Source organism: Rhinatrema bivittatum, chromosome 7 (assembly GCF_901001135.1).
Source record: "Rhinatrema bivittatum chromosome 7, aRhiBiv1.1, whole genome shotgun sequence".
Classification (NCBI taxonomy): Eukaryota; Metazoa; Chordata; class Amphibia; order Gymnophiona; family Rhinatrematidae; genus Rhinatrema; species Rhinatrema bivittatum.
Genome location: NC_042621.1, coordinates 182,460,877 through 182,749,234, shown reverse-complemented (window position 1 = coordinate 182,749,234; position 288,358 = coordinate 182,460,877). Strand labels below are relative to the sequence as shown.

The following is a 288,358-nucleotide window of genomic DNA, read 5'->3' as shown; positions in this document are numbered from 1 at the left end:
ATTTATAATATTGTGATGTCATCTATTCTTAGCTGCACTTTTCTGTATTTTTCATTCTCTTTCTTTGACATTTATAGGTAATTTAGATGGGAGAGCATGTATAATGAACCACAAATCTAATGACATAATTAGAGCCCCTTCTAAATCCAGGGGAGTAAAATAACTGGTGTGCATTATTCAATCTCCTAAGTATCCCATATTGCAGATATTTAGAGACCTTCATTTTTTATTTTAATTTTTTCCCTGGAATTTATCATGGTTTATTATGACAAGATCATACATGGGAGAAGATCAGTCAAAAAAATTGCTTATCATTTTTCCAGGTGTTTATTAGCTTATTTTAGTGGGCAGAAACCAAAGGCAAGTCATATTGGGTTCTTTTACAGTCTCATTCTCTCCTAATCTCCCTATAAGATATCCCTTCAAATGATTCTTCAGTTAATTCCTTTCCTACTCTCCCCAGCATTTCCCCCTTTACTCCCACTCTCCTTCTACTCTTTCATTGTCTCCTTTCTTTCTAAATTTCTCCATCCCACCTCTCCCTCCCTCTCACCTCTTTCTAAATTTCTCCATCCCACCTCTCCCCTTCTTGCCAAAAAAAACTCTCTCTCTTCACAAAGAATATTTCCCCAAGAGCTCACCTCTTTCTCTCTCCCCTGAAAGAATCCCCCTTCTCTTCCCCCAAGTATTTCTCTATTTCTCCCCCAAGAAAATCTCTCTCCCCCAAAACAGCATTCATCCTTACTGGCTGTGGTGGCTCCAGGCTCCTCCTCCCTTTGTGGTCAGCAGCATGCTTATGTTGAGGCTTCTGCGCTCTGTAGTGCAGCACTGCATTGCCCTTCTGCATTTGTGTGGCAGCAAGCAAGGAAGTCCAGGAATCAGGACAAGGTCAATTACCAGGTATCCATCTGTAGGGAAAAAGGGATGGATAGGCAAGACAGGAAGTCAAGGAGCAAACACACAGGTGAGGAACATGTAGCAGAACTGAAGAATTGAAGAAGGACCATGGACCCTGAAGTCAAAGCCGAGCTGGAACTGAAAAACAAAGACAAACTGGAGTTGAAAAATGGGATGCTGCAACTCACACTACTAAATGAAGCGGACTGACCATTGCTGAGACAAGTTGCTGTTCAGGAGTTGCCCCTTTTATAGGGCAGTGCTAGTGACATCATCTTCAAGGGCCATGGGGCTTTTCCCGCTGCAGTCCCTTTAAAGCCTGAAGAGAGAGATGCATGCATGCACCTAAGGATCAGGGATCAGTACTAGGGAAGTCAATGGCGGCATTCCACCGCATGTGCTGATGGCGTCCTGCCACGACTTGGGCTGGGCTGGAGGTAAGGGCGGTGGTCCATGGGCAGCCTGTGGACTGCTGACTGCAACAGCAGCCACCCTCTTGAGCCCCTTCCTAAGGCCTTGGGTTTGTGGGGGTACTGGCAATGAAAATTCCTTCAGTTCCTTACGGGTTTCTTGGCTTGGTGGGTAACTTCTACAACTAAATGATTGGTTTTCTCCCATAGTTCATGCAATTCCTGGGACTGAAGCTGAGCCACAGATGAAAGAATGGTTTCTTCTGGACTGCTTGGGTGGAGGACAGCTCCTACCCCGAGGGTAGACATCAACCTCCAAGCTGGTAGAACTCTATTCCAACTGTTCCTTTAGCTGTTCATAGACCACTTTAAAGGTATTTCCCTTAAGTGCTGCAGAGCAGTTTGAGATTCTTTGTATTCCTTGCATGATGTCGAAGGTCTCAGAAGGATGGAGGCCACAATCATTGGGCAAGACTGTTCTTTTTTTTTTAATAATTGAAATTTTATTGGGGTTCATCCAAATAAAATACCATAAGATATAGCAATATACAGGGTATGATAATTACACAATGATAGCATCAGTAGTTAGCTGTCTTCTTAATAACAGAAGCCATACCTGTCATCAATACCAAATATAACCCCAAAATAGTAGATACAAAGCTCAAATATCAACCATATAACACAGAGCAACCCAATACCAACCCTCTCCCCCCACCCACCCACCCACATCCACATATGCTTGCCATCGGAAAGAGAGACAACATAGGTCATACTGAATGGGAAAATTCCAAAGGGTAATTAGTTACAATGCAATCATCACCAAATTCTTCCAACCCTTGTCCAAAGACCACACCGTTTCAAAAAGATGCAATGACTTATTCTTATAAGCTGATATTTTAGTGAGGATATATATTCTCTCCACTTTATTCCTGACATTCCTAAGACACGGTACCTAAGGGGTCTGCCATCACCTAGCTATCTCACATCTGGATGCAATAAAAACATATTCAGCTAGAGATCTTTCATATGAGGTGCCTTGTGGGAGCGGAGCATTGAGAAGAGCATGTTGGGGAAGCCCATTGACAGCATTCTAAAGGATCTCTTCTAGCCAACGTATCACCTCCTCCACACAGAATCTTAATAGAGGGACATCCCCACCACATATGAAGAAATGAACCGGTATCAGAACAATCCTTCCAACATGTAGCAGAATATGAGGGAAACATTTTATGAAGTTTATGTGGTGTCATATGCCAGCGGCAGAGTACTTTATATCCATTTTCCATGAGGGCTGCTGATATTAGGCCTTTTCCTGTGACCTATCAGGTTCTATACAGGATTTAGTACATCTAGATCCCTACTGGATGAATTCAGGCATGGACTAGTCAAATTATGGTTGATGCCACTAAAGCCACGGCAGGCATAGGATAACTGGACTTATGGCCCTGAACATAACATGGAAGATGATGACTTCTGTGTGTGAGGAGCCAAAACATAGGGTGAGCAGCATGGTGGAATGGGTCACCAGTCTTAGAAGGGGGTCTCCATAGAAGACGAGAGTATCAGAGGGGTTATAGGGACCGTAGTAATCTGGAATTGATCAACAGCTCTTCCTGTATGAAGTTCTCCCTGGAGCCAGAGTCTACTGAGCCCTGGGTGGAAAAGCATCTAGAGGACTGGTCCAACGAGACTGGCAAGAGAAACTGGGGAGTCAAGGTAGTGAGGCCTATTTTCATCCACCCCGGCGACTCAGGGCATGGTAGGGTTTCCATTCTGGCTGGGCATTGAGCTAGCTTTTGGACTTGAGCCACGCAATATAGGCAGAGGCCTAATTGTCTGCACCGAGTCTTCTTCTTGGAAGTCAGGTGGCTTCGACCCACTTGCATTGGCTCCTCCTGTGGTAGGGTCAATGGTACAGGTGTGTACAGGTGTGTCAGGTGGAAATGAAGGTTGGTCAGGTGGTACCCATGTGATCTTTTTACATGTTGAGTGACTCTCTTGGGCTCTTTCCTGGAGGCACCTATCTTCCCCATGAGGTCAATCAGCGCTTCCAGTGAAGTGGGCAGCTCCTGGGCAGCAGGCTTGTCTTTGATTTTTGGTGCCAAGTCTTCCAGGAATATAGCGAGCAAGCTATCTTCCTGCCATTTCAGTTCTGCTGCCAGGGTCCTAAATTCTATGGCATAGTTTGCCAAAGTTCTGGAGCCTTGTCAAAGGTGGAGTAAGTCAGAGTCCATGGTAGTCATATGCCCAGGCTCTTCAAAAATTGTCTTGAATAAGTTCATAAATTTTTCTAGATTGTGCAACAGGGGTCTGTGTGCTCCCAGAGGGGAGAGGCCCATGCTAGAACCTTCCCATCCAATAGCGAAAGGTCATCCAGAAACAGTGGCACTTATAATGTGAAATGCATGTGGCACTGGTTCAAAAAACCATGGCAAGGCTTAAAGTCCCTGGCGTATCAGGGTGGAGCCGGTAACTGTGCTATAGGCCGATTGGTTACCGGAAGCTGCACTGGTACCGCTACTGGTGGAGGCAGATGGCAGGTGTAGGCATGGTATCCAAGCAAGCCGTGAGACGATTCATATCAGCGACTAAGAGTTCCAAGGCTATCTCTAGAGCCTGTAACTTCTGAGTTAGGCCAGGGATAGCCTGCAGGTCTTTCACGTCCATCGGGTCCATGGTCTTGGCAACCTGTTGTGGGTGAGGAACGTTAGGCTAAGGTGGAGTTGGCACGACCTGCAGGGAGAAGCTCTGCAGGTCCCCACTGTTGGCAGGCAGATCTGGGTGAGGCAGAGGCCCAACTGGAGATTCGCCTGTACCAGCCCTCATTCCCCTCGGGTTGAGCCTTCGGGTGCTGGGGCCGGCAGATCTTAGGAGGGGTTTCTATGGATAGCAGGATTCTTTCGATGCAGCAGGGTCAGAGCGGATGGAGAGTAAGCATATCCTGAGGCAGGCTGGAATCAGCAGCAGGCAGTGTTCGAGGATGTCCCGGAGACAGGCCAAGGTCAAGTACAGGGTATCCGTCCATAGGGGTTGTATAGTCAGGACAGGAAGGCAAGGAGCAAACAGGCAGGTGAGGAATGTTACGCGCGCCGCCCGCAGCAGCCCCGCAGCACAGCCCTCTCACCTTTTCAGATGGACTCCAGCTCCTGGCTCCTCTTCGCAGGTGGTGGGGGCCCGCTGACAAATCCAGATATGTAATAAACTCCCCCAGCTGTACTGCCATTATCACTGAGCGTAAGGTTTCCATGTGGAAATGAGTCACTTGCAAATGAAGGTTGACTCCCTTGAGATCCAGGATAGGGCGAAAGAAACCCTCCTTCTTGGGTACAAAAATAAATGGAATATTAGCCCGTATTTTCTTGTAACATGGACACAGGGATCATGGCCTGCAGGCTGAGGAGCCTTGACAACGTACACTCCACTGACTCTCTTTTGCGAAGACCTGCAGGGACACACCATGAAAATGTCCCAGGAACGCTGAAAAACTCCAGAGCATAGCCATCTTCTATCACCTCCAGAATCCACTGGTCTGATGTGATCTCGACCCACTTCCCATAAAAAAGAGAGAAATGACCCCCTATCTCCTGTTCCCGGGGATAGATCGGCATACCTTAAGAACATAAGAACATGCCATACTGGGTCAGACCAAGGGTCCATCAAGCTCAGCATCCTGTTTCCAATAGTGGCCACTCCAGGCCATAAGAACCTGGCAAGTACCCAAAAACTAAGTCTATCCCATGTTACTGTTGCTAGTAATAGCAGTGGGGGTCAGGGGGCACCACTGCTCAAGCCTGCACCCCATCTGGGCTGCCTGGGATGAAAAGACTGAGACCTACCCAAAGGTTGAGCACTCTGAGAAGCCGCTCCTCTGTGGGGTCGAAAGCGTTTGAAACCCCTCGCACCGAACAAGCACAGCACCTTCTTTTTATCCTCTGGTAACCGAGGAAGCTGGAACTCACCCCACTTATTGGCCATTTTTTCCAACTCACTCCCAAACAAGTGTAATCCTTTAAAGGGCAATTTTGTAAAATTAGACTTTGAAATTGTATTGGTTGATCAATTCCTCAGCCATAGCTGACATCTGTCTGCTATCACCGAAGCCACCCGTCAAGAAGAAATGCAGATCAGGTTGCAGCCCACATATGCCAAAAAGGCGGCTTACAGTTTCATCACTGCCCTGGAATTCAATCCAGATTCATCAACTTCCTGAGAGAGAGAGCAAGTGCGAGCTACCAGGGAGCAGCAAGAGGCTATCTGCAAATTCATTGCCACAAACTCAAAGGCCTGTTTAAGGATAGCCTCAATTCTTCTATCCTGCGCATCCTTCAATGTCGCTCCCCCTTCTACAGGGATAGTTGTCCGCTTGGTGAAGGCACACACCAGCGCATCCACTTTCAGAAAGCACAACTACTCTCTCACCATCAGATCCAGGGGGTACAGTGCTTCCAAGGCTCGTTCCCCTTTAAAATTAGCCTCTGGGGTTCCCCATTCAATCAATTCTTGAATAGCATCCATAATGGAGAAGAAACATGAGGCTTTACGCAAAGAAATTTAAATGGTATTTAAATGGGATTTTTCTTTGGCTCAGACATGGAATCAGCACCCAGCACCCCCAGCATCTTCAATGTCTGAGAGATCTGTTGACAAACCAGTTAGGAAAGACCCAAAACCAGGCAAAACCTCTGGCAGTTCCCCTCTTGTCCTATTCCCACATCAAGCTGGGAAGGGTCGGGCTCAGCAAAATCAGTCGGAGACAACTCTCCCTGAGCCTCCAAGCCATGCTGATACAAGTTGGAGGGGGATGCCAGGCTGTTGTGCCCGAATATGACAAGCAGCACAAAAGGTAAGACACTTAGGCTTCTTTGCTACCAGAGCCATGGAAAAACACTTGCTAGCAGCACACTCCCAAAAGAATCTGAAATTGGCCACTCAGCTGCACACCCGCACAAGCAAGCTTGGACAGGGCGCCCAAAAACAAGCTCTGTCCAATAAGCGCACAAGTCGGAAGCCCAAAATGTAGATGCCCAATATGCGGTCCAGGTAGGCACCCACCTAAGTGCCCACCTGAGTGCACATGAACCAACATCAGACACTGTTTTGTGGCAGACTTGTGCACAGAAAAGCACCAAACTTCACTGCAGCCTACCATGTGGAGCCTAGCCAAAAAGGCTGCTCAATCCGCCAAGCTGCCACAAGTTGCCTGGCATGGCCACTGTTGGAAACAGGATGCTGGGCTTGATGGACCCTTGGTCTGACCCAGTATGGCATGTTCTTAACTCCCCAAACTGCCCTGGAGACAGGAATGGACGTCAGATTGGCGTGCCGAGCTCGGAGACCAAAAGGGGGAATGGAATCTATAAAAATAACTATCCTTTTTTTTTTTATATATATTTACTTTTTACCTGAGCTCAGACCATCCTGGCCGAGTACAGAGTCAGTTTCCAGCTGTGGGTGGAGAGAGCAAAGGTCTTCACCGCTGCGCTCAGCTTCCTGCACCCACTAGCCTCTCAGCTGTTTCTCTCTCTAAGCTAAGTCCATGCTGGAAAACCAACTACTGGACCGAGGCACTCTACTGAGGGAGAGATTCGCAGATATCACCTCAGGAAAACTCGACTGAGAGAGGGACCATAAGGTAGCACCACAGGAGAGTTGGGCAAACTAATGTCCTTCTTCTTTTCTCCTAATTTTTTTAAAGCAGTCCTCAATAAGGAAATGCACATCCACCATCTGCTGGAGATGGAGAATACTGGCAGGCTAATGTCAATGCAGGGGGTATATATACCATGACGTCAGTTTTGCTCTGTCTCCATCTGCTGGTAGAGGTGCATAACCCACTGGTTGTGGATTAACCTGCCTGAATGCTAAGAAAACATTTTTTCGGCCTTTTTTCTCATCATAAATTTCTTGTTCTCCTTTGCTTTCATCTTGTCTGTCCTAATCCGACCCTTATTCCAGGAATCTCCTTTCCTTCTATGTTTTTTTCTCCTCTTTCTTCCCCTCTCCTTCATTTTGCTGACATCTGTGTTTCCTCTTTCATGTCACTTCTTCACTGTTTACTCTTGTCTTTTTTCCTCTCCATCAACACTTTTTCACTTTTCTCCTTCTTCTCCACCTCTCCCTATAATCTTTCACTCCTCTAACTGCTTTACATTGTTCCATCTATCTTCCTCCCCTCTTCTAGCACCCTTCTCTGCTAGCACACTGCTTTGCTCTGTCCCTTTCCTTCCTCCTCCCAGTGCTCTTTCACATTCCCTCAAAGCATCACCATCCTATGAACAGTGGCTGCAGCACTGCAGCAGAGACAGTGTCCCCTGAAGAGGGGACAGAGCTGAGAGTGCATGGGCTCAGTGTCTCTGCAGCTTCACTTCCTTCTTTCCATGACACCTTTTAATTTAAAAATGAGAAGCACCATGTGGAGGAATAGGCATTGTTGAAAGGCAGTGAGAGTGCATACTCTCAACTTCATCCCCATAGTGTGAGATGCTGACAGGGCAGCTGGTGGAAACCTAAAGGCCCAATATCTGAAGTGAGAGCCAAGAAGGAGGTGGGAAAAAAAAAAGCAAGAAGGAGGTGGGGAAAAAAAAGCAGCCCATGAATACCCCAAATCTGGAAGACTTGGGCTATCTGCCTTCCTCCACTGCTGGCACCCATTACCCAAACTTATTGATGGAGTGGGAAGGTGCAGCCTAAAGGTTAGAGCAGTGGGCTGAAAAGTAGGGAAAACATGGTTCAAATACCATTGATGATCCTTGTGACCTTGGGCAAATCACTTCATCCTCCACTGCCTCAGATGCAAAGAGACTTTAAGCCCTCTGAGGAAAAATAGCTAATGTATTTGAATGTATCTCACTTTGAGCTACCAATGAAAAGGCAAGTCATAAATCTAAACAAATATTAATTTATGAATAAAGTAAGCAAGTTGAAAAACAGACTTGGTGTCCTCAAATGATTAAAAATATCACATTTTATTAAAAGTAAACACAAACACTGTCACATTTCTATGAGTCCACAGGAACTTGGATAATAGCAAATTTAGGGTTAGGGTTTTGTCTGAGCTCCTGAACAATTTTTATTTCCTTTTAACTTCATTTAATATTCAGGAAATTTGAGTGTACCTATTTTTCAGACATAAAAATAAGCAGGTGACTTCAGCTCATCACAAACAGGTCCCACCATGTATGTAAAACGGATAAACCAGAATTGGCTCAGCCCGGCCATGATACCCAGGGCTACCTGCTAAACCGAAAACAAGACGTAAAATGGAAGCTTGAGCCAAGGGAATTTGTATCTGGAAAACTCTAAATTTCTGAAACCGGCCCATTTATAAATTATCTTCCTAAAATCCCATAGACCCCCGTCTGAGATGGAACACGTTCACAAGATTGTTAACAGTAACTCACACTGAATCTGCTGTGATTTAGTAACTTTAAGTAATAATGGACCTTTTTATTACTTTTTTAGGTCTCACATAAATCCAATAATGTAACAGAATTTTCTTGTTCAACTAAGCTTTTCCTTAAAATGTCAACCTGTCAGCCTATGCCCTTATCAAAGTCGACTTCCAGACGCATGTCTCTCCGACTTAGTACAAAGACGCACGTCACGTGACCCAGACGGGCCTTACCTCCTCCCGTCCCGCCCCCTTTCCACAAATTCTCGCGAGAAGAGAAGGCGCTCAGGCTGCTGTAAGCGGGCGAATCGCGAGCGTTTGTCTCCTTGCTGCTTGAGCAATGTGGGGTGCTTGCAGGTGGGCAGTCCGGGGACTGCGGCCGTTGTCCACCGCTGCCCGGCGTACTTACGCTGCGGGTAAGTGCGTTCCGGGGTCGGGGTTGCTGCCGCGTCTGTTTTCCTTCGCCATCGGTATCGAGTAATGCCAAGTCCGGAGTGTGCCCAGCAAAGCCCAGGAGTGGCGGCGGGTGTAGGTGGTTGCAATAAACCGGGGAACGTGTGTGCGAGAAGATCTGCATTGTTGAAAAAGTCAGTGAGGTAGAGACGTAGAGAGCTACCCGAGCGCCTGTAGCAAGAATGCACAGCCAGGGTCGTTTGACGGGCGGGGGGCGGCGACACTTGCGCTCCCCTATCGCTCAGTTACTGACTACAACATCTTGGCTTATTGCTGTAATAAGGTGTCACTTGTGGAGATTAAAGTTTTGTTCAAAGACTCTGTGGCTTTTAGAGCTCAGCGTGTTCAGGAGGAGGAGATTTGTGTTAATTTCCTATTGGAGGGTTTTGTGTTCTCGGGCACCCTACCAAAAAATGCAACACAGACTTTGGATGGCAGGTTAAATTTAATATCTGTTGTAACTAAACCTATTCTTGGTAATGAGCAGCAGCAGAACTGAGCCACTTACAAAAAGTAGTATACACTCTACTGCTACATCTAAAATAGTGAGATTAACTGCTCCATGTCCCCTCTTCTCCCTCCCTGTCCTATCAGGGAACTGTTGCAGATGACGCGTGCTAAGCCACAGATCACAGAGGAGGCGGGCATGCTCAGCACTGCATTCCAGTAGGATACACTTTTAAGGAACAGTTTGATAATTTTTGCTGACTGTGCTCCTCTGGAGCAAGGTCAGTGAAAGGGTATTAGATGCCCTAGCTGAACCTTCAGCTATGTGCATGCTGCCCACATACACACAATATGGTGACTTTTATAAAAACTAGTTTAAAAAAATCTACAAAAGATCCACACAACAATAAAATATTTCAAAATGGACATCAGATAAGTTCCAATCCTTAAAATTTACAAGGATAAAAAAATCCACAGCTTTTCTCCCCCACCAAGTAAAAACCTTTGACCCATCTGTATTATCCTCCTCCTTCCTCTCCTCAGACTGTCCCACCTTCTGCTCTGCCCCAGCAGCATTCATCAGTCCAGCCATCTGGGATCCCCTCTCCCTTCCTCCTACCAGGGGTGTGCGTCAGGCTCCAGCAGAACTGCAGCCATTCTCCTTTCATCTGGGGCCACTGTCTGTGGTTCCTTAAATAGCAGCAGTGTGGTCTGCAGCAGTGGCTGGAAGAAAAGAAATCTCCCTATGCCACATTGCACCACTAAAACTCTCACTGGTTTCTTGTATTCAGAGTGCACATGCTGCAAATGACTCTGGTGCTTCTCTGCTGTTGTCACTTGCATCTGTGCATGCTGTAGGTCATCCCCCTCTGGTCTAGAGCAGTGGTCCCCAACCCTGCCCTGGGGGCCCACCAGCCAGTCAGGTTTTCAGGATATCCACAATGAATATGCATGAGAGAAAAATTGATGTTATGGAGGCAGTGCATGCAAATTTTCTCTCATACATATTCATTGTGGATATCTTGAAAACCCAATTGGCTGGTGGGCCCTCAGGACAGGGTCGGGGACCACTGGTCTAGAGCATGGAATATAGTTCTGCCCCTCCTCAGCATGATGCTGCACCTAAGTGCTTCATTGGTCCACCACAGTGGTAATAGCACCTGTTTCAGATCACTGGATAAGGCTGGCAGTTTGTACTGGCACAGTAGGTGGATGGATTGACAGATACCTGTCTGGTTCTGCTGCTGATGCACCTCATCTCATCGTGCTATAGGTGGGTGCCTAGTTTGCCTAGTGCAGGGGTCTGCAAACTTGCAGGGTCATTTATCCAAATGCGTTATGGCATTAACGCATGCATTAACACCATAATGCATGCATATCTCGTTCTAGCTTGATAAGAGCATAAGAACATGCTATACTGGGTCAGACCAAAGGTCCATCAAGCCCAGCATCCTGTTTCCAACAGTGGCCAATCCAGGCCATAAGAACCTGGCAAATGCCCAAAAACTAAGTCTATTCCATGCTATTGTTTCTAGTAATAGCAGTGGCTATTTCTAAGTCAACTTAAAATAGCAGGTAATGGACACTTCCTCCAAGAACTTATCCAATCCTTTTTTAAACACAGCTTTACTAACTGCACTAACCGCATTCTCTGGCAACAAATTCCAGAGTTTAATTGTGCGTTGAGTAAAAAAGAATTTTCTCCGATTAGTTTTAAATGTGCCACATGCTAACTTCATGGCGTGCCCCCTAGTCTTTCTACTATCCGAAAGAGTAAATAACCGATTCACATCTACCCGTTCTAGACCTCTCATGATTTTAAACACCCCTATCGTATCCCCCCTCAACCATCTCTTCTCCAAGCTGAAAAGTCCTAACTTCTTTAGTCTTTCCTCATAGGGGAGCTGTTCCGGTCCCCTTATCATTTTGGTCGCCCTTCTCTGTACCTTCACCATCGCAACTATATCTTTTTTTTGAGATGCGGCGACCAGAATTGTACACAGTATTCAAGGTGCGGTCTCACCATGGAGCGATAGAGGCATTATGACATTTTCCGTTTTATTCATCATTCCCTTTCTAATAATCCCCAACATTGTTTGCTTTTTTGACTGCCGCAGCACACTGAACCGATGATTTCAATGTGTTATCCACTATGGCGCCTAGATCTCTTTCTTGGGTGGTAGCTCTTAGTATGAAACCTAACATTGTGTAACTATAGCATGGGTTATTTTTCCCTATATGCATCACCTTGCACTTATCCACATTAAATTTCATCTGCCATTTGGATGTCCAATTTTCCAGTCTCACAAGGTGGTCTTGCAATTTAGCACAATCTGCTTGTGATTTAACTACTCTGAAAAATTTTGTATCACCTGCAAATTTGATTACCTCACTCGTATTTATTTTCAGATCATGTATAAATATATTGAAAAGTAAGGGTCCCAATACAGATCCCTGAGGCTCTGCACTGCCCACTCCCTTCCACTGAGAAAATTGTCCATTTAATCCTACTCTGTTTCCTGTATTTTAGCCAGTTTGCAATCCACGAAAGGACATCGCCACCTATCCCATGACTTTTTACTTTTCCTAGAAGCCTCTCATGAGGAACTTTGTCAAACACCTTCTTAAAATCCAAGTACACTACATCTACCGGTTCACCTGTTTATTAACTCCTTCAAAAAAGTGAAGCAGATTTATGAGGCAAGACTTGCCTTGGGTAAAGCCATGCTGACTTTGTTTCATTAAACCATGTCTTTCTATATGTTCTGTGATTTTGATATTTAGAACAATTTCCACTATTTTTCCTGGCACGGAAGTCAGGCTAACCTATCTGTAGTTTCCCAGATCGCCCCTGGAGCCCTTTTTAAATATTGGGGTTACATTAGCTATCCTCCAGTCTTCACGTACAATGGATGATTTTAATGATAGGTTACAAAGTTTTACTAAAAGTTCTGAAATTTCATCTTTCAGTTCCTTCAGAACTCTGGGGTGTATACCATCCGGTCCAGGTGATTTACTACTCTTAAGTTTGTCAATCAGGCCTACCACATCATCTTGGTTCACCGTGATTTGGTTCAGTCCATCTGAATCATTACCCATGAAAACCTTCTCTGGAACAGGTATCTCCCCAACATACTCTTTAGTAAACACCGATGCAAAGAAATCATTTAATCTTTCTGCGATGGCCTTATCTTCTTTAAGTGCCCCTTTAATCCCTCGATCATCTAACATCCAACTGACTCCCTCACAGGCTTTCTGCTTCAGATATATTTTAAAAAGTTTTTACTGTGAGTTTTTGCCTCTACGGCCAACTTCTTTTCAAATTCTCTCTTAGCCTGTCTTATCAATGTCTTACATTTAACTTGCCAACGCTTATGCATTATCCTATTTTCTTCTTTTGGATCCTTCTTCCAATTTTGAATGAAGATATTTTGGCTAAAATAGCTTCTTTCACCTCCCCTTTTAACCGTGCCGGTAATCATTTTGCCTTCTTTCCACCTTTCTTAATGTGTGGAATACATCTGGACTGTACTACTAGAATGTTATTTTTTAACAATGACCACGCCTCTTGCACACTTTTTACCTTTGTAGCTGCTCCTTTCAGTTTTTTTTTTCTATTTTTTTTATTTTATCAAAGTTTCCCTTTTGAAAGCTTAGCACGAGAGCCGTGGATTTGCTTACCCCCTTCCAGTCATTACATCATATTTGATCATATGATCACTATTGCCAAGTGGCCCCACCACGGTTACCTCTCTCACCAAATCTCTGTTCCGGTTTCAAATGTTGAGACGCTATGTCCTGATGAATGGGATAAAGACTCTTCTATATGTTTTTCATATGCCCCTGAGGAAGCTTAAGAGTGAAACTGGCCATGTTGGGCTATCATATGTTAAAGCAAAATTTATTAAGAGTCTACCTTTTACCGATGGAGGACTATTTTTAAGAAAAAGACAGCAAAAAACTTAAACAAAAAATATTTTTGAATAATTTAAAATACAAAGAAGGTGAATGATTGAGAAGACCGGTTGGTATCTTGGTCAAAGTCACACAACGTCAGGCTTGCTGACACCTTCTATAGCTATTATTATTAAATTTAATTTGTTTCCACCTTGATACTGACAGGTAATTGAAGTCTCCCATTATTACCACACTACCAATTTGGTTAGCTTCCCTAATTTCTCTTAGCATTTCACTGTCCATCCCACCATTTTTGCCAGGTGTTTATCCTGTTGGACTCTATGCCATCCTGGACATAAAGCGCCACAAGGCCTCCTGGGTGCTCATCTCTGTCATGTCCCCACACCGTACATATTCCTAGTGATCTCTCCATTCCTGTTCCTGAGCTTTTGCCCATGCTATTTGGCTTTAACATTTCTTTGGTAAAGACCAATAAAATTTCCACTGACTCCAAACTATTAGTCCAACTAGCTATAGACATAAGAAATTTGGGAGACCCTCATGGGTCTTTTTAGGGAATGGTCGCCTTCTGCTAATGGTTGCCTTAAGAAATTTTCTCCATCCACTGTGGGTTTCTCATGCTTTTGTTGCCTAATTGGTTTAAATATATATCTATCTGTATATCTATATCCAGAAACTTTATAAATATATATCTCACCTTGCACCTTTCTGTCTTTCTTGCAACAAAAGCATGAGAAACCACAGTGAGTGGAGAAAATTTCTTAAGGCGACTATTCCCTAATATATAATATGTATACTAATTACTATAACTATATATATATATATATTCCCTAATAAAAAAAAAACTCAAGACCTGGCTGTTTCAACAAGCTTTCCCCTAATTCAGGCCCGTCTCAGCTATGCCACAGGTCATATACTAATGATGTCTAGTCAGTTCACTCCATTTTCAGACATTGTAAATGATGTTATAGTTAGTTTCTTTCTGCCGCTGGCTTCTTCTCCCTAGTTCCATCACCCTTGTTTTATTGTAACATTTGCCTTTTCCTCTGTTAATGTTAAAAGTTATAACCCCCTGGTTTTTTTTTTGGTTTTTTTTATAATGTAATACTTGGTTTTATTCCTTTTAGAGATTTTAATTTTATTGAGCAAGATATTATTTGTATTTTTATTCTATCTTTTTTATATTTTAGTTTATTTGAATTATTTTTATTTTTATGGCTATATACCACTTTGTTCAATCTTCGATTGGTAAAACGGTATATAAATGTGTTAAATGAATGTCGGTATAAAAAAAGCACTAAATAAATCTAAGGTGCAAAACTCTCTCTCTTTCTTTCTATATATATAAAATTATATAGTTGCGCCTTATAGATTTATTTATTTAGTGCTTTTTTATAACGACATTTATTTATTTAACACATTTATATACTGTTTTACCAATCAAAGATTAATCAAAACTAACAAGGAATAAATCAAAACTATACACCATAGAAGTTTTGCCCTTATGATGCATTTACTATTTTTACTATGACTTCTATGGTGTATAGTTTCGATTTATTCCTTGTTAGTTTTGATTAATACATGTATTCATTTCACTTCAGTTTTGATAATCTCACCTTGCATAACAGTAATGCTGATTTATTTAAATGTATTTTTTGTCATGATTGGCACACAATTTTATTTCATATTTTATTACATATTCTGCCAATTGCTTTCACATCAGCAAAGAAGTTCATGTAACTTGCCTAGCTGAGTTTATTTTATTAAGGGACTTGCTGTTATCAATGTGTGTTTATGACATCACTGTATTGATAAAATATGTTCGATTCTGTCAATTCCCTTAGATACCAGGGGGAGAATGATAGGGTTAGCATAATGCTGGGTGGACACAAGCATTAGCACGAGGTCTAATCAGATTAAAGGATTGCCAGCCTTTTTCCACCTTATGCCAGTATGCCGAAACATTTCTGGATGACATTATGAGCACAGACACTTTCCCACAAATCAAAACCATCCTCTCTTAACAAATAATTATTATAGCTACTAACAGGACTCCCAGGAAGCGTGAGGGAATAGACACAGAAGAGGCCAATCATACTACAGTATTCAGGGCTTTTTTTTTTTTTTTTCAGGAGGTGTGTAGCACCTTTTTCTTCAACTGCTTGATTTGCCCTTTAATCCCTTAAAAAAAAAAAAAAAAAGGCTGTGGAGCCAGAGACAAATAGCCTTTGGCTGCATGCAGGCTGCAGCCTGTCCTCTATAGAGAGGGGGGAGGAGAGGGGGCAGCCTGGCCACTAACGAGGCACCCTGCTGGACCAAGCACTGAGCTAGGATGGGATTTCTCATGACCACTGCTGGGGACTGGGAGAGGTGGCTGGGGAGCAAGACTGCTAGGCACTGAGAGAAAAAACTCACTGGCCTTCCGTCTCACTTATTGGGACTTTAAAATCACTCTTGGGGGATGAAGGTGTGGGGATGGTGATGTTGAGGACAGGAAAAACCAGGTAGTTAGGGGAGAGGGAAAAGTATGTAATTATGCCAGGGGGAGGGAAGGAGATGTTGTGCATTTACTGAATCCTCTTCTTAGAATGTCGCCGCACGCCACTGTACGTACCAAAGCACAAAGTTAGAACCTACAGTAAGCCAGCTTCCCACAAACATCTTTCTATGCTTAGCCACCACCTGATGAAGAGGATTCTCTCTCAGCCAAGCCATTCTGTTTCCCTCTTTAGCCAGAAGCAAGGGAAATAAGATGCCATTGTCTGGTCAGTCAGTTGCTGATGCTGCTGTACTCTCTCACCCACATTATTATAGGTCTCACTGTGTGCGCCAGGTCAGTGTTTTTCCTCTTATCTTTCCAGTTAACAGAAGAGGCTTTTTGATCCATCGCTTGCACAGCTGGTCCAGTAGCTGGTTCTCTTGCAGGAAACGGAGAGATGTCTCTCTTAGGAATATGTTGGGAGACCTTCTCTTGTTTGAGAGTACAGTGTCCTTGAGTTAGTTGTGTAGCTTGTTAGCATGCTGGAGGAAGTATCTTCTGCAGGCAGTTGTTAGATCTTCATGTCGTTGAAGCTACGCAACATAATTTCTCCTCTTCTGTGGGAAAGTTGCTCTGTTCTCTCCTTCCCCTGCTTCCTGCTCCCCTTCGCCTTCTGAGCCTGCTTGAAGTTTGGGGGAGAGAAGGAAGAGGATCCCCAGCAGGTGGGAACAGTTTTCTCATTTAGGATTGTGCAAATTTTAAGGTGAACGGTGTTTGTCTACCTTTGGGGGTATGTACCCATTCAGGAGAGGTCATTTTTGACCTCTGATCTCTGGCACACAATGGAGAAGCCTGGGAGGAGCCAGCACTGTGGAGCCTGTGGTTGCAGGTGTTCTGTGGCACTTCCAGTTTGATTTGTGCGGCAAGCCTTGGAATTGATTGCCATGTCTTCTATGGTTGCGGAGATGTTCTCCTAGGACAAATAAGATGTTAGTCCTCACACATGTGTGACATTGGATGGAGCCCGGCACAGAAAACTTATGTCAAAGTTTCTGGAACTTAGAGCATGCCCTATACTACGCGTCTACCAGGCTCCCTCTTCAGTGTCGTCTTTTTTTTTTTTTTTCCCCCTCGTGGTTAAGTAAGTTTGCTTTCCTAGAAAATTGCCTTGGAAAACCTTCACTGGTTAAATTCAGAGTTTTTTCGCATTTCCATTGATGCCAGGTCCCTTTCTGTTCCTCCCCGTAGGCTCCTTAGGTTTTTCGGCTTTCTCGGTAAGTGTCTTTTTTGGTTTTTTTTTGTTTTCCCGCTTCTATTCTCCCCCCCCCCCCCCCCCACAGCGATGCCTCAGTGCCCATCCACCATCATTGCTCTCGTTTATTTCCCTTCTTTTTGTTCATGACCTCATCCAGTTTTCCTCAGTGCCCCAGTGCTCGAGGACTATGTCCATCGTGGACCCTCATGAGATATGTGTCCTCTGCCTGGGGGCATCGCATGACATCCGGGGTTGCTGCATGTGCGCCCAGATGACCCCTAAGTAACATTTGTGCTCGACTCTGTAAGATGAAGAAAGTCTTCTGGTCGAGGAAGTCTGAGACTGACATCTGCATCGGCTGCATCTGCACTGATGGATCGGTTTTGTCAATGCCGACAGTGGATAGGGGCACCGGTCTGCTGTTCTCGGGGTACCTATGGCAAACAACACCTAGGGACAATATAACACTAATTTCTCTGAAAGCTAATTCTATACATACACAGAGAAATGTAACATATACAATTAATGTGCAATCTTATTTATTATTAAACATGTAAACAATTACACCATAAAATCAGCAAAGCACAATCACTCCCATTCATACTTTAAAACCACCACACTAATGACACAGAATAATTTATATAATTTCTCACAATAAAGTGCACAAATGCCTCAAGACTTTTTACAATATGGAACCACTTTTCTTCATAGGGTTTCCAAGGTTTATAGTACGGATACAATGTACTCCCGATGGTATTGTTACAAATCTTCATTCACATCAAAAGCTGCTGTTTTTCCTCACTCATCCGCATGTCTAGTCCAATTTCTGTAAGTTGTAATAGGAATTGTAATCTATTAGCAGAGACATGTAATCGCATCAATAAGCTTTTTATAACCTTAAAGGCTTCCATCTGAGGAATATTCGTATATAACGAAATGATGTCTGCCGTAACTAATATCCATTCACCACAGGGGATCGGTAACGCCGAAATTTTATTGATGAAATCAGTGGAGTCTTTAATATAAGAACCAATTTTCCCCACATGTTCTTGTAAAAAGGAATCTCAATAAATTTAGCCAAAGGTTCTAAAACCGTCCCAAGCCCCAGATGTCAATTGTTTTGGCAGCAGTGTTCTTCAAGTGGGACTCTCCAGGTCCCACCCAGCTTGGGTACATCCCAGCGGTCTGGACTGATCCGGGTACGGAAAGGGAAAGGAAAATTTGGTTCTTACCTGTAGTACCACGGATCAGTCCAGACGCCCACCCAGGGTATAATGTTCTGGAGAGTCTGCTCGGTATTTGTCACATTTTTCTGCAGGGTATATTGAGAAAACAAAAGTATTGGAAATATACAAATCAGTACTCCTTACATGTGCATAGTTTCAAAGTTTATTGTTCAGAATGTTTTTGGTTTAGCCATTGGTTCTTAAATTTACTCCATTCTGCTATGGTATTGATTATACTGAAGGATCGCAGGTGGTACACCAGACTAAACGGGGGTGCCTTTCAAGTTTTTCTCTGTCTCCATCTGCTGGAAGGGAAGCATAACCCAGTGGTCTGGACTGATCCGTGGTACTACAGGAACAAAAATTAGCAGGTAAGAACCAATTTTCCTATTCTGATTGATGTCAAACCCAAGGAATAGGTCTACTCCACCACTTCCAGAAGACTCAAATCTGTATAATCTAATCTTTACTTTTACACTTAAAATAGCTAGCAACTGCTTGGAACAGGAGGCAGGAATGTTGCTTCTCCTTCTCAATATTCTCATCAGATCTCACCAGTCTGTTTAGCACATCTGTTAGTTGTTTACCTTCATACCTGGGGACTGCCTGGGCACCAACTCCAGTTCCCAGATTCTTGTAATAAACATAACCCTTTGAGTCAGGTGAAATGTGGCCACCACCCAGACAGACTTCCAATACAAGGCCATAAGGAAAGTGCTAGTGGACTGCAGCCTCAAGCCTTGACATAAAGCCAACCAGCAAAATTCTCTTCAGAGTGAAGTCTAGGTAGGAAGATTCTTCCTTCTCCTTCTTGTCATCAATCCCACCAACACAGGGAAGAAACTCCTCTAAGATTAATGTGATTTTTTGGGATGAGAATATGCCTTCAGTGATGGATGAATTTGAAAGTTCTAAAGATGGAGCTCACTGTATATTCCACCACATCAAGTGACAATCTACCAATGCCTCCACCAAGTGTGTGTGGGCGGTTGGGAGAGCACGGGACACATTCCAGTGCAGTGTGAATCTAAGAATTGTGATCCCCACTGGAGCGTAATCTACCAATCAACCACTTGGAGCTGTAGGCCTTCTGACTCTAGTCATGGGGAGGACATCGCATTTCTGGGCAATTTACCTTCCAAAAATCCAGAATACATTAGCGGACCACCTCAGCAGAATGCTAAAACCATGTCTGTACTGTCGGATGACGTCACCCATGCATTATGGTTAATTCATTCAACTTTCTACAGAGAAACCTGTTTTTGGGTAAGAACTTGCTTTCTTTGTCTTGTCTAATGCTCAAAGGTTCCTCCTCTGGCAGGTGGCATGATAGCAGTCAGGTGTGAGTTCATTACTGCGAGATGTACTAAAAAGTCAAAACTGCAAAGAACAGAAAAGCATAAATGTCCAAAAGTGACAGATTTTAATTTCAGCTAGTTTCTGATCTTTAAAATTCCAAGACAGATTTTTAGCTTTCTGTTTATAAAAGTGTTAACTGAACTAGTGTTTAGAACTCGGTGGCAAAAACCCCGGGAGCTAAGTGTGTGTGTCTTTTTATTTGTTTATTTATTTTTTACTACTTGCATTCAGTCGTTTACTTTCATCCTGTCTTTAACAGCCTCTCCCCATGCTGTAGTGCAACATGTTGGTGCTTGATAGAAATAAAATGTCAACACTGCCATGGAGCTGGCTGTACATATGTGTGCTTATCTTTATCAATGAAGTACTTTGAGATTCAGAGATGTACGGAAGGATCTTTCTATCTCAAGTGTTCCAAAAAAAAAAAAAAAAAGTATGAAAGGCAGTTCATGTACAGTAAAATGACATTTTAAATCTGTAGTCTTTATTTGCAGAAACTGTAATAGCAACTTTTTTTCTTACTGTTTTTTGTTTTGAAGGCTCTCAATATCAGTACATTTTGGTGGAGAAGAGAGGGGAACGGCAGAATGTTGGCATGATCCAACTGAACCGTCCTAAAGCCTTAAATGCGCTCTGTGACGGTCTGATGATGGAGCTGATACAGGCTTGTGAATCATTTGATGAAGATCCTGGCATTGGAGCCATTGTCATCACTGGCAGTGATAAAGCCTTTGCAGGTGGGTAATCCATGGATAGAAAACTATTTTTTGATCATAACAGGCTGTTTTTTATATGGGTGAAGGATGATATAATAGCCAGATAGAGATCAGTACCTAATTTACAATGTACTGAAGGAAGCTGACTGAGCTCGCTACAAGGGTGTTTTGATCTCAAAGGTTTGGTGATTTTTCATCTAAATCACCACCACCACCCTCACTACCCCTCTTCTGGGGGTCTGGCTATGAATTTTATTTTGCTATACTGATTTTCCATATAAGCAAAACGATGTACAGTAAAATTATTAAAATATGAATAACCAATAATGTAGGAGTAATGAAGAGGCACATCAGACAGCTTTCATGGCAGGCAGGAAGAGAGAAGGCAAAGAGGCAAAGAGGGTTTGTCCTCCCGAGCCTCTTCCTTTTATTGTACATTCATACAAAGGCAGATGATGTATCATTACATGATTGGCTACTTTCCCATAGCAACAGAAGAGTCATTACACCATTGGCTTTGGCTCAGGGGGTGTGCACGGATCATATCATTGGCTGCTGAAATCTATACCTCCTGACTTTGTCCTGCCTCTGACTAGGGAAAACCCAGCCCTACTTTCAGGCTATCAGGATTAATTATAAGCCAGAGAAATACATGAAGTCAGGTATCCTTTCCTAGGCAGAGAGGCTTAAGCACAAGTGATGCTTTTATTCAGGCAAAGGTCAGGGAGAAGGGAAGTTAGTGTTTAAACCTGATGAAATGGCTTGCTGGCAAGCGCATATTTCCCACACAATAATAGTACAGAAAACCCTACATAAATGTATTTTCTGTATTGATTTGTTTTCAGTGATAGATATTTATCTAACAAAATTTAAAAAAAAGCACAAAAAAACTCATAATATCCTATTTTTAATTCATTAAAAATCTGAGTATATAGCCAGGCTTTAAGAAGATCCCTAAATCTAAATTTTTCTCTATCTGTCTCTCAGGGGAGAGAATTCTATAAAAGTAGTGCCTGTTATTGGGAAGAAGTCTGTCTTGGGTATTTTCCAATCTTATTTTGTGAGGCGATGAAGCTTTAATCAAGTTGAGAAGGTTGAAGGTCCTAATTGACTTTTTTGTATAGAACTAAAAGATTATCCAGGTGGGACCCCCTTGATGATGATAACTTTATAAGTAAGACAAAGGAGCTTAAACAGTCCTACTCTTAACTGGCAAAAAGTGAACTTCCCGAATTAACTGTAACATGCTCATATTTCGAGGAACCCAGAATTACTCTAGCTGCTGAATTTTGCAGCAGTTGAACCATAGGTGTCAGAATGGGGTGGGCCATGGCCTCACCAAAATCTGGCCCTTCCTGCAGTGGTTTTGCAGGAGATCTGCGGCCGGCTCGACAGGCAGCAGCTATTTGGCTGCAAGAAGAGGAGACCTGAGCTGCATCCTCCACCTCTGCAGCTCTGGGCCTGACTGCTTTGAACTGCATAGGACTCTGGTACAGCTGCATGATTCAAAGCAGTAGTTGAACTGGGTGGCAGAGGAGGATGTGGCCAAAGCACCTTCCCTTGTCTCTTCCTGCGGCTGCTCAGTTGGGAAGAGAGAGAGAGAGGTGGGGTTGGGCAAAAAAAGAGAGGGTGGGGTAGAGGAAGACAGGAAAAAAGAGAAGGAGTGGGATTTGGTTGGCTCCCCCTCCCCCAAAACCAAAAAGGCATTCTGCTGCCCCTGAGTTGAACCCTCTATGAAACATCCAAAATCCCCATATGCAGAGCGTTATGGTAGACCATGTGAGATGCCATTAAGGAACATGTAAGAGTAGTAGGTTCTGCTTTGCCTAAAAAGGGCTTTAATCTACAAATTATAATGTATAGAAAATAAGTGAGACAAATCTGATTAGACAGTGAGTTATCCAGATTCTTATTACTTCTTCTAGTGGTATAATAGACCCTCATCTGTGGAGTTAGTTGGTCCTCGATATTGCATCTACTAAACCAAATGGCCTCTGAATTTTTTTTGGGGGGGATTTACTTTATGAATACAGCCAGACTATCAAGACATTGATTAAATCTAAGAACTTCAGCTGCAGGATCTGAATTAAGAAAAGACAAGGATCTGAATGTCAGCATATAGATAAACCGCTAAAACCTTGACTTTGAATTAGAATAGCTAAGAATAAATTAAAAAGAGGGGCAAGTACAAAGCTTTTGCAGAACTTCACGTGTCATCTTTTGATTGATACATTCTGGCCCCAGCCTACTTGGAAGAATTGCTCCAAGAGATTTGAACTACCGTAATATTGTCCTCCTTCCTAACTCCCTCAGTCGGCCTAAAAGTTATGATCTGTAATGCGTCAAACTGAACTCATATCAATTGACAACATCATAACCTCCTTTTCCTTATTCGTATACATTCTTACTTCATTGGTTAGAGCTGTTAAGGTTGTTTTCTGTACTGTGATCTTTCCTGAATACTAGCTGTTTTAAATGAAGCGCATTGACTTTCTCCTGCCCTTGGAGTTCACTGTCTAGTTCGAATTCCTAGTCAGACAGCTAAACTTTCTTTCCCGGCTTCCAAAGATCAGAGAACTCTGTTCTTAAATGCCAAACAATGTTTATTAGAATGAAGAAAACAATTCAGTACTCAGTGACTAGTGAGAAGAATAAATGTACAGACAGCAGTCTGGTTCAGCTGTTAGGAGTCTTTGGAGCTCGGCAATCAGACGAAAACCATTGCAACTGTAGTAGAAGTTGTAGCCACTAGTAAATAGGGAGGGCTAGCAGCAGATGGGAAATCGACTTAGAGGTGAAATAATGCTGGCTTCTTAAGAGCTTGAAGAGGATATCGGAGAGCTGTTAGCTTTAAAGAGCCTGTTTCCAACTGAACCTCAGCAGGAAGTTGGACAGTCCCAGATTGCTTTCAATCAGAGGACCAATAGGAAAAAGAGAACATAGACCTAGAGAGAGAGAGTAAACAAGAGCATATCCAATAAGAGAAAAGCTGTGCAATATCACAAAATGGCACTGGAAGGCAGCATAATAAAGAAACATAGTACAGAGGCAGAATAAACCCTTTCAGAAAAATAAGTAAGCTGCGCATCTACTACTTTGTGCGTGTAAAAATGTGAGCATGTTTTTAAGTACATGAAGCATCGGCAAGGGAGTGCAAAGTTAGGGTAGGAAAATCATTTATGCACATACTTTGTTTTCAGATGTACACATGGAAATGTATATGCACACTTTGTCTGCTTCAGAGCTGGTATAAATGTAAGTGTGCAAATCTGCCCTGATTTTCAAAGCAGACTTGGGCAAACACTAGTCAGGTTTAAAAATTCAAGCTCAAGTCTGTTAGTACTTTGTACTTGCAGACTTTAGTTATGCACGCACAGTTAGTTATAACATTAAAACTTCTCAGTATCGCGCTCAGAGGATAAAGTTTGGTAGATTTTAGTTCCAGTTCCTCTTGAAAGAACTTCAAAATAAATGTAAATGTTGATTTCCTCTTCATCTGGGCAAGCCAGTCCACACTAGTGGATTGTGCACTCCAACCAGCAGGTGGAGACAGAGAACTCTCCTCGCCTGACGTCCCTCTCATATAGCTCATCAGACAACAGCCAGTATTTCTCCATCTCCAGTAGGTGGTGGACATACATCTTTGCTTGCGGACTTCAGCCTGCCAGGATTGAACAGGCTGTTCTGACCTGTGGTGATAGCTTTTGCTCCCTCCCTCAGATGAGTGAAACTTCAGGACAGGGGTGAGGTGAAGGATGGTGCCCTAGCTCTCCTTCTGACAGAGGGAGGGTTCCTGTAAGGAGAGTGCGGTAGGATAAGGAAGCCATGGGCTCAGCCCTGTTAACTTGTCTTTCCTCCTCTCCTCTGCCTTCTCCCTGCCCCGGTTTTCTCTGGTGTTCAGCTATGGGTCCTTACCTGGTTTCAGCGTGGCGAATAAAGTTTGCAAGCAAAAAAACCCAAAAAAACCACATCGGCAGAGACAGCAGCAGCGATCGCGCTCTGAGGAGAGGAAGCAGCATGGGCCGTGTTGCGAGCAGGGACTGAAGTGCTAGTTTTGGAGCCGACAGGAGGCCACGGCAGTGTGAAACCACGTGGCAGGTGCCATTTTGAGTTTGCAGTACTGCTGCTGAGGCACGCACAGGGGAGAAATGGTGTAGGGAGAGCAGTACAGAAAAAAGTTGTGCATCTCCTCTGCCTGTCGAATGTGGGCAATTAGTCCCAGGAGATTGAGCATTTACCAGAAATGCTTGGAGGCTCAAGGAGATGTCCCCACAGGGACTTAAGGAGGTCCAAGGTCACAAGAGGGAAGTGTAGCGTCCTCCGGGGAGGCAATGGATCTTTCCATGTGTCATGGGTGGAATTTTTTTTAAAGGCCTGCAAGTTTTTTTGTAAAGGGCAGAAAGGGTCCCGGGTAGAATCTCGGGAGCACCTGCAGCAGCGGTCTCCCTCCTCAGGATCGCGGAAGTGGTCAAAGGAGTCCTCACCCCCACCCGACGGATAATGCAGAGAAGGTAGCATGCTGGGGGCAAAGATGAAGATGCGGATCCTTTGGGAGACTCCTGGGAAGAGTCTGGATCCTAGGTGGGGGATCCCAACAAGGCATTTTTAGAAGAGCGGGGAGATTCCTCCAGATGCAGAGTTGCAAAGGACAATGCTTCAGCTCTTTCACAAAGTTGAGATGTCTGCTTTGATTTTAAAGACCCTGAAGGCCCTTGGTTGTGAGGAGGGCTTGGCTGTAGTGGCTCAGGATCCGAAGAAGGATCCTGTGGTGGTTAGTTTGCGAAAGGCATCCTGTTTTGTTTTGTTTTTTGTTTGTTTTTTTTTTCTTCTGCACAAGGCTGTTCAAGAATTGATCAATTTGGAATGGAGTTCCTCTGAGGCTAATTTTAAAGGGTCGCTCACTAGCGGGTTTGTACCCTATGGAGCCTAAAGTTAGGAAGCAGCTCTGGTTTCCCAAGGTGGACGACTTGGTTTGCTCAGTGCATTCCGGTGGAAGGAGGTGCAGCTTTAAGATACCCAGGATCAAAAGAGTGAGGCGATTTTGAAACAGGCTTTTGAGGCAATGGCCATGAATCTCCAAATCTCTGCTTGCTCTTGTATGGTGGCCAGGGCCAGATTACAATTAGCCCAGGAGGCTTTGGAGCCGGGAGCTGCATTCTTGGCAGATACAGGATATGATTTGGTGCATACAGCTGCTCGAGGGATGGCTTCGGTGATTGCAGCCCAAAGACTACTCTGGCTGTGGAACTGGTCTGCTGATACTATTTCAAAGTCCAATCTCACCAAGTTTCCCTTTTAAGTGGCGCTTATTATTTGGGGAGGAATTGGAGAAAACTCCAATTGGAGAAAACTCCCCAGTTTTTGTTAGTGAAGGGGCGCTTTCGGAGCATTCGGTGTGTTCGCTTTTCCAGAAGTTCGAGTAATCAGAGGTCCCACTCATTTGGGAGGTCTGTCCTTTCGAGCAAAGAAACAAGGTAAAGATGGTGCCTCTGGTTCCAGAGATAGGCAGACACTTATCTCAATTTTAGTGGAGGTGGGCCCATATCACTTCTGACCAGTGGGTCTTGGAGGTGGTGTTCCAGGTACACTTTTTGGAGCTTATCCTTCCTCTCTGCCACTTTTATGGTTTCTGCTTGCCATTCCGTAGAAAAGTGGGCAGTGGTTCAGGCTACATTGCAGAGATTGCTCACTCTGAAGGCCATTGTTCTGGTTTCAGAGGGTCAGGAAGGTACAGGCTGTTCCATTTACTTCATGGTTACAAAAAAGGTGGACTCCTTTCGACCTATTCTAGATCTAAAGGGGGTCAGTCAAGCCCTTCGGATTACCCATTTCCAAATGGAAACCTTATGGTCTGTCATCAAGGCGGTATAGAGGGGAGAGTTTCTTCTCTAGATCTCTTGGAGGCTTACTTACACGTTCTGGTTTGCAAACAGCATTAGCATTAATTGCACTTTGCAGTCTTAGGCTGCCGTTACCAGTTTCAGGCATTGCCTTTTGGTTTGGCTACAGTGCCCAGGACCTTTTTCAAGGTGATAGTGGCCACGGCTCTCCTCAAGGAGGGATTTCTAGTTCATCCTTTTTAGATGATTGGCTAATCTGAGCCAAGTTGGATGCAGTTAGTCGGGAGGTATCAAGCAGGGTGGTTCAGTTGCTGTAGCATTTGTGATGGGTAGTGAATTTGGCCAAGAGCAATCTGCAGCCTTCTCAGGTTCTGGAGTATTTGGATGTCTGGTTTGGAAGAAACACCTTGCCCTGAGCAGTATCAGAGCTCCGCATTCAGAAGATATGGGGGCAGGGCTGAGCCCTGAGATTGGTGGTCTCCATCAGTATGATCGTACCAACAGACACTGGGATCAGTGGCCACAACGAAAGAGGTAGTTCTTGGGCACGCGCGCATATGCAAACTCTACAGAGGTCCCTTCTGGCCTGCTGGAATCCTCAGTCTCGGGAGTACAATGTGCCATTAATCTTGCCACCAGAGGCGAGATGACAGTTGCTCTGGTGGTTACACCGGGAGCATCTGGAGAAACGAATGGAGCTGGAGACTCCCGACTGGTTGGTGGCCACTTCAGATGCAAGCCTATAGGGTTGGAGAGCTTACTGTCAGGAGCTAGTGATGCAGGGCAGTGGTCTCCCGAAGAAACACCGTGGTCCATTAGCTGGAAGTTTGAACAGTTCGGCTAGACTTCCTGCAGTTTGAGCCCTGGTTGGAGGGAAAAACAGTGAAAATAATTTCGGACAACGTGACAGCTGTGGCCTACTTAAATGATCAAGGGGGACGAAGACTCAAAGTCAAGAAGTCTCTCAGGAAATGGATCTCCTTCTGTGATTGGAACAACATTTGTTAGCATTGTCAGCTTTTCATATAGGAGGAGCTGACATCATGTGGCGGATTATCTTGATCGTCACGAGTTGGATCCAGAGAATGGGAATTGGTCCCCAAAGTGTTTCGGCTTATGGAACAATGGGGTTGGCCTTTTCTGTTTCTGATGGCAAGCCACAAGAATGCAAAAGTGGATCGTACTTAGTCTGACCTGGGATGTTGTAGCGCTCGGAGTGGATGTTTGATTCAGTCTTGGCCACAGGCTATATGCATTTCCACCGTGGCCCTTGATTGGCATCCAGGCTTGGTGCTCCTGGTGGCCCTGGATTGGCACGCGTATGCTGTGGTACTTGGATCTCTATCTGCTGGCGGAGGATCTATGGCAGCTATCTCTCTACTCAGGGGGGCTCCTGCGACAGTCTGATCACAACAATCTGGATTGGTTTTGTCTTATGGTTTGGCCTTTGAGAGGGCTCGACTGTTGAACCAGGGATATTCGGGTCCAGTGGAGGAAACTATTTTGCGAGCGCATACATTTTCCGCCTCCTTGGCCTATATTCGGGTCTTTGAACTTTGGTGTCAGGACCACTCTTGTCTTCCTGCTTCAGTATCTATTCCTTTGATCTTGGAGTTTTTACAGGAAGGTCTGAGTAAAGGTTTAGCCTTGAACATGCTCAAGGTGCAGGTGGCTACCATAGCGTGTTATCTGGGACGCATACAGGGGAGGGTCCCTCTCTTTGCATCCAGACGTTTCTAGGTTTCTAAGGGGTGTGAAGCACTTTAGACCACCCCCCTCCCCCCTTGTGTTTCCCAGTGCCTTTGTGGGATTTGAATCTAGTTCTCTCCCTTTTTTTTTTTTTTTTTTTGTGGGTCTGACTTTTCGTCCTCTGGGTATTTGCTTGCGGTTGTTGACCATGAAGACACTGTTTATGGTCACTATTTGTTCGGCGAGGCGGATTTTGGAATTGCATGCATTGTTGTGTAGAGAACCCTTTTTTGTTATCACGCCGTATAGGGTCCAGTTAAGGAGAGTACCTGCCTTTCTTCCAAAGGTGGTTTCAGATTTCCATTTGAATCGGTCTGTTTTTCTACCATCCTTAAATAGAGATTTGGATAGATAGGAATTCAGGAAATTGCAGCCTTTAGATGTGCAGCAGCATTTATTTGGTTATCTGGAGGTTACCAATGTCTTTTATAAAATGGATTGGCTCTTTCTCCTTCACCGTGACGTGAAGAAAAGGGAGGCAGTGGTTCGGTAGATTAAGGAAGTGGTGACAGTGGCATATGTGGATGCCGGGAAACCTCTTCCAAAGCAGATAAGAGCTCATTTGACCCAGGCACAGGCAATTTCTTGGGCAGAATTGCATTTGCTTTCTCCGGAAATCTGTAGAGCAGCGACGTGGTCTTCCTTGCATACTCCTGCAAGAGACTATCGGTTAGATTTGGCTGCACAGGAGGATTCATTCTTTGCTTGGGCCTTAGGCAGCCTCCCGCCCCTTCTGGGGAGTAGCTTTGGTACATCACACAGGTGTGGACTGGCTTGCCTGGATGAAGAGGGAGGTGAAATTACGTTTTCCCTGATAATTTCCTTTCCTCGAAGTAGGGCAAGCCAGTCCACCAACCGCCCTAGGCTGCCTTGAGGCCGTTGACTTTCTTCTATTGGGTGAGATCCTTATTAAGGAACATATTGTATTATGAGGATCTTGGATGCTCATGGACTTGCGCCGTACCTGGTAAGTGAGTTTTGTTTTACAATATTCGTTTATGGTTTTTTCCTATGAGACTATTGTTGGCAGAGCCGAGTCCAGTCTTTCCATTGTTTAAAAAAAAAAGAGAGAATTGAATAATTAAATAATGGAAGAACATTGTATTTCAAATAGTGATTATTGGTAGGATGCAATAATGTTTAGGTGGTTTAGTGTCCACAGCTGGCTTTTGAAGAAAATATTGGCTGACTGATGTCTATGATAAGCTATATTAGAGGGACATCAGCGAGGAGTCATTCTCAGTTTCCACCTGCTGGTTGGAGTGCACAACCCACTGGTGTGGACTGGCTTGCCCTACTTCAAGAAAAGGAAATTTTCAGATAAGAATTAATTCCACCATATAATTATCTGTATTTTGACTGCTTTCTTTCAGCTGGAGCAGACATAAAAGAGATGCAGAGCAAATCCTTCCAAGATTGTGTTAATTCCAATTTTCTTTCTAATTGGGGGAAAGTTTCTGAGGTCAAGAAGCCGATCATAGCAGCTGTTAATGGATTTGCTGTAAGTCTGTTTTACCATGGTTTTCAATTACTTTTATGTTCTGAAATTATAATACAGTATAATTTGTTCCATAATCTAGAGCCTGTGATGGATCATTCTTTGCCGACATTTAAATTTTAGTCTAGTCTGGACAACTGGCAGTGCAAGCTGCTATTTCTTGCAAAGCAAATTGTAGCATTGTTGGTGTGTTGTATATAACACAAAAATTTGCTTTTCTGTTAATTAAATGAGGTACCTGATTATTTTAAATTCACTTTTCTTTATAGTTTCCCTATACCAGTTCAGACAGATGGGATTTTCTCCACTATTAGCATATGGAGACCGAGAACAACAACTTTACTGTACTTCTATGTACTTTAGACAGTGCCACCTGCAGTCTCCCAGTATTCTCTGTCTCTAGTAGATGCTAGGGGTGTCAAATCTACAGACAGATGTTCTGGTAGACAATTGCTTCTAGGAATTTTGAGGCCTTCAGGGCTATCTCCTGATTGAATAGAAATGAGCAGGGGATTTGGTGGCCTTTGGTGTGCTTGTACATTTTAGTGATGAGCCAGTCATTTTGGCTTCTTTCCTCTGCAATCCCCTCCCCTCCGTGACTGAGCCTTTCTTGGCTCCAGAGGAAATTGACTTGGGGAAGTATATTTTTCTATTGCTTTAAAAAAAAAAAAAAAAAAAAAAAAAAAAAGCTTTGTCCAAGAGCCAGAGCAGGGGAAATGAGTGCTGGTTTCTACAGCAGATTGCCCACAGTACGAGTTATTTCATGCTTGGAGAAGGGGGTAAGAGTGGGTGTGTTTTGGTTTTTTTTTATTATTATTAAAGCCATGTAGTGGTCACATTATGGCTACTCCTGCTGAATGTGGGAACAAGTGCCCTGTGATTGGGGGCTGGAGCAGTCCAATTCAGACCCTGGGGTTGTGCTGTTCTTGCACAGGGGGAGGAAAGGGACATTCGGGCGAACACTTTACTACCAAGTAGGAACAGTGGCCATTTTGTGTCCTTCAGAGGCTAAAGGAGTAGGCAGGGAAGCCTTTTCAGATTTCCTCCCCCCCCCCCCCCCCCCCCAAATCCTGGCTTCTGAAGAATGAAGTATAAACAAACTGTGGTAACAAGTGCAAAATTAGTTGGATCAGGCTTCTTTGGAGCCTCTTTCACCTGAGTTTATGCTCATGCATAAGGTATTTTTATTTAAGGAGGGCTCAGGAATTGGCAGTTCTGGTCCACAGGGGACACCTTGTGGGTCATTTCCAGCTCCTCCTCACCCTAAACAGCTGCAGCTGGACCCTGAGCTTGAATCTGAGGTGGATTTTATGGAGAAAGCTCGTTGGGGATAGTAAATCTGAAATGGGTATTTTGGAGGAAGAAGAAAGGCCCATGGCAGGAAGAGGCTGATGCTAGAGTGGTGCATCTATTTGAGAGCGAGGAATTGACCACCATGATTACTCAGGCTGTGGTGGAGTTGGCCATCATAGAAAAGAGGTGAGCCTGAACAGGAGGGAGAAGATTATATTTCAGAAGGACTTGGGGGATCAGCGAAAGCTTTTCCAAGAATGGCTAAGGCTTTAGTCTTTATGGCACGGGATATGCCAGAAGCTAAAGTTTAGCAAGTCCATGGCAAAATTATATCCCCTGCCTGAGGAAGCCTTAGCACAATTAAAGTAGCCTAAAGTGGATGCATTAGTACAACTGTTTAAAAAAAATATATATATTTCTGTTGAAGGGAGTGCAGCTCTCAAGGATGCCCAGGTTAGGAAGCTAGCGGTATCCCCTCTAATTGACCTTTTGAGGTCTCAGCCCTGGGCAGCCATGTGTTCCAGTGTTATGGCTCGGGCATGTTTATGCTGGGTGCAATAGCTTCTCATACCCAGCACTGAGAGACATATCAGAAAGAGAAATCGAACAGCTGGAAGCTGGCTACTTCAGTGATAGCTAGAGTTTGCTGTGGCTGTGCAGTTGGGCATTGGATGTCTGATCCAAAATCACAGCTCACTAATCAGCCCTTTCAAGGAAAGCTTTTCTTTGGAGAGGATCTAGAGAATTTAGTCAGGCATCTCAGGGAGTCTTAAGTCTCATAAAATACCAGAAGACAAACCCAAGGAGGTTCTTAATGTGTTTCCAAATGGGCCAAAGTTCCTGGAAGCAAGATGCTATCAACCAAGGAAGAGTTCTTCTTGGAGGCAGTTCAGTATCAAAGTGCAGTCCTTTCTGGGAGGTCAAAGAGTTACTTGAGATAGTATCACCATCAATTCAGGGGGACTTAAGGATTCTAGAGGTCCAAAGTGTTCACTCTTTGGTCATACAAATCAGAAGATGGTTGTCCCAATTTTACGGAAAGTGGGCCCAGATAACTACAGACAAGTGGGTTCTTTCCATTATCAGAGTTGGTTACATTTTAGAATTTGCATGTCCAGTAGTTGACACATTCATGGTATTCCCATGTTTTTCAAAAGAAAGAGGTTGTGAGGTCTTCTCTAGACAGTTATCTTCAACTGGCAGTGATGGTACTGGTTCCAGAGAGAGAACAGGGTCTGGGTCTTTATTCCATATATTTTGAGGTACCAAAGAAGGAAGACAATTTTGACCTGTTCTGTAGCTCAGGGGATCTGATATAGGTGGGTAATAAATGAGTTTAAATAAGTAAATACATTTTGAAGAAAGTGAATGCTTCTGTAAGGAATAAGTGGATTGCTTTTGTCTCATGGGTTGGATCTTGAGAGAAGAAGGTTAAGAGACGAGGGCTATTTGGAAGAGGTGATTTTGACATTGCTGCAAGCCAGGAAGGCATTAACTTCCATTTGCACAAGTTCAGGTTTGGAAAATTTTGGAAGTCTGGTGTTGGGAATCTGCATTGTCTCCCTTTGAGGCCTCTGTTTCAATGAAGTTTTCCTTTTTTTACAGAAAGGTTTGCAGAAGGGGCTAGTGCTGAAGTTCCTGAAGGTTGAAGTAGCTGCATGATCTTGTTACATTGAAAGGTGTAGAGAGCTTCTTTGGCTTTGCACCCAGATTTGCATAGAGGTGTGAAGCATTTGCATTCTCTGCTTAGGAAATTGGTACCTTCGTGGAATCTCAATTTGGTTTTAAAGGCCTTGTGCACAATTGCGTTTGAGCCCATTAGATTTGATACTTAAAATAGTTTTCCTAGTAGCAATTTGCTTGGCGAGGCATATTTCGGAGCTACAAGCCTTGTCCTGCAGCGATGCTTTCTTCCTGTTTTCAAAGCATTGGATTTCAATTCATACAGTTCCATGATTTTTTTCCCAAGGTAGTATATTTTCATTTAGCTCAGTCGGTGGAGTTGCCTTCTTTTCTGAAATCCAGTTTTGATGCTGGCGGTCCAGTTCAGGGATCTTCACATACTGGATGTTCATAGGGTTCTTCTAAGGTATTTGAAGGTTACAAATGTTTTTCAGAAGACAAATCTTTTTTTGATGTTCAGTGATCTCAAGAAAGGTGAAAAGGCATCAAAGGATTCTTTTGCCAGATGGATTAGATTTGTAAAGATTTTGCATTTCCGGAAGGCCTAAAAGCTCACTCTATTAGGAGCCAGGCAGCCTCTTGGGCAGAGAGTTAATTGGGGTGTCTGCAATTTATTTGTAAGGTGGCGACTTGGTCTTCTCTCTCTACCTTTTGCCAAATGTTACAGATTGGATATATGGGATTCTGATGCAGCTGCTTTTGGGGCAGATGTCTTGCAAGCACGGTGTGTTGTGTGTGTGTGTTTGTGTTTTTTTTACATTCCCTTCTGAATTAATGTGGCCTGGGTACATCCCATCCATCTAGATTGGTCTGGTGGATGATGATGATGAAGAAGAAATTGATTCTTACCTGCTGCTTTCCTTTCCTTGAGTCCTTCCAGACCATTCCACCCATTTAAACTGAAGCCTGCTCTACTATGTATATAGAGTAGTGTAAGAAGAATTTTGATTTGTAGTTTTATTCAGAACTTTCATACTCTCTTGGTGAAGGGTACCCTGGCCTAGTTTTTTGATCATCAGAGTTTGATTACACCTGCTTGTAAGGGGTTGCTGACTTTTTGCTTTGGCTCTAGATATAGATTTACTGGGAGATTGCAGGGGCACAGTGTCTAAAGTACCTAAAAGTACAGTAAAGCTGCCTGGACTGGTAGGACTCAAGGAAAAAGAATTAGCAGGTAGGAACCAGTTTCCTCTAGTGGCTATTCAATAAGCTTGAGCATTAGCTGCCTAGTTTAGGCTTTCCCAAACAGTGTGCTGTGGAAGAAGCATATGTATGATGTCAGACTTATGCTCAATCTCCAGCAACAGAAAATAGCTTTCTGCTTTTCTTCACCCCCTCCCCCTTCAGGCAGTGTGTGTAGAAAACAGGAGGCAAGGGCCTGCTGGAGAGAGTAGAGTAATTTTGTCTTCTAAATTGCTGTATCCTGTCCAGCTTCATTCCCTCCCCTTCTGCCTTGAGAGGCCTGCTGTCAAGGCAGCATATATATGTGTATAGCACGGGAGGAGAGGGGCAATGAAATCAAATATGCTTATGTCACTTCCTATGCAGAGCTGGGCGACTAGACTGCTCTCTTCTCGCTACCTTCGGGACACGGGGTGGGTGGGGGCTACGTATGTGTCTTTCCTTGCTGGGATTTTGGCTATTTACGTCACGTCTTCTCTTCTCCAGCAGGCTGTTGATAATTTATTTATTTATTTTATTTATTTTTAATTTTTATAGACCGAAGTTCTTGTAGGAACTACAAATCAATCCGGTTTACATACAACTTTTAAATGCCCAAAAAGAGTAGTGGGCTTTACATAGAACAGTTGAACAATAAAACAGGTAACAATAGAACTAACAAATTATGGAACAAATAGAATAGATAACCAATTAAACATAGTAATGTAGTAATAAATATTATATAGAAAAAAAAAAAATATAAAAGAGATAGAGTAAATGGAGTGTGAGTAAAGTATAAATACAAAGATGAAAGAGCTCAAAAATTAAGGTACAGTTGAAAAAAATTGTAATAGGAAAAAACAGTGAGATAACCCATGATTTGGGTTAAAAGACTTGATTAGGTAGCATTAGATATCTGGGAAGGCTTGACGGAAAAGCCATGTTTTTAGCTTTTTTTTGAACTCCTGATGACTTGGTTCTAGTCTTAGATCTGGGGGGAGCGCATTCCATTGGTGGGGGCCTCCTGAAGATAGTGCTCTTTTGTGGTGCTAGTCCCTTTCTTCCTCCAGTAGACTGGGTCATCAGGCAAGCGCATGGGGAAAAGGGGGTTGCACGCGGCAGAAATGTCGACTGTTGGGTGAGGATGGATGGCGGGGGGGGGGGGAGGTGCAAGGCAGAAGGTTCACTTAGAGCGCCTACTAGCCTTGCACCGGCCCTGCCTGTGGGCTGAGGACCAGCTGGCACATGAGTACTGTAATATAGTTTTGGCCTTAAAACATGCTTTACTTTCCCGTCCATGCTTTGAATATCAAACTTTTTGTAAATCTATTAATCTTGCTAGCCGATCCCCTATGTTTTGTTTTTTTGTTTTTTTAGGTATTGGGGCCTTTTTGTAACCTGATCCTTATCAGTTCAAATATCATTAATAGATTTTAATTTTAAAATATTAACCAGAATTGTAATACATTTTAATAGCTACATTTGTTTCATATCCTGTAAAATTACAGGCTTATTTTTTTTTGTTTTACCTTTCCATACCAGTTTTAAATGTTCATACACAGTACAAACAGTGTGACTGCACCAGGCCCCCACACACAGGCCTAAAGACAGGTGGAACGGGCTTGGTTGTGGCCTGCTGGAGAGAGGTGGCACTGGGCCAGCTGAGTGGAGAAGTAGTAAAAGCTCACTTAGTTCTATCACTGTTGGCAATATTAGGTTTCTGATTTTGAATTTATTATATGCTTTTTTAATGTATTTTTATGTATTGTAAAATGATATGAAAAGCACTAGTTAACCAGGAGCTTCACGGCATCACTTATGTCAGAGTGACTTGTGATCAAGGAATCTAGCTTATAAAATGTTTAAATATTTTCTTATCGGTCATATGGCATTCTGCACACACCAAATTTTTGTGTAAATATTTGATGTATGCTGGGTGAAAAAAAAAATTAAACCTAAATAGCTGAATGATTAGCCATTTACTCCTCAGTTCCTCTGGTTTTGGAAACCCCATTCAGCTTAAAAAAAACACAACAAAAAAACTTTCAGTTCCTGGTCTGAATATCTATTTCACATTCCTGCTGCAGTTTATGAAGAAATCAACCCATGGTATTATTTTGGAGCACATTTTATTAAGCCTTCTAGAGAAAGACCACTACTCTACTTTAATATCACTCCTCCCAGTGTTTTCTCTTTTTTTTTTTTTTTTTTTTGTAAAGAAACCAGCAAGATAAGCTGGCATTAGAACTTAGAACAAATCCATCAACTTCTGAAAACTGGCTGGGTCCCCTGAACTTTGTGCGAGATATCTCGGTCAGCCCTTTGTTTGCGGCAGCAGTTGTAAAAGCCATAGCAAAGCCTGCCTTTCTTTTGTAAAGTGCATAGTTTTACTGAAACAACACTTTTGACAGAACCACTGGGTCTGCTCCTTTGAACAGTCCACTTCAGCTATGCTTTGCAGTGCGAAGTACCTGAGGCTTGCAGGTACAGTGAACTCTTAAGATAAAGATATTTTTTAAACATATCTGCTCTGCCTTTACCCTTTACATTCAGAATGAGACCCCAGGAGATGAGCGACGATTCAAAAAGATCGCTTTCTTTGATTTGATAATCTGGATTGGCAATTAGTAAAAGTTTTAAGAAGCTTAATGTGATAAATATTAACACTTTTTTTTCCCCTTCTTTTTACTGAAGCTTGGGGGTGGTTGTGAACTGGCTATGATGTGTGACATCATTTATGCAGGCGAGAAGGCACAATTTGGGCAGCCTGAAATTCTGCTAGCAACCATTCCAGGTAAATAATTTTTCAGTTGTGTGTTGTTTTTTTTTTTTTTGTTATTATTTTTGAGTAAAGCTGATTCTTTCTTAGGAATGCATGTGCTTGTGACTTTTTTATGCAGTGCATTCAAAGTGCTTGAGATAAGCAAGCAAAAACAGCCATGTGCCAGAGAACAGACTCAAGCCTGACCCTGTTAAAATCTTTCATAAACTTCTTTATTTGTGACCAAAGCAAACAAAATCAGCTCTGCTATTCTTTGCTGTTCAACAAACAAATGTAGTAATACAGCTTACAATTCAGCAGTATTCTTTCTCTAGGCTTCCCTCTCTCCTCTGGGCCTCCTGTTCCTGGCTAGTTAATGCCCCTTTCCCAAGGACCTCTGCTCAGTGTCAGGATTCCCTGCTGTATTAGGCTTAAGGTTGGTTCTCTGGAGCCAGTCTTTTAAGATGCTATGGGGTTTTCTCCTGTAAACCCCTTCACAAGCTATTATAGTCCAGGACAACTGTCATGCAGTTGGCCTTGGCTCATTTTTCTGACATGAGGGAGCCAAATGGAAAAAATGACACAGAACGAGGAAAAGAACATAATTAGCATTTTAAGGCAGTGTTTCCCAAGCAGTTGTGCTATTATACCTGATCAGAAACAGCATGGAAAAGTCATCACTTCCTGATGCTCAAGTCCAGACCAGCACCTGGATTCAGCCCTCTGCATCTAGCAGCAATCGTGGCCACAACAGTGGCTGAACATGCAGATGCTCCTTTCTGAGAACATGTATCGTCTAAGCATGCCTTGCCTTCCTAGCTCCAACATGAGCCCTGAAGTGTGGGAATTAACAGCCAGCATGGATAGCTGAGCTCCAGTTGTGAAGCGCACACATTGTACACAGTGCTGTATCCCTCCTTTTGAGTTCTTCCAACCTCTTATCTCCTGGCTGAGTAAGATCGTGAGTGTGCACTGAACATTGGGAGGTTAGTATTCAAAATTAAATAGGCTTATCCGGCTAATTTACATGGGATATTCAGCAGCATGGCTGAGCTCTTGAATATCTCTGTATTTGGTACCACTTAGCCAGATAAGTTATATCTAGCTAAGTTAGACCTGGTCTGATTTATCTGGTTAACTTAACCGGATAAGTCTGAATATCGGGCCTTATCTGGTTAAGTTAGCCAGATAAGTAGCACTGCCCCTGACTTATCCAGCCAGCTACTTAAGTGATGACCAGTGAATGTAGCCAGATATTCTGCAGCCACCATATAGCCGGGTAAGTAGTTTGAATGTCTGGCTTTAGAGACGTGACTCACTGAGTGTTGGGAGCAGCCACTGTGGAGGAGCTTTTGCAGCCAAGGAAACCGATCTGATTGCCTTTACCACCCGACTTTGCCCTTTTCCTGCAGTTGTGTATATAAAGGGAGTTAGTCCATTGTGAAAGGTTCATGTGTGTCTCTGCCCCTTCTCTCTCTCTGTTTTAAAATTTGGAGAAAAAACTGTTGGGATTTTCAGTGCCTCACTAGCTTTTTTTTTTTTTTTATTTAATAGTCTTTTCCATGTCTGCACTGCCTGGTTCATGGAAGCTGGTGTAACACTATTTTTAGTGTGCCTTGAGCTTGAAAAGGTTGGACATTTAAGGTGACTATGCAGGAGATTGCAGACAGATTTTGAATGTGACTGAATGGAGAAGCTTTGATTCCACAGGAAGAATGTTGGTTACAGTATGTGAAAAAGCATAGCTGGGATTGGATGCAGAATAGAAAATGTTAGGCTGACAGGAACGTAGAGGAGCTGACCCCCTTTCAAGCCTACTGTATATCCAAAAGTTGAGCTGGGATTTGGCAGAGTCTCTTCAAGCCTTATACATGGTGAGCTTTTGGTGATGGCTGAGCATCCAGGTGGAAATGATCTTGAGACAGCTTGACATTTTGTGCTGAATACCTCCTTGATGGGAGAGAGGTTTTAATAAGTCGGCATAAAGGTGATAAAACAAGCAGTGAGAACTAGTGAGAGTATATAAAGAGAAAAAGGTATGATCTTAATAGCTAAGGTTAAGTAAGGAATCCAAAGGGGTGTGGGTTGTGTAGCTTTATTTTATGTTTGGGTTTTTGTTTTTTTTTTAAATGTACAAGCAGAGACCTATAGGACTTGATACAAACTAAGGGAAAGAGGTGAACAGTCAAAGTGAGGATGAAATGTGGAGAATATGGTGCTGTGTTTGTGGTAACAAGCAGGAGCAAAGAAAAAAATTAAGACTTGAGACAAGGTCAGTTTTTAGTAGTAGTGAGTAGGGATGTGAATCGTTTTAGGACGATTAAAATTATCGTCCGATAATTTTAATATCGTCTTAAACCGTTATGGAACACAATACAATAGAGATTCTAACGATTTATCGTTATAAATCGTTAGAATCGTGAGCCGGCACACTAAAACCCGCTAAACCCCACCCCCGACCCTTTAAATTAAATCCCCCACCCTCCCGAACCCCCCCCAAATAACTTAAACATTTCCTTGCCAAATCCTACCTCCTTCAATCCCCCACCCTCCCGAAATGACTTAAATTACCTGGGGGTCCGGAACGGCAGCGGTCCGGAACGGGCTCCTGCTACTGAATCTTGTTGTCTTCGGCCGGCGCCATTTTCCAAAATGGCGCCGAAAAATGGCGGCGGCCATAGACCAACAGGATTCGACGGCAGGAGGTCCTTCCGGACCCCCGCTGGACTTTTGGCAAGTCTTGTGGGGGTCAGGAGGCCCCCCCCAAGCTGGCCAAAAGTTCCTGGAGGTCCAGCGGGGGTCAGGGAGCGATTTCCCGCCGCGAATCGTTTTCCGTACGGAAAATGGCGCCGGCAGGAGATCGACTGCAGGAGGTCGTTCAGCGAGGGTTCCGGCGCCTCGCTGAACGACCTCCTGCAGTCGATCTCCTGCCGGCGCCATTTTCCGTACGGAAAACGATTCGCGGCGGGAAATCGCTCCCTGACCCCCGCTGGACCTCCAGGAACTTTTGGCCAGCTTGGGGGGGGCCTCCTGACCCCCACAAGACTTGCCAAAAGTCCAGCGGGGGTCCGGAAGGACCTCCTGCCGTCGAATCCTGTTGGTCTATGGCCGCCGCCATTTTTCGGCGCCATTTTGGAAAATGGCGCCAGCCGAAGACAACAAGATTCAGTAGCAGGAGCCCGTTCCGGACCGCTGCCGTTCCGGACCGCCGCTGGACCACCAGGTAATTTAAGTCATTTGGGGGGGGTTCGGGAGGGTGGGGGATTTAATTTAAAGGGTCGGGGGTGAGTTTTAGCGGGTTTTAACGATTTTAACGATATATCACGATATTTTACCCCCCCAAATGGCAACAATACGATTCCCTCCCCCTCCCAGCCGAAATCGATCGTTAAGACTATCAAGGACACGATTCACATCTCTAGTAGTGAGAGAAGTGAGAATTTGTACATGTAACAGAACAATTCAGTTAAATAGAATTGGAGCCTGGATTGAAGATAAAGTAGAAAATGGGTGATAAAACCTGGAACATGGACTTTTTTGAGTTTAAAAAGAAAGGAAGTTGGGCAATTAATTTGTAACTAGAATTTGTAACTAGAGGCACTGGGAGAAGATTCTGTAAGAATAGAGGTGCAGCTGCCTGCCTGATAGTGCCAAGGAACATTCTAGAAATAAGAGCTGGAGGGGGGAGAAAGTAATGGAGAAACAGAGGTGCATATAGAGAGAATGAAAGATGGACTATGATCAAAAATGGGTATGGTAAGTCCTGTAAGTGAGTGGTTTTCAGCCTGACCAGTGGGGGACACGCAGGCAAGCAATGTTTGAGGATATTCATGATGAGTATGCGTGAGAAGAGGCAGTGCATGCAAACATCTACTGTGCACTCATGCGCTGCCTCATCTCATGCACTGAAAAACTGGCTGGGTTGGGGGAGGAGTCAAGATGGCCGCCCGGTAGAGCAGCGCGCTGTTTGAGCTCCTAAGCCAAGTAATACAGAATTTACTTGCTGATAATTTTCTTGCTATGGGGAGAAAGCGCAAACCGTGGGGAGAGCCTTACCCTGCTGTCTCCGCGTTGACGCCAATCTGCGGCCCTATGGATGCCCACATCGTGCGCAGAGACACGGAAGGAATACAGCCGTTGGAGAGTTGTGGAGGAGAAGATGAGCTTCCTTCTCTCCCAGGCTCTGTCACCCTTCAGTCCCGCTGAAGGAATGCCGCCGGTAAACCCTGCCGAGGAGAGAGTTGCTCCTGAGACGAGGGAAACTCAGTCAGACCAAGGTGTCGAAGGGCGGAGCCCAGCAGGCTTCGGAGGAGCAACGGCCTCAGCAGACGCTCCAGGGAACATCGGTGAGCAGACCGGCGTTGAAGGAGAATCAGCTTTGGAAAGACAGGCTGGAGCTGCTGCAGTAACCCCTATTATGAACATACTACCAGTGGTAAGACCTTCAGAATTCACTTTGGAGACTAAATGGGAAACTATAGTAGAGATGAGAGCCTCTATTTTTACAACAAGTTAATCCTATAAATGTTAAAGTTAACCAGCTGGAAGAAAATGTGAAAGTGCTAAGTAACACTACTACAGAGCTGGAACATCAAATTGTGATGAACAGACAACAAATATCTGGAATACAAACAGTACACTCAGCGATGTTAAAGGAGAGAAATAGCATGGCAATGAAATTGGAGAATTTAATTAAAAATAGGAATCTAAGGTATATAAATTTTCCTCAGGTTCCTTTAATTTCTCCCAGAGACATGTTTAAAAGATATCTATTGGAAGTTTTACAAATAGATGAAAATGCAATCCCACCGATTACTAAGGTTTTTTTATTTACCTAAACCTAGAAGATTACAGGAGCAATCGGAAGGAGTATTAGCATCCGAGGCTATACAGAATCAATCACTGGATATCTCAAACATCTCAGAGACTTCAGATTCAGATTTGGCAATACCAGCAACGTTGATAGTGACGCTTGCACTGGAACATGATAAGGAATGGTTATTGCAACTAGGTCTCCATCATAGGACCAAAGTATTTCTTCACTGTAATGTTAGAGTCTTTGTCACTTCCTCCCCCCCCCCCTTTTATCTTCTTTTACCCTTTTGTAAACATGTTATTTTAATTTTAGTTTAATTCTTTTTCCCCCACCTTTCCCTTTACTTTCTAGTTATTATGTTTCAATATTTTCTAATTGTATTATGTTAAACTTGTTCGATGTAAAGCGCCGCTACAGGCACTAGTTTTATGTTACGCTGTGAACCGATGTGATATCATTGATGAATGTCGGTATATAAAACCTTTTAAATAAATAAATAAATAAATGTCTCACAGGAGACACAAAAAAGGAGGAAGGCTTTTCTTTTATTAAGGCCTCAGGTCTTGCAAATTGGGGGGGGCTTATTACTTAAAGTTCCCATGTAAATGTATAATAATAATACTTATATTTTTTTGACCCCCCCCCCCCCCAGTTGACGCAGTTTCTAATAGGGAAGAATGCGGTAACACCAGCCCCACCAAGTATAGCTCTTGCAAGCTCCTCATAGTCATTTAGTCTCTATATCTACCGAGCATATTTTCCTATATTATTGTAGTAAAAGAACTACCTTCTGCATTACCTTAAGTTGAGTATACTCTGTCCCCCCCCATTATTTGAGGACTTTATACAGTGATAAATAAGATTGTATTTCCTGATTGCAAATTGTTTTTGAATGTAATTGTTATCTCTGTATTTTCTTTCAAGATGTAATCTTGTCAAATTCTTAAAATGCATAAAGATAAAATTTAAAAAAAACACTGGCCGGGTTCCCCCCCCCCCCCCCCCCAAAGGACTGTGTAGAGAGGACAGAAGGAGGAGAAGTTTGAGTGGCAGGAAATTCCTCCTGTGAGAAGCAGCAGCAAAAGAAGAGCGGATAGCCTGAACTTTTTGATACAGAAGCTACTGCTGGCAGAGGGCGTACAGATTTGGGTGGGGGTGTGTGTGTGGGGAGGGGGTGAACCATGAATTAGCAGGCGAGAATAAATCGGGGTTGGATGAGTGTGAAGAGGTGAGAGAATAGAAAAAGCTTTTGGCCTCTGCTAAACCTTTGATAGTAGGAGGAAGAAGTTTTAGTGGATAAAGGTGTCAGCGGAGAGAAACCTTTTTTCATATAAGGTAGTTTGTGCAGTGCTGAGAATGGGAAGAGTGGTGAAGGGATAAAGATTTTTTTTTATAAGATGGAATATCACATTCTGCAAAATAAGCATTGGGATTATTTTTATTCAGTGCTACCAGTTTTAAGCATAGTGATAAGCTTAAGTTGCTGCTTCCCCCCCCCCCCCCCCCCCCCCCTCTCAGCAGTTTCTTCCATCTTTAGTATATCTCTTGGCTTTCTGGAACCTATAAAATGTTCACATTTTAACTTTTAGGTGGAGGTGGAACTCAAAGACTTACAAAAACAGTTGGGAAATCATTGGCAATGGAGATGATCCTCACAGGGGAGAGGATATCTGCCCAGGAAGCTAAACAAGCAGGTACAAAAACAGGTTCCAGTGCATTGAGACTTTGTTCTGAAAGATTTCTGCATTCTCGATGTTGAGGTTGCACCCTTGGCAGGTCAGCCTGATTGGTGTTCATCTACTGATGGGGTCTGATGGTCAAACACCATCAGTAGATGAACACTGAGATTGTCATTCTCCTCATGTTGGTCACGTGAATTAAGTTCCCTTTTTTAATACTACTTCCTTTAATGTGTTCGTCACACTATTGTGTGTGTTCTCAGGAATGTGAGAGACCTCTGGCTAGTGAAAACTAGTGTGGCTAGGAAACTTTCTTCTACACCCTCAACATGCAGCCCAGATTCTCCATTGCCCCACTATCGCTTTTTAGTACTGAGCACCACCAGTGCATCTCATTCCTGATGTGCAGTCCTCCATAGTGTGCAGTAATTGAAGGCCATGTTACCTTGGATCTGCTAGCACACTCTCCAGGGGCTAGTCTGAAAGTCTTAAAAAAAAAAAAAAAAAAATCTATAGTCTTTTTCTGTATGACTTGTATCCTTCTAAAAATGCCTTAGAGCACCCATTAATCACAGGGAGTTTTATCTTAATTTTGCTGCTGTGCCTTTTTGATATTCTAAAATGTATATGCCCAACTTAAATGATAGATGTAGTTGAGTGGAGACCAGAGGTGCATTAAGTCTGACCTAACATTTGTCTGTATCTAGCTGTCCAAGGAGAGGGAAAACAGGCACGTATTACCGCTCCCTCCTGATTCCAGATACATAAGTCCACACAAGTTCCGCTTCACCTGTTTGACACAGCATGTCCAATTTTCTGAGTTTATGTACCGGTGTAGATTATAACAGTCCAAAACCCAAAAATAAACTGTGTACTAGTTAGAGAGCTAACATAACACCCAAAAACGCCAAACCGATTGTAAACCAATTTTTGTAAGACCCTCTATTCACGAGCAGCCATATTATGTGTTCAACTCGTTTCTCATAGGGGTCACTATTCCTTTTAATCATTCGAAACAATCAATTTTTGTTATCTTTTTCAAAAAAAATTTTTTAAAAAGTTACTCAACCAAATTTTGATAATCAAAAATGCAACGGATACTTATCCGCACTGAAAAGGTCCCAGGTAACCCGACATGGCCATGTTTCGGACCGCTGTCCTGCTTCAGGGGAAGGAAAGGAAACCAATTCAGATCCTTGTAGCCTTGTAGAAATTTTCTTCTTGCGGCGTCTTTATTCTGTGCCAGTCCTCCATTGTCAAAATATTCCATAATTTCACCAGCGTGGGTTCCCTTTTTAATTCAGAAAAAAATGCAGACATCTTCCATCTTGTTACCGGCCTGCTGTATCTTCCATCTTGTTACTGGCCTGCTGTATCTTTCTGCCGGAGGGAGGTCATGTATATTCAGAAGTATTCTAAAATACCTTAAGGATTTAACTGCTAGAAGTGAAATATACTTGAGGCTGATGACGTCAGCGGAGCGAGTGGTTACCTGACCCACGGCTCCCGACTGAACCGGTGGGAATCGCCCTAATCTGCGGCCATCCAGCGCTTATTTTTTGCGAAAAACCCGGCGAAATTCAAGGCAGCACTCAGCCCATGTCGAGCCGCAAAAAAGATATCGACTTCCACAAATTTTCCTATCAAAAAGTGGATCGTGAAAATCGGGCCGAAAAATCCAAGATGGCGGCCGCGACTGCCTCGGAGCTCTCGGAGGGGGAGGAAGATCGGAACGCGGCTGCCGACTCGGACATCCCTAATCGGGGTGAGTTTAAACTGTGGTTCAGAGAGTTGAGACACGACTTGCAGGCGTTTAAGAAAGAAATTCGGGAGGTGGTGGGAGAGCTCCGGGAAGAGGTCAGCGACATGGGCCGGAGGATTTTTGAGTATGAGACACTCACTGAAGCCCAGGCAGAAGCAATGAAAACACTAGCCGCTGACAATAAAAATACTTCCCAGGAACTCCAGCAACTTTCCCTGAAAGTGGAGGACTTGGAAAATAGGAGCCGCAGGATGAATTTAGGATTCCGCGGCATTCCGGACACTCCAGATTACGCTGACTGCGCCCAGGTTATCTCCAAACTTTGCATTAATATTTTGCAAAAGCAGGAATCCTCGGGAGGCAATGGATCAATCATACCTCACACAGTGAAAATTGAGAGGGCTCATCGGGCCCTGGGCCCTCGGCTCGCCAACAGAGTGAAGGACATTATTGTCTGCTTTCATGAATATGCTGTAAAAGAAAGGGTGCTGCTGGCGGCAAGAAAACAGGGGCCCATTATGCTGGATGGCCATGAGGTACAGCTTTTTGCGGACCTTTCCCCTATTACGCTAAAACGGCGCGCTGAATTGCGACCTGTCACAGAGATATTGGTGAAAGAAAACCTCCGGTACCGCTGGCTGTTTCCTTTTGGGATCAGTTTTTCCTGTCAAGGCCGGACCTATAAAGCCCAATCTCTCCGGGAAGCGGCTGGCTGTCTGAAGGACGCGGGGCTCAGTGTTCCGGATTTCCCTTCTCCGCCCTCCCCCACGAACCAACAGAGGGAGGAACCGCGCTGGCAGAGGACGGGAAAGGGTGGAAAAAGATTGCGCCGTACTCCAACTCCGGAACCAATACAGTCGACAGCTGATACTACTTGAAGGGATCGGCGGATCCAGAAGTTTCTTCAGTTCCTGTTCACTGCATCCTGGATGGCTGCGTTGTTGAAAGCTGTTTATTTTTCTTTGGTGATTCCCACCGGACGGGGCAGCGGGAGTTCTGCTGTGCCATGCCTCTAATCGCTGGGCCGTGTGCCTATCGACTGCGGTCGAGTGGGAGGGGGGGGGGGAATGGGGTTTTCTAATCTTGCAGGCCTTTGTGGGTTACGCTTTCTGGTCTCCAATCTCTCTGGCGGGCCTGGTTCCTCTTCTGAGGCCCTGGATTCTGCACCTATCCCCGGTTGGGCTGTGTAGCCAGTGTCTTCCTTATCATACCCTGCCATGACGAAGTTTCGGCTATTTTCTTTGAATGTGAAGGGATTAAATTCTCCACGTAAGCGTAAACTTTTATTCAAAGACCTGCAGCGGGGGCAGGTGGCTGTGGCCATGGTGCAAGAAACTCATCTTAAGAGACTGCATGAACACCTGATGCGTTCTCCACACTACCCTCATCAGTTCTGGGCGGCGAGCTCCAAGTCTTCACGCTATGCAGGGGTGGGAATTATGTTCCAGAAAGACTTTGCTTTTGAACTACTCAAGTGTGTCGCTGATCCTGAGGGGCGATTCCTCTTGCTTAATATCTTGGTGGCAGGGGAAAAATACACGTTGGTTAACGTGTATGCTCCTAATACGGGTCAAGCAGTTTTTTTTACTAAATTGCTTAGGACTGTACAGAACCATCTAGAGGGCCATCTTTTAATGGTAGGAGATTGTAACATTTTGCTTCACCCTAAGCTAGATTCTTCGGCGGGACGGGGATCTATCCCTAAGAAGGATAGGCGTAGCCTTATAACTTTCCTGCACCATTTTATGTTGGAGGATGTATGGCGATTTTTTCACCCCCAGCAAAGGGAATATACATTTTACTCCCACCCCCATAATCTCTATACGAGAATTGATTATATTTTTGTGGATAGGGGTTTTCTCCACAGGGTGGTCGGACCAACAGTAGACGCCATTACGTGGTCCGACCATGCACCTCAGTGGGTGGATCTAGTGTTTCCTCTAAACGATAAGGGTCAGAGGTTTTGGAAGTTGAACGATGGCCTTCTGGAGGATAAAATGTTTGTGTCACAATGTAAGGGACGTATCCAAGAGTACTTACATCTTAATGAGTCCCCGGATATTTCTCCTATAACTATATGGGACTGTTTGAAGGCGGTAGTGAGGGGAGAGCTTATCGCACGTGCCTCATTTGTTAGGAAGGCTGAGACACGAGAACGAGTGGCCCTTATGCGTAACTTAGTGGCTTTGGAGCAGCGGCATAAACAGCCCACGGAGTCCGTGAAGGAGCGGATTGACTGCTGTCGCTCACAAGTGGCAGCATTGGATGCTGCTCAGATAGCGCTTGCTTTGGAGCGGGTGGAGCAAACGTATTTTGAGGGGGGTAACAAGGCTGGTAAGCTCTTGGCTAATAAACTAAAGGTGAAGCGCATGCAGAACCTTATTACTAAAATTAAAGATGAACAGGGTGTCCCCCTTACGTCCAATGAGGATATACGTTCTCGTTTTCTTAGATTCTATGCCACTCTTTACCAAAAGAATCCCAATATTGTAGGGGAGGACATAGAGGCCTTTTTGCGGGATATTTCCTTGCCCCGTTTAGTGGCTGACCAAAGCGCGGCTTTGGATGCTGTTATTACTCCTTTGGAGGTCTCCCTCACCATTAAGCAGTTGAAGGTGAACAAAGCACCTGGATTAGATGGCTTTACAGCTCGGTTTTATCAATGTTTCTCTGCTGAGCTTTCCGGTCCCCTGGCATGGATGTTTAATGCCCTGCGAGGAGAGGGTCATTTAGCCGCTAATTCCAACGTAGCTGGGATCACCATCTTGGCAAAGCCGGGCCGAGATGCCACTCAGTGTGGCTCATACCGGCCTATATCTTTGTTGAATATAGACCTTAAGTTACTAGCTAAAATACTGGCCAACCGGCTTAATCATTATATAGCGCAGCTGATACACCCTGATCAAGCGGGTTTTATCCCGGGGCGTATGGCCTCCGACAATGTTCGGAAAGTCATGGATTCCTTATGGTGGGCTCAGCATAACAAGCTTCCATTTTTGTTAATGGCCATGGACGCAGAAAAAGCTTTCGATCTGGTCCATTGGCCCTTTCTTTTTCGGATGTTAGCCGCTATGGGTTTTGGCCCCTTTTTCATCCAATGGATACAAAGATTGTATGAGGAGCCCAAAGCATGCATAAAAGTAAATGGCGGGTACTCCACCTACTTTTCTGTGGAGCGGGGTACTCGGCAGGGGTGTCCGCTGTCCCCTCTTTTATTCGCCATCTTTACTGAACCCCTAGCTCAGATGATACGGGAGACTGCGACCATCACTGGCATTGAGGTGGGGACCTTTTCGTCCAAATTGGCAATGTTTGCTGACGATGTGATTTTAACACTCACGCATCCTCTGCGCTCACTCCCAGTGGTCGTGGACCTCATAAAAGCCTTTAGTAAGGTCTCCGGATATTCCATAAATTGGGATAAAACTGAGATCCTCAATATTTCCCTTTCGGGTTCACAGGTGTCTGAACTTAAGGCAGCTTTTCCCTTTCGGTGGGCTAAAGATAAACTGAAGTATTTGGGGGTGTATATTGGAAATAAGGGAGATGCTTTTACTCTCAATTACCCCCCTTTACTGGCCAAAATATATAAAGAACTGGAAGAGTGGAGCAGATACCACATTTCTTGGCTAGGGCGTATAGCAGCTTTCAAAATGAATATCTTGCCAAGATTATGTTACCTATTCCAAACCTTACCTGTCAGGGTGCCGGAGGTGCTGTTGGTGAAATGGCAAAGACGTTTTATGAAGTACATTTGGCAGGGCAAATGTCCCAGGGTGGCACGTAAGGTACTTTACCGCCCCAAAATACATGGGGGGCTGGCGGTTCCCAATTTGGTGTGGTACCATGCGGCAGCGCATCTACGTATAGTTGCGGAGTGGCATAGGACGGGGAGGGGGAAGCCTTGGATAGCTCTAGAGCAAGCAATTGTGGGGATCCGTCCGTTATCTTCTCTGGTGTGGCGGCCTCGCTCGGATTGGCCTAATATGCGGGAGTTATCCCTGCCTATGCAACATACTGTTCAAATGTGGTACGCGTGGAGGCGAGTTTTCTTAGGTAAGCGGATTGGGTCTATTAACTCCTCCCCCTTCTATCATGCGGATTTCCTAAACGGGAAAGCGTATCAGGTTTTCAAAGGCTGGCTCGATAGGGGTATCCCTAATTGTGGCCAGTTATGGGACAATGGGGGGTGGTTGCCCTTTGAGACTATCCAGACTAAATTTGGCCTAGATCCTTGGGATCGCTATCGTTATAGCCAGCTACAAAACTACAGTACGCATTCCGGATTGAGGAGCGATCTTCAGTCTCCGGTATCTCTATTTGAATCGTATTGCAGGGCAGTAGAGAAAATCCCCAGTTTACTATCCAAAATATATAAATTGCTCAACCAGGATTTGCATTCCCCCCCGGCGTATGTTGCTGCGTGGGAAACTGATTTGGGGGTGACCCTGGCGACAGACGCCTGGGATGATATTTATTCGAAGATGGGGAAGGGTATCATTTCCGCCACTCTCATTGAAAATGATTTTAAAATACTCTACAGATGGTACTACACCCCTGAACGACTTCACCGTATTACCCCTCAGGTGTCTGATAAATGCTGGAAGGGCTGCGGGGCGACGGGTACCTTTTTTCATTTATGGTGGGAATGTCCCTTGATATCCCGGTTATGGGAGGAGGTCTCTGCCTGGCTTTCAGCAGTCTTGGGGGAGTCTGTGCTACTTACACCACTGCAGGCCTTTCTCAATGGGGACCTGGGGTCCGGGGATATGTATTTTTCAAGGTTTGTTAAGTTTGTTGTCTCGGCTACCAGGTGTGAAATTGCGCACCATTGGAAGGGAACAGTATTTCCCACATTGGCGGCTATTAAGGCGAGGGTGGACAAGGTTTATCATATGTGTAAGATAACAGCTCACAAACACAGTTTGCCCTCTTTCCAGAAGGTTTGGCGGCCATATCAGCGCTGGCGAGCGGAGCTCCTCGCTCAGTGAGTGTCGCTGCTTAAAGATTGCGCACTGGTGGTGGCCTCTTTATTATTCTGTCCAGGGTCCGGGGTTGAACTTGGGCTCTTCGTTATGCTATGTATACATGCTAATGAGATTGGATGTGGTGGTATGATGGTTTCTGCAAGATGGGGGGAGGGGGGGGGGGAATAACACAATAACACAATTCCGTAGAAACTCATTTTTGTGTTTTGAAGTTTATTGCATTCTGGCATTTCATATTTGATGCATATTTTGTTATGTATTTTTGTTCCTGATGTTTCTAATAAAAATTTTAAATCGAAAAAAAGAAGTGAAATATACTTGCCATTTGCTCCTGCCTTCTGCTGCTGCCACCCTCCCTCCCACTATTTTTATTTAGAGGGTTGTATGACAAGTTCATGGTGAGTTCAGGCCCTCTCCCTGGGACCCCAGTCAGAGCTAAAGTCTTTTATTTTATTTAGATCTTGCTCATGTTTTTTCATTAGTAGCTCAAGGCAAGTTTAAGTTTTTACTGCTTCCCTCTGCCATCATCCCAGAGTCCTGCCAGCTGAGAGAATGCATTTGCCAAATGAGCAGACGAGTGAATTTGTGCAACCTGTCTGAGCAAAGAGTGCCTGGCTCTAATTATGGTTTTAGGAGGAGCTCAGGCAGATAGCATTATGTAAAGGAGTCCTTCAGGGACATTGTACAGTGATCCCATCTCCAGTCTGGGGACACCCCCCCTCCCGATAGCTTTGATTAGCATTAACTTGGGGTGGCAGGAAATGACCTTGTAGCTAGAATTTGTCTTCCAGGTGGTGATATCTTCATACTAAGGATGCATCTTCAGAGAAGATGCCCAGGAGGGTGGGAAATGGACTGTGTTTGGTGATTGATCATTAAACAACTGAGATGTTGGTGACCAAGAGTACTGCTTGGTAACTTGCTTGTCGGGTATGAAGGTTACTGACATGTGTTGCATAGATAGATAGGATTTTAAAGTGCTTGAGAGTTGCTGGCTGTTACATAATAACGATAGCTGAAAAAGACCAGTCAATCCAGTCTGCCCAGCAAGTTTCCCATGGTAGTAACTACCGCTCCATGCAGGAGTGGTAGTTACTACCACTAGTAGTTACCTCAAGTCTTATGTTAAGGGAAGCAATAATTACAATCCAAACCAAGCAACTGTCAAACCCATTACAAAATTGTTAGCAATGTTTATACAAGGTAAGAAGCCTTCATGATGATTCAGAAAAGGCTGCTTGAACGTGCTTTGCTTTTGGACTTGACCATAGAAGCAGTCCAGTCTTAACCCTCATGTCTGCATATCAGTAGCCCACACTGTAAAAGTCAGGCCCAGTGTTGGCTTGTCTGACTCAGTCCCCTTTTTCCTCTACCGTTGACGCACAAAGCAATGTTTTAGTTGCATCACAAGTATCAAGCCTACCCAGTTAAGGTTAGTAACTGCTGCTCTGTGCAGGTTACCCCCATGCACCCTTTTTCTTTATTTCCAGTCCCTAGTCCTTAAGGATCCACAGTGTTTTTTCCCATGTGCTTTTTAATTCATATACTGTTTTCGTCCTCGCCACCTTTTCCAGAAGGAAATTCCAGGGATCCACCAACCTCTCCGCGAAGAACTATTTCCTGATGTTGATTGAGTTGTACCCCCTTGGAGCTTCATTTCATGACCCCTAGTTCTACAGTTTCCAATGAAAAAATTTCAAAGCTTGTGCATCAATAAACCCTTCCATGTCTTTGAAGCTCATCATATCTCCCCTGCACCTATTGTACATATTTAAATCCTTCAGCCTCTCCTCAAAAGTCTTCCAGTACTGACTCCACACCATTTTGGTTGCCCTTCTCTGAGCCACCTTCATCTTGTTCTTATCCTTTTTGATATATGGGTTCCAGAACTAAACACAATACTCCAAGTGAAGCCTCACCAAGGACCTGTACAAGGGCATTATCACCTTTTTCCTGCTAGTTATTCCTCCCTCTATGAAGCCCAGCATTCTTCTGGCTTTAGCTATTGCCTTGTCGCATTGCTTCGCTGCCTTCAGATCACCAAACACTATCACCCCCAAGGTGCCTCTCCCATCTGTGCACATTTAGCTGTGCACCTCTCCTCTCCCCCATCACATACAGCTCTTTTGGATTACCACACCCCAGATGCATGACTCTGCACTTCTTGGCATTGAATCCCAGCTGCCAAGTCTTCGACCACTCTTCAGGCTTTCTTAAATCACTTTTCATTCTCTACTCCTTCAGGTGTGTCCATCCTGTTGCAGATCTTAGTATATCCACAAATAGACAAACTTTACCTTCTATCCCCTCTGTAATGTCACTCATAAATATATTTAACAGAACTGGTCCCAAAACTATATATACCCTGTGGCACTCCACTTTAACACCGTTCTTTCTTCAGAATGTGTTCTATTTATCATTACATGCGGTCTCCTGTCATTAACCAATTTGTAATCCACTCCTCCACCTTGGTGCCCACTCCCAAGTTTCTCATTTTATTTACAAGCCTCCTGTGTGGGACCATATCAAAAGCTTTGCTTAAAATGCAAGTAAATCACATCAAGCGCTCTTCCTCAATCCAATTCTCTAGTCACCCAATGAAAGAAAAACAAATTTGTCTTACAGGACTTCCCCCTGGTGAATCCATGCTGCCTCTGGCCCGGATTGTAGATAAGTTCACTATCCTGTCCTTCAGCAGAGTCGTCATTAAATTTCCCACCATGCAGGTGAGGCTAACTGATCTGTAGTTTCCAGCTTCCTCTCTGTTTCCACTTTGTGAAGCAGGACCACCACCGCTCTTCTCCAGTCCTGTGGCACCACTCCCGTTTCCAGGGATTTATTGATCAGGTCCTTCAGTGGCCCCTCCAGCACATCTCTGAGCTCCCTCAGTATCCTGGGATGTACCTCATCTGGCCTCCATGGCTTTGTCCACTTTCCCTTTACTTAGCTCATCCCATGCATTCTGTACATGGGGTCTCATCTACCCCACCGCCATCCACTGTCCATCTCCAGTGTTGTCTTTAGTAATCATTGAACTGCAGTATTTGTTTAATATTTCTGCTCTTTCCTCATCTTTCTCCACACATTGCTCTGTCGCCTTTCAATGTCACTATACCACCTCTGGCCATTCTCCTTTTTTTGATATATCTGAAAAATGTTTTGTCACCTTGCTATACCTATTTGGCAATCCTTTCTTCTACTTGACCTTTTGCTTTCCTAATTTTTTCACTTTCACTGTTTTCTTCCCTGTTTTTCTCTTTTTGGGATCCTTTGTACTTCTTGAATGCTGTTCTTTTTGCCTTTATTTTTTCAGCCACCTCTTTTGAGAACCAGATCATTTTTTTCCTCTTACAGTTTACTTTCCTAACATAAAGATGTGTGGCCTGTGTAATTGTTCCTTTTTAATTTGGCCCACTGTTCCATATAGTGCACGTGGATACCAATGACACAAGGTGTAGGAGGGAAGTTCTGGAGGCCAAATTTAGGGGTCTAGGTAGATTGAAATCCAGTATCTTCAGCACAGATTTCTCCAGAAATGCTTCCAGTTCTGCATGCAGGAACCCAGAGTCTCAAATATAATAGAGTATATTACAGCAGTTAAAGACACACATGGTCCCGCCAATCTGCCCAGCAAGTTATTCAGGATAGTAACTCCCCTCCATGCCTTCTGAAGGGTGGTAACTGCTGCTTCATGCAGTGCAGAAATGTTACAGCTAAATTTAACTTGGAATATTGACCCAAAAACCCCCCACTGCTTATAACACTACAAAACTTTTTTATCAAAATTTTTTTTCAATCTAAATTTTAAGGACACAGTAAAAGAATAACCAAACAGAACACAGTAATTCACAAAAAATGTTTAAACAAACCTGGAGAGAAAAAAGCTAGTTCATTCCAAAAATTAGTTCTGGCTGCAAGTGCCAGTCATAAAATTGTAATCATTACTAACGGAATAAAACACTCCCCAAAATTTTGAATGGTAACACAAATGGTGAAAAATATACTACATTTTGAATTAAACTCAAAATGAGCAAAAAAGAACTGCAGAAAACTTCCAGAAAATCAGGCTATCGTCCAAACAATCCCACTAAAGGCTTCTTCAGGGAGATATTGAGTAGGCAAAGAACAGTGGCAGTTATCTTCAGTTTTGACCTGTAATCGCTTGAGATGACAGAAAATTTAGATGTCCAAACTGCGTAACAATAGATGGGTCGCAATCTGTGTGTTATCAGATCTTATTTAAGCAACATGACTTTTGGCAAACCTCCATGTTAGTTTATGGTGGTGAAGTTCAATAGTATAGCTAGATTAAAAACCCACAAAAAACTGCTTTGAACAAGTTCCTAGAGGACAGGTCTATTAGCCTGGTATGCTTTGGGAATGCAGCCTCTTCTGGGATCTAAGATTGAACAGAATGGCTCTTGTTTTAAGATCTGTTGGATGCTTCCTAGTGAGCTGAATTGTTTACTTAGAAGGGCTGCTAGGACCATTGATCTGAGCTCATATGTCCTTTATGTTATAATGCATGCCAGGTTTGTTGCTTCAGAAATACTAGGTTACTAGTGAAAGGTCCCCTTGTTGCTAGAGTACTCTTATCTATAACAGCCTGTCTGTGTTGGGGCCAGTGCATGTGTATGTATGTCTCTGGGCACCTCAGCCTCTTTGCCTGTTCCTGTGTATGTTTACATGTGCGAGCCTCTGTGCATGTATGTAGGAGCTTCTGGGTACTTGTGCAGTTGAATACACTTGTGCACGCGTGTACACATTTGTGTGTGGGAACATGAAACAGGGCTTCGCAAACAGAGCATATTAGTAACATCGGCCGGCATTGAATGGGTTGTCTGGTCAGTAGCGACTTATGTTTGTGGGTGCCTCTGCCTGAGAGTGTGTGTGTGTGTTGGTGTGTACTTAGGTGTGTTTACCACAGTGCTTTGCAGACAGCATATTATCTTTGCACATTGCACCTTCCACTGTTTCATTTTTATCTCTGTCTCATTGTTTGCTGATACTGCCCTGTTAACTTTTTCTTATGACAGGCCTTGTTAGCAAAATTTATCCAGTTGAGAAATTAGTTGAAGAAGCCATCCAGTGTGGAGAGAAAATTGCCAAAAACTCTGGCCTTATAGTCTCAATGGCGAAAGAAGCAGTTAATGGAGGTGAGTGAGAAAAATAGTTTTAACCCAAGTAGTTTCTCTGCTTGGCATTTAACTTCAGCCAAATATTCAGTGCTGAATGTGCTCTGCTAAAGTTATCCAGGTAACGTTGCCACTCTTCCCTTACTGAAAATTTGCATTCTCCCAAAGAAAAACTAGAAGTCTGTAAGTGGCCAGTCTTTCCCCCACTGGTTATGAATAAAAAATGTTGTTGTGTGGGCAAGGAGACTTCCCTCCCCCCCCCCCCACCCACACACACCTCCCAATGTAAATTTAAAATAGTCCTGCAGTGAGTGGCACCGATTTCCACATCCCCACCCTAAAAAATGCCCTGTAAGAGTGGGAGCAGGGGAGGCTTTTACTGCTTCCACGCTGCTGTCAGGTACAGTTTTGGGTGAAGGGAATTTTTTGTTTAAAAAAAACCCCCAAAACTTCTTTTAAGATATGGGTTGGCATGGGAAGGTTGAAATCAGTGTTGCTTGTTGCAGGGCAGCTTTGTATTGGGAAGTTGGGATCTGCCTTCACGCTAGGGGGTTTGCATACAGTTGGTGGGGGGGAAGGGCGGTCCTACGCCCCATTCTTTAATCTTATTGGTAGCTGCAGTAGGGGAGGAATCTACCAATCAACCTAATAAATGAAGGTTGACCGTGCCGCAAATGCGCAGTAGAGAGCAACTCTACTGCGCATGTGTGGGCGAGCACGTCGGTCACAGCAGAGCATCAGCTGCTTGAAAACATGGCGGCGGCATCGGCGAGGGGCAGTGGCGGCATCGGCGAGGGGCATCGGCGGCGAGGAGCTGTAGCGGCATCGGCGGCGAGGGGCAGCGGTGGCATCGGCGAGGGGCAGTAGAGGGAGGCAGCATCGGCGAGGGGCAGTAGGAGGCGGCATCGGCGAGGGGCAATAAGAGGTGGCGGCGAGCAGTAGCAGCGGCGGCGAGAAGCAGCGAACCCGGTGGTGAGGGAGGGGAGGGGAGAGTGAGGGGGAGAGGGGGAGGGGGTGGGAGGGTGAGAGTGAGTGGGGGGGGGGTGGGAGGGAGGAGAGGGTGAGAGTGAGTGGGGGGGGGGGAGGGTCAGAGTAGCCCGTTGTTACGGGCTGTGAGCGTCAGCTGGATATCAACATGGCGGCGACTAGGAGCGGCGGCCAGTAGCGTCCGTGAGGAGCAGCGAACTCTGTGGGGAGGGAGGAGAGAGTGGGAGAGAGAGTGGTGGGAGAGAGGGAGGTAGGGGTGGGGGAGAGGGGAGAGGTGGGGAGGAGTGAGGGGAGAGGGAGAATGAGGGGGAGGTGAGAGACAGAGAAAAAGGGAGTGGAGGAGGGAGAGGGGATGGGATTGAGAGAGGGTGGGGAGTGACTGAGGGAAGGGGAGGGAGGTGAGAGTGAGGGGAGGGAGGCAGTGGGAGACAGAGGGTGAGTAAGATTGAGTGGAGGGAAGGGGGTGAGTGAGGGAGAAAAAGTGTAGAAGGGTGCTGTGTTCAAAAATGGACTGAAAAAAAAATTTAATGTTGCCCGTTTTAACGGGCTTAACAGCTTGTAGTATATAAATGATGGTTTGTGTATGTTTGGTTAATTTTAGGACATGAATTTTTCCAACCCGAGTTCCCTGTACGTACCAGGATCAGTCCAGGACACCTGGGTTGTGACTCCGCACCAGTAGATGGAGACAGACTAAAACTTGTGGGCGGAGCCATATATGCCCCTGTGCCAGTCACAGCCCCTCAGTCTTACTCTGTCTCCAGTAGATGGTGCAGGTCCGGTCACAGCCCTGCCTGCCCTGGTTCTGGTACTCCGTCAGGGTCGGTTCTTTTTTTATTCCTTTAGGCCAGTTAGGCTACGTTGTTTTCTGTTTGGGTAATTTTCCAAATTGTCCCTTAGGTCCCTTCGCCCTGCCTCCCAGGGGGGTTGTGAGGTTCTGAGGGGACCACCCCCCCCTGGTTGAGGCCGCTGCTAGGGTCGAGGACCCAGCTGGCCTAGTAGCAGCGTCAGGGGTGACACCGGGGAGCCCGGTTCACTCACCCCTGCTGGATTAGGGCTCCAGGACCGTGGACAGCGACAGGCCTTTTTGTTAAAAAAAAAAAAAAAAAAAAAAAGGTTTGCTTTTATTTTCTGCCGGCTCTCTCTTGCTTCGCGGCGCCGCTCGCAGGGGGGGGCGCCGCCGACGGGGGGAGGCCGTTCGAATTTTTTTCTTCTGTTTTCGTCGCTCCTGCTGCTCCGTCTTCGCGCCTCTTCGCCGGCATGCCTCGCGGCTCGGTCTGCCGGGCCTGTGGCTCGGCGCGCGCGCAAGTCTCTGCGCGGCCTGCATCCCGGGCGGAGAGGGGTCGTCGGGGGGCGCCTCGGGGGGCTCGTTCTCGGCCCGCGCGATCGCCTCCGCGCGGGGGGGGGCGCCGTAGAAAAGCCCCAAGAGCTTTTCCCGATCAGCGCGGGAAGTGGCGGCCATTTTGGCCACGGGCCGCGAAATGGCGCGGGAATCGGCAGGGCCTTCGGCCTTGCCTCCCGCGCTTTCCCCGCAGCGAATCGCGGTCGGAAGGGGTCCCTCGGGGGACACAGGGTCCCCGGGGAGTCCCGATGATTTTTCATCGGATTCGGGCTCTCTTTCGGAGGACCTTGCGCTTTTGTTGCGCAAGGTCCTAAAATACAAAAAAAGCAAGCGCGGCCGGAGTGAGGCTCGCAGAGCTCCACCGCTGAAGAGGTCCCGGAAGCCTTCGGGGGTCGCGGAGGGACCCCAGGGCACCTCGCGGGGGAAGCGGCCTCCACGTGGCGTCCCACAGGAGGCCGACACCGATTCCTCCCCCGAGGAGGACGCTGATTCCCCTGAAGAGACCCAGAAGGGGCCCGACGATGTAGGAGCGGACGGCTCCGCTACGTCCGGCGTAGCCAAAGGCTCACAGGCTGTGGAAGGAGACGATCCCAAAGTGGTCAGGCTCTTCCGTAGGGATGAATTGCCACCTCTAATTCCAGCTATTATCCAGGAACTGGGAATAAACCCCCCTCCGGCGGTGGTTCGTCAGGAAGCGAACATGGATCCGGTCCTGTTAGGCCTCACGGGTCCAGCAGTTGCTTTTCCGTTCCATTTTTCCTCAACAGACATCATGTTCCGGGAATGGGACACCCCGGAGTTAGGGTTGAAGGTCAGCAAGGCCATGGACAAACTTTACCCGCTTCCGGAGGATGCGCTGGACCTTCTCAAGTTTCCCAAGGTGGATTCGGCGGTTTCGGCGGTAACGAAAAGATCTACTATCCCGGTTACGGGTGCTACAGCCCTTCGGGACCTTCAGGACAGGAAGCTGGAAGTACAGCTCAAGAAGATTTTTGAGGTTTCAGCGCTAGGAATTCGGGCCGCCATGTGTACGAATTTCGCTTTGAGAGCGGGCTTACGCTGGGCTCAGGTCCTTCAAGCCAATGCGGACCTTTCGGCAGACGAGGCAGCGCAAGCGGATAAGTTGGAAGCGGTAATAGCATATGGCGCGGATGCACTCCACGATCTACTGCGCACTTCGTCTAGATCCATGGTGGCGTCGGTCTCGGCTCGCCGCCTCCTGTGGCTACGCAACTGGGCGGCGGATGGCTCTTCAAAGGCTCACTTCGGGGCGCTGCCATTCAAGGGTAAATTGCTGTTCGGCAAGGAATTAGATGACTTGATGGCTTCCCTGGGGGAAAATAGGGCTCTCAGGTTGCCCGAAGATAGATCCAGGTCGCGGCCTTCCTTTTCAGCCAGGTCCCGCTTTCGTGGGCCCAGGAGGGCGCGGCCTCAAAGGTCGTCGGGGCACTCGTTCAGGTCTTCCTCCTCCCGTACCCCACAGTGGCAGCAGCAGCAGCAGCAGTCCTTTCGTGGGAGGCGTTTTGGTAGACCAGGGGGTGCCCTGGCCATCACGGCGCCCAAGTCTTCACAATGAAAGAGGGTCGGCCCTTCTCCCGCAGCAGCCTCGGCACGCTGTTCCCAACGTCGGGGCGCGGTTGCTGTCGTTTTACGAGAGATGGGCCGGAATAACGTCGGACCAGTGGGTCCTCACCGTGATAAGTCACGGCTACGCGTTAGATTTTGCTCGCATTCCAGTGGACAAGTTCCTTGTGTCACCCTGCAAGGCTCCCGAGAAGAAAGTGGCGGTGCTAGACACCATCCGCCGCTTAGAGGACTTGGGAGCCATCTCCCCCGTTCCTGTCAGCCAACAAGGAAAGGGCCGTTACTCCATTTACTTCATCGTTCCAAAGAAGGACGGCACGTCCCGACCAATTCTGGATCTCAAAGGGGTGAACCGATGCCTACGCGTTCCTCGCTTCAAAATGGAGACCATCCAGTCCGTCATCGCCGCGGTCCGGCCAGGCGAGTTCCTGGCCTCCCTGGACCTCACGGAAGCGTATCTTCACATAGGTATCCAGCCGTCATTCCAACGCTTCCTCAGATTCTGCATTCTGGGTCGGCATTACCAGTTTCGGGCGCTCCCTTTTGGGCTCGCAACGGCCCCTCGTATTTTCACGAAGGTGATGGTCGTGGTGGCGGCGCAACTGCGCCGAGAAGGTCTCCATGTCCATCCGTACCTGGACGACTGGTTGATTCGGGCGAAATCCGAGGATCAGTGTCGGATGGCGGTGGCCAGGGTCCTCCATCTGTTGCAGTCCCTGGGATGGGTGGTCAACTTCAGCAAGAGTCATCTGACACCAACGCAGACCCTGGAATATCTGGGAGCTCTTTTCGACACAAAGCAGGGCAGGGTGTTTCTTTCCCTCGAACGGATGGTCAAATTGCAAACTCAGGTACAACGCTTGTTGTCTCTCCGCCAACCACGAGTCTGCGACTACCTTACGGTCCTAGGGTCTATGGCTTCCACGCTGGCGCTGGTGCCATGGGCGTTCGCTCATCTGCGACCTTTACAGTCATCCTTGCTTTCCCGCTGGAAGCCGGTCTCGGAGGATTTCCACTTACCACTTCCTCTAGCGGGACACGCGAGATCCAACCTGCGTTGGTGGCTGGACCCCAGTCACCTTTCCGCCGGAGTCTCCCTCCTGGTGCCCAGTTGGACAGTGGTGACCACGGATGCCAGCCTCTCCGGTTGGGGAGCGGTCTGCCTAGGGAGCTCAGTTCAAGGCCTATGGTCGGTGTCGCAAGCCCAATGGTCTATCAATCGCCTAGAGACCAGAGCGGTCCGTCTGGCCCTGCAGGCTTTTCTACCATTGCTGAGGGGAAAGGCGGTCCGAGTGTTGTCGGACAATGCGACCACCGTGGCATACATCAACCGGCAGGGGGGGACCCGGAGCCCCCAGGTGGCGGAGGAAGCTCAGCGCTTGATGGCCTGGTCGGAGCTACATCTCAGCAACCTCGCAGCGTCTCACATTGCGGGAGTCGACAACGTGCAGGCGGACTATCTCAGCCGTCATCGTCTAGATCCCGGAGAGTGGGAGCTGGGGGACGAAGCTTTTCTTCTCATTTGCGAAATGTGGGGAGTGCCCCACATGGATCTGGTGGCCACGTGGCACAACGCGAAGGCCCCGCGATTTTACAGTCGACGTCGAGAGCGGGGGGCAGAGGGCGTCGATGCGCTGGTGCTTCCCTGGCCGACGGATGTGCTGCTCTACGTGTTTCCCCCATGGCCGATGATCGGCAAGATTCTACGGCGCATAGAGTTGCATCCGGCCAACGTGATCTTGGTGGCACCGGAGTGGCCTCGCCGGCCGTGGTTCGCAGACCTCGTACAACTGGCAGTGGCGGCACCCCTTCGGTTCCAGGGAATGGCGGCCCTACTCCATCAGGGCCCCGTCTGTTTGGAGGATGCGGATCACTTCTGTCTCGCGGCATGGCTTTTGAGAGGAATCGACTGAAGAGAAAAGGTTATTCAGATGCGGTGGTGGCCACGCTACTGCGTTCCAGGAAGCAGTCGACGTCTTTGGCTTACGTCCGTGTCTGGGTTGTCTTTGAGGACTGGTGCGTGCAGCGCGGGGTGGACCCCACTTCGGCTTCCGTCGCTGAGGTTCTGGCGTTCCTCCAGGCGGGTCTGGCCAAAGGTCTGGCGTGCAGTTCCCTACGAGTCCAAGTGGCGGCGCTGGGGTGTTTGCGAGGTAAGTCTCTGGCGATTCACCCGGATATTGCTCGTTTCCTTCGGGGTGCTAAACACCTTCGCCCCCCGTTACGTCTGCCTTGTCCGGCTTGGAACCTCAATTGGGTTTTCTCCGCTCTATGCATGGCGCCGTTTGGGCCCTTGAAACGCGCGACTCTTAAGGATCTCACTTTAAAAACGGCATTCTTAGTGGCGATTGCCTCGGCACGGCGTGTTTCCGAGTTACAGGCCCTGTCCTGTAGGGAACCCTTCTTGCGTATCTCTGAATCGGGGGTTTCCTTACGGACGGTCCCTTCCTTTCTACCGAAAGTGGTCTCGTCCTTTCACGTTAATCAATCGGTGGAGTTGCCCGCCTTTGCGTGCGGAGACTCCTCTACTACTGAAGAGAGGGAGTTACGGAAGCTTGACGTGCGGAGATCCCTTCTCCGATATCTGGAGGTCACTAATCCGTTTCGGGTCACAGATCATCTGTTTGTACTGTTTTCTGGACCAAAGAAAGGAGCTGCAGCGTCCCGCACAACGATTGCTCGTTGGCTCAAGGAGGCCATTGGTTCGGCTTACTTGGTGCGGGGCAAACCTCTTCCCGTGGGGCTGCGGGCTCACTCGACTCGTTCTCAAGCAGCGTCTTGGGCGGAAGCTTCTCAGGTGTCGCCTCAAGAGATTTGTAGGGCGGCCACCTGGAAGTCGTTGCATACTTTTATCCGGCATTACCGGCTGGATGTCCGGGCTACCGATTCTGGGGGTTTTGGAGAGAGGGTACTCCGAGCGGGACTCTCTGCTTCCCACCCTCAGTAGGTTGCTCTGGTACATCCCAGGTGTCCTGGACTGATCCTGGTACGTACAGGGAAAGGAAAATTAGTTTCTTACCTGATAATTTTCGTTCCTGTAGTACCAAGGATCAGTCCAGGATCCCGCCCGCAGTGCTGCGCTGAAGTAATGGAGAGTCCGCTCTGTGTTTTTTGATTTGCTCTGTTCCGCTTGTTCGCTCTCTCGGTTGGAGAGTCCGTTTCCAGAAGGGGTGTTTCTTTCCCCGTTAGTTAGCGGTATCTAGTTTGGTTTACTTCTCTGGTTGTGTTCTACTTTGACATTCCGTAAGACTGAGGGGCTGTGACTGGCACAGGGGCATATATGGCTCCGCCCACAAGTTTTAGTCTGTCTCCATCTACTGGTGCGGAGTCACAACCCAGGTGTCCTGGACTGATCCTTGGTACTACAGGAACGAAAATTATCAGGTAAGAAACTAATTTTCCTTTAGCCCTGTAAATTTTTTTTTTTCTGGCTAGTGTTGACATTAAGTACTAGCTGCATAAACTTCGCCTTTCTTATCTAGCTAAAATTTACTGGGTAATGGCTTATCTGGTTTTAAAATTTTTAGCCACGTGAGGTGGGAAATTCAAAACTTTGGGTCTGGCCGGCTGGCTAACTTCAAAAATTGACTGGACAAACCCTTCTGAATATTGACCTCTGTCTGATCAGTAAGTAGCATTACTGTTGCCCTGTGAGGTTGAGAAGATTTCTGCATTAACCATACAAGAGCCCACAAGCTAAGCAGGGTGAGGCCTGGCTAGTATTTTGTTGGGAAACCACCAGGGAAGACCCAGGTGCTGTGGGCTTGCAGACAGCAGTAGCAAACCACTTCAGTATTCAGCTGGAAAAGGTTACAGGCATTGTGGAAGGGCTCTGAAATAGACAAAAAGAGGATAGGGAAAAACAACCAACACAATGTCATTTTGAGAAACAGCAGATCAACATTATGCTTGGTGGATCGCCATGGATCTAGATCCTTTCATCCCCAACGTGCCTATTCCACTTTGGCTAACCTTGGCAAAGACTAAAGGCCATTGCCATTCCAAAGCAGCTTGGTGTCCAATGCAAAATGTTAGTAGCCTCAGTTCATCACCACAAAACATCCTCACAGTTGATTTTCCCTATGGAGAGAATGAGGATTAAAGTACCTTCTCTTCTTTAGGCGGTCCCTTAAGAGAGAGCGCAATAAGAAAGGAGCATGGCTAAACTTGCATTTACAATAAGCACATCTAGGGCAGTGAAATTAGATAAATCCATTTAGATTTCCAGTACTTTTCATTAATGCAGTATCTCTCACAACTATTAAAAGCTTAATTCACAGAGATTTTTCCCTTTGCCTATGGGAAAAGATCTTGATGAATTGGGCCTTAAAGGGATAAAAATACATATTAAAAAAATATACATAATTTATAATCTCAATCCATGTTGCATTTTTCTGTGGTAGGATGCAAGGCATTACTGGTAATGTGATGGGAGACATCAGTGGATTTATCTTTGTTTTATGATCATTGTATATTTTGTGTAGTGAATTGATGAATGAGGCTCCAGCATTCCTGATGGCCCTACATACCTAATTGCTTTAACATAAAACATATGAAACTTTTTACAAATAAAACTTAAAAGCCAAGAACTTGCAAAGCCAGGAGTGAAAGCAAAAAGTTATTTGTTTTCTACAGGAAGCATTATACAAGGGCAAACACCCAGTGGGCACTTGCATTAAACATGAAGATTAAGAATGTACAAAAGGTGCAAATTTTTGTTTTAATTTAGTAAATGGTTGGATATTGCACACATTGCATGTTCAGTTATTTGAGAGAATTTCCACATAATGTGAAATTTTACCATTTTTCTAAATATTTTGGTACATAGGGGAAGATGAGTTTGGGTGCATCAGAGGGTGACATTTGGCCATTTAGGTCACTGTAATTAAAATGTCTTATTTTTAAATTCTGTTGAGAGAATTTTGTGGTCAAAGATTTTTTTTGCAAATGTTTCCATAAAGGCAGAAAGCTGAATGTTAGATCCCCCCCCCCCTCTCTTTAAATCTTTTAGTGCTCCAGAGGGCAAATCTCTCTGGATGTTAAGGTTTTGATGAACAGTGGCTGTTGCTAGGAGATATGTGGAGTAGAGAAAAACTTGGCATAGTTCAAAAACTCTGGGTGCATAGCAGACACTTCATTAATACCTTCCACTTCTCCCACAGATTAGCCCACCGGATGTTCATACTTGGCTTGTTTCATCCCGAGCTGAAGTCTTAGGGCAGGCGAGTTCCCAGGTGCTCAGCTATGGCTGGGCTTTCCTGGGGACCCCACAGCCACTCAGGTTTTCAGGCACGAGAGAAATCTGCATACAATTGGAGACCCAGTACATGCTAATTTATCTCATGCCTATTCAGTATGGATATCCTGAAAATCCAACTGGCTGTGAGATCCCCAGAATGAGGTTTGGGAAGACCTAATCAGAGCAATTTTTGGCACTTTCTTCATCTTGTAATTGAATCTGCAAACCTAGCTAAAACAAGACATGCTGGCTTAGTCTTTTTTTTTTCTCTGTTGCATGCCATGGTAAGAAAATGTACGGAGACCATCTGCTGTTTAAAATACCATTGGTTTTACTTTCTTATCGTTAAAAGCTGCTTTTAGACAGTACTGACTTCTCCATAGATTGTAGAACTTGTTTGGTGTGCTTTTTCTAGACTCTGCATCCTACACAACTAGCCTAACATGTCCACTTACCTCTCATGCCCCCCTGCCTTCCCGTCTTACTTCACCTTCTCAGTATCATGTATACATGCATATGTACTTGTTGCACTAATCGCTATCATTCATGTGCTCACAATTCTGTAAGGAGGGTTTTGACAGCATTTAAACAAGCAAATAGTTTAGGCATTATTTGCAAAGAAATGGAGATTTATTGTCACGCCTCTATATAGATCCATGGTGTGACCACACCTTGAGTATTTTGCACAGTACTTATTCCCCCACACACCCCCATCTCAAAAAAATGATATAGCAGAACTAGAAAAGGTGCAACAAAAATGATAAAGGGGGATGGACAGAGGCTGAACAGTTTAGGACTCTTCAGCTTGAAAACAATTTGAGATGGGGGGGATATGATAGAGGTTTATAAAATCGTGAATGGGATAAACAGGTAAATGGAAAATGGTTATTTACCCTTCAAATAGTATCAAAGCTAGGGGACACTCCATCAAACTAACAGGTAGCCAATTTAAAACACAATGGAGAGTAATTTTCTTTTCGCTCAAAGCACTAAAGCTGAAGAATGTATTGCTGGAGGATGTGGTTAAGGCATCTAGCACAACTGGTTTTAAAAGTGGGGTTGGATGAGCTCTGGAGGAAGTCCATAAACAATTCTTAGACTTGGGGAAACTCGCCACTTATCCCTGGGAGTAAGCAATAAAGATTGGATCTATTTATTGGGATCTGTCAGGTTCTTTCTAGTGACTTGGATTGGTTTCTGTTGGGAGGATGTTGGGCTCAATGGACTGTTGGTCTGACCAAGCATGGCACATCTTATGTATAAGGCTTGTGTAAGGCTGACAAGTGGTGTTGGATGCAGCCAGAAAGCTGAGGAGGGGTAGTGCATGGCAAGTGCCTTTCTTCTCTGGTCAATAAATTGTGGGACAACTTCTGAATCCCTGTCTTCAAGCAATGATGCCACACAGTATACATGCAAAAATGTTAGTTTACTGAGAGAGCCTAGTTAGCAAAAGCTACATTTTTTGTTGTCCATTCTAGGGATGTGGTTCCCAGATAGGAGCTAGAGGATCCCTCTTGGCTTCTTTTGGAAAAGATGGTATGGTGAGAAGGGTCTCATTCCTCTATGCAGATCCTTGCTCTAGCTGGGCCTGGTGCCTTAGGATCAGCATGTTATGATACTTTATTCCCTTTCAGCTGTTTCTTCAATAGACTTCAAGTACAAAGCAAAACATTCACTGAAAATAGAAAGCTAGAGGGGGAAGGCAGTACATCCAAAACATTTTGTTCCATGCTAGAACATACCCCACTGCATGCATGCATCCACAAAGAATTTGCACCGGAGTTGTCAGGCCTTTCAGAGATGGAGTATGGTCTGTCTACACTACATAAACAAGGATAAACAATTATAAAATAGAAACTTACATATTTTTAAATAAATGTATCCCTTCGGCAGTGCACAAAAAACAAAATATAAAACGGACATAAAATTCAAACATGAAAATACTTGTATATTCTCTTTTTCTTTACTGAAAGGAAAGAAGAAATTGTGGGCTATGGATAACTTATATTGTGTGTGCTTTTTGTTTTGGTGGGGTTTCGTGGTTTTGTTTTTTTTTTGTTGATGTTCTCTTTTTATGAACAATGTAACTGATTATCTTCCCAAGGTTTCTTGAGGTGTAATTTTGAAATTTCAATAAAGAAAGCTAAAATAAAATACTCCTATAAATAGGGCAGACCATATGACATAAGCTTGAGCAAACAGCAAAGATGGAAATTGCAATAAATCCCATAAAGCCTGCCCTTGCATCAGCTGAATCTTCTCTTCCACTTAACATATACATGAGTCACTGTGCCCACTCAGTTTCCTGTTTTTCACTGATTCCATCTGCATCATCTCTGTTGGTGTTTCATAGACTTTTTTCGATGCACTAATAGCTATCATTCATGTGCTCACAATTCTGTAATGCTATTAATTGCATCAGTAGCATGGGATCTTCTTAGTGTTTGGGTAATTGCCAGGTTCTTGTGGCCTGGTTTGGCCTCTGCTGGAAACAGGATGCTGGACTTGATGTACCCTTGGTCTGACCCAGCATGGCAATTACTTATGTTCTTATGTTTCTCTTGTGCATTGAGTTTCTTTAACATTATCTCCACTTACCGATGACCTTACACTCAAGCTGAAAACCTAGAATGTGCAGAAGAGAACAGGCACATAAGAGCTGTGGGGAGAGGGAATGCTTGATCTTGGCAAATGTTTAAACCAAAATGCAACACTTGCCAGACACATTACCTCAGGTGGAAGCAAACTTCCAATCATACTCAAAGCAGCCAGGCTGGACAATAAGCATGCAAAGGAAAAAAACGTGGCTGTACAGGATTCACCACATGGTTTCTTGTATTCAAACCTCTTCAAACCCTTAGCAGTCATTGTCACTCCCACCTCTTCTGGAAACTACTAGAGAGGATACCTTTCTCTCTAACCAGGATTAAAGTTATTAAGGTCTGAGAGAGCCTGAACAATTTGTGTTGCAGCAAACTACAAAACCACCATTGCTCATTCCCCTTTGCAACATGGACTAGTTTCAACAATATGTGAGAATCTTAAACTTCATACAGTCTGTGTGGAAAATGTCATGAATAATTACTGGAGTTGGCAGGAGGACACTTGGGAAAGATGGGGGGAAGAGGGATATTTAATGTCCCAGTATTGTGAGAACATCAGCTGGAGAAGGGAGGTGGTGAGGCAGTAAAACCTGTTAGTGGGGTATCAGTCAGCAGTGATCGGCAGCATATGATTCTGCAGTTCTATAGGTTACAGTCTTCAGATGTCAAGTGTGCTTTTTAACCTGCATGCTGTGGTGGCTTACTTTTGATATGCAGTATCCTACTATAGCTAGACCATGGGCCAGTGGATCTCATCACTTTACTATTGTTTTCTTGGGATGTTTTGTTGGTGGCCTATTTCAATCAGTGCTTTCTTATGTTACCCTTTTACCTGGTCATAACTAAAGGGCTACATTCACCATATAAGAGGCACCTGCTTTTTAGGGAAACAAGTCACATATGAGCAGACGTGTTTGTTCAAGAAACTCATTAAAAAAGTTGACACACACATTTACTTCATTCTTCTAGATTTCAGCGGTTTTTTTTTTTTTTTTTTACTTCCAGTTCTAGAGGTTCCAAGTACACGGGCATCTGTAGCCTTTGCTTCTGGGATTTTATTTTTGAATGCACGATGTGTGTCGAAGACCCCTTGGGTAGATATTTAATCTTGCAGATCCTGGTGAATGGTGGTGTTCCATATACCTTGGTGAATATTTCCACACCTAATAGAGACCAAGGGATGTTCTTTCAGAAACTTCATCAGGTGCTGCTTACATCTTGCGCTTGCAATTCGATCCTTGGACGGGACTTTAATTTAGCTAAATCTCCTGCTTTCATCTCAGGAATCATCTTCCTTAGTGAAATTCCATAGTGGAAGATTGGCATCTGATAGATGTTTGGAGAATGCATTTTCCCACCTCACGCTCGTATACATTTTATTCCCACTCTTATCTATTCTCCATAATGTTATCGCTATGGGTATAAAAGCCGTAGTCTGGTCTGATCATGTCCGTATATGGATGGATATTCTTTGACAATTGGGAGATGCCCGTAAGCTTGTGGATCTCATGTGATGGGCCCATAAAAAAAAAATATATTCCCTCTCCTTTCCTTACTATCGATACTGAAAAAGCATTTGATATGGTGCACTGATCCTTTTTATTTTATACCCTTGGCCAAATGGGTTTTGGTGAATGTTTTCGTTCTTGGATTTCTAAACTATATGACTGGCCCAGAGCTTGTATCAAGGTAAATGGAGGGTATTCAGACTTTTTTATGGTAGGGTGGGCACTCGACAAGGCTACCTACCCCTTATCACCCTTGCTGTTTGCTATTTTTTCTTGAATCCATGGCTATTAAAATTCACAATGATTGGTTCATTTGTGGATTTCAATTAAGTCCCCAAACTTTTAACCTTTCCCTTTTTGCTGATATGTTTCAGTCATGATCCCATCTTCATTGACCTTTATAGAAAAGGCTTTAAGAGATTTCAATCAAGTGTCTGGTTTTAAGATCAGCTGGGAGAAGTCAGAGATACTTAATATTTCTTGTGATCCTGACATACAATCCTTTTTATATAAGCATCATCCATTTAAATGGGCTTCGAGCAAGATTAAGTATCTTGGGGTTTATCTTGGCAGACACTTGAATGACCTCTGCTCTGAATTATCCCCCTTTGCTTAAAGATCTCTGGCAGGATTTGGAAAAATAGGAACGTATGTTTCTTTCCTGGTTAGGGAGGATATTGGTGATTAAAAATGATTGTTCTACCAAGACTGCTCTATCTGTTCCAAACCTTGCCAATTCATGTGTCTACTAGTCTGTTAAAATCCTGGCAGCAGAAAATATTCAGCTTTATGTGGAAGAGAGAACATCCCAGAGTTCGTTGGAGTGTCCTAAACTTGATGGAGGCTTAGGGGTACCGAACATTTTGTGGTACTTTGTGGCTGCTCAGCTATGATCGGTGGCTGATTGGCATACATCCCATCACACCAAGCCCTGGGTTTTGATAGAGCAGTCTTGACTGAGTCACATGCCTCTTTCGGCTATCCTTTGGCAACCACGTCACACTTGGTGTAGATGTTCCGATATTGCACGACTACCTGTAATACTCTGAATATCTGGAAGATATGGTCCCGCCAATTGATGGGAACCCGGGATTATTTTCTCTCATCTCATTTGTTTCACGGTGTTTCTTTTCCTTCTTGTATTCCTCTACGTGTATTTAAACTCTGTAAGGATTGTGGTATTTCTCTTGTGGAACACATATGGGATGCGGGCCAATTGGTTCCTTTTGATACCTTGCGTTTGAGATATAACCTTCCTCTTTCTGAGTTTCTCTCCTGTTGTCTCATTTTTTTTATGCAATGTTAAAATTGGCTCTTATTTATTGCCTGGGAAGTCTCTCTTTGAGGGCTTTTGTACTAAGAGGGGTAGAATGAATGGTTTGATCTCTAAAATTTGTGGTGTTGAATTCCAAACAGGATGTTAAACCCCTGCATACTCGTGCTTGGGAGAAGGATCTGGGTCTTTCTCAGAGGAGGAATGGGACTTTATTTTCCTTAAAATCAGCAAATCCTCTACTTCTTTAATCCTGGAAAATAGTTACAAACTGTTACATCGATGGTATTACACTCTGGATAAATTGCACAGGTTTTACCCCACTGTTTGTAACCCTTGCAGGAAGGGTTGTATTTCTGTAGGATCATTTTTTTTCATATTTGATGGGACTGCCCTGTTCAGTTGTTTTGGAAACAGATAATGGCTCTTATTTCAGAGATCCTACTTGAAACCATTGGCTTGTTGGTGGAGATTGCAGCTTTTAAACTAGAACAAGGGGGAAAGCTGACAGTCACTCAGCAGTGCATGGTTCGGATAAATGTATCCTTGAAGGATACTAATGAAACAGGAGAGTTAGGGCATCCCAACAGAGAGGTTCCAATAAAAGCAAACGAGGTCCATGTGCCTATATGTAAAAAATCACTGAAGCTGATGATTTCCAAATTATGCCTAACAACTGAAAAACAGGTTGTTAATACAAACAAAAAACTCACTTTGATATGTCTGTATGCCAATGCCAGAAGTCTAAGAAGTAAGATGGGAGAGTTAGAGTGTATAGCAGTAAATGATGAAATTGACATAATTGGCATTACAGAGACTTGGTGGAAGGAGGATAACCAGTGGGACAGTGCTATATCAGGGTACAAATTATATCGCAATAATAGGGAGGATCAACTTGGTGGGGGTGTGGAACTTTGTCCGGGAGGGTATAGAGTCCAACAGGATAAAGATCATACAAGAGACTAAATGCTCCGTAGAATCTATATGGGTAAGAGTATAGTGATAGGAGTATACTACCGTCCTCCTGGACAAAATGGTCAGACAGATGATAAAATGCTAAGAGAAATCAGGGAAGCTAACCAATTTGGTAGTGCAATAATAATGGGAGGTTTCAATTACCCCAATATTGACTGGGTAAATGTAACATCAGAACTTGCTAGAGACATAAAGTTCCTGGATCTTCATGGAGCAATTGGTTCAGGAAACAACAAGAGGGGGAGCTATTTTAGATTTAATTCTTAGTGAAACGCAGGATTTGGTGAGAGAGGTAACTGTGGTGGGGCCACTTGGCAATAGTGATTATAACATGATCAAATTTAAACTAATAACTGGAAGGGGGACAATAAGTAAGTCTACAGCTCTAACACTAAACTTTCAAAAGGGAAACTTTGATAAAATGAGGAAAATAATTAGAAAAAAACTGAAAGGTGCAGCTGTAAAGGTTAAGTGTTCAACAGGCATGGACATTGTTTAAAAATACAGTCCTAGATGCGCAGTCCAGGTATATTCCATGCATTAAGAAAGGTGGAAGGAAGGCAAAACGATTACAGTCGTGGTTAAAAGATGAGGTGAAAGAGGCTATTTTAGCCAAAAAATATCCTTCAAAAATTGGAAGAAGGATTCATCTGAAGAAAATAGGATAAAACATAAGTATTGTTAAGTGTAAAACATTGATAAGACAGGCGAAGAGAGAATTTGAAATGAAGTTGGCCATAGAGGCAAAAACTCATCATAAAAACTTTTTTAAATATATCTGAAGCAAGAAACCTATGAGGGAGTTGGTTGGACCATTAGATGACTGAAGGGTTAAAAGGGGCTCTTAGGGAAGATAAGGCTATTGCAGAAAGACTAAATGAATTCTTTGCTTCCGTATTTACTAATGAGGATGTTGGGGAGATGGTTTTCTGGTGATGAGTCAGACGAACTTAACCAAATCACTGTGAACTGGGAAGATGTAGTAAGCCAGATTGACAAACTAAAGAGTAGCAAATCACCTGGACCAGATGGGTATGCATCCTAGGGTACTGAAGGAACTCAAAATGTGTAACCTATCATTAAAATCATCCATTGTACCTGAAGATTGGAGGATGGCCAATGTAACCCCAATATTTAAAAAGGGCTCCAAGGGCGATCCGGGTAACTATAGACCAGTGAGCCTGACGTCAGTGCTGGGAAAAATAGTGGAAACTATTCTAAAGATCAAAATCGTAGCGCATATAGAAAGACATGGTTTAATGGAACACAGTCAACATGCATTTACTCAAGGGAAGTCTTGCCTAACAAATCTGCTTCATTTTTTTGAAGGGGTTAATAAACATGTGGATAAAGGTGAACTGATAGAGTGTATTTGGATTTTCAGAAGGCGTTTGACAAAGTCCCTCATGACAGGCTTCTAAGAAAACTAAAAAGTCATGGGATGGGAGGCGATGTCCTTTCGTGGATTACAAACTGGTTAAGACAAGAAACAAAGAGTAGGATTAAATGGTCAATTTTCTTAGTGGAAAAGGGTGAATAGTGGAGTGCCTCAGGGATCTTTACTTGGACCGGTGCTTTTCAATATATATATATATACAAAATTATCCAGAGTAGTTAAATCACAAGTGGATTGTGATACATTACAGGAGGACCTTGCAAGACTGGAAGATTGGGCATCCAAATGGCAGATGAAATTTAATGTGGACAAGTGCAAGGAGTTGCATATAGGGAAAAATAACCCTTGCTGTAGTTACACGATGTTAGGTTCCATATTAGGAACTACCACCCAGGAAAAAGATCTAGGCATCATAGTAGATAATACATTAAAATCATTGGCTCATTGTGTGGTAGCAGTCAAAGCAAACAATGTTCGGAATTATTAGGAAGGGAATGGTTAATAAAATGGAAAATGTCATAATGCCTCTGTATCACTCCATGGTGAGACCGCACCTTGAATACTGTGTACAATTCTGGTCGCCGCATCTCAAAAAAGATATTGCGATGGAGAAGGGCAACCAAAATGATAAAGGGGATGGAACAGCTCCCCTATGAGGAAAGACTGAAGAGGTTAGGGCTGTTCAGCTTGGAGAAGAGACAGCTGAGGGGGAATATGATCGAGGTCTTTAAGATCATGAGAGGTCTTGAACGAGTAGATGTGAATAGATTATGTACACTTTCGGATAATAGAAGGACTAGGGGGTATTCCATGAAGTTAGCAAGTAGCAAATTTAAGGCTAATCAGAGAAAAGTTTTTCACTCAATGCACAATTAAGCTCTGGAATTTGCTAGAGGATGTGGTTAGTGCAGCTGGGTTCAAAAAAGGTTTGGATAAATTCTTGGAGGAGAAGTCCATTAACTGCTATTAATCAAGTTTATTTAGGGAATAGCCACTGCTATTAATTGCATTAGTAGCATGGGATCTTCTTGGTGTTTGGGTAATTGCCAGGTTCTTGTGGCCTGGTTTGGCCTCTGTTGGAAACAGGATGCACGGCTTGATGGACCCTTGGTCTGACACAGTATGGCAATTTCTGATGTTATGTTCTTATGAATTATACTGTTGACAGTTTGTGTACTGTTTCCCAGCTTTTGATTCAACAGTTTTGTACAGCGGCCAGGATTGACATTGGAAGTTATTGGAAACAGGTTGCTCTGCCTATAAAAGGGGTGCTATCTAGATTAGATACAGTGAGTATGTTGAGCAAAATTACAGCTACTAAATGGCATAATCTTCAGAAATTTGATCTCATATGGGGTCCTTATATTTCTTGGAGAAAACATGTTTAAAGATAGAAGTGATCCAGCAAAGAAATGACAGACGTCCTGCTTATAACTCGCCTTGTGCTGATAAATGGGATCTTTTACTTTTGCAGATGGGCGGAAAGACTGGAGGAAGGGTGTGGGGTTATATCTATAAATCAATTGTTCTCATCAAGCATTTGTTCTGTTACTGTTCTTATATTTTTATTTATTATGGAGATGTCATCCTTTTTTATTAACAATAAAGTGGTAAAAAAGTGTGCTGTACTGAAGCCACTGCTGCCAGTAGGAGGGATTACTATGCTGGAGCAGCTTCCAGTAGGCAAGTTAAGGGAAGGGGGTGCATGAGGGAGTTTGTTTCGAGTGCCAAATACTCTTGCACCAGCCCTGACTAAACCATCAATCAAGAGGTTACTGTAATTCTTAAACCCCATTTCCTGAACCCCAAGAAAATTATGCCACTTGGTTACAGCTTGTGCAGTATTGATTCCCACTCCATTCCCCCCCCCCCCCAAAATGACTGTAAGAACATCAATGCCATACTAGATCAGATCAGAGGTCCATCAAGCCTAGCATTCTGTCTCTGACGGTGGCCAGTCCAAGTCGCAAGTACCCAGCAGGAACCCAAAGAGTAGATCCAGTCTTTGCTCATAATCAGAGATAAGCAGTGGCTTTCCAAAGTCTACATGGCTAATAGTGGTTTATGGATTTTTCCTCCAGAAACTTGTCTAAACCCGTTTTTAACCCAGTTAACTAACTGCTTTCACCACCTACTCTGGTAACAAATTCTACAGTTTGTGTGGAGTGAAAAAGTTTTCTGATTTGTTTGAGATGTGCTACCTATTAGCTTCATGGAGTGTCCCTTAGTCTCTAGTTTCCTTCATGCCACTTTTTCAGCACCAGACAATAAACCCAAGAAGGGATCAGTTGAAGTAATTTGTACAGTAATAACTATGAAATCTGCAGACTATCCCTAAAATTCTTGTTACTGTGTTGTGTTGAAAGCACTGGCTGATGACATCTGTGCTTCTCCTGCTCATTTAGTTAATGTTTCTCTGACAGTTACTTACCACTGTTGCTTTAAGGGAAAAAAAAAGTCTTGACCATTCTAGCCCTGGTAATTTCTGTCCAATTTCCCCAATCTCATTTGTAGCAAAGGTCTTTGAGGCATTTGATCTAAAGCAGCTCCATGATTTGTGGGATTTCTGTAATAATCTGGATCCATATCTGTTTGGGTTCCACCCAGAATTATAGTAAAGAAACTCTGATGGTCTCTAGTCTGTATATCTTTCGTCAGAGTTTTGAGGTTTGTACAGACCCGGCAGCAAGAAAAGCTGTATATTGTCCAGTTGCTTGCATAGGTCTTAGAGCACCACAGTGAACCTAAGATTATGAATGACCCATGCAAGCAATTGGACAATATTCAGTTTTTCTTGCTGCTGGGTGTTATGATCGTCTTTTAAGCTCACGCTAGTGTTGATTACAATTCTCAAAGATTGGAGTTCTGCTATCTGAATGCCTATATCGTTGATGCAGTATTTCGTTTTGCATTTCACATTATTTGACTCCTTATAGTAGTTCTTCATTATTACAGACCTGGACTATTGTAATTCACCTTACTTGGATCTCCCTACTTCCGCCATGAGAGTGTTGCAAATAGTCCAGAATTCAGCCGCTTAAGTCTTTAATCCGATCTAGCCCTTAGTACTGGGTTACCATGATATCAGCACTCCAATGGCTACCTTTAGTCTACAAAGCTCCACATCTAAGAGAGAGCCTTGAAAATGCACCCATTTGCTATGGTGCTCAATTAAAACCTTGTAACTGCTGTGATGTTAAGACTCTTTAGTTTTAGAGGGATGATTATAAGAACTTGGGTCCTAGTAATCTAGCAGGATGAAGGATGTAGCTAGCTGTCCTATTATGTGCATGTTTTATTTATGATTTTTTTTTTAATGAGCCGCTTAGCATATTGGATAACACGGCATAAAAGCTTGTTAAATATTGGAAAGGGTAAATTTACCATGCCCTGTTTACCTGTTCCAATCTGCTCAAGATTTAATATAGCTCTGTCATATCCAGAGCCAGTGTTTGGGTAGGGCGTGCTGGGCGGTCACTCGGATGCCATGAGCCGAGGGGGGTGCCTTGGGCAATGCCAGCATCACCCATCCCCCACAGCAACTGGGCAGCAGTGGATCCCTTCCCACTGCAGCTGAAGAGAAGAGAGGATGCCATTTGCTCTAGAGCAGACACTGATCATATCTCCTTTCCATAGTCTCTTCTCCAGGCTGAGGAGCCCTAACCTGTTTAGCCTTTCCTCGTAGGGCAGCCATTCCATTCCCTTTTTCATTTTGATTGCCCTTCTCTGTACTTTAGTTCTGCTATATCGTTTTGTCTTTTGTGCTGATCTAGAGGAAAATAAAAGCATTATCGATTTTAAAAGCAAAGGCTAAACTGGAGAAATTTAAAATATATGGGGGGTGGGATGGTTTGGCTGTTGTATGTTAGGCAGAAAGGAAATTACATTTTGTACACCATCACTAAGGGTGATTTCATCATTTTATCTGACACTTGTTTTCTGTTCTTTAAGCTTTGGAGTTATCATTGGCAGAAGGGAACAGACTGGAGAAGAAATTATTTCATTCCACGTTTGCTACAGTAAGTACTTTAAGTGAAGAATACATTCTTTGGTTATCCACAAGGAAGGAGCCAAATGAAGAAATGCAAAATTGTAGATGAGGCCCTCAGGGCCCATCTAGTCTCTGTTCCTGATGCAGGATTGTAGAACCTTCCCACTCTCATTCTTGTATCTAAAAGATCCCCTGTGCTTATCTCATACTTTCTGGAATAGTTACTGTCTTGGCTTCCTCTGTCTCCATTGGGAAGCTGTTAATGTATTCACCTTTTCTATATGCAAATATTTCCTTATCTCATTCTCAAGTCTTCTTACGCCCTTTGACTCCCTTTCTTTTCCATTCCACCTATTCTTTTTTTAAACTGTACTGATAGTCCTCTCTCATAATTTTATTTACTTTTCTGATATAAAGATTTTTATTCCCTTAAAGTGGCTCATTAGTTTAATCCACTGATCTATACTTCACTTAGATTTTCCTGCCCTGCCAGCGTTCCCTTAAGGTATTCTCCCATCTTAATAAAGTTGATTAGTCTCAAAGTCCACGGCTTTAGCTTTTTTTGTATGACCCACACTGTCTGATCCTTGAATCTTAAATTCAGCCATCCATCCTCCACCCTCCAGTTTAATGTGGTGGTTATTGACGAGAAGGGGACAGAACGTGATCTGAAGAAATACATTTTCCCTAGTATGACATCTTGTGTTTTTTTTTTTTTTTAATTCCATTTTAAGGAGGATCGTAAAGAAGGAATGAGTGCTTTTGTGGCGAAAAGAGACGCGAACTTCAAAAATCAGTAACTGGCATATTTGGGACTATTTATGTGAACTAGTGTCCTTGAACTGATAACACAATGTGGATAAGTGATTTAAACATTCTTAATCCTTTTTATGTCCTGTGTGACATCACTTGCAAATACTGGACTTTAAAAGAATCATAAATGTTTCTTTAATGTAGTAAAACATTCACCAGATTAAATATAGGCAGAGAGGAAACTTGTGTGTCAATCAAACTTTTTTTGTAACCTTCTGTATGCTCACTTTTTGTAATTTTTCTTGTTTACCAGGTTTTGCCTTTCCTTTTTTTCTCTCCATTGAAGCCTTTCTTCAATGGTGGCTCCTCTCCCAGGGCCCAATTACAGAGACACTGCCTGGGAGAGAAGCTACCACTGAAATTAGTGTGGTGACTGGTTTTGTCTGGTTCCAAACCCCAATTTTTAGGTACCTGGGCAAACAGGAATTCAATTTTCCCATCCCTGAATATAGGATATAAAATCAAAACATAATGGTGACTCTTAATGTTTTATTGCATAAAGAAAAATAAATATGCTATTTCTATATGAAGATGCCTTTGCTAGGTTGTATTAATTTAGAGACCATTTTATGAAGTGGTTTTATACAGGCAAGGCTGATTGTGTGTTGTGCAAGTTTGATGGTCAGTTTTATATATGGACATTTTCATTTCTCTTCCAGCTTTGACAATATTAGTTATCTGAGTCTAGACTGTTCTTCACAAAACTATCAAACTAATGGAATCTAGTAGTCTTGGCTCAGAAGTCCAGGAATGGAATAGTTCTAAAATGCTTCTTATGTATCTCTTTTACATAATGAAACTATGGAGATACACTTCCAGGCAGTGTTACTTGCTGTTAGATTAGTTTCTAGATGTATAGTCCAGTTTAGAACTGGAATGCAGACCTGAAATGACACGTTCTACAAATTACAGGAAACTGATTCACAGAAGTATAATGAAAGTTGCTAATACATGAGTACTTGTCTAGATGCCTGGGTATTTATAAAGTTTGCTATGATACAAGTATACTGGTCGTCTCTCTCTGCAGAACTGACATGTTTGTCTAACAATCTGGGCTAGATGCAGATTGGTTGTCTGTAGGGTGTATTGTCAAGATAGCTAAGTGCATAGAGTGAACTCTTGCTTTCTCAGTAATACCAATAATGTAAGCTTTTGAAAAATACAGTTTTTAGCCTAGCTTCCTCTAGGGATCTAACCTTTTGTAATAAGAGCATCATAGAATATTGTCTCACATACATAAGTGTAGTAGTGTGTAATTCAATATACATTGGTCTCTTGTTTGAACAGGATATCTGCCTGTTAGCTCAGTACTTACCAATAGCATCAAGGCTCTTTGCAGAAGAGTAGTTGAGTGTTGTTTAAGGTTCGAGCTGTTTTTAATGGATTTATCACAAACCCCTGTCATTGATTTGGTTAGATGTTAAGTTAAATGAGACTAATTTGTACCAGATTCTCAGAGGACAAACAGGATGGCAGCCCTTATAAGGGAGTGACATCGGATGGAGCCTGGCATGGAACTTTTACTTCAAAGTTTTCTAGAAATTTAGGCATGCTCCACTGAGCATGTGCAGCATACCATATTTCCATGCGTCCATGCTAGGGTTCCTTTAGTCTCATCTTTTCCATGGAATCCACCAGTTACAGATCTTTGCTGCCCCTGGATCCTTTGGTATCCTGTCCTGGCAGGAGTCATTAATCACAGGGCCCCACCATATTCTCTCTCTTGTTTTTATTTATTTAGCTAACACTTTTTCATTGGCAGCTCAAGGTGAGTTACATTCAGGTACTGCAGGTTTTTCCCTGTTCCCAGAGGGCTTACAATCTTACTTCTTCCCCTCTTAAACTTAGAAATCCGATCAAAGACTATTCTTTTTCAATATCCGCATGGTGCATTAGTATCTGTGCATCAAAGTAGCATCAACATTTGAGTGGGTCATTGAGTTTTGATGAACTGGTTTTTCTTCGGTTCCCCGAATGAAGAAGTCTGCCAGCAGCTTCAGGAGGTACCCCTTGTGGAACAAGGTTATGTCTGTCATGGATATCCATGATAGATGTCTTATGCCAGGGGACCAGCCATAAAGTTGGGGGATGTAGACTTTGCACAGCCATGACCCTAGGGGGGCCTAGGGTCCAAGCTTGACCTCATGGCAAAGCATTTAGGAACTACAAGTCCAGTCTATTAGCAGTGGTGGCATTGACATTGATGGACTTGGGAGCTGTATCAAATGCTGATGATGCATCAACATTGAGAGTTCATTAAACCTCCTCAACATCCAGCACAGAGAAGGACCAAGAGATCTGAAGAAGGTGAAGGCTTCAGCCTCTTTAGTTCTGGCATCAAAAAGTTGAGCAGAAGCAGCAACATTGGTCATCTTCAGTGTCCAACGCTGGGAATGGGAACATTCTGGCTACAGCCGTGAAGCCTCTGAATCATGGTGAGGAGAGATCATCCTAGATTCACTCCCTTGAATCGCAACACTCAGTCTAGGTTGGCGTGTGTCACAGATACATCTCAGGCTTCCGAATCTGTGTTGGCATTGGCAGTTTTTGAGGAGCAGCAGTCACCAGGCCTGACATGAAACCTGATTAGTGCATATATGCAGACTAGGGTGCATTTGTTCTCTTAACTGGTTGATTGGTTGGTTAAGAGCACATCTTAGGTAAGTGTCACAGAATCAATGTGTAGATCTTAAAATGTAAGCCCTCTGGGAATAGGGAAAACCTATAGTCCCTGAATGTAATCTGCTATGAAGTGCCAAAAAGCTGTAAAAAAAAAAACATCCAAGTGTTGGGACTAAATAGGGTTTATCATAAACTACTCAAGTCCAACTTGAGCCCATCTCAGCTGGAGTTTATAGGAGCATTGCAAGAGCCTGCCTCCCACAATAGAGGGCCATCACGTTGATATCCATAATGGAGAAGATTTAAGTGAGTCAGTAGGCATCAGCATGAGACATGTTGAAGTTGTTGGACCTCATGGCATTAATGGAGAATGTTATTCATTTGACACATCTTCCTATAAGAAGAGCTCAGTGGGCCCTCAGATCACAATAGGTACAAACCACTGTCTTTGGGACAGCAGCTGCTCATGTACTCTGTCCAAGTGGTGGATTCATTCCAAGCTGACCAGAGGTATACCTTTCCAAATTGTTCTAAATATAGATGCATTCAAACTGGGATGGGGAGCCCATGTAGAGGGATTCTACACCCCATAGCCTTTGGTCAGCTCAGGAAAAACTTCTTCAGATAAAATTTCCTGGAGCGAAGAACAATTCTGTATGCTCTGAAGGCTTTCACTGATTGGTTGGCCAGCAAAGTAATTCTTGCCCATAAAATAAAGTAGTAATATTCTACATCAACAAGTAAGGAGGCATAGATTCATACCTCCCGTGCCAGGAGACTGAATATGGATGTTGGGCCATTTCTCGGGGAATGGTTCTCCAGAACCACATTTCTGGTAGACGAGGAGACTGAGTTGGGTCCTGGAGTGTCATGAGTGGTCCCTGAATGTGGAGGGTGGGGAGCCAGAGATTCCACAAGTGGAGCACGCCTATGGTAAATCTGTTTACATTCCCTCAGAACAGAAGGGACATGCTCTTCCCTTCTAGGAAAGGGACTCAAAGCAAGCTAGTCTCTGATACTTGTTAGCCCTTCGATTGGAACAAGGGCTTGCTATTTTCATAGCTTCCAATTTGGCTTATTGTAAAGATCTTATTGAAGCTCAGAGACCAGGGACCTATAATCCTCAAACACCCTTTTGGCCAAAACAGATTTGGTTCCCTCTCCTATGAGAGATGTCTGTCAGGAATTAATCAGGCTGGGGAATTCCCACCTCTTATCACTCAATATTGGAAACTGCTGTGCCATCCCAAAATCACCAGGTCTCTGACTCTCGCAGCATGGATTGTGAGAGAGTAGCCTGCAACCTCTCTTTCAGAGGGTATGTAATGTGGTGGTCTCACTTCAAGAAAACACGGAGTCCTATGGACTAAAGTAAAGGAGGTTTGTTCTTTGGTGTGAGAAAAAGGATCTAAGGATCCACACACAAACTGCTTGATTATCTTTTACATTTTCCAGTCAGGACTCAAGACAAACTCAGTTTTAGTGCAGATGTTTATCATCACTATATAGAAGGGAGACCTTTTTCTGTACAGTTTTTAGTTGTCAGATTTCATGTAGAGCTTGGTATTGATCCACTCCATTGGAGTGAGCTGAAATGCCTGACCTGGAGGGTTGTATTTTTGGTGGTGGCGACTTTGGCATGCAGAGTCGGCAAGCTCCAGGCTCTAGTCACGTCTCCTAAATTCTTGGTTAAGGTAGTGTCTAATTTCCCTCTTATTCAATCCATTGTCCTTCCATCTTTCTTTCCCAGGCCACATGTCTACAAATGTGAACAAGTGTTGCATGGTTTTGGACTGCAAAAGAGCCTTGGCCTTCTATTTTAAGCAGATTGAAGCCCATAGAAAGTCCACCCAGCTTTTTGTTAAACCTGGGATTACTATTAAATTGGCTAGTAGATTGCATCTCCTTCTGTTATGCCCAGGTAGACCTGAATTTAGTGAGCCATATCAGAACCATGGCAGCATCAGTAGCACACCTAAGATTAGTTTGTATAGAGGAGATATGCAAGGTTGCAGTGTAGATCCTTTTCACACATTCACATTGCATTATTGTTTGGATGGGAACTCCCTATGTGATAGTAGGTTTGGCCAGTCTATCCTGAGTAAATTTTTTTGAGGTGTAGAAACCACCTCATCCTTCTTAGAGCCTATTTTGTTCCAGGCTGCCCCTATAAAGAGACAAGTATAGAAAAAGGGCTTGCCACCATCAGAAAACAGTTTTGTTACCTGTTAGCACTGTTAGTTTTTCCCCCTTTTTTTTGTGTGTTTAGAGCAATCTGTAGCTAGGGATTCTTCATGAAACCCATCTGCCTTGGAATTGTAATCTATAGACTGAAGGGGCCCCCATGTGGCAGTATGGCAATATGCACATGCCTGATGGGGCATGCTGAAAAACTTTGAAGTTTCATGCTAGGCTCTATCTGGTTTCCCACTTGTGAGAACTGACATCCTGCTGTCCTCTGGGAACACCTGTTACAGGTAAGCCACTCTGCTTTACCTATTGCTACACTTTACAGAATATTGTTTCATTAAAAGTAAAAGTTTGAGGCACTTAGATTATATATAAATAAGGACTTTTTTAACAGAGTTTTGTTTTAAATGTGTGTTGCTCTGTATAATACTCATCCGCTTAACATTTTCAGGGCAACTCACCCAGTAATTCAGCACCAGATGTAATAAGAGGAGTAAAAAGGTGTGCCATATGTAATTCACATTTTCTTAACATGCTCGCTAAATAAAGTTAATTCCCAGAGGACTTTCAGCTCAACCAGAGCTGTGGCTCGGATTCTAACACCATGAGACTTCATTCGCAACTGTGGATTTTTACCTATTTTATATTCTCCCTCTGTCCCCTCCCAAAAAACAAACAAACCCCTAACGAATCTGGTCACTACAATGATGGTCCTGGGCCAGGGGCCATGCACCAGGACTTTTTCAGGGCCTACGATTGCAAAGTGCCAGAATCCGGTCACTAGCTGTCGCTCTCAGGGGCTATGACTGTTGTCTCCACACCGTTGCCAGTTGCCCCAGGGAACAGAAAACTCAACTCAGGCATCAAAGCAAGGACCTTCCACATGGCAATACATAGCACAGCCACTGAGCTAACCTTCTTTAGTTTGGATTCCAGTCTTCTGTATTTGGTCTGGTTCATTTTGCACTTTATCCTTTTTGGGGATATCTTTATTTACCGTACCTGTGTTTTGCTTGTCGCAGTCATTTCATCTGCATATATTCTGCAGTATCCCTTGCCAAAGCCCAGAGTGGATTACAGTCGTAAAACATACATGCAAACATGTATGTTTGCATGTATGTTACATATATTGTTGCATGTATGTTACATATATTTTTAAATACTGCCATCTCTGGTTCCAGTCCCCTCTATTTTTTGGGGTTTTCCTGTGGTGGAGGGAGGGAAATCCCACCCACTGACCTGTTCTTCCCCAGCTGGAGCCACGAAGCACACAAGAACCAATGGAGTCTGCCTGAGGGGGAGTGGCTCATGCCTGATTGGTTCCCAACCCAGGATCAACCCTGCAAGGTAATTGGATATTGAGGTATTACATAAGCCAAACCCATCCAAATCTGACTGACTCTGGCTAAACTGATAAGATTAGCCCTGCCCTGCCTATCAGGTACTCCCCTACAACCTAAGAACTGAGTAAGAAGCTTTAGAGTTCACCTTGATCAAAATCTTACAGTGGAAACTTATATTGCAAAATGTGTAAGGTCCTATTTTATGCACCTGTTCCAGAGCTGTCAACTTTGCAACTACTTTGACACAGAGAATCTTGCCACCTTGATCCAGCCACCTGAACTACTAGAACTCCCTCTTCAATGGTATCTGAGACACCTCAGGCTCTTGCAAAGTATAACTGCAAGAATTATGGTTGGGCCCAAAGCAGGTGATCCATTTATTCCTATCCTAAAACCATTGCATTGACTCCCAGTTGAATACCGGATACAGATCAAAACTCTCTGCTTTGTCTGCATCTGTGGAAATAACATGATTATAACCCCATAAGAGAACTTTGTTCTTCACAATTGTCCCTCCTTTCCTGGCTTCTGCAAGATTGTCTTGCACCTGACTCCATGCATTCTGCTGCCTTGCCCCCAAAAACTTTGGAAAAAGATAGCAGTATTGTTCCTTGAGGGAAAAAAAAAAACAGAGGGCTTGACTTTTCAATCAAAACCTTTCCTTAGTGTTCCCTAAACTCACTGCATTGACTGTGACTACTGCATCCAACCAGCAACACAGACTGTACTTCCCACCCCGGCTAAAAAAAAACAAAAAAAACCTATCCTTTCCCCATACCAGGTGCTTCCTTTCTACCCTTGCACCCTTTCCGGTGCATCTTTCATACCCCTGCTCCCATGGCACAAAGCAGTCCCGTTTACTGCTTTGCCTTGTGTCTCCTTTAGTTAACCTCTCCACATGTCTTCAAACCTTACACCCTTCTGGAATTTCCCTTTGCTTAATACCCTGTCCCACGCTTCCTGAAATTTCCTTATGCTTAATATAAATGCTAATGTATAAGAACTATTCTATGAATTGATTGTAATCTGCCTTGAGACGAGCTTTAAGGTGGAATATCAAATGTTTAATTACAGCACAAATACAATATACAGAATTACATAAAAATCACAGCAAATAAAACAAGTACAAAATATAAGTATTACCATCCAAAAGGCAATACACAAACTAAAATCTCCACAAATCATGATTGTGATGCATCATATTCATGATAATCTCAAGTAAGCACCTAAGAGAGAGAGGCACAGCCCACCATCGGCTTAAACAAGCCAAGTGCCCAAGGAAAGAGCAAGGTTTTGGAATCTTTCCTGAATGTTAAAAGGGGATTGTGTGAATGTATGACTTTGTTCTGATTTCAAAGAGTGGGACCAATTATTGAAGAGGCCATTTGCCATGTGGTGGCCAACCAAAAAAAACCAAAACAAAACAAAAAAAAAAACACCTTGGTGGAGGGGATAGCCTGTTTAAAAAAAAAAAAAAAAAAAAATCATCAGAAATATAGGGCCCGATCTTCAGCCAGTATCCGATTGTACAAGTTAACTGGATAAATGTATGCAACTAATCTTGAGATTCAGCGGCATAGCTGTGCTACTGAAAGTTATCAGCTGTCTTCTAGTTAGTAGGATAAGTTTATCCAGCTAACTTTTTAGGACAACTGAAGATTAGTCCTACACTTATCCAGCTGGATAACGCTAAATATTAGCATTTTGTCCTGTTAAGTTGGCCAGATAAGTGGCTCTGCCCAGGAACCCTCCCAAAGATATCTGCCTGGTACCAACTGCTGATTGGCCAGCCCCTACCCTTTCTCTTCAAGACCAGCTTGATTGCCCTCCCCCCTTGACTAAACCCCCAGTTGCCAGTCTTCCAGTTCAAACCCACACCAGTGTGTGTACTTTTTTCCCCCCCCCCTCTCACTCCCACTGCAACCCCCCCCCCCCCCCAGCCCTCTACAGTTAAACCTTCAAGCACAGACCTAGGAGAGCAGGGAACAGCTGCTAGCAGGGGGGGGGGGAGGTGAAGAATGCAGGAAATTGGGAGCAGCATTGGGTGAACTGGAATAGGAAGGCTGCTGCCAGCTCGATCAGCTGTTTGCCATCAGAGAGGGGTAGAGGAAGCACCTGCACAGTTGAGTTAAATAATAATAAAATCATTTTAAAAAAAACCCATGCACTGAAGGAGACCCTGTGGGGCTGGCTGCAGTCACTTCCCTCTTTTGGCAGATGTTCCGCTGCTGGCTTTTAGTCTCTTCCTGCCCCCCCCCCCCCTGAAAAAGTCTGTTCTCTAAGTGGAAAATTCTGTGCTTTTCTGGCATTTTAGTGAATCAGGTACTTAGATTGTGAGCCCTCTGGGGAGAGGGAAATACCTATAGAGCCTGAATGAAATCCTTATTGAAGTGTCTCAAAAGGTGGAATATTAAAAAAAAACCAAAAAAAAACCCCCACCCCTTTCCTTATGGGTACACGTTCTCTTGCTTCACATGCTTCATCAATATGTGAGGCTGAATAGAATGAGTTTGAGCCCTGTCAACTTCTAGTTGTCCAGGTTATGGTGCACACATCTGGGCCCCATGGGGTCTTTACCTATCCTGCCACAAGCCTTGTCGTCACATCTTTTATAGCAGCCACTTCATGCTCGTCCAAATGTCCTTAGCAATCAAGGTGCTATTTTTAAGATGCGAGCCAGAAGTGCTTTCGAGGTGTCTGGAGGGGAAAGTCTTGGTGCTTGGGAGACTCTCTTCCTGTTCTGTGGCTCTCTCATAGATCCTGTGCTGTATGTACTGCCCACACAGTGGCATTTAAACGTTTCCCTCTTGTAAATCTATTTTTATCGGCAGGAGGAACTGTCTGGCAAGCATCAGAAATTTGGAAAGCTGTTTCTACTTACTTCAGAACAAACCTACTACATAAACTAGGTTGGACAAAAGGATAAGGCTGAAATGTTAAGATTAGTAGAATGATGATGAGTAGGAGCACATAAAGTGATATTGTGTGAGAAAACTACTAGGGGAAGAGGTTTGTTGATGTGGGAACTGCTGTCCATGCAGGCTTTATCCGATGGTTGGTCTGAGTAAAGCGCCATGCACCGGGTCTTCCTCACAGCCTTGGCAAAGCCTGGCGTGACTTTGTACATAATAGCTAAAGCCTCATTTAGCTAAATCCCTCTGCCCTGCATAGTCTCTCCCTTCTGTTAAGACCTTTTTGCTGGTGACTCGCGCAGGCTGCTTCTGCAGTTACCTTTGGGTTTCACCAGTGTGTTTTCCTAGTTTTCGTCAGCTTTAATGACATGAATCCAAACCCGATCTTTTAAAGTTATTTAACATGAAAACCCAGAAGGCTTTATTGTTTGTGATCCATGGCAAACAGTATCTGATCTTTCTTTGCATTTTCATTAACTTAAATTGGTGCTTGGCCGAAGGTGGTGGTTTCCCTGTGCGCTGACGAAGCTGAAGATTCTCTCTCTTTTGGGGGAGAGAGGGAGGTATTATGTTTGAAGAGAAAGCGTGCCAGTTTTGATTAATGGCATTTGCCTTTCTTGACATCACTCAACTGTGTGACCAATTACAGGTTGGCTTCAATTCTAGAACTGCAAACTAGTCAAAAGAGCAGCTTCTTTGAATACACTTATGGGGAAATGAGCTAAAAGCATTCAAGTTACCAATCCGGGGCAATGATTTATTTTTTCAAGTGAGTAGGAAATACACAAGTTGGAACTTGAATAAATGAAAATGTATTAAAAACTGTGTAAGGTAAGATATTAAAGTCAAATTCAGAGAATGGAAGATACTAAACAAATCCAGAGAACACACATTGCATATGGGCTTAAACCCTGGCAGTGGACCTATACCCCAGCTATTTTGCAGTGAAGCAAATATTCTTACTTAATCCAAATATTTCATGTTGGCAATAGACTAAAATTCTGATGTTTTCTAGGGGAAGATGGATTTCTCTTGCTTAAATGACTGTCTGCTTCCTATCCCGGGGGTGCTGAAAGCTGTCCTTGGGCTGCCATCCCAGCCAGTTGGATTTTCACGATATTGCAAATGAATATGCATGAGATTTATTTGCATGCCCTGCCTCCAATGTATGCAACTATTTATCTTGCATATTCATTAGGGATATCCTGAAAACCCAACGTGGGGAGGCAGAGGGGCCTGAGGACCAGTTTGTCCTATCCTATATTATTTGTGTGTACTGACTTGCATTTCCTATATTATTTGTGTGTACTGACTTGCATTTCCTGGTGAGTTAGGGAGGTTGAAAACACTTCAGGGCCGATGTAATAAAACCCGTCCTAAAATCAGTTAAATTTTAATGCAGGTTTTACTTAACACGTATGTCTAAGAACAGGGGTCCCCACAGGATGAAGTAAGCTAATGGATACAAATCAAACAGGAGAAAAAAAAGTGCTAAATGAAAGTGTTCTAAAATGTGAGTTCACTTGAAAAATCTGTACTAATGTGAAAAGTGCTTTAAATCGGGAGTTAGTACTAGGGCATGTCTTGCTATCTATATCCTCTTATCTGTACCTCTCGTAATAGCAAAGGATATGTGGTGGTGGTTTGATACTAGCATGAATCTGTAATCGAATATGATGTAAATTGATACAAATGTGTTATCATGGAACAGTATATAATGTATTATGTAGTACTAGATGTTTGTACAAGTTTAAATTGTTTCAATAAAATATTTACAACAACAAAAAACAAAACAGGAGTTAGGAGATATGTGCTTGAAGGTGGAAGTAGTGCGACCAAAATGACCTTGCATGCACGACTGGAACTGGGCATCCCAACTTGTGTACAATCTCGTATGCAAGACCATTTGAGCAAGGTGTATGCCAAGCGAAATCAAAAGATAAGCTGGCTAGGTAGGGCATCTATAGCTGAACAATGTCCACTTTAGAGCTGTGCATCCCTGATGGCTGAAGTTGCCCATTCCAGAGTTTACCCTTTGATTTCACTTGGCATGCTTTGCCCAAATGGCTTGCATACGAGATTGTGCCCAAGTTGGGATGCCCAGTGCCAGTCCTGCATGCAAAGTCATTTTGGTTGCACTCCTTCCAATTGTTTTATTGTGTTTATATAGTTGTTTACTATTATGTGTGTCTATGTAATCCGCCTAGTACTGTGGATTGGCGGAATAGATCTTATTTTTAAAATAAATAAAACTTCAAGCACTAAACCTCCTTGCTCCTCCTGTTTTGTTTTCTCCACCTCAGGCCCAAGGAGTGTACATAATATTCTGTACTTTAAGAAGGCGCTTGTCAGCACTTTTTCAAACAAAGATATGACTCAGAATTTTATTTAGAACAAATATAATTTTTAATATTTCATATCTTTGGAAGAACAGGAGCTATCCTTCAAGATGGGCATAGCCACGCTGTGTCTTGTAATATCTAGTACACACTGTTATTTTATAGTTTAACCCATACATAGAAAATGTTTGTATATTATGTACAGGAGTTAGTTAACTCCCTTTTCCTAGTGTGTAGCAGATGGACTCAAAACAAATGAGTATAGTGTGCTCGTGCTAGCAGTTGGAGATGGATCTAACGTCAGCACGGGTACATATACCCCCACAGGAAGTGTAGCAATTCAGTAATTTCCATCTCCAAAGCAGTTTGGAGCTACCTCACGCTCGCTGAGCGTGTTTCCAAATTCTAAAACGACTAAATTCCTAGAAGAAACCTACTGAAGACGAGCCCTGCACTCCTGCGGTGATACCAGTCGGTCCCTCCCGCAGTTGAGTTTCCCGAGCTGACTTCCGTGGTCCCTCGGAGGTAGGAGCCTCGGTCCGGTGGCCGACTCGCGGCAGGGACCTAGCCCCCGAGTGAGAAGGGCTTGGGCGTGGCATAGAGGCAGCCTCGGTCCCGGCGTGGACTTGGCCCCCGAGCGAGACGAGTTCGGGCGCAGCCTAGAGGCAGCGGGTGCACTTCCTCGAGCATGGCGGTGAAGGTACTTACCCTCTCCCCCCGCAGCTGGAGACCGCCCAGGTCGCAGCCGGGAAGCGCCGAAGACAAGGTAAGGCGTACATCTTTACTGTGGTCTCCGAGGAAGTGTGGATTTGCAGGGCCTGCCTACGTGGCAGCCCATCAAGGAGGTCGCCATTACAACACGCCCTCCTATCTCGGTAGAGCCCACGATCACATAACTACACCACACACCTACCTCTACCGGCCAGAGTGCGGAATCAGATACGGTGGTGGTTGCAGCCCGGCCATATGGGCCGGGGGTCAAGAATGTCCTCCCCAACCTGGACCCTGCTCACTACAGATGCCAGCCTGAATGGATGGGGAGCACTCTGCGAAGAACTCACCGCCCAAGGGCGGTGGAACAGAGAAGAGTCGAGGTGGAACATCAACCGACTAGAGGCAAGGGCAGTCAGGCTGGCGTGCCTGCGATTTGCCCACAGACTTCGCAACAGAGCGGTCAGAGTGATGTCAGACAACGCCACCACGGTGGCATACATCAACCGACAGGGCGGAACCAGAAGCCAACAGGTATCCCTAGAAATAGCCCCCCTGATGACTTGGGCAGAAGCAAATCTCCAGGACATCTCCGCTGTTCACATCGCCGGGAAAGACAACGCCACGGCAGACTTCCTCAGCAGAGAAAGCCTGAATCCAGGGGAATGGCAGCTGTCGCCCACAGCTTTCCAGATGATTGTGGATCAGTGGGGGACGCTGGGCATGGACCTATTAGCAGACAGGTCCAACGCTCAAGTTCCCAGATATTTCAGCCGCAGGCGGGATCCGCTATCCCAGGGGATCGATGGCCTGGTACAGCCATGGCCTCAGGGGATCCTGCTATATGCCTTTCCTCCATGGCCCCTGCTGGGTGCCATTAAACACAAGATTCGGTGGCACAGAGGCCTAGTTCTTCTAGTGGCCCCGGACTGGCCAAGAAGACCCTGGTACGCAGACATGAGAAGACTACTGGCAGGGAGTCCTCTACCCCTGCCTCCACACAGGGACCTGCTGCAGCAAGGTCCCATCCCCCACGAGGATCCAGCTCAATTCTCTTACGGTCTGGCCATTGAGAGGGCTAGACTGAAGAAAAGGGGATACTCTGAGCCGGTAATAGATACACTTCTCCGAGCACGCAAGTTCTCCACATCACTCACATATATAAGGGTCTGGAGAATTTTTGAAGCCTGGTGCGACACTCACAGCACCAATCCACATGCCACTAAAATCCCTATCATTTTGGATTTCCTGCAAGATGGACTTCAGAAGGGTCTGTCCCTCAGCTCCATCAAGGTTCAGGTGGCAGCACTGTCTTGCTATGGTCCCAGGAGTAACGGCAACACCATTGCCAAACATCCAGATGTCTCACGTTTCCTGAAAGGAGTCAAACACATTCGTCCGCCACTGAAGTGGCCAGTGCCCCTGTGGAACCTCAACCTAGTGTTGGAATTTCTAGCAGGATCCGCCTTCAGGCCCCTTCGAGGCCTGTCTCTCCGTTTGTTGACCTTGAAGATGGTGTTCTTGCTGGCTGTGTGTTCAGCACGCCGCATCTCAGAGCTACAAGCACTGTCCTGCCGTGATCCGTTTCTCAGAATCACTCCGGAGGCTATCCATCTTCGCACGGTTCCTTCCTTCTTACCCAAAGTAGTCTCACAATTTCACCTCAACCAAACCATATCCTTGCCAACCACGGAAGGTTTGAAGAAGTCGGAAGAAGGTCGAATACTGCGCCATCTCGACATTGGCAGGTTGCTGTCCAGATACTTGGAAATGTCAGAAGCAGTACGAAAGACGGACTATCTGTTCGTCCTTCACAGCGGGAAGAAGCAAGGGGAAGCGGCCTCACGGCCATCCATCACCCGCTGGATCAAAGAAGTTATCAAGGCGGCCTACATAGAGGCAGGAAAACCACCACCTCTACAGGTCAAGGCTCACTCTACCAGAGCGCAATCGGCCTCTTGGGCAGAAACTAGGATGCTGTCGCCTGCAGAAATATGTAAAGTGTCAATAATTTCTGGACTCAAAGCCAGGGCAACAAGAACACCAACTCAGCAAGAGGTTTAAAATTTAATTTATTTTGCTTCTTAAATGACAAGTATTCCTGTGAGATGCGATATGCCCTCTATCTGTAATAACTAGCATCTCAATGAATATATGACATGCCCTGACTTATATAATCAAAATACAGCACTACCGAAGTTTCCAGAATGAATGACGTGACTGCCCAAAGACTTCTTTACAAAGATACATTATGCTGTTGTCATGACAATCTATCATGTATAGGAAATGCTGGTGAGGACACCCTTCATTCATTTGTAAAAATCATATTCTTTACTTGTCTTTCCTGAAACCACCCTTCCACCATAAAAGTTCCTTTATCACCCTGGCTTTGATGCACTGTGTTCTTCTGTTCTTCTCTTGATATTCTTTGTTGTGTAAACAAATCGCAAGTCTGTGGCTTCAATAGGAGTTAGGCCTGAATTCCGTTCTTGGCACCAGGATTTAATTAAAACTGTAACCTCACAGGATCTTCTTTTCACCTGGCTCCTGTCCGTTGAGATATGCATTTGTAAGACAAAAGCTTGCATCCTGGTTTCATGCAAACTAAGTTTCCTTGTATTATGAAGTAAATGTTGCCATTGAATAGGCCTCTTCCTGTTGGTGCCAGTAGTTCTACTTCAGGGATATTCTGCAAGTCATGCTCAGAAAGACACTCAGAGTTCATTCACCTCTGACAGGCCACAGTACAGCAGAGGCGTCTGGGTATTTTTCCTTCCTAATATTGTGTATCTGATCAATCATATTCTTCAAAAGCGGCAACGTGGTCCTCCCTCCATACCTTCTCCAGATTCTACCGTCTGGACGTTCAGGCCAGGGAGGACACAGCATTTGCGAGGGCAATCCTAAACGGACCTCGGGCAGCCTCCCGCCCAGTCCGGGAGTAGCTTTTGTACATCCCATTTGTTTTGAGTCCATCTGCTACACGCTAGGAAAGGTAGAGATTACTTACCTGATAATCTCGTTTTCCTTAGTGTATGCAGATGGACTCAGCATCCCGCCCGGCTGCCGGTATACATGGGGATTTGCCGACTCACGGTAAGCCATGTTTGCTTATATAGGGCTCCCACCCTGCAGGGTGTCGACGCCTTCCGGTTGAGAACGCTGGCGGTCTCCAGCTACCATCAAATTGGTCATGGTAATCCTGTTCATTTAACCGATCGGTCAGTCACACACATATCCATAAAAGCTTTTGCAAGGAAGATTACTGAATTGCTACACTTCCTGTGGGGGTATATGTACCTGTGCTGACATCAGATCCGTCTCCAACTGCTAGCACGAGCACACTATACCCATTTGTTTTGAGTCCATCTGCATACACTAAAGAATAGGAGATTATTAGGTAAGTAATCTCTACATTTCTGGTGGCCATGATATTCAATTGCTGTGCTCCTGTGGTAGTGTCTAGTTGTTTCTACCACACTGGGCACAGAAATAGAATGACTTTGACAGGCAGAAAGGTGAGTTTTCTCCACCTCAGACCAAAGGAGGAGTTACATTTCCAGTGTAAGCTCTCTGGGGATTGCACCTACAACTGAATGAGATATAAGATCTCCGGAGAACTTATTTATTTTATTTATTTAAAAACATTTCTATACTGTATTTCACAATAAGTATTGACCAAAACGGTTTACAAATCATCAAACTATAGGGTATATTAATTAAATTAATATAACAGTTATTAAAAAATAAATGAAAATAAGCAAACAAAAACCAGTAACAGAGAGGAATACAATTCATGGCACCTTCAGCTGAATAATATGCACTTTGAGGTCGTGCATCTCCACTTTGGCATACTGTTCAGCTGTAAGTGCCTTACCCCAAAGAACTTGCACATTGTTCAGCTGTAGATCCAATGCTAGAGAATGGACGTTGGAGATTTAAATCCTTCCTGGGTCTGAGGTGGAGTACCACACTGAGCACAACAACAGACAACATTGGCCACCAGAAGTGTGAGCTTACTCCACCTCAGACCCAGGATTTAAATGTCCAATGTAAGCTCTCTGAGGAAGGCACCAGTCACAAGCTTGCTTTCTTCTACTGAGCAGCACACGCACGCACTGCTCCAGTAAGGTACTGTTCAGCTGTTGGTGTCCACCCAGACAGCCCATACATTGTTCATCTCGCTGTAGCTGCCTCCCACTCATGCAGTGTCAATTTAGCAAGGCACGGCAAGAAATACCAAAGTATAAGCTATCTGGGATGGGCTCCTTCAGTTGAACATATGTATTTTTGGTGCTGTGCATCTTACCTTTTGTGTCCTTTTCAGCTTCAGGGCCCTCCCCCAGAGAGTTTGCTTTAAGCTGGCTCTAGGTGCCTACACCAGACAGCCTCTCCTTTTGATTTTACTTGCCATTCCTTGCCATAATGGCCTTGGCTGCACAAATTTGCTTTCTGGATTGGGATGGAGCCAAAGTTGGGTTGCACAGCGCTGGTGTACTGTTCAGCTTTAAGTGCCCACCCAAAGAGCTTACACTGGAAATTAAATTCTTGGGTCCGAGGTGGCGTAAACTCGCATTTCTGGCGGCCAAAGTTGTGCCTAGTCTGGTGGAAGCAGCTACAAACTACTACACTGGGCACAGTAATAGTATAAACAGGCTACCAGAAATGTGAGTTAAGTTTTACTCCTGCTGTGACTCAGGAGTTAAATTTCCAGCAGTAAGGAAATGTGCTTTAAGCTCCCTGTATTGCTGAGGCATAGCTAATGCTGCCTTTTACATGGGCTTTGCATATGAGCCCTTGCCCCTGCGCTAACGTTAACACATCTTATTCCATCACCCCTTCATTTTACTGTGCTTCCAACTATTGCAATAAGTGTGAAGGCTGTGTTTCTTATTGTGGTTGCTACAGCCTGAAACAGAACCTGCTATGCTGTATCTTTGTCATATAAATCAGGACCCACTGGTTCCTCTTCCTTCAAACTTTTTACTATTTTTTTTTTTTCATTTTAAGTACATTCATTCTATACAGCTGCTCTGTGGAAGATTCAGGGAGGGTCATAGACCATTAAGATGTTGATCCAATATTTTTATTACCTAGTTTTTATTATCCAATCTTTTGTGTTTAGTTATACTTATAGCCAATTAACAGTTTAGCAGCTCCATGATTTATTTTCTGTGTGATCAGTTCACTAACCTTACTGTTGTGTTGTATTTCTGGCTCACAGTGTTATAAACTGCAAGCAGCTTGCTACAGTGATTAAGTTGAGGGGAAGAGAAGTACATAACTGTGCACAAAAACATGCTCTTAGCTAATTGAGTCCTTGATGTTGAACATGACAGGTTTAATTCCAGCGCAGTTATAATACTGATCAGGGCTCTGTTTTCTAATCCTAGAAAACATACTGTTTGAACAAGTAAATTACTGGCATTTGTTATGAATCCTATCCAAAAATAATTCATCCTACAGTCACACAGCAGGCAAAAATAGTAAGTAGAGCCCAATCTCGGGACAGTATGCAGCTATATTAGGTGGGGCACAAATAAGCGCTGCCTTAGTTGACAGATACCTGCCAAACGGGCAGATACAGAAAACTTTGCAGGAGAGCCAACAAGCGCCTAGGCCACTCTCCTGGGCGTGCGATTCAGGAAGCAAATTAGGGCCTGTGGTTAAAAAGGAGGTGCTAGGGACACTAGTGCATCCCTAGCGCCTCCTTTTTGACAGAAGCGGCAGCTGTCAGCAGGTTTGACAGCCGACGCTTAATTTTACCAGCGTCTGTTGTCTAAACCGCTGACAGCCACGGGGTCGGAAAACGGATGCCAGCAAAATTGAGCGTCCATTTTCCGGGCTGCGGGCAGTTGTTTGTTGTTTTTTTTTTAATCTTTGGGGCCTCTGACAATATCACTATGATATTAAGTCAAAGGGTATACAGAAAAGCAGTTTCCTGGTGCTGGCCGAAATTAGCTCCTGCCTTTGGTAGGTGTTAATTTCTGAAAGTAAAATGTGGGCCTTGGTTCCACATTTTACTTTCTGTATCGCATGGGACTAATAGGCTCACCACCATGCATTGGCATGTTGCGGTCGCTATTATCTGGGGGGTTGGATGCACGTTTTCCACGTGCTAAGGGGCAAAAATAGCACGTCGAAAGTGTGCATCCAAATGGGGGTAACGGTGTGTTCGGCCTGACTGCACTTTACTGTATCGGCTGGAAGGTAGTCAGGGCTAGCTCTAGGCTAATCTGATCCCTGTGAAAACAGACCCTTCCATGGGGGAAAAATACCAACTTTTCTAATTCTATGGGCTGCAGCCTCCTCCTCACCTTTCATCCTCCTCTTCAATGTGTGGCCCTGTCCATCCTTCCCGCTCCAACCACTTTCCATCATTTCATCCTTGCTCATCTCTTCCATTCCTGCTCCTGTGCAAGGAGTGTACTATGGAGGGCTGCTGTTTCTGCTGGCCTTACTCTCTCCTGTGAGGTAGTATATGTGAGAGGAGGTGGCAGCATGTGCCTGTTAGAAGTGCCAGGGCCCCCACCCTCCTGTGGACTGGGCCTACAGCACTTGGGCCCCATTGGCTGTGTGGGGGAAGGGACAACATGTGGCAGCACCTCTTCTTTGGTGGAGGGCTCTAGCAGAAGGACCATCGCTCTTCAAGCCTGCAGCCACAGCAGGAGGGGGTCCTGCTGATCCAAAAGCACAGGTCACATCTACCTCTGAAGCTGGCCCTGAATGGAGGTAGACCAGTGCCAATACCTTGCAGCTGCTGAGGAAGGTGGCACTGAAAAGGCAGTCATGTGGCCAGTGCAGCACAGCAGGTACTGAGTCCTGTAAGATCATTCTGAAACATTTAAGGGCCTGATTCACTAACATTTTTCCCCTTACAGACACAGCATGGGAGAAAAGCCTTAATGAATCAGGTCCTAAGTTAGGAAGCACAAAATGTTTTTTTCAAAATTATTAATGTAGTATTCAGTGTGTTTAACTATTTTCTGTTAATTAGCCTGTGCACAAAGAAAAAAAATTAGTATCTACAGAAGTTTTTGTTTTGAACTGTCTCTGAGCTGTGGTTTAGTTCATCCAACGAAGCCTCTGCCTAATTAATTCTCAAACTCTAGGATGTGGATGACTACAATAATGGCTACATCTCAACACATCAATCCTATGTAACCACAGGAAGGTGGCATTAATGCAGCAGAAGTACTACTTTCTCAGTTATGTAATATTTTTCTTTAGCCTTGCACATATTTCATTTTACTATATTTGCCTATATGTACAATGAATGTTTCTTAAGTTAGAGTTACAACCGTAAAAGCGCCGAAATTTGGTTTCAATAGCGTGGCAGACCATGCCATTGTACAACAAATGAGACATTTCTGTAGAACCTTGGACCATTTTTAGTTTGGCATGTGGTTTATTTATTTACTGTATTTTATGCTGTCGAGCGGAGGCGTTCAGGCTCCTGTACAAATGATGACAAACCTTGCATGATCTATACTAGCCTGGTGCAAGGCGAGACAAAATCGTAATGAAAAATAAAACAAACGTGTGACTCAAAAACCAGTGGGGAAGTTGAATCACGCATGTGTGGCTGTTAATAGAGATACAGCCACACGATGGCGCTGGGGATTTAACTATCCAAAACGTGACCTGCCTTTGCTCTGCCTTAATTCGTATCAGTGCCAGTTTTCGTCTTTCATACCAGTGATAAGCTACTCGCCCTTGTTGACCTTTTTGGATTGTATTTATTTCTAATTATATAATTTTGTATGGAGATTATCCGATTGGGTGATTAAAGTCATGCATATAATACAGGGTTTTTAATTAATGTCAGTCCGAGTCCAAATACCCTGTCGCTGCAAAGTATTATAAGTGGAGCCGGTAACCCCATCCTCGCTTTGGGACTAGGAAATTGAAAGATGTGAATAAGGTTCTTGCAGGTATTTTATGATGTAGTTTTGAATCGTTTTGTATCTGTTACTAGGAAGCCAATGCAGTAAGGTGAGCTTAGTAGCGCGCACAGTTTAACCCCCTGTGCAGGCACATTCCTTAGTACTCGCCTATTGAAATCCCACGCTGATGAAGGCATTAGCTATTATCCGCCGCCCCATGTTTGTTTTCATGGTGATGGCAACTTTACTCCACCTCCGAGGAGGAGAGAAGTTTTGCAGGGCTAATGCTCTACTGCCCAACGCTGTAGCACCGGGACCTACAGTGTGAATGTTATGTACAGAAAATATACTTTGTGCACAAAAAGGTTGGTTTCTGCATGTAAAATATGATTAATACACACGATGCTTTTGTTGAAATCATTTTTGTGTACATAAAGAGCTTTATGGGTACAGCTTTTGGTGTGTGCACATTTTCTTAAACGCTTGATCCCTTTGTATTGCATTTGTTTACTGCACTGGTAATTAAAAACAATAATACATCACTGTGCTTAATTTCAGAGCACCGTTTTAATGTTCAGCTTTTTATGCTGGGGTCCTAGGTTGGCAAAACAGTGAATAAACTGGTAAGTTTATTTTAAAGTAAAATTGCCTTTCCTGAAGAGTGAAAGCTTAGAGAACATGCGGAAATCTACTGACTTGCTAGAACCCCTTTTGCACTTTCGAAATGTGATGCAAGGAAAAAAAAATCATGCCAGATCCGTTATCTGTTTAAGGGAAATGCACTGGCACAGTCTGCCTGTGCCAGGCTCGGGACTGTATTCTGACAGCTGTGCCCTGTGCTGGAAGAGCTCTGAAACAGCCTTTAGTCCTTACACACAAAACGTTTTACAAAAAGGTAATGAAACAAAAAGTCCCTTCTGTGTTTGCACGGCAACTCTCTACTGCCTGAGACCTTTAAAGTTTTGTCAAGGCTTTTCGTGAGTAATGACTTTTGTCAGTGAGGGAAAACGTGAATGTAGTGAAACGCGTAGGGAGCAACTACGTTTTTTAACGTGCGATCTCCTTGGCACTTGCTAAACTCGGCCTAGGTTTTTACTTTTTGTTGTTGTTGCTCAGTTGGAGTTTAGTGTTTTACTTTTCCTCTAACTATATATATATATATATATATAATATATAAATGTTAATCCTTAAGGCATCTTTTTGCCGACTCTGGTTATTTCTGAGTTGCGGTAATAGGTTGAGGGCAGCTTCCATAAAACCTTAATTTACTCTTTGCTTATTTCTGTCCTCGATTCACGGCAGTGACGCCCCAACAAGAGTCTGACTTCTAAAAAAATAAAAAAATTGCAGGCCCCAGTGCAAGGAGGGGCAGGAAAATAGCATCTGCCTGGCAAGGTGAAGGGCCGAACTGAAGCTTACGCTCGCTCTTCTCCCTCCGGCTCTGCTAAACGTCTTGGCCAGTTCGTTTCTAAGTGGGGCTAAGGTAGTTTAACCCTCCCCCCCAGTTTTTAATGAGGTCGGAATCTCGCTTTCATAACCCCTGCCCTGTATTTGAGACTCAGGAGGACGTTTTTAAAAAGCCTGACTTGAATGTTGGGGGAAGCCGATGCAGGCCTGCGTCTGCCAATGTGGGCTGTGCCTTCTCGTTGCCTCCCCAGTCCAAGCGAGGACCCCCCCGGGCCACCTGTAACCAGTGGGGGGTTTTATGCAATAAAGGTCTTGACTGGTCACACATTTTGTCACTGAGGCGGAGCTAGATTCTTTGCACCCAACAAATTATGGAGATTCTGCTGCCTGCTTTAAAGTGTAAAATGAGGCTAATGTGATGTAATTAATTAAAAATAATCTCTAAAATCGTAGCCTGCAGTAAGAGTTTCCATTACACACGATGATGTATAAACCATATTCCATCCTCCAGTTTCCACTACTCTAAAGCTTCAACGTTGCCAGTTGTTTCCTGCTCGAAATCTGTGCACACTGTGTAAACCCCTCGAGGAACAACTTGAAGGCCTGTGGTGCCCATGATTAAACCCCCCTCGGGGCCGCGGTACAGCGCTACTTTTAATTGCATTTGTCAGCTCTTTATTTCACCGTCAGAAGAGATCATTTGCTTTGGAGCTCGTGTTGGTGGCAGGCGTTGGAAGGCAGTGCAAAGTGCTGGGCGCAGCTTACGTTTGAAGAGCTAGAGGAGGAGAAAAAAAACTACTCAACCCTGCCCTCGGCATGGAACTGGTTAATTAAAGTCTGTTCCATACACAGAGCGCCGCCGCTGAGGATGGGCCGGGCTGGCCCAGCCTATGCAGAGCCCACAGAGTTTAGGTTGCTTTTAACAATGTTAAATAGCTTCCGTCATTAGAACATGTCACTTGTTTTCTTAAGGTTGCATGCACGACGTCTCCTAAATCACCGATTGAACTGGACTTCCTGCCTCCGCCCCGCACAAAACCCTGCCCTTCCAAAAGCTAGATCAATATTCAGCGGACGTCCTTGTCTTTTTAACACTTCCTAAATTTTGCCTTCGTCTTCAGGGTTAGTTATCACTTCTATTTTCCAAAACCACACTTTGAGAAAGAAAAACACATGAATAAATCGGGATTATCAGTTCACGAGAAACATATTTTGCAAGACCTTTCGTGAGGTATTTATTTAATTAATTAATTCATTATTTGTTTGAGATATCAGATGAAATGTTAAAAACAACAACAACAAAAAACCCCTGTGGTTTATTGAGAGATTCTATGTCCTCAAATGAAACTTTGCAAATCAATTTAAAAAAATGTTCCTTAGCATAAAATGTGTCTGAGCAAATAAGTCCTGTGCTGAGGACCGAAATCTACTAGGATTTAAGGTTAGGGACGGATGCATGATTAGGTCATTATTTTGGCGTGGGAAGAGACTAAATCTGAGTTTAATTTTTCTGACATTTTGAATTCTCTGCAAAATATTTTTATTTTCTCTTCTAAAGAGGAACCTCCTGCCCCCTCCCCCCCAAAAAAAATAATTATTGTGTATTTAGCTCTTGCCTTTTCATTGGTAGTTCGAGATGAGTTACATTCAGGTGCGATAGATAATTCCTTATACCCTGAGGCTTCACAATCTAAATGTATAACCTTCGTGGATGGAAGATGAAGTGTCTCGCCCAAGGTCACCAGGAGCTGCAGCCGGCTTTGAATCCTGTCTTCTCTGCTTTAACCAGGATGCTAAAACACTGAGAAAAGGGACAGGGTATGGCTGTAATAGCAGCAGGCCAAGGAGTCACCAGAAAAAGCGAAAGGCAGGCCGGGTCTAAAAATACGAACCTTGTTTGTAACTCTCATGTGTGCTCGACCGTATTAGCAATAGCAAGTGCCATTTTTGCCATTGTTTTCAGAAATCAATGTGTAGCTGAAAATGTAAAACACAAACGGAAATAGGTTAGAAAATTGAAAAAAAACAAAACAAGATAATAGCAAAAGTACTTAGTGCCATGGTTCCTTCTTGTTTAGAAATGTAAAGCCGAAATAATATCATTTGCTATTTTAATCTCAATTTTCATTCCCTTAATGGGCACTTAAGTGAAGGGGAAAATGAGCTTCACCAAATATATTTATAAACCAGGGTTTGGTCAAATCAAAGACTTGAAAAGTCAAAAACGTTTCACCTGTTACAATTTGTGTTTTATCAAAAAATAATTTACCGGTATAAAGGAAAATAGGTTACTCTGAGATGGTAGGGCATCTCCTTTTTTTTTCTCTTACTTTTACATGTATGAGGGCAAATAAGTGTTGCAGTATTTTTGGCGTTTCTTAGCAGAGAGCGGTGGTCGCCTCTTGGGTTTTCCAGCGGTTTAGGTAGAAGAACGTATGAATTGCCCACATAACCAGCGCCAGCCGCAGGAACTGTACTTTACAACTCAACCCAACCTCCCCTTCTCTTTGATAGCGTGAGCTTAGGGCTTTCGGCTTCCTTATTTAAACTGCAATTCTTATGGCTCTTTTAATAGTATGGGTATATATTTTATCTTGCAAACCTTTTAGGTACTAATTTGAAAGGGGGAGGGGTGGTTTGGCCGCCTATAACTTGTAATCAGTGTGAGAAAAAATCGGGGTTGGTGGGGATAATTTGACTGTCCTTTAACTCCTCCAGTCTTTTGGGCAAGTAAAATCGGGAAAAGGCCAAAAAAAAAAAAAAAAAGGGGGGGGGGGGAGCGCATGTCAAACAAAGATAAATCCATGGCTGAAAGTAGGCAGCGTAAGATTTAAGGTCAGGCGCAGGCGCAGTTTATGCTTATGAAGTTCACTGTAGGGCTAGAGGAGCAGCCTGGAACCACTCTCCTACATCTACAGGCGCAAGCTTCTGGTACCCTTCCCTGCCCTGTGACCAGACATTGCACCCGGGCCTGGCACACACGGGCTTCTGGTACCCTTCCCTGCCCAGTGACCAGACATTGCACCCCAGCCTGGCACACACGGGCTTCTGATACCCTTCCCTGCCCTGTGACCAGACATTGCACCCCAGCCTGGCACAAAGGACTTCTGTTACCCTTCCCTGCCCAGTGACCAGACATTGCACCCCAGCCTGGCACACACGGGCTTCTGTTACCCTTCCCTGCCCTGTGACCAGACATTGCACCCCAGCCTGGCACACACGGGCTTCTGATACCCTTCCCTGCCCTGTGACCAGACATTGCACCCCAGCCTGGCACACACGGGCTTCTGGTACCCTTCCCTGCCCAGTGACCAGACATTGCACCCCAGTCTGGCACACACGGGCTTCTGTTACCCTTCCCTGCCCAGTGACCAGACATTGCACCCCAGCCTGGCACACACGGGCTTCTGTTACCCTTCCCTGCCCAGTGACCAGACATTGCACCCCAGCCTGGCACACACGGGCTTCTGTTACCCTTCCCTGCCCTGTGACCAGACATTGCACCCCAGCCTGGCACACACGGGCTTCTGATACCCTTCCCTGCCCTGTGACCAGACATTGCACCCCAGCCTGGCACAAAGGACTTCTGATACCCTTCCCTGCCCTGTGACCAGACATTGCACCCCAGCCTGGCACAAAGGACTTCTGATACCCTTCCCTGCCCTGTGACCAGACATTGCATCCCAGCCTGGCACACAGGACTTCTGATACCCTTCCCTGCCCTGTGACCAGACATTGCATCCCAGCCTGGCACACACGGGCTTCTGGTACCCTTCCCTGCCCTGAGACCAGACATTGCACCCGGGCCTGGCACACACGGGCTTCTGGTACCCTTCCCTGCCCTGTGACCAGACATTGCACCCGGGCCTGGCACACACGGGCTTCTGGTACCCTTCCCTGCCCTGTGACCAGACATTGCACCCCGGCCTGGCACACACGGGCTTCTGGTACCCTTCCCTGCCCTGAGACCAGACATTGCGCCCCAGCCTGGCACACAGGACTTCTGGTACCCTTCCCTGCCCTGTGACCAGACATTGCACCCCAGCCTGGCACACACGGGCTTCTGTTACCCTTCCCTGCCCTGTGACCAGACATTGCACCCCAGCCTGGCACACACGGGCTTCTGGTACCCTTCCCTGCCCTATGACCAGACATTGCACCCCAGCCTGGCGCACACATCAGAAAGCAGACATTCCCCGGGTCCGTTTACTGTTAAGTTTTCGAATATATTCCTTCTGATTTGGTTACATTAATGACTACCATGTTCTAAAGATTTTTTTTTAATTCTTGTTATTTAAGCAATAATAGTTGCAAAACATAATTTATTAATATCAAGTCATGTGTTTTATTAAAACAGTATCAGAAGAAATACAGACATGTTTTATGATAGATGATGGCGATAACTGCATGAATATCTGCTGGTATCATTAGAACATGCTTTCTATTTGTATGCAACTTGCTAACTTTCCTGCGTCTAGGATTACGATATCATTAAGTGCCGCCTTTACTTGCCACCTCGATATCATGACTTCTCAAGACTGGGATATGTCCTGTATTTACACTTTTATAAAACACTTTAAAAAAAAAGAGGAAAAGAACTGATAGGAAAATGCTTGCTTGTTTAGAGAGAGGATGGTTTGAAATAAAAGACCAAAACGTCCCAAACATGTGGGGGGAGACATAACTGATCAACTCGGGCTCCCCAGCCCCACAGGGCTCTTGTTTTCGCAAACCCTTTTAGGGTCTGCTTAAGCGACTAACGTCATTTTTGTAGGGCAGAAACCGTGGTCCAAAAACGCCCTTGCTGGCAACGTCACCCTAGGGGAATTTTTTTTTTTTTTTGGTCTCTCCGATCTCATTCAAAGTAAAACAATGAAAGTTTTCATTTGTAGATTTATTCTTTCTTATTCAAAGTTAAGCGCAAATCCTACAACTATCAATAACCGATAAGACCCTACCGGTCTTTCAAAATATAACTTAGACACTCGCCGCCCATAATACAAGGCAAACATTTTAATTGCTACCATGAACGGTTGTTTTTTTAATTTATTTATTATTTTAATGTGTATTCAGCATTGTTCACAGGGACCCACTAAATTAAAAACTATGATTGCTGAAATGGTTTGGTCAAACAAAAAACAATGGTGATAGTCTCCTCGTCAACAATACCTGCTTAGTTTTGCAGTTGCTTTTCCCTCCCTTTGAAAGCGGAGTTTCTCCCTTTTCTGAAATGTACCATGGCCGATTTGATTATCGAGGAAACCCTTTCCCCATTTCTAAAGCCCAGCTTTTCAGGGGCCTGAAAGTCCCCCTCCTTCCACCTTCACACTGCTTCACCCTGCCTTCTCAAGGCCATAGACTAATTGATTTTTATTTTCATTCAATATTGCTCTAGCGATAGCTTTCTTCTCAGCTTCTGGCACACAACTTTTTTTTTTTTTTTTTTTTAATAGAAAAAAAGAGGAGTGAAAAAAAATCCCCCCTCCCCCCCCTTCGTTCTCATTGAAGCAGAGTCACAAAGCTTTCGCTTAAAAGAGAAAAAAAACATAGCCAATGGCTTCACTTTGATGTCTCTCCCCTGCTAACTAAAGGTCAAAATAATAAATGTAGACCCAAATTGAAGCGTTCATGGAGCACAAAGGAGGCAAAACGTTACATTTTGGCAGAGGCAGCCCTCAGAGCGTGATAAACTCATTTAAAAAAAAAAAAAAGACGAAGTAAAAGGAAATCAGCATGGGTCCGGCCTGGAAGAATGGAGCTTTCAGCAGATCAGACAGCGCTGGCTCCTCCGTAACTCTGCTTCCTTTTTCTTTTTTTTTCTCTCTCTCTCTCTCCGTCTCTCGCTCTTTCCATTCCTCTCCCAGTTCCGCAGCTGCAGCTCCTCCACACTTATATTCAACGGTGGACTGGAGAAATTTCTCCTAAATTACAGCCTAATCAAGGAAAGAGGGAGGAGAGAGCGAGGGAAGGGGAGAGAAAGAGAAGTGGCCCGGGCGTTTGCCGCGGCAGCTGCACGCTTGAGATGACTATTTCACGGTGCTACGAGGGGGGATGGAAAAACAAAATAAGCTGGGCTTAGTTATGGCACTGCTTGCATTTTCTACTCCACTCCTTTCTATGCGGATACTAGTTCTGCAAATGATGTTTCTAAAGATGGATAAGCCTTCTTTAGCTTCTTGTCTAGTGTCTTTAAAAAACGTCTATTTCAAGAAAATAATCCTGATGTTAAATGTGTGTATCTATCTCCATATATATATACATACACACATATATGTAGATATCACATTTTCAAACACTGTCCCTGAGGATAATCTAATACATTACAGTATAAACTGAGTTTTGAAAGCCATTTGCAAATATAATCTCCCACAAAAGTCAGAATCTACAAGTTAATGAACAGCTGTGACAGGCACATGATAAAAACATTAAAATTGCTGTTAATGCATAGCATAGAATAGCAAGTTTCAATTAGAATATTAGGCCAAAGTCAGTCCCTTTATCACTGCTACCTTTTTACTCCATAGCAATTATACAGCCCTGATACATTTATGGAGAAGAAATACTTATAGACAGTTTGTTTTTGATGACCAAAATAAAATGTAATATTTTTACACTGAATTTGGAGATGTCCCTGTGATTAAGCTGGCCTAAGTCACTGCCATTAACACATTTGCTCTACTTTCATATTTTAACACCTGGCCCTAAAAGTCATTTGCATCACTTTTTTGGAAGAACTAATGATAAAATATTCCTGTTTTTAAATTTCTTTTGTCTCCTTTGAATGTTGTGAGTTCAGCCATGTGAGGTTGCCAAGTCAGTACTGGAAGAAAAAAACTATTTAATTTGGAAGGTTAAATCTGATTGATAAGCAAATGAGTAACCTTCTTGATTAATAGCTAACATCAAACAAATGATAAAATACAACACACAAACACCCCCCCCCCCCTAGTCTTTCCCAACACAAGCATCCTGTGGCAGAAGAGAAAGGCAACGTTTTAATAACAAATTAGGCGAGTAATTCATGAAATATTTTCAAACGGAGATATTAAAAGGAGATATTCATTAATGACACCGCTGGTTTTACAGAGCTAGCAAGGCCCAGGTCATCACTGAACTGTAAGGGAAGAATTACTTATCATGCACATCCTCCTTGCTTTTAACATACGCCATCATCTCTTTCAATACAAGTAATCAAACATGACCAAGTGTATGGAAATTTAATGCCCAGAACACTTTCCTCCCTTTAAAACATTCTTCCTAGTTTGTGCATTCCCAGTTGTGTTTGGATTTATCTTATTGTTCACTTCTGTTATGTTTTCAGTTTATAACTTTGTGACTATTTTCAAATGGAAAAATATCTTTATAAAAACATACATAAATATACTGTTTAAGCTGTCATTTTTACAAATTCTTGTTTATATGTATCAGCTAACGGGTGTTGTTGCAGCTAGGACTTTGGAAATAATGATCAAAAATGTATTACGATTTAAATTAGATATAGGTCTTTTGTCTCTTCTGGATAAAAGTTTAAATGCATGTCTGAAGGGCAAATACAGGAACTCTGTTGATCTTATGGTCACAAAAAATATAAATGGTGGGTTTTCTGGCAAACTTTACATAACACACATCTTCATAATTCCGGTGTTATGATTTAAAGAAGTTGCACAAATATGCTTGTACAACTTAGGGTAAAACAATTTTTGCATTAGAGTGAAACATGAGGCAACCTACCATTAACTTTATAAACTAGGATCTACAGCACATTAAAGTTTTTTAAATGTCAAATAGTGAATGAACATAGTACTGTATATCATTGTACATTTCATGTATGCTAAAAATGCTAAGTTATAACTGTTTATGAAGAGTGAAGAAAATGCTTGAAAGAATACTACACATGAATTAGAATTAAAATGTCTTTGAGGAATGAAAAATAATATTTTATAACTTTCAGAGATTTGCTGAAAATTAGATTTAAAAGACAGGAGCCATAACAGGAAATCCTGACACACCAGAAAAGGGGATATTTTGAAAGAATGAATATGACAGTCACTCCAGAATCCCTCTTGCCCAAAATAACAAGATAGGAACCAAAGAACATCCCTGCAACCACACATATTTGTTGTAGCACTTCCTGTTCCAACACTGAATCATAGGAGTGTGCAATTATGAACTTCCTGCAAGTTCTCACACTTCATGGTTTTTATTCTGCTTTTTAAAAGACTGAAAATAAATACTTAAAACAGGGACAGTATGCTGTAGTTGAATGATCATATATAAATGTCTGAAAGCAAATGCACAGAAATCTTTAAGATTCTTTATTTACTTAAAAATATGCTTTTTAAAAACATTATTTTATTTGAAAGCAGGAAGGCATTATTCACCCTATCCATGTGAAAAACTAAATCATGGAATAGCTTCACCTTGGGCAGATTATTCTATGACTACAGAAATATCCCTCCGTTTTTCTTCCTATCCCGAAAGGGGGAGCTCTTGTCTTTGCATTAAAGGCTCCCGCAAAATCCTTTTTGATCTAAACATAAAAACATGTAGGGACAGATTGATATGTAAGACATTAGGTCTCAGACTTGGACACTAATGCGATCAAAATCCCAATTAGCTGGGTCTGTTAGATCCTTCTTTTCCCAGCATGGTTATAGAGCGGAAGCAGGCTACAGTAACTCAACAGGGCTTCTGGCATTAAAGAGCCCTTGTTTTCTACTGGAACCTTATCACAATTTCTAAAGTAAAGTATCTTTACAGGTTTTCTAATGGGGAAAAACATATAGATTGATTGTTTCCTCCCTTTCACTTCCACCTTACATACAGAATAAAAATCTAGCTTTGTTAAACATAACATCAGGAAAGTTAGCTATATTTGTAAACAAATATTACAGATATATGTTTATCATCCTTAATTGCTGGGTCAGTGGTCTATGATTTGAAGGCCACTGAAGGTAAAAGGCCCTGAAAGCAGATGATGTCCCTCTTCTATGTAGCTAAACACTTTCAGTTGTTGTGCAATTACACTGCCTAGTGTGTTTGTATATAATATAGCACAATAAACAAAACTGTAGTGTTTGTATAGAAAGAAAATCAAATTTGCCATCATCGGGGACCACAGAGCAACAATTATTCATTTACCTCAAGCAGTTCATCTCCTGAAGAAAATGGTCCTGAGACTGCAATGATGGTGCCATGTTTTTATTAATAATAATAATAATAATAATAATAATAATAGTGTTATTCCTATGGCACATTTGTACCAGACTGACATTCTTAGACATTTCTAAAGCATCTACAAGATGGCACTCTTTTCAGAACCTATTACTGTATGTGGAAAATTCTTTTGGAATGTGGTAGGATTTGGTGGTGAGCTCTTTTAATACTAAAATAGTTCTGCATTTATTTAACATCTTTCATCCAAAAGGGATCCCATCAATTTACACTTCAGAAACATTCAAACAGCCACCGCTGGAATGGAAGGTACTGTTACTAATATCTGGGGTCTGATTCTGCCTGATTGTTTCCCAAAGGGAGAAAGAACCAATATTGCTACTTTTATGTCGCTAGCAGAATGGTTTGGCTGAGATTTTAGGAGCTAAAGTAAGTTGCCAGGATTCACATACACAATCAGTGGGTGAGCAGCATTTAAACTGAGATGTTTCAGGAGCTTCCCAAAGCCTGTTCTCTGCTCAAACCTATTTGAGCTCATGGCCTGCAGTTTGGGATTTGCTTCAGTAGATGCTGGTTCCAATTGAGATTGAAGCCCATCTAATTGGTGAGTAAGCACCATCTTCTGAAGTCTGAATTAAATCAACAGTTTATGGCAAAGATAAACCAAAACAATCACGAGTCTGAACTATGATCACAAATCCTACTAAAATCTGGGCATTTGCCTTTGAACATGGTTTTGGCAACAATGATCTGAAATGAAAAGTAGGATCTTGTAAAATCACTGGTAAAAGAGCAAAGTCCATAGAGGTACTAAGGACTTTGTTCTGGAGGCAGAGCTGTACTGCTACCCGAAATGATCAAAGGTTGTGGATAAGGGAATGATTTTCAGTGAGGATTAGCTGTGAAATAAGCAGGAGCAACTCTGACAAATAAGCAGGTGTGGAATGAGCAGCAGCAGAATCGCCAGGACGTGGTGGGGACAGCAGATGGCAATGCATTGCCTTCTGAGGAACCACATATATATCCTTTGATCAGGACCAACTCCAGGCTAACCAGCATCCTGTGGGAACACTCAACTTAGTGCCTTCCCCCAACTTCTTGAAAAAACCCCACCTTCAGTTGCACCACTGCCCATATTCTCTTCTGAGATCTCACCTTCCTTCCCTCCAGCATGATCTCTACCAGATACTTCCAAGTGTAAGTGTCAAATTTAGGTTTCTGCCATCCCTATGTGTCCCCCACCCTAGGAAGGTCAAACAGCACTAATGAAGTCTGGGATCTATATTGGATAGGGCAGAACTCCAATATAAACCCTGCACCTCCAGTTCCGTAAACCTATTCTTTATCTTCTGAAACTCCAATAATGGATGCAGAGCAAAACTATGAGGTTTCCCCTTCAACTCACCATACAAAAAACTATATATATTAAAATTCTGGTGTCACCTCAGTAACAGCAGCACACACTTCCTTCATTATCAGGCACTGTATGAAATAATACAAAACCCTATAAAAAGACATTTAGAACCTATATAGCAAACCTGCCATACCATAACAGCACTATTTTGCCTGGACTCAAACAGCAACAGCCCTACTTATGGAATGGTAGCAATGCAAATATTACAGTAGTCCCGAGAACACAGACATATCTCCTACTGAAAAAACAAAACAAGCTGGATTGTTCTAGACCCTTACACAGAAATGACAATGGATAGCATTGAGAGGCCAGGGTGTGTAACTGCTAATCCTTATGTGCTGAAACCATTCAGTGTGTGCTAAAACAATTTGAACAACAATAAAATAAAAATGAAACTAAAGATTTTCCCATGAACACCCCTTTTGAAAATATCTGGAGGCCAAGTAAAAAAAACTGTCTATAATTCCATTGTGTCTTTTTTGAGAGGGGGGTTTGCTTTAATAAAAAGTGTGCTTATGTAGTAGGGGGAGAGGGAAAAACCCTTAAATTTGTCACTAGCCCTGACCGGCTAGGGATGGGCTACTTCTAACAACTGAATAGCCATAAAGACTAGTGTTTTGCAAAGGTCCGAGTCATTGTTTGCAGGTCTTCCTGTGATTAAGGGCTCAAGTACATTGCTTTGCTTTGGAAAATATCTGGGGGCCAAGTAAAAAATTATCTGTCAGGCCAGGTGTGTTCAGCCCAAGGCACTTTATCCACATCTGAACGCTCATTTTGTGAGTGTAAGCCACTACAGCAAAGAGTTTTTTTTACTCTCACAAAATGTGTGTTCTAAAATGTGAGTACTGCTTAGTGCCCTGGCATGGAAGTCCTATGCAAACGAGGGCATTAAGCAGTACTCCCTGGTGGGCTGGCCTAACCTGGGTTTTCTTAACACTGAAACCTTAACTCCCGGGTCAGAGATGGAGTTAAAGTCTATAGTGCTGCTGTGCAGGCACAAAAAAAAATCTATAAAAAGAAGTCTTTCCTGCCACTTAGCTAGATAGGTCAATATTTATCCGATTGTCTGGCTGCGGTTAGCTACTGCCACTTAGCCGGATAAGTCTGTACTTATCTGGCTGCGTGGTGGTGGTCAGCCGTGGCCAGAGAACCAGATAAATATGATTTATCCAGCTGTCTTTTTCTTTCCTGGTTCCCCCACTCCCCACCTTCTCGCGTTAAAATGTTTGTTTGACTTGTCCCGAATGCAAATTTTGCAATTAACATACATTTTTTTTCAACTCCCAATGTGTTTGCATAGCTTATTGCATCAGGAGTTAAAAACATTTAAATCTGAGCATTAAAACTGTGCACTGAAAACCAGATTATTGCATCGGCCTGTATATTTGCACTATTGTGCACCTTTTTTGAAGGGGGACTGTTTTAAGGAAAAAAGTGTGGATTCTAGACTGCTTTTGTACCTAGATATAAAAGTAAGGGGGGGGGGGGGGGGGAAGGCGAAAAACTAAACCTAACTTGACTAATAAGTGAATGTCAGGGATAAATTTTATTTGCTAATAATCTCAACGTTAAAAACCTTTCCACTCTACCCCTCTCCAGAGCTTGCTCTTCTAATTTACTCTATAGTGTACATAATTACAATAATTGGGAAAAAGGTACTTTGAAAATTTATATTATATTAAAGGAGTACTATATCAAAACAAATAAAATGACTATTGAAACATAGAAACATAGAAATGACAGCAGAAGAAGACCAATAGGCCAATCCAGTCTGCCCAGCAAGCTTTCACACGTATTTTCTCATACTTATCTGTTACTCCGACTGAGTTCAGGATCCTTATTGGTAACTTTTTTGATTCTAATTTACTTCCACCCCTGCCATTGATGCAGAGAGCATGTTGGAGCTGCATCAAAGTGAAGTATAAGGCTTAATGTTTGAGGGTAGTAATCCTCATATCGAGCAAGTTACCCCAATGTTTGTATACTCATACTGCTCAGATCAATGCCTTGTTAGGATTTACATCCAGACAACATCTATTTATTCATTCCCCCCTGCCGTTGAAGCAGTGAGCTGTGCTGGATATGCATTCAAAGTGAAGTATCAGGCTTAATTTGTTAGGGATAGTAACTGCCGCAATAAGCAAGCTACTCCCACGCTTATTTGTTTACCTAGACTGTGCAATTCAGTCCATATTGGTTGTTGTCTGAATATAAATCCTCTCAATGTAACAACCATCTGGAGACTTAGAGCTTGCCCCATTTGTTCACAGCTCTCAATAAAAAAGAAGCTGACTCAGCTTAAAGCAGAATTAGCTACAATTAAACAGGAATTAACATCCATTAAAAAAGCCTCCCACGCTTTACATAACAGAAAATTCAGAAATCCAGGAATAAGTGATTTACAGTAGACTGAGGCTCACAGGATAAGTAAGACCTGTGACCCAGAGACATCAACTTTTCCCAACTGTGCAGCCTGAATGTACACTCCCATTTCCACAGAGCATTCAGAAACCCAGGAATAAATGGATTACAATGGGCTATAGTAGGATAAGATCTATGACACAGAGACACCCACTCTGTCAAATGATACCAATACTAAAAGCATTTTTTGTATTGGAAAATGAAAATGCTCCAGCAATGGAAACTGAATTGGTATCTGAAGGGAATGAAGATACCCAATATACACAGAAACCCCAGAAAACTATCAAAAGTCATAATAGAAAACTCCTTGTGCTGGGATACTCTGTTATTAGAGGCAGTAATTTGGGAATTCATATTGAGGGGAACAATAGTTAAATGCTTTCCAGGATTCTCAGCTGGTAGAATTGCAAACCAGATAATCAATGTGATTAAAAAAGAAGGTAATGACTCTAAAACTGATATTATCATCCATCTGGGGACCAACAACCTTGCTAGAATCAGCATTCAGACAGTACAGAGAGATTTCCATAGTCTGGGGAAGCAGATTGGGTACATGGCAAAGACTATTGCCTTTTCAAAACTGCTACCTGTTCATGGATAGGGGAAGGAAAGGGTAAGCCATATAGACAACTTCAATCCATGGCTTAAAACCTGATGTATGGAAGAAGGTTTTGGATATATTGGGGGTTAGGGCCATGTATGGAATTGTAAAAGGCTACATGGTAAAGATGGTTTATATCTATTTGTGGCAGGAAAAAAGATCTTAAGTGAAAAATTCAAATTGCATGTCATATTTAAATTAGAGGATGGGGAAACATAAGGAAGTTGGAATGTCAACCCCAATAAATAGAGGAAGTGGGTGAATAAATTAACAAACACAAACTCAATAGGACAGAAAAGGAAGAGCAGCAAACTGAGGGAGAAAAGCTGGAAAGTTATGAGCACAAATGCTCGTAGTCTGTACCAGTGATTCTCAACCAGTGTTTCATGACTCCCGGTGTCCCACTGCCCCACTTGTGCTTCTCTTCTGCCCAGGGGCATACTGGCCAATGCAGTTGGTAGGGGAGTGCCGCTGCCGGAGGCCAGGCTGACGGCGGCTGAAGAGTGGAGAGACCCTGCGTGAGTGGAAGCTTTGTGTGTGTGTGTGGTAGAATGGGAGCAAGAGCATTTGTGTGTGATTGAGAACTTGTATGTAAGTGAGAGAGTATTGTGTGATTGAGAGTAAGACTGGTCAGAGGTGATGTGTTTCTGTGAAAGAAAGACAGACTGGTCAGGAAGATGACTGGTGTGTGTGAGAGAGACAGAGTGACTGGTCAGGGAGGTGACTGGTGTGTGTGTGAGAGACAGAGTGACTGATCAGGGAGGTGACTGGTCAGGGAGGGACTGGTTAGTGACTGGTCAGGGAGGTGACTGGTGTGTGTGTGAGAGACAGAGTGACTGGTCAGGGAGGTGACTGGTGTGTGTGTGAGAGACAGAGTGACTGGTCAGGGAGGTGACTGGTGTGTGTGTGTGTGAGAGACAGAGTGACTGGTCAGGGAGGTGACTGGTGTGTGTGAGACAGAGACTATGTGAGTGACTGGTTGTGGGTGCTAAGGAAGAGGACCGTGAGGACAGAGCTTCAGCAGCCACTTCTGCTTCTGGTGAATGCTATTGGCCTGCAAGGGAAAGGAGTAGGAGAGTGCTGGAGAGGGTAAATAAAGGTGGCTTTTTAAGTTTATTTTTCTTGATTGACTGCCATTTTAATTATTGGGTATTATGCGATGTCTGCTGTTTTGAAATATTTTATTGATATTTGGACAATTTTTAAATAATTTTTATGAGTTTTTAATTGTTGGACGTTATTCTGTTCATCAGCTGTTTTGTAACATTTATTAGTATAGTTTTACAATTATTTCTGTGTGGGGATCTATAGCAGCTTGGCTTGTTCTGTTTTTCTAATAGGAGGTGTATTAGTGTTCAGGGCCTGGTTAAATATTTGTTGTGTTGCCTTTTCATAGATAGGGTTGTTGCTATTTGAGTGTGTTCCATAATACAGGTGTAACTTTGTGCAGATTAGTTTGTGTGCATTATTGCAGATCCTGGGACTATGTTAGGGGCTATATTTCTCTTTCCATTTCTCCAGGTTCGCACTGCATGCAGAGTGGCTTTTTTGGTTTTCCATTCCAGTTTGTCTCCATATTTATAATTTGTGGTCTTTCTGTCATATACCCAGAACTTCACCAAGTATGGTGAAGGTCAGTTCTAGGTATATGACAGAGGTGAGGTATTTTACCAGTATGTAGGCATTTGTATCAATCTTATTTGTTGTGTTTTCTCAATAGGATATGCATTAGTGGTACATTACTGTCTTTTCATAAGGAGGCTATTGTGCCTGCCAGTAAAGGGAGTTTGTTTTACTTTTACTGAGGTGTCATCAGAACCAGAATATCTTTTTTTTGTATGGTGAGTTGTACGGGTAATGCCCTAGTTCTGCTCTGCTCCCATTATTGGGGGTCGAGGGGGTTCCTGAGGATTCAGAATGTATATTTACATTCAGCCCCATGCCAGTCACATGTTCAGAGTGTCACGCATGTGAGAACCATCTGTCAGGTGTGTCCCGGCCGAAAAAAGTTTGAGAACCACTGGTCTGGACAATAAAATTCCAGATGTGCAAGCCTTAATGGTGGAAGCAGACTTGAATACTGTTACTATTATGGAAGCATGGTTCAGCAAGTCTCATAAATGGGATATGGCCATACTGGGCTACAACCTGTTCAGAAAGGATAGAAATTGCAGAAATGAGGGAGGAAGCTCTTTCTTTCAAAAGCAGTATCTGAGCAACTGAAATGTAGGAGGTGTGGGGAAAGGAGGGAGCGCTGTGGGCCGTCTTAAAAAGAGTTGATGGCACTGCCATTTACACTGGTGTGGGCTACAGGCCTCAAAATCAGTCAGAATGGGATAGAGATCTGAATGAAGGCTTCCAAAAGGTGGGAAGGAAGGGAGACATGTTGCTAGTTGAAGATTTTAATTTGCTGGATGTGGATTGGCATATCCCTGCTGCAGAATCTGCAAGAAATAGAGAGATTGTAGATGCCCTTCAATGGGCTACGCTCAGGCAAATGATGACAAAACCCATGAGGGGAGGAGCGCTACAGGACTTGGTACTCACAAATGGAGACAGTATCTCAAATGTCCGGATAGGTGCCCACCTGAGTACCAGTGAATATCGAACTGGACAGTTTGATATAACAGCCAGGGGGAAGGGAAGACACTTGAAGATCAAGGTCCTGGATTTCAAAAACACAGACTTTAGTAAAATGGCAACATTCCTCGAGAATGAGCTAGATAGCAGGGAGGAAACAGGTGTAGTTGGCCAAATTAAAAGAAGCTATAACAAAGGCAACAGACATTTATGAAAAAAAACTAAGAGAAAAATGGTTCTCCAAGGCGTGGTGGCTGAGAAAATAGAAGCAAAGTGATCGGCATTCAAAAAGCTCAAAGGAACTCAGAAAGAGGTACACAGGAAGAATATTGAAGTTAAAGGAACCTAGGAAAGCAATCGGGATTGCGAAAGCTGGAGTGGAAGAAAAGATTGACAAAGAGACAAAGAGTGGTGACAAAACATTTTTCAGATATATCTGAGAAACGAGAGACCAGAGGTGGCATTGTAAGACTGAAAAGGAGACAAGGAGCAAGGTGTGGAGAAAGATGAAGAAATAGCAGAAATATTAAACAAATACTTCAGTTTGGTTTTCATTAAGGAAGACATTGGAGAATAACTGTGGTTAGATAGCAAGAGTATGGATGCCAGTAGGGTAGATACCGTCTCATTTACAGAGGAGAGTGTTTGGGTGGAACTAGAAAAACTACAAGTGGACAAGGCCATGGGGCTAGATGAGATTCATCCCAGAATACTTAGAGAGCTCCGAGACGTGCTGGCAGATCTGCTGAAGGACCTGTTCAACAGATCCTTGGAGAAGGGAGTGAAGAAGGTGGCTCCACTTCACAAAAGTGGTAGCAGGGAAAAGGCTGGAACTATAGGCTGGTTTGCATTACCTACACAATGGGAAAATTAATGATTGCTAAAGGAAAGGATTATGGGTTACAGGATCCAAGATAATGTGCTTTTTACCAGAGGAAGGTCCTGTCAAACAAATCTGATTGATTTCTTTGATTGGGCAACTAGAGAATTGGATCAAGGAAGAGTGCTTGATGTGGATTACTTGGATTTCAACAAGACCCGCATAGGAGGCTCATAAATAAAATAAGAAGCCTGAGAGTGGCTCCCAAGATGATGGAATGAATTACAAATTGGTTGACTGACAAACATCAGTGAGTAATGCTAAATGGAATCTATTCTGAATAAAGAAGAGTGATATGGAGAACTTCAAGGGTCTTTTCTGGGACTGGCTCTGTTCATCATCTTTGTGAGCAATATTGGGGAGGATTAGAAGGTAAAATTTGACTTTTTGCAGATGACACTAAGATCTGCAACAGAGTGGACATATTTGAAGGAGTAGAGAGAATGAGAAGTGACCTAGAAAAATTGGAGAAGTGATTGAAGGTTTGGCAGTTGGGATTCAATGCCAAGCAGTGCAGAGTCATGCATTTGGGGCATGGCAATCCTAAGGAGTTGTATGTGTTTGGGGGGCAAAAGACTGATGAGCATGAACTGGGAGATAGACCTTGGGGTAATAGTGTCTGATAGGGATGTGAATCGGGCTTCGGACGATTGAAAATATTATCGATATTTTCAAAATCGTCTGAAATCGGGGGCTCCCCTGAAACGATAGGAAAACCCCATGATATTGTTCGTGGGGGTTTTCTTATCGTTTTGGGGGAGGGTGGGAAAAAGGCACACAAAAATAACCCTAAACCCACCCCGACCCTTTAAAATTAATCCCTTTTCTTCCCCCACCCTCCCGAACCCCCAAAAAACATTTTACAGGTTCCTGGTGGTCCAGTGGAGTTCCCGGAAGCGATCTCCCGTTCCCGGGCCGTTGGCTGCCACTAATCAAAATGGCGCTGATGGCCCTTTGCCCTTACCATGTGACAGGGTGTCTGTGCCATTGGCCGGCCCCTGTCACATGGTAGGAGCACTGGATGGCCCGCACCATTTTTAAAGATGGCGCCGGCCATTTAGTGCTCCCTCCATGTTATTTACTTTTTCAAATACTATAAAAACAAAAGGACCCTCCATGAAACTAACAACCATATGTTTCAAAACAAATTGTATAAAGTACTTTATCACTGAGCGCACTATCAAGCTGTGGAATTTGCTGCCAGAGGACATGAGCAAGGTCGTTAGCACAGTGGGGTTTAAAAGAGGTTTGGACAAGTTCCTGGAGGAAAGGTTTGACATATTATTAGCCAGGTAGACTAAAGATAGCTATAGCTATCCCTGGGAGTGAGTAACAGGGATAAGATCTACTTTATGGGATTTGCCAGGTACTTGCGACCTGGATTGGCCACGGTTGGAGACAGGATGCTGGGCTCCATGGTCCTTGGTTTGACCCAGCATGGCAATTCTCATGTTCTGGCTTCTGTGTTGTAGGTCACGCATGCATTATTTGCAGTTCTCTACCTTTGCCAGTCTATTGGCCTGCTCCCAAGGCGTGCTGATGATCACAGATGGGATGCTGCTGGGGTGAAGTCTGTTGTACCCATACCCTATGGTAGCTTGGAGTACAACTGAAGACTCTTGCCACTGTTCCTGATTGTAGGGTAATGCACTCCTCACTCCTGGTCCTGCTTCTTCTGGTGTGAGTATAAGTAGTTTGGCTGCCGTGTTAGTCTGCATAAAGGTTAACAAATTGAAACAAATGTGTTAAATTTCATTTGTATGATGTGTGTGTTGATTAAGGCCACCCACTTCCTCTCCTGAGGAGGTGAGGTAGAGCATATGGACAGAGGCATTGGCCTACCTGGTTGGAAGAAGGTGGAGTATCAATCTGTGTGGGCCAGACAGAGAAGGAAGTGTCAGTGGCAGTGATAGATTTCATTTTATTCCACCCCTAGGCACTGTTGGTGCTGTAGCCCTTCTCCCCAGAGAGTCAGACAAAAGGATGTAAGTCTATGGCGCAGCCCTAGGATGGCAGAATCAGCTGGGGTTGCAGCCTGGTAGGGATTTTGCGGGGAAGAGGGATAAAGAAGGGTATAGAGAGAGTGCTGGGGTCTTCCCTTTGGTAGAAGGCAGGGACAGTGCTGGGATTGTGCCTTTGAGGGAGAGAGAGTGTGTGTGTGTGCTCATAGGGGAATGACCATAAGAACATGAGGTACTTTGTCAAAAGATTTCTGGAAATCTAGATACACTATATCAACTGGCTCACCTTTATTCACATGTTTATTCACACCTTCAAAAAAGGAACAGATTACTGAGGCAACACTTGCCTTGGCTAAATCTATGTTGGCTTTGTCCCATTAAACTATTACTATATGTTCAGTAATTTTGTTCTAATTTCAATTGTTTTTCCTGGCATTGACGTCAGGCTCACCGATCTGTAGTTTCCTGGATCATCCCTGGAACTCTTTTTGAAAACTGGCATTATGACGGTCTCCCTCCAACCTTCAGGTACTGTAGCTGATTTTAATGATATTTTACAGATTACTAATAGTAGGTTTTACAATTTAATTTCTCAGTTATTTCAGTATTCTGGGATGTATACCATCTGGTCAGGGGCTTTGCTACTCTAGTTTTGCAAATTTGTCTTATTATATCTTCCAGGTTTTTGTTTCAGTTCCTCCCAAATCATCACCTTTAAATATCCCTTCTGACATCTCCCCTTCCTTTGTTCTGGGGTCTGGAATTTGAACACAAGAAAGTTTCCTGAATCTGAGCAAAACTAGTGCTGCACCGTGAGACAGTGCACAGCTGCAGCGTCCGCCTTTGCTAGTTTGGTTTTTTTTTTTGTATTTCTCATAGGCGTAGACAAGGAGAGAGAACTGCAGTTACACCTTAAGACATCCTAGAATCACTGTAATGTTTGCATATGAGAGAGAGAGAAAGAGAGCACACGCTGCACCCTGGCGTCGTCTGCAGCGGTTCTGCCGAGTGCTCTCAATCCCCTCAGGCTCTCGCTTTACAGCTGTGGCGCCATGGTCATGCTGAAAGGAATTCCTGCCATCCTGTCCCCTGAGCTTCTGCTCGCTCTGGCTCAGATGGGACACGGGGATGAAATTGGTAAGAGAAAGGCAGAGTTAAAGGGAATAGAGAGTAAAGTCTCTCATAATTGGTCTTCCCTTTTTTATTTTGTTTCCGTCTGGAGGAAAAAATACTCATGACAAGATGGCGCCCTCCGGGTTCCTGCTCTGTCCTGTGAACGCAGCTCTCTCTGGCTGAATTAGCGATAGCAAGCCTCGAAGAGCTCAGCTTGGGGCCCTATGTCTGAAAAGCTCTAGGATGCACCGAATAAAAATACTTTGAAAGAAACGATGTAATGTCCTAAAATGCTGTGCAGCTCTCGCAGCACATCTCTCTGCTCACAGAGGAATATCAAGTGCCTCCATGTTAGTGCGGGGAAAGCTAAACAGAAGGCAGAAAAATGCTGCATGGCAAATCATAGCTACGTTGCCGCTTTTAGGATTTTTGCAGTGTTCTGCTGGAATACTGAGTTGTCTTTGATTTTTTTTTTTTCGCGGTACATGAAATCGCACTGCAAATATTCGGCCCCGGATTCCCCACCGCCCCGGTGTATAGCACACATTCTTTCTCGCTTCTCGTGCCCCTCAACACTTCTTGGATTCGAGCTGCAGCAAAGAAAGTCTGCTATCAAAATAGCTGTGAAGTGTTTTCGCCGTTTCAGAACAGTTTGGCTGCACATAGCTTTTTTCCCCTCTGTTTGCCTGGTTTTGAAAGCTGTAATTCCTTATACAGGAAAAAAAAAAAAAGCCAGCTTCATGACGTTATGCTGTTCATGAATTGGTTTGAAACATTTGTAGTACAAAATTATTGCAGATTAGTTTTTGCTACTTTAATGCTGTTCTCTTGCACAGCTGTTCAGAAAATGGTGAAAGTTGCTTGCTTAGAGAATTATGAAAGAAAAAGAGTACTTTGACACCAGCTAGATTATATTGACAGGCTCTTTTGATACTTGCTATGGAGGTAAAATGTTGTTTGCAAGATCATCTTATAGTTTATATATCTTTCACAACATAATTAAATCTCCCTTCAGTCTTTTTTATATTTTGCCTTTTTGCCCATGTGTAATTGACCCCACTCCTTCACTTCACGGAGAATATCCACAGGTGACGCTATGAACCCTTACTAGCCCTGTTAGAGCAGACACATAGGGGCCGATGCAATAAATGAGTGCGGAAAACGGGCGCTCAACACTGAGCGCCCGCTTTCTTTACGCGCGCCCAGGCACCTCTCCCGGGTGCGCGATTCAATATTTAAAATTAGAGGTCGTGCTGCCAAGGAGGCGCTAGGGACAAATGTACGCCCCTAGCGCCGCCTTGGCAGCGGGCGCCGATGAGAGGTGGCTGTCAGCGGATTAGGAAAACTGTTGCTCAACTTTAGGAGCATCTGTTTTCCTAACCGGTGCGCAGCCACAGGTTAGGAACATGGACGCTTGTTAATTGAGCATCCATTTCCCTAACTAGACCGCTGGCACTCTTTTAAAAAAAAAAAAAAAAAAAAAAAAGTTTTCCTTAACCTTTTGGTTCTTTCGACTTAATATCGCCACGATATTAAATCGGAGGATGTACAGAAAAGCAGTATTTTCTGCTCTTCTGTACTCTTTTTTTTTTTTTTTTTTTTGGGCTGCTCAGAAATTAACACCTGCTCTGTGTGTTTGTATATGAGAGAGAGCGCGAGAGCACATGCTGCACCCTGGCGTCGTCTACAGTGGTTCTGCCGCGTGCTCTCAATCCCCTCAGGATCTCGCTTTACAGCTGTGACGCCATGGTCATGCTGAAAGGAATTCCTGCCATCCTATTCCCCTTGGTATCCTGGGATGCACCTCATCCAGCCCCCTGGCCTTGTCCACTTTCAGTTTTCCTATCTCTTCCCATACATTCTCTTCTATAAATGGGGCTGCATATACCCCACTCATCCTCTCTCTTGTCTACCAGCAATGGTCTATCTCCTAGGTGCTTCTTTAGTGATGGGACTGGAAAGCAAGGGAAGAGAGAAGGGGGAAGTAAGGAAGGGGAGATTGGTGGGAAGGGAAGAGAAGGCGGAGTGGAGAGAAACAAAGAAAGGTGAGGAGGGGGAGAGTATTTTACAAATAATTGTCAGTGTGGCTTTAAGGGTTTTTATTTAATGTTTTCAATAAGGTCTTACATTTTTGTATAAGTGTCCTGTGTGGTTTCATTTCTTATGCTTGTATATGAGCATGATTGAAGGTTATGGGTGGAAGAGAACGTATTCTTGTGTATAGTGTATGCATGATACTGAGAATGTGAAGATGAAGTAAGGTTGGAAAGCAGCAGGGACCTGTAGTAAATGGCAGTATTAGACTGGCTATCTATGTAGGATGCCAGTTGCGAGAAAATAATTTTCAGATAAAAGAAGAACTGAAGTATCTTATGGCAAAAGCCGCTTTTAAAAAGACAGCACCACTTTCCTTTGTCTTAAGGTAGTTCAGCTAGTTTTTAGGTAAAAGAAGATTTACTTGCCTTTCCTTCCCATGGCTTGGGAGTTGATATGTTTGTCTGTTGTTTAAGCCCCTCCCATATTTAATGCATGTTCGCTCATGCCACACTTCATTTGTTTGTGCATTCATTCTTAGTTTACTGTTGTCTGATATGCCCATGTCTTTGGGGATAATTCTCCAAGCCATTTCTGTAGATAAAACAGTGTTTTATTTGCAAAAATGGGCTTTTACAAAATTGCCGCCTGATAGAAGAATATAAGATATGCCATGCTGGTCAGACAAAGGTCCATGGAGCCCAGCATCCTGTCTCTGGAAGTGGCCAATTCAGATCCCAAAAAAGAAGATATATTTCTTGTTGCTCATTCTTAGAGATAAATGATGGCAGATATGCAGGTAAAAGTATATTCATAGGGTCTGTATGCATGTATTTTTATCTGCATCGAGCAGAGACATTCCCAGGGGCAGGATCAAGGTGAGGTTTGCACTTAACCTGCATACTTTTGCATTTTATTTATTTAAAAAAATGTTTCGCCTACATGCATCCAGCATTTGCGGTGGATTACAGTATAACAAGACACCGTGCCTTCTCAATTGCTGGCCCAATACTATGGAATTCCCTACCAATTGATTCAAGACTTGAGCCTTCTTCACAATCTTTTAAAAAAGAACTGAAAACATGGCTTTTTCAAAAAGCATACTCAACATGATAAATCGTATTATTCTTCTAATCTCATTTTAACTATTTCTCATGACTTCTTTTTCACACTTTTTATTTTTTCTTCTCTTTTTACATTTAGTCTTCTCACTGTTATGATTATTACAATGTAACATTTCTAACTTTTTATTATATATACACCGATGTGATGACTCTAATTGAATATCGGTATATAAAAACATACATAAAAAAAAAAACATACATAAAATAAAAACAAACAAAAATATAAGAGACATAGACTGAGAGCAATTAAAATAAATCAGCTGCATACTTAGATTAGAAAATATGAGAAGAGACTGCTTCCTAATATTAAATACTAACAAGAACCTACACAACTAAGGGCTCACAAATGTCAGCTTGAACAAGTATGTTTTGAGGTGCTTCCTAAACTGCTTTGAACAAGTGATTAAATGAAGTTGGTCAGGAAGAGAGTTCCAAAAAATAGGTCTTGAAAGTGCTCCATTGTGTCTCCCCCAAGCATGCAGATTGAAGAGAAGGACCATCCAGTACACTATGATCTGCAGATCACACTATTCTAATGTGGTAAATTCAAAATATAGTTTAATGTAGTTGCAGCGTGAATGTTAATAACCTTATGAATTAGGATGGCAATTTAACATTTCACTCTTCATTGTACAGGTAACCAATAGAGGGATTCTAAGAGTGGGGTAATATGCCCATGCACACCAGTACCTGTTAACACTCATGCCGCAGAGTTTTGTATGCTCTGTAGAGGTATCATAACATTGGCTGTTATCCCAAGATAGAGAGATACAATAGTCAATCCTAGCTTGAAGAACTGATCGAAAATCTTCAGCCAGCAAAAAAGGTTTAATCACCTTAGCATATGCAATTTGAACAAAGAGGTTCAGTAACAGTTTGTTTGTGTGTCTTCATTGAAAAGTCTCCTTCCAAGGTGACACCTAAATTGTGAATCTGTTGTCCAATGGCTACTGTAAAAACCATTAAATGACAACTTGGTCAGCAGACTGACCTCAGGAAATCTACTTAGGATTATCAGTTCTGTTTTACTTAAATTTAAAGATAGTTTGCTATGATGGAGCCACAACTTGGCCATAGGTAAACAGATTGCAACAAATTGAAAGTAGTAGACCAAGAAACATAGACCAGCAAAATACCTGTATTTTCTTAGAGTGCAGACAGATGGACTCATGATCAGTGGGTTATGCTCCTCTGCCAGCAGATGGAGACGGAGCAAGCTGACGTCACAGTGTATATACTCCAGCAGTGACCCCAGCATGCCAATATTCTCCCTTTCCAGCAGATGGTGACGTGCATCTCCCTATGGGGATTGCTGTGAATTTTGAAAGGAGAATTTTAATTTGAGAAAACGAAAGCCCCGCTCTCCTTCGGTGATACCTAAAAGGTCTCTCCCCCAGTTGAGAATTCCTGAGGTGATTTCTGTGGTCCCTCTGAGGTGTGCCTTGGTCTGGTAACCGGTTCCCGGTGTTGAGTTAGCTGCTTATACTGCTGAAAGGTAGTGGGTGCAGAAGGCAGAGTGCAGCGGTGACAGCAGATGCCCTCTCCTTTCAGCTGGAGACCGTCTCTGTACTCAGCTGGTAAGTGCTGAGCTCCGGTAAGTTTTCAAAAAAAGAGAAAAAGGAGAAGAACTTTTACCTACAGAGACAATTAGGGGGTTTTTAGGTCTTCGATCTGTCCTGTCGTTCCCACTCCGATTGGGGTTAGGGGAACTGGGCAGCCTCGCAGGTTGAGTGGCCCAGGTGGGCTAGGCTCCGCAGTAGGCTTTTCTCGGCCCGCCACGTGGTAGGCCGTGGTGGTGTTTTCACGTGCTCTTGTGTGTGCTTTTGCCATCTACAGGATGTCGGTGTGTGCAGTGTGTCAGTTGTGCGCACATGTTGTGCATGCCGCACTAGGAGCAACTGTTGCGCACATAACTTTTTTGAGTGTGGTGATTATGCTCCAGCGGGGCACACTAGTAGTGCGTACACCTTGCCATGCTTATTGTTGGGGGCGCCTATAAGTTGTGCATGTAACTTTTTTGAGTGCGAGGTGTTTGAATGCACAGCTACTGCCTCTCATGGCACCGGTAAACAAGAAGCCTAAGCGCCTTTCTCTTTGTATTGCTTGTCATATTAGGGCTTCTCAGCCTGACCTGTCTTCCAACATGTGTCAGCGCTGTTCAGATGCTTAGGGAGAGTTGTCTTCCTTGGATTTTGTTAAACCTGGATCCTCTCATTCTGATGATGGTCTGGTTATGGTTTTGGCTGGAAGTGCAGCAGATCTTGGCACTTTTGACTGGCTCCTCCGCAGGAGATAGCAGTTCATTTGGGCCGGCTCCAATACCTTCTGGGCTTGGTCTGGATCCAGCTGCTTTTTCTGGGGTGGAGGTTTTTCAAGGTTTACAAGCCTTTGTTCAGGTGCAGTCCTCTACTTTGCCCACTCTGGTCAGGTCGAACCTTCAGCCAGTGGCCTCCCCCTCTTCCAATCCTACGGTTATGTGCTGTGGCACATCTTGGTTTGCCATGGGTATCTCCAGTGGGTACTCGGATGGCACGGAAGATGAGCTGGATCCTAATTCCTTGGAAGATGGTGAAATTCCTCCTAGTTTGTAGCCGTATCAAACCATGTTACTGTTCTTTCATAGAGATGAAGTACTCGCCCTGATTTCCCAGACATTGAGGAAGCTGGGAGTGCCTGGGGCAGAGAAGAATCCCATTTTGATCTCCTTATGTAAAGCTTCTTGCTTTTTTCCTGTATGGATGCCATTCAAGAATTGATTGATCTTGAATGGGATACACCAGAGGCAAATTTCAAGGGGGATTGGACATTGGAAGGCCCAAACCCTCTCGATCCAGCTGTAAGAGAGTGTTTGCGGTTTTCCAAAGTGAATGCGTTTGTCTGTGCCATATCTAAACGGACGACTATCCCCGTGGAGGGAGGAGCGGCATTGAAGGATGTGCATGATAGATTGAATCTATCCTTAAGAAAGCCTTTGACGCAGTGGCGATGACCTTGCAGATTGCTTCTTGTTGTGCTCTTGTGGCATGTTCTTATCTGCTTCTCTCTCAGGAGGTGGATGATTTGGGGGTGAATTCCAGTGCAGTTATGGAACCTGCTGCTGCCTTTTTGGCAGATGCGGGCTGTGATTTAGTCCATACCTTGGTCAGAGGAATGGTTTCATAGTGGCGGCCAGACATCAGCTATGGTTGCGGAATTGGTCAGCTGACGCAACCTCCAAGGCAAATCTTACAAAAACGTCCTTTAAAGGCTCACTCTTGTTTGGGAGTGAGTTGGAAAAGCTGGCCAGTATGTGGGGTGAATCTCCAGTTCCCTGGTTACTTAAGGATAAAAAGCAATTGCAAGTGCCCTTTTCTATGAGGGATCATCTCTGGGGTTCCAGGCATTTTCGTCCCTACCGAAACCTGACCTTTCAGAGGATTCTGCCTTTTGGTGGGTCTCGGTCCTTTCATCCCCAACAGTCCAAGAGAAGAGCAGATTCAGGTGGCGGCCCGTCCTGAGCTTCCCAACCCATCATCGGCAGGAGGAGGTAGGGGGACACGTATCTCGCTTTTATCAGAGGTAGGTCAAGATCACATCTGATCAATGGGTCCTGGAAGTGATACGGGAAGGATATGCGCTGGAGTTTCACAGAATTCCTCGGGACATGTTCATGGTGTGTTTCCTTGCCACTCCCTGCAGAAGAAGCAGGCAGTGGAGACTACGCTTCTGAGGCTCCTCCGGCTAAGGGCTGTGGTTCCCATGCCTACATCTCAGGAAAATACAGGGCACTGTTCCATTTATTTTGTTGTACCCAAGAAAGAAGGTTCCCTTTGTCCCATCCTGGACCTCAAGAGTATCAATCGTCATCTGCGGGAGGCTCATTTTTGCATAGAAACCTTACAATCTGTAATAATGGCCTTACAATCGGGGGAGTTTCTGACCATGCTGGATCTGTCCGAGGCTTACCTTCATACTCCCATCCATTTGGAGCACCAACATTTTCTATGCTTTGCGATGCTGGGTCGCTATTATCAGTTTCGGGTGCTGCCTTTTGGTCTGGCTACCGCCCCCAGAACTTTTTCCAAGGTTATGGTGGTCATGGTGGCGGTGTTCAGAAAAGATGGGATCCTGGTATACCCATACTTGGACGACTGGCTGATTCGGGTCAAGTCTTTGGCAAAGAGCAGTCTGGTGATCAACAAGGTAATTTCCTTGCTGCAGGAGCTCGGTTGGGTGGTGAACCTGGCCAAGAGCAGTCTCCGGCCTTCTCAGTCATTGGCGTATCCGGGTGTTCACTTCGACCCGAGGCTGGGCAAAGTTTTCCTGCCGAAAGTTCACATTCAGAAATTGTCTCAGGTGCGTCAGTTGGTAAACGCTAAATGCCCGATGGTGTGGTCCTCTCTACATGTGCTTGGCTTGATGTCGGCAACCCTGGAGTGGTGCTGTGGGTGAAGGCTCATATGTGTTCTCTTCAGCGCTCACTGCTGTCTCATTGGAACCTGCATTCTAGGGACTATTCAGTTTGGCTCCACTTGCTGATGGAAATCTTCTCTCGCTTCCAGTGGTGGTTGCAGGAGGCTCATCTGAAAAAGGGAGTTTCCTTGTCCTCCTGGAACTGGTTGGTGGTCACGACAGATGCGAGTCTCCAGGGTTGGGGAGCTGTCTGTCAGGAACTGACAGCTCAGGGACGTTGGATGGTCAAAGAGGCTCTCTGGAACATCAAACACCTGAAAGCCTGGGCAGTCAGGTTGGCATGCTTGCAGTTCAGCCACAGACTACTGACAACGTAATGATGGTGGCCTACATCAATTGCCAGGGGGGAACCAAAAGCCAGCAATTGTCGCAGGAAATAGACCAACTAATGGAATGGGCGGAAGGACACCTTCAGATGATCTTGTCCTCTCACATCGCAGGAATCGACAACGTAAGGCAGACTTTCTCAGCAGGGAGAGCCTGGAACAGGAGAATGGGTGTTGTCCGCTAAGTCGTTTCAGCTGATAGTGGATCACTGGGGCCTTCCATCCCTAGACCTATTGGCGACTTCTCGTAATACGAAGGTTACTCGATTCTTCAGTCGCAGGAGAGATCCGTAGTCCCTGGGCATCGATGTTCTTGTACAGGTCTGGCCGGAAGACGAGTTGCTTTATGCTTTTCCTCCATGGCCCTTGCTGGGCAGGGTCAATCGCAGAATCAAAATCCACAGGGGGCTCGTATCCCTTGGGGCTCCGGATTGACCCAGGTGTCCGTGGTATGCAGATTTGCGGAGACTCCTGGTGAAGGATCCCCTTCGTCTTCTGCTGCACATGGATAAGTTGCAGCAGGGGCCAGTTTTTCACGAGGATCCAGCTCGGTTCTGTCTTATGGTTTGGCCCTTGAGAGGGCTCGTCTGTTGAAGTGTGGATATTCTTCTGCAGTGATTGCTACCTTACTCTGCGCTCAGAAGTTCTCCACTTCTCTAGCATATGTGCGGGTTTGGAGAGTGTTTGAGGCCTGGTGCGAGGAGTGCAGTGTTCTTCCTTGTTCGGTTAAGATTCCACTTATTCTGGAATTTTTGCAGAATGGGTTGAATAAAGGATTTGCCCTTAATTCCTTGAAGGTTCAGATTGTGGCTCTTATATGTTTCAGAGGCATGGTAAGTGGAGTCTCCCTAACAGCTCATCCGGATCTGGCCCATTTCTTGAAGGGAGTGAAGCACCTTTGGCTTCTTTGCAGTCACTGGTTCCTTTGTGGAGTATTAACCTGGTGCTGGATTTTTTAGTGTGCCCTATGTTTTGACCGTTGCGTAGCCTTTCCTTGTAGTTATTGACCCTGAAGATTTTGTTCCTGGTGGCTATATGTTCTGCGCGTTGCATTTCCGAGTTGCAGGCCTTTTCTTGCTGGGAGCCGTTCCTTCGGGGGACTCCAGGGCATTGCGGTTGCTTACTGTTCCATCCTTCTTGCCTAAGGTGGTCTCAGAGTTTCATTTGAATCAGTCTATTTCTTTGCCATCCCTGGATAAGGTCAGGGACGCAGAGGAGTATCTCCTATGTTCCTTGGATGTCAAGAGACTTGTCGTGCAGTGTCTGGAGGTTTCTGAACCTTTCCGAAAGTCAGATTGTCTGTTTGTCCTTCATGGTGGAAGGAAGCATGGCGGGAGGTGGTCATGGTCACGTATGTGGATGCTGAAAAGACACTGCCTATTCAGATTAGGGCTCATTCCACTAGAGCTCAGGCAGTGACATGGGCGGAGGTTCAGTTGTTGTCTCCCGTAGACATTTGCCGAGTTGTGACATGGTCCTCCTTACATACCTTTTCTAGGTTTTATCGTCTGGATATGCTGGCCTGGGAGGATGCAGCCTTTGTACATGTGGTGTTGACTGGAACGCGGGCAGCCTCTCGCCTTGTTGGGGAGTAACTTCCCACCCTCGGCTGCCAACTGATTATATCAGTAGTCCTCCTGTGGGGATACAGATCCCAAGAGATTACTGGTAAGTGTTAATCCAGTCCCTAGCTTGTGGTACCTATGTTCTTACTTGAGTTCAGTGTTTATTGTTGATTGTGTACAGTTATGGTTGACTGGTTTTAATGAAGTTTTTTACTAGTCTGTCCACACTTGCTTTTGAAGAGAATACTGGCAAGCTGGGGTCACTGCAGGTCTGTGATGTCAGATTGCTCCGTCTCCATCTGCTAGCAGGGAATATAACCCATTGTTCCTGTGTTCATCTGTATTCAGTAAGGAAAGTTGAATATCAGGTAAGTAATTTCTCCAATCGTCTGCATAGATATTATTGCAGACACCTAATCCAGCAAGCATTCTGCAAAATGGAGTTAGGTAAATGTTGAATAACATTGCGGACAGCACCGATTGCTGTGGGACCTCTGTGGTCAGTTTATGCCAGGTAGATACATTATGCCCAATCTGGACTTGTTGGGTACAATCAGAGAGATATAAAGAACCAGCGATATCTTGTATCAGAAACATCTATTTCCTGTAAGCAATTTAAGTATCAAAGGCAGAGGATATGTCTAAGAAGACTAGGAGATAGCTAATGCCATTTTCAAAGTTATGTCGGACAGTATCAAAGGTGGATACTAGAAGAACTTCAGTGCTCACATTTTTTTGTGACAGCCATTTTGGTGGTTGTCTAACAACTCATGTTCTTGTAAGTCAGGGGTACCCAACCTTTTGGGAGCATTGACCCATTTTCAACCTTCAAAATTTTTGCGGATCTCACATGCTTCTCTTTAATGTTTTCCTGCAGTTATATGCTATATATAGAAAAGTTATTAAAGTAATAACAAAGAAATAATTATATGGACATCAGACTCATTCATAATATATAAAACTTATTAAATAAGGCTTTCTGATATAACTAGATACATATGTCTGGATCTGGAGTGACAGGGGGGTGGTTGAAGGGGAAAGGACTGGTAGAGGGAGATAGAGCAGACAGACTGGCAAGGATGGACTGGTGGAGGGAGAGAGAGACTGACCATGATGGACTGGTGGAAGAGAGACTTGTGGGGATGAACTGGTGGGGAGAGAGAGTGAGACTGTGGGGATGTACTGGTGGAGGGAGAGAGAAATGGACTGATAGAAGGAGATAAGAAGGAAAGGGACAAGTGGGGATGGACTGGTGGAGGGAGGGAGAGTGTTGGGGATGGACGTGGAGTGAGGGAGAGAGACTGTGGGGATGGACTGGTGGAGGGAGAAAGAGCGACTGGTGGGGCTGAACTGATGGAGGGAAGAGAGAGAGCAACTGATGGGGCTGGACTGGTGAAGGGAAGAATAGAGACTTGTGGGGATGAACTGGTGGATGGAGAGAGGGTGTCTGGTGAGATTGACTGGAGAAAAGAGAGAGTGATGGGGATGTTTGAGACAGATTCACATTTATTAAAAGTGAGAGGTGAAGAGAGATTTGGTGCATATGTTTCCCTCCCCACACGTACACAGACATAAGACTTTAAAAAAATGTATATATTTTTTAAAGAAAATTACCTGCCATACCATAACACCCTAACTGCCAGACTCAAACAGTAATAATCCTAACAATGAAAAGGCAACACTGCAAATATTACACTGGGCCCTAAAATACCAATACATTTCCTATTAGGAAAACAGAACAGGTCAGGTTGCTATAGAGCCCTATAAAGAAACTACTTGCTAACAGAACACCTTAGTCATACATGCAGAACACAGTCAGACCGTTGCCAAATACAGACTGTAGAAATATAAACATGCAGACAAAAACTAACTGGAAACTGCAAGAAGCCATGTGACTTGGGCTTGGAGGTCATGTGGAATGGGTACAATGCCTTCCTTACACCCTGTTTAAGCTCCCTAGAGAAACTTTCCTTTATTCCCTTCAATCCATTTCATAAAATCATCAGCTCATCAGTTAGCAGTTTGAATCTTACTTTATTTAGTACACAACTCAAGACTACGGTATCTTTCAAGCTCCCACAATTACCAACGTTCTAGAGTATACATCATACCAATCACTCTGATGAAATTCCACTACATAATTTCTTTCCAGTCTCCCACTAATTCAATATCACAATTCTTAAACACAAGCTTAATTCTTTATTAGAATGATGGTATACAAAACATGCTAAATAAATAAATATTTGAGTATCCACTAAGTTGAAGTGCAGAATTCCTATAGTTTTAAAAAACAGCCTTAATTTGAGCCCCCTGTACTAATTACATGACTCATTCCCACATTACCTTCATTGAATTCAAGACTTTAGATTTCCAGTTACAAATCACATTTAAAAAAACCCAAATAATTAGTCTGGATTTAAACCTACAAACTTAGCGGTGTCAGTGTTGCTACTCTTTTTAGCCCCACGTTCTACTTAGTTGTTGCCCAACATTCGCAGCTTAAATGCCTGTACAGCTTCTAAAGCTTTGCTTAACCTGTTTAACACACATAGGGGCCGTTGCAATAAAGCGAGCACAGGTTTATGCACGGTTGTGGACGTGCTACAGGAGATTAGTCCAAAATAATAAGGAGATTAGTCCAAAACACGCACCCAAACAACTGCGTAGCTGGTAGCGCTCATCACATGTAAATCCCATATAGATGAGGCTATTAGCTATTACCCCCAGATGCAGAAAATCACCGGGTGCCCAATACACGCTTTTTAATGCAGGAAATTTAACTCCAGCCCCGGAGCTGGCATTAAGTCAATCCATAAAACAAGGGCTCATGATAAATAAAAAATTACTATCTTCTGTGGTTCCTCCTACTTAGTATCATTGCGACATTATTGTTGGTGTTTACAAATATAGGTATAACATAATGGCTTGATGTAAAAAAATAAAAGATTTCTGGACGCACACCTTACACCCAGAGTATGCACGCACAACATGCACGTACAATAGCAGGCGGTGAAATTGACCCGAAGTAGGATGAAACGGGTGCGTGCACGTTGCAATTCTGGGCGCCTGATGCATTTGAGCACTAGAGACGCACAACTTTTCCCTGGCGTGTCCTTTTTAATGCAGCACCTCATTTTAATATTACTTTGGGTGCCCAGGGGATTATGGCTGTGCACACATTAGGAAAACAGGCGTTCAATATGAGCCCCCCGTTTTAATGCATCTTATTGCATCGGCCCCATAGAAAATATTTAAACACATTAGTACCCTGGTCACAATACTGCAATCTCCCTGTGTATTTACTTTGGCAGTGTACTTTAAACAACGTCAAACAAACTTCCAATATCAATCAAGACAATCCCTCAGCAGTGTAGCAACTGTTTTCCCTGCATATACTTTAGCAGTGCAGTTTAAACTAGGCAAAACTTTCCTGTATCAAGACAATCCTTCAACAATACTGCAGCTTTTCTCCCTGCATATGCTTTAGCAGTGCAGTTTAAGCCAGGCAAAATCCTTCCTGTATTAAGGCAAGCCATCAGCAATGCTGCAGTCTCTCTCCCTGCCAATACTTTAGGTAGTGCAATTTAAACCAATCCCCCATGTATTTGCCACGAGATATAACAAAGGAGTTTCTCCAACCATTACACTGTCTGAATTTTTGCAGAGTTTATCTAAGTACTTCAACTTCACAACGTCTTTAAATCTCAGCACAGAGTCCTTTTCTTTTAATTACTAAGGCATCAACTTAACAATGGCTGCAGGAATCAGGAGGCTCTGCTTCATCTTCTGAGACTATCTCTATGGTAGACTCACCATCATTCCCTCTCCAGCCTCTCATTTGCTTCCCCCTTACTAATGCAAGGACTGCCCTATTTATTGTACCTGGCAGCAGCTCAGCTGAAGGGTGTGGACTCCTCTCTGGTCAGCTGTTCCTTCTTGGTATCATCCTGGATACTAACCCTGGGAAGTCTGGGTAATGTAGTTTCTTAGGGGACAGCCATCTTAAAATTCCTTATATGGCTCTAAGCAGTGCCTATCTGATAGCCTTAAAGCTATAAACTCTTGCACAGGGACTAATTAAAGACCCAGTAATCATCACACACACAAATATGTTCTGCCTCTCTCACACTCTACAGATATATACTGATTATCTGACTCATGCTCTCTGACTTTCCCCTAGTGTTTTCAGGCGCCAGCAGGATGGGCTCTGCTGACGGCTGCTGGGTCTCTTCTTTTCCCTTTGCCACCATGAAATGATGTTGGCTCATTCCTCTTCTTGGAAGCGCAGACCAGGCTTCTGATATGAGAGATTCCCTGCTCTCCTCTCATCTCCTCAGGCCATCTTAGTGCAGAACTCATTTTTTCTGTGCAGCTGTACTTCCCGTGGATCCCTTTTTTATAGTTGGCAAAACTCCTAGGGTACCACAGGCCATATTTTGGGAACCACTAGTCTAAGTATCAAACTAATTATTTTAATATCACTGTTGCAGTTACTTTTGCGAGAAACAGGAGAGAGAATATGGGTTTATAACTGGCCGGAACTGAAGTGTCAAGAGTGGATTTCTTCAAAATAGAGCAAATCGAAGCCTGCTTCAGCGTGGGTGGTAACTGTCCTTCATTTAATTAAAGATGAATAATTTGAGTAACTGAGGGAGCAATAGCGTCACGTAGAAACTTGAGCAAAGCAGTCGCACACGGATTTAATGGATAGGGAGTTCCATTCATTTTCTGGATTAACTTTAAAATCTCAGTTTCAGTGGCCAGACAGATTCATCCCATTTGGGCCCTTGAGTCTGTTGAAGAGCTTGGAGAATGGTATATGTCAGAGTCAAATTCTTTAGCAATTTTGAAGCTTTTGTTGATAAAATATCTGGCAAAATCCTCACAATTAGTAATCTGTATATTTGTTTGACTGCTTTTATCTAATTTTCCGGCCATCTGAGTCAGGTGTTTTAATATAAAATTAATTTGCAAGAATTATTTCCTGCAGAATGAATTATTTTGAGAATTGTAAACCATTTTTTTGTTTCATTGGCAAAGGCAGAATATTCAGATAATAGTTTCTTAAATTCTTCAAATCTGAGAGTTTTTTATATTTTCACCATCACCTCTCCGCACATTTTACTAGATGCTTGTAGGAATTTAATTCAGCTGTACGCCAAGAAGCACACTTATTTATTTAAAAATATTGTGTCCCGCTACCTCCTTATATATAGTTTGGAGCGGAAAATACTGAAACATATAAACAATCACATATCATATACAAAGAGCATAAAATACATTTAAATTATATTAAAACTATATCGCAATTTAGGCATATACTTTTTGAAAGAGAAACATTTTTAATCCTTTCCTCAATTTTGTCAAACCTTTCTCTAATCGTAATTCCTTATGGAGAGAATTTCACATTACTGGATATGCATACGTTACTGCCCACTTCCGTATAAAGTCAGATTCAAATTCCGAGATCGAGGGGACCGTCAATAGACCGGCCTCCTCAGCTCATAATGCATGTCCAGGCTCATACCACTAGAATCTTATCTTTCAATGAGCAAGGATTCGCTGAATATAATAACATATATTATAGTCAACAATTTAAAATGCAAACGACTCCTTATCGGGAGCCACTGCAGTTCCCTTAAAATTGGGGTTATGTGAACATAATATCCCCAGCCATTTATAAGTCTAGTGGCATCATGCTGCACAAGTTTCAATGACCAAAGCAGTTTATTTGGTAAAACACCCCAGAGACTATTACAGTAGTCCAATTGTCCTGTCACTAAAGCCTGGACTACTGTTTGAAACAATTGTTGGGGTAAAAGATGTTAATGGTTTCACTAACTTTATTTAAAAAAATGCAGTCTTTGCCACCAACCTGACATGGTGGTGAAGAGTGAGACCAGCATCCAATACCATGTCTAAATTTTAGCCTCTGTTTAGACTAATAAATCAGTTCCTTCATAGTTAATTTGCAAATTTATTGGTGAAACTCTCATTTCACTTTGATGAAGGCAGAAGCATTTAACAGGATCAATATAATCAATTATCGACTGTATTTTTTGATGCGAGTTATTTACAGTAGAGTTAACTGCATCAACATTTAAATAAGCCATTAAGGGTATTAAACACTTTCTTATGTCATCAGGATTTACACAGCTATGCTTCATGACTTAAGGCCATCGCGGAAAGATTAAACGATTTATTTGCTTCGGTGTTTACTGAAGAGGATGTTGGGGAGAAACCCGTTCCAGAGAAGGTTTTCATGGGTAATTATTTAGATGAATTGAACCAAATCACATTGAGCCTAGAAGATGTGGTAGGCCTGATTGACAAACTGAAGAGTAGTAAATCACCTGGACTAGATGGTATACATCCCAGGGTTCTGAAGGAACTAAAAAATGAAATTTATGATCTATTAGTTAAAATTTGTAACTTATCATTAAAAAAATCCATTATACCTGAAGGCTGGAAGGTGGCCAGTGTAACCCAAATATTTAAAAAGGGCTCCATTGATGATCCGGGAAACTATAGACCAGTGATTCTGACTTCAGTGCTGGGAAAAATAGTGGAAAATATTCTATAGATCAAAATTGTAGAGCATATAGAAAGACATGGTTTAATGAAACACAGTCAACATGGATTTACTCAAGGGAAATCTTGTCTAACAATTCTACTTCATTTTTTTGAAGGGGTTAATAAACATGTGGATAAAGGAGAACCGGTAGATGTAGTGTATGTGGATTTTCAGAAGGCGTTTGACAAAGTCCCTCATGAGAGGCTTCTACGAAAACCAAAAAGTAATGGGATAGGAGGCGATGTCCTTTCGTGCAGTACAAACTGGTTAAAAGACAGGAAACAGAGAGTAGGATTAAATGGTCAATTTTTTCAGTGGAATAGGGTAAACAGTGGAGTACCTCAGGGATCTGTACTTGGTCCGGTGCTTTTCAATATATTTATAAATGATCTGGAAAGGAATACGACGAGTGAGGTTATCAAATTTGCGGAGGATACAAAATTATTCAGAGTAGTTAAATCACAAGTGGATTGTGAAACATTACAGGAGGACCTTGCAAGACTGGAAGATTGGGCATCCAAATGGCAGATGAAATTTAATGTGGACAAGTGCAAGGTGTTGCATATAGGGAAAAATAACTTGCTGTAGTTACATGATGTTAGGTTCCATATTAGGAGCTACTACCCAGGAAAAAGATCTAGGCGTCATAGTGGATAATACTTTGAAATCGTCAGCTCAGTGTGCTGCAGCAGTCAAAAAAGCAAACAATGTTAGGTTTTATTAGGAAGGGAATGGTTAATAAAACGGAAAATGTCATAATGCCTCTGTATCGCTCCATGGTGAGACCATACCTTAAATACTGTGTACAATTCTGGTCGCTGCATCTCAAAAAAGGTATAGTTGTGACAGAGAAGGTACAGAGAAGGGAAACCAAAATGATAAAGGGAATGAAACAGCTCCCCTATGAGGAAAGGCTGAAGAGGTTAGGGCTGTTCAGCTTGGAGAAGAGACAGCTGAGGGGGGATTTGATAGAGGTCTTTTAAGATCATGAGAGGTCTTGAACGAGTAGATGTGAATCAGTTATTTACACTTTCGGATAATAGAAGGACTAGGGGGCATTCCATGAAGTTAGCAAGTAGCACATTTAAGACTAATCAGAGAAAATTATTTTTCACTCGACGCACAATTAAGCTCTGGAATTTGTTGCCAGAGGATGTGGTTAGTGCAGTTAGTGTAGCTGGGTTCAAAAAAGGTTTGGATAAGTTCTTGGAGGAGAAGTTCATTAACTACTATTAATCAAGTTTACTTAGGGAATAGCCACTGCTATTAATTGCACCAGTAGCATGGGATCTTCAAGTGTTTGGGTACTTGCCATGTTCTTGTGGCCTGGCTTAGCCTCTGTTGGAAACAGGATGCTGGGCTTGATGGCCCTTGGTCTGACCCAGCATGACAATTTCTTATGTTCTTATGGGCAACACTAATTCCCAAACTCTGAAGCAACTTTTAAATATCACATGAGCAGAACTGTTGTTTAGGGACTCAAAGCTACAAAAGTCATGGAAAATTCTGGTTAGGCTTAACAGAGTAATTTAAAGAATCTAAATCAGCAAAATAGTTTTAGAAGTAATAGATTTAAAAGAAAAAAAAGTACTATTACAAGGGACTTTCTGACTTTAAAAAAGTCAGTGATTTAAGAAAAGGTAAGTGAAGCTAAAGAATATTTTTATTAGTAAAGAAAATGCTTTTTAGGGTTCAGATGAGAAGAAAATTGACATTTTAATTAATTTTGGTAGAAACCATCCACTCCCATATTACATAGTTCGATCCTGAGCATTATCAGAAAGTAGAGACTACCATAGCAAAAGAGAGAGGAAGCAAAGTTGTAACCATAGAGTCATGGCGACGGCTTCCCTGGTTACATGTGATGAGGTCAGTGCAATTTTACAAAACTCGGTCGGAACACAGAGGCATAGTTTAAAGTTAAAATGTAGTCAGAAGTTACTAGTGATATTAAAATTTCACAAACACCAACAATATTTAAAATTTTTGGGAAATTAAGTAATTAAAGATAATTAAAGGTATTAATTAAGCAACTTCAGGAACTATTTCCACTGATGACATCATCAGAAGCAAGGATACTCCAAACCCAGAAACCAGAAAGCAGTTAAAGAATCCAGTCAGGAGTTGGCTTTGGAGAGGGTGGACTGCTGACAGTGCTCTCCACACTTGAGCCCTACCAAAGTATAGGAAAGCCCTAAAATAGAACGAATAGCTATAGTATGAAATGAGAGTGAATGTTATGAGTGTGTGTAATAGTTTCCAGTCCAGGTAAGGTGAGAGTTAGAGTAGTTTTTAAAGATTAATTAATTGTTGTATCGCGGCTTAGTGCAACATTTAGTAGAGACAATAGCTAGTATGATTGCTAAATTTGAAGCCTGATTGTACATGTATAAAATATTGTTTGAGTTATATGGTGCTGGGAAAGAAAAATCTTCCATAGTAAATTTAGAAGCTTGCTTTTAAAGAAGTGAAGCTGACAAAATTCAAAGCTATATTCAGATACCACCCTTGACAGTGAAAAAGCATTATGAAGGACTACTTTGTCTCGATAATAAGAATAAAGAAAGAAAGAGAGCCTGAATGATAACATTAACTGTTCTTTCACATAAGAAGTACGGATGAAAATGTATCCTTTGTTTTACTAGCTAGCATAAGTAACAATAAGACGTTGTAGACACTCGCATGATAGGATACACTACAGACATAGTGTGCAGAAGATCCAAAGCGGTGAAAGGGAGATAGATTTTTTTTTTTTTATTGATTAATTTTAAGACTAGGATAGAAGGTAAAAAAAAGAAAAGAGAGATAAAGAAGAGAGGAGGAATCTGGCTAGCAATGACAGAAGAGAAAGAAGAAAAGAACAGATAAGTGTATTTACACAAACAAAACAGAAAATACAGAAAGCCAGGCCTTAACGCAACTAAAACAGAAAAAGACTAAGAACAAAGTATCAGAAAAGAGAAAAGAAAAAGGATAAAGAATAGAAAAAGACACATACTTACCTTTATCAAAGTTCTTTACCAGTATAGAATTTCATCATTACTGAAAAAGATTGTAACACAAAGAATCAGTTCTTAGGAATTGAAAACTGTTGATTATATAAACAAAAATTAAAGTTACCAAGTAATTTTAATGATACTTATCTATTAGCTTGTCACTTTGAAATTGATAGCAGACTCAACTTGAATAGAAGTCCTTTGAAATTATTTTGTTTCTTAAATATAGTTTCTGAAAAAGAACAAAAGATAAATAATAGAGGTATATGTTAGAATATAATTCTATTTTTAATATAGAATACATGATATACTAAGTTGTTTTAAATAAAAAATACAATACTCTTTACTAACAGGCCAAATACAGTAAAGTCTGCGGGAGAGGGGGCGAACGCCCACTCTCCCGGCACGCGCGATTCAGTATTTAAATTAGGCCCGGCGGTAAAAAGGGGCAAAAGGAGGCGCTAGGGACACTAGCGCGTCCCTAGCGCCTCCTTTTGACAGGAGCAGCGGCTGTCAACGGGTTTGACAGCTGACGCTCAATTTTGCTGGCGTCGGTTCTCGAGCCCGCTGACAGCCACGGGCTCGGAAACCGGACGCTGGCAAAATTGAGCATCCAGTTTTTGGCCCGACAGCCTCGGGCCGAATTCCAATTTTTTTAAAAAACTTTTTTATTAAATTTTTTTTACTCTTTGGGACCTCCGACTTAATATCGCCATGATATTAAGTCGGAGGGTGTACAGAAAAGCAGTTTTTACTGCTTTTCTGTGCACTTTCCCGGCGCCGGAAGAAATTAGCGCCTACCTTTGGGTAGGCACTAATTTCTGAAAGTAAAATGTGCGGCTTGGCTGCACATTTTACTTTCTGAATCGCGCACGAATACCTAATAGGGCCATCAACATGCATTTGCATGTTGAGGGCGCTATTAGGTGCCGCTGGTTGGACGCGCGTTTTCCTCCCCTTACTGAATAAGGGTAAGGGAAAACGCACGTCCAAGAGCAGGCTAACAGTGCGCTCCGTCGGCTGTTCACGACTACACTAACAACATCACCTCGGCCACATCAAGTCTTCAGTTCACAGGGACACAGTTTACAGAAATCAGAGCTAGATGGCCATTTACAAGCTACAGGGACCCAGCGGCAAAGCAGGAAAGGGTTCTCAGATGGAACAGGGAGACAAACAGAGTGAAGAATCTCAGCTAGAATCTCTCCTCTGGCTTTGCTGGTGGCCTCTTATGCTCGCGCCTCCTGATGACATCAGTGGGGGGAGGCGGGGCAGATGGAAATAACAACAAGATGGTCACTTAAAGGCTACAGGGCCAGCAGCAAAGTGAGGAAGGGTTCCCAGAAGGAACAAGGAGCCAAACAGGGTAAAAAAACAGTGAGACTGATATTTAGCGCTACTTAGCCAAATAAATAGGGACTTATTTGGCTAAGTGGCAGCCACTGAATAATATCCAGCTATGTTCACCAGCTTCCACATAGCTGGAGAAGTAATTATCTGGTTAAGTAGATAGCTAGATATCTTGGGAACGAGCAATGGGCAGATCTTAGTGGGCTCTTTATCCTGGTTACCTTAAGCGGATAAATGCCGATATTCAGGCATATCCGGTTAAGTTAACCCAATAAGTTAGATCTGTTCATTATCAGGTCTAAAGTTAGCCGGGTATACTTATCCAGCTAACTAGAACTTATCTGAGTATATTCAGTGGTATAGCTGTGCTGTTTAATATCTCTTCTAAGTTACTCGGATAAGTTATATTACATAGACTTGCAGACATATCTATATGATAATGCTCCTGATTGTAAACCCCCCTGTATATTATTTTTAGTGTGTTTTGTCTTATTTATTATGTATATCAACATTTTTGTGAACCGTTTTGACCAACGTGTTGTAAAGGCGGTATATAAACATTTTTAAACAAATAAAATTAGATAACTGGATATCTTTGAATATTGGGCCCTATGTGCACAAATTATTAGGTCTAAATGTGCTTTGGTAATTTTAAGGGGACAGTTTTCAAAGAGAAAAGTACATGCTTACATAACCTTTGAAAATTGCTTCAGAGTCCGTGGGTAATTGAGTTTTAATGTATATTGGTAGTTATAAAGGGGTACATATTTAGTAGGATGTTTAGTAGACAAGTTATCAGCCTCTGCCCTTGCTAGCAAGGGGCGTCAGCAGAGATGCTGGTCCTGGATTGTGGTAGGAGGCTACCGCGAACGTGGAGACCAACTTCAAATAAAGGTATGGGGTTGGGGGAGGGGGTTAGAAGGGAAAGGGTTGTTGTGGGCGGGGGGTTGGGGGAATCTGGAGCCAATGGGATTTCATTTTTAAGTATAAGGGGAAGTAGGAGCAGGGGGTGGGGGAGGGGGGGGACACCCAGCCCCAAATTTTTTTGTTAACATTAAATGGGCTATTTTGGGGGAGTGGCAAGTTTGGCCCTGTAGAACCTTTACAACTGGGGTGGGAGGGAGGCGGGGGACAGGCTGCGATGTAAGTTTTCTTTTTTTTTTTTTAATTAAATTAACGTTACTTAACCAGATATATTCTTTTTTGAAGATATCCAGTTAAGTCTAAAGTTATATGGCCATACGAGACCGGATAACTTTAGACCTGCTTTTGAGCAAATTTGAAAAATATATTCAGCTGGGTGGATTTTTGAAGAGTTAATGAAAATGAGAAGTGCTAATGATTTGTACAGTGTACTCTCGCGCTAGCTTGATAGCAACAAGATAGAGAGTGCATCAGACTATGTTGAGAGTACAATGCAGAAATCTCATCTTTGTGTACCTTACCTCAATCCAAATCACATCAAATCTTCACTGATATGTAAGGTGCTGTTCATACCTATGATTGTGCATGTACAACTGCCCCCAAACCCTACACCACCACCACCAACAAAACCTCACCTCGAGGTACTAGCTAATCCTCCTACAGTGATATAGATAGTTTACTTATGTGAAAGCATTATAAAGAGTTTCTCTCTTTCTCTCTTTTTCTCTCTCTCCCCCCTCCGTGTGATAAAATTATCCTAACCATGCCTCTTTTCCTTATTGCGGGCGTTAGGCCTGCAAAATTTATAGCAAAAAGATGAATCTAAGCCTTAGTTGGATATATCCGATATTTGGCTAAGTTAGGCAGATAACAGGACCCCCTCCACGGGAGTATAATTTAGCTGGAGGAAGAGGCTTAATATGCTGTATAATCCATTTAGATGGATAACTTGAGAGATATCCATCTAAATGGCTTTTGAATATGGACCTCAAAATTACCCCCTTCATGGTTTGTACCAATAAGTATCCCTGTTCAATATTTTCTACATATGTTTATTCTTTTGCCTCCATAGTTGTATTGGAGAGAGAAAGAGTGAATTGAAGAAGACATGGTGTTTGTTTTATTCTGGACTTGTCAAGCAAAGCAATCACTGTAAACTGTGAACATCGACAAAGAACTAATGTTTTAATGAAGAAGCTCCATTTTTTAAAAATATGAGTGGAATATTGATGCTTTGTTGGTTTCCTGAATTTGGGTTGTTAGCTGAGAGGCCTATATACCAATTGTGAAGTGCTGTCTTTCCCAGCTGATTGCTGTTCTGGAGTCCACTGTAATCAGACACATTTATAATTACTATGAAGATACAGCATATTATTTTCTCTGCTTATGCATGTTTTGTCCCCAGTTCTGTTCATGCCTCCTGTTTCCATACCTTTCTCAGTGTGGAATACAATAAGTTGAATGTGAGCTGCCACCTGCAGACATCAGAGTCTGGCAGTATGGAATTTTATCAGCTCGTGTGTGCAATTACATTTCTGTTATAAATAATTCTAAAACTTCAGAGAGAACCTGTGTGGTTTTAATTGACAAGAAAATTGGAAGCTATTATCGAGAGGTATAGTATTCAAGAAAACAGTGTTTTTTCTTACCAACCTGAGAAGAAGACGAACTAAAAACATCATTGAAAAATACATGGCACAATCCATCTTTATGCGCAGTGAGGCATGTAGAGTCTAATGTAGCTCCTTGAACAATTTAGAAGGAGAGATATATATTTGAAGAGGTAAAGATTTATGCAGCTAAAGACAACTGTAATGTAATCCTAAATCTATTTTGGTGCTGAATTTTAGTGTTTAATGAAAGTAAGGACTGAATAGTCCCAGCTAGAGCCAAGAATACTGCACTGCAGGTTTCCCTACAAAGCTTTGTCAGGGCACTTAACCCTTGCCTAACTCTACTGTTTCTGGTGTGGATCTCATTTGAGCAGAGGCCAAATTTATATTACTTGGCATCCAAACTGGGATTTGAATGCAGCTTTACAATGGTAGCAGGCTAGTGTATTAATCCTGTGCACCACTTGGTTCCCTAAAATATAAACTTGACTGCAATAATATTGCCGTCCTCTACATACAGTTATAGTACATAGGGATGCCTTATCTATAAAAAGGGCTTTTAGAAATTTGCCTTCCCTGTGTGCAGGTTAAATTATGTGTGCAGTGCTGCTACGTATGAAACTTTACCTGCTGTGTGAAGAGCTGTTCCCCGGAGTCAGGGTTCAGGAGAGGTTTGCAGTTATGTGCATACTTTTGAATTTTCAAAAGTATCCATGTACTTTTTCTAAAAAAAAATCTACCTGCACAAATTAGCAGGTATAAATGTGTGTGGGGGTAGTTTTCCTGGGATAATTTTAAAAGGGAAAATAATCACTTATATTCCCTTAGAAAACTGGAACAAAATCTACAAGTAAAAAATACTCATAGACCAGAATGTGTCTTATGTTTTCTTCCAACCTTCTCAACTTTCTACTTTTACTCAGAGATAGAGCTTTGATCTTGCCAGTACCTTCTCTATTGTATATTAGTTGAGTTTGCACTTTTAGATATGTACATTTCATTATGTATAAAAGGCCCCTTCTAATGCTAGCATTTGCCTATTAGAATTAATTTTCTTTTTTCTAAGGTTGAGTTTAGGGTTTTCTGTATTGGGGATTTACAGGGTCATTTATCAAAATGTGTTATGGTGTTATCGCATATTTTTAATACTGGAAAAAAGTTATTTATTGCAAAGTCCATGAGTGAGAGAGAGAGTCAACTATTTATTATGTATTTTGGAAGAAATATTGAAATGAGGAATAAATTTGTGTATTTTTTTTATTTATTGAATTTTCATTGTACATCAAGAATCCACTTGATTATACATATACGAAGTTTAAGGAAATAAAAAGGCTCTCATAGTAGTCAACTAGTATTTATATCACTATAGGAGGGCCAGCTAGTAACTCGAGGTGAGGTTTTGGTGGCGGTTTAGAGTTTTGGGGTAAGTTTTACATGCACAGTGAGATGTACGAACAGTACAGTACACCTCAGTGAAGATTTGACATGATTTGGAGTGAGGAAAGTCACACAAAGATGAGATTTCTACAGTGTTCTCTCACCCTAGCTTGATGGACTCTCTACCAGGGTACTATCAAGCTAGGGACAAGAGCAATCTTCAGCCATCCCAGTCGTTGGAATATCTGGGGGTCCGGTTCCTAATGGGACAGGCCACAGTTTGCCTATCGGAAGTTCAGATTCAGAAATTGATATCTCAAGTGCATCAGTTGGTGAACATCATACATTTGATGGTGTGGTCCTATCTACAGGTGCTCATCTTGGTGATTCTGGAAGTGGTGCCATGGGCAAGGGCGCATATATGTCCTCTTCAGTGCTGTCTGCTGTCTCGTTGGAACCCGTAGTCTCAGGACTATGTGGATCGGCTCCACTTGCCAGTAGAAATCTGTTCGTGCCTCCAGTGGTGGTTGCAGGAGGATCATCTGAGAAGGGGAGTTTCCTTGTCGTCTCCAATGTAGTTGGTACTCATGACAGATAAGAACATAACATAAGAAATACCATACTGGTTCAGACCAAGGGTCCATGAAGCCCAGTATTCTGTTTCCAACAGTGGCCAATCTAAGTCACATGTAACTGGCAAGTACCCAAACATTAGACAGATCACAAGCTACTATTGCTTATTAATTACCAGCAGTTTATGGATTTATCATCCAGGAACGTATCCAAACCTTTTTTAAACTCAGTAACACTAACTGCTGAAACCACATCTCCTGGCAATGAATTCCAGAGTTTAACTATGCGCTGAGTGAAAAATAATTTTCTTTGATTTTGTTTTAAATGAGCTACTTGCTAACTTCATGGAGTGCCCCGTGGGCCTTCTATTATCTGAGAGAGAAATAACCAATTTACATTAACTTGTCCAAGTCCTTTCATGATTTTGTAGACTTCTATCATATCCCCCCCTCAGTCGTCTCTTCTCCAGACTGAACAGCCCAAACTTCTTTAGCCTTTCCTCATAGGGCAGCTGTTCTATGCCCCATATCATTTTGTTCGGCCTTCTCTGCACTTTCTCCAGAACAGCTATATCCTTTTTTGAGAAGCGGCATCCAGAATTGCACACAGTATTCAAGGTGTGGTTTCCAAGATTGGGGGGGCTCACTGTCTGGAGCTAACGGCCCAAGGGCATTGGACTGCCGAAGAGTCTCGCTGGAATATCAATTGCCTGGAAGCCCAGGCAGTATGGCTGGCATGCTTGCAGTTCAGCCACAGGCTGCGGGGTCACGTGGTCCATAATGCAATGAAATGGACAACGCAACAACAGTGGCCTATATCAATCTCCAAGGAGGAGCCAAGAGCTAGCAAGAATCATAGGAAATAGACCAGCTGATGCAATGGGCGGAAGGTCATCTGCAGATGATCTCAGCCTCTCACAACATAAGAGCAGACTTTCTTAGCAGGGAGAGTCTGGACCCAGGTGAATGGGTGTTCGGCCAAGGCGTTTCTGCTGATATTGGATTGCTGGGGCCTTCTGTTCCTAGACCTGTTGGTGACTTCTTACAGTGCGAAGGTTACTTGATTCTACAGGCGCAGTAGAGATCCGTGGTTCCTGGGAATAAATGCTGTCGTACAGGTCTGACTGGAAGACAGCTTACTTTATGCCTTTCCTCCATGGCCCTTGCTGGACAGGATAATTCACAAAATCGAAGGCCACAGGGAGCTAGTACTCCTGGTGGCACCGGATTGGCCCAGGCATCTGTGATATGTGGATTTGCAAAGACTCCTGGTGGAAACCCGCTTCGTCTTCCACCACACGTGGATCTGTTACAGCAGGGACTGGTTCTCCACGAGGAGTGCGGTGTTCTTCCTTGTTCTGTTAAGATCCCGATCATTCTGGGTTTTTTGCAGGATGAATAAAGATTTGGCCCTTTATTCCTTGAAGGGTGCAGATTGTGTCTCTTGCCTGCTTCAGAGGCCAGGTGAATGGTGGTTCATTGCGTTTCACCCTGGGTTTCTCAGTCTCCCCACATCCCCTAAGCCGCAGTCTGCAATTAATCTTTTTAAACATAGCCTATGGTGTCTGGTTTTCAAATGAGAGCCACCAGAATTATCCAAATAAGGATAAAGAGTTAAATTGAAGTTGTTGATGATCCCACCGACTACAATCTTAGTGGGATAGCCATTGGTTGACTAATATCTATTGGCATTGAATCTAAATACCCTGTGAGATTGTTTAGTTCTGATATGCATGATGCGGCAGTTATTACTTTCCTTAACAGTAGGCTTGAGGGTTACCTGCATGGAGCGGCATGCTACTACCCTTTAAAAATACAAAAAACCCCCAAAAAACAAAAAAAAAACTTGCTGGGCAGACTAGATAGACCATTTTGGTCTTTATCTGCTGCAATTCACTATGTTCCTATGTTACTTTGATATCCTTTTGAGATTGTTTAGTTATTATTCTAATATGGTTTTTACTTTATCTGTATCGAGCTGTCTTGTGCTATCGATATATAAGAGCCCTTATGCAAATAGTTATAATCGTTTGCCAAAAGAATCAGTCCTTAATTATTTTGAAAAAATGAAAAAATATCTGCATTATTTATGTCCAGATTTTAATTTTTAAACTAGTTCTTTCTTTTTCCTAAATGATCCTGAATTTCTGCTAGTGGGAAAACATAAAGGCTTCCTGTGGAGTCTGCTCTTGCTCCAGTGACCAGTCCTATAGACAAGTTTGTCTGACATGCAGCAACTTCTTCAACTCTGTAGGGCTCAGGTACTGGGTCCCTGATGCCTTTAACAGACATTAGAGTGCTGTCGGAGACCTCCTCATTCTAATGTTTCCTTGAGCCTAGAGCTATGTGCATCTCCAGTACTGGCTGCAACTGCCTTGATCTGGCCTGGCTCTGTTGCTGCACCACTCAGCAATGATAGTGGCGGAGGTATCATGGGTGTGGTGGTAATTTTTGCAGAATGTGATGAAGCAGCTCAGCAGGAGGAAAGGGTTTCCAGGGTTGTGCTGAAGAATAGTGAGGAATTATTATTTCTGGGCTGGCTATGATGGAGAGCCTGTTACCAGCCTTGGCCTTAGCAGGTGGGGTCCCAGTTCCACCAATTCATGGTGGAACTGGGACCCCACCATGAATTGGTGGATTCAGCTGAAGCTGGCAGTTAATAGCAGAAATATACTTCCAGTATGGTGCTAGTAGAACCTAAGTATAGCCTGTAGAAAATTTGGGAGGCCATTGCTGTTCATTCTGGGCAACTTGACCAATTATCCACATAAGTTCAAGATTCCTTCAAGTTTCAAGAAGTGGAGAATTGTTCCTGCAAATAGTGGTTAGATGTTACTGATTGTAAGATGGAGATAGTCCAAGAGAGCTAGGGCTCCCTGGCTACAGGCAGTAGCATGAGATTACATTCAAAGTAGAGAATTCAGTAAATGCACGCCATCTTCTTCCCCTCCCTCTCCCTTCCATCCCCCCTGCTATATCCACTATCCATACCATCTTCCCTTCCATTCTATTGGCATAATCTCCTTCCCTTTCCCTTTCCCTTCCCTCAACCCGCAGCCCCTCTGGCATAAACTCCTTTCCCTTCCCTTCCCCATCGCCCTAGCATAATCACCTTGTCTTTTCTTCTCTCATCTCCACATACTCTGGCATAATTATCTTCTCTTTCCTCTATTCCCTGTCCCCTGTGTCTAATAACCCTCCTTGCCTCCCGCCAAGCACAATCCCCTTTCCTTCCGTTCCAATCTAGTGGGAACCGGTGAGCGAGGGAGCAATCTTTTTTTTAAATTTGTTTATTGAGCCAACAAGCATAATATACAACTCAATCTGATACATAGATTAGAACGGACCAGCATTTCAGGAAAAAAAGAATATTCCCGGAATAATATAATCCTTAGGCTCAACAGAGGGAGCAATTTTAGATCTAATTTTCAGTGGAACGTAGAAATTGGTGTGAGAGGTAACGGTGGTGGGGCTGCTTGGCAATAGTGATCATAATATGATCAAATTTGAATTAATGACTGGAAGGGGAACAGTAAGTAAACCCATGGCTCTAGCACTAAACTTTCAAAAGGGAAACTTTGATAAAATTAGAAAAATAGTTTAAAAAAAACCTGGAAGTTGCAGCTATAAAGGTGAAGAATGTATAACAGGTGTGGTCATTGTTAAAATAAATATCATCTTAGAAGTGCAGTCCAGATATATTCCATGTATTAAGAAAGGTGGAAGGAAGGTCAAACGAATGCTGGCATGGCAAAAAAATGAGGTGAAAGGCTATTTTAACCAAAAGATCTTCATTCAAAAATTGGAAGAAGGATCCATTAGAAGAAAATAGGATAAAGCATAAGCACTGGCAAGTTAAACGTAAGACAGGCTAAGAGAAAATTTGAAAAGAAGTTGGCTGTAGAGGCAAAAACTCATATTAAAATTTTTTTAAAAATATATCCGAAGCAGAAAGCCTGTGACAGAGTTGTTTGGACCATTAGATGTTCGAGGGGTTAAAGGGGAACTTAGGGAAGGTAAGACCATCGCAGAAAGAAAAACAAATTCTTTGCTTTGGTGTTTATTGATACCCATTCTGGAGATGATTTTCAAGGGTGACAATTCAGATGAACTGAACCAAATCACATTGAGCCTAGAAGATGTGGTAGGCCAGATTGACAAACTAAAGAGTAGTATATCACCTGGACCGGATGGTATACACCACAGCGTTCTAAAAGAACTAAAAAATGAAATTTCAGACCTATTAAATTAATTTGTAACCTATCATTAAAATCATTTGTTTCACCTGAAGACTGGAAAGTAACCAATGTAGCCTTGATATTTAAATAGGGCTCCAGGGGTGATCCAGGAAACTATAGACTGGTAAGCCCGACTTTAGTGTCGGGAAAAATTGTGGAAACTGTTATAAAGAATAAAATCGCAAAACAGTTAGATAGACATGGTTTAATGGGACACAGCCAGCATGGATTTACCCAAGGGAAGTCTTGCCTCATAAATCGCCAACATTTTTTTGAAGGGGTGAATAAACATGTGGATAAAAATGTTATGTATATGGATTTTCAGAAGCATTTGACAAAGTCCCTCATGAGAGGCTTCTAAGAAAACTAAAATGTCATTGAATAGGAGGCAATGTCCTTTTGTGGATTGCAAACTGGTTAAAAGACAAGAAAGAGAGAGTAGGATTAAATTGGTCTGTTTTCACAGTGGAAAAAGGTAAACAGTGGAGTGCCTCAGAGATCTGTACTTGGACTGGTGCTTTTTAATATATTTATAAATGATCTGGAAAGGGGTATGGCAAGTGAGGTGATCACATTTGTGGATGACTCAAAATTATGCAGAGTAGTTGAATCTCAAGCGGATTGTGATAAATTGCAGGAGGACCTTGTGAGACTGAAAGATTGGGCTTCCAAATAGCAGATGAAATTTAATGTGGACAAGTGCAAGGTGATACATATAGGGAAAAATAGTTCTTGCTCTAGTTACACAATGTTAGGTTCTATCTTAGGAGTTACCACCCAGAAAGAGATCTAGGCGTCATAGTGGATAATATATTGAAATCTTCAGCTCAGTGTTCTGTGGTGGTCAAAAAAGGAAACAATGTTAGGAATTATTAGGAAGGGAATGGCAAATAGAACGGTGGATGTCATAATGCCTCTGTATCGCTCCATGGAGAGACCACACCTTGAATATTGTGTGCAATTCTGGTTGCCACATCTGAAAAAAGATATAGTTGCACTGGAGAAAGTGAAGAGAAGGGCAACCAAAATGATAAGGGGCATGGAACGGCTGCCCTATGAGGAAAGGCTAAAGTAGTTAGGACTGTTCAGTTTGGAGATGAGACAACTGAGGGGGGATATGATAGAGGTCTACAAAATCATGAACAGATTATTGTACATCAGTTATTTACTTTCTCAGATAATAGAAGGGGACACGCAATGAAGCTAGCAAGTAGCTCATTTAAAACAAATCAAAGAAAATTCTTTTTCACTAATGGGTAGATTTAAAAAAAAAAAAAAAAATACACGCATGCCTCCGTGTGCATGCCCTACCTGGCGCGCGCATGTTATAAAATCCGAGCCAGCGCTTGCGGGGGGGGGGGGGGGGGGGGAGATTTCTCTAGTATACGCGCAGCAACGAGATCTGGCCTCCACCAGTTCCCTCCCAGTCCGCTCCAATTAATCTGGGAGAGAATTTTCCTCCCCTCTCCTCCCCGACCCCTTGGAAGGCCCTACCTTTTGGAACTTATGCCGGCAGGCTGCCAGCGCGCGATCCCCTGGCTCAAAGGCAAAGGGCTGTGGTACCCATGGCCTCCAGCTCTGCCCCTCCCCGCCCCTGGGACCGCCCCTTCATAGAGGCCTGGCTCTTGTGTGTATAACAGGGGTTATGTGTGCGGCCGGGCCTCTTCTAAAATGCACGCAGTGCGTGCAAGGCCTGGCCACGCAGGGTTTTTTTTGTTTTTTTTTTTTTAAATCAGGCCTTAATTACATAGTTAAGCTCTGGAATTCATTGCCAGAGGATGTGGTTACGGTAGTTAGCTTAACTGGGTTTAAAAAAGGTTTGGATAAGTTCCTAGAATTAAAATTCATAAACTGCTATTAATTAATAAGCAATAGTAGCTTGAGAGCTATTTAATATTTGGGTACTTGCCAGGTACTGGATTGGCCTCTGTTGGAATCAGGATGCTGGGCTTGATGGACCCTTGGTCTGACCCAGTATGGCATGTTCTTATGTTCGCGTAGCATAATCCCCATACCTTCTCTCCCTTTTCCCTCATCCCCCTGACATAATCCCCTATCACTTCCCTTTCCTTTCCTCTCCTCCCCCCCCCATCCTTGGCATAATCATCTTCCCTTTCCCCACTACTCCCCAGGAATAATAATATGCCTTTTCCTCTCTCCCTAATTCCCCTGGCATAATCACCATGCTTCCCATCCTTTTTCTCTCTCTCTCCTTGGCCTTATTACCTTCCCTTTTCCCCTCAGCAAAATCACCTTTCCTTTCCTCTCTTCCCCCACTCTGGTATAATCACCTTCTATTTCCTATCCCCCCCCCACCTGACAGCATAATCTCCGTCCCTTCCGCCTCTACCCCAAGGGACCCTTCCCGGCTTCTTTCCCTCCCAGAATCAGTTTTCCTGGTTTCTGCCCCACAGCAACTGTAGCAGCAAATGAAAAGAAATCTAGTGTGGGGCCAGAGCTGGAGGGTATGATCCGGCAGGCCCTGCAATGCACTGCCCCTCACATGGCTTTTCTTGAGTGCAAGAGGCTCGTTCAGGAGGAGGAGGAGGAGAGGGCAGGGTGCTGCCCTGCCTGCTGGAGCACACGCACCAGCTTTGGCTCTGGGCTGCATTTTCTTTCTGTTGAGCTGCCTTGCACCAGTTTTATTACTTCCTTCTGCAGCTGGCCCGGCCAGAAAAAAAAAAAAAAAGGCCAGACTGGCCAAAAACCAGCCAGTTGATAGTCCTAGGGTTGGGGATTCACTGAATCCTTGGAAGACCCCCCCCCCCCCCCGACTGCATCCCACTGGTTACAGGAAATACATTTCCACAAAATAAGATTGAAATGCTTGCGAATGTGGTGAGACATTGGAATCTCTGTCTCAATAATTTCCCTAAAATCAAATTGGCACCTCCATGTAGCATAACTTGAAATCCTTAAAGTCCCAGAAAATATTCCTCACTGCCATCCTCAATATCAAGAGCATATAAATCCCCCTTCTTAAAAAAAAAAAACGAGGTGGCACATGACACTGGCAATGCCCTGGACTTAACTGGGTTTCTGGAATAGTCAGGATAAATTTCCTTTTTCGTCCACACTGATAGTCCCAATCAGAGTCCAATACTATCTTAAAGCTGTTTTTCTGTCTTGGAGATAATTTGTTTTGTATCGTGAAAGAATGTTTTCTGAGATGGCTAAGGCCATGCGGAATAAAAGAAAACATTTCTATTACTGCAGCCAGGGGTTTTATAGTTGAGAGCTTTATTTTCGCTCAGTTTTCCCTGTACATTTGTCATTAAATGTAAAAATGTCAAATTTATCTTTTATGAACACTCACAACTTGTGAATTTCTTGCGTGACAAAAGGGCTAAGAGTTTCACATCTGTGTCTTCTCTGCTCTCTGAATGCACACAATCAGTCTGTGGTTGTATCTAGTATTCTGTGACATATTTGTCTTTACCATTTAGGATAAGTTTCTTAGTGGATCTGTGACTTGGTTCCTTTATTAAGTGAGGACTGGTACAATACTGAATAGAATCCTGATTTGTTAATTTTTTTTCTCTTTATGATAATTTACTTGTTGCTCAGTATCAGTGCTGTTCTCAACAAGAATTTATTGGATGAATGTATTTTAAATTTCAATGTACAGTATATGTTGAAAGGTCAGATTGGGGAAGCTAGTGGAGTGTCTAATCATATGTATGTGATAAAATGCTGATCTAACTAGTGCTTTAAAGGTAATTCAATCCTTACCAATGTAATATGCATAGCTGGGTGGGTCAAAATGAGTCATCTTTCCTCTCACAAGACCTTTGTTTTTTTTATAGGAGTAAGGAATTTTCTATCAGCTAATTGTTCACAGCTATCAAACAAGGATTCATCCTATTTAGCTCTTCATGAAAATCCCCATCCAAAGGTATACAGAGCTGGATGTGGCAAGCAAAGAAGAAAAAATGGATATTAAATCCGTAATAATATTAGTTAGATACTTTAAGGGGTAATAATAGAGGCCCTCTGGGACTAGTTCTATCAACAACCTTGGGGACAAAACCAGCTCGCCTAAATATACCCTTTTCCATCTCCTAGTTATAAAAAAAAGAGCCAAACCAATTCAGAACTGACCCTCCCAGGCCTAAATCTCTTAAATTGTCTAATAAAAATCCCATGACTGACCATGTCAAAAGCTGGTTAGGTCCAATTGAACCAACAACAATTATAAATCTGTATCCATAATCTCCTCTTACAGGCCAATGCAATAGAGTGCGCTCAGCCTAGCGCACAGCTTGCCGAGGGGTTGGACGAGTGTTTTGGCGCGCTACAATAACTCCCCGTGCAATAATGGGATTAGCGCTTCCAAAACATGCGTCCAATGCTGCGTGTAGCTAATAGTGCTCAACACATGTAAATGTGATGTAAATGAGCTTTTAACTATTACCCCCGATGCAAAAAATCACCGTGCGACCGATGCTCATGTTTTAACATGCAAAACTTAACGCCAGCCTGGAGCTGGTATTAAATCTTCATGCCCTCCAAGCTGCCACAAAAAAGCCAAAAATACAGCTTTTCCGTGGTTACTCCTACCTAGTATCGTCCCAATACTAAGAAGGAACCGCAGGAAGCAGCGTGAAAAAAAATAAATCTTGACAGCGGTCAGGTTAGGGAATCGGACGCTCCATATATGAGCATCCGTTTCCTAACCCATGCACAGCCACTGGTTAGGAAAATGGGTGCTCGCTAATGGAGCGTCCGTTTTCCTAACTGGCGCACAGACACATCTCCTGGGTGCCCGATGCCATGGACGTGCTAGGGATGTACAATTTATCCCTAGTATGTCCTTTTTAGCCTGGCAGCTCATTTGTGTATGGCATCGGGAGCCCAGGAAAGGGGGATCTGCGCGCGGTGAAAAAAGTGCCCCGATTTTGGAAACTGTTTTGTGCGATTGTTATTGCATCGGCTTGTTAGATTGTCAGCTTGTGTTGTCAAAACAGTTGTAGTTCCGTGGCATGGCCAGGAAGGGAAGAAAGTGCCCAGATTATATAGAGAGAGCAATAACGAGGGGAAAAAAAACAACCTATTAAATAGAAGCTAACACATTAAAATCATTCAAATTTTAAGAAAGGACCACGAAAACTGTTAACACTTTGAATGTAGCAGAATTTGATCATGTGATCTGTGCACATCTTTTCCTCTTTTTGGTGCCTGAGTTCAGGAGCATTACTGGACAAATAAACATAAAAGTGTGTCTGTATTTCTTGATGTAGATTTTTAAATTTGCTGCATATGATTCTGCACCATGTGGTTCAGATACTCATAGCATATTCTCTTAGTACTTGCAGATGCCAATTTTCCGGCTTTCTCTGTATGCCGTAGTGGACCGGTGCAAGTGAGAGCAGATGGTAAGTTCTTGTTTAAGGTTTCTGTTAATCACACAGTCTTGTGTTTTACATTTAGTTTCTAAAATACAAAGAGAAATTACATATTGTCAGAATTTCGAGCTTAATGGAGGTAAAACTGGTCAAACTGCTGTGAAAAGGCCATTTTATACTCAAGGGGCTGGCAGTTGTGTCTTGTAGGATAATTGCAGTCATTGTTTGATATTCTCAGATCCAGTTAATTATGGAACTGCTATGTCAAGAGGTGCAAGCTATGTGTACTGGAGGAATAGATTGACCTATTTATTTTCTCTTGCAAAGAGCCGTGTTGGCACTGCATTATAAGAACAAAATCAGAAGACGAACCTGGAATGAAGTGTACAAAATAAATTTGATACAGTTGATATTTGCTTATTAGTAAAGACACTAAGATAGTAGATTTTTTTTGTCATAGTTGCCATCTGCCAGCAAACTATTTTAGAGCTAAGCTAAAGAAACTTCCAGAGCCAACACTTTAGAATGAAATAAAAAACAGAAGGGGAGCTTAATTAAAATTTTGCTCCATTGAAACAAATTGCTTCCATATTTAACAATGAAAATACTTCCACTATGTTCAATGGGAAATCTCTGATGCAAAGCTGAGTGATTTTTGCAGTGTTAAAAACCTTTTGAGAATGGTATTCAAAGGCTTCGTGTGCAGAACTTTGGAAGTTGTATGAACAAAGCCAAGTTGTGAAATTTTACCCCTGCTGACTGCATAAATTTGTGTGTACGAAAATTACCTGACAAAAAAAGTCCATCGGTGGACATCTTTCAAGGACGGGGCTAAACTTTAGCGGGTGAGTAAACAGAATGCCTGGTATCTCCCATGCCGCTCTGGCTTAATGCTATGCCCCTCATCCTACACCTCCAGATCCTTGTGCTGCTCAGCCTTCCTGCCATGCACAGATTTTACTCCTTTATGTTCTTATTTCTGCCCGTATCTTCCTGGCATACTCCAGCTCCTGCACTTTGAGGACTTCCTGCCAATCTGGGGTGCTGCTGTGCACCTCTCCCATGTTTTTGAATTCTTTATCTTGATACCACTCTGATTCTTGGTCCCTTTATCTGTACCTTGGGATTTGTTCTGCTACATTTTCTGCTTCATTCCCCCTTCCTGTTGTCTTAGGGTCTTGATGCCACTTTTGATGCCACTTTGCCTCTTGTGCTGCTATCAGCTGTTCATGACACTATTATTGGGCAGCCATCCTCTTTCTAAACCTTGATGTGTTCTTCCTCCTCTTACTGCTTCTTTGTTTTACTTAAATTGCATTAGAGATCTCCTGCCAATCCCATAATCCTTGTACCTCTTTGCAGAACCTTAGGCTACTTTATGCCACTTTTTTGATGACACTTTGCCATTTTCTAAAGCAGTGGTTCTCAACCGGTGTGTCGCAACACACCAGTGTGTCGCCAAGAACACGCAGGTGTGTCGCCACACTTCCTGGTCCTCCATTGACCCAGCTGCTCCCCAGTCCTCCTCCGCCCGGGCTTAAAATGCTGTTAGCCCAGGCGGAACACAGCAGGACAGCTGGAGTCAGCGGCATCGGCATGGTCTCTTCTTCCCGCCCCCCCCCCCCCCCGCGGCCCGGAAGAGGAAGTGGTGAGCATCGGTTGCGTGCGCGGGAAGAAGAGACCACGCTAGTGTGGTCAGCATCGGCCCGAAGAACAGAAGAGAGGCGCGGCCGGAGGAATGAGCAGCGCGGCGCGCAGAAAAAGGAAGAAGAACGTCAACCCTCGCGGCCGATGGGACTCCTCCTCCGCGAGGGCAGAAAATGAAGGAGGTTAGGGTTGGGAGGAGGCTGCTGCTGCCGCTAGTTCTGGGGAGGGAGGGAGAGAGAGTGAATAAGCAAGCAAGCATGTGTGTATGTGTGTGAGTGAGATAGCATGTATGTGTGAGTGATTGAGAGCCTGTATATATGAAAGAGAATATGTCTGTGATTGAGAGCCTGCCTGTGAGTGACAGAGAGAGCATGAATGTAAGTTTACGATCGGGAACCTGTATGTGTAAGTTTGTGATTGAAAACCTGTTTGTGTGAAAGAGTATGTGTGTATGATTGAGATCCTTTGTGTGTGAGAGAGATCATGTGTATGTATGATTAAGAGCCTGTGTGTATAAGTAAGAGAGAGAGCATGTGTGTCTGTGTGTGATTGAGAGCTGGGTTAGGTGAGGGAGCATGCGAGTATGTGATTGAGAGCCTGTGTGTAAATGAGAGAAAGAGCATGTTTTTAAGCATGTGAATGAGAGTCTGTGTGTGAGAGAAAAAGACAGCATGTATGTGAGTGTGTAAGCATGAAAAGATAGACAGCATGTGTGTAAATGTGTAATTAAGAGCCTATGTAAGTGAGAAAAAAAGCATGTGTATATGTGAGTGACTGACAGCATGTGTGTATAGGTGTGTAATTGAGAGCCAGTGTGAGAGAGAGCGCTGGTATGTGACAGAGAGAGGAGAAAGTTCCAAGCAAACCACCCCTCCTCCTGCTAATTCAAAACAATCTCAGGACACCTGGATATCAAACGTTTCCAGGTATGCAGAGCAAAAACATTTTTGTATCCTTATTTTTCATTACTGGGTCTTTGAGTCTGCTATTTTGAAATATTTTATTGGTATCTAGAAATTTTTTATATGAGTTTTTAATTATTGGATATTCCACTCATCAGCTGTTTCGAAATAATCTGTTCTTTTTGTTAGTATGGCTTTACTGCTACTAATTTTATATTTCTTGATTTGTTTTATAAGGATGGGTGATGTTTCTTTTTTCCTTTATTACACTGCATACAGAGACTCTGGCTTGTTGCAGTTTCCAATTCAGTTTTGTCTGCATGCTTCTAGTTATGTGTTTTGATCTCTTTATTCTTTGTTAGGTGAGGGTCAGCACATGTGATTTAGGTGAGGTTTTCTGCTGGCGTGTAGTTTCTGTGTAGGGCTCTATAGCAGCCTGATTTGGTCCTTTTTCCTAATAGGAGATGTATTGGTGTCTTAAGGCCTGGTGTAATATTTCAGTGTTGCCTTTTCTTAGGTAAGGTGGTTACTGTTTAAGTGCTGGAAATTGGTGCTGTTTTGGTGTGGGATGTTTACTATTTATGCAATTTCTGTTCAGACAGAATATGTATCTTTTCCTTGTGTCATTTTAAACAACAAAAATAATTACCAAACCTTTACTTTTTATTTCCGCCATGAATTGTAATGTGCAGTGTGTCACACATGTGCACGTGGCCTGTCAGGTGTGTCACGATGGGAAAAAGGTTGAGAACCACTGTTCTAAAGTACCGTGTGACTCTTTCCCCCTTTTGATGATTTCTTCTCCCAAGTTTCATTAAAATTGATATGAAATTTACTATTCTAGAGCCTATTATAGACTGTAATAGTTCTCCCATATGTTTTAATGGAAAACGAATTAAACTAATGAAACAAATAAATGAACATTTTTTTTTCGTTTTGAAACTAATGAAACAAATATGGGTCCCAATGAAATGAATGAATGAACCAAAAATATTTTTTTTGGTTGGCACATCCTTATTGCTCAGTCCTGGATAAGCTTGGAATTCCATTTAGAATGTATGTAGATGATCTGCAGCTTTCACATTTGATCCTGAATCGGATTTCTGTGTGTATTCAGGAGATTGATTGGATGATACAAAATAGCAAGGAGAGTGTAGAGTAGGTAATAGTCCTTACACAATTCAAGAATATTTCAATTCTTTATTCCATTGACAGCTCCTCTGTTTAGACATATCCAAAGTAATTTATTTAAAATTAGGGACAATTGGAATAAAGAATTGAAATATTCTTGAATTTGTGGAAGGACTATTACTTGCTCTACACTCTCCTTGCTATTTTGATTATTTACTGAGTGTGGAACGTTTCTCCGCTTGCTTGCATTGCATGATACAAAACCATTTGATCCTCAATATAGATAAAACTGAGGTCATCTGTTTCACACGTGAACGTGAGTTTTTATCCAGGTATCAAATCAGTTCGCTTGCGATTTTGGGGTCCACTGTTCCATTCAAAAACTTTGTATGAAATCTTGGGGGTAGATTTTCAAAAAACGCGAATAGGCGTACTTTTGCTGGCGCATCAGGCGCCAGCAAAAGTACGCTGGATTTTAGTAGATACGCGCGGAGCCGTGCGTATCCACTAAAAACCTGGATCGGCGCGCGCAAGGCTATCGATTTTGTATAGCCGGCGCGCGCCGAGCCGCGCAGCCTACCCCCGTTCCCTCCAAGGCCGCTCCGAAATCGGAGCGGCCTTGGAGGGAATCCTCTAACGCCCTCCCCTCACTTTCCCCTCCCTTCCTCTACCTAACCCACCCGCCCGGCCCTGTCTACACCCCCCTCCTTACCTTTCTCCGGGGATTTACGCCTCCCGGAGGGAGAAGTAAATCCCCGCGCGCCAGCAGGCCTGTTGCGCGCCGGGACGCGACCTGGGGCGGGTACGGAGGGCGTGGCCACGCCCCCGGACCGCCCCGGGCCATAGCCACGCCCCCGTACCCGCCCCCAAAACGCTGCCGACACGCCCCCTAAACGCCGTGACGACCGGCCCCGCCCCCCGGCACGCCCCCGACACGCCCCCCTCGGAGAACCCCGGGACTTACGCGAGTCCCGGGGCTCTGCGCGCGCCGGTAGGCCTATGTAAAATAGGCTCACCGGCGCGCAGGGCCCTGCTCGCCTAAATCCGCCTGGTTTTGGGCGGATTTAGGTGAGCAGAGCTCTGAAAATCCGCCCCTTGGTGTATTATTTGATAGTAGGTGGAGTTTCAAAGATCATATTGTCCAAATACTAAAATTTGGATATTTCAAACTCTGCCTTCTGAGACATTTGAAATATATCTTAGAAGTAAATGAATTTCGGTCTGTTGTGCAGGCATTTGTTTTATGTAATGTTGACTACTGTAATTCTGTTTTTTTAGGGTTACCATCAACTTCTTTTCGGGCAATTCAAGTTTTGCAGAGCTCTGCTGCACAATTAATAAAGGCCACTCAAATATATGAACATATTTCACCAAAACTCCATTGGTTACCTGTTGAATACAGGATTAAATTTAAAATTGCAGTATTAATTTTTAGAGCATTGCATATGAATGGCCCAAGTTAATTGACAAGCCTGTTGCAATCTTATGCTCTAAATAGATTGTTTCCTTCTTTGGATCAGAACTTATTTCTAGTTCCTTCCATTAAGACCGCCCATTTAAAGGAGAATTGTCAAATGTCATTCTCTGTAGCGGGGCCCAGCCTTTGGAATGCACTACTTGTTGCCAAAGATATTGGCATTTTCAGAAAACAAGTGTAAGCGTACTTTTTTAGGCAGGCCTTTCAAATGGATTGAATTTTAATACCTAATATTTAATGTTGCTCAATAAGAATTATTTTTTAATGTTTTTATTCAATTTCTATTATTTAAATTGCTTTTAATTGTCTTGTATTTATTGTCATTTTATTTTGAATATGATCTGTATATATATTTCTGTTTTTTTTTAATTTTTTATTCATACATTTTCAAAAATAAACAAGATATTACATCTTGAAGGAAAAAATAGGAAATTAAAATTAGATACAAATAGATAAGAAAAAAAGAAGTAATCAATACACAGCCTTTTCAATTTACCAAAGTCCTCAAAAAGGGGAGATCCAATCCACAACTCGAGGTATATTAATACATTACAAAGAAAAGAAAAGCAATATTTAAACAAGCTTGCAACATATCAGAGATCTGGATAGCTAGAGTCAAGGCTGGGGGCTTCTGGAGGAACCGGCAACTGGTATTTTATCACTCAAGAATTGGGTCAATTGCGGAAGGTCAAAGAAAATGTAGGAATTATTTTGATAATTAATCAAACTTTTACAGGGGAACTTAAGAAAGAAAACACCCCCCACTTGTTGAACCCGGGAATGCATAAGAAGAAATTGTTTGCATTTTTTCTGAGTCTGTTTAGAGACATCAGGAAACACCTTCACTTTGAGTTGCAGGAAAATTTCAGATCTATGCTGAAAAAATAATTTTAATAGCCAGTCTTTTTCAGGTTCAAGGACAAAGGTAACTGTGAGTGTAGCCGGGGCAGCCAATTCTGAATCCAAAGTTTCAAGCAAAGTAGATACATCTAATATAGCACCATTAGAAGGCTCCAAAAGCACTTGTGCATCTCTTTGTACTTCATCTGAACTCCTCTTAAAAGATGGCAAATAGAATATCTTTGAGACTGGAGGAATAGCGTTCTCAGGAGCATGAAGAATCTCAATAAGGTACCTCCTAAACATCTCTCTAGGAGACACCAAAGGCAATTTGGGAAAGTTTACAAACCTGAGGTTCTTACTTCTAACAATATGTTCAAAATTTTCCATTTTCAAGGCAAGGGTTAACTTTTCTTTGATAATAGGCTCTTGAGTTGTTTTAACAGCATTTATATCTGATTGAACAGATACAAGTTGTTGATGCAAATCTGTTGTGGTATTTGTTAAGCCCTGAACTTGCCTTTCCAAGCTATTACAGTTCTCAACTAGAGGAGACAATTGCTGAGATATTGAATTACCAAGGTCCACAATGGCGTCCCAAATTGCTTCCAAAGAAATAAAAGTTCTCCTTACCGAGAATGACGACTGAGAAAGTAATTGAAACTCACACAGTTCACTGCCGTCAGAAGCTCCGTCTCTTCCCATCTCCCACCTCCAACCATTTCTTCACCCGTTAGTCCTGAAACACTTGCAAGACTTGCTGTTGCAGGGCCTTCTGCTCCAATCCTCGTGGGTGACATCGGCCCGACTGCTTTATCTGCTGACATACCCGGTGGCGCTCGAGAGGCTCTAGTGGCGGCAGAGTTGCCGGGTGGTGTTCTCTGTGTCAGGCTGAACGGTGATAGTGAGCTTGAGAGAGAAGGGAGTTCAAATTCCCCTCCTTCACTCTCCTTCGGCTGAATCCCTCGCATGGATCGGTTGCTGACAATGTTGGCATTCATCGTGCCCGTTAGAGGAGGCTTCGAATGGGCTACGGGGAGAAGTCCAGACTTAGGCTTCCTCTTACGACCCATAACTGGTAAAAGAAAAGAAGCTAAGAGCGAAAAAATTGAGGCAATCAGCCCAAGGGTGAGCCAAATGCTGCCATCTTGGATCTCCTGGCATCTTTTTCTGTTTTTTAATTATTGTAATCCGCTTAGCATGTTATCTCGATAAAAGCAGAATTATAAATATTTTTAATAAATAAATAAATAAATAAGATGACAGCCAAAAACAGAAATGTAGGGAGAAGAATGGTCAGCAGAAAAAAAAAAGAGGTGTATGCTCCTGTAAAAGACCCTAGTTAGGCCACATTTGGAATACTGTGTATAGTTCTGGAGACCGCACCTGGTTGGAGTTGGTCCAGAAGGTAGCTACTAAAATGGTCAGTGATCTTCTTCAATCTAAAGTATATGGGGGCAAACTTAAAGATCTAAACCTGTATATGCTGGAGGAAAGGGGGAAATATGAAAGAAACATTTAAATACTTCCAAGGTTTCCATACACAGGAGTAGAGGAGTAGCCTAGTGGTTAGAATAATATGCTGCAAATCAGGAAAGGCAGGTTTCAAATCCCACTTCCACTCCTTGAGACCTTGGATAAATCATTTCAACTTCTATTGCCTCAAGTACAAACTTACTGCCTGATTTTTTTTAAGGTTTTCTCCCATTCTGTGTCTATGGGAAAATACTTTGATGAATCTGGTTATAAGATTGTGAGCCCCCTGGGCACAGGGAAAATACCTGCTCTACCCTAATGTAACTTGCCTTGAGCTACATTGAAAAGGCATGAGTTAAATACTCATTAAATAACTAAATATCTTCAAAAAATATCTGGTTGAGTGGTTCTGTAAAGCAAAAATAAAAAAGTGCCTTTTGTACCTGTGGCACTCCCCTATCCCCAATATTTCTTAACTGAGCCTGCCAGGCCAAACAGCCCAAAACTTCCCACCGAACACTTAAAAATATTACAGGGTTGCAGATTGGAACCCCCCCCCCATGTATAGTCTTTTTAAAGGTGCCCTTTCACCTTCTACCACCTGCAACCTCAAGAACTCAAAACCTCCCATCCCCTGTCCTGTCTCCACAGGTGTTTTGTGTTTGTTTACTATTGTCCTGCTCTCACAGAGTCCTGCTTCCACAGAGCCCTCCTTCCACAGCAGCATATCTGTTTCTGTTTGCTAATGCTGTGTTCGTGGTTTTATTCTGCATAAAGTTTCTTTGTTATTATTATACTTTCAACTGCTGTATTCTGTGCAGTTGGCTTTGACGGGTTAACCTCTAACTTGGAAGCAAGATATCCTGGCTGTTTATCCTTATGTGTTCATTACCTCTGCTCAGCCTGTATGTTTCAGCAGCTATTCTGCCTTAGTCCTGCAGAACAATCCTCTTTTTACCTGACTTTATTTTCTGTGACCCAGACAGCTTTGGTTGCTGTTTTCTCCAGTTTATTCACAATAAGACTCTGTTTACCTGTTTTACTTTTTAATAAAGTTTGGAGTTGAAGAAGTGACCTCCTTTGTCTGCAAAGTAAAAATTGAGTTAAGCAATCAGTGTAGTTGCACATGGGAAATGTGCAGCAAGGACAGAAGACACACCTCCCAAGACTCAGGAAACCCTTGCTAGAAGTGAGGTATCTTTTACCCATTCCCGGTGCTTCTAGCACTTCTCTGACAAGAGAGTCGCTGGAAGCATAAGCTACTCACAGCTTATACTTTCAGCGTGTCTCTTGTCAGAGCAGCTATTAGGAGTGAGTAAGAGATACCTCTCTCCAAGCAGGGGTTTTCTGGTTCTAAAGGGGTGAGGGGGACAAGTTCTTGAGGTAGAGGGTGAGGAGGAGGCCTTTAAAAAAACAGGGAGGGAAGAGAGTAGGGGGGCTGATCTGCAACCCTGAAATATTTTTTTTAAGTCTTTGGTGGGGGTGTGGGGGAGAAGGCTGCTCAGCTCGGCAGGGCCAGTTGATATAATGGAGAGGGGGTTGGGAATCGGCCGTAGACCCCGAATATCTGGGACAAGTTAGACTGCTAACTTAAACCAAATTATTTGTCTGCTCACCGACTTATACTGAATATGGACCTCAAAGAATATAATTTTCAACAACCTGCGTAGGGCTGAATTCTGCGAGTACAAAAGTACATGCAGACTTTAATCAAAATTTTCAAAGTGAACTTATTTGCATAAATGCATTTTGAAAATTCCCAGGTTGTGTTGGTATGTGTATGACCATGTGTACATGTTCCTCAGTAAGAGGTCTGGCAAACTTTTCAGTCTCATTCTGGGTTTCCTGGGCTGGCGGCTCATGTTACATAGCTGCATTGTCCTCTTTTTTTTTTTTCTCTCTGCTGCAGTTTACTTAAATGGTAGCATGCTCTTTAATCTCCATTTCTTTTGGGAGGGAGGTTTCAACAAATTTGATTTTTAGTTTTATTTTAATATTGACATGAGGCTTAGCTTGCTGCTGAGAACCAGGGGAAGCCAGGGTCCAAATTCCACGGAAGCTGCTTGTGGCCTTGGGCAAGTCACGTCACCCTCCATTTCCTCAAATATAACTTTACATTATAAATCCTCAGGGGACAGGGAAATACTGACTAATGGAATGTTACTCAGTTTCAGGAAGCAATGAAAAGGTGTGAGTTAGATCTAAATTAAAAAAAAAAAAGTTCATTACAGCTCGGGCTTAGATTTTTCAGAGATTATTATTTTGCAAGCTTTGGGGTCTGTCGGGGGTTTGAAGCTGCTGGCAGCAGAGATGTGTGTGCAGAAATATTTCATTTTGTTTATGTTGTGTTTTCTAAAATGTAAGTTTTCATTTCTATTTCATTTTTTGCTTTTAGTGTGCAGTATTTGCAAATAAAGGAGCAATAATCAAACTGCCTACATTGTGGAAAGCACGCAGATACTTTCTACCCAAGAGTTTACACCGCTAAAGTAAATTTATGCGGGTGGTATTACTTTGATTATTGCCACTGGAAAAATGACCCACGGATATTTGTGCTTGTTACCTCTGTGGGTAATTTTATGGTTGGAAACATCTCGCATAGGTTTGAATATCAAAGTTACACATGCTGTTCCTCTCGCTGCCCTCGGGATTATCACCCTCGGGATTATCTCCAGAGTCTGCATGTTGTTGAACAATGTACATACTTTAATTCTCAGCCAGACTGGGCTGTATTCAAAGCCCCTATTTCCATGGGTGAAATGATTTTGTTATGGATGGAAATGGCTTTCAATATTGCCCTCTAAATGTTTTAGTGTTCGCTATTTGCAAATAATGTACACGGAAATATTTTAGCGCACACTATATGCAGATAGCACACATAAGACCACAAACAACAATAAACAAAATATTTTTTGTTGTTTGTTTGATTTAGAAAACAATATGAAACAATATAGGAAATATTTTAAAGGACAGCACGTCGCTAACTGGCAGTGCCAACTTTGTTCTGCTCTCCGTAGTAGCAGCAGCATCAGCAGTAGTAAAGTGGTTTCCAAAGATTTTAGTCACTTGAAAGCTGTGGAAACCTCTATGCTGCTGCAGCTGTTGGGAAAATCCTGTGATGTTGGATTTTCTTCTGCAGGCAGGCCATTCTTGGGATATCTTGCCAAATCATATTTCTTCTCTACCTATATTTTTTGGTAAATCTGCCCACTTCTCCTGTTTCAGATATACCTGTCTCTGAATCTTATAAAGACTGATTTCAAGTAAGCATAGTTATAAACTTCCATACTGAAAACCTATATGGACCTTTGGAAGAACCCAAAAATTAAATAAGGATATTTATTAGTATTGTTAGATAGCACAATGGATGTTCCATTCTGGCTTTTCTATTGTCTTCTTTGATATGTCACAGAAGCCGGGTAAACATGAAAAATTGTATCTGTCGTTGCATGAAGAAGATTTTAAAGCAGCAGCGGCCATGTCAAATCAAAGCAAATGAAGGACAGTCCAAGAAAAGAGCTTGTGTTGGTTTCTTGCTCCTAGCCATTGTCTGCTTAATCTCCTTTCTGACAGTACTCCTCGTCCTTTTCACATCTTCCGGAAAGTGAAATGTCATGAGTTAAAGGGACACAGTTAATGTGTGTCTACTTTTCTGACCTCTACCTGGTTGTTCATGTTTTCTGCTGAATATTTAACCATTGGAGAAGAAACTGTAAAGTAAATAGACATTGTGTTTGTATGAAAGATGCCGTATAAAAATAGCAATTATATTCTGCTGTTTTTCTTTCCTATTACTTTTAGGACTAGGTATTCCTGAGCTATTGGAAGCCATCTTAAAACTCTTTCCATTGGATACATATGTCAAGAGTCCGGTAAGTACTCTTATTTTGTGGCATTTATTTTTCAAATTGCCTCTCAGTTGCACAAGTTCCTCAAACAGTCCTGGTTAGAGCCAAACTGTATGCAGCATATGGGTGTTGTGCAAGCTGTCCTGGACAAATCTGCCATTTGACTAGTGAATCTGTTGGACTAATTCAGTATGGGGCGGATTTTAAGAGCAGGGCCTTGCGCGCCGGTGCGCCTATGTATGTATAAGAATGTGTGTGTGTGTGTGTGCTAGAGAAAGGAAGCATGTGTGCATGTGTATGTGAGAGAGAGAGAGAGGGACAGAGGGAGCCTGTGTGAGGGGCAGTATTGAGAGAGGGGTCAAACTCTTGGAGTGGAGCTAGAGTGTAAGGGATTGAGCCTAGAGGGCGAGGGGAGAGATATGGCAGGAGGAGGAGTTGGGGCCTGAGAGGGCAAAGTGAAAGGAGACTGGCTAGGGGAATAGAGAGAGAGGGTGGAAGAGACACCCTTACAGTGAATTCCTAGGGACATTTTGCTCAAAATATTTACAACTCTACATCTTTAATAATTTTTTTCTGTATTGCATTTTAAATAAATTACTTAAAGACTGTCTTGTATATTGTGTTATTTTGACCTAATATAAAGTTTACAGAATTTTAAATTTTTGTGTGCAGAATTTTAAATGTTTTTGTGCAGAATTCCCCCAGGAGTATATGGTGAAGATATTGTTGCATGTGGAGCAATAAGAGTTTCCGAATTTGGATAACGGACCTATGATTATACTATTTAAGACCCTTACAAAAATGCTTGGTGTTTGGGTTCAGCATATGATGGTCTTTATTTAAAAAAAAAAAATAAAATAAAACATATCGTGGTTTGGTTTTACTGTTATATGTGATATGTTTTTATAGTTCATATGGTATCTGAGTCAGCCCTTCTTGCTTTTAGTGGTAGTGAAGGTAGCTGCTTCTGTTTAATTTAGTGCAACAGAATTAATTATTGCTTAATGTTGCAAAGGTTTTTAATTATTAATGTTTTAGTGTTTCCATGCGAAACCCGTAAATTACATTTCATGTTAGAGCTGTGTGTATTAATTAAAATGGAGAATGTTTCTTGATTAATATTGTAGATTATGTACACTCCAATAGGCAGAAGAACTTGCATTATTTAGACACATTCTTTTTCTAAGGTCTCTTAGGGCACTGTTCACTTAAGGTCTCTTTATGATTTGTGCCTAAGAGAAGAAGAGTAACAGCCTTATTAGTGAGAGCAGCGGTGAGAATAACATAATAGCATCTTTATTTCTTCCACTATCAATCATCCCATTTGCAAAGACTTGGGGCGATGCGCAAATTCAACAATCATACATTGTTAAAACACAAAAAAAGACATACACAGTTTAACAGACTAGAATAAAACAATGTATAATAAAACCATAATACAATGTATGCAAAATAATAAAACTAAATCCTTCAAATAAAGGCCTGAGCAACCAGGAGTTGTACAGCTTTCTGAACTGGGTTACCAGCTCTGAATCTCTAATTGTGGATGGTAAGGTATTCCATAATGTGGATCCACATGATTTTCTTCTGGACTATAAGAGATTAACTTTTTGTTTAATACTTATCCTGTTATACCTTAATTCACAATTGTTAAGAAAATTACTATTAGATTCTTGTAAACCGTTGTGATGGCTTCACCGAATGACGGTATATAAAACTCAACAAATAAATAAATATATAAAATAATTTCGTTTTAGTATTCACCTTCAATTTATATGGCACTTCTAGCATCAGTTTATCAGAAGCCAAATCATGCACCACTTTGAAAACCAACAATAACATTTTAAATTTTATATAAAACAGGACAAGAAACCAGTGTAACAGCTTCAGGCGATCAAAACGCTTCAGGCGATCAAAACGCCAGTAATAGATGAGCTACTGTATTTTGGATTATCAAAAGACGAAAGAATTGAACAACATGCAAACCCACATACAAAGAATTAGAGTAATCCAACATTATTAAAATTAGCGCATGAGTAAGCACAATTAAATCTTCCTTATCCAAAAAAGGACATAAATTACAAAGTTTCTGTAAATGAAAAAAAAAGATGTTTTTTACAGCCTTACTGATTTGAGAGCAAATGATTAAGTGAGAGTCCACAATTACACCTTGTGTTCTTATTTTGTCTATCAACTTCAAAGCTGTTTCATCTAATGAGATTTCAGGCATAAATCACATTTAAACCTGATCCAAAGAACCTAAGACTCAATTTGTTTAATTTCAACAGTTGAACTTTCCTTAATCCTATATTTATCCTCTCCATTTGACTACTTTGGTCCTCTCCTAAGGAAAGGAAAACCTGAATGTCATCTGCATACATAATGAAATCTAAACCAACAGCCCTGATCACAGAACACAATAGGTTAGATATATATTAAAATGCGTAGAAGAAAGAAGGGACCCTTGGGGGACCCCACATTGGAGGTTCCATGGATCAGAACTGTTAGATCCCAGCTGAACCATCTGGGCCCTGTCCGAAAGATACGATTGGAACCATTTTTTAAATTGTATTTATTGAAGAATACGCACAAGAAAAATAAAACCATCATCCATATAGCATACAACTTTCAAGAACAAATTTACAATCCACTTCAAACCATTTGCATCTTCCCTATTTTTATTTTATCCCTTATACCTTAACATACACACCATATTCATCCTTCAGCTTTCACACTTCACTGATCCCTCCCACATTATTTGAGTCACTCAACTTATATAATAAAAAAAAACAGTTCAACAGAGGTTTATATTCTGCTTTTTTACCTCCCAACTCTAGCTTGATAGGTAGCAATTCAAATATGTTGTCTGTACTATCAAGTTATATCAACATTCAACAGATGGGCTTTATAAGCCATATTTCTAACACTCAACGCAACAAGTGGAAACAGTAAAGTATCCTGGTCTACCTTATCAAACGCTGAACTAAGATCAAGGAGAGCAAGGACAGAATCTACATCCAAATCCAGATTTCTTTGAACTGTGTTAATCAAACCAATTAAAGTGGTCTTTGTACTATATTTAGGTCAAAACCTCATTGTACGGGATCTACAAGGTTATTATCCCCAATAAATTGTCCAAGCTGAGTACTAATTTCTCAATAAGTTTACCTAAATAAAGTTGGAATAGGTCTATATTTACAAACCTGCATAAGAATCTAAATTATTTTACTTAATAATCAGTCTTATCACTGCTTTTTTAAATGTGGGTAGAAACTAACCTTCTAACAAAGAGGTGTTAATGATGTTTTGTAGTGTATTTTGTAAACTTTCTACTATTACTTTCACATATTTTGCAGACAAAGGATTCAAGGAAGAATCACTTGGGTTAACTGACGTTAAGATCCTTTTCATTTCATCTAAGGAAACAGATTAAAAAGAAGTTATTAGTAGCTCAGAATGTGATTGCTCTTAAACATTTGGAGAATTCAGCTGAATATTAAATAGATTACGAGCTGGAATTGTCCTCTAATGATTTCCTTAAATTTAGAATTTTATGTTCAAAGAATTTGGCAAAAACTCTTGGGAATGGCACATTGCCAGGTCTCAAATTTATCCCTTCTTGATCAAAGGTTTTATGAGGAGCAGATTGTACAGAAGGAGTTACAAAAAGCAACTCCTTAAGTCTATGTATATCTATCCTTACTAGAAATACATCTTTCTTCACCTCCCTAATAGCCAGGTGATATGCTTTAAGGTGGTTCATCTCTAATTGCTTCCTTGATTGTTTTAAAATATGCAGTTCCTCAGAAAACCAAGGAGACCATTCAAGTTGGACTGAGTTTTATAGGAGCTAAAGTGTCAGATTATTCCAGTCTTCCAATAAATCTATCACATTGCCATCAGAACAAAAACAAATTGTATGTGCTAATGCTTCTGTGATAGTGGAAGTGGTCAGGTTCTTATATGAGCGACTAACTCTAGCAAAGTTTACTAACTATTAACAAATGCCTACTGTCTGACAGAAAACTCCAGTTCGCCATGAGTCCAATAACCAGAACCGTCCTGACCAATTCCCCCTACCCTTGGCCCTTTTATTGCCCAGCTATGTCTTTCCCTAAATGTACCTATCTTTGAGATGCACCCTCTGTCGCTAAATATTTCCCTAGTTTACTACATGTACGTATGCCTACCTCAGTTTTCATTATTTATAAATGTCAAACCTGTACACCGTTATGAACTAATGATTTTCACATGGAATGACGGTATATAAAACATATAAATAAATAAACCAGCTGACAAAGTCCTCACATAGCCTAATACAAATGAGATCTGAAAATGAACAGCCCATCCAACAGTGATAAACAGTCTGCTTCCTTGCTTTCTATTGCAGTTGACACCAGCACCATGTAGACCTGTAAGCGGGGTCACTGGTTTTCTTTTGATTCTACCAGCTGTGGTCACAGCTACCAAATCTGCCTGCTGCTGCAGAATTCGTGTTGCACCGTGGCAATGGTCCAGACACCTGTTTGCCTCCTGTTGCAACGGGTTTATCTGACAGGCCTTGATGATAGAATTAATTAGTAGCCGAGTCTGGCACGCTGCAAGTACAGTAGGGACTAGAAATCTTACTGGAAACGCATGCATTCCTTCAGCCGGGTCTGTCCCGCAGGCCGTCACGTTGATTGGGTCTATGCAGCAGGGTGGCGTCAGGGGTGCGGGAAGCTGGATGTTCGTTAACAGCTGTGTGGATGTTGGTGACTGGTTGGATATGGGAGGTGAGAGCTGCTAGCTGTAAACTTTAAAAAGAAAAAAAAAAAGGGGAGGGGGATCTTGCTTGCTCAGCTTCCCACCCATCATGACTGATGATTGTTCTAGTCCTAACCAAAGTTAATATCTGGCTGCAAGCTGAAAAGGATATCTTCTTCACTGTTAAACTTTTAAACTCAATGCTTATGTCAGCAAGGAAACTGAGACTTTCAGATCATCGGCCCTTGCACAGGTCCCTAAACACGTTGTTCTGTCTGAAGCCATGTAGGTCTCTTGAGTCTGAGGACTGCTGTAGACTTATGGGACCTGCTGTTGTATGGTAATTTAGGTCCGACTTCAGGAAATATTACATCTTTTTAACCCCTTTTTATGCTTGAGGGAAGGCAAATTTCAAAGCCATGTAGGCAGGTAACTAGTGTTATCCCAGGACAAGCAGGATGCTAGTCCTCACATATGGGTGACGTCACTGAACGGAGCCCAGGCGGGAAAACTTTCTGTCAAAGTTTCTAGAAACTTTTGACTGGCCCCAGTGAGGCCACTGAGCATGCCCAGCATGCTATGATATTCTCTGCCACAGGTGTCTCTCTTCAGTCTTCGTTTTTTCCGCGCTGCAGCCAGCATCGCGGAACCGGAGCCGTTGAGTTGTTTCTCATTCTTCTTGTGACTTATTAGTCTAAAAAAAGTGATATTCTCTCTCATAAAATCTCTCGGGGTCTCTCCTTACCGGCCGGTAAGTAACCCAGTCTTGATTTATTTTCGGAGAGTAGGAAAAAAATTTTACCTCAGTCGAATCGACGGCCGTCATTCGAAAAAAATGTCCACAGGATTTAAAAAATGTCCTGTTTGCGCTAGAAAAATGTCACTCACGGACCCGCACACCGAATGTGTGATGTGTTTGGGTGACAAACATGACGTACAAAATTGTCCGCAATGTGCAGAAATGACGCCGAAGTCGAGGAAAACCAGGCTTGAAAAAATGGAACATTTGTTCAGCCTGCAACTTATACCTTCCCCGTCGCAGTCGTCGAGGTCATCTCCGGCTGGAGCGACTAAGCGAGTAATTCTTAAAAAACCTCGCCCGGGACCGTCGGGGGATCATTCTTCTCTTTCCTTGTCTTCGACGTCACCAAAATCCTCCGAAAAATCGAAGTCAAAACATTAACATCGACACAGAAGCCCCCCATTGTCTGACTCTGCTTCCCAGCAACCCTCGACAGCGAAGCGGCCTAGAGAACAGGACACATTGGAGTCTTCAACGCCTCGGCCTACCTCGACTCCGTTAATGACACCAGATCCCATACAAACAACTTGTCAGGAACTGGTACCTCAGCCTGTGCCACCGCCCGCAACCGCTCTGCTTCCATCGGTTGTGTGGCCGGAATTGTCCGATTTCATCCGACAAGCGATTTCTCAGGCTTTCAAAGAACAATTTACAATGCCGACTTCATTGTTGATGCCGATGATTTCCTCATCGATGCCGGCAACTTTGCCGATGCCGGTGAGCACACTGATGCCGGGGCCATTCTTGACCTCGACGGGACACAGGGACTCGACGTCGACACCAAAGATCATCACGTCATCGACGTCCATATACGCACAGCTTCCAGCGATTTCGTCGATACCCTTAACTTCCATGTTACCACCATCGACGGACTCGACACCACGGGCACCACCCTCGACAACTTCATCGAGGGCACCCATTCTTTCCTCGACGATACCTGATCAGGACACTACTGATACACAAGAATTGGCACTTTTTCAACGCCTTTTCAAAAAATATCACAAAGTTGTCGACACAGCGCCTCAAAAATCCCTGGAAGTGACTCCTCCCACAATATCCCTCGATGACCCATTACCTGGGCCTTCGGGTGTTTTCACAAGAAAAATCCCAAGAACTCCTTATCAATAGCCAGAGGAAGAAGATTCTTGGGACGATCCAGGGACAGATACTTCTTCTGAAGAGTTCATGTCCGAACCATCACCTCCTGAAGAAAGAAAAAGATCACCACCTGAGGACTTATCTTTTTCAAGTTTTGTCCAAGAGATGGCGGATACGATTCCATTCAAGCTCTCATCAGAAGATGATTCAAGACAGCATACATTAGAGGTGCTGCAATTCGTGGATCCGCCAAAACAAGTTCTGGCAATCCCCATCCATGAGGTCCTGTTGGATTTACAGCAACGAGTGTGGGAACACCCATGCACTGTTCCAGCATAAATAAGCATCTAGACACTACCTACCTAGTGCAGCAGGCACCAGGCTTTCAGAAGGCACAGCTACCACATCAATCTGTGGTAGTAGAATCTGCCCAGAAAAAATCTAAAAGGGTACGTCCACATTCTTCAGCTCCTCCAGGGAAGGATCATCGTTTTCTGGACTCCCTAGGAAAAAAGGTGTACCAAGGTGCACTTTTATCTTCCAGAATCTCTGCTACCAACTGTACATGACACAGTACCAGCGGGATCTCTGGAAGCAAATGGAGCACTTCTCAAATTCTCTCCCAGAGCAGTTTCAAGAATCTGCTCAATCCATTATCACCAAAGGCCTCGAGGCTGGGAAACATGAGGTAAGGGCTGCTTATGACAACTTTGATACAGCCTCAAGAACAGCAGCAGCCGGTATTACAGCAAGAAGATGGGCCTGGTTGAAGGCTTCAGATCTCAGGCCTGAAGTGCAAGACAAGCTTGTAGATCTGCCATGCCGTGGGGATAACTTGTTTGGAGAGAAAGTACAGGATGCTGTCCAACAACTTAAGGATCATACGGAGACCTTAAGACAGCTATCACAACTGCCTCAAGAACCAACAACCCAGGCCCCTAGACATTTTCCACGAAGGGAACCTAGACGTCCATACTACAGGCCAAGAAGGTACTATAATCCACCTACCAGAACTAGACCTTCCAGGCCTACCCAGCGCTCTCAGGCCAGACAACAAAGACCAGCTCGTGCTCAGCCTCCTCCACAGACTGGTCCAGCTACGGGTTTTTGAACACAAATCCAGAGATCAGACCCACCCTCCAAAACCCCAAACAGCACATACCAGTGGGAGGAAGGATTTCCTACTTCCAATCAAATTGGGAAAACATAACCACAGATCAATGGGCACTTTCTATTGTAGCTCACGGTTACAAACTAAATTTTCTCTCAGTTCCTCCAGAATTCCCACCAACTTCCTACCCACAACAAAATTCCCAAATAATTCAGTTACAAATAGAATTATCCACCCTTCTGACAGCCAGGGCCATTCAATCAGTGCCCAGGTCTCAGCAGGGCAGAGGATTCTACTCCAGATATTTCCTCATTCCAAAGAAAACTGGAGGCCTACGACCCATCCTCGACCTCAGAAATCTCAACAAATTTCTAAAGAAAGAAAGGTTCAGGATGGTTTCACTAGGCACAATGCTACCTCTTCTTCAAACAGGAGATTGGCTCTGTTCTCTGGATCTTCAAGATGCTTACGCCCATATACCAATATACCCTCCTCATCGCAAGTATCTACGCTTCAAGGTGGGCATTCATCATTACCAATACAGAGTACTGCCATTCGGACTAGCTTCTGCTCCCAGAGTGTTCACCAAATGCCTGGCAGTAATAACAGCACACCTACACAAGCAAGGTGTACATGTTTTCCCATATCTGGACGATTGGCTCATCAGAAGCCAATCTCAACAAGGAGCAATACAGTCTCTCAACAAAACTATTGCTCTACTGCACTCCATGGGATTTCTCATCAGTTATCCAAAGTCCCATCTCACTCCATCTCACCTGCTTCAATTCATAGGAGCGGATTTAAACACCAACCTCTCCAAGGCTTTTCTGCCAGTGGATCGAGCAAACACACTGTCTCTACTGGCAAGCTTGATTCACTCCAAGGAACAAGCAACAGCTCATCAGTTTCTCACATTACTAGGCCACATGGCCTCCACAGTTCATGTCACTCCTATGGCAAGACTGGCCATGAGGGTAACTCAATGGACTTTAAGATCACAATGGATCCAAGCCATTCAACCACTTTATTCTCCAATTCAAGTAACCCACCAACTACGTTCTTCTCTACTGTGGTGGGTGAACAAGGACAATTTGTGCAAGGGCCTACCCTTTCAACAACCAGTCCCACAAGTAACTCTGACTACAGATGCATCCACCTTGGGTTGGGGAGCTCACATAGGGAATCTCCAAACACAAGGAACATGGACAAAGCTCGAAGCAACATTTCAAATCAATTTTCTGGAACTTCGAGCTATACGGTATGCTCTGCATGCCTTCAAGGACTGCCTTACAAACAAGACTGTGCTGATCCAAACAGACAACACAGTAGCCATGTGGTACATCAACAAACAGGGAGGGACAGGCTTCTACCTCCTTTGTCAAGAGGCAGCTCAGATATGGGGTTGGGCCTTGAGCAACTCCATATTTCTCAAGGCCACTTACCTAGCAGGCATTCACAATGTAGTGGCGGACAGACTCAGTCGTCAATTCAAACCACACGAATGGTCACTAGATCCCACAGTAGTGACCAGGTTATTTCAACGTTGGGGACAGCCAACAGTAGACCTCTTTGTATCACATCTGAATCACAAAGTGGACAACTACTGTTGCCTATACAACCTGAACAACAGGCCATCCAAGGACGCCTTTGCTCGCCCTTGGAACTCAGGCCTACCATATGCGTATCCTCCGATACCACTCATAACCAAAACTCTAGTGAAGCTACAACAGGACAGGGGGACAATGATACTCATAGCCCCATATTGGCCTCGACAAGTATGGTTTCCCACACTTCTAGACCTCTCAGTCAGGGATCCCATTCGCCTGGGAGTAGCTCCCACTCTCATAACTCAGGATCAGGGTCGGTTGCGACATCCCAACCTTCAATCCCTATCACTGACAGCTTGGATGTTGAAAGCTTGATCCTACAACCACTCAATCTTCCAGCTAACATTTCCCAAGTTCTTATAGCTTCATGTAAACCTTCCACAAGGAAGAACTACGCTTCCAAATGGAAGAGATACACTTTGTGGTGCAGGCAAAAGGACATCAATCCTTTCACATGCCCCACAAAGTCTTTATTGGACTACCTGTACCATCTTTCAGAATCTGGTCTACAGACTTCCTCTGTAAGAGTACATTTAAGTGCAATTTCAGCTTACCATAATCAGGTGTCAGATGCACCTATTTCTACACAACCTCTCATAAAAAGATTTATGAGAGGTTTAATTCTTCTTAAACCACCAATTAGACACCCAGTCACTCAATGGGATCTAAATTTGGTTCTAACTAGACTCATGCGTTCTCCCTTTGAACCCATTGATTCCAGTGATCTGAAATTTCTTACATGGAAAACTATCTTCCTCATAGCCATTACATCAGCTAGAAGGGTTAGTGAGTTACAAGCACTAGTCACATATGAACCCTACACTAAGTTCTTACATGACAGAGTGATTCTCCGTACTCATCCTAAATTCCTCCCTAAGGTAGTTACGGAATTTCACTTAAACCAATCTATAGTTTTACCCACTTTCTTTCCAAGGCCTCATGCTCACCAAGGAGAAAGGGCCTTACACACCTTAGATTGCAAGCGCACTTTGTCCTTCTACTTAAACCGCACTGCAGTTCACAGAAAATCCAATCAACTCTTTGTTTCCTATGACCCAAACAAACCAGGGAAAGCAGTGGGTAAACATACTCTATCCAACTGGTTAGCAGATTGCATACAGTTTTGCAATGAAAAAGCAGGCCTTCCTCTCCAAGGGCGAGTAAAAGCACATGCAGTTAGGGCAATGTCAACTTCAGTTGCACACTATCGTTCAGTGCCAATACTTGACATATGTAAAGCAGCAACATGGAGTTCTCTTCACACATTTGCAGCTCATTACTGTTTGGACAAGCAAGGACGACAAGATTCTGCCTATGGACAATCTGTCTTAAAGAACTTGTTTCCAGCTTAAACCCAACTCCTACTACAACCAAACTGCTGTGATCTTCGGCTGACTCATTCAACAAAAACATTGCACTACACAATGACTCAGCCTCTAGCTTGCTATTCACCCATATGTGAGGACTAGCATCCTGCTTGTCCTGGGATAAAGCAAAATTGCTTACCTTGTAATAGGTGTTATCCCAGGACAGCAGGATGTAGTCCTCACAGAACCCACCCGCCACCCCGCGGAGTTGGGCCTTTTTATTTTTATTATTCTTTTAGCTAAAGCTTTTGCTACATACTAGACTGAAGAGAGACACCTGTGGCAGAGAATATCATAGCATGCTGGGCATGCTCAGTGGCCTCACTGGGGCCAGTCAAAAGTTTCTAGAAACTTTGACAGAAAGTTTTCTCGCCTGGGCTCCGGTCAGTGACGTCACCCATATGTGAGGACTACATCCTGCTGTCCTGGGATAACACCTATTACAAGGTAAGCAATTTTGCTATATACCATACTAAAAAGTACCCTTCCCTGATTCTCCTAAAGGTATGTGCTGATCTACAACCTGTGAACTTTTCACTGTATTTAGAGGAGGTGTTCCCGGGAGAGTGTTTTGGATGGGACTGGAAAAGAATTTGCATAGATTGTATTTTCATATTTACACGTTGTTTTCCATGAAATATTTACTGATACAAAAAAAGCAGATGAAAAAAAAAGCAATTTTCAAAATGAAAGTATATACGCAAATTTTCCCTTGGCGCCCACAGATTCTGAAGCCAAGCATCCAGTATGAAAATTGCCATTTTAAAATCCTTCATGGCTTCTGCTGCTCTGCTCAGTTTTTATTTGTTGTAAATAGCTGCCCACATTGTATTGCTTTAGCTGGAGGACAGACCTAAGGCACAGTTTATGGAGCCATTAAGTGCAATTTCTGTCACCTAAAGAATTTTGACTGTTTCTCAAGTAGATTTCTTTTTTTTAACTGGTGGCTACAGTTTACCATCGTTTTATTATAGGTGCAACCAAATCTGTTTTTTATGATTTCTTTTAAAAAATGATGACTGTTACTTTTGCAATGACAGTATTCCTGGAGTCTATATCAAGATGTATAGGGTTTCAGATTTTATTTTCATTCTACAATTCATAGGGACGCGATGCCAAAAGGAGGTTAAGTCCCATCTCGTCTCATGATTGGCAAGGTTGCTTAGATCTCACTTTCTAAAGCGAGGGCTTAGGCTGACAAAGACAAAGACTGTGAGCAAGTAAAAAGAAGAGGATTTAATTAATGTCAACAATAAACATAAAAAAAAAAGGTTTAAGCGAACATTTTAGTTTAAATTTTACTTAGTTGGTGGCAGTGTTGCTACAAATGTTTCTTCAAATGGTTATTATAGCAGAAGCTGATTTAAGTGGCAAGCCCTTCCCATCTGAATCAAATCAGCACTTTAATTTGATTCTTGGTCTGTGTTGCGCTCATTTAATTTTAAACGTATTTCATTTAAAATAGTTTTGTGTACTGTATTGAAAAGATATTCCAAAACACTGTATGCATATTTTTCACCCTTAAGTTTAAAATGCAGCTTAATGGTAGTAATTGCATGAAAGTGCTATCTTGCGAATTACTTTATTTGTACTTTATACATTAGGCTGCTGTCATGGATCTTGTAGAAGATGATAAGACAAGAGGGCTTCAGACTCCAGTATGGACAAAGTATCAGCTATTGCTAACCAGAGCTGGCTCAGCGGTAAGATCCACAATTGTGGTGATGTGCATTTTCTCGGTACTGAAGCAGAATAATAAGTATGTAATGGGACTATGAGTTGCTGCAATTATCAGGGCTTCCCAGCCCTTTTAACTGGGATCAAGTGTAAGAGCTCAGCCATGAACTGAGGCTGCATCTGTCTTTGCCTTATGGCTGAGAGTGAATACTCATATAATATCAGGGGTGTTAACTAACACTCTTCCATCAACCCCAATGGGGATATGAAACCATTTGGACTCTGACCAAAGCAGGAAGATAAAATTTAGCTGTAAATAAAATGTAGTGGTATTATGCTGCCAGAAACATTGCCCCAGTGTACTAATATTTTCTTGTATTGATGTGTTTGAATTCAGTCTTCTTCTGTGGGACTAACTTTAGTTATCAATGCAATCAATTACTCATTTTTAAAAAAATAGAAACAATGACATTTTAGCTCCAGATATATTGATATGTCTGTGAAACTGCATCTACCTTCCAATAAGGTTAAAGGTTTTCAGAATGAAGTCAGCCAAGTTTGCTATGAAGACAGCTAGACTTGTCGTGCACTTGAAAGACGGCAAAGGGCCCTACTTATGTTGCCTGTTTCTCCATGAATTAACGGTTGTATCTATTAAGTACCATCCTCATTGCTCTATGTGCTCCTTTTTGTCAGCTGTTGCTCTGCTCTTTTCTGAGTTTTCTTATGTAAGTCGTAACAGCAAGGCATTTCCAAGACACTACAGAGCTGTACCGATTGCTGTCTTGGATTTTGTGTCCTATTGATGGGACCCCATGCCACATACAGAGTTCAGGCAAAAGAGGTACATAGTTAAGGCATTGAACCTAGAAGGAAAAAGGAGAATACAACAGGTAACATAACAACATTAAGTAGAATGGCTTGCCTTGATACATATGCAACTTGCATGAATTGGGTGGTTACTAGGGTGTTATTAGTTTAAAGTTTTTTGATGTTTAGTTCAGAAATATCTTTCCCAGCTTTGTGCCTGTCTTGTCTGCACTGTGTTATTCTGTGTGCAGCCTATATATGATTCCGCAGTTTTCAGTTTTTCATATATTTTTCTACAGATCCTTTGTAATATTTTTTTCATTCAAGAGATATGTTTCTTATTTTTTGAGATATTGAGGTGTGTGATTTAATAGAGATGATTTTGCAGTTTCTTTTTTTCAGCTTTTCAATTTCTTCAGTGATGCCACCAGGATATTGCCCATGAAACAGAGTTACCTGAGCCTGGTGTATTTCAGTATTTCCAATAGTATGCAGGAAAAATCAGTGACAAATGTAATAATATGAGCAAGGCTCCAGGCACTGTGACCTTCCAGCCAGCAAATCACTTAGTTCTATCAATTGATAGGAAGTCAGATAAGAAATATGTGGGTCATGCTGGGTCAGACTAATGGTCCAGCAAACCCAGCATCCTGTCTCCAACAGTGGCCAATTTGGATCATCTGGAAACATCCAGCAAATCCCAGCATGAAAGTTTGTTTCATGTTGCTCTCTGCAAGAATGAAGAGGTGGAGAAACCAGTTTTATCTGGCTAATAATAATCATGGACCGGTCCTTCAGAAACTTGTCCAAATCTTTTGAAAACGCTTTTTTTTACTATTGGAGTTAACCACATTTTCTTGCAACAATTATGTGCTGATGGAAAAAGTACTTTCTTAGGGGGTCATTTTCAGTGATCCATGGAGGGATAAAGTTTGTGTGTACAAAGTACACACAAACTTTAGCACAAATTTTCAAAGTGGACTTAGACGCAAACGTCCACTTTAAAAATTAGCCGTTACATAAAAACCCACTCCTGAATTCAAACTTACCTCTGAGTAAAGGAAACCTTGCCTGCATGACTTCTGAAATCTAAAACAGCAGAAATACCCATTTGGCAGAAAGGGAGGGTCCTGGACTGGTCTGGCTGGATTAAAGGGAAAGGAAATTATCAGGTAAAACAAATTTTTCCTTCATCTTCATCCAGCTAGACCAGCACAGATGCATGAGATGTAGCAAAGCTACTTCTCCATTGGGCGGGCTTTTGCCAAACCCGCTCTAAGAACTTCAGAGCAGAGGATGCCTCCACTGTGGCCCAAACATCCAGCCGGTAATGCTTTGATGACTAGGTCACCGCTTTACAAAATTCCACTAGTGGTTAAATTTTTAAATTCTATGCTAATCTCAGCAAAGATATTGAGACTTTGAGATCATGGGCCCTTACACAAAGCCCTAAATAAATCACATATGTATTCTGTTTGGAGTCTGTTAGATAAGAAACCTGCATGTAGGTCTCTCAAGTCTGCAAACTTCTGTAGACTTGTGGGACCTGTCTAGTATTTACACTATTATATGGTAGTTTAGGTCACTGTTTCCCAACCAGTGTGCTACAGACTTGATCAGATGTGCCATGGAAAATACACCCCTGCCTGATTCTTAGATCCAGGGCAGCACCTGGGTTCTGCTCTCAGCACCTCACAGCAATAAGATTCACCAACAATGGCTTTTAAACATGTAGGAGCTCCTTTCTGAGAACATGTATAATCCTGCATGCCTCTTCCTCCTAGATACAGCATGAACTTTGTAGTGTGATAATTAATCAGGGCACGGATAGCTGGGACCTACTTTGTGGTGCACACACAGCACCTCTTCATCTTCCCCTTCCTTTGTTTCCTCCTTTGAGACCTTCTAACCTCTGTCTTATCCCCAGGCTGAGTGAGATAGGGAGAGTATGCAGTGAGCACTGGATATGCTTCATTCTCTGTGATGGGAGTCACAGCAGTGGAGGAGCTCTAGCATCCACACGAAGCAGCCAAACTAGCTAACTGATTGGCTGCCTACATCACACTGACTGTTCCCCTTCTGCACTTGTATATAGAGGGGAAATGGCCTATTATAATGAGTTCATGCGTATCTCCACCCTCTCTCCTAGTAGGGTTAAGAGGATTGGATAAGTTCTTGGAGAAGTCCATTACCTGCTATTAATTAAGTTGACTTAGAAAATAGCCACTGCTATTACTAGCAACAGTAACATGGGATAGACTTAGTTTTTGGGAACTTGCCAGGTTCTTATGGCTTGGATTGGCCACTGTTTGAGACAGAATGCTGGGCTTGATGGACCCTTGGTCTGACCCAGTGTGGCATGTTCTTATGTTCTCCCTATGTTTAGAAATTTGGCAGAGAGATTGTTGGGGCTTTCGATGCTTCCCTAGCTTTTCTTTGGACTATATGAGCCTTCTCCATGTCCGCATTGCCTGCCCTGTAGAGGTTGGTGTGCCACATATTTTGTTAATGAAAGCCTTGGACTTGAAAAGGTTGGGAAACCCTGATTTAGATCTTGGACTTCAGGAAATATAACACCTTTTTATTTGAATTTTTATGCTTGAGGAAGGCAATTTTAAAAGTCAATTAAGTGGGAAATAGTGATAAACACATTGATTGTGTTTTACCATATACAAGAATAGTAGGTGCAAATGTGTGCTTACATGCATACTTTAAAAAATCAACAAGGGCTGGAAGCCTTACATCTAATGCTCATATCTCCTATTTCCAAGTCTGCCCTCAGCAAGTGTTTTTTCATAGTAGTCTCCTGCAGGGAATGGATTTGCAGTCTCCAGCATGGTTATTTCACACCATAGACGAGTTTTATAGGATAGGAAAGGAGTTATCATCTGGGACATCAGAAGTAGGGTTAAGAGTCCTAAATGGGAAACTAATGGGTCTAGGGCAAAGGCAAGAGCCAGGCATCTAGTACTTTAGAAATTCTGGCTTCTAGCTCAAGAGAAGGCAGCCTGGGTGGCAGCGTTCAATGTAACACCATTAGCTATGTGAACAAGCTGAGGGAATTGTTGGTGTTTGAGGTAGTTTTGGGTGGATCCTTGGGCCGGTGGCAGTTGACCACGCCCCCGGGGAAGATCCCAAGAGGGACCACCGGTTAGGCTCAGAGTATGGAGACAGACACACACTAGTTCTTTTATTAAACAGTATATTGAACCACCAGAGGTGGCAGTAGTGAGCCACCCCGACCCTTTAAAACTAATCCCTTAGCTTCCCCCACCCTCACGACCCCCCAAAAAACTTTTTACAGGTACCTGGTGGTCCAGTGGGGGACCCGGGAGCAATTTCCCTCTCCCGGGCCGTCAGCTGCCACTATTCAAAATGGCGCTGATGGCCCTTTGCCCTTACCATGTGACAGGGTATCCATGCCATTGGCCGGCCCCTGTCACATGGTAGGAGCACTGGATGGCCCGTGCCATTTTTAAAGATGGCGCCAGCCATCCAGTGCTCCCTCCATGTGACAGGGGCCGGCCAATGGCATGGATACCCTGTCACATGGTAAGGGCAAAGGCCATCGGCGCCATTTTTATTAGTGGCAGCCGACGGCCCGAGAGCGGGAGATCACTCCCGGGACCCCCACTGGACCACCAGATACCTGTAAAATGTTTTTTGGGGGGGTCAGGAGGGTGGGGGAAGCTAAGGGATTAGTTTTAAAGGGTCGGGGTGGGTTTTTTGTTTATCGGCTTGGGCGCAGCCGATAAACAAAACTGCGATCGGGCCGGACGAAAAAAAAAACACGATGTGAATCTGAACCGATTCCGGTTCCGATTCACATCTCTATTTAATATACAATTAAAGATTTACACTGATGATATTCAACTTCTTTCTGTAGAAGACTCTTCACTTGTGACTATTGACCAGTTATTAAGATGTTTTGCAGGCAGTCCAAAAATGCCTCTTTGGTAATAATATCTATCTAAACTTTTCTAAAACTAATATGTGAGTTAGTAGAACCCTCATTCCAGCTGAAATAGAGAGTTTAATGTTTGATGATCAGCCTTTGCTGTTAACACTATTCAAGTCTTGGGCTTTATTTTTGATTCTTGGTTGTCTTTGAAGCCACGAATCTCCGCTGTTATAAAATTGGGCTTTTATAAGTAAAGATTGCTTTGTCCTTTGAAATATATTTTGCCCAAAGAAGATTTTTGCTTAATAATTCAGGCTTTTGTTTGCCTTATATTACTGCAGCTCCTTATATTTAGGCCTTCCTAAATGTTTTTACATAATCCGGCAGCTCAGGTGATCACTGCATATCCACTTAGGGAAAGTTTCCCCATGTCTGTGTCAACTGGCTACCTGTGGCTCAATGTGCATATTTTAAACTATCCAAACAACAAACAGGAGAACTACTGCACGCTAATAAGCTCAGCAAACCACAAACATGTGTAGAAAAGAATTAAATGTCCACATGAGGTTTAGAAATGTGATATTTTCATTTTAAATGGCAACTCCACAGTGTATATAACAGCAGTTAAAGATGCAAAGCGGGTCCCCCGACACGGACCTGTGTTATGCCGCGAGGCTGCGTCGGGAGGGACAGGCAAAACTTTAGTTGTTTTTTGTACACTTCAAATTTTGGTGTCACTGCACATTCTTTCCTGCACATTTTTTTGGTTCACTGAGTATTTTAAACTATCACCATTGGTCTGCAAGGTTCTTTGGGAAGAAGCTCCAATATTTTTGGCTAAGTCTTTAAACTATTATATTCCAACTCATTTCTTCACGGAGAGGGTGGTGGATGCCTGGAACGCCCTTCTGGAGGATGTGGTGAAGAGCAAAACTGTGAAGGATTTCAAAGGGGCGTTGGATAAACACTGTGGATCCATAAAGCCTGGAGGATGGGAATGAAGAGAAGAGGTATGGGGGTGGCTTGCGGGAATGACTGCTACTACCTGGTGATTAATACCCTTATTCATTAAACGTTCACACGGTTAATGCAATTCCAACATTGTTCTATGCTTCAAAGGCAAGATGAAATGTGGAAAAGAGGATTTGCATTCATGCAACAACCAACAAGGACTGAATTGCACAGTCTGGGTAAACAAATAAGCATGGGAGTAGCTTGCTTGTTGCGGCGGTTACTTCCCCAAACCAATTAAGCCGGATACTTCACTTTGAATGCATATCCAGCGCAGCTTGTTATGGTTTTGAGGTGTTGGAGTGGATTCTTGGGTACTGTGGAGATGGCCACTCCCACGGGGAGGAGCCCCGTGAGGAACTGCAGAACTAGGCTAGACTCTATACACGCAGACATAGAGAATTCGTATTTATTATACAGCTTGGTAGTACTGCCCAGGGGTGGCAGCAGTGAGGTAACCCAGTAGAAGTAGTCCAGGGGTCCTCAGCAGAGGAGACCAGTCCTACACTCAGGTAGATGGTAGGCTGTGCAAGGTTAATTACTCAGTGAAGTAGATAGCTGCATTGATGAAGATCCTGGCAGGCAGAAGTAGTTGAACTGTAGGCACCAAGGTAGGGAGAGCAGGCCCTCGTGGAGCGAGTACCTGGTATCCCAGAGAGGTACCTGAAAGAAAGCACAAGGGCCCCTGAGGAGTGGGTACCCAGGTTAGAGATGAATGATCCTGAAGGGCAGAGAGAGCTTCCAGCGGCAGCAAGGAAGTGGCAGAGCAGCTGACTGGAGGCATTCCAATCCTTGCTAACTCAGTTTGTTAGCAAACGAAGGGCAGGCTAAATACCCGGATGGCGTGATGTCACTCGGAGGGGACGACCCGGAGGTTCCCGCCATGACGTGGATAAAGACATGGGAGGCGTGCGCGTGCGCACCCTAGGAGGTCCTCAGGAGAAACATGGCAAACTCCTTCGCCGTTGCTGTTCCAGGGATGCCGGAGAGAGCGGCATGAAGATGCGACAGCAGCCATCTTCCCAAGGCTTGAGGAGAGAGAAGGAAGAAAGTTGAGGCACAGAGGTCGAAGCCATCTGAGACCAGACTCAACACAGCTCACTGCTTCAACGGCAGGGGGAATGAAGAAAAGATGATTTATATTCAGACAACAACCAACAAGGACTGAATTGCACGGTCTGGGTAAACAAATAAGCATGGGAGTAGCTTGCTTATTACGGCGGTTACTACCCATAACAAATTAAGCCTGATACTTCACTTTGAATGCATCTCCAGCGCAGCTCACTGCTTCATGAAGGAATGAAGAAATAGGATTTACATCCAGACAACATCAAACAAGGCATTGATCTGAGCAGTATGAGTATACAAACATCGGGGTAACTTGCTCGATACGACGGTTACTACCTTCAAACATTAAGCCTTATATTTCACTTTGATGCAGCTCCAACACTGCTCTCTGCATCAGTGGTGGGGGTGGAAGGAAATTAGAATAAAAAAAGTTACCCATTAGGGCCCTGAACTCAGCGGTCGGAGTAACAGATAAGTATGAGAAAATAAGTGTGAAAGCTTGCTGGGCAGACTGGATGGGCCTATTGGTCTTCTTCTGCTGTCATTTCTATGTTTCTATATGTATTACATTCTGCAGGGCAGTTATTGTTATGCATTCTATCTTTTACAGATAGGCGCTTGCAGTCAACAAGACTCTGGCCTTCTTAAATAATTGTTCCATTATTGTGGAATGAGCTTCCGCAGGATCTTTGTGACACTACTGAATACAAATTTTTTGTAAGAAACCAAAAGCACATTTGTTCTATTTTACAAAATTATATAATTTTATCTTTTCTATGTCTTATTTTTTTGTCTGTTCATTGTTTATTAGTTGATTTGTTATACATAGGGGTAGATTTTAAAATACAGGATCGGCGCGCGCATGTTATAAAATACAGGATCGGTGCACGCAAGGCTGCGCAAAATCGGCAGCCTGCATGCGCCGAGCCGCGCAGCCATCCTCCGTTCCCTCCTGGCACCCCCACCTTCCCCTATCTAACCCACCCCCCAGCCCTAACTAATTCTCCCCCACCTTTGTTTTACAAGTTACGGCTGCCCGAGGCAGGCGTAACTTGCGCGCGCCGGCCAGCTGCCGGTGCGCCATGTTCCAGTCCGGGGGCTGGTCCAGAGGCCATGGCCATGCCCCCGGAATGCCCCTGGGCCGGAACCATGCCTGTGACCCCGCCCCCTGATGATGCGCCGGCCACGACATACCCCCGACACGCCCCCCCCCCCCCGGAAAGCCCCGGGACTTATGCGCGCACCGCCAAGCCTATGCAAGATGGGCTCAGCGCGCGCAGGGGGTGGAAGGGGCAGCTTTTCGGGGGTTACGTGCGTATCCCTTTGAAAATCTGCCCCATAGTGATGATGTAATGCTATTTGTCGCTTAGCATGAATTAGCTATTATAAGTGGATTATAAAAAATTGTAAAGAAAATAAATAGTCCTAGTACTATTTGATAGTGTATTCATTCTCTATTAACCTGTTCCATACCACACATACTTTTATAAACTTCTGTCTCATCCTTTCTAAATTGTCTCTTCTCCAAGCTGAAGAACCCTAACCTGTTTAGTCTTTCTTCATATGGGAGCCGATCCATCCATGTAATCATTTTTGTTGTCCTTCGCTGTACATTTTCTACTTCTGCTAAATTATTTTTTAAGGTGTGATGACCATAATTGCACACAGTACTCAGGTGTGGCAGCACCAGAGATTGAAACAGAGGTATTATTATATTTACAGTTTTGTTTTCTATTCCTTTCAAAAAAATTCCTGTTATTTTCTTTCAGGTCAATTTTAAAAGCATTACTCATGCAAAAATGCCCACATACACGTGCATGTGGACTGCATGCGAGCAAGGCGGATTTTAAAAAAACTGCAAAATCCGCACGTATGTACCCATGCGTGCATGAGGAATAAGGGGCAGGGAATGGGTGTTCTGGGGAGAGACCCAAGACTTACATGCATACCTCTGTATTTTAAAAACAAAAACTGCAGCGCGCGTACGCTAGATATCCGTGTAACTTTACTGCTGTTCCTGATGAGGAGCAAGTCTGTAGATCTCGAGTTCTAGGGCTTATAGAACATGATGAGGGGGCCGGGTCAACTGGGGGGCGTGCAGGATGAAGAACCAGAGGGGTCTGAAAGGCCTCAAGATTAACTGGATAAACAGGTGGACTAATTGGAAAACTGGGAATGTGCCTCGCGCGAGCATGTTTTAAAATCCGCTGACCTATGCACGTAAAAGCTAAGTCCTGTGGAAGACACATGTGCATTAGCTGTGCTTGAGTAACCTCTTAAAATTAGGAGTATGCTTACGTGTGTTTGGTGTATTTTAAAACGCACGCACGATTAAAAATTCCAGCATATCTTCGTTTGTGCACTGATACGCACATGCATGGGTGCATGCGTGCTCGTTTTAAAATTACCGTCTTTGCTTTTTTGGCTGCCACTGCACACTGAGATGAAGATTTCAATGTGGTGTCCTCAGTTACCCCAAGGTCCTTTTCCTTGTTGGTAGCTCCTACTATAGGACCCAGCATTGCGTTATATATATAGTTAGGATTGTTTGTTTTTCCCTGTGTGCATCACTTTGCATTTGTTCACATCAAAATTCATTTGCCATTTAGATGCCAAGTTCCTCAGTTTCACAATGGTCTTCTGCAATTTCTCACAATCAACTCCTATTTTAATTACTTTGAATAATTGTGTCAGCTGCAAATTTAAAGACCTCATTCATCGCTCCTTTTTCTACATCATTATTGAATATGTTAAACAATACTGGTCCCTGGTCAGATCTTTGGTGCACACCAATACTCACTTTTCCCCTTTGGGAAAACCTTTTCTTTCCTATCGTTGAACCAGTTACCTATCCAGAATAGGACTTTTGCCACCTGAAGATTGGAATATGGCCAATGTGAATGCGAATCTTTAAAAAGGGCTCCAGGGGTGATCTGGGAAAGTATAGACTGGTGATGTTGGCGCTGGGAAAAATTGTAGAAACTATTCTGAAGAACAAAATTACAGAACATATAGACAGACATGGTTTAATGGGATGCAGGCAACATGGATTTACTCAAGGGAAGTCTTGCCTTACCAGTCTGCTACATTTTTTTGAATGGTTTAATAAACACATGGATAATGGTACACCTGTGAATATAATGTATTTGGATTTTCAAACGGCATTTGACAAAGCCACTGTGATGGCTACTAGGTGTTTACTTAGTCCCTGCGCAGAAAGAAAGATAAAAGGTTACAGTTTCCTGGTCAGGGTTCCTTTAATTTAGAAAAGAGTGTGCTTAAACCAAGTTGGCTACTCACGGGACTACATTTCCCAGATGCCTTCACAAAGCAGTTTCTTGGAGTATCCGTAAGGAGTAACTCAAGCAGGGTGTGTCAGGCCTTCTGGTAGTAGCTGGCTGCCAGGTGAAATAAATGAGGCAGCTTAACACGGGGACTCGAGACCATCGTCCGGCTGCTGCCCTTACCCCCCCCCCCCCACCCTGGCCCTGGTAAATGAGACGCACAAACTTTAGTATGGTAATAACAATAGGCCGCAGTTTATTATTAAACTTAACCCGAGCCAAATTCTTAACATTAATTCAACATACCCCCCCTCCTCCACCTCATCCCCTCTTCGCTTACACCGCAGCCCGGTGATAAGCTAACCTTGGCCCCCCCTTTTCCCCCACTCACCCCGCCGCGTCACAGCGAGGGTAAGCTTGCGGCCTGAGCATCGGCCCCCCTCTTGCTCTTTAGGCCTTCCCGTGTAGCGGCCCCAAGCTACACGGGCATTCCTCCCCCCCCTCCGCACAGTCCGTCACAATTTACAATATACAAACAACATATGGCTCGGGTTTTCCGCCACCACTGCGACATGCATAAAGTCCACAACAAGAAACATAGCAAAAAGGGAGGGTGGGCGGGTAGCAAAAACCTCTGTTCGATACGCTGCCTGATTCCCAACTGCCTGAGTCCTTGCTCTTTCCACCCACTAGCTCTGCCGTCCACCAATGGCGAGGCAGCATTTGAATTTGCTGCCTCCCATTGGTGCCTATCTAACTCCTCTCCTAAGCCCCCCCCCTCTCTCCCTCCTTCCTTCGTTGCCTGCTCCCGATGCTCGAGCCCGCGTTAATGGCGGCGATCCCGGACCAGCCAGATCGCCTTCTCTAACACGGGGACTCGAGACCATCGTCCGGCTGCTGCCCTTACCCCCCCCCCCCCCACCCTGGCCCTGGTAAATGAGACGCACAAACTTTAGTATGGTAATAACAATAGGCCGCAGTTTATTATTAAACTTAACCCGAGCCAAATTCTTAACATTAATTCAACATACCCCCCCTCCTCCACCTCATCCCCTCTTCGCTTACACCGCAGCCCGGTGATAAGCTAACCTTGGCCCCCCCTTTTCCCCCACTCACCCCGCCGCGTCACAGCGAGGGTAAGCTTGCGGCCTGAGCATCGGCCCCCCTCTTGCTCTTTAGGCCTTCCCGTGTAGCGGCCCCAAGCTACACGGGCATTCCTCCCCCCCCCTCCGCACAGTCCGTCACAATTTACAATATACAAACAACATATGGCTCGGGTTTTCCGCCACCAACAAAGACCTAGCTTTGGTCTTTGTTCCCCCACTGCGGCCGCTGTACACCCAATTGCTGCTTAATCCCCTCCTCCAAGGCATCATTGAAGAGATCAATACCGATGTCAGACAGGTGGACACCGTCCCCGAGGAAATAGCCGTCTAAAAGCACCCAAGACCACTGATGCCGAACCCAGAAACCCCCCTCCCGCACTAACCATTTGCCAATTTGGCGGTTCAATTTCTTCACTCCATTGCGCCATAAAGGCTCCACCCGATGCTTGATGCGAATGATTACATCCGACCAACCCAATGTAGTGTGGGGCAAACGATTCATGAGGGAAGCCAGATCCTTCCGCATAACTTTGATGAGCTCTCTACAAGTCATCCTGCCAATATCGTTACCCCCCCAAGTGGATAAGAATCCATCGCGGGACACCCCATCTGTCAATGTTGCCTTGTATGATGTCGCATAAATCCCCCCACTTCATCCCCCCTTTCCCAATCCATCGGACCGTGATGCCTGCGCAGTCCAGATTCAAGTGCTCGCCGTACGGCCTCTTCATAGCGCGGCGATAGGCTCGATGAATAAAGGAATGACCCACGATCCAGGCACAGTTCCTCCGCGACGCCTCCCAAACCCGATCTGCAAGAGAAAAATGCTCATTACCTACAGGCCGGGAAGAGAAACCCCTCACCAGGCGAACATGCTACCGCCGCACGTAAGCCCGGAACACCTCCGACTTCCATCTCCCCAACGCCCGAATCCTGGCTGCCGACCAACCCAGTTCGGCCACCGTGGTAGCTGCGCCAATGCGAAAGGAATGCGATGTATACCGACTCGCATCCCAACCCAACGCCACCACCACCCGCCGCAGCACCGCGGCAAACTGATATCTAGTAAGGGGGGACCCATCCCCATGTACCAAGAAATAACCCCTCGCCTCTGGCCGCACTGCTACATAAGCGAAGGCCAAACGCAACGGACAGATCAACTCGCAATCCGCCCGGATCAACGAAATCCAGGCGCCTCTCCCTGTCTGATCCGTCTTTGACTTCCGAATCCGCAGAGTCACGCGCTCTGCCGACACACACACATCACCGACCAGCAACCCCTCCGGACGCCCCCGGTCTCCCCTTGACCTTGCCACCAATTCGCCAATGCGCAGCGCACCGAAGAAGGCCCAAGAAAAGGCCAGGCGAAACAACGAGACTTCAAGATCCGAACTGCATATCCCTCGCAAGCCGTCGGCTAACGCAATCAAGTCCCCATGCCGAATCGGCAGCCGTCTATCCACCCGAATCCCTTCACCTCTACCCCACCCGGCCAACAGCTTCTTGATAAGAAAACCGCGCGAAGGGTTATCCCCGCCCCCCAACTTGCGAAAGAAGACAAACCCCGCTAACTGACTCCGGACGGACGCCAGAGTGAACCCAGCACCCTTCGCCCACATGATGAAGTTCACCATCTCCGACTCCCGCACCCGTCCCCCACGCCACCCCGCGGATAACAGAAAACGAGTAACCGCCGCATGCCCTGCCACATAGGACCTCCAGGTCGCCGGAGCCACGGATCGCCGGATCAACGCCCAGGTTTCAGCAGTCCCAGGTGCCACAGGTGTTCGGGGACCCGCTCCCCCTGCCGTTCCGCCTGAGGTGCCGCCGCCCGGAACGTGTCCCACTTGAAACGAGAGAGAGCATCGGCGATGAGATTCATGGACCCGGGGACATGCTGCGCCCGCAGGCTAACATTCAATTGAAGGCACAACAAAACTAAAGCGCGCAAAAGTGCGGATACCTTGGCGCACTTAGCCGACTGCCGGTTGACCACCTGCACGACCCCCAGGTTGTCACACCACCACACCACCTGTTTGTTAGCCAGATCCGTTCCCCAAATAGTGAGTGCCACTACCATCGGGAAAAGTTCCAGGAAGGTAATATTCTTCACTATACCCCCTGTCACCCACTCAGCCGGCCAAGGCTCCGCGCACCACCTGCCCCGAAAATAGAGCCCCAAACCTGACGCCCCCGCCGCGTCTGAGTACAGGTCCAGGGCAGCGCTGGAAACCTCCGGTTCCAACATCATGCGGATCCCGTTGAAAGACTGCAAGAATTCGTCCCAGACCGCCAATTCCTCTCTGACCGGCCGGGACACCCGAATAAAATGGTGACCCAACCGTACCCCAATCGTCCTGGCTGACAGGCGGCGTATGAACGCCCGCCCCATGGGTATGACGCGACACGCGAAATTCAAAGAACCGATCAGCGATTGCAGCTGCCGCAGGGTAACTTTAACTGCACCCCGAACCACATGTACCAGGACCCGCAGCTTGTCTACCTTGTCCGCAGGAAGCCGGCACACCATGGCCACGGAGTCTAATTCAATACCCAAGAAAGTCAACCTGGTAACCGGACCCTCTGTCTTGTCGTGCGCAATAGGGACACCAAAACGCGCCGCCGTGCACAGAAAACCCTGCAACTGCCGGAGACACGCATCCGACCCACCGGGACCGACAAACAAGAAATCGTCCAGGTAATGCAGCGAATCATCACACAAATTGTACCCTCTCGTGGCCCAATGGATAAACGTGCTAAAAGCCTCGAAAAAGGCGCAGGAAACCGCACAGCCCATGGGCAGACACCGATCGATGAAAAAACCGCCCTCGAAGTAAAACCCGAGCAACGGAAAACAGGAAGGGTGTATCGGGAGCAAGCGAAAGGCCGACTCGATGTCGGCCTTAGCGAGCAAGGCACCCTGCCCCGCTCTACGCACTAACGCCACCGCGTCATCGAAGGAGGCATAAGTCACCGCGCAGGCCTCCCTGGGAATGAAATCGTTGACCGACCCCCCATTAGGATGCGACAAATTCAGGATCAAGCGAAACTTACCCTCGACCTTTTTTGGAATAACAGCCAAGGGGGATAAGTGCATACGCTCGAACGGCTGGACCGAAAAGGGGCCCACCACCCTGCCCAACGCCAGTTCCTCCCGCAGTTTCGCCCTGGCCACCGAGGCCAATCTCACGACCGACCTAGAATTCCGAGCTCTACCCCCCTGCCCCGGTCCCCGGTAAGGGATACGAAACCCTTGACTAAACCCTGCCCTCAATAACTCAGCCGCTACCCTATCCGGATAATCGTGCAAGCCCGCCACTAACTCCTCCACCCGGATAGGTGAGTCCGCCTTGCACACTAAAAGGGACCTACTTGGGTCCCCTGCCAACCCCCCCCCCAGCCCCCTGAGAACATTTAACGGCTGAGTGGGCTCCCCCGCAGGTGGAGCAGGCATGCCGAAACTTGCACTCTGGAAACAAGCACGTGAGCTTGTTGTACCGCCAGCACACGTCCGCCGCCCCACCCCCGCTTCGGGGCACAGACTCCCCGGCCCGCGCCCCCCCCGCCCGAAAGGACTGCAGCTTGCCACCGCCAACCACCGAAGGGCCCGCCAACAAACTAGCCCCCCCTCCCACCGGACTCTTCCGTGCCGATCCCAGACCTTTGTTCGTCATCTGCGTCAGCCACAGATGTATGTCCTGGGCACCCCAGGACATAAACTTATTCCCCGCCATCTTGTCCCGGAATTTCTCGTCATAGTTGAGCCAAGCCCAACCGTCGTAATCCCGGAAAGCACCCAAGATGCTATCCGCGTAGGACAGTAAAGCACCATACTGGGAAGGATCAAAATGACTGACTACGCTCGCCAGCCTTAAAAACCCCCGCATCCAATTCACAATGTTTTTTGGAATGCGCGGTAACGATCCGCTCCTCCTGAGACGCTTTTTAGCCTTCTTGGAAAGCTTCTTTCCTCCCTGCCTACCCTCTAGCAATTTAAATATGTTCACAAATTTACGCTGACGAATGCGCCTGACTAAGCGTGTCGGAACCTCCTCCCACAATTCAGACAGGGACGCCAACGCTGGGTGACCCACGTCGCATTTGGGCCCCTCCCCCAAAACCACCACCCTACTCGGCCTCGACCCGCTAGAGCTCGTCCCAGACGAGGAGGAGCCCTCACTGGACTCCCTTCTGGACCTACGCCCCCCCCTTGTCATGCACCGCACCCCGTGCTTGCTTACCTGCAGCATCCAGGACGCCCACGGCGCCTGCCACCGGAGATCCCACGTCCACAACGCTGGTTGTCTCCCGCATGGCACCACCGACGGCCCTCGACCCATAGGCGGGAGCGGCACCGGAACCCTGTCCCTCGCGATTCCTCCAGGCTTCACGGCTGGACGGGCCAGGCAAATCATCCTCTTCGGCACCTGCGGAAAAACCCCTCTGGCCACCGGCCTCCTTGCTGCGTACAGCACCAACTACCAAGGGCACTCCGGCACCGGCAAACTGCCCAGTAAGGTCCTCCACCTCCCTTGACCCACCGAACCCCCCCGTGCAACCGGGAAAAAATTCCCCCGCTCCGAGAGGCGCGTGCGCTGTAGACCGTCCCCCGAAGCCTTGACCACCCCCAGCGGGGCCATCGACAGGCCCCTGTATGAAGCGATAGCCAGACCGGGCCATGTGCCCGAGGATATCAGCGAGCAACGCCGCTGTGTCCCGCGGACCCGAGCCCGGCATAGGAGCAGAGGGCTGCACTAACGCGGGAGGGGGGAGGGGGCAGGAGGAAAAACCGGGGCCAACGCAAGAACTGGCCACCGAAGCTGCCACCCCTCCGAACCCAGCAGAGGCCTCCGGTGCCATCGCGTCGAGGCTCCAGGCCGAGCTCCTGCTCCTGCCAGGCCATCCCGAACGCGCTCTGGGCCGCATGGGGCTAGGCCTGCTGCCGGCCCCATCGGCCACGTGGCTGGTAGTCTCCGGTCGCGCTGAAACGCGGCGCCGAGGTCGCGCCTTCCGTGAGCGGGGGAGTCCCGGGAAGGCAGGCGGAGGAGCCGCAGCAGGGACCGAAGCCCCGCCCTGAGCTGGGGCGCGAGGCTCGTCCGAACCCACGCGGGGAGGCCCCGGAGGCAACAGGGGCTCAGGAACTAGCACGGCCGCCGCCGGCCGTGGGAGGGAGGGTCCCTTCGCACCGCGAGCAAAGGCCAGGCCGAAGTGCGTGCCCGGGCTACCCAGGGGGGGGGGCTATCGGGCTCCGGGCCACTTTCACCCGATTCAGCCGAAGGGCCGCCCTGGAAGAAAGCAGGAGGGGGGGGGGGGGCCGGCGAGGGGGGCGACGCCCGCAGCCCCGGAAGAATGACCGCACTCACCGCGTGCACCAGGTCTTGAGCCCCCAGCACACGAGCCGGCTCCAGCGCAACTCCGCCGCTTGCTACCACCGGCGCCGCCGCCGGCCTGGCGGACCTCCCTCGCGATTTCTCCGCCAGCTGACCCCGTGCACGCCGCATAACTATTCCGCGCTCGCTCTGAAAAGAAAATCCGGAAAGCAAAGATCGCGCAATTGGAAAACAGGCTCGCAGCGAGCAAAAACCTCTGTTCGATACGCTGCCTGATTCCCAACTGCCTGAGTCCTTGCTCTTTCCACCCACTAGCTCTGCCGTCCACCAATGGCGAGGCAGCATTTGAATTTGCTGCCTCCCATTGGTGCCTATCTAACTCCTCTCCTAAGCCCCCCCCCCTCTCTCCCTCCTTCCTTCGTTGCCTGCTCCCGACGCTCGAGCCCGCGTTAATGGCGGCGATCCCGGACCAGCCAGATCGCCTTCTCTTAGCAGGAGAAATATCAGACAGCCAGCACCATGGAGGAAGATTCAGAGGAGGACTCGGAGCCGTTACCTACATAAGAACATAAGAAAATGCCATACTGGGTCAGACCAAGGGTCCATCAAGCCCAGCATCCTGTTTCCAACAGTGGCCAATCCAGGCCATAAGAACCTGGCAAGTACCCAAAAACTAAGTCTATTCCATGTAACCATTGCTAATGGCAGTGGGTATTCTCTAAGTGAACTTAATAGCAGGTAATGGACTTCTCCTCCAAGAACTTATCCAATCCTTTTTTAAACACAGCTATACTAACTGCACTAACCACATTCTCTGGCAACAAATTCCAGAGTTTAATTGTGCGTTGAGTAAAAAAGAACTTTCTCCGATTAGTTTTAAATGTGCCCCATGCTAACTTCATGGAGTGCCCCCTAGTCTTTCTACTATCCGAAAGAGTAAATAACCGATTCACATCTACCCGTTCTAGACCTCTCATGATTTTAAACACCTCTATCATATCCCCCCTCAGTCGTCTCTACATACACTCTATTCTTTAAGATAAGTTGCTCGTTTTATTAAGTGAAAATGAAATGTTTTTCTTCTACTTAATTACACCCTGGAAAATTTGGGACTGAGCATGCAAGAATTGGGAATGGAATACTATATCAAACAGAATTGGGGAAACACAGCTAGCCAGTGTGAAATGCTGCTGGATTTAAGAAATGGTACTTTTGTAAACTGTTTGTGAAAGTTTTACAAGTGGAGCAACTGAGATGTCTCTAAGCTGGCTACATTATGATGTGGATATTGGAATAATGAATGACTGTATACCAGCCTTGCTTTATGTTCCCCTATGAACTTCAATGTTTACAGATTAAAAAGGAATTGTGTTGATTTTTTTTTTTTTAAAGAGAACTCAGGCTTGTAATGAAACCATTAAAAACTTGCCTGCTGAATTCCAGAGGACCGCCTAACTACTAATCTCTTGCTTTAACCACTTAAGGTTGTTTCAAGGCTGTTTAAAACTATGAAGTTTTTTTTCTTTCTGTTTGTTTTGGCAAAGAACAGAGAGGGTCTTGAGAAGTGTGACCAATAATATTAAGGGGAGATAAAAAAAAAAAAAGGAAAGGAAGCTAGCAGAGTTTAGGTTCCCACACTGCTCCTTGTCTTTACAGAACAAAAGGGTTATAGGCTGTGATACTTTTTCCTTAAACAAAGATCTGTTCTGTGCAGAGTTTAAGGTGGAACCACATCAGGAAAAATTCTGTTTGCCCGCATGCTGCCAAGAACTAACTGCCTGATTCACTAAGGCTTTTCTCCCATTCTGTGTCTATGGGAAAATACCTTGATGAATCAGGCCCTAAGTTTGAGCTAAACTCTTGTTTTTGGACTGAGACCCTTGCTCTAAGAAGAAGCTGGTTTTCCTGTTTGTTTTCTGCACATGACTGTAATTATGGAAAGAACAAGTATGTTTTACCCAAAAAAGGGGACCTGAAACCAGATGGAGGTGGTGTTTTGATTTGTGTAACCTGACCAGGATTGGATGGACTGTGAATGCTATCTTCAAATAATAAGAGGATCTTTTAAAGGACAATATGACTATGCATCTGTGTGTATATTGAGATAGGATGTGGGATCTGTCCGGCCAGGAGAATACCGAATCTCCATTCCTTAAATTAATGGAAAAGAGTTTCCCATAGTGTTAAGGTTCTTCCATAGACCCCAAAGCATATTGAGGAAATAAGGCTACTGCAGCTTTACCTACCTCCATACTGGTGGCAGTGGGACCCAGTGACATGCCAGATAGCTTCGATTACTTGTTTGTACTTCTATAGGGTTAGCTATATTGTAGGTTGGTGAAAGCACTGCTCCAGCCAAAGAGACCAGTGAGGAATCCCTTACAGTCCCTCAAGAGAGACTCCTGAGAAAATTAAAAAGTCATGGAATAGGAGGCAATGTCCTATTGTGGATTGCAAACTGGTTAAAAGATAGGAAACAGAGAATAGGAATAAATTGTCAGTTTTCTCAATTGAAGAAGGTAAACTGTGGCGTGCCCTAGGGTTCTGTACTAAGAGCAGTGCTTTTTAGTATAACTTTAGAGAAGGTCTAAAGTTATCCAGCTTTGTGTGGCTGGATAATTTGCTACTTAACCAGATATTTACAAAGATATCCTGTTAGGTGGCAATGTAGAATTTAAAAAAAAAAAAAAGATGTAAAGCTGGCCTGCTGCCCAAATCCCTCCCTCCTCTCCCCCCCCTCCAATTTCATATATGGCTCTGCTGGGTCATGCACCCCTTCTAAATATGACAAAAATGTTGCAGGATCCACAGGTTGAACCCCTCTCCCCCTCGCCCCCCCCCCCCGCCCCCCCAACTCCCTTCCCTGATTATGTTTGAACATCAAAATCGGGTTGACCCACACCTACCCACCCACCTTCAATTGCTAACTTCTGGGCCATTTTCCACCCTCCCTTCAGCCTAAAATCCCAAGCCAGGAGTTAGGAATGCACTTACCCACTGCTGGTGCTTCCAGTGCTGCTCTGTGAGAAGCAGGGCCAGAAGCATAAGCTATCCATAATTTATACTGCCAATGCTGAGCACTGCTGGAAGCAGTGAGTAGCTTACAGTACTGTGAGTAGCTTACAGTAGAAGCACCGGGAGCAGATAAGTGTATACCTCACCGTCAGTTGAGGTTTGTAGGGTCAGAGGTAGCAGGTGGGTAGAAAGTGGCCCAAAGGCAGCCCGATTTCGATGTTCAAACAACTGGGGAAGAGGGTGGTGGTGGGGGGGCGACCTGTAGTCCCCACCACTGGAAGAAGCTTGGGAGATGGGGGGTTTACATGACCCAGTAGGGTCATATATGAAATTTGGGGGAAGAGGAGAAGGAATCAGGCCATAGGCCCACTTTATATTTTTTTTGTTTTTTTAACTCCACAATGCCACAAGTGGATATCTTCGAAGCTATCCAGTTAAGTAGCAAGTTAGCTGGCCACAGAAGGCTGGATAACTAATACCTAATCGGTTATATTCAAACATAGTCAGTTAGGTATTCAAGTTATCCGGCTATATGTAGCCATATAACTTTAGGCAGTTATATTCAGCAGGACGTTTATCCCGCTGAATATCTGAGACAAATTATCGGATTAACTTTAGCTGGTTAACCTGTCACTCGCTGGCTTACTGAATATGAACCTTTCTGATCTTAAGTATAGTTTCTAGCATTTTGCCGGGTACTGATGTCACTATTCACCAACTAACCTCTTTCCCTTTATAGAATTATTCTACAATCCCCACTTATTCAAGGGAAATCCTTGTTTGGTGGTTTTTTGTATGGTAGCTATATGCAGGGACAACCATTTTTTAGTTGTCCCTCTTACTAGCCCCGTATATTACTCTTTTTATTATTAACACTTTATGTCCTTTCTTCTTTTCTTTTTTACTTTTACATCTATTGTCACTTCTCCCTGGCTGCTTATCCGACCCAACTAGTGATTCTCTCTCTCATATACTTATCTAGGCTGCCGTCCTCATTGCTTCTTGTGGGTTCGGATTCGCCTGCCCGACATTGGCCATGTTTCGGCAAAGCGTGCCTGCTTCAGGGACTACGGGAGAACAATCTACTGTGTCCGGTCCGGGTTCGCAGTGTGAAAACGTTTCTTGAACTAGTAAAAACAAATGAAAAGCTTTACAACTAACCTCCAACATAAAAATTAAAAAATAGAGATTTGCACAAAAGGTGACAAAAAACAGACACACACATACAAAGGTGGATAGGGGATACGGAGAAAATACCCAGGTTCGATTATGATGACAGTGGCGATCATTGCCGTCAGTGGGCGGAGCCGTGTTAATTAGATCAACCCCACAAATTGGGACTACACGTAAAATGCGGACGTGGTGGCATTCAGTCTTCCATCAGGTCCGCTACATAATGGAGCAGAAGCGGTCCAACATAGGAACGGGCTTCACCTAGGTCCGACAATGAATATAGCGGAGATAATTGAAACCAGCGGGCGGCACTGTGTTTAACAAGAAATAATAAAGGTTTGCGTAAAAGGTGAACAATAAATAGATACACACACAAAAGTTGGTATAGTAAGAGAGTGGGGATGCAGAGAAAATACCGGAGACAATTTAGAGTTATTGTATGCACCTGAGGGAGCCTCGGTCTGAGAAGGACAGGGAGTTGTTAGCCCGTGGTAGGTTTAAAAACGGGCAGAATAGATAGAGGCGCTGGAACCATGAACTGAAGGCGTCGCTCACTTTAAGTGTACAGCATAAGAAAGAAAAGTAAGTATTAAATACTTGTACAGTGGTAGGAATTGTTTTTATGTTGGAGGTTAGTTGTAAAGCTTTTCATTTGTTTTTACTAGTTCAAGAAACGTTTTCACACTGCGAACCCGGACCGGACACAGTAGATTGTTCTCCCGTAGTCCCTGAAGCAGGCACGCTTTGCCGAAACATGGCCAATGTCGGGCAGGCGAATCCGAACCCACAAGAAGCAATGAGGACGGCAGCCTAGATAAGTATATGAGAGAGAGAATCAATAGTTGGGTCGGATAAGCAGCCAGGGAGAAGTGACAATAGATGTAAAAGTAAAAAACAAAAAAAGAAGATAGGACATAAAGTGTGAATAATAAAGAGTAATATACGGGGCTAGTAAGAGGGACAACTAAAAAATGGTTGTCCCTGCATATAGCTACCGTACAAAAAACCACCAAACAAGGATTTCCCTTGAATAAGTGGGGGTACTGATGTCAGGCTTACTGGTATTTAGTTTCCTGGATCACCTCTGGAGTCCTTTTAAAAATTGACATGACATTGGTTAGTCTTCCGTCTTCAGGTAAAGTGGCAGATTTTAATGATAAGTTACAAACTAACGAGTAGATCTTCAGTTTCATTTGAGTTCTTTCAGAACTCTAGGGTGAATACCATTCAGGTCCTGGTGAATTGCTGATATTTTGCCTATCAGTTTGCTCTGATACATCCTCCAGTTTAAAAGTGATTTGCTTCAGTTCTTCTGATTCGTCACCTTCAAAGAATGGATCTGTTGTGGGAATCCTCCTTTGTCTTCTCCGAGTGCTCTTATTTATCCCTTGGTTATCTAGCGGTCCAGCTGACTCCTTTGTAGGCGTCTTGCTTTTTAGGTACATGAAAACGTTTTTATTGTTAGTTTTTGGCTCTGTGGCAAGCTTCTCAAATTCTTTTGTGGCCTTCTATATTAATGTTTTACATCTATCTTGCCAGTGCCCATGCTCTTTCCTAGTTTCCTTGTTTAAATTTGCTTTCCATTTTTCAAACAATGCCTTATTATTTTTAATAGCCTCTTTCACAGCATCATTTAACCATGGCAGTTGTTTGGTGTTCTTTAACCTTTTTTTAATGCATGGAATATATTTTATCTGGCTTCCAGGATGATATTGCTAAAGAATCTCCAACCTCAGACAGATTTTTAACCTTTTGCATCTGTGCCTTTTAGTTTCTTCCTAATGTTCTCATTTTATCTAAATACCCTTTTTTGAAGTTGAATGCTATTGCAGTAGTTTTACATATTTTCCCTTCACTAAGACCTTCCTACCCTTCCATTAACTTCTCCATAATCTCCTTAATCTACTGCACTAATGCCAGTGTTTTCTACATTTCATTTTGTTTCTCTTGATTTGTAATATGTTAATTGGTGTTTTGTGAGATGTCTCATTATATAAGAGATTCATTCTGTGCAGACTAAGAGCAAGAACTGCTGAACAGTTTGGTGTTCTGTTATTCAAACTGCTCAGAATTATTTTCTTATGCAACACAAAATAACCTTGTTTTTCACAATAAAACAGAACTCTTTGAAATTTCATAGAAAAGCACATTTCCAATATTTTTCTGCTTGTAGTCTAATCCTCAATTTCTTATTAATTTCTTTTCACTTCAATGATCCTTGATACTTCATAGTCTTCCAATGGCATTAACATATTTACCAAGGTTTCAGATAATCCTAGTTTGTAAGTAATTTACTTCTAACAGCCTCTTAAAAAAAAAAAGGGAAGCACAGAATCCAAAAGCTGTTCTTTTTTTCTGTTAAAAAAAAATAAAAATTGGGCCTAATTTTACAGGCTAATTTTAAAATGAGCAAATGCTGGAATTTAAAATCATGTGTGAATTGTGCTCAAATGATTTAAAATACGTGTACCCCGTGTAAGTATGCTCCTAATTTTAAGAGGTTACTCTAGCACAGTGATTCTCAACTGGTGTGTTGCGGCTCCCGGTGTCCCACTGCCCTGGTTGTGCTTCCCTGTTCCCTGCCCCTGCGGGCCAATGGCAAGCCTCCTCCATTCTTCCTGCCCCCGCGGAGGCCATTCGGATGCCTCCTCCATTCTACCTGCCAGTGGAAGTAGCAAGAAGGGAGGAAGCTTCTGATTGGCCGGTGAGGCAGGAAGAAGGGACATAGCATAGATTGGGGGTGAGAGGTTAGGAGGAGTGGCAGGGTCAAAGCGAGGTCACCACAGGAGCTCATCTCCATGGCGGTGAAGAGGAAACCTGACCTCCAATGAAGCAAGGCCACCACGGGAGCTCATCCCCATGGCAGTGAACAGGAAACCCAACCCCGATGAAGCAAGGCCGCCACAGGAGCTCATCCCCATGCCAGCGAAGAAGAAACCCGACCCCCAACGAATCAAAGCCGCCACGGGATCCCATCCCTGTGGCGGCAAAGAGGAAGCCTGAACCTGGCCAAGCAAGGCTGCCACGGGAGCCCATCCTTCGTCCATTACTGTTCTTTTGAGATTTTCGTACTATCCTTCAATCTCTTATCTTTTCATGTCTTGATTACTGTAATTCTCTTTATCTAGGTCTTCCCGATAATATCATCCAACCATTACAACTAGCCCAGAATGCAGCAGCACGTATCCTATCAGGTACTTCCATTAGAAATCACATCACTCCAGTGCTTCTGACTTATTGGTTACCAGTAAAATTCAAAATAAATACAAAATCCTTATATCCATTCACTCATTCATAACTCTTCTTCTACTTGGCTCTGCTCCCTACTTCGTATTTACAAACCCACTAGACATTTGAGATCCCTAACAAAAAATTTCTTAGACATCCCTTCACCTCGGCAAGCACGATTAGATATCACAAGGAAAAGGGCCTTTTCAGTAGCAGGTCCCATCCTCTGGAATGTATTACCAGATTCATTAAGATCACTATCCAATCCAATTCACGTCAAGAAATCCTTAAAGACTCATCTGTTTCAGATTGCTTTCAAAATTGCTCCAATTAAACATTAACCACGTCACACTCAATATAACCATTCATTTCTCTCATTTTCTCTTAACCATAAGATGGCACTTGTCTTGATCTTGTTATGTCTGATTTGATGTGATTTAATAAGCTATTAACTTTGTTTTATTGTATTTTTATTATAAGATTTTTGTAATTTTTTAATATTTTATTTTGATTTATATTTTTGTACACCATTTTGTCTAAACTTTGTTTGTAAAAGCGGTATAGAAGCATTTTAAAATAAAAAAATACCTGTGGCGGCGAAAAAGAAGTCCCGCTGGAGTAAAGCCATGGCGGAACTGGAGCCCATCCCTGAGCGAAGGAAGAAGAGGTTTGGCGGGAGTGGTGGGTGGGTCTTGTTGATGGGTATCATTATAGAAAAACATTTGTGATGCATCAAGCTGTTTATGTTCACCATGTGGAAGGTGCAGTAGATGGGTTAATAAGGGAAGCAGTTGAGATGATCAAATCTTTTAGGATGTGGAAAGTTGGAACAAGTTTTAATTGTGGGGATGTGCATGCATGTGTGAATGGGTGCCTGGGTGAAGGCTGGTGTGTGAGCATTTGTGTGTGATTGAGAGAGACTGGTCAGGGAGGTGATGTGTTTCTGGGTGAGAGAGAGAGAGACTGGTCAGGAAGATGACTGGTGTGTGCGTGAGTGACTGGTTGTGGGCCCTAAGAAGATGATCGTGAGGACAGAGCTTCAGCAGCATCTGCTGCTTCTGGTGTGTGCTTTTGGCCTGCAAGAGAAAGGAGTAGGAGAGTTGCTAGAGATGGTAAGTAAAGGTGTCTCTTTAAGTTTATTTTTCTTGATTGACTGCCATTTTAATTATTGGGTATTATGTAATCTGTTTTGAAATATTTAATTGGTATTTGGACAATTTTAAAATAATTTTTATGAGTTTTTCATTGTTGGATATTCTATTTATCAGCTGTTTTGAAACATTTATTAGTATAGTTTTACAATTATTTCTGCATGGGGTTCAATAGCAGCTTGGCTTATTCTGTTTTCGTAATAGGAAATATATTGGTGTTTAGGGCCTGGTTTAATATTTGTAGTGTTACCTTTTCATAGATATGGCATGCACACCAACAGTAACAACCCTAATGCAGGAGTAACTTTGTGCAGTTTAGTTTGTCTGCATTATTGCAGATCCTGGGACTATGTTAGGTGCTATATTTGTTTCCATTTCTCCAGGTTTGCACTGCATGCAGAGTGGCTTTTTTGGTTTTCCATTCCAGTTTGTCTCCATATTTATAATTTGAGGTCTTTCTGTAATTGGTGAAGGTCAGTTCTGGGTATGTGACCGATGTGAGGTTTTTTACTAGCATGTAGGCATTTGTATCAATCTTATTTGTTGTGTTTTCTCAATAAGATATGCATTAGTGGAAAATTACTGTCTTTTCATAAGGAAGGCTATTGTACCTAGTAGTAAAGGGAGTTTGTTTGCTTTTACTGAGATGTCATCAGAACCAGAATATCTTTCTTGAGTTGTATGGGTAATGACCAAGTTCTGTTCTGACCCATTGTTGGGGGGGGGGGTGGTGTCGAGTGGGTTCCTGTGGATGCAGAGTGTATTTTTACTTATAGCCCCTTGACGGTCACATGTTCAGTGTGTCACGCATGTAAGAACCATCCGTCAGGTGTGTCCCGGCCGAAAAAAGGTTGAGAAGCACTGCTCTAGCAAACCTACTTCGCGTATCTTCCGTAGGACTTTACCGGCTTTAATATGGGTATGTAAGCAGATTTTAAAACAGGCTTGCGCAAGGGACATTCCCAGTTTTTCCAGTTAGTCCACCAGTTTGCCCAGTCAATATTGGGGTCTTTCATACATTCTGCATGCCTCCCAGAGGACCCCTCACCCTGTCTTGTAAACCCTAAAATGTGAGTTCTACAGACTTACTCCTCATCAGGAGCAGCAGTAAAGCTATGTGGCTAACAAGCCAATGCACAGCCGTCAGTTTTAAAATACAGAGTTTCTCGTGTAAGTGTTGGTCCTCACCCTGGAATGCCCATACCCGGCCCTTTTTCTGCCCCCTTATTTTTTTGCCATGCGCATGAATATATGCATGCATAACAGCAAAACAATAAACCCTTCTCATACATAACATTCAAGAGTGCCTGTAGTTAGACCATCATACTAGGCATTATCAGAATAAAATGTGTTCAAAACATTTCTTGATCTTCTGCCTTATATATAATCATCGGTCTATGAGTCCTAAAGAATATTTGGGGTTTTTTTTGTGTTTTTTAACTGCATACTTAACCATCTTTAAATATTAGCAAAAGTCCCAAACCTCTTATCTTCTGAAATCATGGCAAAAATGCCTTCTCAACTGCCAAGAAAATTCCCACACACGCCTTGATATTCCCAACCGACACGGGACCATGTTTAGAACCGCAGTTCTTGTTCAGGATATGATAAAATTGGTTGGCTTAGTAGCAAATAGACTGGAAATTATGTACTTGCCAGGTACCTGTGACTTGGCTTGGCCACTGTTGGAAATAGGATACTGGTCTTGATGGACCCTTGGTCTAACCCAGTATGGCAATATCTTATGTTCTTATATTCTGTATTGTAAAATATTCAGTATAACAGCCAGAAAAATAACACTGATCAAAGCAATATTTATTTAATAATAAAAACATCCCCACAATTAAAACTTGTTCCAACTTTCCACATCCTAAAAGATTTGATACATCTCAACTGCTTCCCTTATCAACCCATCCACTGCATCTTCCACATGGTGAACATAAACAGCTTGATGCATCACAAATGTTTTTCTATAATGATATCTATCAATAAGACCCACCCAGCACTCTCTGTCCACAATTAACAGGCTCTTCTAAAGGCTAGAATATTAAATTTTGCCTTACTATACATCCAGTGGAAGAGAATTCTGCAGTTTGGTGGAAGCACCGAAAAAGGCCTTGCTCTAAAATCGGGCCATGCTCACAAAGGGGTTGATTTTCAAAATGGACACGCAATTTTATAATGTGTGCGCTGGCGCGCGCATGTTATAAACTTTCAGGTTGGCGAGCACAAGGGGGGGTATAAATTTGCAAATATGCACAGTGACGCATCGGGGCCTTCCCCAGTTCCCTCCCAGTCCGCTCCAATTAAGGAGCGGACTGGAAGGGAAATTCCTAACCTCCCCCTATCTCTATCCTAACTACCCCTAACCTTTTGCTCCTGCAAAGGACCAGGAGCAAGTTGCGCACGCCGGCACACAATCCCCCAGCACAGCCCTGTACCGCCCTGAAAATGCCCCCCGGCCTGCCCCTTTTGAGAGAGGCTCGCGCTTATGCACGTATTGCCTTTACGTGTGTGGCTGGGCCTTTTTGAAAATAGATTCGGCGCGCGCTAGGCCTGACCACGCGCGTAAAGGCTGGATTTTACATGCGTGGCCTTCTGAAAATCCGCCCTATACTGAACAGTGGGGAAGTCCAATCTATGTCCTTGACTGGAAAGCACCTTAGATAATTATTAGAGTTGTGACTTTTTCTGTCCCATGAGCTGAGAATAGGTTACCTGATTAGTAGGACCACAGCAAGGAGAATTTAGGAGTAATAATAAATGTGGCGTTCAAAGCTATACTGATAGAATTTTGTTGTAAAGCTAAAAAAAATTGTAATAGTCACATTTATTTCAGCAAAATGCTGAAAGGAGCATGGAACACCTGTAATATTCTATATGTTCTGGAAGCCAATTTCCTTCAAGAACTAGTAGGATGTCATATGTAGTTAACATCATCTGACAGATATTGGGCAAGTGAAGTTTACCTCACATCTTCTAGGTTTGGCATATTCTGTTTATCATGAGGCCTCCTGGTTAGCTTATCTCATCTCACCTCACCTGAAATGGATTCAGTAGGTAGGTTTTCAATTGTTTCTCAAATTTTCTTGATATTTTTGTGGCCATCTTGTGCATCGATATCTGTGCAGCAAGTGGCATTGGTTGAGGTTTTTTTTTTTTTTTTAATAATTAAGTCATTTGATTTTGCCTCTATAATATTTCAGTTGCTGTCTCAAAAGGAGAAGAGAGCCAGTGGTTTCAATAAGTACCCCCTGTGCGGACACATCATGACAGCAGTAATGAACAGTGGGGTCTGGATAAGTTAGCCAGATAAACCTATCTGGCTAACTTCATATATTCAGCAGTGTGAATATACCCTCCTATCAGCAAGATAGCCAGATAAGTGGATCTGGCTACCTACAGGACTGCTTTCATACAGTGTTAAAGTAATCTGATAAATCAACTCTGCCCACTGAATGCCTCCAGATTATTTGGTTAAGTTTTTTGGCTAATTATTTAACCAGATAAACTAGAGCCATTCAGTAAACAGGATTTTTTTAATTCTGACATTTGTCCGGCTAAGTGCTGAACTTAGCCAAACATGCTGAATACAGACCCCCAATGTCTATCATGGATCCCCATTAATGTGCTTTGCCTTGGGGATGACCACGATGTCTCAAGTTGCTCCACATTTTGGAAGATGATCCTCAAAGGCTGTCATTCTTATTAAGAGCTAATAGAAAATCTCTTTGAGAAAAGCAAGTCCAGCCTACCAGCACTGGAGGCATCAACATCAGTATTGAAGAAGCCAAAAGCTGCACCAGACATTGGCAGCGCATGGACATTAAAATAGTATCATTCTTTTTGAATATCAAGCACTTATAGAGGCCTTGATCATTATCTAGTTCCACCCATCTGATGAAAGTGAAGGATTCTGCTTAATCATTGCTGGCATCGAGGTCTACCAATATTGACCACTGAGCAAAGGCTAAGAAGCATTGGCATCAGTCCTCAATGGTGCGTGATGCTGGGAGCAGGGAGAGTCTGGCTGCGGCCATAAATTCCCCAAAGTATCGATTCATTATCATCATCAGTAGCCTTGCAAACTGAGGTCCAGCCCCCTCCTGGAGACTCTCATTGCATAAGGTAGAAGGGCTTTGGTACCTATGCTTGGAGGGGTATCAGGAACTGCTGTCCTATTGTCACTTTCAAGTACACTGGGAAAGTAAGCTTCTCAAGGCACAGAAATTCATTGGAGTTTAGATGCCAATAGACAGGTGGTGACCTCATAAAAGGGTTGATCTTACAAGAGTGCAGTGCCCAGGTCGAATTGACTATGGTGGAGCTCTGGATCATAGACATGCATGGCTTCATCCCCAAGATAAAGAATAAAAGAAAGAGAGGCTTGAGAAAAGCACTAAAGGTAACAAATTAAGAAATGCTTTGAATAGAAACAGCACAGACCTAAGGAGTAATAAAGATGAAGAAAGAGCAGTTTTGTTTTTTTTTTCAATAATTTTTCAACTTGCAGATAAATTGACAGCCTTGGGTAAAATGGTCTGGTAATAATATTCAAACTAGGATAGACAGTTACAGTCTCAGAACCCCACATCTTTTGATTTTTGTGAAATTGTGGTTACTCCTTTCATCTCCAAGCTGATGGGAAATTATAGTGATGGGGATTGCACTACCTGGTGATGTGGGACCCAGGATGGCCCTGCCTTTCAGAGGTCTTGTCTTCTAGCTACATACACGCTCAGATCGAACTTCCAGCTCAGAGTCTGAATATTCTTAGGGATATGCCTATGGGTCTGAGGGTTACTGTAATCAGAACGAGTCAACAAGTCTCCCCTTGGATCCTCCTCCTCCACAGAAAAGGAGAAAGTCTCTTCTGGAAGGCCTCTCCTTTGCTGATTATGTAAAGAAAATGGCAGAGTTCATCCCACTTAATTTACAGAAGAGGAACAGTCCAGGGCAAAAATTCTTGACATCATCCAATTTGTTGATTTCCCCCCCCCTCCCCCTGCCCAGGAGATTGTGGCAGTGCCCATCCATGAGTATTTAAGGAGACATAGATAAGAATGTGGGAGACCCCCTCTCTCTGTGTCACCAGTTAAAAAGAAAGCAGGGGCAATGTGCATGTCCAAAAGGCCTTCAGTATTCAAGAAGCAGCAACTGCTTTATCAGTCAGTTGTGGTTGAATTTGCCCTTAAAAAGTCCAAAAGGTCTAAAACCTACTCTTTTGTGCCCCTGGGGAGTTGTTCTCATACCCTTGACCTTATTGGGAAGGTTATCAGGATGCCTATACTCAATGCCTGCATAAAATTCTACCAGCTCTTCATGGGCCAATATATGTGAAATATTCTTAAAAGATGTGAATGGTATGTCTGAGCATTTCCCTCAGGAGATGTCTGACACACTGGAATGACAAGTGGACAAGGGTATGGAGTATGGAAAGCACTTGGACAGATTGACTCACGACATTTTTGAAATGGCATTGAGAGTCTCTGCAGAAGGTATTGGCATCCACAGGCTCAGGCAACAGACAAGATGTGTAGGAAAGACTTGCTGAAATGCCTTGCAATGGACAAAATCTCTTTGGAGAGAAGGTCAAGGAAGTAATGGGCCAAATTCAATATTACTGTGCTATGTTTTAGACCTTTTCCACAGCCAGACCCATGCTCCACTTCTAGGAGGCATTCAAGTGGGAAGACCTTTTTATCCTCGAAGGAGGTATTATCCACCAGCCTCTTGTCCCATCAACTTTAGGGTCCTCACTCTCATCCCAGACAGCAGAGGCCCAAAATTCACAGCAAGTGTCCTAGCCAAAACCTGAGATGAGATTAAGATTGCATCCAAGCAGGCATAGTAAGGATCTTAGTATCTGCACCAGAGTACCTTTCAGTTAGGGAAGGCTAAATTATTAAGTAAACCATTGGCCCAGAATAATAATCAGAAAAGGATTCAGATTGCATCTATTGGAAACCCGTCAAATTGATTTGCTTTTCCACATCAGTAACTCTCCTCCCTCTTAGAGGCTAATGCAGTCAAACTTGTTCTACAAAGGGAAAGAGGGCAGGGATTTCATTCCAAGTATTTCCTGATTAAAAAAAAAAAAAAAAAGGGGGGGACTCCATCCTATCCTAAACCTAAGGCATTTGAAAACATTCCTAGTAAAGGATAAAAAGGTTTCTCAGGGCATCATAATTTCCTTCCTGGAAAAAGGGGATTGGCTATGCTCTGAACATAAGATTTGCCATACAGGGTCAGACCAAAGGTCTATCAAGCCCAGAATCCTGTTTTTAACAGTGGCCCATCCAGGTCACAAGTATCTTGAAGGATCCCAAGGGGTTTAAAAGGTCATATATAAAAAAAAATGCATACACCCCTCTAAAGATATTGCTACAGGAAATGTCTCAGATTTGTAGCAGGGAAAAACTACTTTCAATAATAGAAAAAAAAAGAAGAAACAACAATATTGTGTGCTGCTGTTCAACCTAGCATTTATGCCACATATATTTACAAAATGTTTTGTGGTAGTTGCTGCACATCTGTGCAGATTGTGATGTATGTATTTCTTTTCCTTAATGACTGACTGATCAAGAGCACTTTCAGGGAGGTGCCATAGAATCAGTGAGTTGCTGGAGTTGCTAGGGTTTGTCATAAATTATCCCAAATCTCATTTGAGCCCATCATCTCAATTGGAACTTTTTTTGGAGTTTTGCTACATATGATTCAGGCAAAAGGCTTTCTTCCACAAGAAAGGGTCATCACACTGATTTCCACAGTGAGAGATGTAAAACTGTCTGCTGGCATCAGTATGGGACTTGAGACTGTTGGATCATGGCAACAATGTCACTGCCTTGGCACAACTCCATATGAGACAAGGCCTATGGACCCTACAATCATGGTGAACTCAGGACCTTCACAACATTTATTTATTTATTTATCACTTTTATATACCGAGGTTCAATTAACAAGATTAATTATCACTTCGGTTTACATTACAACCAGCAAAAAGAACAGAGACAGAGTCTTGTTTTACAATGAACAGGGTAGAAATAACCTGGATAACATAAAATGGGTGAAAGCAGGTATAGTGACATGGGTCAATATAACTTGGGCGACAGCATGGCAATTACATTCGGGAGAGAGTGCACTCATGATGCGGACTCAAACCAAGGCTGCGGTGAGGGTTATGGGAAAGCTTGTTCGAATAACAAAGTCTTCTTAAAGGAGATTGGACATTGTTCCAGCCTCAGTTCCGGAGGGAGCAGGTTCCATTGCTTGGGGCCCGAAGCGGACATAGCTCTTTTTCTGAAGGAGGATTTGATACCAGATCACTCAGCAGCTCAAGGACTCTCTATCCTGGTGGCTGACTGAATTAGATTTGGCCAGAAGAATCTACTTCCAAACTCCTAGTTGTCCTAACCATGAATGAATCCAGCCTGGGATGGAGAGCTCATGTAGAGGGGCTGAACACTCAGGGTCTTTGGTCTGTTCAGGAAAAGCTCCATCACATAAATTTCCTAGAGCTAAAGGCAATACTGTATGCTCTAAAAGCCTTTCAGAGATTGGTTGGCCAACAAACTTGTCCTCATGCAATGTTTGCATGTTCTATATGAACAAACAGGGAGGTATAGATTTGTACCTTCTGTGTCAGAAGGTCCTAAGGACAATTTGCCCTACAGGCAAGGAGAATGTTCTGGAGGAAAGATTGTTTGATCCTGGAACCACAAGAATGATCCCTTAATAGGGGAGTAGCAAAGCAGATATTCCATGAGTGAGAAGCACCTGTGTAGATCTGTTTGTGTCTTCTCTGAATAAAAGGGTCCTGAATTTCTGCTCCAGGAGAGGAATTCAAGGCCCACAAGCCTCTTATGCGTTTTATCTACATTGGGACAAGAATCTATGGACTACAGGCCTTAGTAATCTATCTGCCATTATTAAGTTTTTTCTTAGAGGGATAGTTCTGTGCACACATTCTAAGTTCCTGCCTAAGGAAGTGTTGGACTTCCATTTAACCAGTCAGTTGTCCTTCCAACATTTTTTCCCAGGCCACATTTCCAGAAAGATGAACAAGTTTTGCACAGATTGGCTTGCATGAACCAGTGTCTTCTATCTGGAGCTGACTGAAGATCTTAGAAAATTCACCTAGCTTTTTGATTCTTTTGACTCCTAACAAACCTAACAAACCTAACAAACTGCTGTTGTCAAGTGCATACTGCATGTCTGTTATGCCTAGGTAGACATGACTCTGGAGAAGCATGTTATGGCTCATAATGTCATATCCATAGCAGCTTCTGTTGCTCACCTCCAATCAGGCTCTATGTAAGATTTGCAAAGCTGCGATTAGGAGTTCAAGACACGTATACAAATCTTATTTCCATTTGGATAGGGACTCCTGACATGACAGTAGGTTTGGTCAGTCTGACCTGTGGGGTCTATCTGAGGATTACAATTCTACTTCATCCTTCTAGGTCCCCTTGTTATTGTTTCCAGGTTGCCTCTTTAAATAAAAAGGCTAAACCTACAAAAAATGGCTCGTTGCTACAAAACGGTTCTGCCTATTGGCACTTATTTATGATTGTAATATTTTTTTTCTTTCCCTTTTTCATTAGAGGCATCTGTAGCTAGGGAATTCCCCACATATGAGAACTTCACATCCTGCTTGTCTTCAGAGAAAACAAAAGTTGCTTACCTGTACAGATATTTGCAGAGGACAGCAGGATGTAAAGTCTCACAGAATCTACCCACCTCCCATTGGAGTTGGTTCCTATATATTTTTAGCTATATTAAGATCAGAAGGGGCCCCATGCAGTGTCTGATGTGGGATGGTACACAATGCTAAGTAGAGCATGTTAAATCTTCTAGAAGCTATAAAGTAAAGTTTACTGGCCTGGACTCTGACAAATGATTTCACCCATGTATGAGGACTTGCATCCTGCTCTCCTCAGAGATCATTTGTTATAGGTAAGCAACACTTGTTTTACTTAAAAGATGGTCCTGGTGAAAGGAGCCTAATTTGTCAGCATAGCAGCTATAGACTAACAGGTAAACCCTGAAGTAGAAAGCTTTTGAAACGGGGCCACGTCGGATTTCTGTCTGACATATTTAAATGGACTATATGCTGCAGCTCTGTCTGCTAAGTATTTTTAATCAAAAAGCCTTGAGTTTGATGCAACTGCAACATCGCTCTCAGCTTTGAAGGTGTTGGGTGGAGAGAGAGGAATTTGGATTCAGAGATAACCAACACGAGCCATGATGTTTTTACATTCTGAGTACTGATGCACAGACATCAAGCAAAAAAACACAGGACTGCTTCTACGGCCAAGTCCATAAGCAAAGCATGTCAGCTGATACATGGGGGTAACCTTCATGGCGCGGCAGATTCTACCAAGGTAAGCTTGCTGGGCAGACTGGATGGACCATTGGTTCTTTTCTACCATCATTTCTATGTTTCTATATTTCTATGCAAAATATATGCTCTTAAATTGATTTGTTGTGTGCTATGTTTAATTTTAATGTAGTCTTCCATCAGATGGGTTTATGTAATTTGTGGCTTTATTGTGGCAGACATATAATTTCCATGGTGAATTTTTTGCATTTAATTTTAGTCAGCTGCCCCAACAAAAAAGGTTGTTGAGAAGAATCAGACGTGTGGTTGTAAGCAAGAAAATAAATTATTTCTAACAGATGGAACAGACAAAAGTTTAACTGAGGTTTTATTTTGTCAGTGGAGTTTTTACTATAGTATGTGATAAAAAAAACGTCAGGCAATAAGATTCTATCCTCATTTAGATTTGTGATGAAATGTACTTTGACTCAGTCCTGATCATGTTTTGCATACCAAATCCGCTGTGACCTATGTATCTGAATTTGTATGTTAACTGGATTATAATTGGTATATTCATTGATATCTGTACAGTAAAAATGGAAATAATTGCCTTTCGGACTTTCCATAACTTGCCTGTTTAATGCTGCTTACAATTTGTATGTGGAATGAGCAGGGCTCCTGGTTTCTTGTGATTATCACAGAATCCGACCTTTGCTGTGGAATTTGCCACAGATAAACAGTCTTATGGAGAGATTTACTAAGCTGAGGTATTCTCCATAGGAAACAATACTGCAGGATTCACTAATCTGCAGTCCTGAATATTGCATGCTACTACAGCCACACAGCACCCATATCCTGGGGCTGCCATATTTTAAAGGGGCCATTTTGAATCATGATTACCAGTTTCAGGCCTTGCCTTTTGGGCTGGCCACTGCACCCAAGATCTTCTCCAACGTCATGGTGGCCGTAGCGGTGGCCTTGCGCAAGGATGGCATTCTAGTTCACCCATATCTGGATGACTGGTTGATTCAAGCCAAGAACATGGAAAGAGAGTCTCTGGGCTTCTCTCAAGTTAGTTTCATTGCTACAGGAGCTAAGCTGGGTGGTGAACCTGACCAAGATCAGTTTGCAGCCATCTCAGACTCTGGAATATCTCTGTGTTCATTTCGATACAAAGCAGGGCAGAGTATTTCTGCCGGAGATTCAAATCCAAAGATTGATTGCTCGAGTCCGAACCTTGACAAACACTATTTGCCTGACAGTGTGTTCTTATCTACAGGTCTTTGGCTTGATGTTCCCTGGGCAAGGGCACATATGCAATCTCTTCAACATGCGCTCTTGGAGGAGAATATGTGTTCTTGGAGAAGTCCATTAATTGCTATTAATCAAGTTTACTTAGGGAATAGCCACTGCTATTAATTGCATCAGTAGCATGGGATCTTCTTGGTGTTTGGATAATTGCCAGGTTCTTGTGGCCTGGTTTGGCCTCTGTTGGAAACAGGATGCTGGGCTTGATGGACCCTTGCTCTGACCCAGCATGGCAATTTCTTATGTTCTTATGTTCCTGATGGAACCCACAGTCGCAGGACTGTGCGGTGAGGTTGCTCCTACGATTGGAGGTGAGGTCTCAGTTGCAGTGATGATTGCAGGTGGATCATCTCAGGAAGGGAGTTTCCCTGGAGACACTGGTTTGGTTGGTGCTCACGACAGATGCAAGCATTCTGGGTTGGTGGGGCTCACTGTCAGGTGTTGATGATGTAAGGTTGCTAGAATGCTGGAGTGGAAGAGGAGCATCAACCGATTGGAAGCATGGGCAATTTGGTTAGCATGCTTGCTGTTTGTCGAGTGTCCAGAGGCTCGGGCGGTCTGATTAATGTCAGACAATGTGACAACGATGTCTTACATCAATCATCAGGATGGAACAAAGAGTCAGCAGGTGTTGGATGAGATAGAGGTGCTCATAGTGTGGGTGGAGCAACATCTCCTAGGCATATCTGCCTCTCCTCAGCAGGAGAAACATGGACCCAGGAGAATGGGAGCTGGCGGACGAAGCCTTTCAGCTCTTTGTGGAGCACTGGGGCTGCCCATCCTAGACTTGTTGGTGACCTTCGACAACACAAAAGTTCCACAATTTTTCTGTCGCAGACGGGAGCTGAAAACGCTGGGCATTAACAATCTCATTCAGGAGTGGCCACAGGGCATCCTGCTGTATGCATTCCCACTCTGGCCTCTGATAGGCAGGATTGTCCAGAAGATTGCAAGTCAAACCTGATTGAGCCTGGAGGCTGTGGTATGCCACAGAGACTGCTGGTGGGCAGTCCCCTCAAGCTACTGCCTCGGAAGGATCTGTTGCAGTAGGGACCCGTTCTGCATTAGGATCTGGGTTAGGTTTTGTCTTATGGTTTGGCCATTGAAAGAGCTCGGTTGTCGAAATGGGGTTATTGCCTGCCATAATTTCCACCTTATTTCGGGCCAGGAAATTTTCGACTTCTCTAGCCTGTGTTAGGGTTTGGAGAGTTTTCAAAGCCAGGTGTTCTGAGCGAGGTTCTCAACTCTCAAGGTGGAGGTTCCTTTAATTTTGGAATTCTTAAAAGATGGCTTGCATAAAGGCTTTGTCCTTAACACCTTTAAGGTTCAAGTTGCAGCCCTTGCTTGTTATAGGGGGCAAGTAAATGGAGGCCACTTGTCTTCCCATCCCAATGTATCCCATTTCTTGAAGAGAGTTAAGCATCTTCATCCCCCTTTGTGGCTTCTGTGCCTCTGTGGGACCTTAATTTTGGTCCTGGAATTCTTGGCAGGTCCGTATGTTATTTCCTTGCAGCTGGTTACCTTGAAGGCAGTTTTTCTGGTGGCAATCTGTTTGAATCAGTCCATTTCCCTGCCCACCTGCCCACATCTTTTGCGTTCCTTGGATGTCAAGTGACATTTGCTGCGGTACCTGGAGGTGACCAAATCTGTCCGGAAATCTGATCACCTGTTTGTGCTGCATGGTGACAGTAAAGAGTGAGTACTGGTGACGTGGGCAACGTTAGCCCATTTGGTTAAGGAAATCATTATGACTGCCTATGTGGCTGCTGATGTTTCTTTGCGAAACAGATTAGATCGCATTCCATGAGGGCTCAAGCGGTATCATGGATGGAACTTCATTTGTTATCGCCTGCCGAGATTTGCTGAGCAGCAATGTGGTCATCTATGCACACCTTTTCAAAGCATTACCGCTTGGATGTTCTGGCTAGGGATGATGCCGCATTTGCATGGACAGTATTGACTGGACCACTGGCAGCCTTCTGCCCTCTTTGGGATTAGCTTTGGTATATCCCACTGGTGGGGTTTGCTTGCCTGAATGCAGAGAGAAGAGAAATTACTACTTATCTGATTTCCTTTCCTCTAATGAGGACAGGCCAATCCCTGACCCACCCTAGACTGCCGATGTTTAAATTTTGGTTAGCTTTGGTTTCCTGCTATTTGTTGAAGGACTGGTAAGTGACTTCTCTAGTTCCTTAGTTTAGTGGATAAGTTACTTCTTTTGGCTAAACTCAGTGTTCCCGATGGGTTGAGTCATTGATTGTTAATGATAATGTTCAAATATAATCAGTTTGTCCACAGTTTGGCTTTTCCAGAGACTACTGGCAGGCTGATGTCTGGGTGGGACTATATATCCATGACATTAGCTTCTTACTCCATCTCCATCTGCTGGCAGAGGTTCATAACCTACTAGTGGAGATTGGACCTCCCTCATTAGAGGAAAGGAAATTATCAGAAAAGTAGTAATTTTTCCTTTTCCCTCCTTTTCTTTACCATCCCTAAAATTTTCTTCTTCCCCACACAAATATCTTAGATCCCCGACCCATAAAACTCCCAAAAGAACAAAAGAAATTATATAGACACCCAAGCAAGGTTGGGAAAACTATTTTAGTTTTATTTACCAGAATGACTGAAATGTGCCCCCCAGAACTACTGCAAAATGTTTAACTCTTGCTGCAGAATCTGCCACTGGGTTGCCACTGGAAACTAGATGCTGTGATTATATTCTACCAAGGATATTTCTTTAATAAGGAACTATCCTTCCAATTGTTAAGGAAGGCCAAGGATAGTAAAATATCTATTATTCTCACAGGACAAGCAGGATGGTTGTCCTCACAAATGGGTGACATCGAGGATGGAGCCCACCACGGAAAACTTCTGTCAAAGTTTAACAGAACTTTGACTGGCCCCTACTGGGCATGCCCAGCACGGCACTGACCCTGCAGCCAGCAGGGGTCTCCCTTCAGTCTTCTTTTTTCCGCGCAGCAGTTGCCACGCGGCGAAAGGAGCTCCTATCCACGTTCCTGACAGGAATTCGGGAATACTTATTCTGAAGAAAAATTTGCCCCTCAGGGGTCTCCCTTTGACTAATTTTTCATCTCGCGGAACTCCGGTAAGTTTTTTTTGCCGTTTTTGGCTGACTTACGTCGAGTTTGGCCCTTGAGGCCTGTCGACAGTCACCAATCCCGCGACTAAATTTTTGGACTAAGGCCATGGTGACGGGGTTTCGTCGATGTCCGGATTGCACCCGGACTATGTCAATCACAGACCCTCATAGGGTCTGTGTTTTGTGTTTAGGCAGCGAGCATGATGTCCTGACTTGCACCAAATGTGCCTTAATGACACCCAAAGGTCGCAAAGCCAGGATGGAGAAGATGGGGCTCCTCTTCCATGCTCGCACCCCGACGCCATCGATAGCATCGACGTCATCGGAACCGGCACCGTCGAAGTTGCACCATCATCGTCAACCCTCCGGTGACCGTCCACCATCGATGACTTCCCGGCCGTCGACTCCAGTCCCTTCCCCGGATGGATGAGGGGATCGACCAGAGAAACATCGCCATCGACGGCACAAGTCTCGGCCCGTCGAGGATCCAGAAACATCGACCTCCGTACGGACCGAGCCACCGTCTAAAAAGCCTCGATCAGACCTGGCACCGCCCACGTCTCGTTCGCAGGCACCGAGGAAACCCTCACCCCTTCGGGGTGTGGGAGCCGTGATCCCACCGGTTACGGTGGTCCCTCCGGCTCAGCCTCAGCCTCCCTCTCCCATCGAGCCGGGTCTTGTTACCCCTGGTCTCCGGGCAGAACTGGACCGGCTGGTCCAGGAGGCCATCGAAAAGGCGATGCTGAAGTTCCAACATCCTCCGGCACCGACCCCGGCACCGACTTCGCCACCGAGTACGGAACCGACCATCGAGCCACTAGTGGGAACACTAGCACCGCTACTACACCGTATGGAAGCGCTTCTAAAGGCCCTTCCATCGGTGATTCCAGTGGCACCGACAACATCACCGTCTCCGACTGGATTATCATCGGGAGGGGAAACACCGTTCTTACTTCCCCCTTCAGGGGTGGTCTTATCGGTGCCTTCTCATCCCTCGCCACCGATATATCCTTCGGTTCCACCGATTCCAAGGCCAGCACCAATGCCCTTGATGCCATTTACAGTTCCATCTTCCGCACCGGTGCCATCGAGATTATACTCGATACCCTCGGTGGTTCCTCTTACTATCCAGGACCCTCAACCAGGACCTTCAGGGCTTCAAGCCCCGCGTGATCCCTATGATACCTGGGGTGATGATACCTCTTCTGACACGGATTTACCTTCACCACCGTCCCCTACAGAGAATAGAAAGCGTTCTCCTCCTGAGGATCTCTCGTTTATTAATTTTGTGAAGGAGATGTCAGAGATAGTCCCCTTTCAGCTACAATCAGAAACAGATGACCGACACCAGATGATGGAACTACTCCAATTTCTGGATGCTCCCAAAATCATCGCTTCCATCCCTATTCACCAGGTGTTTCTGGACCTTCTTAAGAAAAACTGGGAGTGTCCTTCATCAGTTTCCCCAGTTAATAAGAAAGCTGACTCCACATACCTTGTCCAGTCAGCACTGGGTTTTCAGAAGCCTCAATTGGATCATCGCTCTGTTGTAGTTGAGTCAGCTCAAAAGAAAGCTAAACGCCTGAAGCCGCACTCTTCAACTCCGCCTACCAAGGATAACAAATTCCTGGATAGTGTAGGAAGGAAAGTGTATCACGGAGCTATGTTAATTTCACGCATAGCTTCGTATCAGCTATATATGACTCAATATAACAGAGCCATCCTAAAACAAATGCAGGAATATGCAGACACCTTGCCTGAGCAATATCAACCACAGCTTCAAGCCCTCCTTAACAAAGGGTTTGAGGCTGGGAAGCATGAAATTAGGACTGCGTATGACATCTTCGATGCTTCCACAAAAGTTTCAGCCACAGCCATCTCAGCCAGACGTTGGGCTTGGCTAAAATCATCAGACCTTCGCCCAGAGGTCCAGGACCGGCTATCTGATTTGCCCTGCCTAGGGGACAACTTGTTCGGTGACCAAATTCAACAAATAGTAGCTGAGTTAAAAGATCACCATGAGACGTTGAAACAACTCTCATCCACCCCTTCTGAGGTGACCTCCAAACAACCCTCTAAGAAAGACTCTAAAAAGTCGTTCTTTAGGCCACGTCGATATTACCCTCCATCGGCTAAGCCTCGACCTGCACGGTCTTCCAACAGAGCTCAGCCACGTCAACCTCGGAAGCAAAGACCTACAGTAGCCCCACCCCCTGGGCCTGCGGCGGGCCTTTGACTTCCCTGTAGAGAGCACGTGCCAAACCCCTCTTCCAGCCATCCCTGTGGGAGGTCGACTGTGCCACTTTTTAGACCGCTGGCTACAGATCACCTCAGACCAGTGGGTACTAGCAATTATAGCACAGGGTTACCACCTCAACTTCACTACTCTTCCTGCAGACTCCCCGCCTCTACAGGCATGGAGCCTGACCAGCCACTTGGATCACTTACAACGGGAAGTATTACTTCTTCTGCAATCAAACGCTATAGAACCCGTCCCTCCCTCTCAGCAGGGAAGAGGATTCTATTCCAGATATTTCCTGATACCAAAGAAATCAGGGGGGCTTCGCCCCATCTTAGACCTCCGAGCCCTCAACAAGTACCTTCAAAAAGAAAAGTTCAAGATGGTAACCCTGGGCTCGCTTCTCCCTCTGCTGCAAAGAGGGGATTGGCTATGCTCTCTAGACCTCAAAGACGCTTATACCCACATTGCGATTACACAATCACATCGCAAGTACCTGCGTTTCCTAGTAGGCCGAAACCATTACCAATATCGAGTACTACCTTTCGGCCTGGCATCTGCACCACGGGTCTTTACCAAATGCCTCGTCGTGGTAGCAGCATTCCTCAGGAAGGAAGGTGTCCACGTCTACCCCTACCTGGACGATTGGCTAATCAGGGCCTCCACCCAACAGATTGCTCAATCCTCCCTAAAATTGACAATTCAAACACTCCTTTCCTTAGGTTTTCTTGTCAATTACGAGAAATCTTGCTTAGTCCCATCTCAAACCTTATCTTTCATTGGAGCAGACTTGGACACCTTACAAGCAAAGGCTTACCTTCCTCATCAAAGGGTTCAAACCCTGATATCCCTAGCTCGCCAGCTTCAGTCCCAAAACACTGCCACGGCTCGCCAATTCCTCGTTCTCCTAGGTCACATGGCATCCGCGGTTCAAGTCACTCCCATGACCCGACTAGCCATGAGAGTAACACAATGGACTCTGCGAAACCAATGGATTCAAGCTTTTCAGCCTCTGTCCTCCATGGTCACAGTTACACAAGCGCTACGCCTGTCTTTAACCTGGTGGACGACTCAAATCAACCTCCTTCAGGGCTTACCTTTTCTCCTACCAGATCCACAAGTAATCCTCACCACCGACACTTCCCACATCGGTTGGGGGGCCCATGTGGACGATTTCCAAACTCAAGGGTTATGGTCACCAGAGGAAGCCGAACACCAGATAAATTTCTTGGAACTACGAGCAATCCGCTACGTGCTCAGAACTTTCCAAGATCACCTATCGAATCAGATAATCTTAATCCAGACAGACAACCAAGTGGCCATGTGGTACATAAACAAGCAGGGAGGCACCGGCTCCTTCCTTCTGTGTCAGGAAGCTGCGCAGATTTGGGCAGAAGCCCTCTCCCACTCCATGTACCTCAAGGCCACTTACCTGCCGGGAGTAGACAATGTATTGGCAGACCAGCTGAGCCGTGTCTTCCAACCACACGAGTGGTCACTCGATCCTCTGGTAGCGACCTCTCTGTTTCACAAGTGGGGTTCTCCCCGCATAGACCTCTTTGCGTCCCCTCAGAACCACAAAGTGGACGATTACTGCTCTCTCATTCGGAGCCAACACTCTCGGCCGAGGGATGCCTTCTCCCTCAAGTGGACGACAGGTCTGCTCTATGCATTCCCTCCACTTCCTCTTCTGTCAAGGACTCTCGTGAAGCTACGCCAGGACGGAGGAACCATGATCCTGATAGCACCCCACTGGCCACGCCAAGTGTGGTTTCCCATACTCCAGGATCTCTCCATCCGCAGGCACATTCCTCTGGGACAGGACCCGCATCTGCTCACTCAAAACGACGGATGCCTTGTCCCTGACGGCATGGATGTTGAAAGGTTAGTCCTTCAGCCCTTTAACCTTTCCGATTCGGTTTCTCGTGTCCTGATAGCTTCACGAAAGCCCTCCACCAGAAGATCCTATTCATATAAATGGAAAAGGTACACATCATGGTGCACTTCTCAATCCCTTGATCCCCTTTCCTGTCCAATCTCTAAGTTCTTGGACTATTTATGGCATCTATCAGAATCAGGTCTTAAAACCTCTTCTATAAGAATGCATGTCAGTGCGGTAGCCGTCTTCCACAAGGGTATCGGGGGTATCCCTATCTCGGTACAACCCCTGGTAACACGCTTTCTTAAAGGCTTACTCCATCTGAAGCCACCCTTACGTCCTCCGGCCCCATCTTGGGACCTTAATCTGGTTCTTGGTCGTCTAATGAAACCACCTTTCGAACCTCTGCACTCCTGTGACCTGAAATATCTCACTTGGAAAGTATTATTCCTTTTGGCTATCACTTCAGCTCGCAGGGTTAGTGAATTACAGGCCTTAGTCACCTATCCGCCTTACACTAAACTCCTGCAAGACAGGGCGGTACTCCGCACTCACCCTAAATTTTTACCTAAGGTAGTTTCGGAGTTTCATATCAATCAATCCATCATACTACCTATCTTTTTTCCCAGGCCCCACTCCAACTCCGGGGAACAGACTCTGCATACCCTAGACTGTAAACGAGCTCTAGCTTTTTATCTAGACCGTACAGTTTCTCACAGAAAGAGCACTCAATTGTTCGTCTCTTTCCATCCCAACAAGTTAGGACAACCTGTGGGTAAGCAGGCTCTTTCCTCCTGGTTGGCGGACTGCATTTCTTTTTGCTATCAGCAAGCTGGCATTCCTTTCCAAGACCGTGTTAAAGCACACTCTGTAAGGGCCATGGCGACTTCAGTAGCACACCTTCGATCGGTGCCGCTTCCTGACATCTGTAAAGCTGCAACCTGGAGTTCTCTCCATACCTTTGCAGCCCACTATTGTTTGGACAAAGCTGGAAGACAGGACTCCATCTTCGGCCAATCTGTCTTGCGTAACCTTTTTCCAACATGATGTACCAACACCCTTCCACCTTCCCGGTAGGGTGCGGATGCCCTTCCCCAAATTCCACCCCAGTTGTTGTGCCTGTTGCACGCCGTTGGGTACATTTGGTGTAAGTCAGGACATCCTCAGCTCAGTACTCACCCATTTGTGAGGACAACCATCCTGCTTGTCCTGTGAGAAAGCAAATGTTGCTTACCTGATGTAACAGGTGTTCTCACAGGACAGCAGGATGTTAGTCCTCACGAAATCCGCCCGCCACCCCGCGGTGTTGGGTTCGTTTTATTTTACTTTTTTGGGCACTGCCTGTAGCTTTGAAAATCAGACTGAAGGGAGACCCCTGCTGGCTGCAGGGTCAGTGCCGTGCTGGGCATGCCCAGTAGGGGCCAGTCAAAGTTCTGTTAAACTTTGACAGAAGTTTTCCGTGGTGGGCTCCATCCTCGATGTCACCCATTTGTGAGGACTAACATCCTGCTGTCCTGTGAGAACACCTGTTACATCAGGTAAGCAACATTTGCTATTTCTTATTACAGGCAGAATTATCTTCTGTAATTGCTGTCGATTTTCAAAAAAAGTTTTGAAATGAAAGCTCATGTGGGTATTCAGTATATCCATAATCCTTTCCAGATGATTGAAACTCAAGCCTACATTGCTTTAGTATCAGCAACCAACATGCACTAAACCGTTTATGATTTCTGCAGTTGAATCCTCCCAGAACAAACTATAAAATTATTGTAGAACAAATAATTGCCCCATGAACTGCATTCAGAAGACCTATAAAAGAAATTTCTATCTTTTCTTCCCACACTCTTCAATTCATGAGAAAGATATTACGTCCTCTAAATAGGTCTTAAAAAAGCACTTTAACACCATTTATTGGAATTCATTCTTAAGCAATTTGATCCCCTCTTTTTTTCTCTCACTTTCCAGTCTTACCATCTCATTTATTTCAGATAGTTTTACATTTTTCCTTCTCTTTCCTGTAAACATCTGTTCATTAATTTAATCCCACTCATTTTAACTAGCATACTCTGTATGTGAACCATTTCCCACAGTGACGTCCCTAAATTGTGCATCCTTTTGCAGAACAAACATATAAATTATTGCCAATTTTTCTCAATCCCAAAATTTCAGCACATCTGAGTTTCTAACAATATATTCAGTTTACCCCAATTAACATTAAGGATTTTCCTTGTATACTTCAAAGAATCTGCTAAGTTAAACTTTTACATTCCCCAATGCTTCTTCCCCATATTATCTTTTAAAACCCATGCATGCATTTTTACAACCTTTATAACTTAGAACATACTCCCATTTACGATACCTATTACATTTTGTATTTTTAAATCCAAACTCTCAAACCATGGTGATTAACCAAGCTCAATGAGTGACCTTTAAAGTCAAGGGATGTGCTGACTAATATTTGCGCAAAATGTGGATACTTCACATTCTCTGTATTTCCCAGGAAGTCTCTGGAAACCTTTTTCATTTTGCAAATAATCTAGCTGGGGATTTTTTTTTTTTTTTTTTTACAGTTAAATTCTTAGAAGTAAAATGTAAGGCCTGCGTGCATTTGCCAGTGCACACACAGTTGTGATGATTTTATAACACAAAAAAAGAGCCCTGTAGTATATAACAACAACAACAGCAAAAGGACTTTATGTAATATTTCAATTATGCCCACGCTAGCAATATTTCTCACAAAAAGTGCTCAAAATCTGTGTAAGTTTGAAGAAACCGCATCAGCAAGCCTGACACTGATGCATATAGCAGGGTTGTTCGGTCTTATCCTCATATGCGGCAAAGTTCTTAAAAGCACCTTCCGATGCTTGAACAACAAGATTTAGCTAGCTATTTTAAGTGCTCCGTCTATACCCGTTATTAATGTATGAGACCCGACAGCGGCCAGTGTTTCGCAATCTACTGATTGCTTCTTTAGGAGTCACAATATAAATTTTCTGGAAAATCAAAGAGAAAACAGACTGAGTAAATTTCTACAAGGTTGTATGTTACTTATCTTTTAGTGAAAGCAGCATTGCCGATCTTACTTCTTAAAGACACCCGGTCTTGACAAAATTGAAAACGGGACAGATAACGCCTTTATCTAACGAGACCTTTAAATATCCCGCTTTGCAAACCCACGTGATGACATCATGACGTCAAAGGCATCAAATTGCTATGGTTACACATTGTGATAGCGTCAGAAACGTCAAAAAGCATAGTATCTTTCATTCATAGAAATACTTGGTATTCAATCGTAGAATTTAGACCTTCTGGATCCACAGTCTTCAGGCGATGAATCCAACGTTGCTCAGCCTGGAGTAAATGAGTATTGAAGTCCCCTCCGCGCCAACTCGGCATCAATTGTTCAAGAACACAAGCTTTTAATTCATCAAAACACTGTGATTTCTGCTGACAATGTAAAGTTAAGGGTGCTGTTAAACGGCCTGTTGTGATGCAGGAACGATGTTTGATCAACCGGGTCTTTAAGGCCTGTTTCGTTTTTCCCATATACCACAAATTACATGGGCATTGAATTAAATAAATTACACCTGTGGAGTGACAGTCTGTAATTTGTTTTAATGTGAAAGTAAAATCCAGTTTTTCAAAATGTAAAACCGAAGTATTAATCATCATGTGACAGTGCACATACCACAAGAGGTATGCGACCCTGTAAGGGATGTGTGTGGAATCCATAATGAATCAGAGTGTACCAATTTATCTTTTAAATTGGGTTCTCGAGAATTTGCAAATCTGGGTGGTATCTGAAATTCATTGTAATTTTGAAGAATGTGCCAATTCTGAAATATAATCTGTTTGGTTTTTTGTGTCATCGATGAAAAGGGCAAAACACAAGTCAAAGTATCACTGGATTCCATAGGGCGTGGTAAAAATAACCATTCTCGGTTTGTGAATTTAGCTCGGGTATAAGCCTGTTTCACACAGCGGGATGGATAACCTCTGTCTTTAAACCGTTGGCTTAATGCTGCTGCTTGAAACTGATATTCTGAAAGGTCAGTACAGAGTCTTCTAATTCGGAAAAACTGACTTGCTGGAAGGTTTTCTTCCAATGATCTGGGGTGTGCACTAGTAAAATGCAACAAAGTGTTGCTCGAAACTGGTATGAGAGGTAACAGTGTAGAACAGTATGGTAATAGTGATCACAACATTATCAAATTTGACTTAATAAATGGAGGGAGAGCAAAAAAGCAATCTACTGCGACAGCACTTAACTTTCAAAAGGTGACTATGCTAAAATAAGGAAAATGGTTAGGAAAAACTGAAAGGAGAAACTGCAAAAGTTAAGGGATCGATTTTACAAGGAGCATGTGCGCAGTTCCTGGCATGTGCACATAGATGCGCTGATTTTATAACATGCACCCGCATGTTATAAAATCTGATGGCCATGTGTGCGTGTGCGGGCGGCCTACAGTCCGTGATTCGTACGTGCAGAGGGGAGAATTTTACAAAGCAACGCGCGGCGAGACAGTCAGGCCTCCCCCAGTTCCCTCCCAGTCTGCTCCAATTAAGGAGCGGACTGGGAGGGAACTATCCTAACCTAACTCTATCCTTCCTCCCTGTTTCCCTCTCCTCCCTGCCCCCATAAACCTACTCTAACTATCCCTCATTTTTTTTTATTTTAATACTTAGTAATCTGTGGCGCACCAGCCAGCTCCTGGTGTGCACTTCTCTGGGACAGCGGCTAATGGCGCTGTCCCAGCCCGCCCCGCCCCTCCCCGCCCAGGCCATCCCTTTTCCCTCGACTGCCACTTCTGCACATATCGGGGTTTAGGCACGTGACCAGGTCCCTTGTAAAATGTGCGCAGTTCGCGCAAAGCCTGGTCACACACGTAAACCCCAAAATTTACATGCTTAACCCTTTTAAAATCTGGGTTTAAAAGTTTAGTTCAGGTATGGACCGTGTTTAAAGATACTATCTTGGAAGCCCAGATCAGATGTATTCCACACATTAGAAAAGGTGGAAAGAAGGCTAAATGACTACCTGCATGGTTAAAAGGTGAGAAAAGGGAGCCAAATGAAGAAAACCGAAAATATCATAGGCGCTGGCAAGTCAGATGCAAAGCATTGATAAAGAAGGCAAAGAGAGAATTTGAAAAGAAGCTTGCTGTGGAAGCAAAAACTCATAATAAAAATTTTTTCAGGTACATTCAAGGTAAAAAGCCTGCGAGGGAGTCAGTTGGACAATTAGATGATCAAGGGGTAAAAGGGGCACATAGGGATAGATTAAATTAATTCTTTGCTTCGGTATTCACTGACTGGCTAATTTTAAAAGGAACATGCATGTGCCCATAAATGCGTGTATCTGTGCGTGAGCGGAAATACACTACAATTTTATATTGTGTTTGCAAGAATGCGCGTATCATTTAAAATCCCCCTGCTGTGCGTATGTGAGCAAGTAATCTTAAGAGGCGACTCAAGTAAATGTCCCGTGCATGTTTCCGCTTGGGCTTTAGTGGTTTTTACACGCATATGCAGGCAAATTTTAAAATATTCTCAAGGGGAAAAAACAGTTTTTCCAATTAGCCTACCAGTTTGTCTAGTTGATATTGAAGTCTTCAAGCCCCCTCTTGTTCTTCATCCTGTAAGCCCTGCATTTGCCCCCGAACCTTCACTCTGTGCTGAAAGCCCTAAAACTCGAGATCTTTAGACTTGCTCCTCATCAGGACCATTAGTAAAATTACGTGGATAACACGTGAACAAGCCATGGTCAGCTTTTTTAAAATCTAGAGTTATGCATGTAAGTTTTGACCTGCCCCAGAACACCCTTGCACCATCCTTTTTCCACCCCTTTATTCTTGATATTGGTATGTACACGTGTACTTTGTGGCTTCTTAAAATTTGTGTTGTTTGTGCACAGCCCACATATGCATGTATGTGGCCATTTTTGTGTGGGCAATGCTTTTTAATCTACCTCTGGGGAAGATATAAGAGATTATACTCATACCAGAAATGATATTCAAAGGTGATGATTCAGAAGAACTGAAACAAATCTCAGAATCTCCGGAAGATGTACTAGGGCAAATTGACAAACTAAAGAGTAACAAATCACCTGGACCAGATGGTATACATCCCAGAGTGCTGAAAGAACTGAGAAATGAAATTGTGGATTTGCTCTAGGAAATTTGTAAACTAACACTAACATCATCTATAGTACCTGAAGACTGGAGAGTTGTCAATGTAACGCCAGTTTTTAAAAAGGTATTGGGGGTGATCCAGGAAACTACAGACCAGTGTGCCTGTGCCAGAAAAATTGTAGAAACTATCATAAAGAAAAAAATTGCTGAACAGATAGATAAGCATAGTTTAATGGGACAAAGCCAACATGGATTTAGCCAAGGGAAGTCTTGTCTCACAAATTTGCTATATTTGTTTTGAGAAACTGAAAAAACACAACTGTCCAAAGAGATGGAATCTTAAACAAATGAATTTCTATATACCATCACTTTAACACGGCAAGATTTACTGTAGCCTAAATAATTGTAAACAAAGAGACCTCATACAAATGTGGCCGGGTTACCATGTGCAGTGCCCAGGACGCCACTCAGGTTATACGGTGATACCTTTCGAAATGTACCGTCATCAATGTTTAAATCATCGGTCTCTTTGCTAAAAGGTTCAGGTAAGGACAACTTGTGTCGGTTTACCAGCAAACGTAAGGCAGTGGCAAAAAATTCTCATAACGTTTTACTTATCGTGGTGTTGGTAGCGTTTGTAGCGGGATGTGCAGTAAGGATATGAATGTTGGCACTGGCCCGACACGGCTCGTGTTTCTTGCACCAGCTTCCTCAGGGGCCTCACAATGCCAATAGATTCCAAGCACTGCCGCTCTGCTCTGCTACTGGGCTGCAGATCCTGTCATTCATATCCTTACTGCACATCCCGCTACAAACGCTACCAACACCACGATAAGTAAAACGTTATGAGAATTTTTTGCCACTGCCTTACGTTTGCTGGTAAACCGACACAAGTTGTCCTTACCTGAACCTTTTAGCAAAGAGACCGATGATTTAAACATTGATGACGGTACATTTCGAAAGGTATCACCGTATAACCTGAGTGGCGTCCTGGGCACTGCACATGGTAACCCGGCCACATTTGTATGAGGTCTCTTTGTTTACAATTATTTAGGCTACAGTAAATCTTGCCGTGTTAAAGTGATGGTATATAGAAATATATTTGTTTTGAGGGCATAAATAAACATGTGGATAAAGATGAGCCAGTTGATTATAGTGTATCTGGATTTCCAAAAAGCATTTGGCAAAGTCCCTCAAGAGACTTCTTAGGAAATTAAAAAGTCAAGGGATAATGGGCAGCGTCCTGTTCTAGATTGCCAACTGGTTAAAAGATAGAAAACAGAGAGTAGGGCTAAATGGCAAATTTTCCCAATGAGAAAGGTGTCTACCCCTTGGGATCCTGCCTTGTACTTGTGATCTGGCTTGGCCACTGTTGGAAACAGGATACTGGGCTTGATTGACCTTTGGTCTGACGCAGTATGGCAAGTCTTCTGTTCTTAAATAGAATTGGGGAAAGAATGATTCTTGAGGGATTCCTGACATTAGATCCCGAGGCTGAGAAAAGCCAGTACCCCAATAAATCTGTTGGCTCTTATTCTGCAAGAAAGGGTATTCACAATGACTATGCATGAAATAAATTTGCATGAAGTAGAGTCAGTATTTGCAAATCTATCTCATAGTGGATATCCTGAAAACCCAAGTGTCTGTGGGGTCCCCAGGATGGGTTTGGGGAGCCCTGCCTTAAATGTTTTCATCTTGGGGAGGACAATTTTCAAAGCTTTTTACGTGGGTAACACTTTTTTCCTTGCATTAATAAAGCTTTTGAAAATTGCCCTTCAGAGCAGGTAAAAATTTGAATGCTGTTTCACAATGTGCGCACTTATATCTCTGATGAAAGGGGAAACCATGCGGATCCATGGCAAAGACCTTGCTGAAATCCATGTGTGCTACATCTAGAGCACTTCCCTGATCTAATTCTTTGGTCACCCAGTCAAAGAAGTAGTCTAGAATCATCTAACAAGAACTACCTCTGGATTCCAGAAACTGCACTATTTTTTTTACCAGTGATTCCAGTAATTTACTTACCATTGAGGTCAGACTAACTGGCCTGTAGTTAATCAGACTCATCATTACCTTCCATTTCCTCTGAAATGCTCAAATTGTTTCTCAGATTCCTTTATACATCTTTGAAGTCCCTTTTTAATTCAGCAGAGATTTTGATTTTGCTCTGTAATAGTGTCACAGCATCTTCCAGCAAGGAAGTCCATTCACCAGATCATCCTCTCTCTTGTAATAAAGAGAATTACACTGTAAAAGACCCATCTCCATTTTCATTTCTTTAATTGAATCGTGATTCTCTCTCTGTATCCTTCATGATCATAGTAAGGGAGATTTCAATAGCCATTTTTTGTAATGATGGTGAGTCTGTGTGATGCTTTGGAAGCCGCTTCTATTTTGCTGGATTTAGCACTGGCCATGAGTGTTATTTCTTAGGATGAGTAGCTGGAAGATATATTTTTAACTCAACAGTTTTCCTCTTGCTTCTTTGGGCTTCAGTTTCACCAGGGCAGTGAGCTGGCACTATGAGGTTTCTTTCACAACTACCCAGGAATGCTATTCTTTTTCAAATGCAGTCTTTTGCTGTGCTGCTAGTGATTTTCTTGTGGAGGCTTTCCCAAAGTACACATTATGGGGTAGATTTTTAAACCTACGTGCATGCGTCCATGTGCGCGCATGTTATAAAATCCAGGGGCCGCTCGCGCATGTGCAGGCGGTGCGTGCAAGGAGGGGTACTTGCGCAATTTTTGTGTGGCGACGCATCCCGGCCTTCCCCAGTTCCCTTCCAGTCTGCTCCAATTAAGGAGCGGACTAGGAGGGAACTTCCCTACCCACCTCCCTTCCCCCTTCCCCTCTCCTTCCCACTCCCTAAATCTAACCTACGTTCTTTTTTTTTTTTTTAATTTGCTGCTCCTCTGGAGCAGAAGCAACCAACTGGCGCGCACTTCCCCCTTCACAGCAGCAAATGGCCGCTGTACTGGCCGCCTCCCGGACCATCCCCTTTACAGGCCCCGGCACTTAATTGCAAATCGGGGTTTATGTGAGTGGCCGGGCCCGTTTGAAAATAGGCCCGGCATGCGTAAGGCCTGGCCACACGCGTAAACCCCGGGATTTACTCGCGCTGAGGTTTGAAAATTTACCCGTATAGGGCAGATTTTAAAAAGTGCGCCCAGTTTTATAACATGCACGCGCAGCCATGCGCATGTTTTAAAATCAGGGATCGGCGTGCACAAGGGGGTGCACACCAGTGCACCTTGTGCGCGCCAAGTCCTCGGGGAGACCAGCTGGCTTTCTCTGTTCCGTCCGAGGCCGCTCTGAAATCGGAGCAGCCTCGGAGGGAACTTTCCTTTCCCCCCCCCTATCTTCCCCTCCCTTCTCCTACCTGTCCCGCCCCCCAGTCCAAAATACCCCCCCGTACCTTTATCTGACAAGTTACGCCTGCCAAGTGCCAGCACGCGATCCCCCGGCACAGCAGCTGTGTAGAGGCCTCTGGTGACTTCTCCGTCCTGCCCCACCCCTTTTTGCAAGCCCCGGGACTTACACGCGTCCCGGGGCTTTACACATGCTGCCGGGCCTTTTGAAAATAGGCCCGGCACGCGTAACCCCCCCCACGCGCGTAAATCCTTTAAAATATGCCCCATAGTTTTAAAGCATCAGCTCTAGAATGTGGGGGTTTTCTTCTTGAGTGAAATGAACAGCTAATGCTGTGGTCATGCATTACTTCTCTAGTTCTTGGACCAGCCTCCAACTCCAGTTCTTCTACCAGCAACTTTGCACTTTCTTCTCCTCTGTTTCCTTCTCCTCTACCTCCTTGTCATAAACTTTGGGAGAAAATTGCTAGCATTGATAGCTATTTAAATTATAACAAGGCATTATGGTTAGACATGGGATGCGAGATGCTAACAGCCGAATTTTAAATTGGCCACGTGCGGAAATTCTAGCAGTTACGTGTGTGACTAGGCCTTGCGCGTGCCGCGTGGATTTTCAAAAGAACCCGGCTACACGTGTAACTGCCGATACGTGCACAATTGCCGGGCCCTTAAAAAGGGCCATCATAAACTGTCCTGATGACTCATGTGCCAACAGCCGCCGGCGTGTGCAACTTACTTCAGCTCTGTACGTAAGTTCAAAAACAAAAAAAGGATAGGAAGGGTTTAGGAAGGGGAAGGGGAGGGGAAGAGGGAGGGAGTTTAGGAAGAGGAGTAAGGATGTTACCTCCCAATCTGCTCGTTAATTGGAGTGGACTGGGAGGGAACGGGGGAAGGCCCGATTTCGTCATTGCACGTAATTTACTAACTCCCCCCCCCCCCCGCGCGCTGCCTGCATATGAGGATTATAAAATCTGGCACGCATGTGCGCACGGCCCACGGATTTTATACAGGTGCGCACCGGTGCACGCCTGTTATAAAATCTGCATGTCCATGTACGTTCGCCAGGAACCGCATGCACATGGATGCATGTGCACACATTTGAAAATCTACCCCTAAGTGTGAATTGAATAGAAAATCTTGTATGCTCATCTCTTCAAGAAAGTACAAAAAAGAAAACAACAAAAACTGTCTTGCATAACAGGTGATACAAATGGTCACACTTGTGGGCTGGTAACTGCTATATATCCTTAATTGTGTGGACAGGAGTAACTGAGCAGACTGGATGGATAGTTGTATCTTTCTCTGGTGTTATTTTGTATGGGCCTGACCTTATTGTTAGGATCAACAGGGTATTGAACCCAGAGCCCTAGAGCTTTCAAGCAGTGAACCTACCATGGAGCTACCGAGGCTGCTGGCTTGCCAGGGAGTCTTAATATTTATACCCTCTATACAGTGGAGAGCTAGACACTCCTTTGCAGCAGGCGGATCGGACCAGTACTGGATACACCCCAAACTGATATTAGCATATAAGGCATGCTGAGAAGATACACAGTGATGTTCCAACAAACATTATCAACATCCACACTATCTACTATCTACTATCAATGTAGCTTTTGATCCTTCCCCATGTGTTCCTGCTCTTCATATAGGGGCAGATTTTAAAAACTGCGCGCGGGCGCAGATTTGTTCGCGCAACCCGGCGCAAACAAATCTATGCCACGGGCATGTTATAAAATCCATGGTCGGCGTGCGCAAGGGGGTGCACAATTGTGCAACTTGTGCGCGCTGAGCCACGCAGGCTGCCTCCGTTCCCTCCGAGGCCGCTCCGAAATCGGAGAGGCCTCGGAGGGAACTTTTCTACCGCTCTCCCCACCTTCCCCTCCCTTCCCCTATCTAACCCACCCCCCAGCTCTAACTAGATCCCCCCACCTTTATTTCAGAAGTTACGCCTGCCTGAGGCAGGCATAACTTGCGCGCACCAATCCCCCGGCACAGACCGCTGTGCCGGAGGGCTCTGGACCGCCCCCGGATCCGCCCCTTTCCCGCCCCTTTTTCGAAGCCCTGAGACATACGCGCGTCCTGGGGCTTGCGCGCGTCACCGAGCCTATGCAAGATAGGCTCGGCGCGCGCAGGGGCAGCTTGGGGCAGCTTTTTGGGGGTTACGCGTGTAACCCTTTGAAAATCTGCCACAAAGTTCCTATTTTTCTGGGTCCTGTCCATCTCCTGGGCTCCACCATTGTCTCAGGTATGCCCTTTCCCTCGAGGGTGGCTTTTGATTGCTGACCTCATATATGATAATATGTTCTCTGATCAGCAAATTTGGTTCGACTTACCTGGGCTGTTTCAGTGCATAAATCCCAATATAAGAAGTTTACCAGTGAGGAAGATTTGAATCAAGCTGTAATTAATTGTATAAAATGTGGTCACTCCTGGTTAAACCTATAATTGTTTATTATATGCACAGAGTTCTGAACTAAAGTCTTCATTTAGACTAGTGACAGAAATGGAAACATTTTTAAAGGGAACTATGGCGAAGTGATGGTTGATTCAGTTATAGACTTGAACTCGTTTATTTTTGTTTTAGTGGCTTTTCAGTTCATGAACTGCTGTATTACTTTTCTCATTGAGCAAGTATTTACAACTGACAGAGTGTTGTGACCATCGGTCTATGACAGCTTCGCCCCGCCTACCTCACTCTTCTTGCGGCTCCTCCTGCTCACCTCGGACTACTGGCTGCCACGGTGTCTGTCTGCCGACCTCTCCGGTGTCCCTGGACCAACTTTAGTGCTGCTTCCCGTCATGCTTCTCCAAGGTACCATAGGGTACATGCGCGCACTCAGCCCTAATCTTTATTTCCTCGTTGGCATGAACCTCAGGGGCATCCCCCTGAGATATGATGTCAAGCTGCCCGGATATTTAAGCCTACTACTCTTTGCTAGCTCATCGAGTTAGCAACCTGGAACTCTACGGATGGGATTCGCTCTCCATACCGAAGCTACTCTGCCACTCCAGCGTTATCTGGAACTCTTATTGCTAATGGGGTACCCACTCCTCGGGGGCCTCTTCTGCTTCTTTCAGGTGCTATTAGGAAACCGGTACTCGCTCCTCGAGGGCCCATGTTCCCTGAGTCGCTGCCTGCATCTATAACCCTTTCTACTTGGGAAGACTTCACTAACAGCTTCCATCTGTGAGTACAACTACCATCTATTCCACAGTACTGCTTTCCTGGAACCAGGTACTCGCTCCTCGAGGGCCTGCCCTCTGTTCCAGTGCCAGACCTCTCGTCTAGTGGAATCGCTGTGTGAGTACAATACCATTGAGTCTCCCTGCTCTAAGGGATCAGGTACTCGCTCCTCGAGGGCCTGCTCTCCCTGTCTTGGAGCGTCTCCTATTTTACCTGGGACTCTGTATGTTTCAATTAATTTTTTTTTTTTTTTTTGAAAACTTTACCTTCTACAGATTTATACACCATGTTAAAGTTACTATCTTTTCTTCTTCTTACTCCCAGTTGCATGTTTCCTTGTTTATTGTAACTGCATTTATAATATGTATATTACATATTTGTTCTTGGTTCCGGTTATTACCCCATTGTTTATTGTAAACCGGCTTGATGTGATGTTATCACGATTGCCGGTATAGAAAAAATTAAAATAAAATAAATAAAATAAAATGTTTCTCACTGTGGACCCAGAAAGCAAATCGGAAGCCGATCTAGTTGGCTGTATAGCAGTAAAAGAAGTGAAGATCGGTATATGTAAAAAAAAGCCCTTTATTAAATTTGCCTGACTCTGGCCGAGTTTCGCTCTTTGGTCGAGAGCTGCCTCAGGGGCAATATGTATGAGCAGGACTTATTGCATGCCAGCAGGGCTGAAACCACAATGTTAGTATGTCCACTTTAGTATACAAACTAAGGGCCTCATTTTCCAGAGGGATCGCACGCGAAAAAACCCTTATCGCGTGCGATACCAAAATGGGGGTGGAGTCGGCCCCGGAAGAGGAGGAGTCGGGCATCACCAGGGCCGACTCCGCAAAGACGCCACGGACGACGAAAAGGTAAGGCCCTTTTTGCGTCCGAGTTCGCGCCCAGTAGCTACACCTTCTATGGTGGCGCTATTGGGTGCAAAACCGGCAACGATCGCAACGCGACGGTGCGATCGCTGCCGGCTAGCGCAGGCCCACCCCCCGTTTCAGCCCCCCGCCCCTCATTCCCTAAAGTATTGCAGGCCTGCGATACTTTAGAAAATGAGGACCTAAATGTCTCTTAGATGGTACATGTAGCATCAAATATGAAGACCACCACTTTCAATTTTTTCTCAAAGCATTGGTAGATTATGTAAGACATTTGGATAGATGTCATACAGTGCAATTCTGCCACATTCCTGCGGTGTGTGCAATTACCCATTCAGCCGCACATCAATTGAAAGTTGTATACTAAAGTGGACCTACTAACATTGTGGCTTCGGCCCTGCAGGCATGCAATAAGTCCTGCTCATACATATTGCCCCTGAGGCAGCTCTCGACCAAAGAGCGAAACTCAGCCAGAGTCTGACAAATTTAATAAAGGGCTTTTTTTTACATATACCGATCTTCACTTCTTTTACTGTTTCTCACTGTGTACTCATAACTCTCAGTCTCTTTCCACTACAGCATAGCCAAGCAGAGGATTCGCTGTTCCACCGTCCTGTGGGAAACTCGCCCAGCCGGGCTCAACATCTACTACTCACTACTGCCACCTCTGGTGTTTTCCAAAACTGTTTAAAGATTCAAATCTGTCTTTGTGTGTCCAGAGTCTAGCCTGACACCGTGGTCCATCACGGGACTGCCGCCCCCCCCCCCCCCATGGGCGTGGTCAGCTGCCACAGTGTCTAAGGATCTACCCAAACATCAATAACCATAACACAGAGAATTATTTACTATTAATCATTTTAGTATGCATTTAAAAAGAAAGCGGTGTGTCCTAATGAGCATGGCATTGGAATTTGGTCAGGACACTTGGGTTCTGATCCCCATTCTTCCACAGGCTTTGTGTGAGGTTAGCTAAGTTATATTATTTCTTAGTACTTTAATTTATCCAGCTGTGTATGCGTAATAAAAATATTTTTTTCATTTTACTTTCCCCGTTGCGTAAATTATATTTCTGTATGATTAATTTGCTTATCATTATATTGCTTTTCTTTGTTCTTTTGTAAAACAATGTTTCCTTTAACTTTTATAGGATTATTTGTACAAGATGAACTCAGTATGCATTAGCCAGTGTCATAGTAAAAAGGCAGTTTATTATAAGATTACTAATAGTTTCTAATATAATTGAACTTGCAGAGTTGACAGCTCTCCTGTAAAAGGACGGAGACTCCGAACTCTTTTCTTTTTTTTCTCCTTCCAACTCCAATCTGTTCCAGTGGGAAATTAAGATCTTTTTCATCTTTCTTGTCCAAATCTCCTATTTACTTTAAGAACCTGCACTCGGTGAAAGATTTGAAAGAGCTGGAGAAAGGAAGATTACAAATTACTGATAAATAAACAACATACAGGACATGTTTTATAGAAGCAAACTATAAAATTATATCAGTTAAATAGAAACACATCTTTTTGTGTTGGTAATGATGTCCCTTCAGGATGGAACTAAAATGCTATCTGTCAAATTTGCTAAGAGTCATTCCATAATTTAGAGGTGCTCCAATCTGTTTCATGACAAATTGGTTACAGACCTTCCCAATTAAACAACAACAAAAATTCATCATTGGTAAGAAAACGTATGCACCACATAAAGCTTTTTTGTAAAAGTATTTTGAGCTTGCTGATATTTTGCAATAACTTCCTTTCCATGGTGTCCCAAACCACAAATTATGCATCAGTAGTGAGTCACACTGTGCATTCAATTTTACATTTACAGTCAACAAATTAAAGAATTAGAATTGGAAAACGTTTAGGAAAGGATCCAAATATTTGGAGAACCAGCAATCATTTGCTAAACAGACATGCTGCATAAAGAGAGAAAATATAGTCATCTGTAATAAGGATAAGAATGCTGATTTTTTTTTTTTTTTGATCTGGTAGTTCCTCCGTTCTCCTTTTTCTTCCAGTATGTTTGGAACCAGGGCTGTGATTCTGGCATCATGAGCCTTCATTCATTCATTTATTTATTTATTTATACATTTTTATATACTGACCTTCCTCAAAAGATTTCAAGTTGGTTAACAGTGCAACAAAATTACAAATCAATTGACAGTGCAATAAAATTATAATATAAAAAACAACTAAGCACTTCATATTTCTTCAATTTAAAAACTAAAATGAACAATTAATCTGTTATATGTAAGTCCCTAAACCCAGCACTAAAACAGCTACTTAAACCTAAAATTCCTAAAACCTCCATAAATAATCACTTAAAAGTAAATGTAAAATCCCTAAACCGGGATCATGACAACTACTTAACCTAAAATCCCTAATCTAGACTACAAAGGCTCTATTACATATAATCAATTAGGATTGTTAGTATACAGGGGGAGCGTTGTGAAGGAGAGAGAGATGTCCCCAATTGCCCGTGACAGCTGTGGTACCTGCCCCTTGCCTGGAACCTCGGAGGAATGCTGACGAACCCGAGAGAGAGAGGCGGGACTTGGTGACATCATCATCCGGCGCCTGCTGCATAAATTTGAACGGCAGGCGTGGGATAATTTGGAGCGTTGAGAAGGAGAGAGAGACGTCCCCAATTGCCCGTGACAGCTGTGGTACCTGCCCCTTGCCTGGAACCTCGGAGGAATGCCGACGAACCCGAAAGAGAGAGGCGGGACTTGTGACATCATCATCCGGCGCCTGCTGCATAAATTTGAACGGCAGGCGGCGCACTGCCGCTGGCGCGCCACCTAAACCGCTCACTCCGTAAGGGGCGCATGGCTTTGTCCGGCTTAGTCCGGAGAAGGATGGGAAGGCAGGACCACAGAGTCAATTGAGGTAAGAATTTGTGAAGTTTTACTATCTAATTCCCAGGCTACATGGGGAGGAAGAGAAAAGTGAAAATCTTCCCAATTTCTCCTATACCAGCGAGGGGCCCAATGGACAATCACGTTTTTAGACGGATTGGATCACCAAATGAGGACATTATAGGGGACCAGTTCTCGGCTTCCCTAAGTCCTGGTGAAGGACCATCACTTCCTCCACAACCACAGACACCATTACCCCGGGACTTTTTTACTTTAGAAGCAGACACCTCTCTAAAAGAGAGTGTTGGTTCTGCCTCAGGAGAAATTAAGATAACCAATGTTTCATCAAGTATGGTTCAAGGGCAAGTTACAGAAGAATCTAATAGGCCACAACAATGGCCTAGTGATCCTCCTGATAACATTTCCCTGAAAGATATTTGGAATTTGATGTCTACTGTTAATAATAATGTCTCACAAATGAAAGAGTCCTTGACTGCCATTGTGAATTCAAATAAAGTTAAGATAGAGGAACAAACAAAGGAGGTAGTTTAAAAGAAGATGTGGGAAAAATAACAACTAAGATTAGACTACTGGAAAATACCGAATCTGCCCATATTATGGATAGTATATCTATCCGTAGAGAGATAGAAAATATGGAGAATATAATCAGGTATAAAAACTTGCGATTAATTAATTTCCCCTTAAGACTTTTGTCACCCTGGGAAATGTTTAGGGGTAGATTTTCAAAAAGCACGATTTGGCGTACTTTTGTTGGCGCATCAGGCACCAACAAAAGTACGCTGGATTTTAGTAGATACGCGCGTAGCTGCTAAAATCCTGGATCGGCGCGCGCAAGGCTACAGATTCCGTATAGCCGGCGTGTACCGAGCCGCGCAGCCTACCTCCGTTCCCTCCGAGGACGCTCCGAAATCGGAGCGGCCTCAGAGGGAACTTTCTTTTGCCCTCCCCTCACCTTTCCCTCCCTTCCCCTACCTAACCCACCCCCCCGGCCCTGTCTAAAACCCCCCTTACCTTTGTCGGGGGATTTACGCCTCCCGGAGGGAGACGTAAATCTCCGCGCACCAGCGGGCCACTAGCGCGCCGGGACGCGACCTGGGGGCGGGTCCGGAGGGCGCGGCCACGCCCCCGGACCGCCCCGGGCCGTAACCACGCCCCTGGACCCGCCCCCGAAACGTTACTTCCCGCCCCGAAAACGCCGCGCGGATCGGGCCCACCCCCGACACGCCCCCCTCGGCGAGTCCCGGGGCTCTGCGCGCGCCGGTAGGCCTATGTAAAATAGGCGCACCGGCGTGCAGGGCTCTTAAAATCTGCCCTTTAAGAAATATTTGAAGGAGGTTTTACTTTATGAAGATAAAGAAATCCCTATGGTGTCAAAAATTTTCTATTTTTCAAGTAAAACTGGGGAAAAAGTTGAAGAGAGTGCAGAAACTTCAAGTATTGGAGTTTCAACCTTTCTTGAAGAATCGATAGACATAATACATAAGAGGGCCACCTTATTTGTCTCTATGCAATTGGAGGCAGACAAGGACAAGGTGTTTAAGGATTTCCTAAAACATAAAGATCTAAATTTTTGTGGCCAGAAAATCTTAATGTTCCCAGATGTCTTGCGGGCCACGCAGGCAAAAAGGAAACTATTTCTTTCCTTGAAGGTGAAACTGCTTGCCCTTGGTGCAAGTTTCTTTTTGAAATATCCTAGTACTTGTTTAGTAACCTGTCAAGGAAAGAAATATAGCTTTTCTGACCCTCTACATTTAGAGACATTTATATTGGACAAAAATGTAGTAGGAAGAAGTAGTGATGATCAAATAGAAACCTAATTTTCTCTCTCTCCCTCAGATGATTTTGAAGTTAATTTTGTCTTGATATTTGACTAGTCTCCCTCATGTTATAGATTCAGTAATGAAGATGGAATTTATTATTGTAAATTGGTTATTTTGTGATGAGATATACATCTGTCTTACTTCTTTGATTTTGTTTAAAGATTTTTAAATGAAAATTGAATAAAGTATAAATTAAAAAAAAAAAAAAGGATTGTTAGTATACAATGGGCCAAATTTTAAAAGGTGCACGTGGGCGTAGATTTGTTCGCGCAATCTGGCGCCAACAAATCTACGCCCAATTTTATAACATGCGCGTGCTGCCGCACGCATTTTATAAAATCTAGGGTCGACGCGCGTAAGGGGGTACACAATTGTGCAACTTGCACGCACGGAGCCGCACAGCCTTCCTCTGTTCCTCCAAGGCTTGGCGAGAACTTTCCTTCTGCCTCCCAGTCCTATCTAAAAAAAATTCCATACCTTTGTTGAAGAAGTTACGTGCGCCGGCCAATGGCCGGCCCGCGATACTGGGCACAGCAGCAAATGGCCGCTGTGCCTGGAGGCTCCGGCCACACCCACCCCTTTTTGCAAGCCCCAGTACATACGCGCATCCCAGGGCTTGCGTGCGCCGCCGAGCCTATGCAAGATAGGCTCGACTGCAGGGGCAGCTTTTCGGGGGTTACGCACGTAACCATTTGAAAATCTGCCCCAATATCTCTAACCTAAACTAAAATAACACTGGTTACATATAATCAATTAAATGATTGTTAGTGTACAATATTCTTAAAATTATTATTAATTACGATAATTACCATATTCTTAGAATTGTTAATTCCAATAACTAATCTAAAAAAATCTAAAATTCATGGCAGTCATTTTCTAAGATTAATAAGGCTAATTTTATGAAGGAGTCAGATACTGATACTAATTTGTTTCGGTAAACGCCTATTCAAATAACCAGGTCTTTATCAGTTTTTTGAATCTATGTATACTAGGTTCTGTTCTGATATTGAGAGGCAATGAATTCCAAATTTTTGGACCAGCCAGAGATAGTCTTCTTTCTCTGACTGAACTGAAATGTGCTATTTTCAGTGATGGTATCGTTAGCAATGCTTTCCCGAGAGATCTTAAATAACGTACTGACGTATGAATATGGAGGGAGGTATTTAGCCATTCAGTGTTTTTGTCATAGACTGTTTTATGTATTAACAGTAGACATTTGTATTGGATTTGTGACTGAATTGGTAACCAATGTAGGTCTCTTAAAACTGGGGAAATATGGTCATATTTCTTCATATTAGTCAATAAATGTGCCGCTGCGTTTTGCAGTAGCTGTAATGGACGAACAGTTGAGTTTGGTACTCCCAATAATAAGGCATTGCAATAGTCAAGTTTAGGTGAAATAAGTGCCTGCATAATGGTATGAAAATCCTTTATATGTAAAAAAGGTTTCAATTTTCTTAATATTTGTAGTTTATAAAAGCCATCTTTTGTTATGGCTTTTACTGATGCTTTCATACTCAGTTCCGAGTCAAGAATAGGACCTAAATCTCTTGCTTCATATCTAATACTGTAGGACTGCATACAGGATTTTATATCTGATTCTATTTCTCTGTTACTTTATTACACATATACAACATTTCCGTTTTTGAGTTATTTAATGATAGGGACATATGGGAGATAAGTTGTTTTATGGATTTAAAATACACTTCCCATAACTTCAATGTAGATTGAAGTGAATCGTTAATGGGCAATAAGATTTGGACATCATCCGCAAATAGAAAATGAACCAACCCTGAGCCAGCTAAGAACCTACACAAAGGGGCCATATATATATTAAAAACTGTCAGTGACAAGGAAGAACCCTGAGGAACCCCCCGTCTGAAGGTTGACTGTATCTGATTCTGATGTGCCTAATTTTACTTTGAATGATCTATTGGTTAGGTATGATCGAACCCAGGTGAGGGTTATATCTGTAAGCCCAATTTCCTGACGTCTTACTAGCAGGGCATCATGATTGTTGAATGCCGCTGATATGTCGAGTTAAATTAGCAGATATGATTTGTTCTGGTCAAAACCTCTTTGAATGGTATCTGTCAATGAAATTAATAGGGCTTTGTATTATGAAATTTCCGAAAGCCTAATTGTGATGGAAAGATCAGTTGGCTGTTTTCAAGGTGGTCCATTAGCTGATGATTTACCACTTTCTCTTGTAGATTTGCCAAAAAAGGGAAGTATGGAAATAGGACAATAATTGGCCATAAGATCCGGGTCAAGCTGGATTTTTTTTTTAATATAGGCTTTACTACTGCACATTTCAAGGAGTCTGGAAATTTACCTTCTTCTAGAGATAGATTGATAATATCTGCCAACAGTTTGGCTATTATATCAGGAACCGTTTTAGTACCTTTGTTGGTATGGCATCCAGTGGATGGTTGGCAGGATTAATCTTTTTTATAAGGTTGATTATTTCCAAAGAGAATACCATTTCAAAGGATGACCAGGTAACCAATGGGTTACAAGGTAAAGTAATACTCTGACTAGATTGCATATTTAAATCATTCAGTATATTCTGGATTTTTTTTAATGAAAAAGAAGGCAAATTTGTTGGCTTTGTTCTTTGGATTATCAAAAAAATGTGTACTGCCCTTGGGTTTGGTGAGTTCTGATACGTAGGAAAATAATATCCTAGGATTAAACTGAAATTTATGGATCTTTTTGGAATAAAAACCTTGTTTAGCGGTGGTAATGGCCCCTCTGTATTTATGTAGTGCAGTTCTATAGTTTGTTAACGTATTAATATTATGATTTTTCCTCAATTCTTTCTAGTTTATGCAAACCCTGCTTCAATGTTTTAAATGTGTTGAGAACCAAGGGGCTTTGTGTTTATTGGAAGGAGAGATCCATTTCTTTATTATTGGGCAGATGTTAGCTAACTCTGACGTGGTCTCCATCCATGTCATAATTGCTTTTCTAATATCGGAAATGTCTAATTTTGCCATGACTTTGGGTAATTTATTAGTAAGATCATCTAAAGTACAGGGTTTTTTAAACTCCATTTCTATTCTATCTATAGAGTCAAGTTTAACCTGAGGGGCTTTAAACGAGATTGAGGCAGTAATAAGGTGATGGTTTGACCAAGGAACAGGTAAACTAATTGGTTGGTCTTTAATCTCAAAGGCTTCATTTAGAAACAACAGATCTAACGTATGACCCGCTTTGTGTGTCGGAGTTTTAATAACTTGTGTGAAGCCTAAGGCTTCTAAGGAATTTAAAAAAGTTTCACAGCTGGCTGATAAAGGGAACATATCAATGTGCAAATTAAAATCTCCTAATATGATAGTCGGAATAGAAGGATCAACAGTAGTAGAGAGAGGAATTCAATAATTGGTGAACAATTATGATCCAATAAACCTGGTGGGGTATAGACTAAAACTATTTGCAAGAAACAAGACTTGAAAAAAGCCAATTCATAGCGAGCTGCTAGATTAACATTTTGTTGGATCAGGTGATATTTTTTGTTAGCTAGTAGCATTAGGCTTCCTCCTCGTTTGTCTGGCCTAGGGATAGAAAAGATATCATATTCAGAATGGGGCAATTGATTTATTATCACTAAATTTGTAGGCTTTAACCAAGTCTCGGTTATTGCACAAATGTCTGGTTTAAAATCTTTCAGGTGGTCTAGTACCACCGGTATCTTCTTACCAATGGCTTGTACATTAAAAAGGGATAGAGAAGGTTAAGGTTACCAATTTGGCACTGGTAATGATAGGGACTTGCATGAGATAACGTTCTTTTAATTGAATGTGTCTTCGATCTCAATTCAGACGTTTTCTGTTATAGCTGATCTTACTTAGGATTGAATATTCCTCCATGTTGACTTTAGTACTTACAGTTAGTAAGAGAGAAAGCACTAAGATCCAAGGCACCGGGTGAGGCACAAAGGGGGAGCACTAAGGGGAAACATAGAAACATAGAAATGACGGCAGAAGAAGACCAAACGGCCCATCCAGTCTTCCCAGCAAGCCATGTATTTTTTTTTCTTTCCTCTCTCTCTCATACTTGCTACGCTTGGCTTCTAGTACTCTCTAGTTCTATTTCCCCTCCACCCCACTATCAATGTAGAGAGCAGCGCTGGAACTGCATCAAGTGAATATCCGGCTCAATTAGGGGTAGTAACCGCCGCAATAAGCAGGCCACTCCCCTGCCCCTGTCCACCCAGACTATGCAATCCACATACAGATCCTCCCTTCCTCATTCCCCCTGCTGTTGAAGCAGAGAGCTACGCTGGACATGCATTGAAAGCAAAGTATCTGCCCAGCTACACCTCGCTTCCCTGTGAATACAAATTTTTTTTTTCTTCCACATTACCTCTTGCCGTTGAAGCCCAGAGCAATGATGGAGTCTCAACCGTGTGTATGTACACTGAGCAAGGATATTATCTCTGGGTAGTAGCCCCCATTTCCGCGAGCCACATTAACAAACAAATATTGAACAAGCCTAGTAATTGGCAATACCTATAGCCTATGACCTCACCAGTAATTTTACATACTCTTACCTACCCCTGTTTTGTGGTTTTTTGTTTTTTTTTATTATTTGGGAGATGGCAGCCCTCCATCCTTCCGCTCCGTGAAGGTGGTATACCATTGGCATCTCGCTCCGTGAATGCCACTCCATCCTTCCGCTCCGTGAAGGTGGAACACCGACCACTGGCATCCCGCTCCGTGAATGCCTCTGTGGCTACTGCCGCTCCGTGCAGTGTTCTGCCGCCTCCTTCCACCCTTGGACTTGCGGGCCCCGGTTGTTGATCCCTTTGTCTGCAACTTTTCGTGGCTGTGACAACTCCCCCCCCCCCCCCCAACAAGACCTTTAATTAGGGCTTCAAGGGCTGCTGTTTCTCCCTTTTACTGCAACAGGTCTGAGGCGATCTCTAGCTCAGCCTTTCTGCGCATTTCGGCGGTGGTGGCGGCTGTGGCAGCAGTGGCTTCCTGTTCTTCTATTCTGAGCCCTTCTATCTTGAGGGCTGTTGCTTGTTCAGCATTCTGTATGCTCTTTATTCACGTCCTCTAGACTTGATGGATCCACAGTGTTTATCCCATGCCCCTTTGAAGTCCTTCACAGTTTTTGACTTCACCACTTCCTCCGGAAGGGCATTCCAGGCATCCACCACTCTCTCTGTGAAGAAATACTTCCTGACATTGGTTCTTAGTCTTCCCCCCTGGAGCCTCAGCTCGTGACCTCTGGTTCTGCTGATTTTTTTCTGATGGAAAAGGTTTGTCGTTGTCTTAGGATAGTTAAAGCTTTTCAAGTATCTGAAAGTCTGAATCATATCACCCCTGCTCCTCCTTTCCTCCACGGTGTACATATTTAGATTCTTCAATCTCTCCTCGTATGTCATTCGATGAAGACCCTCCACCTTTCTGGTCGCCCTTCTCTGTACCGCTTCCATCTTGTCTCTGTCTCTTTGTAGATACGGTCTCCAGAACTGAACACAGTACTCCAGGTGAGGCCTCACCAAGGACCTGTACAAGGGCATAATCACTTCCCTTTTCTTACTCGATATTCCTCTCTCTATGCAGCCCAGCATTCTTCTGGCTTTTGCTATCGCCTTGTCACATTGTTTCGCAGACTTCATATCATTAGACACTATCACCCCAAGGTCTCTTTCCTGCTCCGTGCACATCAGCCTTTTCCCCACCCCATCGAATACAGTTCATTCGGATTTCCACTCCCCATATGCATGAATTTGCACTTCTTGGCATTGAATCTCAGCTGCCATATCTTCGACCACTCTTCCAGTTTCCTTAAATCCCGTCTCATTCTCTCCACTCCTTCCGGCGTGTCCACTCTGTTGCAGATCTTAGTGTCGCCCGCAAAAAGACAAATCTTACCTTCTATCCCATCCGCAATGTCGCTCAACAAAGATATTGAACAGGACCGGTCCCAACACCGATCCTTGCGGTACACCGCTTAAAACCGCTCTCTCTTCAGAGAAAGTTCCATTTACCATCACACATTGTCTTCTGTCCGTCAACCAGTTTGCAATCCAGGCCACCACCTTGGCACTCACTCCTAAGCTTCTCATTTTATTCACCAGTCTCCTGTGCGGAACCATATCAAAAGCTTTGCTGAAATGCAAGTAGATGACATTGAGCGCTCTTCCTTGATCCAATTCCTTGGTTACCCAAGGAGATCCCCTTAGGTGCGCCCCTTGGCACACAGCACTGGTGCGCGGCGCCGACCTGGTCAGCGTCTTTAAGTAGACTCCGCGCTTGCTGATGATGTCACCCGGGGGGGTCAGCGTCTCACGGGGGGAGGGACCAGGTCTCGGGGAGGCGTCGACACGGCATGCAACAGGCAGCCAAAGTAAGCTGGTAATCCTGATGGCTTTTCTTTACAAACCTCAGGGTGTAAAAGTTGAGGCTTTTTTTTTTTTTGAAAATTTCACTCCCTTGGGCATCTACCTAGTGAATTTTGGCCTATTTTAAGATACCCACCTTCCCACCGGTTTTAATTTGATCATTGTAACAACAACCCCTGAGGCCAGGAAACCTGCACCAGCGCTCCTTTCAGAATCTTGTAATATGAACTGTAAATCTTGCCACCACAGGTTGTCTTTAACAATGACCATAACTCCCTTATCCATCCCCCAGGGCTTGGATACTACCTACACTGCATCCCTAGTCCTAGCCAATCTGGGGTGCAGAAGACCTGACTCAAGGATTGAGCTTTTAAACTAAACCATGGGGGAAAGCTGATAGTCACTCAATAGTCAAGGTTGAGAGGGAAGTATCTTCCAAGGATACTTGCAAAACATAGAAGTTAGAATATCCCAGTAGAGAGGTTGTTTTTAAGGCTGAAATAGCCCAGAAGGGTGTGAATAAAGACCATATTGATGTGAATGTCTCTAGACTGCCTGTATCTTCTACTATATGAATAGAAATAGAAAAACAAATAATAACATATTTTTAAAATGTCTGTATATTAGTGCCTTAAGTCTGAATAGTAATATTGGAAAGTTAGAATGTATGGCATTATACGAGTAGATAGACATAATAGGTATTTTAGAGACATGGTGGAAGGAGGATAACTAATAGGACACTGTGATACCAGGGTATAAATTATATTGATTTGACAGGGCAGATTAAATTGCTAGAGGGGTAGCACTATATCTTAAGGATGGCATAGAGTCAAGCAGGATAAATATTCTGTAGGAAACCAAATGCACTGTAAAATTGTTATGGATAAAAATTCCATATGTGACAGGTAGGAGTATAGCAATGAGTATATTCTACCATCACTTGGCCAAGATAAAAAAAAAAAAAAGACTGAAATGTTTGCAGAATGAGAGAGGCAAATACATTTGGTTACACAGTAATATCGGGAGATTTCAATTACCCCAGTATTGACTGTGTCAGTGGGACTTGCTAGAGAGTAAAGTCTCTATAGGCCATAAATGATTGATTTATGGAGCAGCTGATCCTAGAATCAACAAGAGGCAGCTACTGTAGATCTAGTCCTCAATGGAATACATGACTGGGTGCAAGAAGTTACTGTGGTGGAGCCCCTTAGCAATAGTGATCATAGGGCCTCATTTTCTAAAGTATCGCAGGCCTGCGATACTTTAGAAGATGAGGGCCGGGGGGGCCGAAACGGGGGGCGGGCCTGCGCTGCCGGTTTCGCACCCAATAGCGCGAGGTGTAGCTATTGGGAGCGAAATAGGCAGCAAAAAGGCACTTACCTTTTCGCTGTGCACGCCGTCGTCGCAGAGTCGGCCCCCCCAACTCCTCCTCTTCCGGGGCCGACTCCGCCCCCATTTTGGTATCGCACGCGAAAAGGGACATTTCGCGTGCGATACGTTTGGAAAATAAGGCCCATAGTGCAATTAAATTTGACATAATCACAGGAGTGAGGATATTAAAACTACTGCAGTAGTATATAACTTTAAAAAGGGAGACCATGATAGAATGAGGTAATTAGAGAAGAAAACTAAAAGTAGTGGTTGCAAAAGTTAAAAGTTTGCATGGCATAGACACTGTTTAAAAATACCAAATTGGAACCCATACATTAAAAAAGGTTGAAGGAAGATTGAATCACTGTCAGCATGATTTAATGATGAGGTGAACAAGGCAGTTGAAACCAAAAGGGAATCTTTAAAAAACAAACAAAAAACAGAAAGCAAACCCAAATAAAGAAAATAGGTAAGAGCATAAGTACTGGCAAGTTAGATATAAAACAGTTCGAAGACTGGCCAAGAGAGAATTTGAGAAGAAGCTTGCCATACATGCAAAAACTACTAAAACTTTTTCAAGTACATTTGAAGCAAAATGCCTGTGAGGAAGTCAGTTGGTTAGATGACTGAGGGGCAAAAGGGGTACTCATGGCAGACAAGGAAATAGCAAAAAATTGAATGAACTCTTTGCCTTGCTATTTACTGAGGAAGATGTTAGGAATATACCCATGCTGGATATATTCTGTGTTGGTGGTGATTCTGAGCAACTAAAACAAATCTGTGTGATAATGGAGGATGTAATAGATCAAATTGACAAGCTAAAGTGTAACAAATCTTGAGGACCAGATGGAATCCACCCAGAGCCCTGACAGAGCTCAAACATGAAATTACAATCATGCTACTAGTAATCTGTAACGTATTATTTAAAACAGCCACAGTACCTGGAGGGTGGCCAGTGTAACACCAATTTTTAAAAAGGGCTCTAGGGGTGATTCAGGAAACTATATACCAGTGAATCTGACATCGATGCTGGGCAAAATTTTGAAGCTATTCATAAAAACAAAATTATATGACATGCTTAATGGGAAAGAGGCAACTTCGTTTTAGAAAAGTGATTTTTTTTGCCTTACAAATCTATTAGATTTTTTTGAAGGTGTAAATAAACTTGTGATAAAAGTGAGCCAGTTGATATAGTGTATATATGGATTTTCAGAAGGCATTTGACAAAGTACCCCAAAAGGGATGACTCGGGAAATTGAAAGAGCATGGAAACCAGTCATTTGAACCCAGAAAGCGAACACAAGCAAAGGATAGATCAGTTGTCCTTGGATTAGGGATACTTTGGCCTGGATTTATCAAAATGCGGTAAGTACCACATGCGATAGCAAAAGGGGCGTGTTTTATGCTAATATAGCAATTATCGCAATTTGCGCTAATTACCTGTGCGAAGAGCTAAGTTAGCGCAAATTGCAAGGAAATTGAAAGAATGTTTCTTTGAAAGACTAATGGGCAGCAATGAGAGTTTTGAATTTATGATACAAGAAGCCGGCTTTATAAAAAGGCACTCCCAATAATACTGAAGTCATGGCCATGTGTCTTCAGGGATACTGAAGCTGAATTCGGGAGCTCATGGTTTCAAAAATGCTACATTCTGAAGCTGTGGTAGAACATTTTGGTTTTGCAGAAGGGCAGAACTGACTTAATCTCCAGAGGCTATAAAAGTGGCCTGGAATTTATAGGTAAACTGGCTAGAGTCCTGAATATTTTGGACTAGTCAATGCCTGCTGTTTAAGGTGGAGTTGCCTGGACATTGGGAGTGTTTTGGGGCTATTTAATGACCAATACAGAAAGGATTGTGGAAACTTTTCCAGAAATTTGAGTCCGAGATTTTGCAGTGGAGAATAAGAAGTTCAGCCTCTTTTTTTTTTTTATGAAAAGAACTGACTGAAGGGTGAGGACTTCACAACTGTAAATACATATAAGAACATAATAAGTTGCTATACTGGGTCAGACTGAGGTCCATCAGGCCCAGCATCCTGTTTCCAACAGTCCAGGTTACAAGTATCTGGCAAATACCCAAACATTCAATAGATCCCATGTTACTAATATGTCAATTTGATTAATAGCAGTTTAAGGAATTCTTCTCCAAGAACTTATCAAAACCTTTTTTAAACCCAGCTACACCAGCTTCCCTAACCACATCCTCTGGCAGCGAATTCCAGAGCTTAATTATGCATTTGAGTGAGAGAGAATTTTCTCCGATTTGTTTTAAAAATGTTACTTGATAAATTCATGGAGTGCCCCTAGTCCTATTACTAGTTCTAGTCCTCTCATGATTTTAGACACCTCTATCGTATCCCCCCCCCCCCCCCCCCCCCCCCCCCCCTCAGCAGTCTCTTTTCAAGCTGAACAGCCCTAACTTCTTTAGCCTTTCCTCATGGGGTAGCCGTTCCATCCCCTTTATCATTTTGTTTGCCCTTCTCTGTACCTTCCCCAGTGAAACTAGATCTTTTCTGAAATGCGGCGACTAGAATTGCTCACAGTATTCAAGATGCGGTCTCACCATGTAACAATACAGAGACATTATGGTTTTATTCATCATTCCCTTCTTATTAAATCTGCCCTCTCTGTCTATCCTTAGCCTGTCCTACTCCTCTCCCTGAACTTGCCTGACTAGCCCCTTCCATCTCCCAAACCCTCCTATCCCTTTCCTGCTGCCTCTCTCTACTCCTGTGCCTGTCTCTACTCCTACTCCTTCCACTGCCACTCCTGCCCGCATCCGCCCCTTCCCTCCCCCTCTATCCTGATGCCTCTTCTCTCCTCTCTCCCCATGCCCCAGGATTGGGGAGGGCTGGGTGTTCCAAATCTGGAATGGTTCTATGTGGCGGCACAGTTAGCAGCAATTCCCGATATGCATAGGAGGGGTTCCCCTAAACAATGGGTCACTTTTGAAGGGAAGGTTTTTGGGGGCATGCCCTTGACTGTTTTGGCGTGGCAACTGCGCCATACCTGGTTGCTGAATGGGACAAGGACTGCAGCATTGGACACCACGTTAAGACTGTGGGATAAATGGAAGAGGAAACTAGTTGGGGATCGGGGGTATTATCATTCCACAGGATTATATTATCATTTGCAATTTCCTGCAGGCCGTCAAAACAGCACGTTTCAAGCTTGGAAAGCGAAAGGTATTCATCGTATTGAATATTTACTCAAGGGCCGGACATTAATGATTTGGCAGGATTTACAAACTCTCTTTAAGCTGCCTTCAAAAGATTTCTTAGAATCAAGTATTACATTTTCTCCGTACTCCAGTGATATCATCTTCTATACAACAAGGAAAAACAATGTTTGAAATCTATTGTGCAGACATTGATAAAACTCATGGAATAATTTCAAAAATGTATGCTCTCTTGCTTGATCAGCTGGATGGATCTTTTCCTCATACACACCATTGGGAAGCAGACTTGGGATTACAATTGACCAAAAAAAGACTGGTCGCAAATCTACCGGCAAGCTCGTAAATGCTCAGTGTCTGCTTCTTTTCAGGAGCACTGTTATAAAATGATCACGCGATGGTATCTCACCCCGCAAACCCTGCACCGCAGATATCCACACCTTGACGCTTCTTGCTGGAGAGCGTGTGGGCAACTGGGGACCTTTTTTCATGTATGGTGGACTTGTCCTAAAATTCAGACCTTATGGGTTACAGTAGCCCAGTGGATTGAAGGCCTTTTAGGAGTTCACAATATCTTGGACGCTGGCTTTATGCTCCTACATCACCCTCCACCCACTATGATTAAGACATACATTCTCTTTTGTCAACAAGTCTTTATTGCAACCAGGTTGGAAATTGCCAGTTCTTGGAAACAACTGGGGATACCAACATTGGGAATGGTACAACATAGAGTGCATTTTTCTTGCAAGATGGCTGCTATAACTGCTGAACTTCACGCAACTTCATCCAAATTCTGGGAGGTTTGGGCACTCTATCTGCAATGGGAAAAACAACAGGCGATATAAGCGCTGATGCCTTTATGCTGATCTATAATTGCTGCTACCTTTGTGTTAAGCTGTTGTTATTGAAAACCTCTTTGTATGGCTTTTTAGTATTTTGGCACCTGTTTATTGGCATTTTAGCCTACCTCTGGCTTTGATTTTCAGTTATATATTCTAGAGCTCATGGAAATGGGAGGGAGGGGGGTGAAGGGGAGGGACTTAAGGGTTTATAGTATTGTTTTACATTTCTGAACCATTTGCTACTTGTGCTTTGGCCTCTAAATGTTAATAAAAATTATCAGTTACAAAAAAAAACAACTTTCACTTCAACAAAGATGACAAAAGAGCAAGTTTAAAGGGAACGGGTGAGAACAGATAACAAGACAAAGCACTCAAATAACAATCTAGAACCTCCTACTATCACTCACCAACTCTCCTCTCACCAAACTCCTGACACTCTCAAAGAGGCACGTGCAGGAAGTCTGTATTTATACTGAAAAAAACATATCGTGCGCTGCCGTGACACTCCATGGTGCGCTATGACGCAATGCCACGAGTGATAACGCTATACCGCGAGCGTTATTTAGTTCTGTGATGCGGCAGCCCAGCGATTTGATTACACACACCCCTTTTCTTTGTCACATGCGTTATTTGCGCGATAAACATGACATTTTGATGAATCTAGGCCTTAATTATGTGTCTGCATAATTTTTTTAGTTTTATTGGTTAGGAAAAAATATTGGAGCAAGGAATGGGAATAGGGAAGAGAGGGATTCTTGGGGTGAGGAGATGAAGAGAAGATCTTAGGGATGGGGAAAGAAAGAGAGGAAAAAGGGATCTTGGGAAGAAGACCAAGTATTTTGGGGACGGAGAGAATGCTAGGATCCAATTCTTGTCAAAGATAGGAATTGGACAAATATAGGGATTGGTATCAAGTCACAAAACTGCTGCGGTCATAGAATCTGACAAGTAAGAAGCAATCATCCCACCTAGTCTTCCCAATGCCACAGAACACAGCTGATCCCTAACATCCCTCTCACTTCCTTGTCACCAGGGATCCTCTGTATTTATGCCAAGCTTTTAAAAATTCTCTTACTGTTTTTACTCCACCACCTTCATTGGGAGTCCATTCCATGCATCCAGGATCCATCCTGTGAAAGAACTTTTCCTGCTGTTTCTCCTGTATGACTGTGAAGCCTCATTTTGTGACCTCTCGTTCTAGAACATTCTTTCCTGTTTGTCTATTCTATTCAGTAGTGTTGATGAGTCCTTTTTAATCTAAGAAGCTAGACTTAGTGGGGCAGATTTTCAAAGGGACACGTGCGTACCCCCCAAAAACCTGCCCCAACCTCCCCCTGTGCACGCCGAGCCTATGTTGAATAGGCTCGGCGGTGCGCGCAAGCCCCAGGACGCACGTAAGTCCCGGAGCTTTGCTAGGGGGCGTGTCATGGGGGTGTGTCGCGGCGGTGCGTCATCCTGGGGGCGGGGCGTGGTTCCGGCCAGGGGGTGTGGTCGAGGCCTCCGAAACTGCTCCCAGGCCGGGGAAATGTGCAGCCGACCTGGGAGCAGTTAGGTAGGAGGTAGGAGGGGTTTAGATAGGGCTGGGGGGTGGGTTAGGTAGGGGAAGGGAAGGTGTGGGGGGGCGGGTGGAAGGAAAGTTCCCTCCGAGGCCGCTCCGATTTCGGAGTGGCCTCGGAGGGAACGGAGGCAGGTTGTGCGGCTCGGCGCGTGCAGGCTGCCGATTTTGCACAGCCTTGCGCGCGACAACCCCGGATTTTAAAGGATACGCGCGGCTATGCCTCACCAGGAGAGTAGAAGGGGAGTAGAAAAAGGGCCCATTATAGATAATGCAAAAGCAGCAAATAAGAGAAACATTTATTTTTCTACATTGAGAAGCATGAGTACTTTCATTTGCATGTGTTCCAGATAGGAACCTAAATTTGACCCTCCAGGAAAAAGGCAGATAGGGAAACTAATTGGTTTGATAGAGTATTGGTAAAGTAGGAAGGTGAGAAGAGGGAATAGCAAGAAGATGGAGCACAGTTAATACGCTGAATGGGAACAGAGTAGGGGAAATAAGGATGATGAAAGATATAGAGAGAAAAGTATGGTTAAGAAATAAAAAGCTAGCATCAGGGAGAGAGAAACTCTTTCAGTAGTAACACACAAGATGGAGTTAGGCTTGCCACAAATAGGTCTGGTTTTCAGAGTAATTAGCATATGCAAATTAAGCTAATTCTTGGACAAAGGGCATATAAATATGCATTATGAATATACATTATAGATATCCTGAAATCCAAATCTTTTTGTGTGCTCCAAGGATTAGAATGAAGATAACTGCAATAAATCATGGCAGGATATTACAATAGAAGAATACAGAGTCAGAAAGAAACTAAAAAGTGCATAAACCATTATTAAGGTGGACTTGACGAAATCCACTACTTATCCCTGGGATAAGTAGTATGGAATCTATCTACCTCTTGGGATCCTGCCAAGTACTTGTGACCTGGTTTGGCCACTGTTGGGCTTTATGGACCTTTGGTCTGACCCAGTATGGCACATTTTATATTCTTATGTTGTGTTCTTTCATGGTAGAAACAATTGAGAAACTAGAATTAATTTTCAAGCTTGATGAGACAATAAACATGTATAATTTTGTTTTCATGAAGTTTAAAGAAACAGTAATGTAGTGAAGCTAAGATTATGTTCCTCCAAACTTACAAGTCTTTTCTCAGGAAGAAATTTAGCTGTACAAAGAAGAAGAGGCAAAGCAGATAGAAAAGGGGAATAAAATGAGCAAGACTATTTTTTTAAGAACATAAGAAAATGCCATACTGGGTCAGACCAGGGGTCCATCAAGCCCAGCATCCTGTTTCCAACAGTGGCCAATCCAGACCATAAGAACCTGGCAAGTACCCAAAAACTAAGTCTATTCTATGTTACCATTGCTAATGACAGTGGCTATTCTCTAAGTGAACTTAATAGCAGGTAATAGATTTCTCTTCCAAGAACTTATCCAATCCTTATTTGTTTGAAATTGTAACAGAAATTGAAAAATAAAATACAATTAAAGTGCTAAATCTTTATAAAGTAAATAATGAAGTATTTCCTTTCCAGAGATTTTACAGAAATGAACACTGAAGACAAATGGATGAATTTTAGGAGGATACCATTAAAAAAAATCAGGCTCAAAGCTAATCCACAAAGATTGAAAATGGGAATGCCACTTAAAAGCAGCAGAACCTTGTTTTAAATTTTTCATTTTTTACAATATACAGGGGCAATGTGCAGTATTCTCGCTAGATGCGAGGTTGATGGCTATTTTTGAACCACATAATTTGCAGTAAATTTTCCAAGAGAAAGTATGCAGGTATTTTCTCTTAGAAAATTAATTAAACAGTTACACATGCACAAATATGTCCATGTACTTTTCACCTGATATTTGTGCCTGGTAGAGAAACAGATGCATAATCATGCAGATAATAAATGTATTTATTTATTTAAAAATTCTTCTGTTTCACTCAGTTGAACAAATTGTTCTAAGCGGATTACAAATGAAGACACAAAATATCAGAATTACATGTTAAAAATCACAAACTTACAACAAATAATACCAATAAAGTGAAAAGGTAATGTATCAAACAAAGACCAGGCAGAATAATTTTATAAATCCAGTATACATTTGATTCAATTTTACAGGTGTAATTTATTCCTAGACCTAAACATACCCCCAGGAACATCTCTTTTTAATGTGGTTAAAAGTATGCACGTTGTGAGAGTACACATGCATTTTTAACTACTCTGAGATGTGCAGTTTCACCTCAGGTAAGTCGGTAGTTTCCAGCGAGATCCCTTTGAAAATTGATCTTACAAAGCCTCATACATTTTGATTTTCTAAAGTAACTTTTATTGTTATCAGTAAACTACAATTAATTTGAAAGCAATTTTTCAATTAAACCCTGTTTCTTTATTGCAACATCTTGTCCAGTTGCTCATTTTTCGCTGAATTCTTCTCTCGTATTTGCTGACCACTTCTCTGTGCTCCTTCTCTCTACAAGTTCAGAGAGATGCTGGAGAAGGATGCTGCTTCATAGCATGTAAACTTCGTCTACCATTCAGGTTCAGGTTCAGTCTCGTGGTTCGAGTCTTGCTATGCCCCAGAGTCTTGTGGGACTTGGAAGGGGGGTGATTAAATATGGAGGAGGTCAGAGAGGGTAAGGGTGAGTATGTTGGAAGGAAGCAAGGATCAGTGAGTATGTTTCAGAAAGATGGGAATGGGTGAAGGCATCTAGGTTCTGGGAGGTGGATGAGTTCATTTTGGAGGCATTAGGGGTGGCTGAGTACATGAAAGAATCAGGGATGGGATTGGGAGGGGGGTTACTGGTAGCCATCCTGGTGCCTAAATTTTGGAGTTGGGTTTAGATCTGGACCATATTTGTCTAGGCGTGGTCATAACATCATTTTCAGTCATATCATCTGAGAAACATGCTTGAAGCTACCTCTGGTATAGATAATGCAAAATAATGAATGATATCTTAGTAAGGGGAGAAGGAAGAAAGATCAGTACTATTATTTCCCCACAACAGTTGGATGATTGATGTACAGGGTGTTAGCATGAAAAATGGAAGCTGATCAGATCTGGATAAAGGAAAATGTCTCTGGTGCCAAATTTTTATAGGCCGCTGCTTCCATGCCATGCTTCATCTGAGCCTGCCACCCCGGCACTGGCTGCACTGTAGCGCCAGCAGCAGCAACTCGAGATTTATAAAATTCAGCAGCCCTTGTGCGCTGACTGGCCCCACCTCCTTTCTCATGCACGGGCTTCCCGTTATCAATGAAACCCATGTGAGGGGAGTGGCTCCATAGGACCGGTCAACATGCATGGGCTGCAGGTGGGTCTCATGCTGAATTTTGTAAATCTCAAGTCACTGTTGCTTTTGCCTCAGAGCCAGCACTGCTACAGCAGCTTGGAAATAAGAGAGAGATTAGGGAGGAGGGATCATCTTCTTCACTTTTCCCCCCCACCCCACACATGCTATGTTAATCCGGCCCTGGAACTGATCCAGTAAGTTCCAGGAGTTCCCTTGATTCTCGGTCTTTTGCCTCACACCGCTTAGTCTGGTCTGTGCTGGTAAACCTTTTATCAATTCTGCAAATGCATTCTTTACTTTTTTCCAGATGCAGACACTAATAGAACACAATTTCTTTTTTAGACCATTCTAGAAAAAGTAGAGAGATTTGCTTTTTATGAACGGGCAAAAAAAGCATTTGCTGTGGTAGCAACAGGGTAAGTGGTCTTGATTTATTTGAGCACAGAGTCTTGCATGTTCTTACTATTTCAGCAAGTCTGACTATTTCAGCTAATCTAACTGCTGTGCAGGAATTGTCTGACACACAGGGAAAATAGAACACAGAGGGATGGATACAGTCTTTTCCCGTTGATAGCAGGGCTGAATTAGCCATGCTGTCACGGGATCTGATCTGTCAATCAGGTCCGGGAGGTGGAGCTTTATTAAGCAGAGGTTTGGCTTTTTAGTCTCTGCGGCTGCGCGTGTGTTCCCGCGCAGGAAAGTAACAGATTCTCCTCAGTCTGTTTCTTTCCGCGCGCAGGATCGCACGTGGAGCTCTTTTCTCCTCAGAAGATGTCAAAGTCAGGATTTAAACGTTATCGCTGCGGTAAGGTAATGTCGGTCACGGATGGCCATGACCGATGTTACCGTTGCCTCGGCACCAACCACAATTCACGGGAATGCGAGTTTTGTGCTCGCATGTCCCCTAGGGCCCAAAGACAGCGGGCCTACAAAATGAAAGAGTTACTCAGCTTTCGGAGCCATTGGAGGCTCATTCCTCGCAGGGACCTTCAACAAGACCCGCTCCCTCACACAGGAGAGCGGCATCGTGGGATCCTTGCCCCTCCAGGCCTGGAGGTAAAGAGGTAACAAGGCATTCAAGGGATCTGATCCAACCGATTGGGATCGATCGGCCTCGTTGAAACGGACGGCGCCACATGATCGCTCGAGACGGGCGCAGGAAGTGATGCAAAGGGGGCGACTGCGGCTGTTAACGCCGGAGCAGTCAGCGCCGCCGTCTCCAGTACAAGCCGTGGAGCCGCAAATTCTATCAAGCGCCACGGCGCCAAAAATACTGGTGCAGATGACGGCGCCGAAGACGTCGATGCACATGACAGCGCCAAAAACAATGACTCACAAAACTGCGCCGAAGACCTCAATTCGTACGGAACAAGAATCCCGAAACGGGTCAAGGAGTTCAACACCGGATAAGTGAACTCCTCTGGCATTAAAGATACTTAAATTGAAACACTCAAGCCGAGAGGGCTTAAAATGGAGGCATCAATCCCCACAATTATCCCACTCAACTTCTCGTGACTCTACGCCACATCGTTCAGGAACTTTATCATCATCAAGGGGATCTAGATCAAAACATAAGAGACAGTCACCAGCAAAGGATAGACTTCATGTGGCACCCGTACTGACCCATCGCCATAAACATCATTCACATCATAAAACAGTTCCACATAAAGATACAGGATGGGAAGTTAGCCCCTCTACCTCCATCTCTTCTAGGAGTAAACATCCTAAGGCACCTTCACATAGATCAGTGATACACCTTACATCTTCTAATGCATCCACGTCTTCAAGCACCTCTTCTAGAAGAACAAGAGATAAAACTCACAAACCAAGTGATGTCTCAGCTACATTACCTCCGCCAATTCTGGTAGAGCTGAGACCACATCACTCGCCAAACCAAACAGGTAAATCTATCATGCCTCCTAAAACAAAAGAGGCTTTTTGGCAGCTATCGCAGTCTCTAGTGGGTTTCTATGAAACCCTAGAAGCCTCCTTCAAAATGACTAATCAACCATCGGTAGGTTCTAGAGAACAGAGTGTTCGTCTATCTAGAGAACCGTCTGTAGAACCTCCGTCATCACCGGTACCAGATCGACCACATTCCCCAATTACAAAACAGGACACCCCTGTGGATTCCACATCTCCACCAACATCTCCTTCATCCTCTACGGGGTTTCCTTCGGACTCATGGGAACAACCACAGGAACCATACTCTCCGCCAGAAGATCTTTCATACCCAAAATTCTTAGAAAAGTTGGGTACCATCTTACATTTAGACGTGCAAAAGGAATCAGATCCTAGATCAGAGACCTTGGGTCTTCTCAAGATATTTGATGTTCCAGGAGAACCCACATCTTTACCACTACAAGAGGTACTTCATAGTGTTCTCCAAAAATCCTGGGAAACCCCTCACTCTTTCAAGGCAGTCTCACGGAAAACTGACATTAAATTTCGTATGCGGAAAACCTCACCATACGCGCTGCCACAATTACCTCATGCTTCAATAGTGGTAGAATCGGTGATGCAGCGATTCAAAAAGTCGAAAACACACACTACATACCCACCGACCAAAGACAATAGATATTTGGATGAATTTGGCAGGAAAATGTACCAGAATGCAATGCTAAACGCCAGAATTATGCATCACCAATTTTATATGGTACAGTATTTATACGAATGTATCCAGGCCATGAAAGGTATGCTCTCCTCTATGGCAGACCAGACTCCACAGATGCTCCATGATATGGAGGAGTGTTCCCGACACCTCCTCCATTCAGTGTACGACGGGTTTGAAACATCGTCTAGAGCATCAGCGATGGCCATAGCAGCCCATAGGATGGCGTGGTTGCGTTCGAGCACCATCAGAGAGGATTTACACGAAAAATTGGCAAATCTACCGTGTACAGGGGACAACCTATTCAGTGACCGTTTTCAAGAGACTGTGGGCAAATTAAAAGACGAAGCTATAGCAGTGCAATCATTACAATCACAGCCTGCCTACTCTAACACACGACATTATTTCACATTTCATCGTCGCTCCTCATGTAACCATAGACCTTATAGGTCTTATCAATCTTTTCGTCCACAGACATACCCGTCGTATCAACGGCCACAACAACAACAACATGCCCCCCTTCAACGCAGGGGTAAACCTCGAAATCAGAGACAAACAAATCAGCAACCAGCAACTACAGTGAAAACAACTCCGTATTTTTAAGCATACAGCCACCACCACAACACTTAACGCTCCGGGAAGAATCCACTCTTGCCTACCAGTTTGGGAGCAAATAACTTCAGATCAATGTGTTTTGGAGATGGTACGTCAAGGTTATCAACTTCAATTCACTACAAAACCCACATTACCTTACCTTCCCACACTAAAAATTCAGAGGTCTCAGTCACAACTAGCGGAAGAGATTGCACTCCTGCACAGGCAACAGGCCATCGCACTAATTTCCCCAAAGAACCAGAACTCGGGGTTTTATTCCCCATATTTCCTAATACCCAAGAAATCAGGTAGCCTCCGCCCTATCCTGGATCTTCGAGAACTCAACAAATTTCTGACCAAAGAAAAATTCAAAATGGTATCCTTAAAGTCAATCCTACCTCTAATTCAACCCAACAACTGGATGTGCTCCATCGATCTGAAGGATGCATACACACACATTCCAATCCATCCATTCTCTTGGCATTACCTATGTTTTCGGTACAAGTATCAGCATTACCAATACAAAGTGCTCCCTTTTGGACTGTCGGCTGCATCCAGGGTGTTCACCAAAGGTAATGGTGGTGGCTCATCTCAGACAACAGGGTATGACAATCTTTCCATACCTGGACGATTGGTTAATAATAGCCTCGACTCCAGACATATTGATCGATCATCTCCGAAGAGTAATACAGTGCTTACAAGCATTAGGGCTAGTGATCAATTTTCAAAAATCACATCTGCAACCAACACAGAGACTGCAGTTTATAGGAGCATGCCTGGATACCACTCGGAACAGAGCATTCCTCCCAACGGAACGAATAACACAACTACGTCTATCTCTTGCACAACACTCAGACCCTCAGCGAGGCAAGTTCTAGTAGTCTTAGGTCACATGGCGGCAGACAATTTCACGGTTCCCAATACCAGACTACACATGAGACGTCTGCAGTGGGGACTAAAACGACAATGGAAACAACACACACAACCATTAACACAGAAAATACCGCTGACAGCCGAAATGCGGAAGGACATAACATGGTGGCTCTTACACTCCACCCTTTCCAAGGGAGCACTATTCAGTCCTCCTCCTCACAACACAGTCCTAACCACAGTCGCATCTCGCAAGGGGTGGGGAGCACATCTCGAGATCTACGAAACGCAACGATTATGGACAATCGCAGAGCAGACCCTGCAGATAAATTTGTTGGAACTCAGAGCGATTCGAAAGGCTTTACAAGTTTTTCAAGATTACCTCAAGGGACGCAGAGTTATGATCTACATGGACAATCAAGTAGCAATGTTTTACATCAACAAACAAGGAGGGTCCGGTTCATGGACCCTCTGCAAAGAGACCTTGATCATCTTCGAGCATGCTCATCAACATTGCATACATTTACAAGTGACCTACCTTCTGGGAGTGGCGAACACAAGAGCGGACAAGTTAAGCTGAATCTTTCATCCTCACGAATGGGCACTCAATGCAGAGATAGCCTAAAGCATCTTCATACAATGGGGAACACCTTCAATAGATCTCTTCGCAACGGAGATCAATGCTCAAGTTCTAAAATTCTGCTTGATATGTCCCAGCCCGCTCAGGATGCCTTCCTCATCTCGTGGACAACAGGCCTCCTGTATGCTTTTCCTCTCATTCCACTTATAACAAGGACAATTCAAAAGTGCATAGCAGACAAAGCTCAAATGATACTAATAGCTCCAGCCTGGCCCAGACAACCATGGTACAGTTTCCTTCTCCAACTATCTCTCGAAGAACCAATACGTCTTCTGAACCATCCAGATCTGCTACTCCAGGATCAGGGGATGCTTCTACACCTGTTACACTCATCTCTCCATTTGACAGCATGGAGGTTGAATAGCTCCTTTTAACAGAACAAGGAGTTTCCGCTTCGACACAATTCATTTTGTTAGAATCCAGAAAATTCTCAACGAGAAGAAATTACAACTACAAATGGAAATGATATTCTACTTGGTGCATATCTAAGGGCGTATCACCATTAGACTGTCCACCGGAAACACTCATGGATTATCTTCATACACTGTACACAGCTGGACTAGCCACATCTTCCATTAGAGTTCATCTCAGTACCATAGGGGCATATCATAGACCGATTAATGATATCCCTATATCTAATCACCCTTTATTATCTCATTTCATCAAGGGATTAACTCACCTTCATCCTCCAATATCAAAACCTCCAGTTCCATGGAATATCAACATAGTTCTGAAACAACTCATGCTTTCCCCGTTCGAACCTCTAGACTCTGCACATATAAAGTACCTTACTTGGAAAGTAGTATTTCTAATAGCGGTAACATCAGCTAGACGAGTCAGTGAATTACAAGCCTTAGTCCATTATTCTCCATACTTGCAGTTTTATCATCAAAACGTAGTTCTCAGAACTCACCCATCCTTCTTACTGAAGGTGGTTTCACAGTTCCATCTCAATCAAAATATAGAACTACCAATCTTTTTCCCTAAACCTCACTCCAATGATGGGGAAAAATTACTCCATTTGCTAGATTGTAAAAGAGCGCTAGCTTACTACAAAGAAAGAACAAAATCGGATTCCCAAGCCTCTCAACTATTTGTATCTTTCGATCCGAAAGCACCTGGATGTCCAGTAACAAAATATACCATTTCTAGCTGGATAGTACAATGCATACAGTTTTGCTATAACAAGCAGAAATTACATCTATCTTCTATTCCCAAAGCTCATCAAGTCAGAGCACTGGTGACTTCATGGGCACACCTTCGAAAAGTACAACCCATAGACATTTGTAAGGCAGCTACATGGTCATCACTCCATACCTTCACATCCCACTACTGCCTTGATCAACAAACAACCATGGATGCGAAGATAGGGCAAGCAATCCTGCACTCTCTATCCTCCTGTCCACAGTGACTACCACACTACTAAAGATCACGTTCAACCATACATATCATAAAGAACGTGATCGGGAGCTTGGGACTCCCATGACAGCATGGCTAATTCAGCCCTACTATCAACGGGAAAAAGCAAGTTTGCTTTCCGTAAACAGTGTTTCCGTAGATAGCAGGATAAATTAGCCATGCTGACCCGCCCTCCTCCCTGGCAGTCAGTCACCGTCTCTCTGACTCAATTATAGCTTTATCACAGACTGAGGAGAATCTGTTACTTTCCTGCGCGGGAACACACGAGCAGCCGCAGAGACTAAAAAGCCAAACCTCTGCTTAATAAAGCTCCGCCTTCCGGACCTGATTGACTGATCCCATGACAGCATAGCTAATTCATCCGATCTACGGAATCACCGTTTACGGTAAGCAAACTTGCTTATTTCTCTTAGTAACTATTTTGTAGGAGTTGACTGGTTTCATGCAATAATGATCCATCCTTTTATCTTTAGATAGGAAAATGTATTGAGGCAAGTACAAGACTTGAAGGGAAAGAGCTTATTAAAAAAATGCCTAAATTAGGCATCTATTTTCAGCATATATCTTAGGTGCCTAATGCTAGAAATCAGCATTGATTGCCTCACTTAATTCCTATACACCTTATCCTTGGCCTCACCCACGTTTTAGGTACCTAAATTTTGTCCTGGGGGCTTTTTCATTTAGGCAGATCTAAGTGCCTCATTCCTTAGGGTAGGCATCTAGATCTTTTGGATATTGGCTTGTTAATAACTTAGCATGATAACCGTGATTGCTCAGGACAAATTTAATACAGCTTGAAAGGCTAGATCAGTTAAACCAGGAGAAACAACTGCTTTAGTAGTGTGGTATAACTGCATTAGGCATATTCAGATTGACATTTAACTAGCTTCTATTTATTTCATCAGTTGTCTTAATGCTTAGAATAAATATTGAAAAGTCAGCGATTTGAAATCTCCTTTTCCTCATGTTAAATGATTCGTAGTCAGTCTTTTTGGAGATTGGGAGTGTGCCATATTCCTCTGACCTATATTTACACATGGTGCCATTTGCATAATCACAGCAGCATTTCACTAGTTTGACATTTATTCAGCTAACAGCACACATTTTAATCTAAGCTGGTGGTGCCTTGTGCCGTTGTGTTAATTAAAATCGCCAGCACTTTCAGCAGTTTTCTGGCCCAAACATGCTTACAGATCTATAAGATGCCACCAGCCTCTTTGTCATTTTTAAAGTGAGACTACAACATTTTAAAGTAATGCTTGTTAAAAAATCAATTCTGGAAACTCCAACTAGGTTGGAGAAAAGCTATTACAAGATCTGTATAGGCTAAATGCAGCTGTTTGAATAGTAATTTGAAGCTTTTTTTTAGTTTATTTTTAGATAATATTAGAAGCACTCATAACAAAAATGTTTAAGAGGAAAGTCTTATAATTAATTATCCATATTGCTAAATGTAACCTGGACAGAATAAACAGAATAGGTTCCGGAATTATGGGTTCTCTTCTATAGTCTCTTGTATCTCCTCCTCCTCATTCATCTAGTGGCGTCAAATTAGCATTTGTAACATCAGTGCTTAACAGTGAGAAATATTAAGAAAGGTGTTGTCTCTAGAGGAATTAAGTTGAAGGAGAACACTGACAGTGATGTCACATACACCACTATTGTTAGAGGGAAGAGAGATGAATTTGCAGACCTTCCTTTAATTCTCACGTCCTCCGCTCACTGTGGCCTAGAGAAATTAACGTAGCCTCTACATGGTTAAACTTCAGCTGTAAGCTCTTTGAGGAAGGGATATTAGAAACACACAAATTACCTTCTAAAATGCTTATAAGTTCATGTTCATAATGTGGAGTAAAGTCAGCATGTAAAAGTTATACGCAGACTTTAGCCTTACACACACAGTTGCAAAATTACCTTGCCTATAATTAACCATTTCAATTTTAGTAGTTTAAACAGTTAAGATTTTGAACAATATTTACATCCCTAGTGTATGCTGATGGTGACATATAAAATAAATCTTAAGCAACAGTATGGAAATGATAACAGAGGAAATATAGAATGAAAGCGCTTGATGTAGATGATTAGAATGGGTTGGGGATCTTAGCTATAATTAACTTTGCATTTCTTTATTTTTTCAGAGAAACCGCTTTATATGGAAATCTCATCCTTAAGAAAGGTGTGATAGCTCCAGAAGAACAGTCTTAATTCTTGTATGACCCCCACACACAAAACCATGGATTTGTCTTCAATCAAACATTGAAGAGATGTTGAAATAGACTTCTAAAAAATTACAAATTATACCATTCATTTCCAATCAAGATGTGAAAAACAGGAAATGCTCCAAATGAAAAGGACTCAACTATGTAATTTTTCCCAAGACTCCGAAGAACTGACGTTGATCCTCTGACAAACTGGTATCATTTGGTGGCAGTGTGTGTGACTGTATGAAGGAATTTTTATTTTCCATCATGAATAGCTGCTGGGATTTTGAAATTATCTACTCAAACTAATCTCTTTAGGTGGTTAAAGGGTTTCCATTTTAAGCAGTGCTATACATTAACTTTTCACTTGCTTTTTCTAATAAGAATCTGTCTATTTTGCTTGGCTTTCATGCTGTGCTTATACTGTTGTATCCTTTCCAAATTTCCAGTATGTCTTATGTAGCTTGCCCAGCAATGGAAAAAAATCCAAAATAAAAAAGTGGAAAGAGCCCTTCTCGTCAGCAATAATCAAGAATAGAAAAGGGTGAGGTGGAAGAAATTTCAAATGAGGTTTATTCACTATTTGAGAATTGTAATGTTCTTTTATTCAGGATAAGCAGTCCATGTATAACATACAGTTTCAAAGAGTTGTCACCTGACATGTCCGTGTTTTACATAAAAGCTGCTTCGGGAGGGACAAGGAACTGCACAGAGTGACGGATGAATGTATGGAAGACAGCTTGCATTATGTAGCTTTGCAAGCTAAGAGAAAATGCCTTTACCGTCGACGGTGATAACACAGAGCCTAAGCATGGGGGGTGGGACGGGACAGGGAAAGGGTTGCAGCCCTATCACAATGAGTTAAAAAACAAAACAAAACACCCTAAGGCTAAACTGTAAGTCATGCTTGAGGATATTGTGCTACCTAATGTAATGTGTCCAAATTACAAGACTAACCAAAAGCAAAACAAGCAGCATTCTGAACAATGAGTTGCTAGTCAACCCAGCCAGAGAGAATATGCTTATGCAATTCATTTTAGTACTTGTAGTTTGAGAGAGATGAATCCCTGGGAGGCACGCTGTCTCAGAGCCCCTTGTGCATATAAATAGAAAGCGGAGGGACACCAGTTCCAGACTTTCTGGGACAGCAAAGTCACCTGTGTTGCTGGTAAGATTTATTTATTTTAGTTTTATATTCCTCCTTTCTCAGTAGAATTGTACAAGGTGGATCACACTCTGCATAAAACACACACTCCACTCCTGGGATTGCATTGTGTGCACTATCCTTGTTAATTGTTCAGTGAGGGGAGAAGGGTGGTTGTGGTCCCACTTTACACAAATGGTAGCAGGAAAGAGCCTGGAAACTAAAAGACCAGTTAGCCTTACCTCAGTGGTGGGAAAACGAATGGAGACGCTTCTGAAGAAAAGGATAGTAAACTACTTGCAATGCATGATGTTCTCTCAAATGGTTATATAGATCAATGTCTATATCTTGCCCTAGTTTTTCTAATTATAACTTGCCTCTAAATTTTTCTCCTTCCATTTTCAGATTAACAAAAATAGTAACAGCACTATAAGCATTTTTACACCTGCCTTTTGAGGCCAAAAGTAAAGCAAACTTCCAAACATGTCTAGGAAATAGAGTTGGATTATGATTGCCTTTCTTTCTTGTCATATCACTGTTTTGCTTTCTAGCAAAAACATGTTTTTAATAGTATAGAATGCTGGGGTGATGCCATTTTTTTTCAATTAAGCATATATGTTTTAAACTTTTCCACAATAAAAATAACTGAATCAAATTTACCAATCAATATGTAGACACCTCCTATCAACAAATGGAATTTTAGTCTCATAGGAAAATGTTCCTACCCTTTCATTTTTAGCATTCCTAGAGCAAATTTCAGCAGATATTCAGGTTTTGCCAAATAGCAACTGTCAAGTGTGGGCTTTTTTTTTTTTTTTACTTCTTGACCTTAGATTAGGCTGACATTACTCCTTCAGCATGTTCCATGAGCTTCCTTCAATGCAATTCCAGAGGTTGCTGACCATACTGGAGCAATTTTGCATGTTTGAAAAGGATTAATAAACCATATGCATATTTAAATGATGCAGGAGAAGAAAGATGACAGCATGAAGAAACTGCTGCTGATCATTTAAGCTCTACTAATGCTTCCAAAAGGGAAAGGGAAAGTTTGGATCTATCCCTAAGGACCCAAGAACCCCCTCTTGTCCAGCAGAAAATCAGTTCCTATACAGCATGTGATTCTCATCTGGAATCTGCAGGTTCCACTGGTGATTCAAGCTTTGGAATACTTGATTCATCATGTGTTGAAATGCCATTGAGTCATCTAGTGATGTGTCAGCTGGCATACAAAGTAAGGAGGGAGCTTGATTCCAGTGCAGTTTGATGACACGCTCGCTGTTGTTGAGGAGAGATCCACCCTGCAGTTGGCGTCTTCAAGTTTGATTGTTTCGCCAAAGACCCAAAGAGGAAGCTTGGCAGTGAAGGGAGAGGCTGTGGACAAACTGAAGGCCAAGAGAGAATTTTTGAAGCCGTCGGAAGCTATTATTTATTTATTTATTTATTTATTTATTTGATCATTTTATATACCAAAACTTTCGTAAATAACTTCAAGCCGATTTACAGAGTTCTTTAAAAGACAATACATAAATAATCAAAGCATTCTTCAAAATTAAAACATAATATATGATGCCCAGAGCTTCTTTTCTATAAAAGCTGCCAGTTATTACACTGGATGCCATTTGGGAGGCTCTGGTAAAGCTTGATCCTTCAATTTTGAAGTCTTCTTCAGATATACATTTTCTTATTCAAAAATTGAACAAACTAACATGAGCAGGATTCAGCAACTAGGTAATTTAAAGGGAAGATAGATTTTATTTATTAAAAGGTATTATATGCTGCATCTTCTCAAAATTCAGATTCAATGTGCTTATAATAAACAACATTAACAAAAACCCATAAAACCAACAACATACCAATAAACCATTACAAAAATTCATAAGAAGTACAATCATAAAATTGCTTCCCACCCATACATTTCTTTAAAAAATAGCATCTTAATCTGCTTTCTAAATTGCATTCCTTCTCGCTCTTCCCTTATCCTGACCGGCATCTTATTTCATGCCATTACTGCCACACTGGAAAATGCTCTACATTTACATTTATTAAAATGTATTTATCACTTAACACACATGGCCTAAGTGATACAGAATAAAAACATGCAAATTATCAAAACGTTATACAAAAACAAATACATAAAAATTATAATAAAATCCAAAACCAAAAATATAACAGACATGACAACAGACCCACACTAATCTTAACAGCTTCTTGGTGACATAAAACTCATTAGCATACTGCATCTACAACAGCAGACTCACACATGTCACTTGTACAGAGGAGAATCTCAACAGCATACATCATTTAGGCAACAGTACCTGATAAGCCTAGCAATACACCTGCTTAAATAAGGTTTTAAAAAATGATCTGAACATCTTGTTGCAATCGCGTAATCTTAATTTCACCAGAAGAGAGCTCTAAAAAACAGGAGTTGCTATAGAGAAGGCAGATTCAGTAGTGACTGTAAGATGAGCAGCTTTGATTGAAAGAACATCAAGCATACCACGCCTTGATGACCTTAGCAGGCGCGAGGATTAATATAATTTGAGAAGGGCATTGGCCCATGGACAGGAACTTGAATTTATCAACTTAAAAGCAATCATTCCCATTTTATATGCTATCCGCTGTTGCATAGGGAGCCACTGTAGATTCATAAGAGCTGATTGTGTTTGATTCCAGAGTTTGTTCCAATTGACAATCACGGGCTGCAGGAGTTTATGATAGACTTGTCCCTTCTGAACGAAGAGGCTCGTGGGCATGTACCAAGTAATAACAGTTTGCAAAGGACATGTCCTTTCACTATTCAGAAGTTTATAAAGAATTGTTAAAGACCTAAAATCTCAACCTCCATTTTACTGGGAGCCAATGGATATTTTTGAATACATGCGTTATATGCTCATATCATGACAATCCATACAGCACCTAGGTTAGAGCATGTTGCACAAGTTGTAACACATGCAAATACTTGTCCAGTAAACCTACATATAATGAGTTGCAATCAGGGGTGGCTCAAGGTAGTCTGCTGCCTCCCCCCCCCCCCCACACACACTTATGAAGGCACAGCATAGGTTAAATCATCATGGGGGGGGGGGTCCCTTTGAAGATTGGCCATTCATTAATTTGAAATGCTGCAGAAGGGGGAAAATAGGGGCAAGAGTTCCTAGAGAAGTGGTAGATAGTGTCAGAGATAATGTTTCTAGGAAGCTGGTAACCCTGCTATATTCCTAGGAACCCTATGACCTGCCTCATGTTTTGCCAGCAAGGGAGTTGGGCAAAGGTGGGGGTTTGTGTGTGATGCACTCTCTGCAGGTTGGTGCAAATAGAGCCTTGCAACTCCCTCTATTCCAGCCCTCACCACAGACACTGAAAAATTATGCATTTAAAATAACAGATTTTATATGAAAAAGGACATTCAAAGTCTTCTCAGGTAAAAAATATCACAACATATATATTATTTTTACATGCACTGCTGTGATACCAATCAGAAAACCCTGCAAAAAAGATATTTGGAACCCATTTTGTATTAAGCTTATTGTAAAGTGTGTTTGGCCCTCAGAAAGTCATGAGGAAACTGAATTACACTTAGGGGTAGATCTTAAAAAAGTACGTGCGTGCAACCGGCGTAAACAAAAGTACGCCGGATTTTATAAGATATGCGCGTAACCGCACGTATCTTATAAAATCTGGGGTCAGCGCGCACAAGGCTGCGCAAAATCGGCAGCCTGCACGCTCCGAAATCGGAGCAGCCTCAGAGGGAACTTTCCTTCCGCGTCCCCCCACCTTCCCCTCCCTTCCCCTATCTAACCCCCCCCCCCCAGCCCTACCTAACCCCCCCCCACCTTTGTTGTGCAAGTTATGCATGCTTGAGGCAGGCTTAACTTGCGCGCGCCGCCTCACCATCTCCCGGCACAGGCCGCAGTGCCGGGGGACTCGGGACTGCCCTCCCGGCCCGCCCCCGAACCATCGCCATGCTCCTGGACCCGACTCAGACCGCCCTCGGACTGCCGACACCCCTCCTGGACATGCCCACTCCCGCCCCTTTTACGAAGCCCCGTGACTTACGCACGTGCTGGGGCTTGGCGCGCCGGTGCGCAGGGCTTTTAAAATCTACCCCTTAGAGTATAGTAAACCTCCCATACCAAAACAGCATTAACTGCCAACACTCAAATAGTAACAATCCTACCTATGAAAAGGCAACACAGCAAATCTTATAACAGGCTCTAAAACACCATGGGGTAGATTTTCAAAAACGGCATGTTGGCGTACTTTTGTTGGCGCTCCAGGCGCCAACAAAAGTACGCGGGATTTTAGTAGATACGCGCGTAGCCGCTAAAATCCTGGATCGGCGCGCGCAAGGCTACCGATTCCGTGTAGCCGGCGCGCGCCGAGCCGCACAGCCTACCTCCGTTCCCTCCGAGGCCGCTCCGAAATCGGTACAGACTTTACAGCGGAGCAGAAGCGGCAATGAGGAGATGTCAGCGGTTTAGAATCAACAGACTCATGAGGCCAACACTGCATCTTTTCACATGGGTGAGACTTGGGATAAAAAGGGTTTTTTTTTGCCAGGTTGGTCTCAGACCCAGGAATGCCCTACGAGGTAAGCGGTCAAGGGGGCATTACGTAATGAAGAGAGGCGCCTTCCTACAGCCTGCTGAAACATCTTCCAGCAAATCTCCTGCTCACTCCCTGCAGGCTGCTGCCCTGCCCTGCCCTGACCCAGCCTCCAATCTGTGTATGCTGTCTGCAAAGCTGCCACTACTTCAGCTCTCTTGTCCTGTTGCACCTCTGTGGCCCTAACTCCCTCCTTGAGACTCCCTTGGCATGGCTCTTCATCCTCCAGACCCCACCTAGCTGCATCCCTTCCCATACGCCACCGAGCAAAAGAGCGAATAGGGAAACCAAGGATAAACAATGAAATATGGCCCACCGACCTCTGGCATATTTAAACTTAAGTGATTTACTTATTTTTACTTACAGATCCTGCCCAAGGCAGGCGTGCGTTGTATGAGCCACCAAACAGGCAGCCTGTGGAGGGCTGTGAAAGGGGGGCATTGCGTCGGCAGTGGCTCCCTGCGCTGCCAGGGAGCCCGGGCCTGCTTCTGCCGCAGCGGCACTGCGATGGGTGAGTGAGGCTGGTTGCGGGGCTCCGTGGCAGGCAAGTGTAACAGTACATTAGGACCATTTACATTTGATTTGAGTTTCTTACCAGCATTGTGAAGTGAGCAGTTTCTTTTTTTGTGTTATGCTTTATCTCTGTAAATAAACTGTATAAAAGGAAACAGCCAGCGTCTGCCTCCTTTATCTTACTGGCTGTTTCCCCAGCCAAGGCCAGCCCAAGTTACCACAGTCTCATAATGCACAATATCAAACACAGCCAATAGGTCTAATTGGGCCAAATTACCTGAGTGCCCATGATCTAGATTATATAACAGTATTAATTAACAATAGCAGCAACAGCTCCATATTATGATCTTTCTGAAAACCATATTGGTGTTTATCTAAAACTGAATGATCATCTAAAACTTCCTTCAACTGGGTTAACACCACCTTCTCAAGTGTTTTACTAACCATCAATAAATTTGAAACTGGGCGGTAATTTGTTAATTCTGTGAAAGCTTTTTTCCTTCAATTCTGGTGTCACAGTTGCATACCCGTACTTCCATTGGTCTGGCACCTTACCCTCCATAAGAGACTTATTAATCAACCTTTCTGTATATTCCAATGCTGCACCACCCAGTTTTTTATTAATGCAAATGGGCAAGGGTCCAGTACTGAGAAAGTAAATTTCAAACTAGACATTATTGAACTGACCTCCTTTAAGGATATCAGGGAAAACTCTTCAACTTTTCTGTTTCCTATTTTTTTCCCCGATCTTCCTCCTGTATCATTGGCATAGAGCCAATTTGCTTCTGGAGATTTTCTGTCTTGATCTCAAAGTAATTTGCCAGATCCTCCCAGTCCAGTAACGAAGCATCAGAAATTGCTGGCCTAGTTGTCAACTCATTTACTATTTGAAATAATTCTAATGGCTTATTGAGTAAGTTTTCTAGATGGTTAGAAAAATAAGTACATTTTTCTTTTTTTGCAACAAGTATGATATTCCCTTAAAGCTTTATTATATGCTTCAAAGAGTTTTCATCTTTCCTTTTCCTCCAATGTATTTCATTTTTCCTCAGTATCCTCCTTTGATCTGCCACTTTTGCTGAGATCCGTGGAGCACAATTCTCTTACAATTCTCTTGATTCCTAACCTTAACTATGTGTGCAGAAGCTTAATTGGTTATACGATCTAGAAAGAGTGAATTGCCATTTTTCTGTCAATTCACACGGTATTATCTCAATCTACAGCCTCAATTTCTGGTAACCAACAGTTTTTAAATTGTTTGGTGTCCATTAATGGATGCCGAATCTCTCTCTCCTATGAGTATTCATATTATTGTGAGTGGCAGTATAGAAGCATATTAAATAAATAAATAAAATAATTCTGCATTGTTGATTTCCAGGACTCAGTAAAGGGAAAATGGATCAAATGCTGATGCTGCTTCCAGTTTCATACTATTTGATATTCTTTGTGACATCTCTAGACTACCCAGTAGCAAGTCTAGCATATGCCTTTGGATAAAGAATTTAAAGATGTGAAAATGGTAAATGTGAAAATAAGTCAAGAAAAGGTATTGCTTCAAAGAAACATGGAACCATTTGAAAATTATCAGGCATCTAAACCTTCAGATATTACCTCGAAAAATTGGTTTATTTTGCAGATATCTATTTAAGAAGTGTATGATGGAGGTTTTGGGAATGCCTGTAAAATCAGTCCCTCCGGTGAACAAAATCAATTTATCTTCCTGAGGCAAGAGCTGGAGGGGACAGTTGGAGCCAGTGAATACAGATCCAACTATGCCTGATAGTCTGGATCCAGCTTCTTTATTGGGAGACATCCGTGTTAGAAGATGGGGAAAGAGCTATGCTATGAATTTTGTTTATTTTTACAGGATTTAAACTTGATTATGAAGTTATACTTTAAAAACAACCTTGGGTTTTTTAATGGGGAAAAGAGTATGGATTTTTCTGAATGTAATGAGTCACGTAGCAGAGAAGAAAACTATTTTGGCTTATGCACCAGGAGACTCATTCTCTTGGGGCTTCTGTTTTGTTTTTTTTGTTTACCAATGTGAATGTATTATTCACTTTTCTAATGTAAAAGATATATTTTTGTTCCTGAGCAGCTTAGATTCTGTTTGGACTCTAAAAAGATTGTTGGACCCTCTTGATGTAATGGCGAGACTGGACGCAGTTGTGCAGTTTGGGCACGTAATTGACACGCTAGACTTTCCCTGTTTTTTCTTTGGATTTATGGACTCCTTTTTACTTGTCTCCTTCCTCCCCCTCCCCCTTTTTTTGTGGTATATGATTGACATGTCATTGTAAATTTAATCCCTTATGTAAGTTGTTTCTTATTTTTTGTTAAAATTTGGTTATATGGTATGTCTGTGTTTCTGGTGATAAGTTTTGCTTGTTGAAGTTGTTATAAATTCCTATATAAAAATAAATGGTGCAGAAAATGCATTCCACCCTACAAAGAAGGGCATGCCTGTAATCCCTTCTTATATGCTCATTATATACTCATTATCAGCCTATTTTCCTCATCTGTGGAACCTCTTTTCAAACCCTGGATGCCATATGAAATATTCACCTGACCTTCCCAAACAGCTATCTGCCTTAGGCTCCTTGCTGGCCTCTAAATGCATGAATCAATTCCTAGGCTCTTACTGTTATTTAAAGTTAACAAAACGAGTGGATCACTCATCTTAACCTTACTAAGCAGACACAGCAATCTCTGCATAATTATATATCTTTCTGCATCTCTTAATGTCTTATAAAACTCCTACGCATTACATTAAGAGATGCTTTAAAGTGTTTTTCATGAACTTCTGTTTTAAAAACATCTACCCTACCGTAATTCATTGAAGTGATCCTTTGCCAACCAATAATAAAGAATGAGAAGATACAGAATTCAGTTGGGTAAGACAATTAGACTAACATTTTTGTGCATGTAAAGGCCTGAATAATAAAGAAAGTGATTATTAAAAAGAAGTATTTTGGAAGTATTTTCTTATATACATCCTTGAGTATGATTTCTACTTAGTTGACTTTTAATAATAATCTATAGGTTTGATTTTCAAAAGGATTTACATGCTTAAAAATAGGTTTTGTAAGTGTAAATGCACTTTTCCCATGTAAGTGGGCTTTTGAAAATTGCTACAATGCATGTCATTGAATTGCCCATAGGTTCTATGCATAAGTACACTTTGGGCCAGATTTTAGTACCTACGCGTGGGCGTAGATTTGTGCGTGCGACCCAGCACGCATAAATCTACGCCCAATTTTATAACATGCACGCAGCCACGTGCATGTTATAAAATCTGGGGTCGGCGCGCGCAAGGGGGTGCACACTTGTGCACCTTGCTTGTGCTGAGCTCTAGGGGAGCCCCGATGGCTTTCCCTGTTCCCTCCGCCTCCCCCACCTTTCCCCACCTAACCCGCCCCCCAGCCCTACCTAAACCCCCCCCCCCCCGACCTTTATTTTAGAAGTCGTGCCTGCCTCTGGGCAGGCGTACGTTGCGTGCGCCAGCCGAGTGCCGGTGCTTGATCCCCTGGCCTAGAGGTCCTACGGAGGCCTCTGGCCAAACCCCCACCCCCCGGACTGCCCACGCCTGCCCCTTTTTTCAAGCCCCGGGACATACGTGTGTCTCAGGGCTTGCGCGCGTCGCCGGGCCTATGCAAAATAGGCTCGGCGCGCGTAGGGTTTTTAAAATCTGCCCCTTTATGCAGATAAAAGGCTTTTGAAAATTGCTATGATAATATTGTTACATTAACACGTGTAACTCCTTTGAAAATTCACCTGTTAGTGGATATACTTTGAATTTATTGAATCTTTCCTGCTTGCAGCCTATTGAGTGGGGCTCTAAATCAGAACTGAAATATAAATACAAGTGAGGGTACACTCGTCTTCCACCTTGGTCCCTGTCCTTTCTCCATTTCCTCCTCCCTTCTTTTTCAGTCTTTTTCACCTTTCCTTCCCCTCTAGAACTCAGCAGATTTCTGCCCTTTTGTCCCTCTTTCCAACTTTTGCACACTTCATCCGGTCCAGCCTTTTTCCCTTATCTTTTTTCATCCTTTCTCCTGTCCAACACAGCCTGTACGTTCCCTTTCTCTTCCTTAGCCCCTCCATGATGGCCTTTTCTTATTTTTGTTTCTATTGCCCTGCGTATTCAAGTCATGGAGGGCCAGTAGCTGTCACGCTGTTCTTGCAGTACTGGACAACCGGCTGGCACTGAGAGCAGCGTGGGGATACTGGTGCCACCGAACATAAATGTAGTAAATTCATCTCAAAAGAGCACTGACCTCCTGGTAACTGGAGGGGAGAAGATGGGGTATAAGGAGATCTGCTGCTCACCTTAAGCACTGGGCACTTTTAATGCATTTGTTAAAATTAAAAAGCGCTTATGTTTTCAGTTTGTCTGTTTGTCCATGACACTAATGTCACAGGCAGGGACTCCCAGGCAGTTGAAGAAACAGAGAACATAAATACAACAACAGCTAGAGGAGTGAGGCTAGGGGGATTCTCCATATCCCAGCAGCCAAAGTCATGGAGGAGCTGAGGTCCATGCACCTGCGACCTTTCCTTTTCTATTGCATCTGCTGCTACTTGCTACTGGCATTGGCTCCTCTTTTCAGACTTCTAATAGCTTTCTCTTCTGCCAGGTGCTAGTGGCCACATGGGGTCATAGATGTGGGAGAGATAGAGCATAGGGGAGTGTAGGCTGATAGGAGAAGGTGCAAGAGAGTTTGTGGGGGGAGGAGGGGGAGATCATGGGGTAACAACACTCCCATACCTCCAGACCAACTGTAAGACACATACACCCCTCCAGAAAAAAACTATAACCCCCTCATCACACCCCCCCCCCCCCCACACACACACATTATTGGATTCAGACTAGGAACGGTGGCATAGCTTAGTAATTAGAGCTATCAGCTGAGAGCCAAGGAAGCCAAGATTCAAATCCTGCTAATGCTTCTTGTGACCTTGGGCAAATCAGTTCAACCTCCATTGCCTCAGGTACAAACTAAGGGCTGAATTTTCAAAAGGATTTATGTGCATAAATGGAGTTTTGAACATTGCTATTTTTACATGCAAAACTCCTTTGAAAATTCACTCCATAGGGCTGAATTTTCAAAAGGTTTTACGCATTTAAATGGGGTTTTGAAAATTGCCCAGATATATGCTACTTTTATATGTGTAACTCCTTTGAAAATTCACTCCTTAGATTTTAAGCCTTCTGGGACAAGGAAACACCTACTGAACCTAAATCTAACTCACCATGAGCTACCAATGAAAAAGCATGAGCTAATTACATAGTAAATAAAATTGTCCTTCTTTTGCTTCATTAGAGATGCAAATTTATTTTACCAAACCTTTATGTGATCTAGTGTAATTGGATCTTAATAATGTTCTTCAGAATATTATGTTTGCAATATAATCATCATTGTTCAGAGGTTTACTCTGAATGATGCAATATATAGTGGGGTCTTTATTGTAGGAGGACCCAAGAGGAACATTAATTAAGAGTTACTTTTACTTTTTTCCAGAGCTGGAAAAGCATAATTTCAACTATACTCTAAAATTGGGTTGATGTGTCCTACTGGTAGACGTGGTCAAGACATCACCATATGCTGAGAAGAGGCTCTTTAATTGCTAGTCTGAGAGGCAGTAATGAAGAACACCTCGATCAAAGTTGATGTCTATTGGTTCTAAAAGTTGAAAAGAGTACAGTCGGACCTGGGAGAGTTACTTCTTTTATTTTTAAACTCTATAATTATGCAATTTTGCATTCAAGAATATACTTGTTAAGAAATTGTGATAGAATTAGCAAAATATCAAAGAAAAAAGAAAAATACATTAATTAACTAATAATAATACCCACTACACAAAAGTCTACTAAATTGGAAGACAAATGAACCCAAACCCATTAGATTTTACATCAGATCATGAAAAAATACTTGCAAGAAAAAAATGAATACAGTCCTAGCAAGCATGATGCCTCATCTGAAAAGGAATAGGTCGAGTGAGGTAATCAAAGTTGCAGCTGATACAAAATTATTCAGAGTAGTTAAACCACACACGGATTGTGATAAATTGCAGGAAGACCTTGTGAGACTGGAAAACTGGGCATCCAAATGGCAGATGAAATTTAATGTGGCTAAGTGCAAAGTGATGCATATAGGGAAAAATAACCCATGCCATAGTTACACAATGTTAGGTTCCATATTAAGAGCTACCACCCAAGAAAGAGATCTAGGCGTCATAGTGAATAACACATTGAAATCGTTGGTTCAGTGTGCTGTGGCAGTCAAAAAAGCAAACAGAATTTGGGGAATTATTAGAAAGGGAATGGTAAATAATATGGAAAATGTCAAAATGTCTCTGTATTGCTCCATGGTGAGAGTGCACCTTGAATACTGTGTACAATTCTGGTCGCTGCATCTCAAAAAAGATATAGTTGCGATGGAGAAGGTACAGAGAAGGGTGGCCAAAATGATAAAGGGGATGGAACAGCTTCCCTATGAGGAAAGACTAAAGAGGTTAGGACTGTTCATCTTGGAGATGAGACGGCTGAGGGGGGATATGATAGAGATATTTAAAATCACGAGAGGTCTAGAATGGGTAAATGTGAATCAGTTATTTACTCTTTCGGATAATAGAAGGAGTAGGGGGCACTCCATGAAGTTAGCATGTGGCACATTTAAAACTAATCAGAGAAAGTTCTCTTTCACTCAACGCACAATTAAACTCTGGAATTTGTTGCCAGAGGGATGTGGTTAGTGCAGTTAGTGTAGCTGGGTTTAAAAAAGGATTTGATAAGTTCTTGGAGGAGAAGTCCATTATCTGCTATTAATTAAGTTGACTTAGAAAATAGCCACTGCTATTACTAGCAACAGTAACATGGGATAGACTTAATTTTTGGGTACTTGCCAGATTCTTATGGCCTGGATTGGCCATTGTTGGAGACAGGATGCTGGGCTTAATGGACCCTTGGTCTGACCTAGTATGCCATGTTCTTATGTAGGAAAGATCTAGGTTTTGCCCTTTTTACCATGGTGGCAACAGCAGAGCTGGTAAATTGAAGTCCTGAACATCCAGTGCAAGCACCATCTTGCTCTGACTCCGGGGATGAGAGAGAGCTCTGATTTTCTTGTTGGAGATTTGCTGCAGGTAATATTGGTAATGGACACAGAGGGGTAGATTTTATAAATCTGCACCCACACGTACTTTTGTTCGTGCACCAGGCGCAAACAAGAGTACGCGGGATTTTAATAGATACACGCGTAGCCATGTGTATCTGTTAAAATCCGGGGTCGGCGTGCGCAAGGCTGCCCAAAATCGGCAGCCTGCGCGCGCCGAGCCGCACAGCCTGCCTCCGTTCCCTCCAAGGCCGCTCTGAAATTGGAGCGGCCTCGGAGGGAACTTTCCTTCCGCCTCCCTTCACCTTCTCCTCCCTTCCCCTACCTAACCCACCCCCACAGCCCTATCTAAACCTCCCCCCCTACCTCTTGCAGGCATAACTTGCGCGCGCCGGGCCGGCTGCTGGCACGAGATTTCCAGGCCCGGGAGCCATTTCGGAGGCCTCGGCCACGCCCCCGAAACACCCCTGGGCCAGAATGCGCCCACGGCCCTGCCCCCAAATGACGTGCCGACGCGACACGCCCCCCCAGGAAAGCCCTGGGACTTACGCGCGTCCCGGGGCTTGTGCGCGCTGCCGAGCCTACTCAACATAGGCTCGGCGTGCGCAGGGGGGTACTTCGGCCAGGTTTTCGGGGGGTATGCGTATATCTTACGTGCATACCCCTTTGAAAATCTGACACAGAATGTATCTGAAACAGCTGGAAGAGGCAACTAGTCCTGTGTCTTTTTTTAAACTTTACATTTATTGCATTTTAATATATAACAAAACATTAATACTTTGATAACGAAACTCGATTGGAAATAAAATATCCAGGAAATAAATTCCATGAAAAAATTAGCACATCAATGTAAACAGTCCACAAAATAAAAGTGGTGGAAGGGGGACAGAAAAAGAGGAGCAATAAAGGAAAAACTGCCTTGGATGAAATTTATAATTACATCCTAGAATTAATCAAAAACTAGACTGGCTCTAGGACTGAGGGATTAGGATCAATAATCAGCTTCCTGGAATCAATAAAAGCTCTAAGCTGCTCAGGTACAAAAAATACAGACAAATTCTTTTGAAATTTAACCACACATTTACAGGGGTAATGTAGTAAAAAAAAAAAAGAAGCTTCAAGGACACGGGTTTCCTTTTCTGGGTAATATGAGCCAAATCTGGAAAGATTCTAACATTTTGCCCAACAAAATGTACATTCATATGTTGAAAATAAGCCTTCATCACATTGCTCAGATCACTCTCAGCAAAAAAGGACAGTAATAATGTAGCTCTTTCAGCTGATTCTAAAAATTCAATTAACTCAAAATTAGCGGGAATCTGAAGATTAGCTTTTCCAGATAAAAAATAGACTTATTATAGAAGAAACCAACGGCCCAATTTTAAAAGGGCCACGCGCATAAATTACAAGGGTTACACGCATGGTTGGTCCTTGTGCGCGCCACTCGCATTTTACAATGGGCCCGGTCACGCGCATAACTCTTGTTATGCGCAGAAGTGCCGGGTCTTGCAAAAGGGGTGGGCTGGGACAGTGCACACCAGCAGCCAGCTAGCGCATGGAGTTTACTTCTGCTCTGGAGAAGCAGTAAGTAGGAAAATAAAAATTAGGGGATAGTTAGGGTAGGTGTAGGTGATAGGGAGGAGCGGGGAAGAGAGAGGAAGGATAGAGTTAGGGGTAGGAGCGGACTGGGAGGGAACTGGGGGAGGTCCGATTGTGTTGCCTTGCATATTTTGCTAAAATTCTCCCCCCTCCCGTGCGTGCAGAGCTGGCCACCCACTCGCACATGCACACTCGCACATGCACACGTGGACATGAAAATCCGGCACGCACGGGACCCGTATTTTATAATGTGCACACCGATGTGCAGACGTTATAAAATCAGCACATCTGGGTGCACGCATGGGTCTTAAAATCGACCCCCAAATCTGGGGAAATATTCAAAATCTTCTGAAAATATCTATGAAGAGTAAGCAGCGCAGTTTGCTTAACATAGGGGAAAATTAATTAAACAGAGGTTTAATCTATTTTCAATTAGTTCAACTCTCCTGGAAATGGTGCTGCATTCCTGGATAAGCGAAGCTTGGACTGTTTTATCAATCTTGACTTCATCCTGAAGAGCGGTAATTTCCCATCAATATCCTGATGATGGACATCATGGTCAGCAGACAAAGACTCCAGCTTGCTGGCAATAGAGTCAGCTTATAGAGAGCACTGAGAAAAGGCAGCTGCAAACTGTGCCATAAGATCCCAAAGAGCCTCCAAAGTCACTATCTCCGGCTCTGAAGGCAAAATGCTACCCACTAAGAACAGTACCTGAAGTAACTGGAAAAGAGCCAGGACTGCTCAAAGTTGTAGAAACTTCAACAGATGCCAGCACAGCCAGTCTCTCTTGCTGGAATCAGAGAAACAACACCGAGTTGCCTCACCTCCGAACTTCCCCACTACCAGTAGAACCCATGATGTCATCAGTCGAGGACGCTGATGCTTCAGAGGCACGGCTCAGTGGCGCCAGGGGGAGATGTTCATTGAAGGGGCTGAGAGACACCTCCTCCTCAGCTAGCTGTGGTATTCCTCCACTGGAAGTGACAAACAGGAGACACAAAACCGTCTCGGTGGAGTAAGTCCTCACCTTCCCCTTCTTCTTAGGTTGCATGGCAAATCACAAAAAGTAAAAGTAATACTGGGTGTGTTTGGGGGGGGGGGGGGGGGGGTGTTACATCCACAGTCAGAGGAATTAACAGCAAATTTGCAATCACTGAAGAATTTCTATCATTTGAATCGATGAAAGGCACAACAAGAGGAGTTGATTTATACAATGCCGTCTAGAGCCTTCTAATGCGTGTTTGGGTCCTAACACATTTTGATGAATTACCCGGTCAGTGACTTTCTTTTTGTTGACACGATATTCTGTTGGGGGTGTAAAGTATTTTACTATTGTTGGAAACCCCCAGGAGGTTATGATTGTTGCAAATATCTCTTATACTATTATTTTTTGATGCAAACTGCTATCTCAGAAGAATAAAGTAAAATTCCCTTGGAAACAGCACTTCATTGTAGACCAAGGATCCCTAAACTATGGCTCATGGCTGGATCCAATGTAGTTGTTCATTTTTCCAGCCCACAGATCAAGTTTCATTTGTGATTTTTCTTTTTTCTCTCTCTCATAAATGCCTTACTGAGAGATAAATGCAGCAAAACTGATGTCCTTGCTTGGAATCCCTCACCTTCCCTCTGGCACAGAGGGTCAAAAGCATGCCATGGCCAAGGATCATAAGTACGCCGACTCTTGCGTGCACAAGGTAGGGCAGGAGAATAGGCAGGAATTGCACAGGTGCAGAGGCTTCTGGTGGACTCTATCCTATTGGAGACCTGGAAAAGAAACAGGCCCATTAGGTCGCCAGTGGACCCCATCTCACTGGTGGCCTGGAAGAGGATGAGGCGTCCAAGGCCACCAGTGGACTCCATCCCACTGGTGGCTGAAGAAAGAAGAAGGAGCCCATTCTCCCACTCCTTCTTGGTGCTGCCATACGCTGTTCAAAACACGAGCTAGCAGAATGGCTCCCGCTGGTATGTGTCTGTGTGTGTGAGTGAAAGAATGAATGAGAGTCTTACTGGGGTGTAGTATGTGTGAATGAGAGTCTGACCTGGGGGTGTGTTGTGTGTGACTGGGAGCCTGACTGGTGGGGGGGGGGGTAATGTGACTGGGAGCCTGACTGGTGGGGGGGGGGGGGGTAATGTGACAGGCTCCCATTCACATACCCCCCTGACTAGAGGGGGGTATGTGAATGGGAGCCTGTCTGGAGTGTGTGTGCATCCATGTGTATTTCTGTGTGCATGGGAACCTGACTGTGTGGGTAGGAAACTGTCTGGTGTGTGTGTGTGAATGGAAACCTGTCTTGGGTGTGTGTGTGAATGAATAGGAACCTGTCTGGTGTGTATGGGTGTGGGTGTGTGTATATGGGAACCTGTCTGGGGTGTGTGTGTGAAGAAAATGTGTGCTGCCTCACTAATCCATGCCTTACTCAGAATGACTGGAAATAAAAAGTTTTCAGGTATGGAGAGCGGTGAATTTTTCATCCTTATTAGTTTTACTTAATGGATGTCTGTGTCTGCCATTTTGAAATAATTTGTTTGAAAAATGTTTTAAATTTTGTATGAGCTCTTAATTATTGGATGTTATTCTATTCCTTAGATCACTGAAAATATTCTTTTTATAAGTATGATTTTACTAATATGATTGATTTATATTCCTTGATTTTATTGTTTGATGAATGATTTATGAGGACTGGTGATGTTTCTGTTTCTTCATTGCTGCACTGCATACAGAGTCCAGCTCATTGCGGTTTCTGGTTTCTGGTTCAGTTTCTGTTTATAGTTTATAGTCTCTTTATTCTGAATTTGGTGAGGGTGAGTCTGTGTTCTGCAAGTTTAACTGAGGTGGGGTATTTGGTATTAAAAAAACAAACTGAGGAGGGGGGCAACACAGTAATTGTTCACACAGGGCAGCAAAAATGCTAGCACTGGCCCTGTTTGCATGCATGTTAAACTGCCTTAGCAAGCACAATAAGCTTTAGTGCATAGGTCTCCATGTCACATAAAAGTAAAGGACAAAGGCATATTATGGTAGCCCAGTCAAATAATTTGGTCCAATGGAAATGCAATGAACCAAAATTATTCAGGGAAAAGTGTCCCCAGTAAAGGAATGATTCTCAAATAGCTTGCATAGTTATAGTGTGGGGGTACTTTTGCATGCATCATGTGTGCCTAATTTAAAATAAAACAAAACTACCTGGAGAGTTTATCTTTGAAAATTAGCTATTTTTATTTAAAATAATTTATTAACCACGCCCTCCAATGTTCTGGGCGGTTTACAAGTAAAACAGGCATAATAAGGTAAAATTAGAATACATTACAAAATATTAGAAATAAAATAAAATAAAATACTTAAAATACTTACCGTAAATATCAAACACAAGAAAAATAAGTAAATTATAAAATTTACACAAAGTCTTTGAAAGCTTGTTTAAATAGATGGTTTGTTAAAGCTTTCTTAAATTCTTTTTTGTTGCATAAAGCTCTCAAGTTCCATATGATAGGGCCAGCGATGGAAAAGGCCCGACCTCTAATTACTACAAGCCTGGTAGCTTTAGGGGAAGGAACTTGCAAAAAAAAAAGAAAAAAAAGATTTTTAGATCTGAGGTTACATGAGAGGATGTAAAGATGTAGGATAGCAGAGAGCCTAGGACTTTTATTGTTATGGATGAGATTATGGAGAGTGGATAAGATTTTATACTGAATTCTCCATTGTCTGGTTAACCAGTACAGTTTGAATGAGACCGGGAAAAATATGTGCATGTAATCTAGTATTAGTTAAAAGATGTCCTGCTGCATTTTGCCTGATTATAAAGTACAGTGATAAAAGTGTCCACGGGCAGGTGATGGGGTTAAAATGGCGTGTGCCCTTTTGAAAATCCCATGGACATGTGCTGTTGTCTTCCCCTGACCCAAACATACCCTGGGAACACCTCTTTTTAACCTGGCTAAAGGTTTGCTTGCTATGGTATCCAGAAGATACTTTTAGCTGGGCATAAGAGGGCACTGTTCAGACAGGCCAATTTACTTGGGGAAATGGCTTTGAAAATTGCCCTTCAAGTATGTGATTTCAATACTTACTAAATGCAGATGCTTTGCCTACCTGCAAAGTCACTATTTTTCATTATCTATGAATAAACAGCTTGTTAATAGGGACGTGCATTCATTAGAAACGAAATAGGAAATATCATTGTCATTTTCTTCTCAATTCATTTTGTTTTCAAAATTAAATGATTGAAAATCAGATGAAAATTTTTTGGTTTTCATGTTTTGTTTTGAAAAACAAACAAAAAAAATTGCCTGTCGGGCCTCACCTAGGGCTAGGTTGGAGCCCAAAGCAGGAACTGAGGCATTATACTGAAGCCTCAGTATAATGCCTCAGCCCCTGCTCAAAGGCTGCATCAGTCTTTGAGCATTATACTGAAGCCTCAGCCTAGACCCAAGTGTGATGCTGGGGTCTCATTCTATACCTGGGCCCAATGCTGGGGCCTTGGCCAAGACCTGAGAAAAGGCCCAGGCCCAAAAACATTTGCTGGGATCAGGAAACCTCTCAGCCCCCACTTATCTGTCGGGGATCCGACAATGTGGCCTGGCACCAAGGCCTAGGACAAGGCCCATGCCAAATGCCAGGCCTGGGCCGAGGCCTAGGTGCAGAATTGGGCCTACTGGCCAGATCTTGGTGACAGGCCTGGTCCTAGGTTGAGGCCAAGGCCCTGGTGAATGGCCTAGGCTCTGGAATCAGGCCTAGGCCTAGCCATAGGGACCAGATTTCCAAGCTAGGCCTTTGCTTAGGGCCTAGACCAATGTCATGGTTATTTCCTGCAGCCTAAGCTTATTCCAGGCTGAGGCTTCAGCCTGGGCCTAAGCTTCTTCTTTGGTTCCCCCCAGACTGGGTAAGTGGGCCAGGTAGGATCCTTACCCCGGCATTTTTCCAGGTGGGAAAGATGGGAGGTAGGGAGGCCTCAAAAGTTCCTGTTTCTTTTTAAAATCTGTTTTTGGAGTGATTTTATTTAATGTTTATTTTGTTTTTGTAAACTTACAAAAACGAAATAAACATTACACGAAACAAAATTAGTGGAAAAAAAAAATCACAATTCCAAAATTTAAAAACAAAATGCTTTTGTCTCAGCACATTCCTACTGGGTAACTGCTTTTTAATAATAAAGATCTGTAAACTACTTTTTCTTTGTAGATTTATTGAACTATCTCGTTCATTTTTACAACAGAGTTACAATTACAGCAGTCTTTATGATTATGTCTGTAATTGTGTCATGATAAAAGTTTTGGGAAAAATCATACATTAGTCATAGTTAAAATGTCAGATGTTATGGAATGTATGCTATAAGGTTCTGAAAATCATAGACCTATTATGTGGTAATTGAATTATCCTTTTTTTCTAAATAATCTTTTGAAAATTTATTTGAAACAAATGGTGCCTTGTGATGGATTGAGCTGTAACCTTTTAGACAGCAGGCTGAAAACAAATATTCAGATCAGATATTTTTTAGCAGCAGTAGGCAATTTTTGGGGAGGAAATTATGCCCTTTTCTGATTACTTTCTGCAATTTGAATTGTCAGCAGCATAAGATGTAAGTACACAGTTTAAATTTTAACCCTTCCATTCCCCCAGTGTTCTACTGGCACATTTCCTGAAGAGCAACCAGAAATATGAAAGCCAGATATCAGTTCAAAACCATTTTCTATCCTACATTCATATCCCTTTTTTATGCAGGCTGCCAGGGAGATAAATGTAACTGGAGCCATGTATTCTTTTATAGGAATGACACTAGGGAAACTATACAATAAAATTCTCATTAAAATAAAGTTTAATGTAGCTCACAAAAAATGTAGTGTGCATGTTAGAATGCCACTTAGCAAGTAAAAGAATACGGTTTAGAAAGTGATATGCAGGCAAAAAGTCTTAGGCCATGGATAATCCAAAAAGGAGCATGTTTATGGAAATTGGTAAAGTTACCACTTTGCATAGTTCAGTGAACTTAGTGGGGGGGGGGGGGGGGGAGAGAGAGAGAGCCTCTGAACAGAGCCTCACTGTGTGCACCTATTTATATCTCTATAGGAGGGCCACCTGATAGGTCGAGGTGAGGTGTTAGTGGTGGTTTAGGGTTTAGGGGCCAGTTTCACATGTAGAGTGATACATAAGAACAGCACAGTACACCTTGGTGAAGATTTGACGTCATTTGGAGTGAGGAAAGTCTCACAAAGTTGAAATTTCTACTATGTTATTTATTTATTTATTTATTTATTTATTTATTTAAAATAATTTATATACCGGAGGTTCCTGTATAATATACATATCACCCCGATTCACAAAGAACAGTAACTATCGCTATAAATAGCGGTTTACATAGAACAGAATAAAAGAAGTTTTACATTGAAGTTTTACTCTCACCCTAGCTTAATGGACTCTATAACAGGGTACCATCAAGCTAGGGTGAGAGAACATGGGATAAAATTTCATCATTTTGAGACTTTCCTCACTCCAAATGACGTCAAATCTTCACCAAGGTGTACTGTGCTGTTCTTATGTATCACTCTACATGTGAAACTGGCCCCTAAATCCTAAACCACCACTAACACCTCACCTCAACCTATCAGGTGGCCCTCCTATAGAGATATAAATAGGTGCACACAGTGAGGCCCTCCCAGAGGTGCTCTTTCTCTCTCTCTCCAAAATGCAGCTCCAAAAATGTATCACAAATTGTGTTATGGCCATATCACACAGCTTAATGCCACATAAAAAGGAGTAGTTATTTCTGGCGTTAAAACTGTGTGATATGGTCCCTAATTCCCGCCCACCCCAAAAATTTGCATTCACACTGTGCGGTACAGCATTTTTCACATGTGAAAACGCCATAACACACTTTTATACATGACCCTGTCGGTTTGTTTTATGTCATTTTATTTTTGTGCACTACTTTCTTGATTAATGTTCCTAAAAACTCATTTAGTGCATCCTAATTCATATTACTGCACACTAAATGGGTTTTTACACTCAGATTTAATTGTTTATGTGCATATTCAATTTAGTGTGCACTATAAAGCTGTGTGTACAGTAAACAAAACAAAATAAATGACAGCACTCATGATGAAAAATGCCCTAACAGTGTGGTCACACTATTATCATACATAGAAACCTGAACATGCATTGGCTAAATAGCATGAGAATGTTACAAAGAAGTTTGCTAAAATGAGCATACTTAATTCTCTTTTCCTTTTGGCTCTCCTCCTTGCTTTCAATAGATAGACAAGTAAGCCTGGCACATGGGAGTTGCTTGTGAGTTCAGGGGGAAGAAATGGGAGAGCTACTATACTCCAGGAGAAGAGGTGAAGGGAGAGCAGAAAAATGACTCCAGCGCATGTTTAGAACCATCTTTTCTTCTGTGTCAGAAAGGGTAATCAAAGAGCAGTAGAGAGGTCATCACTGGGGACAGAAGGGAGATGGAAAGACCTTCATATCTGGGATCAGCTGCTCATGCAACAGTCCCTCACTATAATCATAGGGACTAATCTTTGAGCAGTGTGATCTATGTGAGCAAGCAATGACAGGGAGTATTTAGATGTCTTCCCAAAATCCCGTGCTCTCATCAACCAAAAATATTCTAAATAAACTATCTTTTTAATTTTGATATCATTTAAAAAATATATATATATTGGAGAAAGAGGTAAGTTTCATATTTCTAGTGCATGCCTCCACGGCCTTGCGCCTGTTCGTATGATATAATCATTAACTTGCCTCCTTCCCCCTTTTTTGTGTGTTATATTATTTATCGTGTGAAAAATATTTTTTGAATATAGCAATTTTTATCAAACACTTTTGTTATAAAAAATCATGCTCTCCACTATGCATAGATATGATATTGTCACTTATGTTTTTTCTTTCAATTTTTGTAAAGCGACTAAATGCTTATATCCCTATGCTCGTGGAAAGTTGTATTTCAATACATACTGTTTATACGCCCTCTGTCTTAATCAACCCTAAAAAGGATTTCATGAACGCCAAGTTCTTAATATTAGACTGCCATTGCTTCGATATAACTACTAACGACTTATCTCCCGACACAGCTGCGTTTCGTTCTTCCTTCGTCAGGGGAGTGTGTCCATTCCTATTTTCATTTATTCCTCCGTTAATCCGTTCACCATGGCTCTCTATTCCAGCTGTCCGTTCTCTCTCTCAGGCTTACAAGCTCCGAGTGGCGGCGTTATTTCTTAGCGTCTTCTCTGTGCTTTAAAAACTAGTCAGCAGATCTCAAATCATCCAATGGTGTGGATACGTGTTTGCGTACTACGTCATAGTCACCAAACAACTGGTGATTGGTTGTCTCAAAATTAAAGGGCCGCTCGTCCAAAGTAGACACATATCCGGTCACCTTCTGTCTCAAATTAGACTCGCCCACTCCACTTCTTCGTTTAATCCTTTTGGTACTACCGTATTTAGTTTGAAAATCCATTGCTGTTCAATGTAATTCAATTTCTTCTTTTCATCTCCACCTTCGACCTTATCTATGACCGTCCATCTAAGATGATCGAACTTGTGATCCCGTTCTATGCAGTGCTGCACCATTGGTGCTTCCACAGTTCTCGTGTTGATTTTCGATCTATGTTCTATCAATCGTGTCCTTATAACTCTAGATGTCCTACCCACATAGTTTTTAGGGCATGAACATTGAATCAAATAAATCACGTTTTTTGATGTGCAGTCAGTGTCTCTACTCCTCTTTATACAGTATCCTGTAACGGGATCTATCCATTCATTACCTTCAATAGTAGTATTACACATGTCACAACGCTGGCATGCCTTATGATTACCTCCTGGCAATCTCTCTTCCAATTGTCTGTTAACATCTGCATGTACCACCATATCCTTTATGTTAGAACCTCTCGTTGTCACTATCAATGGGAGTTCTCCAAATACTTCATATACAGACAAAATTGGCCAATGTCTTCTTATGGAAGCTGTGATGGATGCCGTTGCTGTGCTTTGAGGTATGATACAGGTTAGCCTTCCTTGTTCCTTTTTATTTCGATACTGGAGAAGTTGGTTACGATCAGCATATTTTGCTCGTTTATATGCTCTATTTATAATCTTTTTAGGATATCCTCTATCCCTGAATTTGTTTTTAAGGTATTCCGCTTGTCTCTCAAATTCATCTTCAGTTGAACAGATCCTTTTATATCGAAAGAATTGACTCGCCGGCAATCCTTGTTTCAAGGACATGGCATGATGACTGTGGTATTTCAGTAGCGTGTTTCTCTCCGTCTTCTTATGATGTACAGTTGTCTCAAGTTCTCGTCCTTTTCTTTCTATTAGTACATCCAAATAGGATATTCGTTGTTGACTACTTTCTGATGTAAACTTCAAATTCACGTCTACTGCATTTATCCACAGTAAAAATTTTTCAAATTCTTCTTTAGATGACATCCAAATCAAAAAGACGTCGTCGATATATCGACGCCAATATTGAATTTTAGACCACCACTGGGATTGATAAACATGTTGTTCCTCAAATTGTGTCACATAAATGTTCGCCACTGAGGGTGCCAACGATGACCCCATGGCAATTCCATGTGATTGATGATAAAATTTATCAGCGAACCTAAAATAATTATTGGTCAATACCAATTCCAAAAGTTGATGTAAAAATTGTACAGGTATACGTTGTCTCCTTTCTTTGACCAATTGTGACATCACAACTTGTATGGCTTGTTGTTGTGGAATTTGCATATATAAAGACTGAATGTCCATTGTGATCAACCAACATTCTCCATGTGTAATCTGAACTTCTGCTATTTCTTTAAGGAACTGTATCGTATCTTTCAAATAAGATTTCGCCCTGGTCACTATGGGTTGAAGAATCTTATCCAGAAGGATCGCCGGAGGCTCTAATACTGTATTTCGGAGCGAGACAATAGGTCTAATCGGAGGGGGCATGACTTCTTTATGTACCTTAGGCACAGAATATATCAATGGAATTTTTGGTTGTTTGTTTTGTAAAAATTGTTTCTCTTTAATTGTTAGAAAAGGCACATCTTCTATCAAATTCTGGATGGACTCCACCAGTGTTCGGGTGGGATCCCTATCCAACAACTGATAATATTTCTGATCTTCTAAGTGATGTAACATTGTAGTTCTATAAGTGGCTATGTCTTGTACAACGATGGCTCCCCCCTTGTCAGCCGGTTTGATTATCAGTTGACGTTCATCGGATAGTTTATGAAGAGCTGTCCTCAATTCTTTTGTGAGATTATGATATCTTGGAGTTTCCTTCTTCTCCATAATTTCAAGATCCCTCAAGATCATATGTTTAAATGTTGTAATGTGTGGGTCTATGGGGCCCTGAGGCACCCAACGTGATTTAGGGCGAACAATAGAAAGGTCAGTGGAGCTGGGAGCACCTTCTTGTAAACTGAAAAATAGTTTGACTTGTAATTTCCTTATAAATCTATGTATCCAGATACGTGTGTCGAACGGTTTATGAAATTGTGTCGGTACGAATGAAAGTCCATTTTCCAATACCTGTGTCTGATGATCAGTCAAGGGTATTTTTGACAGATTTATCACCGCGGAGGGTCGTTGTTTGATTGTTGACTTTTGTGATATTGCTGTCTCGTCATTCTTCCCGATTTGTCGGCTTTTTCGGATCTTATTATTTTTTTCTTTTGATTGTTGGAAATTTGTTCTAAAAAATCTTTTGAACGTCCCCCTTCTCTCTCCAATGATTTCTTATTTTTATTCGATGACTTAACCGACTCTTGTTTATCCTCTTCAGTCTCTCCTTCTGAACTCCCCGTACTTTCTCCAGACGAAAAATTAAATTTAACTCTTTTCTTTTGTATCTCCCCTTGCCGG

General features: G+C 43.3%; 2 protein-coding genes across 3 annotated transcripts; both read left to right on the top strand.

Moving 5' to 3' along the window:
* Positions 1-8,955: 8,955 nt before the first annotated feature.
* Positions 8,956-77,155, top strand: ECHS1 (enoyl-CoA hydratase, short chain 1). The gene is made up of 8 exons (XM_029609598.1): positions 8,956-9,113; positions 20,374-20,571; positions 29,513-29,640; positions 36,469-36,568; positions 42,941-43,045; positions 54,817-54,936; positions 75,771-75,838; positions 76,545-77,155. The coding sequence occupies exons 1-8, from the start codon at positions 9,038-9,040 to the stop codon at positions 76,608-76,610; spliced, it is 861 nt and encodes a 286-aa protein (XP_029465458.1). The 5' UTR covers positions 8,956-9,037; the 3' UTR covers positions 76,611-77,155.
* A 40,795-nt stretch (positions 77,156-117,950) lies between these two features.
* On the top strand, positions 117,951-263,029 carry FUOM (fucose mutarotase). Of its 2 annotated transcripts, XM_029609596.1 has the most exons (6): positions 117,967-118,201; positions 152,629-152,697; positions 163,942-164,012; positions 176,324-176,422; positions 254,523-254,596; positions 262,453-263,029. In XM_029609596.1, the coding sequence occupies exons 1-6, from the start codon at positions 118,117-118,119 to the stop codon at positions 262,517-262,519; spliced, it is 465 nt and encodes a 154-aa protein (XP_029465456.1). In that variant the 5' UTR covers positions 117,967-118,116; the 3' UTR covers positions 262,520-263,029. The 2 variants fall into 2 exon arrangements, with proteins under 2 accessions (XP_029465457.1, XP_029465456.1); XM_029609597.1 differs by lacking the exon at positions 152,629-152,697 and having other exon boundaries at positions 117,951-118,201.
* The last annotated feature ends 25,329 nt before the right edge of the window (positions 263,030-288,358 follow it).

Coding starts and splice junctions, on each gene's coding strand:
- ECHS1 (XM_029609598.1), top strand. CDS start 9,038: ATGTGGGGTGCTTGCAGGTGGGCAGTCCGGGGACTGCGGCCGTTGTCC. Junction 20,572..29,512: donor CAGTGATAAAGCCTTTGCAG/GTGGGTAATCCA, acceptor GCTTTCTTTCAG/CTGGAGCAGACATAAAAGAG. Junction 75,839..76,544: donor TTCATTCCACGTTTGCTACA/GTAAGTACTTTA, acceptor TTCCATTTTAAG/GAGGATCGTAAAGAAGGAAT.
- FUOM (XM_029609596.1), top strand. CDS start 118,117: ATGGTCATGCTGAAAGGAATTCCTGCCATCCTGTCCCCTGAGCTTCTG. Junction 118,202..152,628: donor GGGACACGGGGATGAAATTG/GTAAGAGAAAGG, acceptor ATATTCTCTTAG/TACTTGCAGATGCCAATTTT. Junction 152,698..163,941: donor GGTGCAAGTGAGAGCAGATG/GTAAGTTCTTGT, acceptor TATTACTTTTAG/GACTAGGTATTCCTGAGCTA.